Source organism: Temnothorax longispinosus, chromosome 12 (genome assembly GCF_030848805.1).
Source record: "Temnothorax longispinosus isolate EJ_2023e chromosome 12, Tlon_JGU_v1, whole genome shotgun sequence".
Lineage (NCBI taxonomy): Eukaryota > Metazoa > Arthropoda > Insecta > Hymenoptera > Formicidae > Temnothorax > Temnothorax longispinosus.
Genome location: NC_092369.1, coordinates 6,757,061 through 6,976,198, shown reverse-complemented (window position 1 = coordinate 6,976,198; position 219,138 = coordinate 6,757,061). Strand labels below are relative to the sequence as shown.

General features: G+C 38.5%; 9 protein-coding genes and 1 non-coding gene across 34 annotated transcripts; 6 read left to right on the top strand and 4 right to left on the bottom strand.

The window, feature by feature from the left end:
* The first annotated feature begins 4,684 nt into the window (after positions 1-4,684).
* Positions 4,685-6,772, top strand: LOC139822978 (protein FRA10AC1 homolog). Its single transcript, XM_071795216.1, has 4 exons — positions 4,685-4,911; positions 5,419-5,584; positions 5,691-5,850; positions 5,947-6,772. Exons 1-4 carry the CDS (start codon positions 4,805-4,807, stop codon positions 6,243-6,245), a joined length of 732 nt encoding a protein of 243 aa, XP_071651317.1. The 5' UTR covers positions 4,685-4,804; the 3' UTR covers positions 6,246-6,772.
* Positions 6,773-7,117: 345 nt separating this feature from the next.
* Positions 7,118-23,128, bottom strand: Nt5b (5' nucleotidase B). 16 transcript variants are annotated; one of them, XM_071795196.1, is made up of 11 exons: positions 22,838-22,979; positions 20,492-20,613; positions 17,767-17,959; positions 10,922-10,995; positions 10,621-10,834; positions 10,103-10,526; positions 9,587-9,743; positions 9,209-9,449; positions 8,889-9,126; positions 8,685-8,804; positions 7,118-8,595 (listed from the first exon to the last, which is right to left on the bottom strand). In XM_071795196.1, exons 2-11 carry the CDS (start codon positions 20,586-20,588, stop codon positions 8,428-8,430), a joined length of 1,926 nt encoding a protein of 641 aa, XP_071651297.1. In that variant the 5' UTR covers positions 20,589-20,613; positions 22,838-22,979; the 3' UTR covers positions 7,118-8,427. The 16 variants fall into 16 exon arrangements, with proteins under 16 accessions (XP_071651297.1, XP_071651299.1, XP_071651301.1 ...); XM_071795198.1 differs by lacking the exon at positions 22,838-22,979 and adding an exon at positions 22,817-22,833; XM_071795200.1 differs by lacking the exon at positions 22,838-22,979 and adding an exon at positions 21,613-21,791 and having other exon boundaries at positions 18,559-20,613.
* Secs (Sec synthetase) lies at positions 22,926-31,540 on the top strand. Of its 5 annotated transcripts, none has more exons than XM_071795212.1 (6): positions 22,926-23,067; positions 24,898-25,080; positions 25,426-25,699; positions 25,946-26,321; positions 26,514-27,010; positions 27,231-31,540. In XM_071795212.1, exons 2-6 carry the CDS (start codon positions 24,967-24,969, stop codon positions 27,494-27,496), a joined length of 1,527 nt encoding a protein of 508 aa, XP_071651313.1. In that variant the 5' UTR covers positions 22,926-23,067; positions 24,898-24,966; the 3' UTR covers positions 27,497-31,540. The 5 variants fall into 5 exon arrangements, with proteins under 5 accessions (XP_071651313.1, XP_071651314.1, XP_071651312.1 ...); XM_071795213.1 differs by lacking the exon at positions 22,926-23,067 and adding an exon at positions 23,243-23,537; XM_071795211.1 differs by lacking the exon at positions 22,926-23,067 and adding an exon at positions 23,243-23,763.
* Positions 31,541-32,320: 780 nt separating this feature from the next.
* Positions 32,321-37,371, top strand: Gcs1 (mannosyl-oligosaccharide glucosidase). 2 transcript variants are annotated; one of them, XM_071795188.1, is made up of 4 exons: positions 32,321-32,834; positions 33,438-33,639; positions 33,941-34,131; positions 34,205-37,371. In XM_071795188.1, the coding sequence occupies exons 2-4, from the start codon at positions 33,457-33,459 to the stop codon at positions 36,261-36,263; spliced, it is 2,433 nt and encodes an 810-aa protein (XP_071651289.1). In that variant the 5' UTR covers positions 32,321-32,834; positions 33,438-33,456; the 3' UTR covers positions 36,264-37,371. The 2 variants fall into 2 exon arrangements, with proteins under 2 accessions (XP_071651289.1, XP_071651290.1); XM_071795189.1 differs by lacking the exon at positions 32,321-32,834 and adding an exon at positions 32,856-32,970.
* A 639-nt stretch (positions 37,372-38,010) lies between these two features.
* On the top strand, positions 38,011-41,903 carry LOC139822975 (Actin-related protein 1). Its single transcript, XM_071795214.1, has 7 exons — positions 38,011-38,192; positions 38,543-38,607; positions 39,082-39,408; positions 39,555-39,864; positions 39,974-40,147; positions 40,281-40,343; positions 40,448-41,903. The coding sequence occupies exons 1-7, from the start codon at positions 38,145-38,147 to the stop codon at positions 40,589-40,591; spliced, it is 1,131 nt and encodes a 376-aa protein (XP_071651315.1). The 5' UTR covers positions 38,011-38,144; the 3' UTR covers positions 40,592-41,903.
* A 1,102-nt stretch (positions 41,904-43,005) lies between these two features.
* On the top strand, positions 43,006-49,430 carry LOC139822977 (HUWE1-associated protein modifying stress responses 1). The gene is made up of 5 exons (XM_071795215.1): positions 43,006-43,979; positions 44,290-44,361; positions 46,177-46,351; positions 46,486-46,625; positions 46,873-49,430. The coding sequence occupies exons 1-5, from the start codon at positions 43,787-43,789 to the stop codon at positions 47,016-47,018; spliced, it is 726 nt and encodes a 241-aa protein (XP_071651316.1). The 5' UTR covers positions 43,006-43,786; the 3' UTR covers positions 47,019-49,430.
* A 15,277-nt stretch (positions 49,431-64,707) lies between these two features.
* On the bottom strand, positions 64,708-72,493 carry Sans (SAM_USH1G_HARP domain-containing protein Sans). Of its 2 annotated transcripts, XM_071795219.1 has the most exons (7): positions 72,149-72,487; positions 69,563-69,706; positions 67,845-68,117; positions 67,284-67,551; positions 66,758-67,069; positions 65,954-66,155; positions 64,708-65,762 (listed from the first exon to the last, which is right to left on the bottom strand). In XM_071795219.1, the coding sequence occupies exons 1-7, from the start codon at positions 72,169-72,171 to the stop codon at positions 65,515-65,517; spliced, it is 1,470 nt and encodes a 489-aa protein (XP_071651320.1). In that variant the 5' UTR covers positions 72,172-72,487; the 3' UTR covers positions 64,708-65,514. The 2 variants fall into 2 exon arrangements, with proteins under 2 accessions (XP_071651320.1, XP_071651321.1); XM_071795220.1 differs by lacking the exon at positions 67,845-68,117 and having other exon boundaries at positions 72,149-72,493.
* Positions 72,494-74,837: 2,344 nt separating this feature from the next.
* Positions 74,838-92,113, bottom strand: LOC139822851 (uncharacterized). Of its 2 annotated transcripts, XM_071794989.1 has the most exons (9): positions 91,527-92,113; positions 86,117-86,165; positions 85,154-85,229; positions 84,281-84,383; positions 83,289-83,420; positions 81,634-82,073; positions 81,180-81,405; positions 80,605-80,866; positions 74,838-80,163 (listed from the first exon to the last, which is right to left on the bottom strand). In XM_071794989.1, the coding sequence occupies exons 3-9, from the start codon at positions 85,226-85,228 to the stop codon at positions 79,524-79,526; spliced, it is 1,878 nt and encodes a 625-aa protein (XP_071651090.1). In that variant the 5' UTR covers position 85,229; positions 86,117-86,165; positions 91,527-92,113; the 3' UTR covers positions 74,838-79,523. The 2 variants fall into 2 exon arrangements, with proteins under 2 accessions (XP_071651090.1, XP_071651091.1); XM_071794990.1 differs by lacking the exon at positions 84,281-84,383 and having other exon boundaries at positions 91,527-92,112.
* Trnat-ugu (transfer RNA threonine (anticodon UGU)) lies at positions 82,565-82,637 on the top strand. The gene has a single exon. It is a non-coding gene; the product is annotated as a tRNA-Thr (tRNA).
* A 2,511-nt stretch (positions 92,114-94,624) lies between the features above and the next one.
* LOC139822863 (dipeptidase 1) lies at positions 94,625-217,643 on the bottom strand. 3 transcript variants are annotated; one of them, XM_071795008.1, is made up of 13 exons: positions 217,396-217,643; positions 191,594-192,135; positions 186,226-186,534; positions 145,815-146,095; positions 145,138-145,294; positions 121,634-121,766; positions 117,520-117,670; positions 112,834-112,903; positions 108,346-108,522; positions 105,287-105,371; positions 104,663-104,738; positions 103,526-103,664; positions 94,625-102,956 (listed from the first exon to the last, which is right to left on the bottom strand). In XM_071795008.1, exons 2-13 carry the CDS (start codon positions 191,885-191,887, stop codon positions 102,867-102,869), a joined length of 1,962 nt encoding a protein of 653 aa, XP_071651109.1. In that variant the 5' UTR covers positions 191,888-192,135; positions 217,396-217,643; the 3' UTR covers positions 94,625-102,866. The 3 variants fall into 3 exon arrangements, 2 of the variants coding, with proteins under 2 accessions (XP_071651109.1, XP_071651110.1); XM_071795009.1 differs by having other exon boundaries at positions 217,467-217,643; XR_011734627.1 differs by lacking the exons at positions 94,625-102,956; positions 103,526-103,664 and having other exon boundaries at positions 104,683-104,738; positions 112,834-112,898.
* Between the last annotated feature and the right edge of the window lie 1,495 nt (positions 217,644-219,138).

Here is a 219,138-nt window from a genome sequence, read left to right as displayed (position 1 = left end):
GTATCTTTACCTAAAAAAAAAAAAAAAAAAAAAAAGTAGTAGTATTATACCTCGAAAAAACCTAAGTAACAAGTGGTGGACGTAATCTTTGTATCTCCAAAAATCTCGAAAAAACCTAAGCAGTATTATTTTTATTTCCAAAAAATTATTACTCAAGTGATACACATCACAAAATTACGTTACCTTATCAAAAAATGAGTCGCGCTTCAAGTGATCTATTATTACAATTACAAAAAAGAAATGATATCTCTTTTTAAATTACAGCGCCAATTACAGAGAACATATATTTTTCGAGATACAAAGATTACGTCTACCACTTGTTACTTAGGTTTTTTCGAGGTATAATATTACTACTGCTTTTCTTCGATTAGAATAAAAAATTGAATCATGAAGAATTACACAGAGGTAACAGTACAAAATACAAATATTTTATTAAAATATTTAAACCCAACAAGGGAATACAAGGTATTTAAATACAAAGTTTATATATGTATTTTAAAAGATTTAATCGCATCGCAAAGAATTACAGAGGTAACAGTACAAAAAATAAAAATATTTTATTAAAATACATAAATTTTTCTTGTCAAAAAACTTGGCGCTGCTAGACCTCAAAATTAGGTCAGCCTGGTGTGTATGTGCGAGCGAGTGGGTGTGGGCGATGTGTGTGTGTGTGTGTGTGTGTATGTGTGTGTGTGTGTGACGGTGAATAATGCGACTTATTACTAAGTATATAGTCCGAGAGCTGAGGGACCAAAACTGCAACAGTTTTAGAAAGGCTGATATTTTAACATTAGGTCATGTATCAGTTGTATATCAATAGCCTGCCGTCAGTCAGCCAGTTTCGGTAACAGCTGGCGCGGGGGCGGCTCCAAACTTGTAAAAAAAACATGTATGTCGCAACTGTTTTATAAAATCTGAAAATTAGTTTGTAGAAAGTAAGTCAACTAACAAACTGTGTGGGTGTGATCAGTCAGCAAAATATTGCAACGGTACGCGTCAGCAGCGCGCTAAAGTCATCAAAAAATTGTAGTTGGTGAAAGTGTTATATAAAATCTAAAATTCTGCATACAATTAGTTAATATTATTTAAAACAGAAAAAACATAGTCAGTCAGAATTTTTATGTAACAAACGCCGTCAGCAGCCAATAGAAGGGCACGCCGCGCGTTTGATTTATATAGCGCGCTCGACCGCAAAATGCTTTTATGTAATTCTGAAATATTTGTAATTCAATAGTTTATTTAAAATATTAAGCAGTGTGCAGAATATTATATTCTGAGACCGAAGTATAACACTATTGGTTCCATCAAGAGCAGGTATTCAGTCGACGGTGAACGCAGATATAAATTGACCCACAAGTAACCTTTGTACACGTGTACACGTTTCCCTCGCTTTATATAGATGTGTATAATACGAGAGCAGTGTAAGTTAGAACGTCGTTCGAGAGTGTTTGGAAGTGAAATGGAAGGAAGTGCGCGTCCTATTTGCGTGATTTGCTTAAAAAAAGGAGGCGACGTAAAATTATTTGAGGAGCAGACTCTTGCCACATGCAAAAGTATTATAAAAATTCGCCAAGATTATAACTTAAACTACAGCAATGTATAGGTTTTCCATCCAGCAAAAATGCTCAGGAAGGGTACCACGCTGCTTGTTATCACCGATTTACGACCTTGAGCAAAAAATATAGGGAGGAACTCAAGAAGCAACAATCTTTAATATCAAGGTAAGATAAAATTGTTTTATTTCAGTGACAATATACGTGCAAGAGCGTGGAGAGGGACCGCACGGAGAGAAAAAAAGAAGAATCTACTGTTTTGTGGTTGCCAAAATAGCGTTTTATCAAAAAAGGAGAGCCTACTGGAAAAAAGCAGCTACTGCTTGAGCTTACTGGAAAAAAAGCAGCTAAGCTCGCCTTTTTCGAGAGCGCGGACCAAAACATAATCTCAAAAAAAAAGAGTAGCTCCTTTTTTTCAATTTATTGTCAAATTATAACTTTGATTATTATTACTTTATTAACCTTCACTGTACTTTTGCAAACAACACTTTTTAATTAATAATATGAGTCGGCATTATAAAAAATATGTACATAAAATCAAATAAATAAATAATTATTTTAATTCAGGTTAATAATTCAGATAATAAATAATTGCAAGCAAATTTGTCAGCTTTTTTTTTATTAATAAACTAATCAAATATATTATATGTTTACTAATTTGCAGATGCTGAGTCCGAGGTAACGATATCGAAGAAAATTACGATGAGTCTGATAAAGTATATGATTGTAGCAGTGATTCTGATTAGAAAAATTATTTTAATTTTATTATTCAATATAACTATTTATTTTATTATTAAATATAATCAGCCCGCGCCATCGAGCGCGCTATATGTATAAATCAAGCGCGCGGCGCGTTCTTCTATTGGCTGCTGACGGTGTTTGTTACATAAAAATTCTGACTATGTTTTTCTTGTTTTAAATAATATTAACTAATTGTATGCAAAATTTTAGATTTTATACAACACTTTCACTAACTACAATTTTTTGATGACTTCAGCGCGCTGCTGACGCGTACCGTTGCAATATTTTGCTGACTGACCATACCCACACAGTTTGTTAGTTAACTTACTATCTACAAACTAATTTTCAGATTTTATAAAACAGTTGCGACATACATGTTTTTTTTACAAGTTTGGAGCCGCCCCCGCGCCAGCTGTTACCGAAACTGGCTGACTGACGGCAGGCTATTGATATACAACCGTTACATGACCTAATGTTAAAATATCAGCCTTTCTAAAACTGTTGCAGCTTTGGTCCCTCAGCTCTCCGACTAATAGGATAAGTTAGGATAAGTTTAGATTTTTAAAGCGATTAGAATTAAGTATAGAATAAGTATAGAATAAGTAATATCTACATTTGTAAAAGGTCTCTCTCTCTCTCTCTCTCTCTCTCTCTCTCTCTCTCTCTCTCTCTCTCTCTCTCTCTCTCTCTCTAGCAGCGCCAAGTTTTTTGACAAGAAAAATTTATGTATTTTAATAAAATATTTTTATTTTTTGTACTGTTACCTCTGTAATTCTTTGCGATGCGATTAAATCTTTTAAAATACATATATAAACTTTGTATTTAAATACCTTGTATTCCCTTGTTGGGTTTAAATATTTTAATAAAATATTTGTATTTTGTACTGTTACCTCTGTGTAATTCTTCATGATTCAATTTTTTATTCTAATCGAAGAAAAGCAGTAGTAATATTATACCTCGAAAAAACCTAAGTAACAAGTGGTAGACGTAATCTTTGTATCTCGAAAAATATATGTTCTCTGTAATTGGCGCTGTAATTTAAAAAGAGATATCATTTTTTTTTGTAATTGTAATAATAGATCACTTGAAGCGCGACTCATTTTTTGATAAGGTAACGTAATTTTGTGATGTGTATCACTTGAGTAATAATTTTTTGGAAATAAAAATAATACTGCTTAGGTTTTTTCGAGGTATAATACTTTACTTTTTTTTTTTTTTTTTTTTTTTTTTTTTTTTTTTTTTTAAGGTAAAGATACTACTGTTTAGGTTTTTTCGAGATTTTTCAAGATACAAAGATTTTGTCTACCACTTGTTACTTAGATTTTTTTAAGGTATAATACTACCACTGTTTTTTTTTCGAGGTAACAACATATACACTACTATGCGTGTACTTGGCGCCTTTCTTTACCTTTTTTTTAAAAAAGGTAATTTTGTACAGATATCACGCCTTTTTGTAGTATTACGCATTGTATAAACAATATGTACAGGGTGTTATTTCGAGGTATAATACTACCACTGTTTTTTTTTTTTCGAGGTAACAACATATACACTACTATGCGTGTACTTGGCGCATTTTTTTACCTTTTTTTTGAAAAAGGTAATTTTGTACGGATATCACGCCTTTTTGTAGTGTCATATAAGACGTCGGCATTAGAAGTAGATAGAAGAAGAAGTATCTTAATAAAAAATTTTCACATTTGGACTTTGCGTCGCAATATCTCCGCTCGTAGGGCACGTAGCAGAATATTATGAGAGAAACCCCCCCCTAATTGGACCCCAAGCTATCGATCAAGCCTACTTAGAACTTGATCCGTTCACTCGTTATCGAGATCTCAACATCTCGGGTACTCGCAACCCGTCGCGTCGCGTAAAAGAGTCACGGTCGGTCTCGCTCCGCGTGTACTTGGCGCGAGACACTACCGTGTCTCTTGATATATCATTCGTTTACGCGGAGTAAATTATCGTAAGTTACTACAAAATCCCGTTTATGCGAAAGAATTATCGTAATATACATATATATATGTATATGTATGTGTAATACATATATGTGTTATGTGTATATGTATAATGATCTCGTCTCGATGTAGGTAAAAATATCAACGTATTATCTATGTACATTATCATCCTATGTTATTTTATAATATCGGCGTTTCTTACTAAAGAAGAATAAGAGAAAGAAGTAAAGAAGTATGCCATTATTTCGTGAGAGGCCCTGATTCACTGATTGTTGATCAACAGGTGCAATCAGATGCAACTCCCGGGCCGGCCAGAATAATATCCCCTCCAGCTGGCTAGTTCGGACACGAACCATTAGCACGGACGCAAACCATGTGCGGTTACCGAGCGATACGACGTAGTTGAGTTGCACTTTCTCAGGTTTCTCTCTGGAGTCTCTGGTCCAGTCCAGGTTTTTTCAGGGTCACACTGGACACACCAGCGGACTGCGATCAGCTGAGCGATCAGAGGAGCCAGTTTACGTCGCGTGGAAGGCGAGGAGATTCGAGACGGCGATGTTTCCGGCGTACGCGCACTTGTCGGCTTACGACAGGCACAAGAAACTCGTGAACGACTACCTGACAGTCTACGGGAAATCTGTATCGTCGTTCACACGAGACACGTATGTTGAATCTTTCGGTTTTACATTAGCGGATATTCGGTGGAAGCTAATTTTGTTATCATTGGACAGCGACAAGTGATATCTTGTCACTTTGTTGGGATCCTCGTTTCGATCGACTCCGCTTTCTGCAATTTTACTTTGTTTTTCTTGTTTTCTTCAACGGCTGAATGCCCTGGGAGTATCCCCGAGAATATTTGAGTAGTTTATCCATTGTTATTTTGTAACTGTATATTATATATTATGTTGCATTATTTTACATTAAAGTGTAAAAATATTATCGGATTCGTGAATGCTTTCTTCCCGAATTGTAACCTTTTTTAAGATTCTTATATTTTATAGTTATACTATATAGAAAATATGATGTAAAACCGAAAAGCTAGAAGAGCTACTATACTTTTAAGAGGCGCATAATTTACGTCATTTCCTCGCGATGGATTTATCATTAATTAGTAGCATGAAAGTTATAATTTGATAAAATTTGTAATAAACAGCACTTGACGTTTCGAGGTCCCGAGACAAAACTGATTACGATGTCATCAGAGAGAACCACAAGTTTCTCTGGGAGCAAGAGGACATTCCAGACACATGGGGTGCAAAATTAGCTAAGAAATACTATGACAAATTGTTCAAGGAGTACTGCATATGTGATCTTACGTATTACAAACATAATAAGGTACGAAATGTCTTTATTACGTATTTATATCTCCGTATTGATTATATGGTGAATTGATTATAAAAATAATTATGAGTAAGTTACATTATTAGTTTGATATGCGTAGGTTGCTTTGAGATGGAGAACCGAGAAGGAAGTAATAGTTGGAAAAGGACAGTTTGAGTGTGGCAGTAAAACGTGCAAGGAGAAAGAGAATTTACGTTCTTGGGAGCTTAATTTTGGCTATGTGGAACATGGCGAAAAGAAGAATGCACTAGTAAAATTAAGTATGTTTTATAATCAGTTTAAAGACAGACAATTATATGTATGAGACTGCTCCGCATAAGACAAATTAATTATTTCTTTTTTCTTTTTATGTTAAGGACTTTGCCCAGAATGCTCGGTAAAACTCAATTATCGATCACAAAAGCGGGAGGTGAAAAGGGGAAAGTCTTTGAAGCGTTTAGACACAAATTCCGAAAGTAACAACGATGTGGCTACTGTATCCAGTACTCTAGAATCAGATAATAGAGCGGAGATAGATTCCAGATCGGCTGAAATACAAAGCAGTGAAAATACTGACACGAATGAGTCGAATATCTGGAAAGAAAAACCAACTGAAGACGCGGAAAAGACAAGAGAGAAAGAATTTGAGGAATATTTGGCAGATTTGCTTATGTAAACGCGATTAGTAATCATAATTTATTTTTCATTTGATGTTTTATTGTAAATAGATATTGAAGAAAATAGCTCATTTCTTATGTTCGATTTCTTGCAAGGATGTTAGAATGTATGACTGTTAGTACAGTCATATATATGTATAATAGTATTATTAAACAATAAAATTTTTATTGTATAATAAAATATTTCATATATAAAAGATATTTTTTAATGAGATACCTTTTATGCATTTAAAAGAAATTTGAAATAAATGAGAGAACGGTACTTATTATAATTTAAGAAAAATGGAATTATATTGTTATGTGAGTTCTTACTTTAAACTCTTATAGAATGTTAAGCAATGTTTAATTTGTGTAAACAAAATTTATAAGAAATCAAGAATGCCTTAATGTAAAATTGCATTACTTTTTTATTTTATTTGAAGCATGCACGTTGCGTCTCAATTTATTTATTTATTTTTTTCGTCTCTTTATAGTGTAGAATTGTAGACAAAAGAAGGGAAATAATAAATTAAATTTGAATTTAGAATTGTATTGTTTGGAAGTTGTATTTATACCACTTCTTATTTAATTATATTTTCCTGATAATTTAACGTTTTTTGAAAATTAAAAATTTTGCGGTTGATTTATTACCGACCGAGATAAGTTACATATGGTCCTCTTATAAATTACGGATAAAATTTTTAATTTTTATAAATCGACACAGTATCAAGAGAAGATTCGATAAGAGGTAACACTAATCGAAATTTTAAGAATCACGATCGTAAAATTTTTAAAAATTATGTTTGTGGATTCGAATCATTAGAATTTAAATTAGAATATTTATGAAGTAATATAACGGGATATGAGGTAGTATAAGTCATAATTCTGAGTCTTGTGATATCAAAAACTCTAATTTTATTTATTTCTCTTCTTTTGTCTACATTGTGAGCAATATTATAAACTAAAAAGGAGCAAGATAAATAACAAATCTAGACACGCATGCCCCAAATATGATAAAAATTATTAATTTCAGTATTAAGGCATTTATGGTGCCTAGTACAGATTATACAGATTACAATAATATGTTACTGTTAATATGGTAACAAAATATTTTCCTGCCAAGAAATATAAATAATTTATAGGGTTTGCATGAATGAAGATTTATATATTGATATTTTCAGAAAGCTTTTTAGGATATCTTTTTAAACCTTAAAGTATTAGAATTATGTAAAATGGAATAAATTTGTATTATTTTGTGTGGATGTGTGCATGTGTGTTAATTTCATATTAATAGATCAACATTCTTTTGCATTCGATTTTTTTCTATTACGTATTTTATGACAAGTTTTTAATATGTCCTACATTTGATCGTATACAAAATTGAATATTGTCTTATTTTCTTGCGTAAAAGCTTATCTAATATTTTTTAACATAAATCTAGTAATTTTTTGTCTTAAATCAAAATTATACATTTTATTTTTCATTATCTAATGAATTAAAATTAATATCTATTAGCTACTTATGTAATTATTAATTCAAAGAATGATTGTATAAGATTATACTTTATATTTGTTCTGTACACCTATCCTAAATTGCACAATTCACTATTGTTAGAGTTTGTAGCATCTCGTTCAACTTCTATCATTTCGATTATGACTTTAGTATAAGCTTACATTGCATATAAAAGGAGCGAGTAATCAATTTTACAATAAGTTCAATGTCGTTGATGTCTTCTACTATCAAAACTTCAATATAATACTCCTCAACTTTAATATATATATATGTATATATATATAATCATACGAAGTTAATATACAACATATACAATGCTAATAAAATCTGTTACGTGTTGTGTATAATTCAATGTTCAATCTGAATATTTTATAATATGAATATTTGTGTGTGCGCTAATTATTACATTATTAATAATGTCCCAACTACAAAAGTATTAAATATGTTCTCTGAAGAACTATAATCGATATAAGTATTGCCACGTTTCATCTTTTATATCGACATCGTTAAAAAAAATCTAAATTACTATGTATACTTTGGGACTAAATATTGTTAACGCAGCTGAAACGCGTCGTATGGTACAATGATTCCTCGAAAATTCTACATATATCATATATCAATCATTTCATTTCTCAGTCAATTTCAGTTACGTAAAATGAAAAGTAGCACCGAGTATCATAAAATATGACTTCAGTTGCAATTCGCGTTTCTTGTAGATAATCTCATTTGATTAGCTTGCTTCTGCGAATCGCTATCTTCATCGCTACAATCCTCGTCGTGTGTATGCGTAACATTACGTGGCGTTTCCGGTCTCGCATGTGGAATTTGATTATTAAAATGGTCCACATATAAATTCTTCTAAACAAAAAGAAGATATGGAATACATTACTGAGACTTCCATGTCAATCAATTAATATCATGACGATGATGTTTTTATAAATACTCACGGAAGAAGGCCGATTGTGTTCTTCTTCCTCGTCTACCAGTTTAAATGTTCTCGAACGGCTTATCATCGGCGTTTCCATAACAAACCTTTGTTCATGTGCTACCGTACTCTCATGAGGCATCTGAAAGCGTAATAAGGAGGATTTATGACTGTCTCTGTACAACTTGGATAAATCGTGTATCCCAAATACGCCGTAACAACTTACCAGCATAGCAGGTGCTCTGAACATGTATGAAAAGGGGTAGTAAATCAGATTCAAGAAAGTCGCTGCGTACAGATCGGCATACCTTACGACTTGACTGCTGAAAAATGTTTGTCTACTTCCGCTACGAAATAGGGAACCCATCATGCCGTAAGCTAAATCCATTTTGTGTGTGACATCCCTTATGGACGCGCGTAACTTGGAAATATCCGGCTTTTCTTTCGTACTACTGTCTAAATTTCTAAACAAAATAGTTGCAACGTTAATAAAAATACGTTGCGAGTATTTTATATAAAATATTTATTACCGATTATACTACTTACTTATACATTTCCCCGAGCATAACGTCTAGACTCTGTAATTCGGCAAACAATTGACACTTATCGGTCCAAACGTGTAACTCCTGAACCAGCTCGGGGACTATTAAAAATGTCCTCCAGCCCTTTATTTTCTTGCTTTTTAAAATATCACCAAATATGTGGTCACCAACATATAAGACATCTTTTCCTTTCGCGCCGATTAATTCTGTAAAGACGTCGCACGAGCCTCCCGAGTACACTTCCCCTTTTAATAAAAATCAAGGATTAAAAATGTCACTTGTAGTCAAGCAGAGTTTTCTAAATTACATTTGTTAAAGTTAATATTAAAGTTGAATTTTCTAAATTATATTTGCTAAAGTTAAGTTAATATTTCTTTGTTACCTGTATGAAGTGGTCCTTTGTGTGTACCAAGTTTTAAAGCACCCGTTCTCGTGTCCACTTGTCGTAAGATTGTTCCTTCTCCGAAGAACAACGGCTTTCTGGCGTCTACCACAATTGTGTCAAAATAGGTTTTCCAGTTTCTATGCGGTTCATCAGGCTGAAATGAAAGTAATGTATCAGAAATCTATTTATACTTAGTATATATCTTGTGTGAATATGCTTCATCATGAGTATATTTCTCGCATTTAACAAGCGAGAGAGATATTATCTTATGAATAAAAAATTTCTCATATACAGATATACAGAATCTATTCTAACAATAAGTTAGATAACTATAAAGGATCAAAATTTTATTAGTGTCATAATGTTTTATTAAAAATTTACATATTTAATTTCGAGGGATTCTTCAAATTATTAACTAAATTATTAACGTTGAATAAATAACAAATATAACTCGTTAATTTGTTTGGAGCAATTAATTTCAAGAATGGTGACAGTGAATGAGAAAAAACGTACCCGTGCACCGTGTGGAAAATCGAACAAATAAGTCATAATTTTGTCCGTGAAAACGTAATCACTGTTAGTTAATAAAAACACTCTCGCTCCACTCTCTCGGATTCTCGTAAGGAACATAGGCAACCTCTCGTCCTTCTTTACGTATTCATCTAAGTTCTCGATAGTCTTCGATTTCAGATCACCATGAAGGTGTATCCAATCTACCGCGTTTCGGACGTCCTGAAATATGCTTTTGAAGCTCATGGTGAGCTCACCTTCTTTCACTCCGGTCTTTTCTCTGGTATATTGCGGCGAGTTTGTGAAAAAATCTATCAGACACGCCAGCAGATAAGTCTCCGGTAGATTGAACAAGGTATTGAGCACGTAAACTCTAGATTCGTCTAATTGTAGAAATTTATTTGGATAAAGCTCGTAGACCTGAGAGCTGAAATGGAACAGACAAAGTAGAGATAAGAGAAAGAGAAATAAGAAAATATAAGCTGTGCAAGAAAGGCGCAAGCGTAATCTTTATCCCTTACTGTTTCAAGAACTCGAAGCCGTGGACACAGACCAAGATGTTCCCGTAAGCGTCCACTTTCAAGAGATTCCCGTGTAAGGTATCGAACCATAATCCACGAACGGGAAAACTGGGATCGTATTCGAAGGCCTTGATTTCCTGCGGATACCCCAGGGACACTAGACGATCCTTGAGCAGATTGAAGCCCAATTGCTCATACTGTGGCGACTTGTATTCTAAAATGTTATATAATATATTTATCTATATGTAATTTCGTTTATCTCAGCTTCTCTTCTAGAAAAAAAAAAAAGAGACATAATTACCTGCCAATGTGTAATCCATATCGAAGCCATAGAACTTGATGTTCTCCAAATGAAGACTCCGATTGACGAAGATCCTGCGAAGAGTGATTTATCGATTAAGAAACATAATTACATTGATTTACATTGGTTGTAATTTATAAATTTGTAAAGTACGCGATCAATTTGATTTAATGAAGAAAATTCAGCGAGACCTATTGGCGACGATTCGTCGCGGGTTACCGATGACAAACTCGTTCCCCTCAAGATCTTCCTGCTGATAGAGAAATGATAATCGTGGTATTCTCATAATATCGGAATCAACTTCTCGCTCGTATTGTATGCCGCTTTTCGAAATAGCAATCATTTTGTTACGATATTAAAGGCGGGAAAAGCTGATGGGTATGTTAGATTTGACGTGTTGGACAAATCGCGATACTAAAGCGTTGGTAATCGAGTAACAAAAGATTGTTCTCTCTCATTCATTTCATTTCTTTTCTTGTTGTTAAATTGCACTAATTACTGTGTGCCAAAGAAGATATATAAATCTACTCTCCAATATAATAACTTTCACAACGCAATGACTATAACGAGAAATGGTTCTTCAAATTCCACTATTAATTTTTTAATATTAATCTTAATTTTTAATTTTATATTTTTTTAATATCTCATCCTCGGTAATTTAGCTTAGCTTAAACTCCGTTTAACGCGTCGAATTCAATTTCGATAAGATCAAGCGTGTCTTTCTCAGACAGACGCTTCTGTGAAAGCTCGTACAGGAGCAGCGGTCGTTTTCGATGTCACTATGTGATTAAATTAATAATCTCGCGTGAAGCCACAAATATTACGTTACTTATCATTGCTCGAGGCATTCGAGTTGAAAATTATGCATTTTGAAGTCGAGACACACTTTCGGCCCAACTTTCGAATGTGTCAGAATCGTCGAGCCGACAGACACATTCCGCAGCAACTTTTTATAACGCTAATTGCGATCAAACATAGAGTGCGTATCCAACACGAACGTTTAATTTCTCTATTTCGTAATCTCGATCATAAAAAACTTGAAAATTCCCTGGATTTCTTTTATCGTTATCAGTATGATAAAAAAATGGTTTTAATCTTTGACAATAGAAAGTCATAAAGCTATAACATCGACGTAAGATGAGTATTCTATTCTAATCAGAAAGCAAAAAGATTGGCATGCATATGCATAACAGAAACGTTAGACAATTAGCAAACTACATAAGTAATTTTAAAAAGAATAGAGGAATACGAGAAAAAAATAATCCCGAAAATTTTGAAAATGTAAACAGCTCTTTTTAAAATCTTTGGAAACTGCTTCGCATTTTCCTATAAAGCAAAAAAATGGAAATATTCTTGTTTTATATCGCTTTTGCGGCGATGACTAGAACGTTCACATCTACATATCGCATTTCCGCTTAGCGTCGGGCTTACATCAGCCGTTTGATTCCCTTTTTCTTTTCGATTTTACATCAGTCGGATTTTCTTCGCGTGAATTGTTTTTTTTTACTCAAATTTTTACGAATTTTCATGACTAAAATGGAGGACGGTTAACTTACTCATTCTGGACGCACTGTCGCGAATTCACAAAATTCGCAGTTGGCGTGGCGTCGTCGTTCGCATCCTTCAGCCACATTTTTTCGCGGAATATCAACAAATCATCGGTACCCTGAGATCGATTTGTATTTACGTTATCCAGCAACAATGTATCAGATGCAATAAAGCCGCTAAAGAGATCGGGACAAAAACTCGGGACAATATAGTCTAGAGAACTCCGAATTTCCGGTAACAATATAACGATAAATGTGACGTAATATAATAGATGGTATTAATAAATATATCGAGCTAACTCAGATTATGTGTTGTAAGAACAAAAATGAAACTCAATCGGCCTACGCATCGACCTAGAAATTCTTGTTTCTTTTACGTTCCGCGTTTATTCCTTTAGAATACCTATAAACATTTCATTAGAAACTATCTTGTATGATTACTATCCAAATTTAGTACGTAAGATTTTCTTACTTATAATTATATTCGCGATTTGACACACAGAGTTGTAAATTAAAATAAAATTCCGCCCCGAATTCCGTGTAGAACGGTTTTACAATAAAGACATTGTCACAATAAAGAGAATTATCATTTGTCGCGCTACTGGTAACGCTGGGTCAACGAATACACTTTCGATAAATAATTCTAAGATGTAAAAATCTCGAGATAGTTTTTTTTTTTACCGAAATTGGATAAAGACGTCAAAGAAGAGGAAAAAAATATCGCGATAACCAGCCGATAAAACGTGACACGAGTACAACACAAAGAGGACGTGTGTTCGAAAGAAAGCTGTTCATACAAAGCGCTCCGCGAAATCTTCCAGCGTGTTCGTCAGATCGTCCTGAGTCAGAAAATGTCATCTACTCCCAATGACGCACCACACGCGGACGAAAGCTCTCGAGTCGGATTACCGCAACGTAAGTCGCAGTTCGAAGCGAGCGAACGAGCGTGAAAGGCGTTGCTTTGACGGTGAAAGACCAAGAAACGACGACGACGACGACGACGGCGACGATGCTGTTCGCTCAATGACCAAACGTCAACTGGTCCGTGGTGAGCCGCCGGAGTCGATTAATACACAACGATGGGAGCTAATTCATCGTCTTCCGGACATAAACCTCCCCCAATCCGACGGGGATTGCGTGCAGGACGGTTGTTCAAGTTCCAGCGACGGTTAGATCAGAGTGTTCGGTACATTTGTGTTCGCCTGGGATTCACTTGGTAATTACGTCGCCGCTACACGACGGCGAAATCGCATGGTGCACCGCCCAAAAAGCGTGCGAACGAAAACGTGCAATTCCCCTCGTTCTTCTCATTTCCATCGTTTTCTCCTCCGACGCCCCGAGTACGCGACGCGACGCGAGAAGGAAAGCTCGTTGTTCCTTTTCTTCTCCTTTTTTTTTTAATATCGATACCGGAGGTGTTCCCGCGTACTTTAACGCGAACGATAAACGGTTCACGCGAATTCAACGCGCCAGGTGAGTCATATCACCTTGTGCTTGGTATACACGCGTGAGAACTTGGCCGTATCCAGTCTAATTTTAGACGTCCCGAAAGCGTTTCGATCCTACGTTTGCACGTATGCCGAGTGAACTTTAAGTTCCGACAACCGACAAGGCTCACATTACCGTATTGCACGGTATGCGGTGTCCCACCCGTCCGACCGGTACGGATTCGAGTATGCGACTAGAGATCGCATATTTGTACGACTCGATCGAATTTGTTGATAGAATGCCAAGTATGCATATAGTATTATATATATTTTTTTTACAAAATAATGGTCTGCGAAAGAAACAAAATGAAATGTACATTAATAATAATAACAATAAATAATATATATAGTATGTACATTGCTTTCTCTTTCGAAGTTATTCTCTCATAAGATTATTAAAGTTTCTTCTTACAGAGCTGCATATTTCCGTTTGTGGCATATTGCGGCTGGTACCGGCGCGAAACGAGGCTCGATTACGTGCCTTAATATCTATTCTAAAGATATCGAGATGTTCTAACGATCAATTTCGCGTAATCTTGTTAATCGTTCCTAGATACAACCTTCTTGGACGTATCTCGCACCATGGATTTTTAGTTAAGTCGGTCAAAGCGCTGCACAAGAGGATGTATGTGCATACCGGCACGCAAGTCACGGCTGAGGCACGCACCGCTTGCACTTTCACCAGTAATTTATTCGCGGTATCTACCGCGCCACGCGTCTACGTTACGTCTGCGCATAAAATTATTTCAATAATTAATTTGCTTGATTAATGACAGGTATAATAAGACCGACGGGAGAAAGAGGGGAAAATTTGAAATTTAAATAAAAGAGAGATTTAGATTGAGCGTTATTCTCCCGATTCGGGAGATCTAATATAGATCTAATATAGATAGGAGAAACCACAGAAAATTTGAGAGATACCATACATATTGTTCTTAATTATCAATCCGCTGTATCCAACGTACATCGGGCATTACTCGATGCTGTATAGCTGAGGCGTTGATAAAGCGTTTTATGGCGCAACGCTAATAACGACATGAATGAATTACACGCGCGTTTACTATTGCGACGTGGAGCTTCTCATCACGTTGCCAGAAGTGTCTGCCAGTGACTCGAAATAAGTTGCGCACGTTGCGTAAGTTCTTGATAGTTACTTTTATACGTTCACAGTGGATAAAGACGGTGATTACGGACGAATGACCGCACGCACATCGGTGCCCTAAAAAAAATGTGCATTTTAGGGAGAACAATTAAAGTTTTCGAAGAGATAATTTTTTAAGATACATCTACATTTAAATCCTCATAATTTGTTTAAGTTCTTGTTATCACGACATTTGTATGACGATTATTAGTAGAGCTTAGAAAGATTTCTAAGAGAGCGTTTTCAATCACGTCGCTTTACGTGCAAAGCTCCAACGTTTTATTATTAATTTTATTACTAATTATATCAATATAACATCGAGAGGACTTTTAAATCTAAAATTTATTATTTGTTGTACAAAAATTAATTAATTGTTGTTACAAAGATTATCTACCAAACGTTGCTTAACATTCTTTCGATCAAGGATTGCAAATTTTACGCGTGCAAATTCTTTTTTTTTTTTGTTTTGTTATTATTATGATGGCGCAATTCTTGTGAAGCAATACTTTGCTTGATTACATTACAACGTCAGTTGTCGTTGTTGCTATCTGCTTAGTGAAGAAACTTGTTTGCGTCGCTGGAAATTTTTAGTCGCTTTATCGCAATTGACTCACAAAAGGATCTTGACAGTTCTTGGTCCAACAGATTACGACGAACATGCAATACGGGGATGAGAAGAGAAACGCTTTAGCGCCCGTGCGTATAGAGATAATACTTTCTTATGAAATCGTTATATCGAGAATTACTGATCTTCTCGCTACTATTTATACGTCATACATAAATACGAATAAACTGAATGAATACATACCAAAAATGGCTTATTTGAAATTGTATTATACATATATAAATTAATAATTATTAATTCTAGGTGTAGTAAAAAAAAAACAGATTTGCCAATTTTCTGAGTTATTAATTTTAGACAGTAAATTAATTTTATACTTTATACATGCATATAGCTTTTATAGCTTTAAATATGCATATATATTTGCAAAAAAAAGGAAGAAAGAGAAAAAAGAGAGAGAGAAGAAAATATAAAAAAAATATTTTATAAATGTATATATTTATATCTAAATATTTCGCTGAATAGCCGCGGGTATCGTGAGAATTATGAGAATTATAAGTCGGAAACAATTACACGCGAAATAACTGCCGTTGGCACAATGAAATTCTAAGAAAGATTGCTGAAGAATGTTGTAGTGTGACGAAACTTCTTTATTATCTAATAATACCATTGAGCGCGTTAATCTATCGCGATTAGTCTCTCTATATACGGTTTTGATTGGTCTCCTGCATTGTTCTCGTACATTATAGTAATGATGAAATAGCGAGCATGTTCGCACTCTTAGAAATACCTGTAGAAAGGAAGATAAGGCGTAAATATAATGGCTATTTCTGTCTTCAACGAGAAGACGATCAATTATAGAGCTTAAGGAGATGTCCTCGAGCTTCGAGATTTGGCGCTACTTCACCGTCTAACACAATAAGACGATAAATTTCATCGTTGATAAATCGCGACGACATTTTGTATATTTAGATGCACGAATTAATCCATGATTGACTTGAAAATCGTCGCGATTATTCAAGATACAAGAGATTATACATTCAAAGAGTGTAGCATTAAAATGCAAAAAAATTTAATATTCCTCGCTGTTTTCTTCACGAAGGACACGACATCCTGTATACAGTTTCTGTTACAAAGAAAACACGTGTAACAAACGCGAGACGAAAATAGCGCATATAATGTAACGCAAGTAGAAAGAGAGGAATCGTTTGATAAATTAGAATCCGTTAAAGCTTCGTCTAACAATAAGTTCAAGTCTTTCTTCTTTTAAATTACTATCTTCCGTGATCGCAAGATGGACATGACCCGAATCCGCGGATGTGCCGGTAATAAAATCCGCGAGTTTGATACAGCGGAGGTGCCGGATTCAAAGCGGCAATCGATCGCGAGCGATGCCTCCGAAGAGGAGGCGTATACCTCTCGGTCTTCGCATCAGCCCCGTTACACGAGCACTGCAGATCGTTGTGCAGCAAGCGTGCGCACATTATCGGGAGATGCGACGCCGCGTGCATATATCCTCGGTTTCCCGGACCACGTGAAAACCTATATTTTCCCGGACGCAAAATCGATGGTCGCGACACGACGCGCGAAAACTCCTCGCTCCGCGCGAGGAAATTCCAATCCCGGATGCCGCCGGATGCCACCGGGAGGATCACCGTATAGCCAAGATTCGTCTCGTCTCCGAAGAGAGACACTTAAATCTTTCTCTCTCCAAGAGATATCGTTGTCTTCGGTGCTCGCGCGAAGATAAACGAGTGACCGAAAGTATACCGTCATTCCTCGCCAGTACGCGATGCGCGTTAATTTCAATAGCATCGAAAAGCAATCGCGCGTGTCGCAACATCTCGCAGGATGTCTTCTCTGGCACTAGGAAGTATAGCGTGATCGAAACGCGAAGTAAAATAAGTTAAAATTAGGCTGAAAACTCGACATTACTGACCCGGGGCCAGATTCTATAATTGGAGTAAGGTTTGCCGGTGAACTGGCGGGGTGAAATTGTCTCGCGCGTCGGCCATCGAAGTCGCCTTATCACGTATTAATAACACGCATCAATCCTGACCTCACTCCGCTTTCACCCCGGCTTAATATGCAGAATCCTATAGATTTACCTGTGCCCCAGTTCGCGCTTATCACTGCGGGCGCCGTGCGTGCCCTCGATGTAATAGCTGTCCAGGTCTTGCTCGCTACGATCGTTCCTGGTCAGTCCTACGTTAAGGCCGAGCATGGTACGGCCGAGCATGGTACGGTGGATCGATTCCTCGGGGAATACGTTCGAGTCATCCGGGAATCGCAACCTCGGTCCTGCACCGTGAAATTCGAGTCGTCTCTTCGTTCCAATTAAAGGGTTCTGGGTTCCCACGGTAATAAAGTAAGCCCGCAATTCGTAAGACCCGTATCTCTACGTGGCGATTCTCGACAATAAGAGCGATATATAACCGCGACAAAATGTGAGACAGACCGCGTTGAATTTACGAGCGCGAGAGTCTGCAGAGCCCGACATAATTGGAGCAAGGCGAAAGATTCGCGCGAAATAAACCGTCCAACGTTTGCTCGGCATTTAAAACTGGATTTTACGGATTGCGAGCTCGTCTCATTGCGTCGAACCCTATACGATCCGTCTCCGAAAAAGTTATTTAGAAGAGAATAATGGCCTTGCACACGCTGATAATATAATTAGCGAGATGCCTCACACGCGGCGTATCAGCTTAAGTACCATTTATCGTGCGATATTTTCCAACGCGCGAACTAAAGTCCAATCGCAGAGATAGATTAGATATATTAATGCCTAAATAAATCGTGCGGCTCGATCTAAATTTCGGGAAAGCTACAGAGAAAGCGACGCGTGCAACTACATTAATTAAAACACACCAAAAAAAAAATAGAGAGAAGAAGATAATTACCAATAGCGTAGCTCGCCGGCGTAATGACCACGTCGACATTTCGTTGAGTCATCGCGCAAAATAACGTCGCAAAAAACTGATTGCCGATCACGTATAGTCCTTCGAACCCCTCGACTTCCGTCCCACACGAGCGTTAATGTCGTAATGACGGGACGGTACTTTCGACCGTGAATCCGTGAACAAACAACGCGGATTCGCGGCCCGGCGCGAACGGAGAGGCGATAAGAATGCGGCGGATCAGAACCCGAGGGTCAAATCGCGTGACGAAAGCGATGGAGAAGGCGGGATAATCGCGGCTCGCGTGATGCGCCGCGATTTTCATCGTTTTCTTATATTCTCGGACGTCAAGTCGCAACGAATCTTTCGGGTCAGAAGGCGAGAACGAGCGAAAGAGAATGCGAAGCGGGAGCTTCTGCCGCAGCAACGATAGTATACTTTATAGATATCGTTAGCCTTGAAAAACCACGAGAGAATAATATACATATATTTCAAAATCGACCGTGTATCGACAGTACGTGTTCGGATATATGTGTTTTTGGAACGTGGTATATCTCCATGTGTCCTCAGCAGAGATAACGGTGGTAATAACTAATAACGCATATCGTTGCTCTTAATTATATTGGACTTACACTTAAAAATTCCTTTACATGTCAAATTTTCATGGCTTCTGTAATTTTCTTTTTTAATTAAACGATTATATATTTGCACGAAGAATTTAACAGACTCGGTGTGAAAAAAAGGCAGATAATGCATCCTCTAAATTGCCTGTTTTTAATTCATGGTTTATAAGGCGAAGAAACTTTTTCCATCCTCTTCCTTCAAATAGGATATTACTTGAGAAATATTTTACATATATAATATATTACATATTCTCTTGAGATTATTTTTCTTACGGATATGTATTTGTGTACATCTCGCTGCGTGAGCATTAGCCATGGAGAAAGAGAATATCGAGCGGCTTCCCGAAATACTTCGCGACCGAAGTGTATCGTTTAAACGAGTTATTTTTGTACGGTACACATGGATTCGTTTTCGAAAATGCGTAGATTACATCGGTATTTTCGATGCTGTCGCAACTATTAGAACGGATATATTATTAGTCCGGAAATATTCCAGAAATCTATTTACATACTTGTAGCATAACCTACACCCCACTTAACGTTGCTTAAATCGTCACAAATTAAATTTAAAGCTGAACGCAAAATCGTCGCTCGATAATAAGAAGCTTGATAATAAGAATCTGTTTTACAATAGCTATTTAGAGTACTCTTTAGTCATTTGTATCAATAAAAATTAAAAACAGCATAAACATATAGGAAAAACTCAAGTATTTGCGACAATTATACGTGTAAAAACGAATATGATTCTTATCTACGCATATACTTCATCATTTATGTAGCAAAGTTAATTATCCATAGAAAATAAAATTATTAGATACTTGTGTTTTATTTTATTTTAGACAAATGCACTCTGTCTATATCTTTTTCTATCAAAATATATTCAGTATCGCTCCCAGACGAAACGGATCGTGTTTAAACATTCGGCGTGATTTATCGCTGTGTATTAAAAAAATATGGATCTATAATTTATAACTTATATTTAATTTTATTTATAATAATTAATATTTATTTATATGTAATGATATAAATCTAATCTTTTCAGTGTTTAATTTAATATTATATGTAACTGTTTACCTGATTTTATTTTATATTCAACTTTCTGAACGCTCATAAATGGCTGTTAAGCTAAAAGACAGCTTTCAATCGTGATGTACGGGTATCTAGGTCGCTGAATTTACACATTCGTTATCCAAATATTGAATATTCAAAAGGAAAACGCTGTCACAAGAGCTTCGAACTTGTGACGTAAAGACGACACAACGACAGGTGTACACAGGTGACAAGAGGCGGCCTGTGAATGCCGATTCACTAACCTTTGGCTGGCCTGCCGGTACCACTTCTTGTTACCGCTCGGATCGTTGTCGTTCTGTGGCGTGTTAGGCCCCGTGTTCTCCTGATCTCCGTGCGCATTGCAGTTTTCAACCTCCATGATTAGCTGCAAACGCAATTTATGCAACATTCAATGAGATCCTTTCTCCGAACACTCAACGCTACCATGCGTGCACGTGTGTGACGATTGTTAATATATATTAAGAGATAAATAGAGTCATCAAATTTAATATTTAATTCTTAATAGCAAGACAAAATTAGCACGAAGAAAATTCTCTCACAAGTAAAACAGAAAAAATACGAAAGAGCTCTAATGAGCTATAATAACTCAAAGATTCGAGTTTTATTGAGAGTGAACGGAAAAAATCTGTCACGTAATGACTATGGCTGCATTCCGATATTTATTGTCAGTATAACTGTCAGTCCTGAAAATCTATACGTCATTGTCATTATATACGTAAAAAGATGTAAGGTTCGCGCCAATATTCGCGCTTGTTTGTGTTTCGTAGCGCGGATCGAACGTTTTGTAAGAAAAGCAATTCGTGGTCACTCGCGAAATGCAATAAAGGCGAGGACACCACGAAACCGGCGACGGTTTCGACGGGGCTCGGTTTCCGGCACGGACAGGCGAGGGAAATTGCCTCGCGATTTACGATCCGTCGGGCCTCTCTGCCCGACGGTAAATCGATATCGCGTGTCGCGCCGAAATCCGAGCTCGATGAAACGATCGCCGGGTTTCGAGTTCTCCGAGCGGGGAGAAAGTGAGAAAATACACGGTTAACCGGGCGCAATCGCAACCCCGCACGCGGCCCGGATATCAGCGGCGCCGGCGGCATTATCGCTCTCCGCGTCGGAATTGCGGGATCGACGGTGACTCGCCGAATCGAGAATTCGAACCGGCGAGCGCGTCCGTCCGTTGCTCCGAAATCGTCCTCGCGGCGTAGGTATTGTTTACGCGCGTTAAACGCGCGGAGGGAAGGTAGTAAACAGCTTGTTCGCGCTTTCTCGCTCTTTCCCTCACGCGTGCACACACGCACGTCGGCCCACGCACCCTTCGCGCCGTCAACGTGAGGTTAGCGCGAAAACGAACGTCCGTTCTCGTTACCTCGTCGGCAAGATCCCTTATCGCTTTTTACGACGGATGCGAAAGTTGACGGTTCCCGCTCGTAAGAATCGCTCGTGACGCTGCGAACTGTCATTTGAGACTCGACAGACCGGCCGATATCCAACCGCACCGCACCGCACCCTCCTACGATGCAACTTCACGGCGCACTGAGGTCAATTCACTGAACTGCGGCGACCTCGGCCGGCAGGTGCGCCAACCGGTCGCGGCGAAAAGTCCCCAGCGCGGCGCGCCGAGCGACGTGAGGGGAAAAAATTCGGTGCCTTTTGGCGTCTTTGCGATTCGGGAACCAATCGCGATGAACAAACGTGAGCGATTACTCGTGGAAACGGATGCGCGGGGGATTAACGAGGCCCAACGGGGACGCGACACGTTCCTGATTGTGGCGGCATTGTCGAGCGCGAAAATGCAAATCGGAGTAGATGATAGAAGTCGCGGCATGCAAGAGATGCATCTTGGAAATCGAGAACGCGAGAAAGGGATTTTTTTTTTTTTAATGGCATCGAACGAGAAGTTTTGCGCGTTTCTCGCATGGCGATATGTTTCGATAGATGCAGCATGCCACTTCTTATAGATATATATTATCCTTAAAAATGCATGCGTGTGTAATGCAATCTCTGAGCTATAATACGCATTTCGTAATATTACTCTCATTGCTTTCAGATAATTCGCGCTTTTTTGCCCTCGTAGGATTCTTTTTTCTTATCCGATGCGTTTATAGTAGCTTCTCGAAGTCAGGGGGGAAAGGTCGATGCAAATCATTAATAATGAATGTAATAATTAATGTAAAGGGAGAGATATACGGGGAAAGGACAGGGATCGATTCCAGGAAGTCGCGTTACAGCGCTCGCTCTCGTATCTTCGCACACTCGCCCGCAATATCGGACATAAATAAGTACCAAACGCAAATTGCATCGCGCTGCAAAAAGATGAGATGTCATTCCCTCCTCCGCGTTCTCTTCGAGATCGAGAATACACGACTTACACGAGCAAAGTCGCGCTCTTTCCAAAAATCATTCCAACGAGATTAGTCTGACGCGTGCAATGCAAGGTGCAAGGGGCTGAAGAGAGCTGCGTCGAGTCTCCTTCCTCCTCTTCTCCTCGGATTTTCGGCGGCATGCACAGGACGACGGAGAAGGGCGCGCGACGCGGGTTTTCGGGGGGTGATTTAAACAGGGGGACGTACGTGAAACAATAAATGGTGCACCTGTCGGATCGTCGAGGCGCGAATAACAAGCGGCGCACTCCGACCCGTGGAAACGCCGTTGCCGTCGCCGTCGCCGACGGCGCGGCCGGGCTCGCTCTCGCTCGTCCGTGGCGCCGTGCGTGACCCGTGAGACCCGTCGTCGCTCCGTCGTCGGCCGTGCGCCGAGATCCACGGTGGTCGTGGTGCAGCGATAGGAGGAGTAACAATAGTAGGAGAAGAAGCGAAAGGAGGTAAAAGCCCGTGTCTCGCGGTCCTCGCGAGCCTCCACCACGCGTACGCGCCGCTCATCATCGTGCCCGCCGTCAACTCGTCGCCGTCGCCGTCGTCGTTGACGAACGTCGCCGCGGAGCAGCTGACAGCCCGTCGTTAACGTGAAACGATTACGTCGCTCGCGGCTGGTCATCGCGTATTGCGTAAAACTAATCCGATTTAGGCGGCGACCTCGCTTGATCCGTGCACCCCTCCGGCCTCCGGCCCCTCGGCGCATCTCTCCGTCTTCGCGGGCCTTCACCATCCACCGCCGCCGTCGGTCGTCGTGCGTCGTGATCCGTCGCCCGTCGCGTCGCAGCGAGATAGCTTCTGCCGACGGGGAAGAGGGAAGAGGGAAGCGAGAAGAGGGCGAGGAGCGGAAAGGGAAGGAGGAGGAGAAGGGACCGATTGACACGCAGTCTCCTCTCGCCGCTCGCCGCTCCCGCTCACGGTACGCTCCTCTCCTCTCGAGTCTCTCGCGAGAGCGACGCGTTGTCGCGCGGTGCGCGGATCGCGGTGACAAGTTATTATCGCGTCGCCTCGCGTCTCGCGGGCCCAACCCACTTTTTGACTCGCGGCGTCCGCTCGAGCGCCCGGTCGTCTTGTGCGCCATGTACCCGCGGTGATCCTCGACCAGCTTCCTCGGGCAGCGTTATTACCCCAGCCAGCGAGCCGAGGTAGCCCCGGAACCTCTGGGTGTCGCGTCGCGTCGAGTCGCGTCACCCCGCTTCGCCTCGCCCACTGCGCCTCGAACTCGGGGACACTCGGGTATGGAATTTTGCGGGACGACGGCGCGTCCACATAACCTTTAAAGCCACCGAGGAGACCGTCGGTCGTCGCGTTTCCCCTCGGCCGACGGCCGCCGTCGCCGCCGCGTTGATGTGTCGACCGTCGTTCTCGGCTCGCCTCCGTCGGCAACGCTCCGGGTCACGTCGCGGAAACGACGCTCCGACGCTGCAGAACACGATCCGTCGAGGACGAGAAGCCACCCCCCCTTTCACCCCTTTTGTTCCTTCGCCACCCCCCGCGTCCGCTCCGCGAATCTGCGACCCCGTTCTCGTTTCCGCTGCGCTCACCGCCGACCGACGGCACATGCACTACGTGTTTGTCATGCTGTACCTGACGATATTCAGTTTGATTCTGTTCTATTTATTTCTGATCATGCAGGACGTTATCACGAGGATACAATCTCGTTTGTACCATTGAGTTTTATTTATTTTTTCTTCCACTGTTAATAAATTCAGTTATTCTTCACCCCACACGGTGTTTTGTGTTTTCATTTCGTACACGCTCCACTTCGCACACACACGTACCCCGCTTCCATCTCCCCTCTTCATTCTTCCCTACACCCGCCAATTCTGCACAGATTCTCACGTTCTGTATCTCGTAAGTATGCGTTGAGAGAGAATCTTCCGTTGCGATCATCCTTGGTTTTCTTCTTTTCGTCGGGCAGAGCGTTTCTTTTCGGACGTTATGATTTTGTAATGCTTACTGGACCAGCTGAGAGTGCATTCGTTTCGTTCGACACAGTCCTTTTTAGATTGTTAGAAGATACCTGGAGATTCGTTTTCAGACGTTATGATTTTGTAATTCTTACTGGACCAGCTGAGAGTGCATTCGCTTCGTTCGACACAGTCCTTTAGATTGCTAGAAGATATCTGGCGATTCGGTCACTCAAACGAAACTATCCGTATTAGTGCGAGAATAAGGTCAATTTTTTTTTGTTTTTTATTTATACTTACACGAGAGTATTCTGTAGCTGAATGAGAAGAACGACATGACCGATAATCACTTTCTGCTGATTATCAAAGCAATGGTGTACTGAGAGGTCGACGCGCGTGGACTAAGTAATCCAGGAAGGCTCGTCGCAACTTGAGAAGATGAATAATCAGGCGTTTAGTTTGGCGGAGAGACTCATACCGTCGACCTACGTGCAGCAGGGCCTGAACGCCAAGAAGTCTCGCGAGAACCTTATACGGCATTTCATCGAACATGTAAGCCTCCTGTCCATTTCTATCAAAGTAGATTAATTTCCCAGTTTTTAATTTGTTTTTTATCCTTTTTAAATATTCTCTAATGTCCACTTCTACCAATACAGATTAACTTTAATCTTGGTCCAACTTGCTTTTTATCTTCTTCCAGTGCTAAGAAATAGAAAAAAGATAAAAAGTAAGTTAAACTGAGATTAAAGTTAAGTAGAAATGGACATAAATAAGTTAAACCGAGATTAAAATTAATCTACGTTGATAGAAGCGGACACTGATAGAGCAAAAAGCGATCTTTGTGCGTGAAGCAAACTCTGAATGTACCTTCTTGCAATATGTCTATCTGAAAAACAGCGAAAATGGCCAGAGGAGGGCTGGGACGACGCAACGATAGAGGCGTTTCTGTCGGATCTGTCGCAGATGGACAGCAACAACTTCCCCTCAAATTGCAGCGTCGGCGAACGCGAGGCGAGGATCGTGTCGAACATCGTCGCGAGACGACACTTTCGTATGGGGCACGGCATAGGTAGATCCGGCGATCTGGAAGAAGTACAACCGAAGGCAGCTGGTAGCAGCTTAATGTATAAATTAACTAACTCCTTAGTGCTTGAAGTTATACGATATATGGGTAAGGAGATACACAGGGATATGTATGTAGCATAATAGAGAGTATGAAACATTTCACGCAGATTTAATAATCGCGTAAGAAATTAATTTATTTGTGGTCTAAAATGGCAGAGAGAAGAGAGGGATTATGAGTCTTGATGTCAGATTAATCGGAAAAGTTCGTTAACTTTGCGATTTATTTCTTTGTTTTTTTTTTGTCTGACTCTTCGTTTCATTAGACGTCTAACAGAGATATTCTCGATCGCAGGAGTGAAGAGCATAGCGGGCTGCTTTCTATCACCAATGGCTACAGGAATGAGCCTAGTCCTATGTATGTTAACGCTTAAGCAAGACAGACCACGAGCGAAATACGTTTTATGGCCTAGAATTGACCAAAAGTCTAGCTTCAAGTCTATAATCACGGCCGGATTAGAGCCTATCGTTATCGAGATGCAAATAATAGGGGACGAATTAAAAACCGACATGCAGAGACTCGAGGCCCAAATGGCAGCCTTAGGCGAGAGTGTCGCCTGCGTACTCACGACAACCAGCTGTTTTGCGCCCAGAGCGTGCGACTCTGTGGACGCGATCGCGGCCCTCTGCAGTCAGTATAACATACCGCATCTGGTGAATAATGCATACGGGTAAGTGGAAAGATGCATAATTTTTCATGTACATCTATCTAGATCGATATCTTGGCACCAAACAACCGCATCCTCGGCTCTAGATCTAGAATTTTTATTCGGAAATCAAATGTTGATCTTAGTGCCAAGATATCGAAGTGTATTCCGATTTAAAACGATTTTACTAAATGTATTGCACTATATTGCTAAAAGCTTGCAGAGCACAAGATGTATGCATCTCATACAAGAAGCGTCGAGAAAGGGTCGAGTAGACGCTTTCGTTCAAAGCACGGACAAGAACTTCCTAGTTCCAGTGGGTGGTGCCATTATAGGCTCCTTCGACAAGAATCTCTTAGATCGCATATCGAAAATGTATCCAGGACGTGCGAGCGCGAGTTCCGTTATGGATGTGATGATAACGCTGCTGAGTCTTGGAATGGCAGGGTACAAACAATTGATTGCTCAACGTAAGGAAATGTATTCTTACCTGAAAGAAGAATTGGGAAAATTAGCGACAAGGCATGGGGAGAGGCTGTTAGACACTAAGGGCAACCCAATATCCATGGCTATGACTCTTCAGTGTCTGAGCCATCAGCACGACAACAAGCAAGTTACTATGCTAGGATCAATGCTATTTCTGCGTAACGTTAGTGGTACTAGAGTAATAACGACCACGGATTCTAAGCACATTGTTTCACATAAATTTGAAGGTATATATTTTTAAGTATAATTTAATAATGTTTTTTAGAATATATTAAATTTATTAAAATACATAATAATATAATAGTCATCTCCGTACAACCATATTTAAGAATATCGTATAAATTTATTGTAAATTTTTTAATTTTTTAATTTTTTAATTTTTTAATTTAGATTCTTATCTAAGATAATTTCTGTTTCGTAATATGTATTTATCTTAATCGCTAACAGGCTGGGGCGCACACAACAGCAATTATAGAGTTCCATATCTGACTGCTGCGGCTGCGTTAGGCATGAAGAGATCTGATGTGGATGCATTCATACAAAGATTGGACAAAGCTTTAACGAAAGTAAGGAGGCGTTCAGCGCCAGTAACGCCTACTGCTTCACTCGCCGGTTCCAGCATCAATGGAGATGCAGGTGGTACTGGTGGACCAGGGGAATCTAGCACAGCCTCAACCAGCCGTGCAAGTAGCAAAGACAGTCTAAGAAAATGAACCGTAATCAACGCAACTGGCCAGTCCAATCAGCACATTCATCTCAATTTGTAAGTAACTTATCGCTTACAAATTGACATCCATAGCATGTTTCTGAGAAATACAAATTTGGTACAATTGTTCCTTTATAAATATGTCAATCACGTGTTTGTGTTGACACAGGAGTTTTACGAAATCTGAAGAAATTTAATACAAAAAACCTGAAATTCTTTAGATTGAAAATTAGATAATAAATTTTTTATGGGAAAAGGGAGGGAAGGAGGATATATATGTGGAAACATTTCTTTTTCTAAATGAGATGTCGAAACAAAATCCATTATTATGTTAATATTTCATAATACTAAAGGAAACAGTGATAACATGTATTTTCACAGACACATGCTAGATATAAATGTACTGATTCGTCTGCCCATTTGCGTTGAGATATTGTCAATTTAAATCATATACCAAAAGAGGATGAGTCTTCAGACGTTAAAGAGTGATCAAAATTAATATTGGAAAATGACAGGAAACACAAGGCATTCGGATTCCTATGGCTCTATTTCAGAAAGAGATTTAAGTGATAAGCGCTGGCTGTCGATATAATTGTTGAGTATGTTCTTTGTTGAAATGTATATGCTATTATTTATAAAGATAACAGGCAACATTGAATTGAATTCTTACATTTAACTCTTTTTTCACCTTCTTGCTTTCTAATGCAGTTTGATATAAACACATAAGAGACCTGTATCAATCAAAAGAAATTGTACGTTTGCTTTATATAATATAAATTCCTATTTTAAAGGAATAACTACGAAACTTACAATTCTGTCGATACATGTAGCAATATTCGCTATTCCAATTGTTTATAATATTTATCATGTTATTCTCTTCAAAGCTGTCACGTTTCTGATATAATTTATTCACTTGTATGCACTTAATAGAATCGATTGTTACTGCGTCGTGTTCTTTTGTTATCTTTAAACGGAGACTACGACATAGACTACATAGAGAATGAGAATCTTTTTCTTTTATTTAAGCAGAGTATATTAGTGTTTATGGCACTAGTAAAATGATATATTATCTGTAAAAAAGGAAGCAGTAGTGAAATATTTATGGAAACACTATTAGGAAAGTATGTCAAAATTTAGGTACATAGTACACATAATGACACAACGTGGTATACGAACATGTTACGAACATTGAGTTTATAGAAAGATTGTAATACCTTCGCGTATGTAGGTATTGTACGTTTAGTTTCCCAAGAACGATAAGAATTAGAGCACAATATCGTATTATTAATTTGTTTTAAATGCTTTTTTAATGATAGTATTATATTTAATTGTACTGTTGCGTAATAAATAGAGCATTATGTATCTAGGAGTATGTTACGGAAATATTAAGATTGTTTGACATATTTAGTACTATTCGCAAGCAAGCAACATCAACATACATACTAGATACTAACAGACACACACACATACATATTTATACATACGAAAAAGTATGTTTATATGTATATAGATGCCTGCGTGCATAGGTATGTATACAGATATATTCATACTTGTGTAATTCGTTGCGTATAAAGAATAGTTTATTTGAAGTTTCATGCGATTTAGAAAATGGTATATTGAAGTTGTATTTATAAATATTTAATAGAGAGATAAAGGAGAAGTAAACCGATAGGGAGGAGATTATTAGTGTTGTTAAAATTTTATCGAGCATATATAATTTATAATACCTGTTGCACTTTCTTTAAATAGAAATATTAATTATTTATATTATATATTGTTGACGTTTGGATTTTGTAGTTGTACATTTTATGTCGAATGTTCAAAGCGAAAAATTATTAGTCGGTAAATCATCTGGTAAACTGACAACAGCGCAAAATGACTATAAATCACCGAAGTTTTCAAAGTGTATTATTATTATGAGCGAAAGAAGCAATGATACACGGAGATTAGCATTTAATTAAACGCTTAGTTGACGGCTTATTAAATCGACAGAGTGCTAATTAAGATTTTGTGAAGCTCCTAATAATAATTATCATTATTCAATACATTATATCCTACTAATAATTAGAGATTCATATTTTTCAATTAATTATATAGTCACTACGTCCCTCATATAAAGAACCGATCTTTTAGTACGTATATAAATATACTTTTCCTTTCCAAAATTTATGATATTATAATTTACAGGGTGTTCTAGATCCCTACACCTTTTTATCCATAGATCATTTGGTCTTTTCTAGAGAATCGGTTCCAAAATAATCAAAGAAAAATGTAAAATGTAGCTTGATAGATTTGGAACCGTACCCATATGGCAATACTTATACTTTTAGACAAGAATATATATACAAGTTATATATACTGCTATTGTATTGCGCACTTTTCGACCATTCGTTATAAGTTATATGTTTCTTTAATTATTTATTTATCTCGAGGAGGAATATTACATGCGGAAAAAAATCTCTAACATGTAGTACAAGAACTTGCAAAATTACCGCTATAAAAGGATCGTGTATGACGCTATAATAGGAAATACATTGACGTTATAATATTATTTAATAAAGAGGAATATATGTTGTGTGTATATATACACATATATACATAATATACATGTATGAGCGATCTTTATACCATGATATCTCGATGTATTCAGGCTATTATCGAAAAATCACGCCATCTCAACTATATCGATAATCCACAACCTATGAGTTTGCATCTTTATATTTAAGATTTACCTTTCACTTTACACCAGCAAGCAATAAGTATGACGTAACGCGTATGATTCTGCGGGATTATCTTTCATTCTATGCTCAAGCAAGGAAACATTGGATTTTCTCGAAGAGCAATAGACAAATCAGCCTATATACGTATTTATATACATGTATATATACATATATGCATATATGTGTGTAATAATAGGAAAACATTCTAGGACGTACGAGGCCACTGACGTACGATGATCCTATAACTCGTACTCGTGACATTCCTATGTAAATAAAGAAGTCTCTGTCTTATTTGACTCATCTCCATTTTCCAGCTGGGTTTCGTGCAATAAAGGGCCAGCTTACTTATTACACATCGTTAAACGCCTTTCACGCAACAACGACGATCTTGCGGACCTAATTTTTCCATTTTCCAATTTCTCTCTCTCCCTGAGTTTCGCGTCCGACACAGAATCGGTCCGGCTCCGACCTCCGACTGCAGTTTCATTGTCTTTTTATATATATAATACGAAAATATATAAAATGATATTCTAACACAAACAGACAGCGAATGCGTCACCTACGTTCGCATGAGAACAAATGTGTATTTATATAAGGGGAAAAATAAAAAAGAATATATATTATATATATACATATATAAATATATGCAACCGAGTCGCTGTATTAAAGTTTAGAGTGTCGGTGTGTAATTGTGAGCGAGCAGTTAAGGCTTATATATCGAATATAAATATACGATATGATAAGAACGCGAGGCAAAAAACGAGATAACTCGAGAAACGCAAAACGTGTTCTCCGAGGAGTATTTGGTTTTTTTTTTAACGACATCCAGGACGCGCCGGAGAAGTCCGCGACTCTGCTGGCATTGTACATAAACTTTTGCTTCAACGGCCCATCTTCAAGACACGTAGGAAGCAAAGAGGGGGCCTCGCGGGAGCGCGTGGAGCTGAGCATCACGAAGATGTTCCTTCGATGGGACGTTCGTCGCTCGTAAAAGCCAGCATTCCGAGCACCTAGATAGAAGCGAAAACAGGCGAAACGATCGAGAGGAAGAAGATTGTATACAGGATCGATCCGAGTGCGAACGAAATGGAGACGACCGCGGGATCGTCTCGATCTCTTCATATCGTTTCCTCCTGGAAGCTGTTTCTGCCTGACTTTCCTCCGGCGATTTAAAGAACGACACGCTGAATATTAATCAAATAATTAGCGAACAATGTAAATGGCGTAAATGTACGCGCTCTTCCCTAAATATGTGATTACCGTGTAATAGTCAACGCTTTATTTGTAATATACGCAACTATTGGATAAATAAATTAAAAACTGTTAAGCGACGCCACTTTGTTGACTTTAAAGGACGAGTGCATGAAAATATAAAGGAATTTTTTTTAAAAGAAGTAGATTGTTTTCTAGGCGTTTGAGCTATATAGAATCATTTTGTGACATACTATCTAAAATGTCTGGAAAATGAGGTGAATTTATTTTAAATCTTTATATGATTTGTCACCTATATATAGCACCCTCTACTCTTGCATTCTTGGCTTGAGATAGACAAAGAAAAAGAAGATAAATCGTTGCAAAATTGAAACTTTTGATAAACTTCGACTTTTGAGTATATATTTCTTGGGAAGTACTGACTTTTATAATCCTTTTTTCAATCTCTTCTTAAAAAAAAAAATATCTGAACATATTGACCCAGTGATAAGAAAAAGCATAAAGGTAGGGTTTGTTGCTCCATGATTTCTGCGACTGTACCTCCCCCTTAAATTGAAAAACTTGCCAACATCTCGGAGCGTTATCACGAGCTTCAATAATCTTATCATGAGTCTATAATCTTTCGAACATTTCAGGCGAGAAAGGGCGACAAGCTTTCGCGTTTTCCGTCGGATTGACGCCGTAGACGTAGATAAATTAATTATGTACAAATTTCAATATAAAGTTTTGAAAAATAATTCTGGCGATGCGTCGACGACGTCTCAGCTGATCTGCTGTTATCGCGAATTCTAATAATCTTATCCCGAGTCTAATTCTTTGGATATTTCGGCGAGAGAGGATGAAAAGCTTTCGCGCGTTCCGTCGGACTGACGCCGTAGACGTAGATAAATTATGGACGAATTTCACACAATACGGAGTTTTGGAAAATAATCTTTGATAATCTTGGCGATGCCTTTGCGTCTCATTTCGCCGACTCGACAATACGATATCAATAACGGGACTGTGAAATCTCAACGCGGATCATCCACGTTGCCGAATGACTGCGACGCGTGCACCGCTCAGACACTCGTCGTTTTCTTATCGTGAGGTTCTCACGAGGCTTTACGAACGGTGTGGCGACGGGAGATAACCTAAGCCGGCATATTGCCATATGTCGGAGGGAACACGGTGATCTCGACGAATTTTAGACGCCGCAAGAGAGGAAGAGAGAGGAAGAGAAATCCACGTGCTGTATTTCGCTGGGTTCGTTCCCGGCCGTCGGCAGCCTGAACCTCGATTCCACGATCGATGAACCTTTTCATGTCCATCTTTTGCTTCAAGAATTTTGTTGACATTCAGCTCGGTGACGCTTTTCGCTGATCTTCTCCTTACCGTGTCGTTAAGCAATTGTATATAACGATACGAAACATTAACGTGAGTAACATTTGCGAATAGTACAAGTTAATTGAACATTGCCGTCGCTTGCCGTAGCCGACGTAGAATGATAAGGGTTAGGAGACTTAAATAATGGTTCTACCGGCGGAACAGCGGCTCTCGAAGAAACAGTAAAGTAATTGACGAATAAATAAAGGAAGATTAAATTTCTTAAATCGTGGCTTTCGATAAAAGTGGCTTCGAAATCGTGGAATGTGAAAGCAGTGGATGCATTTGTTTGTTTCAATAAATAATTTTTTAGAACTTCCTACATGAATTTGATTTTTAGAAAATTTATTATTATTTTTTAATTGGGACACTTCAGAAATGTTGAGAAAGTCTACATCTTTTCTACAATTCTTTATACACTAAATTCTGAATTTCTGAAATATTCTAAGATTTTGCTCACACATTCTATAATTTCTAAAGAAAGCTTATAAAATCTGAAGAAGCTTTAACATGTATACATTTGGTGGATATATAACTCCTTAACTATCGTTAAGAGTTACAGAATTCTGCCTCTAGAATCTTTGTGCTAAATTATTCCATGTATATTATTGTATTTACTCGCCGAGTATTATCATCGTGACTTCTTTGTTTCAGGATACTTAAGAATTTTAGAATGGCGAAAGGCAAAACGCAAGAGAAGGCCACGAAGATAAGAGCCAAGACGTCTAAGACGAATAAAAGTTTAAAAATGCCGATAAATTTTATAATCGTCACTGCGAGTATGGCCGTTGCCATTTGGTTTGGATACAAGGGATACCTCGAAACGAGAGTTAATACTCCATGTGATGTGAACAAGGCATGTGATTCATTGAATAATTTTACGTACTCTCAAGATCTTGTTATAAATATAAATTATTACGAGTATGAGATAAAAGCTGTAAAATATCAAGCATAGCGTTACAGAATAGTGTCTCCAAAACTATAAGAGATACACATCTGATTGTTATAGTATTTTGTTCAATATAAGGAAGTTGAGGTTTAATTGGTGCAACTTTGGAGATATTAGATATGCAATATGTTTTTATATACTCTCTGTGTGTAAACTATCAAATACCTGCAGATTTGTAATCCGGACAATTCGAATGTTTTAAAATTAGCTAGTTACTGCATCTGGATTGGACGACCCGGATAGATATTGGGGTACCTACCGTTCCGGTGTGTATTTCGGCTTAAAAACAAGAGATCCGCATTCCTTGGTGACTGGTTTGATGTGGTATATTCCACGTTACCTACGCCACGATGGGAGTGGATTTAGACATTGGTGCGAGCAAGGCGATGAATTAGACAGGTACCGTAATCGGAATATTCTTCGGTCAGAAATAATTTTCTACTGATGCAACTAATTGAAATTTAAATGATAGATATGCCTGGTTGGAGCACGACGGACGAACATTTGGCGTTCAGGAAATAGTAGACGGTTCTGTAGTTATAAGTACAACATTCGTCAAAAGACCTGGTGGATATCACGGTGGTGACTGGACCGCGAGAATTGCGGTATCGCCGAAAAAAGAACGGGTTGGAGAAGAAATGTCGCTGTTATTTTATACCGCTATCGAGGAAGGCACGAAAGGTTGGATAAAGGCTAATTTAGGGGATTACAATCGTTTGACGGGAATAGAAGGAAATACGCAGGGATTGGGATCTTTCGTTATAAACGTAAATTTAATAAATGGCACTGTGGAAGCGCATTCCTTCCTAGCGACAGTCGCTCCTGGTCTACACGTACTGAAAGAAACGGTACTGCAAAATCTCCGCGTCGCAACTCAGAAGGGATCCATGGAGAAACACGTAGTTTTAGCTGGCGAACAATTGCCTTTGCTGCCTGAAGGCAAGAAGAAGGATCCAAATTTCATCGCTACTCAAGTGACGGGAAAAATCCCCTTTGAGATCGAAGTTAGTTATGAATCTGGCAGTTTTAGTAATAGGATAGAGAAATTAACGGGCAACGTTTATGACGAGGCTCTTAAGGAACACAGAGAACTGTTTTCGAAGAAATTTGAAACTATTTTCAAACTCAAGTCCAAGGGATATACGGACGATGAAGTAGCGTTTGCGAAGATGGCATTTTCGAATCTTATAGGCTCGGTAGGTTACTTTTATGGGACTTCGCAAGTGCAAAGTACATATACCAAGGGACCTGTGCCTTATTGGAAAGCACCTTTGTATACTGCCGTACCAAGCAGAAGCTTTTTCCCGCGAGGTTTCCTGTGGGACGAAGGTTTTCACGGTTTACTTATCTCGGCCTGGGACACAGAAATAGAATTAGATATCATAAGCCATTGGTTTGATCTGATGAACGTCGAGGGCTGGATACCAAGGGAGATGATCCTGGGCCAGGAAGCTCTGGCCAAGGTACCCGAAGAGTTCGTGACTCAGATCAATACGAATGCGAATCCGCCTACATTTTTCTTAACGCTCGACTTTATGCTCCAGCATAAAGAGCAGAACTTGCTGAAACATTTCCGTTTACTCAACAACCTGTATAAACGATTGCAGGTATGGTTCTCGTGGTTTAACGTCACGCAAGTCGGCGAGCTGCCCAGTACGTACAGATGGCGAGGCAGAGACGAGAAGACTACCAGAGAGTTGAATCCCAAAACGCTCACATCCGGCTTGGACGATTATCCCAGAGCTTCTCATCCAAGTGTGTCCGAACGTCACGTTGATTTGCGTTGCTGGATTGCCTTCGCCGCTCGCGTTATGGCTCAACTCGCCGAAACGTTGAGTTACCCTGCCACGAGGTACCAAGAAACATTCCAGTATCTGTCTGATAATAACTTGTTGAACAAACTACATTGGTCATCGAATGCGCAAGCATATTCTGATTACGGTTTGCACACCGACAAGGTGGTTCTACGGAAACTCGCGTCGCCGCCACCTCGTGCAAATAAACAACAACCTAATGTACAACCGCCGGAAATGACACGCATCGTACTGGAAAATCCGTCTTTGAAGTTCGTCGACACAACCTTTGGATACGTATCGTTGTTCCCTTTCATTCTACAGATTGTCGAGCCCGATTCGCCACAACTGGGGAAGATACTGCAGGATCTACGGGATCCTGATTTATTGTGGACAAAGTATGGACTACGATCGCTCGCGAAAACATCGCCTTTATACATGAAATACAATACGGAACACGACGCGCCTTACTGGCGCGGTCCAATCTGGATAAATCTGAATTACTTGACAGTGCGGGCCGCGTATCATTATTCTAACGTAACGGGACCGTATCGGGAAAGCGCGAGAAGGATATACCAAGAGTTGCGAAAGAATTTGATACAGAATCTTATTATGCAATATAGGAAGACCGGATATTTGTGGGAGCATTACGACAGCACGGAAGGAAAGGGCAAAGGGAGCCACCCTTTCACCGGCTGGACTTCCTTAGTCGTACTACTTATGGCAGAAATATATTAAATGTCGTGCTAATGTGTATATATCGAATATGATCATTTTGAACTATTTCACCGAAAGTGGAATCAAAAGACACTGAAGTGTTCATTCAGATTCGAGTTATCACGTGGATCTGTTGATAGCACTTTGCGTTTAGACTAGACAGAAGAACGACAATTGTATAATTGTATTATTTTGTTGTATCACTATTACGTTATGTGTGTATATTATGTTTTTATCTTTTATACAATGTTATATCATTGGGTAATCATTGTGTTGTCGGAAAGAAAAGCATTTGTAAACATGTCAAGCTATAGTTGTATGATATACTCGCACGTACAATTTACATTAATTGGGAGAGATAATAATATTCTTTGATATCTTGATGGCCTGATATTCTTGATAATAAATCTAAATCTAAATTCTAGATTGAAGATAGTTGCATTTCTTCTAACAAAAGCGTTACTTATAATGTTTCTACAAGTACTATAAGTATATAATACTCCATTAAATCACGATGCCGAAAAATATGTATGACAGTCATTGAAATCATTCATTATATAACATTTTAATTTTAATAAACCCTATGTGCGAGTTTACAAATTATAATATAGAGTTCATAATGTTAACAAAATAAGGATCAAGTGTGTGAAAACAAGTAATACTTTATCTAAAATATATCCTCAGTAAGAATAATATAGAATATTCTATTAAATCACGATACTGTGCTGAAAAATATGTATGACGGTCGTATAAAAATTATAGATGTATTTTAAGTAAAGCAATATTCTTGTTTTTACACAGTTCAGTGGTTTTTTATTTTGTTAATATTATGTACTCTATATTATATTATAATTTGTAAATTCACACAATGCGGTAATGATACTGTGCAATTGTCTTGAAGGAAGAAGCTAGATTTCAAATCTTGGCTGTGATTCACTTAAAACTTGTACATCCCTAATCTTAAGCTCTTTTGGGAAAAGCGCTGTGTTTTATCATTGTAGCACACTTCGAAATACACTTATTTATATGGTTGTACAAAAAGGAGCTTTTGCTAATCTAGCCGTTTTCTAAAAATGGTTTTTGAAACGGAAGTTCAGGCTGCGTATAGCGTAATAAAATGTTATTTACACATTGAGGTGAAAAATGAATATACCTTTTCTTTTGCGCTTATGTAGAATTTTAATTTTGTTTCTAGAACATATAATAGTTTCACATTTATCGCGGAGTAATTATACAATCTCGCGTTTTTTTTTAAAAGGTACGTAATAGTTCTAAACTATGTAACGCACATATTTTTGTATAAAGATCCAGCTTTTGTATAAATTGAGCTATTTTTCTTTTTAATGTTGTTTTTATATCTAAACGCTCAGAATGCATACAGATAATCAGGAAACCTTGCCGTCTATAACAGTATATAAATATTACAATAAATAATTCATTATGTATGTCAACTTTTTGCAGGCTGCAAATTAAATATTTTGACAAATTGAAATATAAAAATAAAGTTAATGCTCTACAATTATATATTATTCTTACAGCATTCCAAATAGTTTTTATTAATTTTGAACTGAAACTCATAAACAGTGAAGCAAATTGTGAAAGAAGGGAGTATTTAATAGGGTACATCCTCTTTTTCTTTTCACATTAGAGAGAAAAAGAGAAAAGATGAACTGTGCGAGAATTTCAGCTAAAAAGAATAGGCCTATTGCTTTGCAAAAGGGTTGGCACTCCTGCTCGCGACGCACCTCGAGAAACGATTCTCGAATCGCAGGGTCGCTCGATCGCTGATGACTCCTTTCAGACGCCTCGCTCGAAGGATAGGACGATAGGTGTGTGCCCGTGGGGTTACGGTCGTGGGTCCTCGATCGAAACAACGTCGCGTGGACATTCCGATTTCGTATTATGGAGCCGTACGACGTGATCGTCAATCAGCCGGTGGTTATCGACAACGTAAGTGCCCGCCCGCCGTTCAGTTTCTCTCGCGATGTGTCCCCGAGAAAGCGAGCGATGTGTCAAACTTCAATGTCGGTCGTCAACGTCGACGAGGAATTGTCGCTCAAAAGGACACGACGTTGAATGCTTCATGCTTTTTCTCGCGTCCGCATTACTATTTTATTTACCGTTATTGATTTGTATTCGTATCTTGATTTCCGACCGCAAACGGGAATTATTATTGACTTCATCGACAGTCCGGTCGAGATGGATGATGATGATAATGTCGATACGATGACGCTATGCGAATCTTTTCCCAATTTAGGATCGATAACGTTGTCATTACAATCTGATCTTGTTCTGTTCAGGGATCCGGCGTGATCAAGGCAGGGTTCGCGGGCGATCAGATACCAAAATGCAGATTTCCGAATTAGTAAGTAGCAGGGAGAGCGCTATTGACATTCGTGACAGTGTCTCCTGTTTTTGAAGCTTACTGTTAGATGGCTAGTTATTCTGATGACATATATCGAGAATGTCTAGATCAAGCTTTGATTTCATTATTTGCTGATTAATTCTCAACTGGAAGAATCGCTTGCCACAAAACTTGGAGGTGTATTTGTCGTTTTTGGTAAAAATTTTCTATTTTAAACAAAATTGATAACTCTATCTATGTTAACAAAGTTAGAGACATTATTTAATAAGTTAATTATATTATTTTTTAATGAGACTTTCTGACAGACTGAGAATGTTATTACAGCTTCTAAAAACTAATTAATTGAAATGTTAAAAATCAATATGACGTTAAAAAATATGATATATGACGAATTTTAAAATAAATTAGAATTTTTACATTAGCAACATTATTGATTGATAAAAAAAGGAATTAATGCATGTTTCCTGTCTTTAGCATTGGGAGGCCAAAACATGTACGCGTTATGGCTGGTGCTTTGGAAGGAGATCTGTTCGTGGGTCCAATAGCGGAGGAGCATCGTGGCCTTTTATCTCTTCGGTATCCAATGGAACACGGTGTGGTCACAGATTGGAACGACATGGAGCGCATCTGGTCTTACGTTTATAGTAAAGATCAGTTAGCTACGTTCAGTGAGGAGCATCCGGTGTTGCTTACAGAAGCACCTTTAAACCCCAGGAAGAATCGTGAGAAGGCAGCCGAAATATTTTTCGAAACGTTTAATGTTCCAGCTTTATTTGTTTCCATGCAAGCTGTACTTAGCTTGTAAGTAATATTTTGCAATAATCAGTGTTAAAACGATTTGTAACTTTTTACCTTCTGAAATTAGAAACTCGAAATTATATTGTTTATGGTGATTAGATGACCGTTTTGGATTGCATAACAATGATCTTTGTTATTTATTAATGCAGATATGCAACAGGCAGAACTACGGGAGTAGTTCTAGATGCTGGCGATGGTGTTACGCACGCTGTACCTATTTACGAAGGTTTTGCTATGCCTCACAGTATAATGCGAGTTGATATAGCAGGACGTGATGTTACAAGGCATCTTAGGCTACTTTTACGCAAGGAAGGTATTAATTTCAAGACCACAGCGGAATTTGAAATTGTCAGAATAATTAAAGAGCGAGCGTGCTACCTCGCTAGCAATCCTCAGAAAGAAGAAACAATAGAGACGGAGAAGTTTCAATATGTCTTACCTGACGGCAGTCACTTGGAGGTAATAAAGTAACTTGAACCCTAGTAATATGTACTAGAAAAATATTAATTGTATATAACTTCAAAATAGCAAGTTCGAACTTCTTATATGTATGTTTTATTCAATATAGATTGGTCCGGCACGATTCAGAGCTCCTGAAGTGCTGTTTAGACCAGATCTGATAGGTGAAGAATGCGAAGGCCTTCATGAAGTACTAACGTATTCCATTCAGAAGTCTGATTTGGATTTGAGAAAGGTTCTATTCCAAAATATCGTATTGTCGGGAGGATCGACATTATTCCGCGTAAGCAGACAAATCAATATATGTGTAAAATAAAGAAAGAATATAAAAAATTATATCTTTTTGTATTCTTATCTTTCTATATTGTACAAAAGAATTGTTATAATGTAACAAGATTCTCATATTTACTGTTTAGGGTTTCGGTGACAGATTATTATCGGAGATTCGTAGGATGTCGCCAAAAGACATTAAAATAAGGGTAAGGAAAAAGAGAATAAATGAAAATAAGATATAAATTAAATAGTGAATCAAAAAATTATAGTATATTCAGAAATAGCATTATATTTGTTTCTGGTTTAACAGATATCTGCGCCTCAGGAACGATTATATAGTACTTGGATTGGAGGTTCCATCTTGGCTTCTTTAGACACCTTCAAAAAGATGTGGGTGAGCAAAAGAGAATTTGAGGAAGATGGTATACGGGCTATTCACCGTAAAACATTTTGAATTTAATTTAGAGAAGCTTTCGAAAATGTTATATATCGAATAATTTTATTATAATACGAAATGATGGCACACACACTCGGCACGATACAAAATAATATGTCGCAGCAAGCATAATTTATAATTGTTTTGGATAGTAACTCATATAATTTCTATCATTATTTCAAGGAGTCATTACTTAGGTATTTCTAATTATATTTTTAAGGCCCGCGATATAGTGCAAAAACCGTTTCGATTTATTTTTGCTTTAATCGATTAATGTGACTTTATTTTGATAGATATATACATGGTTGTGTTAATATACAATTAATATACATGAATAATTCTGCAAAGACTGTATAACATGATAAAAGTGAAAGGAAAGCTAGCACATCTCGAGATCCCTTAAAAATGTAAATAACGACTTTTCGAATCAAATGAATTATGGTCAAACGTAAAATTCTAAATTGTTTTTAGAACTTATTTATTTATATTTATATATTTATGCTGTGCGCTCTGTCCTGTTATGTGTATTACGGCAGTATACATGATTTTTTATTTACTAAGAGAAAGTGCTCTATTTCGTCTTCAATATAGCGAAACGAGGTATTCTGTAATTTCTATGTGCAGTAACATTTATGCAAAATATTTGTAAATATGTATGCTTTCGTAAAAATAAATCTTTATAGTCTTTACACCTACAAACACAACACACATAAGTGCATGTGATTAAAATATGAATTTCTACAATTGTAACGTCGAGATTTGTAGCTTTACATTAAACAATTGATTCCAACATACTTTGTATCACGCATAAACTATTAATTTTTAAATGTATATTAAATGCTGAAGGAGAACGCAATCTTTGTTACTTTTTATTTATGTATTAGTATGTTTTAGCTGTGATAAGAATAGGGATTATCGGAAAGTTTATTGACGTTCTTATCGCTGCGTAAAAAGAAAGATCGAGTTTTGAAAATAACAAGCAATAACTTAATTGGAACGGATTCAGTCATCATATAATATCTGTTAGAATTGTATATTATATATATGCCTGCATTGTTCGGAGAGAAACGAATATCGAGAATATTCAGAAACTTGTTGACAATTATTTAATGTCGCACACGCAATGGAAAAAAAATACTCGAAATACGAGATGCTGCACAAGGCAAAAGTACTATATGTAGAAAAATTTAGAAAATGCGCCTGAATCAATATATTATTTAAAAGACAACCTGCAAAGGCATCTATATTAAAGCTAGTGTAACGAGTGTTTATACCATTTTTAATTATTTAACAAATGTGTATTTTTGTTTAAATAAACAACTGTACGAGACATGCTGGTTTTATATATCTGGAGTAATCGGAAAGTACATGCGAAATACGGCATTAATTAAACAATATAGAATTCTGTTAATTTTCTGCATTTATACTATATATTATATGAATATATTTATATATATTTTTTCTTTATTTAATAATATTTGCAAGAATGTATTCATTAGTCAACGTAATATTTAGTCATATACTTGCATGTTTACAGTATGTGATGCCACTGGAGCTTCCAGTGGAGGATACAGATATTGTCTTTGTGTTTAGCTTACACGTGGTACGATGGTGGTGCGGAAAAGAATGATATATATATTTATTTTATATATATTTATCCATTTTATATATAAAATTAAGCTTACAAGAAGGTCTTATTCAGTTTTTAGTTATGTTGTTGCAGTATTTATTAAACTTTCGACTTATTACTTACATCTCAAATTGGAAAAAAAAAGAAGAAAAGAAAGGAGATAAAAGTTTTGTGATTGAGAAAGGAGCGTGATGCTTCGAGAGAACACAAATCGAAGAATTTAGAAGAATCTCGTGGGTTAAAATCGGAATGGAACGAAAGATTGCAGATATTTTCAATCAAAGTGACTGGATTTAATTTTTATCATAAACTTAATTTTTTTTTATGAAGAATGTATTTTTTTATCTGAAATTGGACTCGTCACAAACGCATTATTTGTATCGTACTTATGGGATTTTCGTCTTTATTTCAATATCATCCACTGCAATAGTCTGAAATGAAAACAAAGATAATTTCGGCATACAAGGAAAATATTAACCGAAGTTTCTTATCTTTTTCTAGTTCTAAAAAAATAAAGTATTAATCGAACAGGACAAAGAATCTTTTAAAGTTTAGCGCCAAGCTGATCGCAGCTCTTGTGCGACAGCTTGGCCAATCACGTTCCGTTTCGCGTATCAAAGCCCCGATCAGGCTTGCCATTTCGCGCTCCCCTCATTTGATTCGCCGCTTCCCGACTAAATTCTAGTTATTTCTTCGCGATCCATTCTCGCGCGGTTACGCAAAACGTTGATACCACTTGGCAGAGGGAGCCGTCCTCTTTCTCATCATATGGCATACGGCAGATTAATTTCTCCTGCCCGGCCGTTCACTCGCTCGACCGTCGACGTCGACGGCTCGACTCCCTCCGCGCGGTGAGCTGTCTATCTGGACCGGACGGACCGACCTCTCGTGCTCTCGTCTCGGTCACTCTCTCCTGCTCTCTCCGTCCCTCGGTGTCGAATGATCGTGCGACGACTGCGACGTACTTGCTGCTCGCTCGCTCGCATCTGACGCGAGGCGTATATCGTAATGGCCGCGACTTGATTTGCAGGCGAAGGCCTACGTGTGGCGACGCGAACAGGCGAAGAACGAGCGTGCGAATAGAGGAGGTTTGTTGGGTGGATCGGATCGGGTGGAAAGCGAGGCCAGACGGGGGACCATCGAAATCGTCGTCGTCGCCGTCGTCGGAGCTTCAACACCCACTCGCTCGCTCTCGAGACTCTGGATCTCGAAAGTGAAGGATAGCCTCGCGCGAATTGTGCGCGTGATTCAGCCCTCGCACACACCCGTGCGTGCGTGCGTGCGTATCGCGAGAGTGAGTGGGCGAGGCGTGTTCACTCGCTCCGGTTTCCCGCACGCTCCGCCGAGGTCCGACAGATATATCGTCGTGACGAGCTCTCGCTCGCTTGTGCGTGCGTGCGCGCGCGCGCACGTGTGTGTGTGTCCTCCGTGGTGTGCGCCGCGCGCGTGGTGTGTGCGGGAGTGAGTGCGTGAGGTTGCACTCCGGATAGCAGCCAGCAGCAGCAGCATCGACAGCAGTGAGCAGCAGCGGCGGAGCGGCGGCGGCGGTGCGTCGATCGGTGGCACCGCGGATCGGCACCGCGATGAGCGACGACAGGAGCGAGGACGATCCGATCATGGACTTCTGGTACAGCAATTGGGAGCAGCAGTGCGTCGAGGCGCTCGAGTCCGAGCCCGATTACGAGAATCAGCTGCACAACGAGAAGGAGCTCTACTCGCAGCAGATGTGGACGAAATTCCAGACGACCGCGTCAGCCATCGCCCAGTTGTACAAAGGTGATCCCCCCACGTTTCCGAGACCGTGGGACACTTCTTCGCGCCTCTCTTTTTTTTTCTTTTCTTTTCTCATTTCCTCCCCCCGTTCGCTACGGCGAGCCGCCTCCAAGGTCGAGCTCCCCCGTAGCGCCGCGAATTCGGTCCGTCTCGCGTAACATCCATTTTGTCGCGCCGTTACGAGAACGATAATCTCGCGCAACGTCGTTCATGTGCGGGAGACTCGTTCTCGTGACTCCTTCCGCGCGAAATATCGATCGGATTCATTTATTAATTTAACCTCCTCCGTTCTTTTTTCTCCGTTATTTTGCAGACCGCACGCTGGGTGTATCGCTGTGGGTGCCCTTTCAGACGGCCGCTGGTACCGTCACGTCATTGTACAAAGGTGCGTGATTTCTCAAGTGTTTTATGGTGCCCCATTGTCAACAGTGACCGCTAACGTAAACGGCAGAACGGCACGGTCTTCCTTCTCTCTCGCTCCTCTTCCCCCTCCTGCCGTTCCTCCTCCTCGTCCCCGCCTCCGTCTCCTCGCCTCGTGCGCTCCGAGCTCCGAGGCGTCATCTTCTCCGTGGCTGAAATCTTTGTTCCTACCATCTATGCTCGTGCTCGTGTTTGTCCTCTATTGTGAACGCGCGTGCGATCATCATTACCGATGAAAATGGCCCCTCCTCCACGTGATGGCTGACCGCTCAGGGTCAGCTGTTTATTGGGCACTGAATGCAACGTTACAATTAACGTTGGCCGTATTGTCCTCTGTAAAGAGGCCATTAACCAAAAAGGAAGGATTTACAATTAACGTGGCACCGAGGAATTTGTAGATTGACCGTGCGGTCTCTCCGCACCGCGGGACGCATGACTTTCTTAACAGGCGCAAAATCATTGGAAACGAACCATGGGAGAAATGAACGTGTCGAGTTTCTTTAACGACTTAATTATGAGCTACCGAATTCACGGGTACAAAGAAAAATCTATGGGGAAGAATTACCATAACGGCTCTCAAACGGATAAAAAACAGAATTTGCTTGTGATTTTTTTCTTCATTATTTGATTTATAGGTTAGGTCAATTGATTAATTTGTTGGTCATGTTTTTTGATATTTTTTGACGTCACGTCTGATTCCGGATAACTGCTGATTATCTTGGCGTTTTATAACACGTATATAGGCGGCGTATATTTAATCCAGCAGAATTGCTCCAGTGTCACGTGTCGGTTGAGACAACACGGCTCTTTTTTTATTTAGGTTCTCTCAATCAATAGCACGATGTGCCTTAATATATCCTTGTAAAATTGAGAGAAAGTGTTGTCATGATTAATATCGGAGTACAATAATTTGCAAAATTATACTTTTTTTGGTACGAGAAAGAATCGGGTATTGAGACATATGTATGATAAAAATAGTGATACACTGAAAAACTCATTAATTAATAAACATCTGGCAAGAGCGATCTATTATTCATCGTGCTGGTAAAAGGAGAACGAGCTTTTGTACCATTTTCACGATATATTGAATGTGTGTCGTATAAAATATTAACAGAAGACAGAGCGAAAAGACAAATTAAGTCAATTTTAAGGCCGGAACATAGTTATTGATATTTAAATTTGATGACTAATGATTATTTTGATAATGTTCGTAATAATGTTAAATTATTCGTGCTGTCATTGACGTTAGAGATAACAGTGTCACAAAAATGTTAACTTGACGTTTGTGATAACACAAAGACGTGTTCTTTCTTTATTCCGAGCATAATAGCTTTATCATATTTCGCTTTTCGCAATCGTTATCTCTGTCTGTCATTATCACGGGTTTTCTCCTCTAAAAAATCTTCTACGTAGAAGAGTTCAATTTTTATCTATTACATATTTTTATATATTTTGTTTATATTGATCTTTTATATGATTGAATATATATGTATATAGAATAAAACATAAAGAGTAACACATAAAAGAGGTATATTCAATCCTTGTTTATATGATTCATTATATCACGTGCAACGACATTGTTATAAAAATAAAATGATAATGATATGCGTCTTACAAACAGAGATTATTGGTTGTAGATACAAAATTTAACACGATAAAATAATTTGGATATTATTTGTATTATGGATTTTATTATGTTAAATTTTGTAACAGGCGTGTCTCTGTTATATAAAATTTATATGCACTTGTCTGTAAAGTTAATCAAGAATTGTTTAAATAGATTCAGTGGACTGTATGAGGCGATGCAGCGATTTGGGGGTAGAAATGGGCAAGCAGAAACGTTGTAAAGAAATAATGAACTGGGCTAGGAAAAAAAGACGTACGATTCGCAGGGAAGATCTTCTTGCATATCTCGCTGGAAAGCCTCCACCTCCACCTCGTCCGCATCCACACAGGTTTATCTTCATTGTAGTTTATTGCGAATAAATTATTAATTTGTTTAAAAAAAAATGAACAAATAAATTAATAAATCAGTAAATAAAATAAGTCGATTGCTTATTGACGATACGATATGTTGATAATGTTGCAGAAGTTCACCTAAACCACGTATGATGGTGTGTGGCTCCCCGTCGTCTCAAAGTCAAACACCGAGTATGGTTATCGCTCCAGCACCGACAACAGGCACTGATCCAGATCCTGAGTTACACACATTTAGGGAAGCATTGTCGGGTATGTTATTCTATCCTTTAATTTAATTTTTTTTAAATTTTATGTATGTTCTTGTTACAGTTAGTAAGTGCTATATTATTTATTGCAGTAGCAACATCCCTACTTAGTATTAGCTAAAATATTTATATCGTTCCGATTTAAGGTTTAATCATATTTGATTGAACGTAGAATCACGTGACGAAGTATGAAGACTTTACGCGGAACGATATGCGGATGCCCATGATAAAAAAGTATTAAAATTTTCCAGGTTCTCCAGTGTCTCGACGTGGCGGAAGACAAGCCGAACTGTCGGCCTTTATTAGCAACGAATTTGCTCGGCATCACAAACGGCCTGCTTCGCATGACGTGGATATGGGATCACCCACGCACAAACGTATGCGTACTACACTGTAACGGCGCGCGACGCGTACGGTAGCTTTACTCCCTCGTTCCCTGTTAATTAATCGACCCGATTAATGACTAATAGCTCAGCTCCCCTACATAACTCCCGGTTATGTGTAATCATTTGAGGGAAATGGTAGTGGTTTACACTGCCAGGTAAACACGTTCGTATGTGTCTCCGATAGCTTTTACTCCCGATCTCGATTTCTATAACGTTCAAAATTAACTTAATCTCATAATAGCTGTGTAGAGTGCGTTCGTTTGACGCATAAATTTGAAAATACCTTTAGTGCACAATAATATATTTACGGGATATTCATTTTGCATGTATTGGCAAAATAATATTTCGTTCACGTTCTAAAGTTATTATTTCCCCTTGTACGTGATTTCATGAAAATTTGGATTTTGTGAAATCCTATACAATATATGTGTATATATGTATATGTAATAATTACGTACTTCTTGTTTATTGATATTGATACATACAAAATCACGGAAGTAAAAGCACACGAACGTGTCTTAACAACTACTGTTTCAAGTGCCCACACATGATAATCGGTCTGACACTACGTGCAAGAATTTGTATATGAGACTGTCATTTTGTCGATCTATAAATCAATTTACGAAGAATTTGTTTAGCCAGATGTGTGACATTATATTCTAAATGTTAAGTCTTTGAACGTCATTACGTATATCGATATATGTATCAAAATTTATAACGACTTTATAACGATAAGGATTCGAATATTTATTAATCAATATTAGACCTGTTCGTTTTCGCTCCACTTCTATTGTCTTTTCTTTACATTACGTGCGGAAAATTTTGAAGTTCTCGAGATAAAACATAAGAATATTTTTGTCTAAAAATGTGTTGTCTTAAAATTGATAGTTAATTTATGGTCAGAATGGGACAGGGAGAAGATAATAAGATATGAGTACACACAAAAGACGTTCGCATCAACACGTTTCTTCCTTTTCCACTGTCGGAAGTATCTCCCGTGTAAATGTCGTTCTTTTCGTAACTATGATATAGAAGAAAGTAATACATTACTTAGGTATTATCGTATGCGAAGATGCCATACTTAGGTACACTTTATCCATAAGCGAGCGCACCAAACTTGGCGATATAACGTCGGGGCAACTCTAAACACCGATCTGTTTTCGTTTCCGTTCTATGTGTTCGTGGTATGTCTTCTGACTGCATAATCGAAAACGTCCATCCTTGATCATCATGTCTTTGAGTGAAATATCATCGAGAGTTATTCTCGAGGGTCACATTTATAACTACGATGGACATAAGATGGAAAATACTACAGAGAGTACTTACTCTCTCATTCGTATCTTCTTATTCTCTTTACTTCCGAGAGTCGCTCTCAAATGGAGAGATCAATGGCAATTGTGCGCTCCCTTTTTTTCATTAGCGAGTAAGTAGCTCGAGTACGCGGTTTCGCCGGTATAATTGGCACTTTTTCTATCTTGCATAATAGAGCCACCCGTGCGCACGGGACGACACTTGGAGGTCGGTGAAAAAATTTTCCCACACGCGAGAGGAAGCTTTCCCTTTCTCATGGGAGAACTATCTCGTCGGAAATCTGTGGGCCATTATAAGATTACATATAGATATAATGCACATCGAGAAAATATGAAATTAAAATGGTTTTGTTGATTAAGATATAACTAAGTTTAGACGATATGTTGCGTAATTTTTAATTCGTATTATAAATTATAACATATATTTAATTCAAAATTAGAACTCAATAATTTGACAATTCTTACAAATAAAGTTGGTAAAAAGAGTTATTTTTTTACTAAAGATAAAAATATCTTTAAAAAGCGAAATTGAATTAAAATATCATTTTATGTTTGAGATATTTACGATATGTTTATATAAAAATATATAAATGTATAATAATGCGATGATAGGCGCCTGACAGACGCTTCTAAAAGAAAAAAATAAATAAATAAAAATACAATACATATTTGAGAATATATCGAAATCAATACAAGGACCGGTGTAATAGTGTATTCATAGGCTAAAAAGCGGAGGTGAAGAGAGTCTGGAGGAATCACTTGTATATTATATTGTTCACTGTTATATTGTATTTGATACGTTCGTGATACGCAGGAACGTATAAACGCGTCTGCAAGACGCGAGGCACCAAAAAATTTTTTACGAGCGTATCATCTTTCCTTTTCTCATTATCCCGATGCACATTGCTGCAAGTTGCATTGGTGCACTTTCGCGAGAACGAGTGTACCGTGACATGAGACTTGCACAAACATGACGCCTTAGTCGGGCACGACGCGTTCATGGCAAGGCGTGAAATGGTGCTGTTACTTTCTTGCGAACATAAGAAGCTTGTATATTTTTGCGCCTCTTGTTTGTAAGATAATCATTTACAAATAAATCACGAAAAAAAGAAATTTGCCGTATCTTCCTGCCCACGCTCACACTTTCTCTCTCCTATGCCTCTGCGAATAAAAACCATCATGTATATACATATACATTCTTTATTGTCACATAATTATTTTGTACATTTTGCGCTATTTTCTGAATACAATATGTACTATACACGATGTTACACAAAATTTTAACGCATAAATCCAGTAATCTATAATTATTCACAATATATAACTCATAATTATTACCAGGACTCAGTTATATCTCAGTTATCTAAAATGTAGATATACATTTTTTAAACATTTTTTTACATTATACATAGTGTTACTAAATTCTCACTCATTAAAAATCGTTAGAATAAAAAAAATTAGCAATAATAATCCTTTTTTTTATTAATATAGTAGCTTACAATTAGTAATTATGCTTTAGACATAAATGACGAAGTGGAAGGGCAAGTGATTATTGTGTAACAATAGTTCGTCAATAATAAATTAAAGTATCTAGATTTTGATATTCAATTTCTTTCGTGAACAGTTTAATATTTAATGTTAATTTAATAATTAATGTTGTTAAAAAGAAAAAATTATGGTAAAAAATGTATGTTTTTATTATATATCTGTGTGCAAAAATTTTGAAATTTCGTGTATAGTACAATATAATATATACGCCTAATTAGAGTAACAGGTCAGGCTGATGTTGAATAGAACAATATCAACGACGGTACAAGAAAAAAAAAAAGAAAAAAAGAAAATTAAAATTTGTACCATACAAATAATACATTCATCCCTTCTGCTCGAAAAATAACTCGCCGACTGATGCGCAACAGCGGAGTTGTTTTAGCGTCCATTCGTATCGTTAATGAAATTCTTTATCCGTGTTCCTTCCGAATTTCGAAGTCGCGCGACACAACGCGAGACGCGGAGTCATTGTCGGTAAAAGCGAGATTGATCGTCCGAAAGAACGTATAATCAATATTATACTATCGAATATATTAGGCCCCGGACACACACTTTTTCGTAACAGTAACAGTAGGATTTCGACCAATCGTGTTACTCGATTCGGGAACGTATGGCCGTACGTTTTCGAATCGAGCAACGCGATTGGTCGAAATCCTACTGTTACGTTCTACAGAAAGTGTGTGTGGCCAGCTTTATCGAATGCGACGTACCTCGGTATCTATATAAATTTCGCGAAGCACATGTATTAAATTCGATACATCAGTTTTTCGTAATCTAAACCGCCGCGCCGGGACCCGGCGGGCGCGATTCATTCGTGTATTATCTATTATTATTCCGCGATGCGGTCTGATTGTGAATATTGTGATGTGAGAGCGGCGCGGCGGCCGGCGGCCGGCGACGTTAAAGCGTGGTCGTGCGCGCCGCGGTAAACACGAGTAGTGGGGGTAGAGGAGCGGTTCGAGGCGTGCTGACGTCACGCATACCGTGCGCGCACCGTGCCTAGACACTTGTAGCCCCCACTTTGTCCCTACCAATCGCGTTGACGAGAAGCCGTTAGCCGCGGCGCGGCGCCCGCGTCCCGCGACTCCCGCGCCCCGCGCTCCATGCATCAGTGCAGAGCGCGGCTTCTTCGTCGTAATTAGTCGTAATTTTTCCGTTGCCGTGTAACTAAGTAGGTACGTGCCGCGTCGCGAGATTAATGCCGGGAGTGTCGTGCGAAGTGTTGGAAAATATCGCGGAGATCGCGCGATCATAAGCGACGATATCGGTCGATTTTCATGAATGTCGTGAGTGAGTGGACGCGACGCCACGGTTGCTTTTGGCGAGTGAAGTTGGCCGTGCGATTTACGAAATTCCGCCATGTTCGTCTACCTGCGGGACATCGCGGATCGCGGCACGGGTGCGGCGTCGAGCGGATCGTACAGCTTTTTCGCCGTAATTTTTCCGTCGCCGTGTAATCAAGTACTCGCCGCGAGATTAATGCCGGGAGTGTCGTGCAAAGTGTCGAAAATATCGCGCGATCATAAGCGACGCGATCTTATCGTCGATTTTCGTGAAAGTCGCGAGTCGCGAGTGAGTAGTGACGCGACGTCACGGTTGCTGTTGGCGAGTCCGCGAGTGAAGTTAACCGTGCGATTTACGAAATTCTCTCCGTCATATTGTCGTCTCCCTGCGGGACATCGCGGCACGGCGTCGAGCAGATCGTATAGTTTCGTTCGTAGCTTCTCCGCCGTAATTTTTCCGTTGCCGTGTAATTAAGTACGTCGCGAGATTAATGCCGGGAGTGTCGTGCAAAGTGTCGAAAATATCGCGCGATCATAAGCTACGCGATCTTATCATCGATTTTCGTGAACGTTCGTGAGTGAGTGCGGAGTGCGCCAACCGGCCAACGGAGTACGGATTAACGCTGCAACGGAGAAGGACCTGGCGAATCGTGGACAGGAGGAGGAGGCCTGGCAATGGCATCGGGCCCCGACGGAGCAACCTTGGGGTAAGTGTTATTTCTCATTTTTAAAATTAATTGTTCTTTTCTATTTATTCGCGTCGATTTATCTCGGATAAGCAAGAAATAATTTGAGAAACCGAACGTTTATCTAAAATTTTATAAAAGTTTATATTCTCATAAAGGTTTTTCTCAGGAAATAAGTAAATTATATATTAGTAAATCTAATTAAAAGACGACGTAGACGTGACGTTTAAAAATTATTTTTTGAAACATTGATTATTTTGAGCGTCTATTTAATATGAATCTTTCATTTTTGTGTTACAGAATCATCGGAGCTGACTAACTCCGTCCGTTGCGCATCGGTCGGTGAGTGACTTTTTTTATAATGATCACTTGATATCTGAGGTGAGATTGGGTGAGATCAAATAATGTTTGCGATTTATTTCGCGGTTCGGTTCGTGGTTCGCGGTTCGCGATTCGGATTGTACTAATTTTTTTCCAACATTGATTTATTTACCTATTATTTATTCATCGTTTGATTTTTTAATTTCGGTTACATATATATATTTATATATATATATATGTCTCTTTTTTTTTTTTTTATTTTTGAATTGATAGCAAAGCAAAGAATACAACGACCATACCTACCGGTCCGACAAAGATCAAGGTCTTGCCGGTCTTACCTCGGGGCTATCGTGAATTTATAGTCGGCGCCGTCTTTAGATTTGTAGAATTCGAACTGGATATCTATTTGTCCCAACATTAGTTATCCGGTCCATTGCTACGATTATTACAGCTTTTTTTATTATTATGTCGCTGCGGCGTCGAATAAAGTCGGGATTAATAATCGCGGACAGCTCTCTCGGTTTAATATACATAACGCCGGTTAATATTCGTCGCGTTTGTAGCTTTGTATAAATTTTACGTCCGACATTGGCCGAACGCGGCCGAAAATATCCGAGATTTTTAGCTATTGCGTCCATTGCGCGTCAAATGCGCTTCATTTCTCGTCATCAACCCCCTTACCCTCCGTTTGATTTTTTAATTTCGGTTGTTTCGTGTACATTATGCTATTTAAATTCAGATATTCGCGATCAAGATATAATCTCGACGATTTCGATTAAAATGCGGTTAATATATTCTTTGCATTCTTTGAGTCGGGGCCGGCCGCTTGGTTGTCTTTGCCTTAAAATATACAAACAAGCGCAGTTCTCGTGCCTCTTCTTGTTTAAGACATTTTCGTTATTTTTTTTGGAACTTGCAGCTGAAACTTATCAAAAATATATTTTAAAAGAAATATCTAATACAGATTTCTCTAAACATTTTTACGTAATATTTAATTAATATTTAAATACTGTCTAACATTCCTTTTGTAATACGTTAGCTCCAGTTTAAGTGCACAAGCAGATATAGTTTCCTAGAGATATCAAACTGTTAGAAAAAACGTGGTCTAAATTTTTTAGGTAAAGAATTAAAAATTGGTAATATGGAATACACATTGGAAAGACTACTGTGATTCCATTTTACGTAGTTGCCATTCACATATTTCATTCATAACTTCCGAAAAAAGTACTGTAAGTGAAATAAGAACTGCCGAAATTCAGTAGCTTTTAATCGGTAACATTCGCCTAAACTTCTCGTGCGCGAACTTTTTTGGACAACTATGTGTAGCTATTGTTAGTAAACGCTCGGAAATATACCTTTTTGTTTATATTTAGTGCTCTTGGTTTAAATTTTTCACCAATCCATGCAGCCAGTAAAATATCGGTTCGGTTCCGGTTTCGGTACATAAAAATATTTAATAAAGGTTTCGGTTTCTCTGTTTCGGTTTTCTAGCTAACAAAAGTATCGGTATTGCGCAAATTAGTTTTTTCGGATCCGGTTTATCAAAATTTTTTATTTTTTGTATTAAATTAAATTATTTACATATTATCAGTTTTTTATTTAATGATTTACTTTTAATACGTAATTAGGATAATAATTGTATCAATAATTATGTGCAAAGCATTAATGGACTTTAATTTAAAATTATAGATCTATTTTTCACATATATGTTTTGTATTTTGACAATTAGTAGTCCTGAGAAATGAGGAGGGGAGGGAAGTCGCTGACCACTTTCACTTACATAAATTACAAAAATATTTTCTATTAGGCTCTAGAATCTATCCATTTCCGAGCCTATTCTTTTCAAGGCAATAGATTATAATATATGCGCAACTTAGTTTTTTTCCGGTTCCGTTTTGTTAAAATTTTCTTGAAATTTTTATTAAATTAAATTATTTACATATGCATACTGCGTGTGCCACTGTAAAGTTGGCACCGCATTTTCAAAAATCGTCTGGATGTATCTTTTCCAGAAGAAACCTTTCCCCAGCTTTTTTTCTTTATTTGAATGAATGAATAATTCTTTAAATGAATTTTTGACTTAATGTGTTCCGTACAGAACATTGCCAGCTTTTTTTATCCGCGGTTCTATAGTACTATCTCCTGCACCCATCGCCAGTCCCATGAAATCGTCCGTTTTGTTTCAGTCCACGTCTTTACAGTCTTTACACTTATATAAAGATGGAAAGCGCGTCTAGTATCTTGTTTGTGCATTGCAGTATATCACGAATCGATCGCCGCGAAAGATATATTTACTCGGAATATATTTAATAAATATACTGCGATACTCGCCCGATATTAACTCGACACTCCCGGCACTCGCGGCACTCGCGGCACTCCCGACACTCCCGACGTTCACACTCGCGCGTCACTTCTCTACGAGAAAAAATTTCACGAATAAATCCATAAAGATCGGATTTCGTTTTTCGAAACGCGAACTTGCTACAGTTATGTCACGTTCGGTTTTTATTCGACACGTTTGCTTTTATTTCAATAACGTTACCACCAGCGAATTTTCTTCGTGATTCATGTCTTTTATGTTTACGTTGCTTGTTCGTTTTTCCGTCATGTTTGTCTCGAGCATTGCCGGGAAGGCGCGGTTTTGTTCGGCGGGAGTGCGCTTGTGCGCCTGAGTCTCCCTTCCATCAACGGAGGTCGTCACGTCGGAAAATTTCGAATTTTTAAAGGACCGTTTAGGGACATCAGCGGGTTTACATTCCGGTGCTTCGTGTCGACGTGGTGTCTTGGATGTTGCATTGTTCAGTGTGACTTTGACTTCGCAGAGTATCGTGAGTTCGTCTGGCGGCGGGTCGTTGACCTGGTCCGGAGAAGGGTCTCTCCTGGCGAAATTTCGACATCCCCAATTCTTATTTTTGAGGGTGTTTCTGTATTAGTGCTCTCCATTATATGTTTTTTCCTTTTTGACATTGGTGATACCGGATTGGAGTGTTGCATTTGGCATTTGTGACTCCCTGCACGAGGTGGGAGTGAGAGGTGGCGACGGGTAGTTTTTGGTTTCTTCTGTGCCCTTGGTGCGCGGTTCTGGGCGCCACCTTACTTTTTGGTTGGCGCCTTCTGAGAGGGGTGGAGGCTTTGATTTTGTATTTGATTCGCAGCTTGGGGTTTTCGATTGTCCGTTCATGCGACGGTTTTCGTATTTGGGATTTCGTGCGGCTTCTCGTAGCGTTCGACGCGCCGATACTGCGGGTGACCGACGGTCCAGCAGACATTTTTCACACTGATTACACACTTGTGTTAATTTCTCGACATTTTATGAAGTTGAAATTATCGCAGCTTATTGTACAATAGCCTTTGGGCTAAAGCACAAGGATTGTCATAACCGTTTACGACAATCTTTGTGCATGGGCTCTTTCATGACTTACTTTTACTCTGGCTGCGTTCTGATTTTCAGTACTTGCAGTGACTCTCTGCAATGCTCTTTATTATATGTGTCTTTTTTTTAGCATTAATGATACCAAATTGGAATATTGCATTTAACATTTGTGACTCCCTGCACGAAATAACTTACGCAAAGCTTATACGCAAAAACCCAATCATATCCGCGTATAACGCGGCGGGAGAAAAATAGCGTCACGTATAGCGAGCTCTCGGGTGTCGCATAAAATTCCGGATCGACGACAGGGATTTTCGTCCGATCGAATGACTGAGTCGCGGATTTATATGTTATAACTTAATGGTGACAACGAAGCAAGCATCGATCGCTCGCTCTTTATTGCTTTATTTTAATCAGGTGTTTCTGAGACGCGACGAGCGCGTGATTCATCTACACGCGTCGTTGTGCGATTATAAAATTGTTCTCAACACTTTCAAGCAGAAACCCGGACCGGATGAAAATATCGGTTCGATTTCGGTTTCGGTACATTAAAATACTTAATAAAGGTTTCGGTTTCTGTTTCGGTTTTCTAGCTAACACAAGTATCGATATTGCGCAAATTACAGTTTTTTCGGTTTCGGTTTATTAAAATTTTTTTATTTGAAATTTGTATTAAATTATTTACATATTATCAGCTTTTTATTTAATGATTTACTTTTAATACGTAATTATAATAATAATTGTATCAATAATTATGTGCAAAGCATTAATGGACTTTAATTTAAAATTATAGATCTATTTTTCACATATATTTTGTATTTTGACAATTAGTAGTCCTGAGTGATGAGGAGGGGAGGGAAGTGGCTGACCACTTTTATTTACATAAATTACAAAAATATTTTTTAGGCTTTAGTAGAATCTATCCATTTCCGAGCCTATATCCTTTTCAAGGCAATAGATTATATATTTTTTTTTTTACATCGTGAAAGCAACACTTTTCTTCCGTAATCGTTTAATTCGCATGTACAGTAGACATATAAGTAAGTGGTTTGCTCGCGAAAAATAAATTCTCCACGGTTGTAGTGTGTTCTCACTGGCGCGATACTCTCGGACCCTGCATCGCCGATCTCATCCGGGAAACTGTGTAAATCGAGAGCAGAGTCCTCGATAATTCTATAAACTGCCGATCGCACGGTATTGATAAATATTGTTAAAGCTATCGCATAGTAGTTAATACTAGTATAATGATAATATTAGCGATATATCTATGTTTATTGTTTACCGTTATTAGCATACGCTATATTTACAACTGAATAACAATTTTTACCCCTCTCATGAATGACGCTCGAACAATCTTGCAAAGAAACGAGTAAAAATGTACGTCGACTTCTGACATGATCTTCGAAGAACGGTTTGCAGACAAATATGTGAATTTTGTATGTATAAATCGAGTTTCAGTGGATTCGATAAGATAAATAACGATCCACTAATTCATCTGCAAGATCTTTGAAAATTCAGATAGAAGTAGTATGAGGCACAGTTAGAAATAATGTACATTTACAATCATCACCTTCATTAGGGAAGGAGGCTCTCACTCTCTGGCACAAATCGTTAAACGCAATTGTTAAGCGCCTTTTTTACAAAATACATCGTCATATGTATGTGTGTATACATATCTATATATGTATATTATATAATATATATATATATACACACATATACACATATGTATACATATATTGCAGTCATTATCACACCTGACAAAGTCTACGTTTAAGTAAGTTCTATATAGCGAACACATTACGCTCCTGTGAGCTGTGGAATATTAAATCCATTTTTTATCGTAGAATATTAACGCAGACCTTGTTCGGGATGTAAAAGCTTGGTATCTTCCTGATGATTCATCAATTCTCTTTTACTAGCCTACGCATCAACAAAAGATAAACTAAATTTATACTATCGCCTTTTTTTCCTCAGTATATTAAGATATTGAGTTCTTATAACAGATCAGACATGTTTGTGTGCCTTTTATCTTGCCCTTTATCTTACTTCTGGAAACTCTTATACTAAAAGTTTGGTTTGCCACGGTAAAAACTCATAATGAGATCTCTTGAAGAAATATTTTTGATGCCCTCGCCTAACACTTTTCGTAACTGAGAAATGAAATATTTTAGTACTTTTTCCTTTTGAGAGACTTTGATATCATAATCTTATAATTTTGACTCTATAAATATTTTTAACATAAGATAATTTGACCACAAAGTAGAAGTCGAACAATCTGGGCAATAACTATCTCAACCTATTTTACGATGATGCACACAATGAAGTGCAATAGACGTAGGATAGAAAAGAATGTATAAAATGTTTTAAACGAGAAAATTACATATATTATTGTACACGAAAGACTCAATAATAGATTAAAATTTATTATACATTTAGGGACATTTCAACAAGAATATGGTAAATCAATTTTGATAATTGATAAACAAGACTTGAAATAGAAAGCATTTTTAATTTATTATTATCGCATTATTATCATTTTCTACCGTTTCTTATTTTCTTCGTAACTGGCTATCATCCACATGATATGAAACAACCATTTTATTGATTGAAAAACGTCCAAAGGATTAACGTGAGTAAACAATCACGATATAATAAAAACAACATTTTAAATGAGCAATCTGGTGAATTTCAATTTAATATGAAAACAAATCTTTTGTGTGTACTCATATCTTATTATCTTCTCCCTGTCCCATTCTGACCATAAATTAACTATCAATTTTAAGACATAATATATGCGCAACTTAGTTTTTTTCCGGTTCCGTTTTGTTAAAATTTTCTTGAAATTTTTATTAAATTAAATTTTTTACATATGCATACTGCGTGTGCCACTGTAAAGTTGGCACCTCCATTTTCAAAAATCGTCTGAATGTATCTTTTCCAGAAGAAACCTTTCCCCAACTTTTTTTTCTTTATTTTAATGAATTTTTGACTCAATGTGTTCCGTACAGAACATTGCCAGCTTTTTTTATCCGCGGTTCTATAGTACGGGTAATGCTAATGATATACGAATAGATGCCATTCAATACTGAATAAAGGTTTCGGTTTTCTAGCTAACAAAAGTATCGGAATTGGGCAAATTACAGTCTTTTCGGTATTGATTAAAAAAAATTTTTTTATTTGAAATTTGTATTAAATTAAATTATTTACATTTAGATTTATATTTAGAATCGGTACTTTATTTGCCCCAAGGGGCCTTAAAGGGCGTTTTTAAGGAACGTACCCAAATTTTTACATATTCTCTATTCCCATAAAGAAACACCTGACCATTGTGCGACTTCACAAATTAACACCCACCCTCCCTTTCTCTTTATATATTTCTAGGACCTAGACCGAACGAAAATATCGGTTCGGTTCCGGTTTCGGTCCATTAAAATACTTATTTATAAAGGTTTTGTTTTCGATTTCGGTTTAGTAGCTAATAAAAGTATCGGTATTACGCAAATTAGTTTTTTTGGTTCTGATTTATTAAAATTTTCTTAATGAAATTTTTATTAAATTGAATTGTTTATATAATAAGTGATGATATTTCGACGTATAGATGTTACTTCATTGTTTTCTATGTTTTCATCTTCGGGTCTTAATTTTTTTAAGATGTAATGATTTTTAACGGTACCGGTTTTGATTCCTATTGGTTTTACAAAATTTCCATACGGTTTTTGTTTCAGACAATGCGTTTTCATTATTTTAATTATTTTTAATTATTTTCATAACTTGATTTACACGATGCAACACAAATAAAATATTTTATAAAATTATTTATTTAATAATTGTAGTTGTTCACCAATCAATTCCGATTATTATGATGTAATGGTATCAAATATTAAATATGCAAACAATTAATTATATAATGTAATAAAAAAATTTACTCACCAACCGTTGTTTCGTCGCAGTCGGTTGGTTCCGCCACTGCTTCAACACCACGTGGCTAACCTGGGGGCTAACCATATTCGTGATGTTGTCACTTACGACAGTCCATCGATCTCACATGGCACTTCTAAATTTCACAAACACGTTATACTTTCACAAGTGCAAAGTACGATTATTCCGATCGAATGATTCTGATCGTGACGAGCGCGAAATAAAATTTTACGAGACGGTTTTGTCGAAAAAATTCGACGTTGGTTCGACGGGACGCCGCATATTTTTTCGAGAGAAAACGACGTCGCGTTTTACGGCGCTGGTTTTGATTTCTTGCACAGTCTTCTCGTCTTCCCAGTATTTGGCGAACACGAAGCAGTTCAGATTTTCTGTGCTTTCATCTAAATCTGACTGATAGCTTGCGATCATTACATTTTATTTTTTCGAAATAATATAATTTGACCCAAGCTTATGACCAATGGCAAAAGTGGTTTTCAAAAACTCAAATGATAACTTATAATACAAATCTACAATAATATCATTTTTCTAAATTATTCTAATAATTCTGTGAGGTCTCGGAGATCCCATCCACATTTGTCATCGTAACTTCAGCAAGAATTCAATTTATTTATTTATTTATTTTTTTAATTGATTGAGAATCGATCAATGAATAGGCCCATAATGTATAAAAGTCAATATAATTAAATCGATGCGTTCCGTTTCACGCATGAGGCGCATAATGCATCATTTATCCCTGTTGTTCACCGAATGTTAAACAAGGATAAGTGATGCATTATGCGCATCATGGGTGAAACGGAACGCACTCCTAAGAGTTTCGAGATATGCAAGTAAAAAGAAAAGAATATAGGGGACAAAAGTCCAGAAACGCGAAAAAAGGAAGTTGGGCTGGGATCTTGGAGTCTTCACTGTGTATACCTAGGGTTAACAAGCAGCACTGCGCTGCTGCATTCTCGATGCTGCATACCAAGGAAGAAATTGATATAATTCATATTTTTATTTAAAAAACCGTATGCAGCACACGGAAAGAATGGTTTTGCTGAAAAATGTGTCTAAAAATTTAGCTGAATACAAATCTGAAAGTAATTTTGTTGGATCATCAAAATAATTATGTAGAACACCTAAACTGATTGCTAAAATGTCAAAATTTTTTACAGCATTAGCATTACCATATTTCAGCGACTTACTATAATTATTTTGATGGTGCAACAAAATTATTTTCAGATCTGTATATAGCTAAATTTTTAGATACCTACAGTCGTTTTGGTTCGACCCAACTGGCCAAATTAATACTTTTACATATAATAATAATTTGGCCAGTTGGGTCGAACCAAAACGACTGTTGTTTTGAATTATTTACTGGCGACGGAAGTTACTTGTTTTGTTTTTAGATACCTACTTCAGCAAAATCGTTCTTTCCGTGTACATATTTTTATTAGGATCTAAATATCGCTAATATATAGATATTACTAATGTAAAATGTGTATAAAATAAGTCAGTTGTTGCGATTTGTACACTATATTTTTTAAGATCATGGATACGATAAAGTCTCCATCGTTTCCAGAAACATATTAATATATGATTCAAATGAATGTTACGCGTCAAACTGGTTCGCAAATAAGTGTAATGAATTTTATATATGTACTAGTAAAACATTTAACGTTCATGTACCACTACTATGATGTATCCCCCTGAATCAGCTTTATCATTAAATTCCACTTTGGATGATATATCAGTTAATTAGAATCTCGACATCTATGTTTCAGTATCATTTTACAGATACGCTTATAATAGATTGCAAGTTCGAAATTTTTCACGATCTAATAAATAAAACTGTACGTATGAATTTAGAATCATCCACAGTAGTATTATATTTAAAGGGGTGAAACGTTTTGAAGACTCGACCGTTGAATTTGAGTCTAAGGATGAGAAATCAGTGAAATTTATGGAGAAGAACAGTATGTTATATCAAAAGAATTGTTGTACGTCACCAACAGTAACTATTTTAAGAATATATATTTTACACATGAGGGAAAAGAAAAAGTTATGACAAATGAATTAATGACGCGTAATGAGTTAATATTTATTTTAAAGTAGATTAGTGTATAAAATAGATTATGGCATTTAAAATTATCATGTGAACATTATTTGTTACGCTTTGTGAATCGCTTATTACCTTTTGTGAATTATGGCAGAAAGGATAAAAGGTTTATGGACATATTATAGTTATCTCACGAATCTCACGTGTTGGCGCTGAACGACCCTTCTTAAGAGTTCCAAGCTTATTGAAGCATGCGATTATCTTTTACTTTAGCCGGGGTGTCGAAGTTGGCTGGCCTTGCAACGTGGGAGAAGCGGACGCGATTCCCGCCACCGCTGCGAGTCGAGCCCCGGCGCCGGGTATGCTTGAAACGCAATGCCAGTGCACTACGTTTGACACACATGGATATCCATTCACGAAATAACTTATTACTATTTGTTTCTATTTTAATTTGACACGGTTACTGGGGGCAAATCTCGTGGAGACCGTGGACATATTCGGACGTGTTTTGCCCTGAATAATTTTTGAAGATTACTAATGCCATCAGCGCCGAGATTAGATTGAATCTTTCGAGTCTGTATTTATTATCTTCGACTTGTTCTTGGCCGTTATGTGATCCCGAGGAGGATTAGGTGCCATAAAATCAAAGAAGATGAAGAAGGCTACTGGGGGCCACGGCACGAGTCTCGTGCGTCAAGAGGCGTAATCGTTTCTATACCCGATAACTGGCTCCTACTCTCAAGGGACCAGCTATGCACTCACTGGGTGTCTCCGTACTAACCGAGTCACCACTCTCGCATCGCTTGCACGTGACCATCCGAGAACCCGGGCATGAAGATTCATTCTTGACTTTTTCATATTTACTACGTGTTGGAGAGCAAACGGATTGACAGCCGAGAGCTCCCCAGATAACCGTGCCCTTTCTTGGCCCCACAACTCACCATGGACAGCGGTACTTGGGCCCGTATCACTACAGGCCCTTAGTGGCGCATTCAGATCGCCATTGACGTCGCTTGGTTACTGCAGAGCGCGCCGACCAGCCGACATCAGATCTTGCGACCGAGCCGTACTGAATCAGAACAGCCCCATTGCAACGTTCCAGCGAGACCACTGGGAGGTGGGCGCATGACTTGACTGGGAGAGGCTATATATTCGTATCACCAGATCAATTGACTTTAACCCTAGGCCCAAAGGAACTCGTGCAGAGAATCAAAGACCTAAGACAGCCTAACTCGGTCGATACAATACGACAGTGCTCGCACCAGCGCAGTTTTCGAGCCACTCAGATCGCCGGATCCTAACACGGATCCGCTACTTTTTTCGCGCTCCTTTCTGCCACGATTCACAAAAGGTAGTAGCCTTGCCACTGTTAACAACGTGGACGGGAGCGAGGCCGCCGTGGCCAGCGTGATTACCGGTAGTAGGTCCGACGCACGTTGCACGTAACTTTTAACTTTTTAATTCGTCATGATTATTTGTACTTAATGCATTAAATTATGCGTTTTACTCATTGATATTGTTTAACAATAATCTTATCGTTGCTTATTAAAAATGCAACGATAATTTTATCATTGCATCTTTAATACGCGTATATATCGATGCTGTGAGATTTATATCAATATTACTCGTATAAAGCCGGGTACTCACTAGGAGCAACGTGCAACGCAACGGTTGCTACAATTTTTTTACAATGTGTTTGTTCCGGAATAAGACGTATTTACGCAGCAACCGTTGCGTTGCACGTTGTACGGTTCTAGTGAGTATCCGGCATAACAAACTCCCTCCGTGATTATATCTCCGATTTAAGATGAGCTTAGTATACTCTCAACGCAAATACGTGTGTTAGAAATTCGCGGTTGACTTATGGCCGCTGGACATTAGTATACTCTGCCTGTTGCGTTTCGCCGCAAAACCTAAGGCCGGGTACTCACTAGGACCGTGCAACGTGCAACGCAACGGTTGCTACAATTTTTTCACAATGTGTTCCGAAATAAGACGTACTCACTAATTGCAGCAATCGTTGCGTTGCACGTTACACGGTCTTAGTGAGTACCCGGCATAAGATGGCTAATAGAATGGCTGGCAAAAAATGATGCTGTTGATACATCATTTTTTTTCCATGTATATATTTCCCTTATTACCTGTAGCATAGCGTGACCTTGCGATCTCGTAATATCAGGAATTGAGCGCTAGTCAAGCGAAAAGCATTAGAACTTCTCAACATAAATCGTGTAGATACTCTTCGAAAAGAAGCTGAAACTCTCTAATCAGAACTATCGAATTTTAAAGTAGGAGTGCCAGCTTCACACACCCGTCAGATTATATCCTTTCGCGAATTTTTAGAGCTATGTCAACGACAGGAAAAATAAAATGAAATAATTGAAAGCGATCGGTTCCGATCGGTCAGATTCAGATGAAAGCACAGTAAATCTGAACTGCTTCGTGTTCGCCCCAAATACTAGTAAGACCCCTGTTGAGCTGGCCCTCCCCCCACCTTGCAGAAATTAAAAAAAAATAGCGCAAAATTACAAGATATTTGTGAGCTTTTATATCCTGCAGATTAAAATTTTTGAGCTTGTCACACTGAACAGGAATTTAATATTTTTTATGGGGGGCTGAGTCAACGTTTAAAAATAGATATTGAATTGATTTTTACGGCAGAATTAGGAGCTATTTATGAGTTTTCAAAATGATATAGTTTGGATTTTTGATCTCATCCTCTTAACCCCGAAACAACCTTTTAATTGATTCAACTCAAGAGAAAAATGTTGAGAAAAATTTAAATATATCGTATCGCGGATATAATTCGTATAGCGTATAAACTCTAAGAATAAACTCTTAAAATACGCGCATTTTGATTATTGAGCTACAACCCCTTCGCAAGAAAACCATCCCATCTTCCTGGCTTAAGAGAAAACTGTACTTAAAATGAATAAAATTATTTTACGACTAAATATTGTTTACTAAATTCTGAACACTAAAATAAAAAGAAAGAGTACTTCACTCTTGAGACTGTTAGGGATCGGGGGTAGTTTTCCATCAAACGGCTAGGGTACAAAATCTGAAACTTCATATTTTTGTGATACAAATTATCCTGAATCGAGTCTACAAGTAACAATTGATTCTGCTGATGAGAACGAGTACTTTACTCTTAAGACTAATAGGACTGAGTTCTATTAGGAGCTGTTTGAAGCAGAAGGGATGAATATATTAAGTTTATTTGTATGGTACAAATTAGTACAAATTCAGTCCTTCAAATTTCTGTATTTAATTTTCTTTTTTTTTTTCTTGTGGTCTTTCTAGCTTAATGCTAAGGTAGCACCGCCACGATTTTCTCCGAAATGGCACAGGATACAAAATTGTTATTAGTGGTACAAAATAGTACAAAATGGGTACTAAATATTCTGATAGGTCTGGTTTGATTCTGCCAATTTGTTCCTGCTAGCTTAGAAGAGGTCATTTTATGGCAGTGTATTATGGTGTATTGAATATTTGTTTCTTTAATTATGGCAAGAACTGTTTGTTCTATCTTACTTATCTATTATTTTGTGCCATCGGTAATTCTCTCCTTCCTCCTTATTTTTTTCTGATTTTCGATTTTTTTTAAACTTTTTTAATGATCATTTACATAATTACGATTACGTATAATTTAAGCCAATGAGATCGATTAAATATAGTATCTATATTTATTAACTGTAAATGATAGGAAAATATGTTGACGATAGACTATAAAATTACAAGGCACAAAGAAGTTCGATATTAAGACACTTCTGATATTGAATAATTTAATAATTTTAATAACTTTTCAACTTCTTTTTTTATTGTCTAATGATTAATTTGCGTGATTTTCACGAAAAACCTCAATTTTGTGTTTTACGTTTAAAACAACCGTTCCCTATTTCTATCTTTTGCACACAAGCCATTAATAGCTACTTTACCGCATTTGTAGATGGACGGATAATTTCGTTAACAGTAGTACATCCTCTATGGCTAATGCAATATATTTTCACAATCTACTGTCCTTGATAACACTCTCCGGCGTGTTCAGCGCTTTTTTTCGATTTGCGATTGCATTAGTGAGTTTCCGTCTGGGACCGAGCGGAAGTTTGAGGGCCGCTATGTCGGTTTCAGTGAGCAGCATCAGAGCTTCCAGATCGATTTGCTCCGATTCCAAGATGGGATGTATGGATGTGAGATTATTGGCGACCAAAAATCTCTGTAAAGGTGTCCATTCCTCGTCCGTTTCCTCACCTTCTGTTCACAGATAAATTCAACAATGTGATATTTTGCTTTTCTTGCAGGCAAAATGACAATGCGAAAAAATGAAGGAAGATGATTGATTTATCATGCATTGTTTCTTAATGGCGTGGAACGCATTGTCGTATTTTATTGCAAGGGCCATAAGTATTCCAATTGTACTTTGTAATAAGGTTTGTCGAACTTACCCGAAAGAAGATCCTCATCCCACAAGCTTTGCCTGCGTGCCAAACTGCCGGCACTTCCTATACTAATCTCTTCATTGTGTCCGTTTGGGCTAAACTTATTGCTGTTTATGGATCCGTTTGTAGAACCATTTGCTGAAATATTGCTGTTTTGCAATTGAACATCCGTCTGGGTGACTGGCAGATTATCTAGCGTAGATGTTATCTGCAAAAGGAAATTACGAATTAATTTACGCAAATACAGAAAAAAATTAATTAGCTCATCTACCGCCTTTTCCACCTATTCATACATTTCATTGCATAATTGCGTAATTAGTGCATCCGATGAATATCTATTACGTATTTCTACGCTGTAATCGTTTTAAAGATCGTTAGCGTTTCTGCAACGATTCCCATTATTCATTTCTTTGTTTCTCTTGAATCATGATTCAAATGGGACAAGCGATAGCTCATCTCGTAAAAGAAAATGCAATGTAATGTTAAAGCGTACCGATTTCTACGAGTCGAGTAGTTATTACGAAGATAGTCATGCGGAACGGTTACATTTATGAGATGTAGATTACAGTGTGTAAAAAGCATTAAAATGTTTGTAAAAATAAAAGACGTGGATTGTACAAATTTCTATAATTCCACAAGTTTTTAAAGAAAATAAAACACGTAGCTCAAAATACAGAGAATATTTCTAGAGTAACTTCTTTGTTGCTTATAATTTCTCTCAACTTAATATACGTTTTTATTGTGAGCAAAGTACTTATAACTACTAGCGAACTTGTAAGAACGATCTAAAATATGCATGTTAAGACTAACCGCCCTTCTGAAAGCTACTGAACCGAAACCAGGTCGGTTGAAGATGCTGGCTGGTTCCTGAAGAAAAGCGGTGTCCTTTGCAACATTCAAGTTCTCTTCCTCCCTATCCTCCTCCTCTTCGTCATATATCCTTTCACCTAAGAGATCGGGCGTACTCTGTGATTTACTGAGAGTGCCCCATACATCAGAGATCTTTCCTCTTCTGATGCCTATGTGTTGAGGCTGAGTGTCATATGTGCCTACGTACATAACTTCAGAATCCCGTCGAACGCCGGTGAGACTTCGAACTGACTTCTTTCCATTCACTTCGACCTGTAATATATGCAACATTATATAATTTACTAACCATTAAATTAAACCAAAAAATCATTTGATATAAGTCACAACTCGGTTCATTCTTCATTATTTCTGTTTTTTATACAACATCAAAAATTCTAGTTTTGAAAATTATTTTTAGATCATTTCTTTGAACGTTCAATTTCGTGAAAAATTGTATAATTTTCTTTTATTTATATATCTTTTTTACCTCGACGACTTTGAAGTCGTTGACGGCTTTTTTAGCTAAAGCTTTCCGACAAACTGTGCTGCCGTGTCTCTTCGTAGTAGTACCAACGATGTCGCTGAATGTCGGCGAAGGTTTCATTCGGCCTCTAAAGGTCAGTACCCCGGGCCGTTGAGAGTTCAACTCATTCATTGCGTCGAAGTCTGATTTAGCACGATCCTTTATGAGTTTCTTCTGTTCCTTTTCCGCCCTAATTTCGGCCATTTTTTGTTTCTTCATGTACTCCTTCAGTCTTAATAGAAACATACTTTTATATAATTATCTATAAAGATTTCAACATATATATTTAAAACGAAAAATAAACAGTTAAAAGAAATTATATAAAAATCTAATATAGATCAGCAATGTAATAATACTGCTAATCGCAGTGAGTAAAAAAAAAAGGTTGAAATTGCGAAATTATTTGTGTTCTATCTTAGAAACAGGTTTAATCGAATGATCCGCAAATGGTAGCGACATTAGTCTCTCTCACTCTCTCTTTTCAAGTGGGAGGTGCAAAAACAAATTCACATTCCACAACTGTACCTCTTCTCCGCATCTCTCTCCGCCTTTTCCCGGAGCAACCGGCTTTTCTTGCGATTATTCAATTCCTGATCGGCCTGAGCAATGTCCAGGAACTGCAGGATCTTCTCGCAGCCGTTCATCGCTGCGAGTTCACGGGCGGAATGCCGGTCGATGTCCAGCGACCAGATATTGCAACCGAATTTTACCAAGAATTTCACGCAGAATTCATGGCCCCTCGCCGCTGCCAGGTGCAAGCATGTATTACCGAAATAATCGGTCTTGTCCGGATCACCTCTACGATGAAACGATCATGTTACGCCGAGATAAATGTGAGGCAGATTTTTCAGATTTCAAGAAGAGAAAAAAAAATCTGAATTTGTAATAAGAATTATATATAAGAGAATATGAAAAATATAATATACATAAATCTACATAAAATGCTTTTAATGTAAAAAGAAATTACAAGTGTGGTAATACGAGTTCTTCAGATCTATATAACTTTCGATCGAAAGACTTCTTCGAAATTGAAAAAACAATTTTAATCTATTGTCAGAAATAGACCCTGTATATTTTACATTTCAATATCCACATTTGAATTTACCAAATATTATAAAATATAAATCTGTACTGCCTTTCTCTTGAAACTACTGTACTGATCGACCTGTGAATTTTCCGCTTTCATACGCCTATATGCCTATGTATGTTCGAAATATATCCCAAATATATCGCAATAAATTTGCGATAGCTTGAAGCCGCCCTTCAGATGGAAGTCTGCAATGAAATAATATTTTACGGAAAAATGCTAGAATCTCTGTGATCTCGTAAAAATTTATTGATCGTTTCCTATTTGAAGGCGAAAAGAAATAGTTAATGTTCGAGAGAAACGAGACGGATATTTCATTCGTTAGTTGTATCATAAATGGATGGATGTATTCGTAGATTTTCGGATACATGTGATCTGCTTCGGCCTGCCTTTCATCAAGTATGCGTCCTATTGTTTTTCATTCACTCGACCGCGGTTTCCGCAACTGTGCAGTCGATGGACACCTGTAATGCGTGCTTCCGGTTCCGTGCACATATTATTGCGATGTACAATAGCAAGACTAAGGGCTCGATGACGGTACCTTCAGGTACCGGGGCAATTTGAATCGACATCCTGTCGTTTTGCTGACTTACTAGAGATCAATGTAACATTTATATTTTCACCGTTTATTTTAAAAACTTTATTTCTCAAAAACCTCCGACGGAGCGTTCGCGATAAATGGCCGGAAGCGTTGAGGGACTTTACAGTATTTTGGAGTTGGCTGGAGCGGCTTGCAGTTGAGGTAAGTATTAATTATGAAGTACCAGTGGGGCTATCGTGCTCACGGGGCACGACGACCTCGTGCCTGATGGGCACCAATGTTTCGTGTGAGTGGATAAAACACGAAGTTATATATTTTTCATCGAACGTGCTTCGTTTCTGTAACTTGTTTCTGTAACTTAGTTCCACGTATCGACTATATACACACATAAATTTTCATTTAGTTGCAGTGTAATATTAATCGTATAAACTATAAAGTCTACAGCAAGTTGTAATGATCAAATGCATTGTACGTATAATAGTCGGGCAAGAATATTAGAAAAAAAAAACATCTTGTCGCGTGCATGAGCTATCGCATGCCCGCGGTGTAAAATACGACACGCTGGTTGCACTTGGTCACTGTGAAAAAGAAAAATAAAATTAGGCATGCACATACCCTCTGGCGACTAGCAGTCTCAGAGCATCTACGTGGCCTTCGAAGGCTGCCCATAATGTCGGGGTCATTCCTCCGTCATCTCGCGCGTTACAATCCTTTCTCGTGGCTTCCTTCAGAACATCCAATATGCCTTCTTGCGCGGCCCTTCGACAAAGAGAAATATATTATATTATTCTCTTAAATTATCATTATTGTTCTTAGACACGTGTTTTGTTCTGAGTGTTGAAAATCGAATATTAAGACAGAGTAGAACAAATATTGATATTTAATAAGTTATATTCAAAACAAATAAAATTATGATATCTGCAATGGGTATTGATAAAAAACATCTTACTCATCAGTTGCAAATATTATTAGTAATGTATACAAAGAAATATGTAAAAAATACATAGATATGTACGGTACTTACTCTCCAAATATCTTAATTAAATTAATTATTAAAATTAATACTAACATTAAATTAAATTAATTTTAATTGATTCAACAAATTCATTACATATGCACAGTATTTTATGTTTCACTCTGTCTTTCTTTCTCTTCCTGCTAAACAAAAAACTATTTTTACTTTTTCCGAATATTCGGAAGAAACAAGTACAGTATTGCGGAAACTCTACTCGTTATTTTATTGTGCATCGTGATGTCTTATCTTTTAACTAGGATGTTTTTTTTAATTATTGTCACAGTTTTCGAAGAAAAATCATGAACCTCAGCATAGCAGAAAGCTTCGCATGACGGCATGAAATATATCTATGCGTCTCAACATCTGATAATCTGTGGAGACTTGCTCGTGATATTTTAATTAACGAATTAAACTGTTAAAATGCGCTTGCAGCAGCGCGATGCGTTTTTCTTCCTTTTAATTAGGGAAATTGGCATGTTAAAAAAACCGCGCGTGATTTGCGAGGCGAGACAGCAGGTACTTTCGATTCGCCGATGCTGCATTCCACGAACTGATTTCAGCGCATATCATTTCTCGGTACTTTGTCAATGTCATCGAGTTATAACATTAATAATCCTTTTAATTAATCCTAAACGGTATAAGATTAACACACAAGCTATATTAAAAACAAATAAACATTTAATAAGTGTGTTATTATTTTTCTTTGCATTTCTTAACTTTAGATTACATTCGAAATTAAACGTAGTTTCTCAGACACTTGTAAATTTCTTGCCACTTAAACTCATTAATCCGTACCATTTTGAGATCTAATTATAAAATTAATATCTTACAAAGTTTTGGAGAATTAAATTCCAGAAGCATAATAACGAAATCCTTTTTTTCACTCGATTCAAAGCGAGCCGGACAAAATTCGAGAGCTTAGATATTTTTTTCCAAGTTAATTACTAAAAATTCAAACATTTTGAAGACAATCGGCTCTCTGTGGATTGAAGTTTCGTTAAGAAAATATCTTGAAATTCAATAGGGAGATATAAACGCATTGTCGTATAGAATTCGATTTGCTACACGCCGCGTATATCGTCCGTAGAACGAATACATCAATCGCGCGGCGTACAGCACACTCGCCATTGCTAACGAAAGTTGATTGGTTCGCTAGAAATTTTTACAGATGATCCGTGCGATAAATTCCGTGCGTGGTTGAATGAAATAAGAGCACAGGCCTCCTCTCATGCATGAATTCCGCACGCGCTCTGCCGATGTACATGATACCGCGATGAAACAGGCCGTAATTACGGTTATTTTGCGCTTGTGGACAATTATTCGAAATCTTCTAATCTCTTCATTTACTAAATCGCGCGTACGTTACTGGGGATCACTGTGGCTCTCTTTTACATGTGTCCAATAATACTAATAAAAAGAGTCAGTTCTTAAAACGTAATACATTAATTATCGCTTAATGTGTCTCTATTTATTCCAACAGCTCATTGCGCTTTGCAACTATAAAATATGAGAGATTCGATTCGGTTCAAGTCTTCTCACTTCGTTCCACTTGCTTGGTAAACGTCGGTCCGATTTCCTTAACGAGATAGAGCGATTATCATTAATCCTGTGCGAATCGTTTAATTTACGATTTAAATTGTCTGAAAAAAATCTCTCGGCATGCCACGTGAAGTTCGCCACGAAATTTTAATTCCTGAAAGAACATTACGACAGAACAATGGAACAGAAGAAACATTGAACTTTCGTACAATCGGTTAAGACTTGAATACCAGAGCCTATTTGCATTTTTTTGCAGCGTGAAGTGCGAGGAAAAGAATAGCAATAACGTATTCAAAGTCGTATATCCGATCTGTAAATCTTGCCAACATTATTATCAACATTCGCGTATTATTCGTGATGCGCTAAATACTGCTGCAGCTATTCTCCCCGTGTTATCGAATCGCCTCGCGCGATCGTTGCCACACGCCGTCGGGAGACTCGAGGGATATTTTTTTTTCTCAATCCCAAGGCGAGTACCTCTCCCCGCGACATTTCTCCGCTTTCCGGGATTATAAGTCCTACGGGCGAGCGCTGCACAAAACGAAAACAAGAGCAGAGGAAGAGTCGGAAGAGGGAGAGAGAGAGAGAAAACCGCGCATCCTCTCGGAAAGGGTAAAAAAAACAAAACAAAACAAAAGTACACTCACTTATGAAATCGCTCGGACGACATTTCGCGCGCGCCGCTCACTGCTTCGACTGCTTCGCGAATCCGACTATCCAGACAGCATCGTTCGCGGGTCCGGGTGACGCTCCTCGACGAGGAGCGTTCCGCTCGAGGATTCGGCGAGGAAAAGGCGAAGGTACGGCGAAGAATAGGTACGCCGAGGCGGCTGGACGCCCGTGTCGAGAGTACTGCGTCCGGCGGTGCACTGTTCGAGCGAGGCGAGCGGCGGCTCGGCGGGGCGAGTTACACCTGGGGGCCCCCGGCGCGCGGTCCCCCGCGCGTTCCCCATCCTCCTCCCAGCTGTCACGCTTCGCTCCGCTCCGCTCCGACTCGATAACCTCACCTCTCGCCACGCTCCGCGCGATTTGCCGCCACCTGTCTACGGGCGCCGCGCGCCGCGCCGCGTCTTGCGCCACCTGGAGCACGTCCTGCGAGATTCGTAGTCAACGTACCCAGGTAGCATTAATGTCTAAAAGACATCATAAAGATGTCTTTAAGATGCCAGAAATCTTAAAGATGCCTTTATGAGGTCTTTTAGACATTAATTGCTACCTGGGTACGGCTTGGATTCAAATCGCGAGGGCGCCCGCAATCCCGCATTCAATCGCCCGCGATTCGGCGAAGGTGGAGGCGGAGGCGGAGGAGCGGGAGCCGCGGCAGGAGGCTGAGTCCGCTCGAAAGGTGGAAATTGCGCGTATATGGTAATTGGTAATTTTCATGCGCTTTGTCTCGAGTCGAGAAACATTTTATGTTCCTTATTTTAGACAGGAATGAAAATTTTGTCGGTTCGATTCACTCGTTCGCTCGATTACGCGCTGTATCGAGGTGAAGTTGAACTAACGTCGCGGACGCGGAACGGATATCGAGCCCCCGAATTGTCGAGTCTGAAATGCCACGACGGGTTTAATTAGTAAGTTTAGTTCATTATCAAATTTGTGTTTGACAATTGACAATCGCTCGGAGCAGATTCGACGTTCGGCGATTTGTCGGGACTCCGCGAGACTCATTTGATCGGGATTTCGCGCGCGGCGCGAGCAGTCGGCAATGTGTATTTTCGGAGTAAATATATTCTCGCGAATATTCATCTCTCAACTCGCTCATTTATTATTACAAATGCGAGATCGCAGGTAATCGCAGGTAGAGAACGTGTGGGCGAATGCGCCGTGCACATATAGACCTTGCATCGTTTGATATACGCAAAGTATGCAAAAGTGCAGCTTTGGGGACAACAATTGTCGTCGCATTATCGATACGGCGCGGCGGTATAATAGTGCGAGTGGTGAGACTGTCGCGTGAAGTTGGCCATGATCGATTCCGCGAATCTCATTCGTCAATTCAGTTTCTTCTATTACGAACTTGCGAGACGCTTCAGACGCTATGCAGGTGGCCCGTGATTCTGTGCGATCGCGCGCGTCTTCTCCCGCTTCTCCGCGTACGTTTCGCCGCCATAGCGCGATAAAGTCGCGTCGCGGGACTCGCGGGTGCGATTAACGTCGGGAGTGCCGAGAACAGTGAACGCGCGATCAACACGGTGTTTCGGGAGAGTGCGATTAGCGGCGGGATGGGAACGGGAGTACTCCGTATCGACGCGCGACCGTGATTAATGGCGTTTCGCGAGAATCGCGAGTGAACGCGCCGGGGAGGCATCAGGGCATCAGGCGACGGCGGAGCAACACCGTGGGTAAGTGTCTGATTACTGCTTATTCGCCGTTTGTCGCAGTGGGGCATTTCGCCGCTTTAGAACCCCCAAGCGCTACTTTGTTCGATCCTCTGCTATTACATCGAATATCTCAAAGTGTTTGTCCGTGGGATCTAATGGAAATATAGTATATTTCAGTATATCACAGTATATTGTGATATAATATCAATATATAGTATAGATAATACGAATGTGCGAATACAGTTTCATTAAATAAACTCCGCGCGATCGTAGCGCGACTGGCTCACGGGATAAAGCGTACGAGTGCGCGACAGTTTCGTCAAGTGCGTTCCGTGCGACCGTAGCGTCTTCCTCCGACTGATTTTCGAATTGATTGATCACGTAGAAGTTGATTAAAATATATAGTATAGCAATTGAATAGTAATAATCATATCTTTATTAGAATTTTTTTATTAACGACCTATTTGAAGGTCGAATTGAAATTATTTTAAATAATTTTTATATTGACTTGGTGGTGGCAGATATTTTTTTAGCACGGATTCCAAGATTTATATAAATTTAGAGAAGTGAATCATTTATCGTGCGATCTGCAAGTTATCTTTCGTAGTTCGCACGGTAACGATGCGGTTTTAACTGTTTATAGGTAAATTCTTTACCGATGATTAATGTTCTGTGTTGTGAAAGTAACTCTCGGCAGAGAGCGTTACTTGTTCATTAGAAATGTTTATCATGCTTTGTGCCGAATAGGCTTGCTCCTACTGGCTGTACTTTATATTTTTCTAATAAAAAAAGTTTATTATGCTTTTTTGTCCAATAAAAAAAAACTTCACCGTGCTTTCTTTAAAGTCAAGTCGTTGTCGGAACAAGAGTTCTAATGGTATTAATTTTGAATCATTTATTGGACTTTCGACAAAATGCAACACGAATCTGTAACGCGTAACGAAACGTGACAAATTGTTATGAAAAAATTATATATAAAATTTTTTTCTTTGAAAAATACACATAGCTACGATTAATTTTGGATTGCCTTTTTTATTGATATGTTACAACAATTAGCATGCAAGGGTTACATTGACTTAAAAATTTTACACCGATGCTTATCCGCGTCTCAGCGCATTAATTGTACCAAAACTAGAACCGGTGAAAACTCTGAACTGTAGAAAGATATCTCGCTGTGTCGCGAACGATATCGTTGAAATTCTCGTAAGAATTAAAATATTTTTAGCGTTTGATTGTCGCGAGAAATTGTTCGAACAGTCTAGGTTTTTCATCAAGGCGCATATCGATTTAATACGAATTAAATAATTTAAAAGTTATTAACGTGAGAGCTGAAATGAACGGATTTTTCGCTCTTATACGAAAATCTTTATCAAAATATCGTAAATAATCATCTTTTCTCTTAAATTACGTATAGATTTATATATAATGCGGTTAATACATTACCGTACGTGTCTCAGGCTACGAGACTTATCAACGAAGTTATTCTTTACTTAAACTTTTATCCATTGCGGTGCGCGAATAAAAGATATGCATTATCTGCTTTAAGAATATCTCTCGCGCGTTTAATAATTTTGATGATTCTTATTTCAATCGCTTGCGCCTGTTCGATTTGAGATATTTTATCGGATCGAAGCAGCATCGCACATTTGCAAGAAACGTTATCCAGTAGTGTCTCTCATTAAGTTATACCTCGATCACAGTTCGATTATGTTTACTCCGTTAAATATGAGTTATGTACATGCTCATTACATACATTCGTATCCACTACAGAGTGATAACTATAGATATAACTTAATTTTACTATGTATTAAAATCGCGGTTTTGCAAACATGTAAGCCGTTTCAACGAGGAGTTAGAAAATTATGAAAGACAATCGACGCACCTCGGTTTCATACATCACCCGATACACTAAACTTACACATTTCCTGGTAGAAAAATACCAGACGACTTTAAGAGGCGCGCTATTATTATGATACCTATCGATATTAAATCGTTAATTTACATATCAACAATATATTGCATGTGATTGCATTTTTTTTATTATACTACCTTTTTTTCGGTACTGCTTTCTACGTTTGAAAACAAATGAATGAGATTCTGTACAAAGATCGATCGTATTTTAATCAGTAACACTCAACTATTAATCATATCTAAGCGATCTTTAATATGTATAGCGTTTCCTAGAATCTCCGACATCAATTTCACAATAATAGATATTTCTTGACCAATTTGAAGGTACACTTTTATGATTTGAGATATGGAGGCACCATTTTCAAATTATAAACCCTCGAAAGTGACGTCTTTTCATGAATGAAGTTTATCGTTTATTTAAACTCAAATGAATCTTATTTCTTCAAAATTTTGATTTAGAATTTAACCATCAAGACTCAGTTTTAAATATTAAAACATTACAACAAATAATTCCACTATTAATTTTTCAATTCTCTGACGTGAATTACTTACAATCGAAAGCGCTCGCGAGAGCAATTTTTCTAATTTTTATTTTTAGGACTTTTTTGCGTTCTCATCGATTCTTTATTTATTTACGCTGATCAGAACATCGTTTCAATGTTATCCTATAGTTTTTCTATTGTTTAATGATTTTATCTGAATAAACAATCTCGATCACTTTAGCATCGCGTACACTTTTATCGCGTTATTATTTGTAATTAGTTATTTATGTTATTAGTTATAAATTTTTTGTAAAGTCCCGAAAAATTTGGGATTAAATTGCGATTTCTCTGTTCGCGTAATTTGTGGATTTTTATTCTGCAAACTTTTGCTTCGGAAATTTATCACATCCGCAACAAATGATAAAATTTTTTCTATAAATAATTCCTTAGAAATATTAATTCTCAGAGAAATTTGACAAAATAAAAATTGGGCAGTATGTTTTGTTTTCTCGACAAAGGTAAATCGATCAGGACTAACATATCGATTATTCTGTCGATTTCGAAACGAATTAGATAACTATTACCATAAAATACAACATATGTTTCTCAAAATGCAGTACATTTTTCGCAAATCTATTTGCGATGCGAATTAGGGGATGAAAAAGTGAAAATTTTAACACGAATTTGTCGAAATCGCGGTTGCGTAATTATTTGATATGATACGAAGATATTTTATTGAATGAGATCAATGTGAGCTGAAAGGTGGAAGGTGGAAAAGTTTGTCGACAATCGACCACTAGACGTTTTCCAAAATAAAAACAATCTCGCTTTTCTCGATAGGGAGATTAATCGTTAATATACATGTATAATTAATGTTGTGCGAACTTGTTGCGGGATATAAAAATATATTACACGCGCGATTGTGGGCTGTTACTTGGTTAAGAACAACTCTGTTACTCTGACGCTATATTAGACTGCACACTATTTCGTTAGAAATGTGATGATTTTTCTTTTCATTGCGGGCAATCCGCGCGAGTGTATCGAGAGATTCGTGTGTTCGACGTGTTTCTATGATTTCGAATTCTTCTATGATTTGTCATCGCTTAAATGTTTAACGGAGAAGTACGGAGTAGGCCGCAGTTTCGCGTGCACGAACGGCAAATGCGTTAATAACAGATCGGAAAAGATCTGAGATCTATATAAATATTCAGTTCCCATATATATGTTTCGTGGTTGGTTTGAAGAAGAGTCTTAAAGATACTTTCGATGGCACTAACACCAGATGAGATCCATATTAATCCATTCGTTACCATTTTTAATCTTTAAGCGAATTCTTTAGCGAAAATTATGTCAGAGTGAGAACGAATTTAGAAAAATAATTTTGTCTAATATCTTTGTTTCAGACAAATATTGGATATATTTCAATTATATATGCATTATTCATTATTCATATATGCTTTGAAAACATTGATTCGTATCCTTTTTAAAGATTCGATCGATTTTGATGTAGTTTCCTATAGTAATAAGAAAGATTCCATGACTTTCACATGAGATCCATAAAAAATTTGAGGAAATTTTGATATTAATTCATCAGTTACAGTAAATTTAATTGTTAAATTGTCCAACATTATCTACATTTTCCAGAATTATCACATATGATTAATTCTTCGATTAAAAAATTCCTTTGTATTTTAATAAAGTAAAGTAAGGATTAATTAACTTTAAAAAACACGTAAGATATTTTTGAATGTCTTTAATTCGAATATTTTTAATAGCGGTCCTTGCGTATTTATTGCATAGTATCTTTTTTTTAAAAATATGTCTTTTTGTTGTATATATTGAACGAAAAATTTTAACGCAAGTAGGTACAGCTGGATTGCTGTGCTTGCGTTTGTACGCGCCACGCGGCATTAAACGTGATACATTCGCCTCTACATACCTTATATGCCTCTTCATCATTCGTTACGTTCATCATTCTTCTTTCGCTCTTCGTTGGTTATGTTCTCCCGATACTTCATCGATTTTTCGAAAATTTTTTAATTTTTGGAATTTTGGATAGTGCGACTTCTTCGTCGGTTATGTTCTCCTAATACTTTGTTAATTTTTCGAAAATTTTTGACCAACGAAGAGGTTTCTTTAATTTATTGGCTCGTATCCTTTTTTAAAATATCTCTTTTGTATCGGTTCTTAAATGTATTCACGTCGAAGAGATTATAGCGTTCTGCTTTCGTATACGAGAAAATTGTGCCATATAAATGCATGAATCCTGTGTAAAGAGTAACGTATGTATGTTATATAAATATAATTATATAATATACGGCTAACATATTCCTCATAGATTCTCCGTCGCCAATTTTCGCAAATATTTATGAACGGTACATATTATATATAGGGCTTACCGCTTACCGCATATTTGACTGCGTACTTTATAACTAGTTGCGTGAATACCTTGGTGCAATAAATACAAATTCCATATATTAATGATAAAATAAAGTATACTTGAAATTTCGTATAAAAGATAACGTTTTCTTATTTACGCATTTCTTATTTGTACATTTCGTCAAAGCAACAAATTTAAATTATCATTTAAATGAAAAATAATTTTTCTTTCGTCAAATAAATATGTACATTATTCTTTTATTGCAATATTAAGAGCTGAGAACAAGCGCGCCGTCTGAGACACTTCGTATTCTAATAACACCGTTTTCTATATACCGTACAAGATTCATTTTGAATCGCGCTACATATATCCCTCTGACTTTATCGTCAGAGATTTGACACAACAAACGCTCGAACGAGTTAATCTGAAACGTATTTACAGGTGAACGTTGTATTTCCCGTTACAAGTACAAAACTCTCTTTAGTATGGTTAATCACGTTTTGCATTTCAACGAATCTTATACCTTACGTTAGGTCTATTATCGTCTATTGCGCTACGTCAAAATTTGTTGGTAACAATTATTTGTCATCAATATGGCAAACGTTACAATTCCTCGTTACCTTTGCGCGAAAGGCAAAGCGAGTGTTTGCCGATAAAAAAATGATTGTCTCGTTACAAAACGCAATTCGTACGTGATCTTGTTTTTTTTTTCGTTGAGCATGTTTCACGACGTAACGTCGCACCAGAAGTGACAATCGCGATCGATCGACAGTCGCATCGTCGAATCCTTGCGTGATCTTCTCACATTTGCGAAGGGACATTGCCAGCAATGTTGAACACGATTCTCTTACTTCGCAAACGTCGTCGTTATTTTCCCCAGGATGGCCTGAGTACATTGTTAATCCTCAAAAATCTCTTTCGCTCTTCATACCTCGTCATCTTCTATGTACAAAGTTGTTTCATATTTCTCATTGTGCTCGATCTGCCCCGAATTGTGCGCCGCTTCCTCAGCTATCGTCCGCGAGTCCATGTCGTCGGCGATAATTATGGGATTTTGTCCTTGCACCGTCGTATCGGTCCTCTCGCTCGATCTGCACGACTCGCATTTCTCATCGTCATCGAGATCATCCCCCGAGCTTTCCACGTCAATCTCCGTGACGTTCTCCAATTCCGGTTCCTCGAGCAGCATATCGTCCTCCGTAGGCCCCTCGGATGACAAAGCGCTAGGATTCGCCTCCTCGATATCCAGTACGTGACTCTCGTCAGAATTGTCGCCGCGGCTCTCCTCGGCGTCGAGGGACACCGTCGTAAAGTATTTCGGCTCGCAATCAGATCCGCAGCCCTCCATAACGGCCTGAGTATTCAGGGAGTGCCGACTCGACTGAGGATCCTTCGGGTGCCTGTCGAAGGATCGCCGTCTGTTGTCGTCCGATCTAGAATGATGTAGCTTAGGATGACGCGGTTGCCTTCGCAGATTCTCCCCGCTGTTCGCTCGGGACTTTATCTCTGCGTCGTCAAACATGCACCGGGTACAATCGACGCTGAATCTGTCTATCGATAGCTTCCTGTAAATTCGGTTAGAAGAGAGATTTCCTCGATTGCTTTTAGCAAATGAAGTTTTAGAATGATTAGACATCTTATAATGTATAATGTTACATACAAACTAAACAAAGAACAGTTCAAAGCTTTATAAATTGTGATTTGTGCAATCTTAAAAAAATATTTATAGATAATTTATTTTTAATCTGAAATAAATTTTGATTTTATTACTACGACTATAGTTTAAGATCGCAATAAATTTAAACTTGTGATTGTAGACCATAAGTAGTCATCCAGCAAATGACACGTGCACGTTAGAAATACAAAAAAATAATACACTGAGAAAAAAAATTGTTAATTCCAAGAAATATTTAGTCCGATACGTTCAACTCTAAACATTTTAGTTAGTTAACTAAACATTAGTTGTTTCTGATGATTATAAAATTCGATCTGAAATTCTTTCCTACCTGTAGTCTCCCCTTCGGAAATCCGGACTTCTTCGGAACTCGAGGCTAGCTTTTCGATGTCCCATCGTTCTGTCGAAGCGACGATCGCCGCCGATTCTGTCGAAGGACATTTTACGGAAGTTTGGCGAGGAGACTTTGCGGAAGTCCCGTGGCGAGGCCTTACTGAATTCTTTCGATACCACCGTCAACTCTTCCAACAGTCTCAGATCTATTGAATTTCTTTTTCTTGGCACGAAGTCGTCTGGATATCTACAATAAGCACCTGATCGAGATGTTCATATGATTATTGATATCTAGACATGTAAACGCATTTTTTAACGCTTATCCGTGCAATCTTCTTAGTCCATGAATGTGATAACATCCGAATTCCGATTACTCGAAAAAAGTTTAATATGCATTATAGCATTTCGTGCAGACAAAATGAATTTAATTTCCGTAGTTACATAGTTTCTGAACTGAATAATCTAGCCATTTTTTTTAAATTGATATTTTTAGAGTATCTTACGTATCTGATGATTACAGTGATCTTAAAAATCTGAGTGATCACATATTTTAAATTATTTATTTATAGCCACCTGGCAATTTAGGCGAGTGCACGAGAGTCGGCGGTGGTCGCGTAGCTTCATCCACTTCCTCAACGTCTTCCACTTTTGTTTGACGAAGCAGCTGATGTCGTCTCGCTGTGTCGGATCGGTCCTTCACTTTGAGCGTAACGGGACCTTTGTTCGGTATATGTAAATCCATCGCCATTGAAGCTTGACTACCACTCATCTTTTGATGCTCCAGGCTTTCTCTGCTGATCTATTAATTATCGAGAAAAGAGGTTTTATTAGCCATTCTGAATTATAATCATTGAGAGTATTGAGACAGTAAAGACCAATTGGAACTTGTAAAAATTTATATCATGCAAAATATGGTACGTTTATCTCTTTTTGTTTGGTTAAAAAGTAATATAGTTGTTGTTAATTGATTAAGTTCGCGAAAGGTTTTGTTTCTTCTGCAAGACGTTGATGTTTCTTTCTCGATTACCTGATGCGGGCTGTAGCTCGGATTGTCGACCGAAAGAGCGTGTCTCTGCAGCAATTCTGGATTAAGTAGCGAGCAACCCGCGTATTTAGGCGATCTTCGGCGCGGCGACTTTTTGTCGACTAACGTTGGTGCGCTCGGGCTCTTCTTTATGGAGTGCGCCACGCCTTTTTCCCGCAGATCCTTTGAGAACTGCATAAACTCCGCCGTCAGCTGTTTCCTCGAGACTTCGTGCGTACTGGGACTCGGGCTGCGGTTCACCCTAAACAGGCCCAGCTGATGGTCCCATTTTGTTGTCTGGCTCGATGTCGATCTTCTGTTGCGCTGGCTTTTCGAACTCCTCAGCGTTGATGCCTGGTTGAAGCGATAGCGAGCTGGCACCACCTTGGCCGCGCTGTCACGCGCTTCGAAAGTCATCACGCAGGCAGCTACCACAATGAAGCCTGAAAATCGTTATTTATGTATAACAGAACGTTAACTTTTACATTTGCCTAACATTTACATTTGCCTATATTTACATATATTATTGGACTTCGGATTTCGCATCATTAATCATTGAACGCACATTAATTTATCAATGCAAGTTTAAGCAAAGTATGTTCTACATAATTGAACAATTTATTCGACCATTCAAAATAGAATGGAAATGGAACGTGATATATGAGATTTTATTTCGTTGCATGGTGATTATCTTTTAACTACAATACATAATCTTCATATAATTTGATTTTTTAATTTAATTATAGTGCAATTATTTTACCTTCTTTTATTTAAGATTATTAAAACTTGATGTTTCACGCGAATTAGGAAAACGCGAGTCAGAATATTCTAAAAATGTATTTTCTCTTAATATAAACGTAATTAAAGATGTGTAGATAAGATAAAATCTACGTGGCGCTTGTATCCGAGGCTGCTCGTCGATAGTCGAGCGTAAGCCTCCATAGCTCAGGGGTTAGAGCACTGGTCTTGTAAACCAGGGGTCGAGAGTTCAAATCTCTCTGGGGGCAATAATTTTTTTTTCTAGTTTCTATCAAGTGTTCTCATTCGTGCAGTGCCGCGCATTTTTCGCGTTTTGCCCGCAATTTTCCGCTTTACATCCATTACATTACTTCATATGCTTTTATTTTGTAGCTATTATTCCATCTTTGTATTTCCTCATGCAAAACTACTTATCTGTGCAATTTTGTAATTTTTTTTTAGAACTATAGATCTATCTTTGTTCATATATATCAGTATGATCAAAAACACAAAAGCTCATTTATGAAGTTAATATAATATCTTCGATATCGTATATGTTGAATATGTATTGATTTTATGCCAAAGAGAAAAATTATAGTACAAGCCTTGGTTTACAGTTAGAGACGATATTAATTCTCTTTCAAAAGATCAATTTACAAAACGTTGAGAGAAATTAAATTTTTACACGATCTTTTCCACAATCTTATCATATTATATAACGAATATATCAACATATACGTTATGCATGAAGTGCTGAGTTACATGCTATTATCTACATCCCGGGATGTTTATGTGCATTTTGCAACAGTGCACCTATCTATTACCGCGCAGTTTCAAGGAGATCAGTGTTGCGTAGCTAGTCGCTCGGTCGAACAAGTGTATCGCGCTTGTAAATTGTGCAAAATGTATGTTACTATTACCTCCCAGACCCATAACGACAGGGCCGGCGTAGCTCAGATTATTCAGGTGAAATCCGCGCGACTCGTTCTTCACCTTTACCGTGATATTACCTCTGATCTCTTGCGCCACCGACAGCTGGTCCGCGTAATATCCTATTGAAGGAAACAAGAGAAACGCTTTCATTCTTCATCACGCGTATATATATGCAATGATTGATGAGACATAACGGAATGAGAAAAATAGAATAGATATAGCAGAAAGATTGTTTTAATTGTTCTAATGTGATATTTCGCGCTTGACAAGTTATAAAATTGTGATTACGCAATTACAATTAATAAAAGATTAAAATTTATAAAATTAAATTTTGAAATGTTAAAATGAAATGTTTTACATCGAAGAGAATTGCCTTACATATTAAGGGAGATAATATTTTCCAAGCGAACTTTCTTTCTCGTTCCGTTATATCGCATTTTTGCCTACTTCTTTTCAATACAACATGAATATCTGATAGAGATATTTTTTTATATTTAAGAGAACAACATTCTGTGTTAAATCTGGATACTGTGATTCAATATTCTGTTAGATATCTAAAAGTGATTAATAGTGTTTATATGAAGTAGAATGTTGTTTAATATAAATTTGAAATTCAAATTTTTGGTTCATGCACGTAAGCATAAGCAGATTGCAAGCTTGCGCGTGAAAAAAGATCAACTTTTTTGCAATGGAAGCGTGAATTAATTATAAAATTTAATTATTTATATTTAGAACGTACAAGTTACTCCAATTATTTTCTTGTCGTCGCAAATTCATTAAATAGAGTAACTTTTTGCGAAGTTCCTTAAATGTGAGGCATTAAAGACAACAGAAATTGGATAAAGAGTTGATCATTGCAAAGGATTGATCTTTCCAAAGTGCTCTTTGCAAACGCCTCTAAACGGTTAGCGGTTTAGAGGCCAAGGCGGAATAGCACTCGTCGGCATGGACTCATGTTTAATTACGTAGTTCTACTCACCTATGGTCGCCATGCAAGCTCCTAAAAGCATTAGCAGCAGCCCAATTCCGAGAGCTTTGCAGGCGTGCCACAAACACCGCGTTGTCACCTTGCCTCTCACCACCTGTTCGATTTAATTGCCGTCGTTAACAGTTAATAAACCTGGACGATGGTCCAGTTGTTTACCCAGCAACAAACGTTCGTACGTCCGCGTTTACACGGCGCCGTTAAATCGATCAGTACGATTTACGATGTTACATTAACGGTGTAACGGCACAGTAACGTTTTTCGGTGCTGGTAACCACGAGCGACGTACTCTTAGCATTTAATTATCTAAATGATTGCATAGTGATAGTATAGTGCTAGGATAAGTAATTTTAATCGCAGATTAATTAAAGAAAAAGTAAAAATTTTTTCTACGAGCGTGTGTCATTGAGATTAGTTCTATGTATTTACACAGAATCGTGTGCATAGATATTATTAGCAGAGAGCGATAGCAATCCCTTTCAGCAGCACTAATAATTGTAGCTTCCTATAATTATGTTTGCTTTTGTTTGTACGAAATCTGCGTATATTTCCGCTGAGACGGATTCTGCATCGGAAGAGTAATTTCTGCAGGTGAAATTTGTAAACGTGCTAGAGATGATCAAAATAGGGATATATATCTACGTACATGCTCTCTACATATGCATATTATTCGACTTTCTCTCTCTCTCTCCCCCCTCCCTCCCCATTTCTCTTCCTGCGGCTGATATTCTTATCGATCGATCTACTCCCTAATAATTACACTAACGAGACTGATAAAGAAAAAAATCAGCTTCGTGATACGGTATATATATAATATATAATCACTATAATCAATACTTCGAATTTTTATAAGCGATAAGAATGTACCTGCACGTTCCAATTAGCCCCAGGCCCGCAGGCTCTTCTCTGCGTCCCCTGCCATTGAATGCTTCCTTGTGGCATCCTGTGTGCTCATAAAACCAATTGTTTTATTTTAATATTATTGCAATGTAGAAGGAAAAGAGAAAGTTACATAAAAGTATTACTATAATATTAAACAGATTATTGTAATTCTGAACAGATATGGCTTGTTGGTATCTCAGAAATTTTTTAATATAGCAAACGGTCAAACGTATACACGGTATTTTTCCGTCGCGTTCTGCTACATAAAAATTCAAGTAGTTTCCAATATTCTGTTCACATGCACAGTTTTCATAAAAAGTTCTTTTTGCTCGCGTACATACTCCTGACGTCTAGAAAATGAGAAAAATAATTATCTAGTTTTAGATAATTATTTTAATGATTCGTGTCAATTTGCTTTAATTAATCCTTCATCATAACATAATTATATCTAATGTGATAAAATATTTGAGTCGCTAACTTGAAGTTTATTACTGTAACCTAATTATTGTATGCAAAGTAATTACATCGTGTTTCTTAAAATAGATATAAATTGATAATAGGAACGATAATATAATCTTATGCTGCGATGAATATAAAATGTTATCGATATAAGATATTACTCTAGTCCATCTATTTTTATGCATCTCTTTGACATTGATAGCGTTAAGATATCGATATTCTGTAAGAAATTTTAGAGGCTTTTAATAAAGTAGTCGATCCTCTTGCTAAAAATTTTATACACTTATACGTATATGACGTCTGATAAACTTTTTCAACTTAGATCTCAATTTGTAGTAATAAGAGCAGTAGCAAGAAAAGAAGCGAGCATCTTTCATCAACTCGTATGCTACGTAAATTATTTCTAATTTAAATCTTCTTGACTTTTTAACGGAGCTAGGGGACTAAATCAACTTTTGTGCTGGACATTAAATTTATTAAATTGCTTACCCTCACGTTTTCCAGATCCTTAGGCCTCAGAAACATACGATCCCAGATTCTGTAAATATTTTCAACTAAGTATTATGGAAGAAAAAGGATAGAATTGTTAATAAAAAAAGATTATAAAGCTGAATTATACGAAGAACGACACCGTATCACTTTTACACACGTGCGGACTGTAGTGTCAAAGAAACGGGATTCTTTTGTCTTTATTTCTATTTACATTTTTTTTTCTTTCAATTGACACTTGAAACAACGTTCGATTTGCAATGAAAGAATGTAATAACGCGCAAGTTTGTTAATTAGCAATTCCGAACTCGCGGCATTATGTGCGATCTCTCATCACGTTTTGTCGCACAGCATCGTCCGTGACGTCGTTTTAATTTGACGTTCGCGTACAACGGACACACGCTGGGTGCGCGCTATTCAACACATCTACATTCACTCGTACACAACATCGCTAGCTACGCATACGCCACTCGAGGCCGCGCACAATGTGTACGTGAGAATTATCTGACTGCGTCGTCAGTGTGCGCTCGCTCTCGTGTATGGCGAACGCGGCAGAAGTGCATTGTTCGTACGCCTGTGCCTCCCGTATTTCGTCTTTCAACGTCGAAACTTCGCGCGTCCTATCGATTCAAATCCCTCTTTACAGTTGCGGCGGTGATCTTTCTCTGATGTCTCGAAAGTTGGCCATTTTCGCCTGACAGACTCTGTCAGCGGCTGTAAGCTCCTCCTTTGAACACAAGATCCCGCTAATGCCGAAGTAGTTTTTGTGCCTATATTCTTAAATCTGCCTTTCTTGTCGGCGAGAGATCATTTGAGACGTTGATAGAGGAGGACTTTATTAAATTGATTCTTCGGTAGTTTATTCCTCGCAAAAAAATGCTTTCAAAAATTGACGTTTACAGCACAAATATCTGCCTTTTTGCGCCGCGAAAAAAATTGTGCAAGCAAAATTTATATTTCGCGAAAAAAAAAGAGAAAAAAGCGTATAGCTCTATAGATAACAAAAAATAAAACGATTTCATGGAATATGGAATGCAATTTAATTAATTACAATTTAATCAAAAACAATCGAGGTGGTCACGTATATGTACGCGATTCAACCATGTTTTTCGACGGTAGAGATCCGCGTATCGTTATTCGCGTTAGATACAACACGAAATTTCGTGCAGAATGATGAATAGTCGCGATTTAACGATACAACTCACAATCGCTCTTGCTCCTTGTCTATCCAACAAGGGTACGTGCACAAGTCTACTTAAGTTGCATGTTACGAACTCTCCACTCTGCTATTTCAGAACGATTCGATCCGACGGACTCCCGAGAAACTGCTTTCCGCCGGATTGCTTCTCGCACTTCATTCCGCACAGCGTAGCGCCCAATTCAGGAGAACATTCCACGTTATAACGTTTCAAGACCTTTTAAATTCGATTATGTAACGTGTGCGAGATGTTTTACTATCGCTCGCCAGCGATCTTGCTAAATCAGTATCGCAAATCTTTCTGTTTAAAAATGTCATACACTATTTCTTTGTAAATGTAAGACATTTATAAAAAATTTTATCTTATATTTATATTCTGCTGTAGATACAAATTATATCTCTTAAAGAAGATTTGTTGGGAGATTTTTTTTATTCAAAATTTGAATTCTTTCATGGAATGGGAATTATATATAAATACAGTTTGAATTCTTTCATGGAATGGGAATTGTATATAAATACAGGATATCCCGGATTTATCACGCAACTTTCCAGTCCCCTAGGAAAAGTCCAAACTTAGAAAGACCAATTTCAGAGAGAGTTATAAGCGTCTGGGGATAAAACGACTTGGAAGAATTAAACTCCCAAAGTGTATACAGATAAATATAACTTGCTTGCAACTGATTTCTTATAGTTCAATCAAATTCAAGATACGTATATGCCGTAACTATCTAAGATAGCTATTATTAATTGCTCATTATCTGACAAGATCTTTCATGAAATTTTCACCAAGCACGAGTCGAATTCGTATTCCATCGGAGAATATGTGGTTATAATGGAGTATCTGTAACGCCGTGTATATTTTCCTAAGCGGTTGTTTCTAAACGCGCGTTTTCGACTCATAATTTTTACTTCTGTAACATTGACCAAGCCAATTCGCATGTTTATTCGTGTTTTATTCAAACCAGAATTTCGATTACGGTTACATGTGTTACTTCTCTACCCAGAGGGGTAAAGGTAGAAGCCGCAATAAATTTATATAGGATTACCTTTGTAAATCTCTTCCCAAATCTGCCCATCTCGACGGCGCGCAGCGTCCCTTTCCCTTATAAAAACTAAATTCGTTGTTTCTTCTATTTGATTCCTCCAACACGCGTAAATCATTTAGGAGCGATTGAGTCGGGAAGATATCGATTTTATCACGTTTCGCACGAGAGCGTGATTTATTCTCCTCGTGAAAGATGTGTCACCTGAATTACGAAGCGATCGAATTATCCGCGATTTCAGGTAACGCAGAGTATTTTCGACGCAACCTCGCCTCGCCTATATCCATCTGGATTATTAAAATCCGACACCTGTGCTCCCTCCTTACGAATGAGCGTGTGTCCCATGCTACCGAGATAAATAATGAATTCAAATGCTTTTGCAGCGGATTGGTTACCATAACGACCGACTCGGCTGGCGTACCATTTGCATAACCACGACCTTTCGTCGTACGCCGCGTACGTACGTGTTCTTCCTTGTCCAATCAAAGCCCGACTTCCGATCCATCGGATGGTTCGTTTGAATAATGCATCGCGGGAAAACGTCGTGCTCCCGGAGGGTTTCCCGATCGTTTTCCAAACCGTTGTCGTACGAGGTTTCTATCGAGCTCGCGGAGATCTCATGAATGATTTTTTCCCGACATTACCCTGGGTTCTGAAAGCTGACATTTGAAAACACTCGCGGTATATTTCTTTTCAGCTTATTATGGAAAAACTATCGATTACTCTTCCAATTGTATCAATTAATTCACAATATTTGCGTATTAATCCGATTGTATGTATGGACGGCACGACGAATATCCTTTATTACATTTTTATAGCATCATAATCTCGTATAAATACATCAGATACGCGGAGTATTATATTCTCTTAATCCTTAACATCGCGCAAATATCATACATGGAGAGGTCGCGATCTATATTTAACCCTTTGAGGTATGTCGAAGCAAACCACCCGGTATTCACGGCGAGTGTTCACGAAAAGAACGGGATAAAAAGCTTCCAATAATGCCTACGCCGCGCCGCGCCGCCGTCACGGATATCGATGTAATCAACGTCGGACGTTTCTCTCGCTCTAATAGAGTTTCGGATGAAATGTATGTTTAAAACGAAACCCTTGTAACTGACCTAAAAAAACGGACGCTTCTTAATCAATGTTAGCGAAATTTTTACCGTGATATATTAATAAATATTCGTAAAAAGAATATTACATCTATATTTAGTAAAAGAAAGTGCTGTTTACCAGTATATTCTATATAATTACCTGCCTAGAGATTCATATCATATATATCTAATTATGGTATTTAGTTTTTGCACGCGTCGCTTCGGGGAATATGAAGGTACATGCAAAAGTAGATTTAATGGCTCGCTATTGCCCCGCCGTTGAATTTGCATTTTTAATTACTCTTCGTAACGCAATCTTCTTGATGCAGAGTTCTTGCGCACGGTCGCGCACGACTTCATCATTTATCTCGCCATTTTCACGTACTGCACATATATCTTTATACACTACACTTTAGAATAGCACATGAAGATACATATTTATGTTGCCGCGTCTCGCTTTTGTAGACGAGTGCTTTTAAAACATTTCTCCCATCTATCTCAAACGCCTGAAATTTTTATTCGCGCCCCTCCCCCTTTCCACCAGAGAAAGCTATTTAAGGAATTATTTAAATTACTACGGCTCACCTATCTTTCCTCTACCGTTCTTTTTCCCCGTTGTCACAGCATCTCGTCCCTTTCGTATTTCGCGTTTCGCGCTCGGGGAATCAAGATGATTATGATCGTCCACCTTTGACTTTTCTTCTCGCCGGTGAGTCAGATACGCGAATCAAAGCTCCATTGAAATTAACGTGCCACCTACACGTCTCGCTCTAATGTTTCGCACTAAAGTTTCACGCGGCGCTATTAAGTCACTCCTCTGTGCGGGAAACCGGGACGTACAATACGAATCGCTAATCAACAACGTGACGCGATAAACTCGGAAATTTTAGGCACCTTACTGGGAGCACCGACGCGGCTTTATTTTTATTCCGACACGTGTTGCGCGGGCGAACTAAGAAAACACGATATCCAGGGCGATTCGTGCTCGTGCCGTATCTCTCGCTTCGTCATTTCACTTTCGTCACCTTGCGATATATAACCGTCAAATTTTCGAAAGACGCTTTTTCACGCAATGCACTTTTCAGACAATGCAGACTGTTTAAGGTCGGATGCGTGATGTCATCTTCATAAATCTCCTTCTATAATTTTCAAACGTACTGTTTGCAATACATGCAGATACTGGTACCGATACTGGTGTATTTAATTTATTGCATTCTATAGCAATGCGTAACGATTGTACTTACTTACAGTGATAATATTGTTGTGCGTGTTTGCTTGTTTGAAAATAGCGACGTAGTTGAAGAAATAAAATTGCTGACCGAGATTAATCTTTACGGCTCAGATGGTTATATATTCGATAGTCGTATCGGGGCCAGCGAACCGAAGAGAAAAATTGTGTTGAAATCGGGATTCGGTTATTAATAAGTCAGAGTATCGTGCAATCGGACTCTGAATGCGGAGCGACAAGAGGAAATCAATGATTTCATATATAAAGTGAAGATGTCCGTTATGTGCAGCTCGTTGAACAGTGAAATATCCTGTCTGGCTACAATGCTCTTCGGATTCCTTTATGTATTCCCGTAAAACGATTTTAATGTACTTCTACCAATGCAGTGTGTCATCATCTCTGGGAAAGAATTCTGTAATTTTATTATTGCGCTCATCTTATAGGTATGCGCGCCGTTCGATCTATGTCTTCGCAATCGTATATAATCTCATTGCACTCGTATTTCGTATCTCCACACACGCGAATCTATTTTTATAGATATTCTCTCGAGTTGTTCTCGGAAAGTTTATTTTCAATTTACACAGTCGATATTTTCCATTTGATAAATGCTTAGCGTACGCAGTAGGTCAAAACAGGATATCTCGATGAGACGAATCAGAAATTTTCAAGTTGCAACAACCTTCTTACAAAATTTAAGAGTCAGAGTCGAAGTTAGAAATAATCGGAGTATTAAAGGATTTCAAAGATTTATTTGCTCGATTCAGCTATCGTCGCTGTCGCGTATGCACGTTTAAAGATCGCTTTTCACCCGCCACTATCTAAAGATCTGAAAATCGCTTACCTTGTCAGAATCCAGCGCGTGGAAGGGAACACTCGATCATCGCACGTCCCGCACGTCGATCCCGCGCTCGTGTCAACCGCGTAACTACATCCCGAGTATACGTCGGTGCTCTCGCGGATAGAACAGGCGCGCGCGGGAAGGAAGCTGCGTCGGAAGAATTGTAGTCGGGGAAGCACTATACCAACAGCCTACCCACTAAATCATCGACCGATCGAAACTTTCGCCGCGTATCTCGTCGACGTTTCTCGCCCGACTTTCCTCCCGCATCCCGCCCGAACTAAATGGATGCTACCCCCGCGTGTTCATCCTGGCAGCGAAGTCCGGCTAGATGGATCCTGGCGGTAGTCGGGCAATCCGTAGGGTACAGGGCGAGCGATAGGCTCGTGAGAGCGATATTAAATCACCGTTGTCGTCGGCGGCGGGACCCGTGGGAAACGCTCGACGAGATGCCGCTCGAGGGAGTGTCCTCCTCCTTCTTCGGCATCACCTGTTGGTATCGCGCCGTGACCCCGGTCACGGTTTTATACGGGGTGGCACGCTGAAAACGGCCGCGGCCGGAGCGGAGCGGCGCGGCGCGGCACGGCGCCGCGGGTGCGCAGCGTCTCGCCAGCGCCGAGCCAGTGCGCACACGCCGCCACGGCAGATCGATGTGTGTTATATCGCGAGCTTCTCTCCTCTCTCCGAGGGAGGATAAGGGTTCTCTTTAGCGAGGAGTCTCTTTCTCCTTCTCTCTCGACGGTCGGTTATGCGCGCGATGCCCACGTCCGCCGCCGTTATGCGTTTACCCGCCGATTTCGCGGCGTATCAAATGCACCTGTCGCGGCCAGGTAGCGTGCAAATGACAGCTTCATAGTCGGTAGGTATTTAGGTATACGAACAACATCTAGATGCAAATGTTTATGTATGCAAAAAGTTGTGCACAAAAAACCATAGCACGAATGCTAATTATCTAAACATGCGAAGCAGACTGTTAACTCTTTTTTGGATATTTCTCGTATATTTATTGCCCACGTATATTATTTTAATGTCTGCTGATTTTCTTTTTCAAGTTCGCGATCTTATTTTAATCTTCTTATACGCGACGCAGGACGGTGTGCTATTTTTATTTGTTTATACATGGTAAGGAGGTGCATAATATTGGATGCACAATATCGGAATTTAATTGAGATATTATTTTTTCCGATATCAGTTATTTTTGCTCAAGGTTGTGCGATTCATAGCCAAGGAGATCATTTATCAGAGATCTTAACGATATTTCATAATCAATACTTTATAATTAGTTACTCCATTAGACATTAACATCTTCAACGCTCGCTTTAATCAATTTTTACTCACCCCATTACTCCATTTACTCACCCCATGATTTTCTTCTCTCAGATTCACTCATTGCACTTACAACATTCGCGAAAACATGACTAATTATATGAATCATTAGAATATGATAATTGCACGGCACTCCCGGCGATAATTGCACGCAACGCGCACTTTACAATTATAAATTGAAATTCTATCGAAACGTGATCGCGAGACTCCATGATTCGCTCGACACTCGTGAAACTTGTAAATTGACACAACGAACGAAATCTCAAACTCTGTACTCGTTACTCAAACGCATTGAAATGTTGCTTGACTCGCAATCAATGTAGTACATGCGACGTTCCGTTTATGACTGAAAAGTTGCAAAATAAAAATTATCATTTTAAACACGCAATACAGTGCGATTAATAAACTTGAATTAATGACTTAATTAAAATGCAATTATCTGAAAATCTACTATCAAAAGTTAATATTGCGTATATAATGTATTTATATAGGAATTTAGTATATCTCTCTATACTCCGCATTTATAACCGAAATAAACGAGCAATTTACGTTTAAATCAGCGAATATTTCAAACCTCAATGTATTCGAATCTAGTGTCATCGTTAAATAAGTCATTATCGTCCGCGTATAAATAACGCTTTATAATTCCCATCCCCTATTAATTCGATTCTGAGTGACATGAATAAATTGCGTGAGATATTTGCATCGATGAAAACTGTCGAGAGACTTACAATCGTTAATCGCGGGAGTTAATCACACGAGATGATGATCGGGCTAATAGTTCGTAGGAAATAATCGCGTTTCGATGGGTATAACACGGAGTGACACGTTGTTATCGGCTTGAGCTTTGCCGCGTGATTAATAACACGGTGTTCGACGGCCTTGTTGGACGCTTATTTTCCACAAACACCAAGGTAACACCAAGGCCAGATACTCGAAACGTTTAACGTATTATGAACCAGATACACGTCGAAGATTCCACTTTTTATATTGTAAATTAATTTCGATTGAAAATGAACTATTATCTGCATATTTTACGCTTTGTTTAATTCGTGAACTCGTTAGCATCGGGACGATTAATTCCATTCGATTGAAGGAGCAGTTTGAAATGGAAATATTGTTGCTCTAATTTTAACTGACGAGACTACTTGTTTCAATCTGGTTGATGTCTATATATAAATGTATATTATTATAGTAACAAATTTTAATTATTATACGATGCATTATTTCTTTTTTTTAATGACAACTTATATAATTTAATACATATCATCTAATTTTCATTTAAAAAGAATTGCTAAATGTATTATTTGAAGAATAAAATTTATCTTCGTTTTAATTGGAAAACGGTTTATGTAAATTATTTCATTATTATTATTATTATTTATAGATTTTATTTAACAGAAGAGTAAAATTGTATAATTTATTTTTTTATTAAATCAAGATTTATAATTTTACTAGATCGAGCCTAGGAAATCAAATTATAAATTGCTGTAAGATGATCCATTTTAATTTATTGAAATCATATATTTTCGCTCGAAGTAAAACTTTAGAGAAAGAATAACAATAAAATAATTTCCATAAATACTTTTCCAATTAAAACGGAGGTAAAATTTATCCTTCAAATAAATATTAAATTTAGTACCGTTAATACATCCGCAATATCGTAAGCAATCATTTATTTATTTGCTCGAATGTATTGAACATTTTAATTGCGAAATTTTATACTTAATTTATATTCGGGGATTTATAAAATAAATATCGTGTAAATAGCCCGGTTGATTTTGTAAATAATATTTATTAGATAATGTGTGCTTACGAGTATTAGGTAACATAATGTACTCTAGGGTCCTTCATAGAAGGCGTACAAATCATTGTTCCAGCAATGTCTTCTAGATTAACGTAGATAAAATCGTCGCCGTTGCGATCGTCTTCGTTCGCTTTTCGCGAAACACGCTTCGTTGCGCGAAGTAACAATTTCTTTTTTAATAATCGACACATAAAATCGAATCTCTCGTCTTCATCGAGGTCGCGGATTATCACTTCTCGCATTTATCGGCCAAAGTTTGCAAGATTACCTAATCATTTTAATAACTTGGCTTATACGCCATAAAATGGCGCGTAAATCCATGATATTTGCAAACTTTACTTTTGAGAGATGTCTCTTTAAATATATTTTTTTAACGCTTACTTTTCTTTTTCACTCGTAACAATCTCCTTTACTTCTTTACTTATACACGTGTATGCTAAAAATTCAACAATCATCTATTAATAATAAGAAATCGAGCGTATAAATGTTGCTGACTCATTGCTACAATAGCTTATGCCTTATGCGGTACAGTATCGTAAAATTTGAGTTTCATAGCAGAGCAAGCGCGTCTAATTAATGTAAAGCCGCTTAATCGCGAAGGGCGAGTTATGCTATACACTTCGACAAGCCAGTGAGCAAGTTCAAGGGAAAAATCGTTTTGCAAACTGTCGTCGCGAGATAAGAGTCTGACTATAATTATACGCGGACACGACCTCATTAGTGATACGATTCGATTTTATTGCCGCAGTTCACGCGCTTCTACGACGATCGACTCGACGTTTTCCCGGGTCAATTCTAACATCAAACCAACCAAAATTCCTAAAATTAGTTTATACACGATCTAAATTTACCTCTCTCACTCTCTAACTAAAACTTCTCTCAAGTGAATGTATCATTTGTAAATATTTTCCTAAGTTCGTCGAAGCCGACGAGCGTGCGCTCGAAAAACGCGGCTCGACTTTCTTTAAAAAATTCTCGATTAATTAATTCCTACTCTCTTTGCATTCTCTTGCACAGGTCTCTTCATACACGCATTCTTTTACACACATTCATACTTTTTCCTCTCTCTCTCTCTTGTTACATACAGAATATTCCAGAACTATCGCCAGTTTTTTTCTCTAAGAATTCTTTGATTAATTTGGATTTCGGCAATTAATGAAAATGTCGAGGCGTCAGTAGTTTTCGAATTATAAGCGGCTGAAAACTTTTCTTGTTAACGCTTAACGAAACTTTGCTTTTCAATCTGTTTTGTGAGTGTTATTTTAATAGTCCTTACTTAATCGCGAGCAAATATCTATAAATACTCTGAATTGTGTCCAATATTATAAACATAAAAGAATTAGAAGAAGCTGGGCTGAAAATTAATCAAACAATTCGTAAATGAAGGAAATGGCGGTAGCATTTTGGGATATCCCATGAATATAGTATATATTTATCTGTTCTCATATAAGGTAATAGCAAGTGAGTTAATCTCATGCACGTTTTACGTCCGCAAGTACATCGATGCCTAATTTTCATAGATATTAATGTAATTACGCACATATCGGTATATATTTATAGTTACGTTCATAGGATGCCATGTACATGTGTTTACGTTTCTCGTTTTTTCACTTTTTTATTCTCTCTCTTTCTCTTTCTCCCCATTTCTCTTTCTGATTGTGTAAATGTGTGTATATTATCATATATTTATATATATATATATATATATACTATGTTTCTTAGGTAGTAGGTATCAATAGTGTCTCTTGTCTTTTTTTATAGCATTAAGAATTAATTTATTAAAACTTTCTCTATCATCTTCTCATTTTCATAGCGTTTTTAATATCTGGCCATGCATTAATCATTGCAATATATTTTCATCGTACAGGTTTCGCAAATCTCTCTCGCTTTCTCTCTCACACGCACACTCTCTCTTTTTCTCTTTTTTCTCATCCCGCCACACATAGTTAAATTTTTCTAAAAACTTTTACACGCTGTACATAGTCATCGAACAGCTCGAGGCATCCTGCTGATTGTACTTGTATTTGTTGATAATGAAATTTCTCTTTAAACGCCTCCCATTCCGCTTTCTCATCCCCGAGTTCTCGCAGCGATAAACGGCGATGCCCTTCAGAACGGTGTTTCTAAAGTGCTCCAACTCGCGATCGTCACTTCTTTATATCTAGGATTCGTCTCGAGCGTTCGACAAAGCGATAAATCGAAAATGCGAGCGGGCGAAAGTTTCACGTCGCATCTCCGCCGAAGTTTGTCGCGGAAATTTACAGCTATCCCCTTTTGGACCAACTTGCACGACTGCTCGACGTCGACTCGACTCGTTTACGTCGATGACGATTGGCGTTATACTTCGCCTCGGGATTCTCGACGTCGAGAGTCAATAAATAGATATATATCTCTCGCGAATTGAAATTACTATTTTACTCGAATAAAGCGACTCAGGGATGAGCTTGGCTAGCGAAAGAAGTCCCTGGGGTGTCAACGAGTCTCTGCGAAAAATAAAATAAAAAAGACGCGCTTGACGAGCTAGCGTCGTGGCAACTGATTTTTCTTGCACCTGCATTATTGACGCGCCGAGAAGCGCAGTGCGGGTTCCCCGCGGGACGCGTTTAACTTTTCAAAACTGGCAACTTCGCCCGGGATAACGGGCGGCAATCGGCTACCCGGCCAGAGACTTGGTCGACGTTTGTCTTCGCTCGCATCGCTCGATGTATCGACGTTCGACCGCAAAACTTGTTTCGCGGTAAATGGTCGGGGAGTGCATTTATTCTCGCCAGACGAAGTGAAAAATCGTAGCTACGGTTAGAAACGTGCCGCGTTATGGTCTCTCGAGTACAGTCGCGAACTGTCTCCTCTCGCTTCTTCTCTGTCTCCTATACGGTGCATTTCGAAACTACCAGTACGTATTTCGATGACGGCCTTGTTACACTCACGCAGACTTGATATTTCTTTCGGGAGAATCTTACGGAAGACCATCATGTCGCAAATTTTCTTAAATTTCCGCGAAGATAATGCGACAATCCGAACTTTATCAAAGTAAAACCGGCCTGAATTTTTTCTAACAATATATGATTTTATTCTCCGCCTGTCATCTTGAAGCTTCGCTCTTCAGTAATTATATATTTTCGCTTGTAATTCAACCACATTTAACGACATTTAACATCTGTTATTGAAATATGTTCCGGTGGTTTTGGGACACCTTGTATACGTACACTTTGGTTGAATATATTCTATCTACACGTCTCTTGTTCTGCCAAACTCGCTCGTTGTTGTGCGCTTAGACATGTCATTTTTTTAAATTAATTGTATATAATGTAATAAGTATAATATATATATTATTATTAATCTGAGTTTCTAGGCAGTTGTGTGTTGTTTACGGTATATACGTTAAGGTTTATATAACTAAGATCCCTTCCTTTTTTCTCGCTGTCGTCTCTCTCTTGCCTTTTTCTCCGATTTGCCTTCAATTACGTTCTTAGAAAAAAACGATTTCTATTTCGCATGCGTGATTGACCGTCCTACTTGTTACTCTTGTTAGATATTACAAAATGAACACGTTGACCTATCGGGAGAATAATGGTCGAGCTGTTCGAGAAAAGAACGTTTACATTCATCTATGTATATATATATTTTTTAAATTAGACTTTTTTTACATCGCAAGTAATTAGCGTGATTGTGAATGTAAGCTGAAACGTTGCCTCGAGACAAACGGAACTCAAGAATTATAGATTGTCCAAACGATACGAGGCACGGGCGTATCGATAAATTTCATTTCGTCTACGTAAGTAATTGACGTTGTCCGGATACGATTTTCGCGTCCACCTTCTCGAAACGCTCGAAATTATTCCGGCCTTTTGACAATATAATCTTTTCTCTTTCTCTCTCGTCTCGCTCATATATGGTTGCTCACTCATACACACACAAAATAATTATCTATGGGTTTCCCCGTCGGTTCGCAATATTTGTCTCGGCGTCTGCTCGCGCGGAGGAAAGATTCATAAATTATTTATAAAGAATAACCGTGACACGGCCGCGCGCGCATTTGTTCATCTAAACGTAGTTAAGTTTACGAAGGTTTTACATTACGGAAACGCTACGGAAAGAACGGTATGTGTGTGTCTTCCTGATGTCCTAATCGGTGGTATTGAGCAAAGTGCCGTAATTACGTACTTGTTAGACTTACTCGGTACGAATTAGAAATTATACGTATTATACGAAATTATCCTCCTATTGGTCGTTTATGCTACTTAACAGTAGACTATCTGGCGGTTACTTGCTGCGTTATTGCTGCTAAAATTTATGTAAAAGGGAACTGCGCCTCATTCTCTATGTATGATTATCAATTAATCGTAAACTTCTTTTTTTTGTATTTTGACAATTTTCACTGTGTTTGCTAGATCTCTCGGGATAAATGCATGCTGATAGCTTTATTTCAAGGGAAAAAAAGGAATTCGCCTTTCTGAATTGAGATTCGAACGCGGCGGGGGACGTACAGCCAACGATATACTTTTAATTAACGACTAATTGTAAGTTCATTAAACTCATGTTTTTTTTTCTTGCGTTGCAAAAGCATGTTTCTTGTCAAGAGTCTAGTTCTTTGACAGTTTGTGCGGACGAAAATCCCGTAGCTCGTGGAACAGCGCCGCGAGTCGTCGAAGGCATCGATTGTTCTCACAAATGTGTATGTACGCGCGTGTGTGCTTTCGCGTTAAGAGTGTTTAGTACGTATTGAAAAATTTCTCGTAGATGTACAGTCCACGCTAGACTACGTTGTTGCTTCTTATCGTCTTCGCTCTACGGATCTATCCTTCCGATACTGCTACTCATTTAAATGCGATATTAACAAAGTCGTAAATCGGACAATCTCGGCGCGCATCTCTCTCGACGAAATGCGCACGCTTTTCTCATCTCGCGATGTCTCGCAGTTTGTTCGATTAAAGCGGTATGACGGTCGATTGAGCTATTAGATAATGTTACCTTACTATAAATTTTCTAAACTATAAAAGCGTTTACAAGACTATGTGTGATTTGTAACAAGGTACGAAATTAAAAATTTATATTACCAAAAAGTTTCGGTGAACCCGTACATCTTCTCGAGGCTCTGGATACATTTCTGAAATATCTCTTACAAAGTATCTACCTTTTCTGTCAAGGAGCATGTCCTGTCGTGTAGCTAAACCGACTATTATATCGTTTTAATGAATTGTTGAGCGTAACGAACCCACGTCTTCGACTCGCAATAATCGTACATGCGACTTTCTCCGACGATACATTTTCTCCCTTCTGCGACGCGCCCCGATTTTTTTTTTAAAGATGGAAGCACGAAATGTTTCACGAGGCCCGCGGAAAATATCACAGCCCTGAGAGAAGTCACGAAACTATCCGCGACGCATCCAGGAGTTTCTTGGTCGTATAACTATTTTGAAAGTGGCGTAAGTTCAAGTTTGATGTAATCCTCGGAATATAAATCCGTGCGATCTGCCTCTACAAGTGTTCTACCTCTGAAAACTGTTACACGCCATTTTCAAAACGAACGGCTTGTAATATTAGCGATAGCTTCCGAAGAGTATAGGTCGCGTTACGCGTTGCAAGTGAGTCTGTTAAATCAACATTTTGTTCTCAAAGCACTTGTGGCTATAGGACGATTCAGGACGACGGTTCGTGCGATCGTAGCAGCGATGGAACTCGAGCGAAATTGTGCGAAGTAACGTAATAGCCAATCTATTACGCTTCGAGAAGCTTGTCTATGCGGATATATAAAAATGTATCGGTATTGCAAATCATCGTAAAGAATTCTGTCGAATTATCAACATCGGATCGTCAACATTTTTACACTTTTGCTTATCGTTTACGAAACTGAGAATGTCATAGACGTGAGTCAAGGTGTTCGTAAAGTCCAGTATAATGGCTTGGCAGTGAATTAATATCGGCAACGAATCGTATTACATACGCATCTTAAGCATAATTCAAGCAGCGCGTCGAATAAATTTCGAGAATAGCCGATATTCTTTGGCGATGCGAGTCAGTTAGAAGCATTGTTATTATCGATAGCGTGTATCTGGACAGGTTTGTATCTTATAGAAAGTAGCGAGTGAATTTTGGAAAGATTAAAAATGGAATCGATGCGCGCGATTAACAGAAAATTTCGTTTCGTTGCGTTGCTATTAATTACAAGAAATTTGCCATAAAGCGAGCGGTTTTTCCTTTCTTCTTTTTATTGACGCGTGGGAGCTATAATACCTTGGCGCGCGAAGCTTTAATGAATCGTTAGAAATTTAATTATCTCTCTCGCACTTTTCAATCTTCTCTCTTTAGAGATTTCGTTATATTCGCACATCATAAGTGCACTTGTCTGATTCGATATTCATGTATAGGGCGTTTTAAAATCACACTGACAGACACCAATTGGTGGCGAATTCATTGACGAATTTGGAGTCGTTCCATCTTAAAAACTATCGAAATATTAATAATTTCTCAATTATAAGCGATTGGATATGAGTAATCTTTCATACATTATCTTTGAAAAGTACAACCAAGTAACGAAATCTTATTCTACATTTAATCTTAAGTGAACTTTAGGAAAAGCTTTTGTTTAAGCTTATTTACGTATTTAATGTTGCAAATTAAGAAAGGGTAGGAAATTTTTTTATCCAGCTATGTTTCTCTCTATTGTGGAAAGATTAATTGCAAAATGCTAAAAAAATTTATAAATATCAATCTGTTGGAGAATTTAAAAAAGCTTTTACGATTCAGTCAGAGTAATGCAAAAAGAAAAAAATATAAATTTTAGAGGAAAGATCTTTTCGAAGATGATTGTATTTAAAAGGGACATATAAGCTGAATAAAAATAAATTGAAACGAAAGTATACAGACAGTACAAATACCTATTAACTTTTACGATTCTCGTATATAACGTGGAATTGAATTCAAATATTTCTTAGAACGCGCAGGATATTTTTAATATAGTATAGTATCGTTAATTCATCTAAAAATTATAAAAGTATGGCTTATCTCTTTGGTTGGTGTATGACAGTGATGTCATTTACGATCGTTCTCTGGTCGAAGTATAAAGAACGATGTAAATGTGACGCCTGAGATGATATTCCGTTCGAACTATTTATATTTCGGCTTTTAGTTTAAACGCAAGAAATCTTACGAGATTAATTACGCAGAGCTGTCACAGGCAAATTCATATTCTTGTACATTTAACGCTAGATATGGCTGCCTGGTTCTGATATTTATTAATTTTGTATATGAAGATCGTGTTGCACGTGCTGGAAGCATGATATGAGAATCAGCCGACCATAAATGGTACTAAATGTACGCTGAGAATATGACCTTTCTTTCCTTTCAATAAAATTTCTGCGAGAATCCTTCCGATCACCTTTGCGATTAGCAAAATAAACTTAGATAAGTTGAGCGCGTAACAAGTATTTTTGCGCATTTATCTTAACGAGTTAAAAATTGCAGCTTATAAAGTGAAATTATGAAATGATTCATACTTTCAAACTTTTATGTTTTCTGTGTTTTTTTTAATTATTTCAAAATAGAATATGCAGCACGGTATATGTAAAGTATACGCTTCAACGTAGTGCAGGTGATGCAAATTGCGAAATAATGAATAAGTGTCCGGATTATTAAGTCAAGTTTGAAGTCTAGACGGAAATGTCTGACAAATGATCGCGAAATTATGCCGAATAATTTGCAAGCGTGGAAGAAGCACTGAGAGTTAAAAACAATCATTAATCTTTCTTTAATATTATGAGGTTACTAATTCGTGTTTAATATCACAAAATTAATAAAGGCGTCATTTATAAGAGGCGGATAATTATTTCTCAAATGCGATCGCAATTTACTGCCGCTAACGGCGCCGGCGTTCGAGATCTCCTTCCAAACGACAGGCGAACGGACTCACTCGTCCCAAAGGTGTCTCCGAAGGATCCTCGACGCCATTAATTTCGAAGGACCGGTCGCATTCCCGCGCTGAATCTTCGTCTCTCGTTAAGGCGCGACGGAGTCCCTGAAGTAAAAGTCGGCAGTTCTTTCGGTGTAGATTGGTCGGTCGTTTCCGTTGGAGTTTGCCTTCTTATGGATACGGATCCTTTGGCGATTCGGGGCACGCGTCCTTACAGGCTCCAATAATACCGCGGCACCCGCAGGATCTTCGGCGATCGCGCAAAGTCGAGAAATCCCGGCACGATTGTCCTTAAAGAGGATCAGGACGCGCCGTAGACGCAGGCCGAGTTGTCCGGTGGACTGATCTTTTCCACAGGTAACACCGCCGCTCTGTGCCACTCGTCACGAACCTATTACCAGAAAAGATAGTGATTACGAACTGCAGCAAGATAAAAGAAGTGGAGAACGAAATCGATCTACGTTTGATACCATTTTTGAAATTTCTTTTCCAGCAAAAAATCATTAAGATCAATCTTTTGAAAAGATAATACGTGGAGTTGTAGCATCTACTGTAAATTTTCATTTTCCATTAATTCTTTCATTTCTCATTCTAATTTTTTATTTGATTTGCTTGAAAAGCCAAGTTTGCTATTTTAATTTTTCTTTATGTCGTCTCTTTATTCCGAGCGTGAAAATAATTCCAATAATGAAGTTGCGAAAACAAGAGCCAAGGTTGTAACGCGTTCAATTAGCTTTGCGCGTGTGTAACAAAGAGTGTTAAAACTTTAACAACCGTCCAATAACGCTGATAAATTCAACGCGCGCGCACGCGATAAACCGTAGATATCCGGAATTACGCAGTCCACCGTCGCGTAGGATTACGTGTTTTTCGTTCGAGCTAGCAAAAGCGCTTTTCGTTTACAACCGTCGTAAAAGAAACGGCGCTTTGTTAGCCGATTAAAAACGAGCATCGCCGTACCTGTTCGACTTTTGCGAATACCCTCAGCAAGTTGAGGCCGGCTAGTTTCTTGATGTCTTCCTCCGTCCATGTAGGATCCTCCAGCAAGGTGGCCAATAGTTGCGGATACCTCGAGACATCTTCTAAACCCGTGGGAGTGCTGCAAAAAGGATAAATCTTGTGAGGATCAAACGATCTTCTTAACTTAGCTGGTTCGAGGTAACACTCAGAGAACGACGATAAGTTTTCTGTGCTCGACGCGTTACTTTCATGTTCTTAAAAGAACATCGTAACAATAAACTGAATAAGGATTGAATCATTTGTTTTGAAGACGATATGAATTATATTTTTAGCTAATCTGAGTTGATAGATCTAATAATAAAACTGGTCTTCAATACTTTCACTTCTGATATTGTATTCATAATTGGCATATGTCCCACGCATTATTGCAGATGCACAAGCCTTTGTGATTCCACATTAGTTCTGAACAGTCTGATAATTATTATGAATAAATTGAACTTGAAGATAGAAAATAACCGTGTACAATTAGCTAGTTTATTGCGAAACGCATATTAAATCGAGCACGATATAAGTTTAAAATTATATAACATTTCTGTTTGACTAACATGTTTTAGTGATTTTATGAGCAATGTTCCGTAACATGAATATAAATTAATTTTGTTTTTGTGCCCAATGAAAAGGATGAGTTATATTTTGAATGTTCAGCCGAAGTAAATTTTGAAATAATTATTGCGACAAAAAAAGAAGCATGGAAAGTTGTGTTAGCAACGATATATTTTATAATACTATATGCATTACAAGAACCATGATTAGGCGCTTTGTGAAAGTTTTATAGCTGTAGAACAAAAGCAGTTCCTTGGGCATTGTTTCTTGCGTCCCTCCATAAAATTAACCTCCCGGGACTCACGCGCTTCTCCAAACAAGCGAAGCAATTATCCCGAGTGTTATAAAAGTGGAACTCTCTGTAGGTTAAATACATATTTACGTCGGGCTCCAGATTTATTGTAGCTCGTACCTTTCGACGAGATTAATCATAAACGTTATTGAACGAAATTACTTATATGTGGCAATGTCGCGCGCGTGTTGTCTCTGAGTGTTTCTGCCTCGCGAAAATAGATATGGTGAAAGAATAATTACAAATTTATCCCGTCGAAACCCGCTCCGATCCCAACGTGATCAATTCCCGCTACCTTTCGAATATGATTGATGTGTGCTGAAACAATATAGGGCCTTGATCATTCTGTCCTGGTTGGCAGCGCGTCGCAAAATATCTTAATATATAAAATATTTTAATATAAATGCATGCACGTTTGCCTGTGGGAATAAAATGGGGAATAACGGCGGTTATGAGGTAACGCGTTTACGAGATCGTCATGCATGCATGGGTGAAATAAAATGTTTTGTTATTGTCGGGACAACGTATCTCCTCAAATATTTGCAAGCGTTAAAGTGGAAGCAAGAATATATATCCCACTTAAAAAATGACTGAGCAAGATGAATTGCAGGATTCTTGCAATATTCAGATACGTGTTTGTTCCTCGTTCGAGAAATGTCGGACACATTTATTTATTTCGTTTTAATTTTACATCTTTTTACGGAGCATGACTCCGAAAATTAAATTCACAACGGAAAACGTGTCGAAATGACGTACAATATAATACGTGTGTAGTAATTACGCGTCTGTCACATGCAATATCGATACGGTATAATTTATTCCCGGGGTGTAGCTTAGCACAGTTTTGCGAATAGCGTTGCACGTACCAATAACGTCTTTTATAGTAGCGGTGCTGTTGCATGTTATGAAGTAGGTATAAAAAGGGACCATCGCCACTCCGCCATTCTTAGCCTGTGAACAGATGCATTAATGTCATATACGCTGTGCGATCGTATTTCTTTCGATCTTTAAACGTATGACACGAAAATACATCGTGCAGTCATTTGCAGTAGAGCCATAATGTACATTATCCCACTACTGAAATTTATTCGCGAGAGAATGGCCGTTTAAAACCTTAATGGCCACTCTTTAGAAATATCCATGGTCTAAAATTCGATATAAAAATGAATGAAAAATTTTATTAATTTAATTTGTTCATGCAGATTGTTGCAGTTGTAAAATACACTTAAAGATTCACGCGGATAATGTTATTGCATCAAAGAAATCGACGTTTCAGAAAATAAATAGTTCATAAATTACAGTTATAAAAGATATCATCAAAAGAGAGACTAATCACACAATATAATCAGTTTAAAATAATTCGTTTAACAATAATTTCTTCATTAACTCAAGTTGTTGTTTTTTAATCAACTGAACGCGGAAGCTATCAGGGAAACTGTTTCAAGGAACACGCAGTTGTCTATTTGATACCTATCCTCGCTTAAACTGCATGGGCAATGTTAATTAGGGCAGCAGGACGACGCGGTTAATAACACGTTACCGGACAAGCCATCCGGCTTAGATCGCTGTTACTCATCCTCTCGTTCTGCGGGTATAATTAAGGGAATATTGATCGCCCACGGAGAGAAAGACAGAGAGAGAGAGAGAGAGAGAGAGAGAGAAGAGAATGAAGTTCGTGGATATGAAGATGTTAGGTTGACTTCAAGAAATCGAGGGAAATGTCGGTTAATTAATTAGTATCCGTCTTGCTCTTCGAGGATGGTTAACAATATTTCACGCGTACTATCTTGCAAACTGAACGTGTGTTTCAAAAGAATTGGTGAACGAAGCAATATGAATTTTCCAGAATAAAGTATTAATATAAAGCATTAGCTAGTATTAAGGTATTAGAACAGATTAGCGCCAAGTTAGTCAAAATAAAAAGTTTTCCGCTCAGAACCTTAAGAGAGTCCCAAAGTGGATCGTAATATTATAAAATATTAATACGTTATCAGTGTACCTTTTGCTACTTATATCTTTCATAATTTATCATCTATTTTATATTTTCTATCTTTTATATAATTTAAGTTTCTTTTTCTAGATAATAAAACTTTTGATTACATGGTTATTAATTCTTTATATAACTATAGATTAGAACTTTCAACTTATGCTACAGTTTAGAATTTTGTATGGGTTCAATGACTCATATAAATAATGCTACAGAGTGTAAAATGGTGCATAAAATTTGCATCGCATATCCCTCGCGATAAAGTTCGAAGTGCCGAATTAATCGGCAATAAGTTGAATTTACTTTCGTTAGCTTAGAGCTCTCTGAGCTCATCGTTAGCTCGTCAATCGTCAATCGTTAATCGACGAGCACGCGGCACGAGAATGGGATGAAATTTTAATGAAGCGTCGCGTTTAAATCCTTACTCGACCAACTGTTACGATTAATGAAACGTCAATTATCGTACCGCGTTTATGCCTCTCGCGAATTTAATGTGCGAGGAAAAATTTCGGTGCTGCGGTTCAGAGGGCGAGATTAGCGCCAATTGGATTAACGCCAATTCGCGGTGGTGGCGGTGTGAGCAGAATTATCGATAATAACGCGGATTAAGCCTCTCGAACTTCTAACACACTCGATGCTATTTTGGCGCGTTGTTTCCGTCGCTCGAAATCGTTTTGACATATCTCCATTCCCGAGCTTCGTTCCTTCGTCCACATTACGAATAGTTTGCAATTATCTCGTTACACAAACACAAACAATTTGCGCGCTCGATGTTACACTTTGTGTTTGATAATACAGATCCCGATGTTCTTGCACGTTTCCACCGATTCGCGCGCGTTTTACAACTTCGCGGATTGCAAACTACTCTCATATCGCGTTCGATTTGCACACGGCTGGCCTGACTTCGCTTGTACGCTACGAATTTAATTTCGACGTTACGCATCTCACTTCCAGATATCAGATCTGTCGATAAAACTTGCGTTTAATCACTCGGCACTGCGCGCACACTTTCGTTTTGCTTTCGCATCATTTTTATTTCCTTTTACATGCACTCGAACGATCGCGATATATAAATAAAGCGGTTGTCGGCAGCTATTTATTTCGCACGTATGTTTTATTCCTTCTCGTATTCGAATTCGATCGTATATATTTTTACTATCATCATATATTTTATTATATCTTTACATATGTTTTTCGTTATATTATTACTTCAGTATTATTTTCTTTCTAATTATAGCTTTGCGTCGAAATTGTAATTAATTAGAATATTGAAATAAATTTTTGACGAGACGTATTTTGCATCGCCACGTAAAATCGTTAATGTTCATGAGCACATTTACAGCGTAGAGCTGCGGATATTTTATTGCCCGCTGCTTCTCAAATATTACACATATCACAATTCCGCAGGGTAGTTGTCGCTCACCAATACTAAACCGCACCAAAACCGAGCTTCAGGGCGACCTGGTTGGTCAGCGGCATGTATGTACGCTAACCCGAAATCAAATAATCTCGGTATGGTCGAACAAAGGCCGCGGCAGCCAGCAACTTTCATGCGCGCCGGTTTACATTTTCGCGAGTGTTCGCTTTGATTTTCTCTATCCGTCTCTTGTAAGCGCGGCAGCAGAGAAATATCTCATTCGTTTTCTGTACGCGAGCGCTCGCACTCCGCACAGTGTTTTCTAACTGACCGACGACGCGCGCGGTACTGCGAGACCTGAATAAATAAATAAATAAATCCCCCTTGTATATATTGCAATCGACGTATCGCACTTTTTCTTCTCGCAACAGCGCGGTGTTTCCGTTTAACTCGCTACCTGTTTCCACAAAGAGCGGAAGGTTTCTAACTGATCCGTTTACTTTTTATCTTTTCCCCCCTTTTTGTAAGCGCAATCCGATTGGATTCGGGTATCCGTGTTTATGCTACGCGGGGAAACTCACCAGATTTCTGAGCACGTCGTCCGGCACGTTTCTGGTAGAATTGCACAGCGCTCTGGCAGCGCTGTGCGAGAAAATCACCGGCGCCCTCGTCGTCTGCAGGGCCGCCCTCATCGTTCTTGTCGAGACATGCGAGAGATCGACCAACATGCCCAGCCTGTTCAATTCCCTGACAACTGCCTGCAGAATAATCAAATACGTTAAAGTCACATTTATCTGCGTAAAGTCACGTGGCTATCTTATGAAATAAATAAATGAATTAAGAATTTCGAAAAGACTATGCTAGTAGAATTCACTACAGAAAATAAATTGCAAATTTAAGTAAAAAATACTATGAAAATAGGTAAATAAAGTAGGAAAAAAGGAGATGCTGTACAACGTTTTAGGACTTATTGTTAACTTATATTTTACACTCGTTACTATTTTTCAGCTATACCTGATGCATTAACTTTAAAAATATCCTTCAAATATATATTCAAGAATAATGCTTCAAAAAGAAAATATTTAGTAACGGAAGCAAAGTATAGGAATCAAAGTATTTCGTAATTCCGAGAGCGAAATGTCGGACGGAGTGATGGGTTTGGAAGGTGCGTCTGTTACGGCGTAAAAACACGTGGAAAGGGTCGATCGGAAAGGATGAGAAAAATATCATGGGAAACGGGGGAAACACCGGCGTTTCGACTAGCGAACATTAGCCGGGAACGCAAGCAACCGCCCATTCCATCATGTGATAGCGGAAAAAGCTTCGATGTATTGGCGGTTGGTCGAAGAGTGCTGGGCTCGAGCTTAATATATTTGCGGCCCGCTGCCGCCGTAAATGTTAAATCACTTTTCCTTATCTTGGAAATGGAGTGAGTTTAATTTTGAGGAACGTTGCGAGTTCCAACGGGATTATAAATTGGCGCGTCAATTTCGTTCAATTTTCCAGGTTTAGCTTGACCTATATCGCTTTTTTAATTAACGAATCAGTTAATTAACCTTTAAAATACGGGATTGCTAAAAATAATTAGCAAATTAAAATTGGAAGATCTGATTGCTTCTCTTTGTTATTCTATCCATTCTTGCTCTTTCAAACATTAATTTTCGAAAACACGACTCTTATGTTTCAACGTACTACGTATTTTCTACAAACGTCTCGAGCAAATTTCGATAAATATAGTCCTGTCGACGCGAATGGAAAAGGAAACGGAGCGAGGTGGGTGGAAGAACGAATCACAATGGTCTTGGTCTCGTTTTTCCAGCATTAAGGGTGAGGGCTCGCTTTTCTCGGCCCGCACACGATTTCATGCGAATGATGCGAGTCTCGTGCGTCGATGGTAGAAAACGACGTCCATTGTTTTTGCGGTGAGATGGTCTTTGATATGCGTCGTTTTTTAGCGAGGCAGACAATTATGCGAATAAAGAACGATTTCTTATTAGCATTATATGATTTCTTGTTAGCATTAATAACCAAGTGAAAAACAAGCTAAAAAACACTGCTTGTATGGAAAATAGTGCGAAAACATGCAAATGTCGCTCAAGTCGCGAACAAGTAGAACGGACAGGTAAACAGTTGGAAAATTTTATAAAGCTATGGTACTAATAAAAATCAGGGCGTATTATTTGAATGACTTAACGTATGTAACTATAGCGTATATAAATTTTAATTTCCGCTTCGCAATAATCGCTAAATCTTTCGATCCATTCAGATTTAATTACGATATTTTTCAAATTAATAGCATCGCGTAATCGATTCCGCTGCATTCGACATTATTTCCAATCTTTCGCGAAAATCGAGAAAAAGAAATCGGTTTTATATGTCGTCTGTATCCCCCGGCGGATGAAACGGCGAATTTTCGCGGTGTAATCCTGATGCCTGTTGCTGGGTATCGAACGCGCGACGGGACTAGGTGAAACTAATCGTCACATCTAAAAGCCGCAATAAAATCAAGCTCACGTTGCAACAAATACAACACCGCGAGCTATCGCCATAATTTCACGATATATCACCGTGTCACGTTAACACGGTGTTCCAAGATCGTGCGTGTGTGCGTGCGTGCGTGCGTTCATGCGTATATTCGCGCACCTGATGAATGGACACCGGAAAATATGGGTCGTTCAATAGAAATAACAGAGGCCAAAGGAACAAAGAGCGTAAAGGGTAAAAATGTTCGTCGAGTTGCGCATTCGTCCGCACACGCGGCGCAGTCAAACTCATCTCTTCGCCGGAATAGCGTATGGCTGTCCGTCGCCGGAAATGCATGCCGGTATTTACAACGGCATGACATTATGGAAGGCTGAACTGTACAAGGAGACACGAGCACGGAATTTTCAGATAATTCTGTTTGTCTTTCCGAACGAGCTATGGCGACGTTTCCATTTGAAACGACACGCGAAATTTGTTGAAACGTATTTTGCCAGATGTACAAGCGGGTGGTTCCGATAGGCTTAGATCTCGAGGTAATGAGTTACTCATTTATAATTCTGTTCAATTACCAACATTTCAAGTTGTCTGCCGTGCGCGACTGCGAAGGCTCGTTTCTTCCTTTCGTTTACATTTCGTTCACTTTCGTGTAACGCGAAAGCAGAGAGATCTCTAGCTCTCTCTCTTCTTCGAATAGAAAACCAAACTAAAGCACACGAAGTGGATTATTGTCTCTGATAAAAATATTTCGGTATCGCAGATAGAGAGAAAGGACGATATTACTTCCGGGACTTGTAGATTATCGGAATTTCGTGGCGAAATGTTCGCCCGATGCCAGGCTACCAGCAATAACACTTTTGTACCGCCGGTGTTTCAATATAGCCAGCGGTGTGTTGCGACAATCGAGACACGCCAGGCAACACGACTTTTCGTTTGCGTAGCAAATAGAACACGGTTGATATCGCGCGTACAGAAAATTCTTTTTTCCGAGTAATTTATTGTAACCGTGGCTCAACCATATTTACCGTTTTTCGATAGTCAGTTGCAATATATGTGTTGAAATGACGCAGCTGAATTGGCGCGATATCCGTTAATTAAGCTTTCTATCTTCGCTTTCCAGGAAAGAATAAATTATACGTAAATAATGCAATGAAATATAGGAAATGTAGAAGTACCGGGATCGTATATGATAAATAAAAATGATTAAAACTCCGGACCATGATATTTGGAAAGACGTTACCGCGTCAGCGAATTATTTCTAATTGCCGAAAATTTTTAAATGGAATATCTGTTTAACACTTCATGGGCGAATGTCAATGACAAACTGCGGAGCATTTAGCGTTGCGCATAAAATTTTTCTTCGGAAGACCTGTCATTTGTTAATGTGAGATTTAGCTGTTGCAAGGGATGCGATAATGGAGGGACGAGATAATGGAGGTGATTCGTTTGATTTACGTTCTCACGCGTCTCCCTCGTTCGTTTACCTCCTCCTTATTTCTTCTCCTCTCCATTATTCTCGCTATTTCCTCTCATTTTTTCTTCTTTTAATCGATCGAAAACCGCTGTTGCCGCAAGATTATAAATTTCGACAAAAACTCAATCGATGCGAAACGATCTGACGAGGATTCATTTCTTTCGGGGGTTTTTTTTTTTTGACAGATTTCGGGATTCACGCGGCGCGAGAATGGCAGAAATTCGCCTCGTCGAGATCACCGAACCTGTGCGTTAACGCTCGAAGTCCCTCGACGAATTCTACACGCGCGAAAGTGGGTCGGGATATAATTTTATGAACGCGGTGGAGCGACGGGAGTGATAAACGGAATGTAGGTCGGACGCGATCAGTCGCGCGTTCGTTGACGATCATTTCCCCGGTTACGTCGTGGAAAAATAATTCGAGCCATCGAGATCGTGAAGCCGCGATCTAAATCCCGCTACGAAAATTGGGAACGTCCCTGATGTAATGTGCCGTCGTGACGCCTCGTTTATATAGATATTCCGGAAGGGTAAGCCGTTGGGAAATTTTAACAATACAAGTGCGAAGTGTTAGTAGAAATTAGTGCATGGATATTATCTTATCGGTGTATTTATACACTTTGTTCGCTAATAGATGATTTAAACGCTAAATTTGCCAATTCGGATAACAGTATTATTTGTCATAATTTGCGCGTAATATCATAAAGAGAAACAACTTCAAATTACTTTGAACATTACTCATGCTTTAACGATATAGGATATTCTCTGGTCTCAGGTTGATATCACTATTTATTAGGGAACATTTTATTTTCGCAAAAAAGCTGAAAATGTTTAATGCAATATTCGCGTTATAACGTACGGAGCTCATAGCGAAATTATAATCTGAACTGTCGTGCGGTCGTTTCGCGGAATAATGCCGGGACGCGTCTTGGCCGGAAGTCTGCAGTATTATTTTTCTGCAGAATGTCGCGCAGCTCTGTCCGCGGCCATAAAACGGAAACTCTTTCGGAAGCGTGTATATGTACACGCGGGCATTTTTTTGCGAACGCGATATTTCCCTGTTCAGTGAAAAAGGTAAATCCGCAGTGGAGCGTACAATGTAAATGTTGACTCACTTTCCCAAATTCGCTGAGGCCCGGCGTGGAGTCCTGAGTATTGTTCGTCTCGCCAACAGAACAGACTGCCCTGCCAAGAAAATGTCTGTTAGAACGTCGGTTTGCGTCTCGCCGCAAAAATCCAGCGGTCGCGCTGCATGCTCGCGCTTGCTTTCTCTTCCCTCGGACGAGTTTCGGACGAGAGAATGGAGCGAACAAAATTTTCTGAACTATCAGGTTATAAAGCTTCTAAACTCATACATATTTATTATGCGTATACATATTTCATGATCCATTTAGTGTGAAATAAATCGAATTCCCGATCACATGTGACACGACAAATTGTCAATCATGGAAGCGTATTCATCATTAATAGAAAATAAATAAATTATTTTATACTCTATTTTGTCACATTTCAAAAATACCTATTTATTTATTTGATATTATATAGAATGTTAAGTGTTAACAATGAGTTTTCCTATAAAGTCTGCGTCTGTCCAAAACTCGATAAACATGATAATCTCCATCCAGCTTTAATATCTATGATTTTTGTAATAATACATTTTTAGATCTGATCAGTAATGGCTTAGGTATGCACTGAGAACAGAGAGATTCAAACTCCTTTCTGTTTGTGCTCGAATAGGCATATCCGAGAAGCGTTGGGTCAAGTGATTTAGGTCAAATGTGCACAAACTCCGCTTTCGGGGTTGCGTACTTCGTTATCATATACGTTGCCTTTAGAATCGTTAAAGCAATCTGAAGCTCATTTGAGTTTCGCGTAACTTTTCGGAAGTAGCGTGTTTTCATTTATCTATTTATTACGGTTAATTCTTACTATCTACTAGAGACAAATTTGTTGATAATAAAAAAAGTTTCGAAATATTTTGAGATATAATAAAAGCAATATCTTGAGATCACAAATATCTAATAACCGTATAGATGTGTCTTTTTAATAGCATGTCATTTAATGTCACTTAATATGTCATTTTTATTATTTTAATGGCAGATTTTTCCTAAATAACTTTGACATTTTCTCAATAATTATATAAGAGACTATATTATCGATTGCAACTTTTTCAATTTTCTCGATAAATATCTTACAATTAGCAATTATAACTTTACTGTAAATATCTGTTAAAATAAATACTACTTGCAATTAATTGAAAAATGTAACATCTCGTTATCTATATTTATACTTCTAACGCGTAATAATTTTCGTAAGTAAACATTTGCATAATTTTAATTTTTGTTAAAAAAATGTAAGCTTTTAAATTTGCCAGAGAAACCATTAAGATTCGTTTTGACTGTTAATGAAGTTTGTGTTATTTCTATCTACTGCTGAATAGTGGAATACGCCCAAAATATCGAGGAAATAAAGGTGGAAAGGTTAAAAAAACAAGTAGTATAAAGGCGCGAATGATATTGAGAATCCGATAATTCTTCACGGTCGATTCTCGCTTCCAGACGTGGAAACGCCAGAGATGATTCGGCGTCGTCATCTAGAACTGTAGAAAATTCAATCGGGTCGACAATCTCGCGTCCCTAGGGAGAAGAGGGAGGACACGCGACAGAAATGGAAAAAGACGAACAGAGATGCGAGAGAAAAAGAGAGAGAGAGAGAGAGAGAGAGAGAGAGAGAGAGAGAGAGAGAGAGGGGGGATAGGGTCAGAGGCTGACATTAAGCCCCGGGTACACGTCCGAAAGCAATTCGGATATTGTCCCAATAAAAGCACGCTTTTCCTCATGGATGCCGGAAATCTCAGGCCGCAGAGATGAAACCGCATTTTTAGGATGAGTTTTCTTCAGATGTTCTCCCTGTGGTAGGCTTCTCTCATAGACGTGCACTTTTCTGAATGTCCCAAATCGCTTGTTCTTTTGTGACTCGGCTAGGCAATTATTATTATGTCTCCTATTACAAAAAGTTGCACATTGTCCATTGTTTTTTTTATTACGACTTATTTATAGCGTTATTGCAAAGACGTGTGTAAATTTCTTTAGAAAAATTACTTGGATTTAATTTCAATAATTCTTAGAACAAAGCATTAAGTTTCAGAAAATCTAGTGTAATTTAACTTTAAAATTGATATAATACGAAAAGTACAAACTGTATAAACTTTAAATGTGTTATTATGATTTTTATCTTTTAAATTTTTTCTCAAGAAACCTCGCGATTTATTTTATTATGTTAGACATTTCTAATATCTGTATTTTTATTTGAGTAACACTTCCTTCGATGTCGAACAAGAATTACCTCCCGTGTCATGCGTATCAAGACGACATCGACATAATATATTTTGGAGAAAGGGGAATTTTGTAGATTAGATGAGAAAAATACTATCCGAAAGAAGATTTGCACGTCGAGGGGTCTGACGCGACTCCCGATTCTTATTTACTGCAGTAAGCGTCGCGGCGTCGAGGGAGACATAAAGCAGGCGAACATCGGAAAGAGTACGGCGAATCGGGTCGGTGCCCATTGTCGTATAATACTTCGGCCTTAAAACGGCGTTAGAGTTAGTAACATTGGCGGTCACCGTCGTAATTTACATCCCGAAAACTACCGGGGCATCCAGCATCGCTCTCCTCGAGACGTAAATCCTATTTTGCGTGGCAGGGAACACAGAATGAGATTATTACATTTCGAGCATGATTCCTCGCGCTCATAAAAGATACAGTGAGCAATGTGGGTATATACGGTTGACGAATGCGGTTGACAATCTCTGAAATTCGGTTGATAAAAGAGGTAAAGCGGATGTGAAAAATGTAACAAATAGAAAAATAAAATCGCGAGAAATATACTTTTGAATTTTTGGCATCATCCCGACTTCTTCGGCGCGGCCATTTAATGAACGTTCCCAAGCTTCGTGAAGAGAAAAAACAACTAGAATGTTTCAAACTTTAGTTTCCGGATTATGAATATTATTATGCTGAAAAGATAAAAAAAAAACTTGGCGAAGTTTGAGAGGGTAGAAAAAGTCGAGCGAGAATTTTTCGTTGGTCGCTAATAAAATTTCCTTTCGACGACGAAGATCTGTGTAAATGACCGCGGCTTCGTGATAATTAAACGACCGCGGAGCCGCGCGGGAGTCGAATGTCGCTGTTCTGCGCGCGTGTAGTTCTGTTTTATGGCCCGCGTAACTTGCAGCTCGCAAATAATGCAATGTTGGATTTTCCGCGAAAACGCAACTTGTCGCGGCTCATGTGACCCGGATCGAACGGACGCATAAAAGCAGGGACTTTATTTACAACTCCACACGGCACGCGGTATCGCAAGGGAGGCATAAACCTCGAGGTTAAAGATCGATGTTCGAGGAGGAAAAGCGTTTCTGTTCCTATTCTGCTCCATTTTTCGTCTCGCAATCTCGCTCGCAAGAAGCGAGCAGATAATAATAAACCAATATATGTAATAAAAATTTAACATAAAATAAAAATATAGTAATAAATTTTCCGCAACTTTATATTTTTAAGTTCAAGGTTACATCGCAAAGATTAGATTATTTTTTTTAATGCTTTATTTTGATATATAACCGCGAGAAAAGATATGAGATTGTTTATCTTTCAAAATTGTAACAAATAAACCATAAACTCGTAGTAGCAATATGTAACATAAATAAAGGCCGGAGCGTATCGTTATAAGATTTTATCAAGTATTAAGCTCGATTTACTAAATGTATAATGATGAACAAATGATGCAGTAGATCGGGACGGACAATGCCAGACAAAATCTGGCAAAATTGGAAAATAAAGTCAGAATAATTTAAAGAAATGTCTTTACAGTAACCGATTAGGAGACTAAATTGTGAAAGTTGACTTTTGAATTCTGGGGTCTTTCTGATAAAAGGTGTTACTCTCCTCTTTTTCTCTCTGCGAAACAAAGCTTTTCCTTTCCTCCGTAAAGTTTCTTTTTCAGACGCGCCGGAAAATAAGCGGCGGCTTTGGGGTGCTTTCGAAATTACCGAAAAGAACTTCCGGGCGTCCAGATTTCAGGTTATTTCGGCCCTCGGCTAAGCCGATCAGTCGTGGAATTGGTTTGCCTCTAAGAGCGGATTGTGATACGAAGCACAATGAGTTGCGAATAAAAAAAACCGGATGTTCGATGAATGAGCGGCATGTACATTGAGAAACTTCTTGAACGCGAGGTAAGAGGAGGCACGACAAGAATGATGTCGAGAAAACGAAACGCCCCGCAGAATCTTGATCTCGTGAATAGGAAGGTGAAATCTTTCATCTGTAATGAATCGTGCATTGACGCGAGGAACATAGTATCGAAAGTTAAAGTTAAAGCGTATTTTATACTAAATCAATATTTCAGCGAATGATCGATTTCAAAATATTGTTTTTTAGCTAAATCGATAAAGAGCTTATAATTCTGTTTGTAAATTAAATCGAGTTTGGCTCAGGATAATGTAACATGTATAAGATTGTTATTTTTATTTGAAATCAAGCAGTGTTATCCCTATTAAGTACCGTAATCTATTATGATACATAATTCATGCATAATTTGAAAAAGAATATATTAGCTTTTTTATTTTCATTTTTACTCGTGATTAAGTTCTATCACAACGCTCTTTATCATCTCGTTAATTTTTTTTGCTGCGTGATCGGTTCATTACGAGTCCGTTATTCCTCTCATTGAGCTTCAGATCGCGATAAATTAATTACTCCGAAGACAAGTTCTTATATGTACGCTCTCTCGTAATTTATACTCACCAGGAGGTGTCGCACGCATGTGTCAGAGTAAGATATCGCGCTCCCAGACCGTAAAATGTCCTGAGGACACCCAAGGAATTCCCCAGGGAATGACCACCTTCCACTCCGATTAGACTTGCGATCTTGCCTTCTCTATGCGCCTCGATGAGACCTGCGCAAACACCATCACATCATGATTTAATCGAGGATTTAATTAAAAAAATCTCTCGGTGCCATATTCTTTAGTTTACGTTCCACGATAATAGAAAGTTCGTCACATTTTAGCGATTTAATGTTGTAAACGTGAAACTAAAAACTGCGGTAGCGCTATCCACGATGAACTTGCCGAACTGAGAATATTTAAACCTCAGGAAACACCTAAGTACACGAGTTATTCGAGGCTCATCCTCCCGCGGAACTTCGAATCATCTTCGGTGAACTTTGCTCTCGGCCGAATTACAGCTTCTTCCGTGAATCAGCGAAGTTTCGCCCGTTTTTTCGTCGTGCCTGCTCCGCCGGCGCGAGTCTTATAATTTTTCCTTTTTTTTTCCCCGGGCGAGATTAAAGTGACACTTTATGAGATTAAGCGGAGCCGCGGGATCGTAGAATTATGGTGTTCATAGATTATTTATGACCTTCGCCGGGTGAAGAGATCGGACGGAATCTCGGAAAGTCGGTCGCGCTTTAGGCGGATCGGGAATGAATGAAAAGATCGGTAAAAATCGGCTTTCAGATCCGCTTTCGGAAGTGCTTTCAGGAGTGCTGTCGATCGCCTCATTGAAACTTTCAGGCTGCATCGAGACGGCGCCGGTGGGATATTAAAGGGCCGCTGATTTATCGTACTTTATATCGTGTATGTCGAGTCGCGCGAGTTATTTATTTAACTGCATATCTTGGATTTAAAGTCCGCTTTGCTGCGATATTAAAGGTATACGTATGTATTTCTGTAATCTCAGGATTAATGACGGATTCGTCGGACTCGTAAACTTTTATTATCCTGTTGCTTTCCATTCGTTCGTCAATAAAAATTCTCACACTGCGCTTTTTTTATCGCTATACCCACGCTATTTACGATATCTTGTTTATTTCTTTGCGCAGCTTTTGGTAAATTGGTAAATTATTATTGATGCTGGTCAATATAATTATCTATAATTTAATCGAATTTGTAGACCGTGATGGGGTTGCATAAATTTTTATATAGATTAAATCCGAGAATATTGGATTGTAATTAAAAAAACATTGAATAATTACAAACTGCAATAATAAATTAATATTAACCTAAAGTTTTTACGCGCTCGCTTGATTCATTCTTTTATCATGCCATACGATAAGCTAAAGCGTTTTATAGCATTTAATAGGATTTAATATCTTTTATCTTGATACAAGAAAGCCGCATACTCTCTCTTTAGAGTAACGCGCCACTGATCTCGAAAATTAAAAAGCTGTAATCTTCTCTTGTAATTGTTCTCTGCCTTGCTACTTTGAACGAAGCTCGCTTGGAAGCAGCTTGCCTTAAAAAAAAATAAATAAAATGAATCTAAATGAATATATCTCCTGCTTTAACAACTTTCCCGTTTTTGTTATTAATTACTATATTTTACAATAAGCTTATTATTACATAATGTAACATATAAGATCTAATCTGAGATCTAAGGAACATCTAATAGTAAAAATGGTTTAACAAATTATACATTGCACGAGATAATAATATTAAAATATCGATGTAACGAAAAAATAAATTCCTTAGGACTAAATTAACACAATTATTATAAATAATTTACATTATCAATGATTTAATTTTTTGATTCTGGTATCGATTGTATTAACATGTAACAATTTTTATATGTTTTTATATGAGTTAGAAGAAATTAGAGTGGTGTGAGAAGTATCTTGCTAGTTATTAATTAATAACGTTTTTTTTGCACTTGGTCAAATTCAACGCAATGAATTTTCAAAATTGTAGTTTTTTGTCTGTTTGGGACGCTGTTGTGAGATAGATTCGCATGCACGAGCCGTTGGCTTTTCCACCTTTTACCTTCTTCATACCGCGACCTCGTTTCCACTTCCCACTTGGCGAAGTTTCTCGAGCTTATGAAAATGGCTGACAGCTTTCCGGACCGGGTTACTCGCGGTAAGTTCCACTGCGAGGCTTTCGTTGCGAGGTTGTGCCAGTCCCACACACATTTCTTCACTCGCTCTTCATATTCCCCTTTTCATATTTCAACTGCGTAACTTGATTTGGTATACCTGTCCAATCAACTGTTCATTTGCATAAACATATTCGTCGCGAGAGGATCGAATTTTTCATTACTGGACGATTAACTGTATCTTATCAATCGCAAAAATTGTATCGCAATTTCCAGGATGAAATATTTTGACGACTAAAGTTTGAACTAAAATTCTATTAAAATAAAGTTGTAATAAAAGATTATCTAATTTATTTCAAGTAAATTGTCTTTGCGTCTTTCATTATACCTACAATGTACGCCGTTCGAATTATTTGTTACGTTTTTAATCGTTTTTCGATTATTTATATGCAGCCTTTGTGCAGAAGCTATCGTAAAATGTTACGTTCTTATCTCTTTCTCGCGCGACCTCGATTCGATTTCAACGAGCTTATGAAAATGGCAGTCGGGTTTCTGAAGTGAGTTACTTGTCGCAAAAACTTTCACAAGCTTTCGCGTATATCCTTTCCCGCTGTCCTCTCCTGCTTGGCATTTTCTTTTCTTTTAAGCTATGCGCGCAGTTCGTTCTTTATTTTAGCGCCGCTGTTGCCTCGGTTATATTTTCTCTTTTTCTCCATGAATATATCGTAAAAGTAGCTATTGCATATCGATGAAATTTATTCTCCATTAGTCGATTTTGCCAACATTTCGCAAATTCTCGTTAACAGACGATAAATTGACCCATCAATTTTTAACGGTAAATGAGTTTTCGTTAAAAATAGAGGTGGTTCAACCAGTCATCAACGTTAATGGACGTTCGCGAAACAAAAAGACTTTGCATTCAACATTTCGTAATCTTTTTATCTCTTACTGTATTGAGATAAACTTTGACATACCTAATGATAATTTGTAACAGGTTTCTAAAATGTAGTGGGGTGTTAGAGCTTTAAATTATTTTCTTAAATTTGTATAAAATATTTCAAATATGCGCGCAACAAAAATGTGATGATAATTAATTAGTACATTAAGCAGTTTACTCCTAACATGACAGTGATAATATAACTTAGTTTGCATTAATTCGTCAAGATTAATTCGAATCCCGAAGTGATAAAGGTCCGTCAATGATCCGGCAGGCATTATCTCAATCTTAATATTCTTATTACGTCGAATACTGTTATGTCTCTGGTGTCTCGTGAATCAGCAGGGACCGTCATCGATTATGGCGTGGGCGGTAGCCTAATACTTTTGTCCACTGCTGATAAATCTTCCCTAATACCAAGTTACGCCATTGAATCGAATCCAATAACGACTTTCCTCTTCAACTTCGGAGAAGTCGAGCAATTAATAGCCGGTCCTTTATCCTCTCGAATCGTCCCGATGAGAAACTTTCTCCAAGACCGTCGCTTTCATATCTATTGGTACTACCGGTTACCGCGTTACGTTTAATAACATAATACGACGGTCGCAAGAATTCTTTTAATTACAAAAGGTAAGGTTCAGTTCAAATAAACCAACGTTGCTCCTGAAGACACAACGTGGATTCTTTTGATAATACTTTAGAGACCCACATTCATTGTACGCGCTTTGGTATTGTTGACGTTTCTACTCAACTCAACGATCCTCGTTTTTCACTTACGTTTGCTTGACACACATCGAATTGTTCGTATAATATTACTAACATTTATTACTGTCATTTATTAATTGGCTAACTATACAATCGTAGTTATAAAATACTTTATAAAGGCAAAAAGGAGATAATTTTACGTCTTTAAAATTGATGATAAAAAATAAACGCGCAGATCGATATTAGATCGTTTAGAATAGAATTGCAATTTTTTATACGAATTTAGAAAAGAAATTATTGATATTTAATATGAAGAAAGATTATATGTGATGTGATTACTGTCACGTAATATGATGGGAAAATTATAAAATTGTTGATTATTGATCAGTGCTGATGTAATACTCACCTTTGACGGAGGTAACCAGGGTTAAGTGTTGAGCATTCATTTCGGCGAGTCGACGAATTACGTCGATCTGTTCCAGTGAGAGTTGAACTGCGTTTAACTGAGCGGCACCGCAAGGAACGTAGGCGGACCAAAACTGAAAAAAGAAGCAGATTATATTATTTGATTATTTAGAAATCTAGCATTTCTATGAAATTTAATTTAACAAATGTTTTAACACAAAGTCCTTGCGGTATGAATGTTTCAAATTAAAAAAAAACTTTTTTTCTTTTTATATTCTCTCCCATTTTTCTCATGCACGAAATTAATCGATTGAAAATATTTTTCGGAGAGAGAAAATGAAAAAAGGAGAGAGAGGACAATTGGTAGGCTTAATAATGATATAAAATCTTGATATAAAATGGTCAAATCAAATATCAACGGAAGAAGATATCTCAACAAACTTATTTAGAAAAAGGGCACTTCTTTTTTCCGAAAAAGAGGAAATCTGTTCATATAAAATCATGTAATAGTTTATTCTCTCTTTTAACTCTCGAATACATTTCTAGGAGCTACATTGCTACAATAAAGCATTGCGGTGGAAGATATCAAATGAAACATTATTAATAGTAAGTAGCTCTCGTGTATTTTTTCGCGTGTTCTGATATCGCGTGACTCCGTACTACAAGTGTCGTAATATAGTCACGCCCAATTGCTCACAATGCTTTACGATTGTCGGCGCGATAAACGTTTCATTAACTCTTTACGTTAAAGAATTTGGGTCTTACTTCCGCGCTTAACAGTTGCTTTATCGCGTAAGGAATGTTATTTGAGGCTTTTTGCCGAGAAGGAATTTTACGTGAAATTCCGATACTTTTATCTATATTTATCTAATTACTTTGCATAATTAAAAACATGATATTTTGATCGAGAAAGTAAATAATCTTGAGTCTACGGGACCAAATTAATTAAGAGAGAATTTAATATCTTTAATTGTATGCTAAGCAGTCTCTTTTGTATATTTTGCTTATAAAAGAAAGTATATATATACAAAAAGTTTAGCATTCTAGGTCGATATTGATCGAAGAAAAAGTAATTAGTGTACTGAAATTAAGATTTTCCTTCGATAAAATCATCGTAAATCGTGTTTTCAAAGTTACATCGATTTTAAACTTTGCTTGCACCAGGCGAAATGATCTAATTCCCGCGTGTTTACTTAATTTACGCGTAAACGCTCAGCCTCGAGTTAAGCGTTCACGCAGTTCGGCAAATGTTGAATTCCTGGAGTTCGATCGAGCATTCGATGTGTCGTCGTCGAACGTAATCGAACGTCAATATCGGGAAGGAGACACGCAGGGCAGCAAGTTGCTGGAATACGGCATTCAGCCCGAATTTCACTGCGCTCTCTCGTAGAGGCTTTGAGAGAGCTAGCGTTACCAATTACTCGGCGGTCTAATTAACACTGAGTTACCGCGCGCACTGGCGTAAATATTGAATTTCAGTTCCGGGTATAGTCTAACGCGATTGGCATCCTCGATTCTCGCGCTGCCATGGCGGTCCTATTCCGACATCAACGTTATTATACTAATCGCATGACATGGATGGGCAGGATGGCGTGCGTTCGGATAGCGAGGGATAGAAGAAAGCTGGAAAAGCGGAGAGAAGGTAGATAGGGAGAGATGAGAGACGAATCGTCACGGAAGTCTCATGCAACTCAAACGAATTCTCTTTCGACTGCAGGGGAAATCGGAGCTATCGTCTCGGCATGTAGCGTTTCACGAACGGTCTTTTGACGCTCGCATTTATCGCCGATAGTATATATAAACGCGTTCTATGTACACTTCCGCGTGACGTTACGAACAGAGAGACGCATTTATATTTTCTCGCTATTGACTGTGTATTTGAAGATACTACATGCGCGAAGGTTACATTATTCTTGTTGTTGTTAGTGAATTGCGCGAGATCGTGACAATCGTCACAAATATACTCGATGTTCGTATAGGATCCTAAACGCATATGATTTATCGCTCTTGGTAGGCAAGTGAATTCACGGGCTATGTGAATTCAAATAATTTATAGTATTTTGCGCGTAATTTACACGGAGTGCGGATGCGCGTGACACGCGTGTAGACATCTTTCCGGCACATCGCGCGGCAGATGCGCGCGATAGAGGGTTATTCGTCACGGCGAAATAGACGTGGGGACGCTAATAATCTGACGCCGCTAACTGATGGAGTTTAGCGTTGCAAACAGCGAGCAACAGCGAGCAGAGGGCGGATCTGACGTTCCCTATCTTCCGGACGACCCCCGCGCCGCTGTAGATCGCGCGCGCGGACGATCGCATGGCGAATCGCAGTTAATAATGATATCGCGGGGGGGGGGTATGCGGCAGATAAAGCCGTCCGACCGGAAAGCTACGTGCCTTCTTGCAGAAGGAAAGCAGATAACACTGACGAGACGGGGGGGGGAGGGAAGGTAGTTCAAAACACGCGACGGCTGCCAACGGAATATCCGCTCGATAGCGGTGCAACGTTTTGAGAAATCCAGGGCGGAAACGTATTTATCGAAGAAAACGTATCTTGAGAGCGTCAGCGTGAACTCGGGATGAAGGATAAACAACGACGCGCGTTAAATGGAAGGCGTTTTGCTGTCGCTTCGCGGAATAGCGTCAAATTTTACAGACGTAATTGTGCCAATAAACACCACGGATACTCGAATTTATAGTTGTAAGTTGTAACTGAGAAGAACGGTGCACGTGCATCTCTTCAGGCACTCATACTTTACTGTCAACATGTACATATAAAAGAGTCAGCTAAGTGCCATTGCTACTTACGAAAGTAGTAACAGATTTTCATCTTTAGCACTCTCAGAGACCTTTTTATTATTAATCAGTTCAACTAATTCTAGACTTGCCACTTTACATGCTGTTAGTTAAAATCTGCCAAAAACTCGGCAAATGCACGCTGCTTGCTTTATGCACCACGTACGAGAAAATCATAATACATATTCTCTTTGCGAAGGTGATGTCGCGCAGTGAGGGAGCTCTCGAAAACAAAGACGCTTTCAATGCGTTTCGCGTGCAAGTGCACTCACGATCCGTGAGAGTTCTCTCGTTTCGTATTCCTCCGAAATAGCCTTTTCCCGACGACGAAAATCATTTTCTTGCACCCGAAATAGCCCGCTCCAACGGGCGTGCTTCCGTTTCGCGCCGGAAGGTAGAGAGAGAGAAAGAGAGAGAGAGAGACAGGTGGTAAGGATATAGTTCGGAGTAAACAACGACGGTACAGGGTTGCTAGTCCAGCGCGGCCAACTTCGTGGATGGAGCTTTCGTCTCGCTGATTGTCTTTTATCGCCGTTCTCTCGTTGCAAACTTCGGCAATCTTTTCGCGGTCACGGTACTTTCTCCGCGTTTTCGACGGAAGTTAAGGGACGGAAGAGGGTGGTAAAGGATGGGCAGGGGGGAATACTAAGCGGGCAGGAACTCGGTTTCCGTCCCTGTGTGCGCCCCAACGAACTGAGAAGAAATGGAATTTCGTCGCGCTCCCGCTGCGGGGAATTTGTTCGTAAACAGGATTGCCATTGTTAAGGATATCTACCTATCTACGTACCGTGGAGTTCGCATCGCGCACGAACGCGAAGTTTGAGTGGCTCGACCCGAAGAAACCGGTTTACTGCCGCAACGAATGCGCCTCGATACAGTCGCCCTCGCGAATTACACGGCATTTCCTTGTTTCGTTATGTCGTTTTTACCGCTATACTTTCTGGACGATAACTCGAGGGGGTGGAAAAACGGGTAAAACTGGTGTACGGCTCCTTTTTTTAGTCGTAACGGTCCTTACTTGTATTTTTGTAGAGGTAAACGGAGTGAATTTTCTTTTGGCAAAGGTTTGCTCTAAAAACTAAAACACTTCATCTCGCTGTCATTTTCATATGGAAATACGGCGATACTAATAATGCTCTGTATATTGTGTATTCATATGGAATTTATTCGTAATGTATTATCATACGGTTGAACTCAAATTAAAATTCTATGGAAATAAAATTCCACCACCACAAATAATTGAACATATACAATATATATCGCAAAGGTAATAATAATGTCGTCATAATTAATGCTATTTATTATGTTATCTCGTTTTACTATTTTCATATTATTTTACGACTGTGTAACCATAAAATGTTAAACAATGTTTATCGGTAATTCTAGCGTCGTAATTCCAAGCGCAGGACTCATTTTTATCCATGAGTATCGAATTATCGATACTCTTTATATTGCCGCGAATAAAATTTATATTTATATAATTACTAATGTCGAGTACTATATTGTATCTGATTTTTCACATTTATGTACAATTTTTTGATAATATCGATAAAACCGTATTGACAGTAGATTAGGTATCCTTGAGTCAGAATATAATTGATTAATTTCCATTAATTAATTGATGTGAGAGAGCATTTATTGGCGGATTATGCTGAATTCAAAATACCTCATCAGTTCATGCATCGAAATTAATCGGCTAATCATTAATAACATGTTTCATAATTAACAATAAAGCCATGCTACGTGTATATTTGATCGACAATTGCAATAGGATCTATAAGACTAGTCCAGCTTATTAATTAGAAATCATGTATTAATGTTCAAAGTTCAATCTTAAATTTATATCGTATATAACATTATTGCAGGAGACATGTATCTGCTTTTATTATCTAGACATTCGCACTTTTTATTATAATAAATATATTATTCTTAAAAAGAAAGAGAGAGATAGATCTGCGCATTGTGTGTGATTAGTTTCTTTTTCTTAAAACAAATATTCCAGAGAAATTGCATTAAAATAAAATTGGAATACTTTCTCATATGATGTCTGTCATACTTTTTACATTTGTTGTTATAAACTAATTTTGATTCTACCGCGTCAGTTTCGTGTAGTTTAAAACAAAAATTGCTGATTTGTTAACTAGCATGCAGCAACCAATGTCCTTTGTAAGCGCGGATCCATCGTGTCTCATCAAAACGCAGTTAGTAAAATTTTCGTCGCTTGCGAAAACTTTTCCGTCAACTACCTCGCGATTCCTGGACGCTTTTCTGCATCGCTCCCGGTTTGCGGCGCTTTTTCGTGGCGCTTTCTTCTCAGCTTCCCGCAGAAAACGTGCGAGAACCATTTCGCCACCAAACTCGGTCCGCCATTCTGCCGGCGTGCTTTTATCTATGCATAAGTACTCCCCTAGAGCCTTGAACTTTGCCGTTGCAGATTTCCGCCGCGCGTTAATGCACCTTCGATTCGTTCCCGGCTTGTTTCGTTGTAAGCTCTCCGAAATGAGAGCGAACACCCGTGGCGTGATAAATTGGTTTTGCAAAGTAAAAAGGTTTGCGCTGTCTTCTCGAGAAAATTTGATGTACGGTTCTTCGACGCTTCGAGGATAACGCAATATTGTAGAGATTATCGCGATGAAGAATGCTACGTACCAAAATTCTCATCCAAAAATATCAACGACGATCAAAAATAAAATGCGAAAAATATTTAATTTGTTTTTTTTTTGTAATAGCAAATGTGGAAATCCATTTTAGCAGACTTAATCGCGTAAAAAAGTTTATAATGTATTTAAATTTCGAGGATATCGATTAAAAATTATTTTGCGTTTGTAGGAGAATTTTATCATTATTCTCGGGAATAAATCTTTTAAATTAGTACGTTAATTTTACATAGCTAAGGATATATTAAGATTTTTACTATCGATAGCTGCTTTCAAAAAAGTAAAACTTTGAAACCAATGCTTTGATATTTGCCATAGTTTCATCTTGCGAGTCAATTTAATTCCCTCAATTTAATTTTCTCAATTTAATATTACGTAGGTATTACTATGTATATGTATTATTAATTATTACTATTTTTCGCGTGATGAATATTTATCGCATTTATAATTACGTGGCGACGTTAATGAGATCACAAAACGCGACGCATTAGATGCGCGATAATCCATTTGTCGAGATACGAAAACACGCAAATTAATATTGATCTGAGATATGAGAGCACATATACGAAAGGAAACACGTACACGTACAGACGCACATACAGTATTCGGAATTTACATTTACCTTATAACGTTTTATTTGATGTATGTACTATTTCGTAGAGAAGAGGGGCTAGTCTTGTATAGCACCGAAATTGTTAGGTATGCGACGCACTGTTATTTACGCCGACCGCGGCTTCTCGGAAACATGACGTAGTGGGGGTGAGTAGGGGTAGGATGACTAGGCTTACCGAGCACGCATCCGATCCCCATTCTATCCCCCATTGTTCGCGCGCCGACGTCGCCAACTCGGCCGCTGAAACCCTATTGCGACATTACCGTTCGCGCGCCGAGACCGAGCAGGTATAACTTCCGCTCCGTGTATCGTCGTAATATTTCATTGAATGCGATCGCGGCATATGCCGAGAAACACAAAATGCTATCACTTTGAACAATTAACGAATGCTACTTCGCACGGTTTAATCGTCTCTTGTGCTTAACGATTTGTGAACGTATCGAGACGATGGCTATTCATCGAAACGGATATTTCGCACGATTTATAATTAATAACGAGGAACGAGTCTCAAATCATTTCGTTTCGTCGCGATACTTACGGGCGACGATTGTCTTTTTAATAATGGTCGGATTAGAATATATTCTTGCTTTCGCTCTTTCCGCCGACGCTAATATAATTTGCTCGATAATTCCGCGATTTACAAATGCGATTATTTCAAACAATTAATGATTGCCAAAATCCCGCATGGTTTAACCGTCTCTTGTGTTTATAGCGATTCGTGAACATATCGGGACGACGTTTATCCATCGAAGCGGATATTTCGCGCGATCGTAGTGGGCATTGACGACAGGGAACGAAACTCGCAAGTTATTTTATTTCGTCGCGATATTTACAGGCGACGATTGCCTTTTTTAACAACGGTCGGATTAGAATACATTTTTGCTCTCGCTTTTTCCGTCAACGTTAGTACAATTTGTTCGGCAATTTTGCGATTTACATACGTGATCACTTCGAATAATTAACGATTGTCAAAATCCCGCACGGTTTAACCGTCTCTTGTGTTTAGCGATTCATGAACGTATCGAAATGACGGCTATCCATCAAAGCGGATATTTTGCGCGATTCAGAATAGGCATTGATAACAGAGAACGGGGAGGCACACAAGTTATTTCGTTTCATCGCGATACTTACGGGTGACGGTTGTTTTTCTAACGGTCGGATTAGAATATATTTTCGCTCGCTCTTTCTGTCGACGTTAATACAATTTATTCGGTAATTCCGCGATTTACTCGTTCAAATTATATCGCGCATATAGGCCGGCATTCATGTTGAAGTTGGGGCGCTGGCGTTGTATATTTTCAAACATTTTAACATAAGTGGCATCTAATTAATCCACTTATAAATAATCTGAATACAAAAATTCTTTTACTCCTCTCAAGAGGATGAAAACAACAATTGAATCTCACGTTACTTTTCACTTTTCTTTAAGTATTGCAAAATCAAGTCACCAAATATGGATAGACTATGAAAGATTAACGTTAAACTGGCGCGTTACATAAATAAATGTAATTAATCGTCATTAGCTCATTCAGTTAAATTCGAAAATACTGTAGCAATGAAATATAGTGTGTATGTTTTATATTTGTACTTTCAATATATATAAGTGCTGAATAAAATTTCTAAGTATATTGTTATCTTGCGCCAATTTAAACCAATAGAAAAAAAAAACGAAAAACAAAGAACACCTAAATATTAACAATATTTCTCTATTATTGGTTTGAAATTGAAATAATTCTGTTATATTGAAAACAATTGGATTGGTTTTCGTAATAGAATAACGAGATATCGAATCCATTGATGATTTTAGTAATCGTTTCGCTTTTTAATCGAGTTGTCATCTTTAATCAAGATATACTTATTGAACGTGCACGTCTCGAGATATAAAACTTTATTTCGATTATCTCAATTGATACGCTTTTAAAATAAAATTTAACTAACGATTTAAATTGCGAGCTTAAAATAAGTATTCGCAAAAAAATCAATCTCGCAGATAGAATAACGAACTTTGTGAGTTGTTTGATCGCACTCACAGAGATCGTGCAACACTATCGAGATCGTAGGTTTTATTATTGAAAGTTATCTCAGAGGGTGAAACCCTCAAGCCGTTCAAGCGAACATCCATCGAAAATCATTCCCGAAGAATAAAACTGTCGAGTATGTTTTACTATCCAGTAGCTCTTGCAGAGCGGAGCTCTCGCACGAACAATCACTGAGAGTCGCACTTAAAGTCTACATCCACTGTACGCTTCCGCTACAAAGAATCGTTCTCGAACGGACACGCGTTGCTAGCGCTTACATTAGTAATATTGATTTACAGCGGAAGGCCGTGGAATACGAGTCTTTCCGTAGTTACAGTTTCTCTGCGTTTTCGTCGGGGTTTCGGAGCGGAGGTGAGATGGAGGGAAACGATTCCGTATTCAGTTTCCGAGTTCTCTCCCTTTCTCTTACTCCCTTTCCGCCATTTTCTGAGCAAGCTTTTATCCGTGGACGAGCACTCAGGGGCAACGAAGTTCGTCCGTATGGACGTGCTTATCGCCGTGCCTTGGGCTCGCCATTAAGGGCGAACTCCGGCTTAACCCTCGATGGATTTGTCGTAGGGCTTACGTACGACTATAGCGCGTTATTTATATTGTTGCCAGTCGTAAAATTGCTAAATAAATCGCGCGACCGTAGATATCGCGGTAAATCATATCTGACAGGCCCGACGCGACAAAGTTGTCCTGTAACGCGAATGGTTGTGCGTAAAATTTATATTGCGTAAACGTCAACGCGTATATCTGGAAGGGACTCGACGGCGCGGATCGATACGCTCTAGATGGCGCATTGTTGTTTGATAAATATTAATGGTTCAAAAGTGTGTGTGTCACTTTTTATAGGGAAAAAAACCGCGCTCCTGAAATTGATACGCAAATGGCGCGTGTTCTTTTTACACCACCGCGTTTTGTTCCATCTTGGAAAATAATGGCGCCCGGAACTCACAACATTTCCCTGCCTGCCGCCCTCGTCGTTGTTCTACATTTTCATCTCCCACTAGTTTCTTTTGTGCGAGCGCACTTTTCCTTTTTGTTATAAATTAATGGCGAAATTGCTTGTTTACTTTTTTAATTTACTTTCACAGGCACGTTACAAACCTTGTTTTTTTTTCTTGTTTTTTTTCTGTTTTTATACGTCTTTGATTACTTCCATGTAGTACCAAAGAATTATTAGATCTCCGAGATGCAAACGTGAAAAAATGAGGAAGAGAGAAAATCCTTTTTCTCTTCCATTATAATCGTAAATCCAATTATCGTTTTCACTCGTGTGATTATCTCGTTTTTTCTCATTTTCATTCTTATACTCGTATATCGGAGTCAAGAGTGAACTGATAAAAACTATTAAAAAATAAACGGCGAAGAAGAAGTTGTCACGCGTTTACGCGTTTAGACTTGTTAAATACTCTTATCGACAGCAAGTCAATCGAGCGTAATTATAATCTTGATTTTAGTGCGATAATATGCATATTTTAACGATAAAACATGAGCATCCGTCGCATCACATTAAGAACTCAATCTTTCTTTCGGATCAATAAAACTCGATATTACTCTCGGGTAATAGTTAGCGTTGGACGCGTCGCTAAATAAAGAGAAAGAGAATACAGGCCAATTTCTCTTGTTACGCGCACTCGGTCCATTTTAGTTAGCCCTTTTGTCGCGAGGTTTCACTTAGTCGTTTTCAATCAGATTTACAAACGAGGTCGGAGAGCGCAACGAACGGAGTTTTCTTTTACCGGATCTTAATATTTATCCGAGTCCGGAAGAGAGCGAAAGGACAAGAGCAGCCACGGAAAACTAAAAAATTGAATTTCACGGGCGCGCCCGCTTCTCGTCGGCGACAATGGTCGCGCCTTTCATCGGGATTGTTTCGATAATTGAATTAGAAGTCGCCGGTATCTCCGGCGGAGTTTACTAGAGAGAGAGATAGAAGCTTTCGCAACCGTTTCATAACGCGCCCGGAATTCCAAATCCGATTGCTTGCACTGTGTCTCGGGTTTACGTTCGGCGTTTCTTTAGTTTTCCTTTGTTATGTGGCCTTCGACCACGTCGCCGCATCGCGGTATTCACAGCAAAATGACTCGACAAATATTTAATTTTTAAAATATTTAATAAAAAAATTATCTGTATTAATTATGAGGCTTTATCTAATGGGGAAGATAATTAAAAAATATCCTTATTCTATAGAGTTTATATTCTTATTATATCATTACTATATATTCGCATATTTTATCGAGAAAATAATATAAAAATGAGTTAGCAGTCAATTAGAGGTACACTGTAGAAGGGTTAATTAGGCTGTACATTGAAATCATGTATGGGATGAAGATTGATTATATACGTCGATTATGCGTGTTAGTCCACTCTGCAGTATGTTAACATAGTAGACATGTTGCACACAATATAGTGATGCATGTAATTTGCAATAGCTTTGTCGGAGCGCTATCACTGGAGGATTAATGTCCCAAAATTTAAAATGCATTTTGATAGCTCTCTCTCCAATAACATACATATGCATCTCTCAATATTTATCACGTTTAGTTAATCCGTTTGCCTTTAACTATAATGCCTTTAACCAATTTAAATGTTTGCGTAATTTTGAAAATCGCGTACATGTTTCTATAACATTTATAATATCTTGCAACATACTTGGAGTTTGCTCTTGCTTATCTTTTTTATTATTGTTCAAGATTTTAACTTTCTAAATTTCTTAGCGCGCGTGGTTAAAGCTGGTTTAAAAAAAATCAATATTTTAATATAATTTTAACAAATTATTAATAATAGTACGAGTCTTACATCTTAAAACAATCATAATATATAATAAATTTAATTAACAAAACGGGCGAGATAATGTAATGTAAATGTATGAAATATTGCTGCAAAATAGAAAATTTTACATGAAATTTGTTTATCTTAGCGTTCAACACATTTATTTCTGTGAAAAATGTAAAGAGTTTTTACATCCGAAGTTTTCTGCTATTTCTTATTTCTGCGCTACCAAAACTAAGCGCAACACTTGAGATTCATCTTTCTTTTCCTCGCCCGCACGCATTTCTAGCATAAATTTCCCCATCTTTGCAAATTCTCTCTTCCTTGGATATATTCTTCTTTCAAGCTGTCTACATTTACGCTTTGTAATGAAATCTGATTCCGAGGAGAAAAATTCAAAGCATACCCTGACTGAGCTCAGTCCCATCGTCGTCGATAAAATCCACCGTCAATTTGTCAGAACAGCGCGAGTTGAACGTTGATAGGGAAATGAAACGTAAAACCGTACGACGGGGGATTGAAAAGGTGGTACAGAAGGGGTCAAATGATACGCCGCTGCAAACGAATCTGATTATGGCGCAACCGCGTTTCACTCGACGTTACTGCCGTGCGATGAATCGCACGATGAGCGCTATTACCTTTTGTCTCTTTCATCTCGTCGAGCACTCGAAGAAATCGACTTTCCCGCATTTCTTCTATTGTCTTTGTACGTACTTCTGTCAGACGTTATTCGGTATCGAGAGAGAAAAAGAAACTCGTTCTGTTATTATGTCGAATCAGAAACTTTGTGATTGATAAACGGTCAATGTTTTCTCTAAACCAGCGGATTAGTTGAATCCGCTCGTGAAAAATGCAAATCGCGACGAAATTATTTCTATTTTAATACACGCGATTGAATAATAACGCCATGGAACTTTTTGTTAAAATTTAATTTAATATTATTCTATATCCAAATTGTGGGGAAATTTTTCAAAAAATTCGAAGAGTTACGCGTAGATTTTACGATTGCGCTTTTATGTCTTTATGTCGCGGCATTGATTTTTGCGGAATGACTTCCTCTCTGCGCGACATCATATATATAATCACGTAAAACGCAGGACCTCTCGCTGAAGCGAACGAGCGATTATTATCATCGCAACGAGCTCTCGGCTTTATCTGTTGCTTGTGCTTTCCCGCTCGTAAATGAACGCGAATCATTCATATCGTATATCAAACGCTCCTCCTTTCTTCCAGCGTCGCTCGATAGCCAGATTGTGCTTGTGTTTATCGTAGCACTATAAAAATCACGATACCCAAGCACAAAGCACAACGACACAAGGTGGAGAGAGTATGCCGTAAAGTTATGAAATCGGTAGGTGTCAGGAGACCGCCTCCGTTAGTAATAACGCGACGATGAGTGTTTTTATTATATTTCATAAGGTTATGATATACGTGGTAAATATAAAAAAAATTTAGCGAGGGGATATTGCTGGATTTTTCGTGAAATGACGAAACTTGGAGAGACAGAATGAAAGTAGCGTGGTATGTGCCTCGTGTAATTCCCGTTTCGTAAGAAATTGAGCAATTGATGATACAATAATGACGATATTATTTTTATTTCTTTTCAAGGTTTAACAAACCTATTCATATTACTCGAATCGTATTTCGTGAGATACGATGATATCTATTTTTATCCATTTCTTTTCTATCTCCCGCGCCCTACGGTATCATATAACTTGATATCCTAATCTCGGAAACAGGCGCTTGACGGATACACGTAATTTCTTTCTCTCTCCCGTAGGGACATGGATGCTGTTAGGATACTAACGATACTTTTATTTCTACTACAAGCTACTAATGTTGTCGATGTCTCTGTCATGTAATCGATATATTGATTTAATAAGGGCATTGCACATTTACAATAAAATAGCTTTTTTTGTTAACTGAAATATTCTAAATTTATACGTTATCTTTCTACATCATTTCTATAACAGCTCTATTTTTGCATGTACAATACATTGTCTGTTGGATGCATTTGTGCTTGATGCACTGACGAGTCTATCGTACTTGACGCGCAATGCATTCGGACGAACAGACATTGTAGTACGTTTTCCAACGCTGCAAGAAAGCGCAATTTTTCGATACCAGAAAGAAAGTGCAATTTTGCGATGCTGAAGAGAAAGCTGAATTTTTCGATATTGAAAGGAAAGTCCATTCAGCGCCTCGAATGTGCCACTTCTGATATTAAATATACAATATTCGAAAATATGATATAATATATATGTATATTTTTTTATTTGTTTTATATAAAGTGATTTTTGCATGTATGTAGCATCGAATTAAAAATTAATTAAAATTATAAAGTTCGATGAACATCGTAAATTCTCTAATTTACATATCACGTATAAAATAAGAGTTGAAATATTTGTTGTGCGGATTATGTAGGCGTCTAATAGTTATTTCTAATTTTGTATTTGGTCATAATGGACAATCCGAGCGTGAACGTGCAATCGCGCGCGCGTATATTTCCGCATATGGTGATTTCGCTAATTTCGGATTTCCATCGCTGTAAGATCGCGCAAACACAGGGTCACTTATTGTTAGTTCGTTTTGTGCAAAACGATAATATACATACCGTCTTATAAATTACGCTACGGAGATGGAGATGAATTATGAATCGGATATCCGAGAGGAGAACCGGAATTTAGATTGCAAACTTGAATTGCGCAACTGTGGTATTCTTTGGCGAAGTAAATTATTTAAATTTCACAAACTGCATATGTAAAATAATTTATCGTTCGTCCGATATATTTTGCATACGAAATAATTTAGCTTTAGATTTGGCGAGCTTCACACAAATGATTTTAATTATGATTATTATTGAATTGTTGATATAATAATGTCGAATTATGTAGCAGCTTGAAATTGGTAACTGTTTTGAAAAATTGTTATATAAATATATGCATAAAAATATTTAGAAATTCATTGATCACGAGTATCAATTACACACTCGAATGAATATAATAACAATTACAGTTTTACGAAGAGAACAAAAGCTTTAATTGAGTTTTACTTTAATTGAGTTTTGATACGTGAAAAGCGGTTTTATGAAATTATTTAAAAAATAAAAAAATAGTTTGACCTCTGACGTTTATTTTACATTGTATAAAGCATGCATTTGTAAAGAATCTTTCTCTCCATGTACCGCGTGTATCATGCTGCTTCGACTATTTCTATAAGTTCGATCATTTATTAAGCATCAGTGTCTTACCGGGTTGAGAAGCCAGTTCTTATAACCGACAAGAAGGTAGCGAGCTGGTATAAATAAATTTGCAGAATGCAAGGCAGACGTTGAGCATGAAAGCCGCGGCGGAAAATTCGGGATAGCGGAAACTGCTATTATTATATGTCTTTTTACTAACCTAATTCTTTCGACAATGTTTATCCACTCTGAATTACCGTCTAGGAATTGAAACGTATAGACTCTATCTGCCTCGTATTGTCGAATTTCATGCGCATACCTGATTTTCTGTAGAGGACCTGCACGATATATTGTTTACTACTTGAATGATGCTCGTACGAATAACAGTCCACTATTATAAGAATGCAAGATTTTTCTTGCGAGAAAAGTTTTCGTTATTGAAACGTACGACGTTTTTGCGATCTACTTTGAGCTATTTTGAAAGAGTTGGTTTGCAAGAATTATAAATAAACCGGACGATACGGATCGTAATTCGAATCAAACGAGAGAAAAATGAATTTTGATATTTTCTGCTTTTGTCGAGAGGACATATTTTTCTATCTTTCGCGAGATTCGGTCGGGTACTTTTCGATCAGAAGAGAATTAGATAAGAAAAGAATTAGAAATCCTGTCTCCATATTTCTTGTGTCCCGTCTAGAGCCTCGTTATATCTCCCAGCAGAAAGAATCGAAAATCGAATTTCACCAGCACGCGGAATTTTATTTGCGATCTTAAAGCGGATGGCTTCGGTGCCAAGTTACAGATCGGGGTAAACAACGATTTGGCTCGCTCCGGTTGCATAGGCAGGAGAAATAATAGCGATGAAAAGACTTCTCTGCGCTCTTTCGTTCGCTTTCTCGTTTCAGCGTCGGATGAACGAGATGGAATTTTTTCGTCGCTGTTATTCCACGCTTATGTAACGAGATCGGGCCATTTCGCGTTCAAGAAGCGTCTCGCGTTCCTTCCGATCACGATGTACCCGAACGGGTCCGAAAACGATCGACGTAAGTCATCTTTCCGCGTGATGCCGGAAATGAACTTTTTGGCGGAAAGCCCGGGTAATCAATAATATTCTTTGCGAACGGCACGCGATAAAATACGTTCGTTATTAGCGCGGTGCACGATCAGAAAATAGGAAGAACATTGGGAAAATAACCGGTAGTTTCCATGAACGAGAGAAGCAGAAGTGCACTTCGTTAAATCGCTGATAATGGCACGTCTGAGTTCGAGATAGTCCAAGTAAAATAGCTTCTATATACGAGCATCTTTGTCTGCTCATTTATGAATGGAACATTCGTAGACGGTACTTTATTCCCATATTTGAAGGTATTTTAAAATTAATTTTATAATTAGTTTTTTTTCGTAAATCAGCGTTATTTGTTGGAATCATGTTGATTGTCATGTCGCGATCATAGAGTGCCTCATTAATCATCATAGCCAACAATTAATCGGAAACGTTGGCAAACTGTCGTGCTGTACACCCTCGTCAAGTTGATGTCAAACAAATTGAAATATAATACACATACGCAGTGTCAATATATCGCGCGTATGTAAAAAGATAGGTTTTTCTACGGGATGCATCAGGATGCAGCGGGATGTAAAACACAACGAAGCGGCGTTCTGTCCGTCATGAAATTAAATATCGACCTTTTCTTCCGAGGAATTTAATTTCCTCTCTATTTCACTGCAGTCTAATTACCCATCCTCTATGCTATGAATGCAAATTAAGCGAGGCGCAGAGCCTCCTCTATGATCAGGTATGCATCTTTTCGGGAATACCACCGGGGAATACGGGAGGTCTGTTTCCGCGGAATGGCCAGGTGCGGCGCTATTATCCAATATGACCTAATTATGATAGTGGTACACCGACGTAGCGCCATGCGTTCGCTACGGACCCGCGTAAACCAGTCCTGCATGCATCAGCACCGCACGCCGATATAATACCCCTCTCGTAATAACGACCAATTCGCGTTCCCCGTCCACCTTCCTCATACCGCGCGCCGCGTTCGCGTTCCTCATCGGCCGAGAACGTAGACGCGTACGCCGAATCCTATCGATCCGATCGAATTGATTGACGTATCGACACCTGTCGCCGCTCTACCACTGACTTTCGTAAAACTTCGCATCGCAATCGGTTACGATTCCCCCCTTCGCAAATATCGTGATAAACATGCCCGGTCGACGATTGACAACGAGCTGAGAGAAAAAGCTCGCAGCGTGAACTTTCGATCGCCATCAGCGACGGCTAGTATTTTTGATGCTAGATATTAAATCGAACTCTGCATAACGTACATTGCGATAACAAAATTTTGAAATGCCCTAAATAATTAATTTGGCTTTACAAGCTTTCGGAATTTCTTGAATTATTTATTTTACTACATTTTTCACACACATATTAGCATAGAAAAACTTACAATTTTATTGCAATTTTTTAATATATAATAAAAAAAATATATAAATTTATTTAAAAAATTAAAAGTAGATAAAAAAAAGTCGTCGATAAAGTAGATAAAATTAAAAGTAACATTTAATATTATATAAAAATTAAAAATTTGCTAAATAGATAATTAGCGACACTAGTGATTGTTATCCTTCGGCAATAATTTTATCTTATAATCGTTGTATTTGACAATGAATGAAATTCTTGAAGACTATTGTTTACCGAAGATAATCGATCTTTATAATGTTGTTATAATGTTAAAGTGTCTTCTCATAGAAATCAAAGGTGAATAAGGACATAGACTAAATTCTGACGATTTTCAAAAGTGATTGACATATCGACATCTGCTATTCAGTTGATATCATCATTGTATCGTGCAACTTTGATACTTCATCGATTTTTTTTTATTTTGTGCAAATAGATTTATTACAAACGTCGATGCACAAAACGATTTTTAAACTTATTTTTGTTATAATCGAATTACTGGGATTAATTAAAACTTAATAACACATCGCTATATTTAACATAAATTGTGTGAAAATTTCAGATTAATCTCACGGTAATGATCACGAAAATTTAATTTAACTGCAGTTTCGAAATATAATAGAATTCAAAGGAATAATAGAATATTTAGCATATATTCAATGTTTCAATAAATAGAATGCAATGTAGTAACAACGTATACGGGATGTAGCCGTAGGTAGGTAGGTAATACAAATTCAAGTGAAAGACAGGTAACAAGAGGGACAAGTGACAGGTCAGTTGCCATTCTCGTTCCTGTAATTTGAAATGTGATTGATGGATCGACATCTTTGATCAAACCGCTTACTCTAATTAATTTAGTTTTTGATTGCTAATTTCAAGTAACGATTTTGAGAGCATAATTCAATTTTCCCACAATTGCTCTTAAATAATTTATTCAACGAATAGTATTAATGCAGATTGATATAATTGATGAAATAAATTTATCTTTTTCGCGTGAGTCAAGACTTTAACAAATTTTAGTATTTAAGTGTTAAGCATTTTATTGGGAACGAATAAATGTTATATAAGATTATAAACTTGCCTTACAGCGAAGTTGTGGTGGTACAATGATACTTCGCAGTTTAAACGTAAAGCAGCTTCCCTCTCTCTCGAACGATCGCATCGAACTTTTCGCTGATGTTTAAAATTCCATCCGGGAAGAGCGAATACCGTCAATAATAAAATCGCAAAGTTTTTAATTAAGTCACCTACTAATTCTTCGTAAATTGACAACAATGTTTCGGTAATGAAGCGCGAATGATTCGCGATTAATCCGCCACAAGTTGCGCGAACGAGGGAATTAAAGTAAAAAGAGGGTGTTAGCAATAATCAACAGTTTATCGGCGCTGCAACAGTCGGTTCCCAGAGGAAAGAATGCTCGCGTTAAATTTTTATTGGCTGATCAAGGTGCAAACAAATTAAGTCGAAAGGAGACAATTGGGAACTGAAACAGGGTGAGAACTGGCCGGGCAGTTTCGGTGATCGCAATATACCAAAATAAAATCTTTGAATTATTGAAATGTTCTAAATTATAGGCACGATTTCGTACCTGTAATTTAACATCACATTATAACAGTGCTAAAAATTAAAAAAAAATCACTCCAAGTGCAGACATTTTCTTATTTGTCAAACTTGGACTTATAATAACAGTTCTTTGCCAGTTTTTTTTATGTCAGTATATATTTACAAGCGATTTATTTCTTACTCTTAAAAATAAAAATTTATTAAGAATATATTATTATGCGTTCATTTACACTATTTACAGAAAAGTAAAAAGGAAATTTTGAATAACTGATATATCTCGTGAAGAATGGAACAAACATTCTATCTTGATCGTATGTATAAATGTATTAACTTGTGTTTTAATTATTTTTTACTGAAATCCAGAGTTTTGATTATGAAACTTTCAAACTCGTTTAAATATATTCGTGCAAAACGTTCGTGATAATATAAAGAAAGTTAAATAGGAATGTTTGTACAAATTGATTCTCCGGTTTTCCCCTTGTAAATTTCAAGATGTTTTTCTAAACTTATGTTAGATCACATGTATCGTTGACATTCAAGTACTGATTGGTAATGAGAAATTTTAATACAACTTGAGCTCGACGCGTGGTGCACGCGAGTCGACGTAATTAGCGCCTTGATAATCGAAGCCTAAAGTTTCCCCTCGACCTTACCGGCCCATTGACACTGGCAGCACCGTTACCAAGTCCGCCAAACTAACCCCCACCCTTTCGACATTCAAATAGTGTCGGTGCAAACTTGTCCAAGTTCCGACTGCAGCACGAGCTAGGTAGAATACGTAATGAGTACGTGGGCTCTTGACTTCGGACTATTATACGAGCCGGCCCATTATGACTAATCGCTCCGGTATGTTTCGCTATCGGAGCCTCGGGCGAATATTCGCGTGGCGAACGAAACTTATACACATACAAGAATCACAACTCGTTATCGTGGATTTGTGTTCAAATAAACGTGATCGAGAGTTTAGTCGAAACTGAGAAAATGTTTTTCTCAATAAATATCTCGGTAGAACGTTAATAACGGAATCATATGACAAATAAGAGGGCAAATTATTATATACTTTTACGTTTATATTTTGCTACCGTCATTATAATTAACAATGTGCACTGATAGACAGAATCCTACAACCACTCTAACCGGGCTATTTAACGTTCAGTTAAAGTACGTGTACGGTCGGATCAGGCTCTTACTTTACTACTCCACGTCGCTCATGATGAAACGCCCTTCCCGAACGAGATCGAAAATTCCTAGATAATTTCTCGTCACGCGATTATTTCTCGTGGAGTGGCCACTCACTCGGGCACGATCTAATTTCTGGCTTAATCTCGAAGGCGTGCGGTCCGACGATGGGACACGATGTGAATGCGAACGGTCATACGCGCAGTCAGGATGCGAGGAGATGCGAGAGCGAAGATAGAAAGCGGAAGGGGGGTAGGGGAGGGGGAGTTTAGGTATTGGCGATTCTATAGCGATGTATTAGCGCCACGATTGCCGCCAGCAGCCTCGGCCTAAGTGAATGGCTCTGCCGAGGGCTTTGCTGATTATGGCGTCGCCATTGATCCAGATCGAAATTGGCTTGCCTCTGTCATGGAACGTGCCCAGAGGACCATTAATATCCTCCGCGGGCCAAGAGCGAACGGGCGCGACGCCGGTATCGATGACGGAGATGAGAGGAAGAGGCCAGCTAATCGCAAATATAGCCGTAGACCGAGGTGCGAAGCCGTTGCCGGGATATATCAGCTCATTGAGCGATTAAATAATCAGCATCCAATCGTTTGTCGTATTTATCGAGAGTTTCTCTTTAAAATTCCAATTATAATTGTGTGTGAAGAGTAAAAAAGTACTTGTATACCGAAAACGCTTTAGCAGAAAAATGCTCGAATAATATTTTGTTTGAAAAAAGTAAAGAGAGAATATTTTTCAGATGTGTTTTCTGCATGTAAAAAAAGAATATTCCCTCTCTACGATATTTTAGTAGATACATCAGCATTAATGTATAAATATCTGATTTTTCACGTATTTTTAAAATACACAGTATTTTCTTTTTAAAACCGCAAAAAATAAAAATATACTATTGATAATAAAAAATACGACGCTTCTGATACATCTATTAGAAAATATAAAATATATATTTATATGAAAAAAAATATATATTTATTGTAATATAGATATTTGTATTTGTAAAATATCTATTTCAGCAACTAAATTTCAATCTGTAAAAGAAAATACACGATTTTTTAAATAAATTGTTAAATGTAAAATACTTTATTATACTGATCTTCTGACAGATGATCGCAAATAATTAGATATAATAGATAATCTTTAACGTTAAACAGTCGATCAATAATAAAAAAGGCCAGCTGATTTATAAATCCTTTTCTATCGTTAGGAGAATGACAATCCACCACTTGTCTGTCTATCGGCGCGATTGATAAATTGTTAGGATTAAAAGGGTTCACGATCAGTAAATAAATGCAGTGTCCTCGGAGATTGAATTTGACGTAAACCGGCAAAACTGGAGCGAAATTCTCGCGCGCTCTCGATAGTCTCGATCGTGTTTGTTTACACTTCTACTTTATCCGCTTGTCGCTTGATTAATGAGGATTACAACGGACTATAAAAAATAAGGATATACTCCGTGTTTGATCGCGCGAATTATATCGGGAATATAAAATTTATGGACTAACACACTGTAATGTGTTGCTTCGAAGCGAGTAACAGGTTATAAATATCGAATCGGGTACAAACGCCATTTCATTTATCCATAAAATTTTCCGATATAGATAAATTATGCAGCATCGGAAATACGCCAATAATAGCAACGGATTAATTTAGATCATTTATGAGCCTTTATGACTCGCTTTTACGTCGCTTATTGCTCTTTTCAATCCGATGAATAACTTATTTGCGGAATAAATATCCTAGCACTCGCGTTTACAACCAAACAGAAGTATCTAATTTTTGCGTCGAAATGACTCAAAACAGAGAACGCAATTATTCCACCAATCAAATCGTCTGGTATCAACGATAATAAAAATATGCGTTCTTGTATTTTAATTAATTTGTTTTATTTTAATGCAATTTTTAAAATTGAGTAAATACTTGTAGATGCTTGTAACATTTCTCTCTTACAAATGTTTTGTATATTTTTAAGATGGAAAAAGCTGATAATTTACAACAACAATAATAATAATAGTGAATCTAATAAATTGCTACATTCGGCCTACTTTATTTAAAATACTAGTCTTTAATATACTGGTTTATTAAATATAACATTTGACAGCGTGCAGAATTTTGATTTTTTTGATCGTACAACAGAATTAAATAGAACACAATGTCTGAAGCGAAAAATTACGTGACAAGTGAAGATAACATATTGCTTTCGACAATTGATCTTTTCCCGCTCGAAGCTATAATATGACTCTATATTAGCGTTTATCGGCTAATTGAAGTTTTCAAAGGTAGTCATTTGCCAGATTGGATTAAAAATTGAGTAGTTGCTGAGGATCAAAGGAACCTATTTTCTGCCGTTCAAGTACCGCAACGGATTCTATACACTGGCTTATTGGCGTATATATCACCGCATACGATTTATCTTTCTTTTTTAATCGCGTATCACCAGATAAATCAGTGATCGACATTTCCACAGAGAAAATATAAATGAGAAATCTTTACCAACCGTTTTCTAAATTTTTAAGTATATTGGAGTATATTTTAAGTATGTTGGAAGAAAATTACATTTTTTCCCTTAACAATTTAAAAATTACTAAGATTTATCGGAGCGGAGGTGCACGGATTTCGGGCGAAATTTTTCGGGAAAGTGGCTCTAAAATGTGTTTCTCGATACCGAGAATCAATTTTCGTTGCCGGTATATATATCTTTTTCGGGACACCTCGTGGACGCGGCGATGAAGGCTCGAAGTAGATGATGCTTCCTTCCTCCGTCTGTATCTGTCGATTGCCAATATCTCGGCAAGACGGCAAGAGACGGCGGGATCGAACAGGCAGGATTCTCGATTCCGATAAGAGTTAGTGCTCACTTGTTGACCCGCTTCGACGATCGTAACTTATCGAGATACAAGACCGACGATTGAGAGAAACGACGTGCGGCCAGACGCCGAGAGTCTCGGATTTATTGAGAGGTCTTAATAACGTCGCGCGCACGACGATTTTTATGGCGACGCGTGCGGATAGATCGACGTCGGCGGCGGTTTAGCGTTTTTTCAGTTTGAGATTCGCGGTCGAGAAATCGCGGTCGATTAAGCGTCAACGGTTTACATCTCATTGAGACGATTGTTACATCGTTACAAGAACGATACTCGAATCCGTCGAGACGCTATCACGGTAAATCGAGAGAGCCCGCGATCGCGCATCGATCGTGCATGGGCAGTTCTCCATAGCAGTTCATGTAGTGCCATCAGTTAGTCGCTTATTAGCCGAGTTACGCCAAGTGGCATTGTGCGGCAAGTAAATTTTCTGTTTTATCGTTTGTGTGCAAATCATCGTTAGGCATTTCGATTCATCGTTCGGCGCGATCCGATTGGATTGTGCGGGCCCGCGTATAGTCGAGTAGAATTACAGACGCCGTGTGCCGGCCAATGCCGATCTGTTACAACGAATAGCTACAGATAGAACTGATAATGAATTGGAATTGTTTGCAAACTGCATGGGCGCTTTAGCAACAACGCGAGTACCGCCATTCGCTACAATTGCGCACATAGTTATTCCGTTCGAATAATATGTTTCGATAATTGGAGGCTTTTACGGCTTGGGTCCAATTGGAATTGCACGTTTCTATGCCACTGACGGGTCTCTCCGTTATCGATAAGGTCGACCTGTCATATTCGGGAACGCGCGCCGCGGCGAGCGTCTTTGTTTAAGTTGGATTGCTTCCTTTGATATCTAATTGTCCGCAATTGAATATCATTCTTAGTACGGTGACAGGTAAATTCGCTGCTTCAAGATAGTTTTGGCGTGCCGAAACCCTTGTATCAGCACCGAATCGTCGTTAATCTTCTTGCCAGCGTAATATAAGAAAATCAAGGCTTACATTTAAACCGAACGATTTTCTTTCTATTAGTATAAGATTAGTATCTTGAAAGAATTTGTTGTAGCAAAGAATATATTATCTATTCCGATATCATCTCGCGATAAATACACGATTTTAATACATTCTATTTTTATTCAATTGCTGATGATTAACGTATAATGTTTGATAATTTCGAGCGTTTCTCATTACCAATTATTTTTGATAAAATAATGTATTTTTGATTTATGAATGTGTAACGTAATACGAATTAACATAGAAATTGCGATACTAAAATTCCGGAATAAATGGTGAGCTTTTGTAAAAAAAAAAAATTGAACAGAAATAATGGTCGACGGAGAGAAAGGGCGGTGAACCTATAACGAATGCTATGTTGAATTTACCTGTGCACCGACGAGGCCAGCGCGTAATCTAGGGATGTCCGTGTGACTCCAGTCTGATCTGGCCCAAGGGTCGACCCTGCCGAGATCGCTGCTCAGGTTGACTTCGCCAAGTTGATTGTGTACGAACTTTCTGACGTTCCAGGGCAAATCGTTGTGCCTGCGAATTAGAAATATGAGTTTTAAAAGAATATTATGTGCAGCAAGTATGATATCTTGCGATACTCGGCAGTGTAGGTGAATAATTATTTTTGATTAACTTGAAAATTTGTGATATGTTGCAATGATATGCTTTTTATTCAAGTATCAGTTGCGGAACATTATATACTTGAATAATAATTCGAAATGTATAATGATCTGTATATTACAATGTTACTTGAGATTAATAAGCAAGATTGAATCGAAATGAGATTTATATTTGATTTCGAGTATCCGGGAGTTATATCCATATCATCATTACGCGATGTAAACATAGATGATATGTTGGAATAATTACTTGATACATTAATGAGATTGTATATTCCGGAAACAAGACCGTATATTGGGTAATTCAGAGCGATTTATATTTTTTGAATGTCTTTGTATATTGAAGTTTTTTTTTTATTCTGTTTTACGTTTTACCCGCAACACGTTTTGCGAGGTTTTACCTTCGGTATTTTTCAATTCGGTAATAAACTCACCCGTCGATCAGAGGCACTTCAGTGAGAATCCTCCTGATCACGTCCAGCCTCTGCTGGTGCGTGGCAGGCGCGGATTGTAATAGAAACGGCAGACAGAGGCCTCCGAGGAGCAGGACGGCCACTAGGAGCAGGACAGGCGCCAACAGCCGACACCTCCTGCGAGGACTCTCGTCTCTGCGATCCTTGCTGCTGCCGCTGCTAGGCGAGTCCTCGCACGGCGGCGGTAGTCGCACGGTGCCGTTGCAAGGCGCCACGTCTGGCAGTTCTGTTAGGCACGTGGTCTGAAAGAAGAAATCCGAAATTGCACGACATTCTGCTTGCTTTGCCGCCGGTGATCTCGCTGAATTATTAATCTCGTTGAAGGGAATTGTTATACAAGAAGTCGAAGAGCGATTTTAACAGGTGTCAAAAAAATATTACGATATATCGGTTTAGTTTATGGTAGCGATTTTCGAACATCTTTCGAAAAATTTTCTGAGATTATATGTAGATTTCGTAGATGATAGGTACATCTTTAATTGCGAAATTTCAAAACTCGCTTCGATAATTTAATGAAATATACGTTTTCAGGGATCTTTTTATTAATCATTCAATATTAAACTTGCTATTAAGCTGTTAGGTTATCTATAGTTAAGATGCATGTCCAACTCTTTCGTCAATCTGAATGATATGTGTAAGCGGTAACTAACAAGTTTGCGAAACAGATCTCATTCATGGAGCAGAGACAGAACATTTGTGTTGGTTTAGTATATCGTGCGCACGTTCGAGATATTTGCTTGGCGAATTAATTAATTTGGTTAATAGCTGCCACGGAGATTACATGCTGCTGTCCAGCGGACGCGCGTGCACTTGTGGAAATAAATAATTACTTATCTGTAATTTCGCGTGCGTTGGTAAGCGACACTGCGGAAGATTAATACTTCCCGGCTAACTGAAGTCAAACACAATATATGTTGTAATAAAATAAAGCGACCGAGTATTACGAGAGATTTTAATTAAACATATTTAGATGCATTAATATGATGAAACACTTTTTACTGTTACAAAATTGTAACTACTTGCACATTGTATAATTAATAATATATCTTGGCATTATCGCAACATATTGTGAAGACAGATATTAAATATAATTAAATATTAATTATTTTTTCTTTTCCTCGCGATTAATATAATTAAAAATAATAATTAAATCTATTCGATGAAAACTTCTTGCATTATTTGGCTACGCATTGATCTTACATTCTGTTTGCAACGGCATTCGCAAAATTGTCTTAAATCTTTAAAATATTGCTAATATGAGCTTTGTATAGCTAGCAGGGATATAAATCCTCTCGTCTCGCACACGTGCGAGACTTTTCGACGTGGGCGAAACGCGTATCCGAGCGAAGTTAGACAATCGCGCGTATTAACGACTATTTAAGTGTCTTTTAGAAAGTGCATTACGCTAGTGGCGCATGACGGACAGCACGGTGGCTGTAACCTGTCCGTGGAAAAATACAACCACCGCGGATGGAAGTGCAACCTCGAAGGAGGGTTGCTGGATGAAAGGAGGGCTCCTTCGCGGCGTCACTGCGACGCTCTGCAGGCAACGCGCGGTAAACTTTTGTTCGCCCTCCTTTCGACCACCATAAAACACGTTAACGCCTAGCTACGGATTTTCCGCGTGTATATATATATCTATCTATCTATCTATATATGTATAGCATATAGTGTAGAACACAGTCGCGAAAGGCATTGAGATACTTGGCGAGCCTCTGGGAATTTTCTCAGTTTCTACAGTTGTCGTAAACAACTCACCAAGTCATAACTCTCGTATATACCCCCCCCTCCTTCGCAACACTTCGTAATACTCGTCAGATTTCACGTGATAACAAATCAGATAAAACCGTGAATCTTTATTGATGCGTTGATACCACCCATGATAAGAAAATAATAAAAAAAACCTATATATTTCACAGCTTTCTCAGTCGTTTTTAGTAAAATGTAATTTGTGTGCGCTAACATTTTCATACATAATTTATTAAACGTACTAAATTGTGAGCTTTCGGCAAGACATTTGATACGATTGAAGATGGAAACAAACAATAATAATTGAGAACAATTTGGAAACTGGAGTTTAAGATAATCTCGTTATTAAAGATAAGAAATAATTAGAGAGGTATAGAAAAATTTTGAGAGACACGGCAAGTGTGCCGCTTTCCGATACTTCTTTCGGTGAAACTTTTATCTCATCATGCATGTCCCCCTTCTTATAATATGGTATCGCCAAGTTCCGCGTATTTATGGTACACAATAATGCGAGGGATACGAAGTTTCGCGAGATGCTACGCGGCGGAAGAAGCTCGAACGAGAGCGACGAACTGCCGGATGAAGCCGGCAGATTCAACGAGCTAAACCGCGAAAGTTATCGTCGGCATTACCGACGCAAAAGAAATGGCGATATGCGTTATCGTCGAAGCGCGAAATAGCGAACGCGATTCCCATTTTTAGCCGTTTCTCCGATTTCTTATTCACGACTCCGCTCGGTGAGAATCGATTATCGATACTGCGGGTAATTAATAGCTGCCTGAAGGCAATGAAAACGAAAGCTATTGACGTTTCTGTGCATATAACTGATGGAGAAAGAGAGAGAAAGAGAGAGAGAGAAAGAGAGGTGTTTCCCCAATAATACTTGTAATTCATTGTTTAAAAAAATCATTGTTTAAAAAAAGTCTGGTGGTTACGGTGTATTTCTTCTTTCTTTTAATAGAACAATAAACAATTTTTACTTTATTTATTAAATATAAATGCAAAGGATAAAATTGTATGAAGGTAATTTCTAAAATCAAAGACAGTTTTCTCCCGCAAATTTGTTTAATGACGCAATAAAGAGAACAACTTCGAATTCTCGATTTTTTTCGCGCGAGAAATCACCGACAAATTAATTCGTACTTTACCACGCTGGCTACGTAAAGACAATTATTGTCGCATGATAGTAATAATGGGCGACCGCCTTTTAGCGCTACTCCTCCGAAACTTAACGAAAAAGCGAATTCAACGTACTTTTATAACCGTGCTAAAAGTTTTTACCGCAAGAATAAACGTATTAATTAAGCGCGTTAATTAAGCGCGTTTAAAAATGAAACGACACATAAGGCAGTTATGTAGATACGGAAAATGCAACGTTTCAACTTATTCTCGTGTACTTTTCTTGGAATGAAATTTTTTTCATTAGCACGAGAGACCAACATGTCTTTAAAAATATCATATTTTCCTTGTATTTGAAAATATTTAAAGATTTTATTTAATTTTTCGAAGATATAGTGTATAATGTTATTATTTAATTTGCTGAAAGGAATTTTTAATTCCTTTCAGCAATTACATTTCTATTAAGCGAGAAAGGTCAAGCGAGAAGGTATTAATTTCTATGTCAAAGTGTAATGACATTTTGGTATTTTTTGAACTTTGACATTTTGGTAGTATTTTTTTTTAATATTGATATACGAGAAACTCGACAAAATAATAAAAGGGACTTAACATAAAAGATTTGGAAATTTCCATATTTGAAAAATAATAATTGTTTTTTTTTATTTGCAATTGTAAAATGTGATGTCACATATACCCACTTGATATACCATATCCTATACATCCGTGCCGTTTCTGTATAGCTCGTATAGTACTCTGAAACTATAATAGAAGTCCTTCCGTATCTGACGTGTTCTTACGCGATTAAGTCCGGGCCCGACTTCTCGAGGAGACGTGAAGTGTGAGATTCGTAGTTGGCTCTTTGGGTACACGCCGGGAAACCCGGAAGCGTACGCCATCGTTGATTCCTTCTTGTGTGTGTCTGGTTAATGGAACTAAGAAGCTCGTAAACGTATTAACTGCTGGAAAGGACATCGGCTTTGATCCTGTGACGAGTACCTGCCTTCGTCTCGTCTTCGCTCTTTGAGAAGCACGGTCGAAGCATAATGCTTATATGTTTTAAGCAAAAATAAAACTTTCTTTTTTATATAAAATTGTTAGAAAATTAAATAATAAATTCCGATTATTTTTTGTAAGTCGAAATGTAAAGTGATACTAATGATGGTATATTTCAATTCAAATTGTGATATGCATTTCTGAAACATATTGGCTATGCCTGCGCATATCAGTATCTGAGTTTCTTTTATCATCTGTTTCTGTTTTCGAATGGGAAAAGGAAATATTTGGAACGTATCTGGTGATGATAGCTTCTGGTTTGCAGCTTTTCTTTTCATTTATATAAGCTCATCATAACATGAAGAAAGATCCTGCAGAGATGACTGATGACCGCACAGTCATTTGGGTTTAGCGAACCCACGGTCCCGAGCTCATCACATTGCGGATACTCACATACATTTACACATATTTCACACACGCACTTACACAAGTGAATTTGTAAATGGTAATGCAGTGAATAGTTGAAAATGGAATAGAGGTAAAAGGTAATCTAATCTAAGGAATATATAAGAATAGATTAAAGTCTTTTTTTAGATGTATGTTAAATAACTTATAATTAAATTTAATATCATATAAAAATATCATATAATATCATATAAAAGAAAATAGAGAACAAAAGTCACGAGAGAATGCATCGTGATAGATATGTCCAAAATTTCCCTCGTCCCTGTCCTCCCTTTGAAACAAATATGGGAAAGAAAATTTGCGAGATATGCATCAAGAACTTGTCAGACAAGAGCCTTAAAGTCTTCTCTAAGAGATGCATTCTCGTTAAATGAGTCCCGTAACGAGGCTTCTCGCCAAACTCTCATAACAGGGTCCTCCCTTACCGAGCTTCTTGAAGTGCGCCAAATTTTACGTCTCGCTATAACGACGTCGGGAGATAAAAGCCGCGCGGAGTTTGGAGAACGCTTATCTCGTCGTTCATAATTTCGGAAATCGGACAAGTGGGACGTGGCTGCGAAAACGGGCGGTAAGTTTTAAGCCGTAAAGTCCTCGCGGAGTTTACTCGTCGTTAATAGCGCGCCATTGCGGTGTCGGGGATCAAGGGACGTCGCGGGAGAAAGGGTGAAACTCCAATAACGAATGTAATTCACAGTCGCGGTTGTGTGTCCGGTCTAAAGTCGCGCGCCAAACGCCACACTTCTCCGCGCCGAAGGCTGAAGGCACTTTCCACTCCTTTGCACGCGCGTGTATGCGTGCGCGGAAATAGTAGGCGGTGAGAACAGGCGGGCGAGAAAAGGACTTGAAAGTCGGCGGGACCAGAGCGACACCGCGTGCGAGAGCATTGTCAAGTTTTCGTATAAATTTCTCCTCGACGTGAATTCAAAGACCGCCGCGGGGAGGCTTTCGTATAAAGCCGAGCCGGAAGGGTAGTCGGGACGAAACGAGAGCGGAGGGCTGGCCTAAAGAGGCAGGTGGCATTCGAGACTATGGTATCCCCCTTGTGTCTCCCCCTTTCTTCTTGCCTTTATCTCGACTGTCTCCTCGTTCTCTTAATTCCGGTGCGATTAACGGTCCGCGCTGCCGAGAAATTAGTCCATCTTGTTTCTGTCCTTCGCTTTCTCTTCCTTCTCCTGCTTCTCCTCACTTTTTCGACGTGTTGGCGTTTCCGTTCCTTCCTACTTCCTTCTCCCAATTATCACATCCTTAACGCAAGGTCTTTCACCGAACGATCCATCTTCATCTCTTTTTAAGCTCGAGTTTGAAAGATAGGGAAATTAATATTATGAATAAAAAATATGATTAATATATCGTACACAGATGTTCATCTCACGGTTAAAGTGTCAGTAGTAGCATTCTATAAGCACATAATCGAGGAATCGGTATACGCGCCCTCTTTCATATCATGCATAACCAAGTTTGTGCTGTATTTATTTTGCAACAAGCGCAGCATCGGTTTTTTGTTAATTAGCTTAATCGAGTGGCGCTGTGCATAACGCTGAATCGGACGGATGAACCGTGAAAAGAGATGATTTTCTGGACGTTAAACAGCATTGTTTAAGAAAGAAAATTCCGATTCGTCGGGAAACGTGAGCAGAATATCATCATTAATGTCATTTCGCGCGAGCTGATTAAGAGGAAATAACGAGAAATATTATAATTACCGAGATAATTTGCGTTCTATTGGGGAATTATCAATACGCTTGTCACGACGGACAAATATCACGGGCTCCGCTCGTTTATTATCATTTCACGCTGCATCGCAACGCACGTATTCCCCCGTATTCTCTTTTAATCCCTATCGGTCGGAATGTTAATTTCGCCGTTCTGTCTTCAATTGTGTAAGCCGCTCGTTAAATGTAAATTTTCCGCGTGTGACAACGCGTTACGGAGGTAACGACAGTCGTACGCGTGGTTTAGACTCGCGCCGGATTAGACTTAATGAATTTACGCCATTTCGACGGTCCGAATGTCAACGACCAAGCGGAGACGCGCTAACATACGGGACATTTAGTCGAAATTAAGGACGACCTTTGTTCGCGCTCGCCGCACGCCAATTCGCACGTTCGCTCACATTTTGTTTTGAGTAATGAGCGCGCGCCCCGCAATTGGCGCAAATACTAATGCGGAAACAGGGGGAGGAATTGGGGGAAGAGCTTTTGTTCGGCTGGAAAATGGCGGTGCCTCGTCTGTCGAATAGCCGGACAATAATTTACGTTCTTGTCACGGGAGACAGAAGAGAACTAGACAGACAGTCTACATTTATTTTCATATATTCGTATTGCATGGTGTAATAACAATCTATTATACTATACGGATTATATGGGTTCCACCAAATCCACCACGTCATGTTTTAAGGCCTTTTTGATTAATTTGGAGTCGACTTTCCTTCGAAGATAATAGTATATTTTAATATATTTTTTTGCAAGCCTTTCGAACACCATTTTATCAGCAAACGCATGATAAAATCTTGTTTTAAATTGTATATGCATTTTGCAGCAATGACTCTTGTTTGTCTTTAGATCACTTTCGTTAATGACGAGAAGCCAGGGGCTTTTCTGATGCTTTTAGTTAATTAACAATTATACGACCGACGGTGCGAGAAGGAAGCGGACAAGGAACGGAAACCGGCAAGGCGGACGAATTGGTCGTCTTTGTAAAACGGAAGCTCGTCGAAGGTAGCCGTCTCTTATTGGAATTAAATAATTTAATGCGCCGCGAGCTCTTCCGGAAATTTCGAGCAAGTTCTGTTCAGCATCTAAATTGAAACTTCGGCCTTCGATATCTTTTCGCGAGCGGAACAAAACAACGTGCATTGTTGAATTAACTTTCAAACGTTGCGACACTTTCCCCAGGATTGTATCGCGCGAAGAAAGCTTTGTTTGTGCGGCGCTTCTTGTTTGCTTACCGTCTTCGTAATCCGATTAAAATTTTATGTAATTCCGACCGTCGGCGTCGTGTCGTGTCGTCCAGCCAGCCGAATGCTTTTAAATTTTATGATATTTATGAATATAAAAGATTTAATTTTTGTTTAGTTTGCAATATCTTTCGTCTATTTGTTTATTATTCTGTGATTTATTTGAAATATTTTAGATAATTCTTATAGCAGCAGAGAGATCTTTAAAAAGTACGGCAACAGACATCTTTTGATTAGGGAAAATTAGCGTAATGATTAATCGTTTAATTAATATTACGATCGTTTTGTTTGCAATATTTATTTACATTTTTAAAATTGTAACTAACACAAGAAGAAGCTAATATTGAAGCATCGCAATAATAATATATGTTTTGCAAATAACGTTGCATTGTTTTGTTGTCAAATAAAACTTGACAAATAATTAAACAATGTTGCGTGCGGTATATTTCAACAAATCTATTGAAATAGGATTTACAATAGTCAAAAGCGTTTCACGCAACAATTGTTATTTAAACATAACATTTAATGAATTTTACAAATATGTTTGTTGCAAAAAGTGGCGTTTAATCAACGTTTCGCTTACACAGGAAAGAATCGTTTCAGAAAATGTACAGTAAAATTTGTGAAGAGTACACGATTTTTGGTACACGGCGTATGTAACAACTTTGATATCACTCCAGTCTTTCCATTAAATTTACGCGCTTCACGCTCTTGTGTACCGGCAGCGAGATCTTTTCTTCTCTCGCCTTAGCCCATTTCCCGTCCCGGCGATAAATTTCACCGAAGTTCTCGCGCTTGTCATTTTCGCGATGACATACAATACACGATGCCTCATGCATCTTTGCAAAATCTTCTGAGAGCCGGTCTCGTCTTGAAAAATTGAAACGCGATTCATGGTTTATTCCTTCGCGTCTGTCCGAGATGTTGTTTTCCTTCCGCGTCTACCGTGTGCGTGCGAGACAATCGATTTTCACGATTTCCAGGAAAAAGTTCCCCCGCGGCGATTCTCCTCAGTGTCGCAACGGCGGGCGCGGCGAAACTAAATGGCATGTGGCATCATTGGTGAAGCGAGTGAATCCGCGATGCTCGGGGGCAACGCGATATATTTCCACCCCGTTAGTAATCTATAATGTGACTTTTATTCTTAAATTCAGAACATTGATACGTATTCGATGTCGAATATAACAAATTGAATTAAATTTAATAATCGAAATTACATTTAATATTTGTTTCTTTAACCAGGTTGAGAGAAAACTGTGACCTAACCAGATGAAGTATAAAAATGTGAAGAAATTAATATGCATGAGGAAAGTGCATGTTATTATTCCTTAAATATCTATGAATACGATAATATTTTCGCGCGTTCTTACGGCGTTCCCATCCGCTCTTTATTGTCTCTTTCGCTACATCTCTGTTGAGTCTGCTGCGCATGAATTTCCATATTTTTCCCGTCTCCCGATTGGACTATAAGTTCTACGAAATTATAGCTCGTTTTTTTCTTGTCTCGAAAGAGAGGAAACTTTGGTCTCTCTGCGAGCGAGAGTTAACTTCGCGCTGCCCCAAAGTACTCTCGACCGTCACCTTGTTTTTTCCTCTCTCTCGAATCGACAATGAGAGATGCATAAAACATTACCGAGCTCCAATTTCCTAATATCACCGCGTAGCGCGGCGGCTCTATCATCTTATAGGTTTTCTTCCTCAAAAATATTCGGGTGAGATATCTTAATTCATATGCGCTGTGTAATTTGTTATACTCAATTTTAGAACACGCTAACATAAAGTATTAGCTAATTAACATTAATGTCTTCCCATATGCGACAGTCGACAGGTTCTCGGTGTGAAGTAAAATAGTATAGAACGCAATAAATATATCCTAATGGTTGATAATCTCTCACCTCATTTATAATTGCTGAATTAAATCTTCATTATAAAGATGGCCTAAATCACGTATCTTTTGTTAAGATAATTGAATTTTTTTGTGTACATTAAAAATATTCTTTAAAGATTTAACGAAGTTCGTGTAGTTAGTTAAGTAATGCTAAACACTATTACTTTTCACGTTTATTTTTTCTATGATGGTATAATTTTATGAATACTGAGCGATATAAAGCGAAGTACACGGTTAAACTCGGTTGTTTCATAATTTACCACTATAATATTATTTTAATCACTAAGCATAGACGTATGCTAAAGCATGAAACAATAACCTCTGTTTTCATTTTGATGTTATACGATAAAAGCTGTGTACTCTCCGTTTTTGATATGTACTTTTTTACTTCACACATAATTTGCTAATAAAAATTTTATTAAATATCGTAATTAAAAATCGGTCCGTTGAATACGACGAGTTTGGCATCCAATGTTGAGTATTCGACCGTCACGTAAAACCGCGTAACGCGTAATCTGCGCAAGAACATTGATGCAATCGATGAGATCGCGTTCGTAGGCATCCCCGAACGTACCATATCGGCGAGACGTTACTTAAAAAAATAAAAAAATAAAAAAACACGAAAAATCCTTCGCGTCGAACATGTCGGTAGGCAACGGGGATGCGATAGATACCGAGGGATAAAACTTGGACGAGCGAGAAATTAATCGCGACTGATCCGTCTCTTCCGCTTCTTCAGCGTCGTGGGTGAATGATGCATAAAACATTATCGGCAGTTGCTTCGCCGACAGCGTGGCGCAATTTCTGACCCACCTCATCCTCTCGGATCGATTACCTGCTCGGCGTGACGCGCTCCGATTTATTTCTCGTAATTAATTTGTCGACGATGAAGGCGCGGCGGCGAGGCGGCGGTGCAATGGTACGCGAGATGAAATCGCGCGGGCATCACGAATGATCCCATCTATCGCGACAGGCGGGGGAATCGCCCGAACAAGTCGTCATCTCGTGATCGTGTGATGCAGGACGCCGAGAGATCGAAGGGCGAACGTCAGCCCTGCTGTAGCGCCGACATCGAAATGCGATTTTTCCACCCCGAGGGAAGAGGAACTCCGACGGCCAAGTCCATGCGAGTGATCGAAGTTCGAGAAGCTCGGCCGACTCCTTGCCCTCGGCCATCTTTCCTATCTCGGTCCTTTCCTACCTCGTCGCCCGAAGATGAAAAATGCATAAAACATTATCGGCATTCCGTTAGCTGCGGGGGTCAGCATCCTCCCATTGAAAGGCTATCTTATTCCTTCCGCTCTCGATTCTCGACTCGACTCGCGTGCCCGTATATTCCCTTTGCTACCGTGTTTATGAAAAACACCCGTGGAAAATGAATCGGATTATGACCTGTTTCTTAATCTCAATCGCAATCTGATCAGAAGTCGGCGCTTGCGATAACTGGTCAGATTGCGATAAGATCTTTCTTGTTCTTTTGCCTTATCGTATTCCTTGATATTGATCATTACGCTGATCTTTTTCCTGCAGTTAATGTTTCTTTAGAAACAGCTATCGTTTAATCTTTCTACTTTTGTAGAGAGAAAGTACCACTTTTATTATTTCTCAAACATTTCTTCTTAATTACATAGTGTTTTGCGAAACTGTCTTTTTCGATATTTTTATATAATTTTATTATATAAAAATTTGCGCGGATAACTTTCTGATGAAACGTAATATAAAATCATTAATTAGAAATAATTAGAATTTTTATATTTCGTACTTTACTTATAATATGGGTCGAATACAGATACGTCGTGTACTAAAAAAAAAATTAAACTCACAGTCTCTGATTAAGCTCCAGGCGATACGTAAAAATATTGAAAATTAAAAAAATATAACGCGAACATGGTATAATGGATTCACAGTAAAGCTATGCTATATGCGAAAAAAGAATTGAAATTTTACACGGCGGGATAATGTATATTGTCGGATCACGAACTTTTTCCTCTCTAAATAATTGGAAAATTCAGGTGCTGCATATTTAATTTATATTATTACATTTAACGCGTACTTAATTTGTTTTATTTTACATGCCATTATCATATTACATTGTCCTGTTATATATCATCTATTTAATTCTTCAATTATGAGGTCGCAAAAAGCAACGGGCACGTAGAGAGCGATCGGTGTGCAAATACCGAAGAAGTTAACGAGAATATATACATATCGAACGGCATAATATTTGAATTATCGAATTCAGATTTATTCGGATTGTTGTCCGATTAAAAATATTAATCACTTTCTAACGTGAATTATAATTAGTCTTTTTTTATTATGATATTTTAGTTAGTTTATTTATTAATTAATATAAATACATGCGCGATGCGCGAAATACATCAGTGGATATTCGTTATGAATCATTGTTGACACTGAAAAAAAATCTCGAAAAATATGAGAAATGCTCTGGGAAGCTCGAAATTGAAAAATGTTATGAATAACGTTTCTCAATTTTAATCATTACGACAGACTCAAACATTTTCATGAAAATGGTGATTTCGAAGGAAACAATAAAGCCTGGAAAACGCAAATACAAGTGGGCTTCTTGACGAGCGAGCAGGCAAAATTTCTTCGGAAAATCTACTGTTTCGATAAAAGTTGATGCGCGTTATTGCATCAACATGTATTCCTTAAATATTAGCTGTCTTGAAAAATCTATTGCTTAAATTGTGTTGCTCAAGAGATTTTCCAAAATTGTCGCTGACTATTACTTCTGAGTGATCTGTTATCTATTTTTTTTTTAAAGAAAAATATGAAAGGTTATATATATATTGAAAATAATTTTGCTAATAGTATTTTTTTCTCTCTTGCTTTCTCTCTCTAATGTCGAACGTTTAATAAGGATGTACATTACTTTCCGAAAGACGTCGATGTTTTAAGTGGTAATTCCCGAATTGCTAGCACGTAAATAATTTAAGTGAATAAATTTACCGTATCCGTTCTGAGGTTACTTGGGAGAGCCTAGGGACAAATAAGGCCGGCTTTTCCTTTGCGCGTTAAATCTTGTTTAAGCGATCCCTGCACGGTACCTTATACGCGTATAAATGCGAGTATACTATCACGAAACACGTGTTGCTTTAAACTAAATAAAACGGTATGTACCTACACATGTTAAATTTTCAATGATTAAATGATGAAATAATAAACCGAATTATTAACGAATATCAATCAACAATGTGAATGAAATAGAAACATAATGAAGTAGAAACTGAGAAAGAAATTATCACTAGCGTGACTTTAAAATTTTTCCATCATAATGCTGTAATAAAATCACGTAATAAAAATTGATAAAAACTGCAAAATTAAAAAGCAACTTACTAAAAATGCTCGAAATTACTATTACTTTTTTTTTAACGAAATACGAAATATTAAGAGATTTTTTCAATTTTCTAACTTTTGCGTGTTTTTCTAGAAGACTAACAATTCTGCTGAAAGCCATGCTCGATATTTAAAGCGCGCGGAAAACATGGTCGAGCGATTTCTCGAGAGGGAGAGAAAACCTCTGACGAAATTTCTCAGAATGCCATTCGCGGGGGAGTCGCCACGAGGCGCGAAAATATCATTGTGGAAAGAAAAAAATCATATCGACATCATCTTTGTAAACGACGATAACTTGAAAATCGATGCGCTCGTTAAAATGCTGCCGCTTTGCTGGTTTTAGTTTGCGGTTGTATTCGAGTCATTCGAGATAATAGTTTTTGTTCGCTTACATTTTCTCGTTCTACAATTACGGACCTGTTTCTGATTTTTTGGCTCATCCCACAGAACAATACAGTGGACTGCAAAGAGTGCACGCACATTCGAAGCATCGCGAAAGGAGACCTTAAAATTCATCACATTAACAACATGTATTAAGATTTATCATACTGAAAGATCTTTGAATTAAAAATAAGTGTTACAATATTTATAGACATATTCTTTCTTGAATACTTTAATATAGGCATTCCTATTTTATTTTTTATAATTATCCGTATTCCTGCAATTCGCGATTCTTATCTTATTGACAGATTCGGAGTATCTATTGCTTCAATGTATCTCGATTCGTTACTGTTGGAAAAAAGATTTGGTACAGCAAGAATAGTTGAGACGAAATGCCAGAATTGGCCATAGCTCGCAGCTGTCTGTATTACAAGTCCCTTCGTATATGCACATCCTTTTGTCGTCTTTCATTTCAAAGTGCATCCTTCTTCCAGTCGGGAACAAAGCGGAAGAATTGAGATAAAAAAAAGTATTGATACTTTTTTCGCTAGTCGTTTACTTCACTATGAATATTTAAAGAGGAGAGTTTAAGGTCTTTCGGCTCTTAACCCTTAATTGGCCATATAAAGTGCTTGCGGTTCTCCAGGCTTTTAGTATAATTTTACGTGGTATGCTGCACGTTCGAAATTGAAAAGACATTTTTATAAGTGTTCTTGGAAAGAGACCCCCAACAATATTTTTAGTAGCTCGAAATAGATTTTACTTTAGAAAAATTTCGATCATGATATTTTATTTAAAAATTATGAATTTGTTAAATTTCTTCTCAGCGAAGATGCACTTCGCATAATCTAAAAAAAAACCCGTTGTTAAAATATGAGCAGATAACTTTAAAATACGCTATACATCGTAATGCGCCCGGGTGAGCTTCTTGTTCGTATATTTAGGAGGGTTAATCCAGCCCACCATCTCTTGTTGGTTTGTCCGGGATTATCGAATCTCCATTGTCAAAAATTACGACGCTCCATTTTATATGGCGCACCATTTTATATTAAATTTCACGATTTAATACCCGCGCTATTTTACGAACTTTTGTCGAGAAACGGTTCAGGAACTTTGTTTTGAAGTACCTATGCATTTAAGTGATGCAGCTTTTGGACGATCTTATTCTTTAAAGTAATATAATTTGATGCATTATTTATAACTTGTGTTAGTTAAATTGTGAGATCTCTTTAAACATAGTAAACGCGTGATAATATATATTTTCAACGATAGTACGTGATAGGAATAGAAATAATCCATTAAAAATAATTATTTTATATATGCGTATATTTAGTATACGTGAAACTAAATATTAAGAAGTTTAAGAAACCATTAATTTCATTAGACGAGATATTTATAAACAAAGCTTATGCTGTTATATCAATTTGTCTCGCGTACGATGTCGGATTTCTCTTTAATTTCCTGCCGTTTTTCCTGCCGCGTGTTCTCGCATCCTGGCTTCAGTCGTTCGCGGCGAACCCTTTTAGACCTATCGAGTGTTCCACGGTCGAGCGATTTTCCGTTAAATCGCTCGGCAGCCCAGCTAAATGAAAACGTGTTTTCCGTGCCCTTCGACCATACCGATCGCCTCAGTGTTAATGGTCGCGGTTGGAAATGCAATCGATATCGTTTGGGTATCAATAGCTTTACTTGTTTGATAGTTTTTTTTCTGTTTCTGTAAAAAATATTGATACCCGAATCGCAAAATTGGTTATAGAGTTGATATTGAGTTTCCTGTATCCACCCGCGATGGCGGGCACTAACCCGACGAGGAGACAAACTCGGATTTTCCCGGCCTCTGCTGTGCACGAGACCGACGTGTAAAGGCTTACAAGCCTGGCGGCCCTCGACGATATTATATAACGATACTCCCCGCAATTTTACGAGGCGTGAAGCGTTCCCTTCCGCATGGCGACCGTCATGGACCCCACGATTCCGCGATTTACTCGGAACACATAGGTGAACGGGGTAGACCCTTGTGAGTAAGTGCACAAGGGTCGACGATCTCTCGTTCATCCCTTGATAAGTACGGGAGATGCACGTTTTGATCGGAATCGTTGAATCGCGTAGCTCGCTATTTATTGGAAAGGAAACTTAGGAGTAGATTCAAGTTCGCATTGTGTGAAATGAGACGTTAAAACGAAGTTTTATAAAATATGGATTTATATAAAATGCGATTGAGAAAATGGCGTGACTTATGTAAATAGATGATCTGATAACTTAATAAAAATAATATGCTTACGAGGTCGAAAATTTAATAATTTATGTTTGTAGGTATAAATTGAGCTGTACGGCTTCTTTAATTTATTATTGAATCTGATAAACCCGAATTGGGTTTTGCATTTAATTATATTATTATCTTTCGTGTGATTATAGGATGTATTTATTATTATATATCGATAATTATAGCCGTTACATAGAAAATGCAAAATTTTTGTGATATAGCTCACGTGATTTTCGATGACGTTATTAACTCGTAAAAAATTAAGTGACCTTGATTGGTTTCAATCGGTTTTTCCTCCCTTCGATACAATCGGATATCATTGGCCGATTTCCAGAAAATTACGGCGCGGGAGTGCGACGTATCCGAAAATATAATAGCACACGCGACAATCGCCTCGTTACTTCGACATTCGCATGAAAAGCGCCCATTCGATGCGAAACTCAAGATTTTTCAGGAACAAAAAAGACGAGAAGAGAAAAGTACGGAGGGGTGCTTTGTGCAGAAAGAGTCACGGGGGGCTCTCAAACTTGTCGCATTTCGAGAACGCCATTATGCTCGCCTATTGGCCGGATCGTACGCAATTTTTCACTGTACATCCTCCCCTCGGGATACCTTAAACTTTCCATCTCTCTCTACTACTCGCGTTGCCTCGACAGCTCTGCAAAGATGATTCATCGAGCTTTGAAAATGACGCACGCGCGCGAATCCTTTATTGTATTAGATCTGCGATATATTATGTATTAATAATACAATATTTAAATACCGTCATTAGTAACTTTTCTTTTGAAATACAATATTACGTGATCGTATTTTTGTTCATCGTATTTTTTTCAAAGAGATAATGAAATAATATTGAATTTATTTATCACACGTGTTAATAATATAATAGTATTTCATCGTTGCCATAATCGGATAATATTATGTTTTTTAACGATAATAAGAATATTTATGGTTAAGTCCGTCGTCATTTTATTCGTGGCTACATTGTGTTTTGAAGTTATATATTATTATACGACTGACTCCTATATATTTTTATAGATATTACGTAAAATTTAATTATTTTATTCGTTAGGAAAATAGCGTGCTACATCAATGTTATAATTAATCATGAAAATGCATTTTTGGCGTATGCATGTTGTTTCAGACGTGAGTAAATTAATTCTTCGTAATATGGCCATTAAAGTATAATTCCGCTTATAGTAACTTATTTTAAAAATTTAATATTTACATGGCGAAGTAAAATGCTCTATGTCGTGTTTTAAATTTTCTCCGCAGATTAACGAGTTTCATATTTAAATATCAACTAGAGTTCTGATAAATTCCGTGATCTTGTTGTATTATTATTTGATTTATTGTATATTTATTGTATATTATTTTTTCTATATATTACATTTGATTTTATAGTTCTTGCATTTTCGAATGTTGTAGACTATAGAGTGTTTAATTGTACGTAACATCTACTGTCAGTATCACTGATAGAAATAAAAAAAGAAATGGAAAGAATAACAATATAAACGAGACTTTATAGATACATGGATAAAAGTCATGGATATGAGTCAAAACTTGTGATGGATAGTATCGAACGATAGTTGTATCCCAAATTATTGACGTAGATGTGATATATGTAATTCTATTAGTAAAATCGTTCACACTGCTATTTACACAAGTATGCATGTCATACATTAATTATTGCTTTCTATAAAATTTATTTATTTAACGATTGTTAAGAAGATTCGTTGGATGCATTTAGTCGCAGCTCGTTTACTGCGATTAAAAGTCACGAGTAATTTGCATAGACCGCATCTTTATCTAATTAATTCGCGAAGTCTAAATGAAAACAAAATGTGCTTGTAATACCTTAAAAGTTAGTTTAAAACCTCAAGAGGATATTTAAATTCGAATAAACGGTCGAGAAAAATTAACGAGTAATATAAAAAAGTTCTAGAAATATTAAAAAGCCACTAAATATAAAATATACTTTGTTGAAGTTGGGATTACAATTTGGCTCGGAAAATTTCGCACCTTAATAAACAATTTTCTATTCGAAATAAAAATTTAAACGTTAAGAGGTTAATTCTCTCGCAAATTGTTATCGTGCTTCGCAATGGAGGATAATGGATAGCGAAGTGAACTTTCGTTTCTCTGTTCGAGTGTCCACAGAATTTGTCTCTCTCCCTCTTTCTCCTCCTTGTAATTTGCTTGTTCCCCTGCCACGAATTGTTCGATTCCGGCGACGTGCTTTCGACTTAAGTGAAATGAAATGATCTGCACGAACGGTGATCGTAGCGGTGGAGTTCTTTTCTATGAGAGAAACGTGTATGATGAAAGGAAATCGATGTTAAGATGAAAATGTTACGATACGGAGGATAATGTTTCTGCCGTACATCGGACTGGATTGCGAGTCGATCGAATTAGAAACAAGTTTGAGAAATCATAAATGCAAAGTAATTGCGCTTGATGTTAAAGAGACGATTACAAATTGAAGCGTTTGATTATGCCTAAAACTATCCGTTGCCGATATTGCCTTTATCGGTCTATCGTGTTACTTGCACTGGCTGCACTTTATCCGACGCATGCTAGTGAAACATTGTCCCCATTCCACCTCGTCGGGCTTTTTAAACGGGATTTTTAAATCGATCAGCCATAAGTGATATGTACCTTCCCGTCGGTTTTCAAATTTGCATATCGACCACACTCTAATGAGCGTAAACTTCATTTTCTCTCTGCGAATAAAAGAAGTTTCTCAACATGAATCGGGCGTGTTAAAGTTGCAAGAATAACGTTAATGGAGTAACGTGACATTTTCCCGACCTGTTTTCTGATGACTTAAAGAGATTTAACCGTTCAACTGTAGTTAAGTTCTCGCTTAAGATTCGCGCTTGCGGAAGTGCCAACTGCAGCGCAGCATGATTTCAAAAGTCTCTCTTTCTTCTAATTGTTCGCGATCGCGAATTTTAAATTCTGTACACGTTGTTGGCCACGTGATCGGAACCCTAAGAGACAAGAAGTTAATTTCTCAGAGAATCTAAGACACTCAATGCGCGATTATAGATGTAATTGTCTACAGTATTTGTACTGTTCAATTTAAATAAAGAACATATATTTTTTCATAAATTTATCTATTGGACAAATATTGGACCGCGTTTTGAATTTATGTGCTTCTTTCTCAAATTAAATTTCTGATCTTTGTTCTCTGCTATACTCCCTGCGAAAATATTTATTTTCGCGGATACTCCGTGTTGAAGTTTGAAAGAAATAACGATTCCCGCAAGTATCTGCTTATATTTTTCTTGGTTGAACATACATTTGCGGAATATTGGCGTTAAGGAATGGAAGCCTTTTCCAGGTTTCTTTCGCATTCCACATAGAGACATTAAAACTACATTAAAGGCCGAACTTTTCTTATCCTCTTTCGACGCTGTCGATGCTTTTTTTCCTCGAACAATTTTAAATTAATGTTCACTGTGGCGTGTAAATTCCATTGCCGGCTGCAATTTAACACCAAATTCCGGTAAATACAATCACGAACACCAGTCGGAAATGCAAAGAGAAAAATTGTCTGCGCATCCGCGTTGTTTCCGCTACAGTTGCCTCATCGTCGTTTATCCGTGAATATTACGAATTTTCGAACTCGTCTTTTTAGCGAATCATCATTTAGAAAAGGGGAGGGGAGGTGCGTTCGAAAACGAGTAAACTCGCAAAATTTCTCCAAAAATGAGTTAGGGCCTTGGCACATAGAAAAACTTAAGCAGTAAGAAATCAACGGTATGGATTCGCTACCGCTTAGGGCCGTGCTTTATAAGTTCTTGACTGATTGGCTGATTTGCCTACTGCTTGAGTTTTACTGCTTAAGTTTTTCTATGTGCCACGGCCTTTATATGCAACTGGATCGAAATAACGCTTCAGGCCGGTTGAAGTCAGTCATATGTCGGAGTCGAATGTCGAAACACAGCCGATGGTCCAATGAGAGTCGAATTTCTTTTTCGAAAACGAATTTTCCTGGTCATTGAACCATTGGCAGCGTTCCGATATCTGACTCCGACGTACGACTGATTGTCGAACCGGCCTTAATGTATCCAAGACGGATTAACTCATTTTTGCATTAACGTTGCACTTCGCGTATATGAATTTCGCATTACAATCGCAAGAGAAAGGCATATCGGCGCGCTGAAATTACCGCGAATCACATGTAAACGCTTTCCTGCTCGTCGCGCACTCATCGCCGTGCCGAAAAAGTTTTCATTTCCTTATTATTTCGTAGGGAGAAATCGAACGGGAGTTAAGGCTCCACTCTATTGCCGTTTTTTTATGTCGCCGAGGTTGTTTACGATTTTGGGCTCGGCTTTCCTGGAAATCGCGAGACGCCCGACGCGGCCGGCGTACTTCCCCCACTCCCCCACTCTTTCCAAATTTTTCTTATTGCCTAGTCGCGCGACGCGCTCGCGGACAGTATTATGCTCGGCTCGCTCCGCGTTTCACGCGTTTTCTAACCTGTCGGTCGTGAATCTTTTGGCCGCTATCGCGCTCCAAAAGCAGCCATTGTAATTAAAGAAGAAAAATTGTGAATCTTTGTCCGCGAACGAGTGTCGGAATTGAGCCACGGTCGATCGTCTTGTTGCGTATGTACTTATTAATCCATATCGCGTCTCTCGATGTTCGCAAGTGGCGTCGAATTAATTGATTTATCGCTGATTCAAGAAGTTAGTCTCACGTTTTAACGCAAGCGAATTGGCGAAACCGCGTCGGATCTCTTTGCTCGCCGAGAGTGAATCTCGCCGCGCTGGAGTAACGTATCTCCCGTCATTAAATTTCCGTTTCACACGCGGATGAGTTGTTTGTGGCGCGTTTTCGTGAGCCAATCAGTCGCGTCGCGTCGCGTGGCATCGGTGTGAAGTTGCACCGGAATTGAATTCTTCGGTTATTAACGAGACGCCTCGGGTGAGAAACGGATCGCGCTCCGGAGCCGAGCGGGCGTCGCGACGCATTTAATTAGTAATTAGAACCGTAATTAGTCGCGTGACTTGATACTCGTCATTCGTAAGGCGTACTTGTCCGTCGGGTGATCAGTCGAGAGGTGATCGTGCGTATTTCGCGAGATTCATTCGGTCAAGGTGGCCGTCACTCCGTCACGGCCGGCGCCGAGAACGTTCGTTAAGAAACGGTAGCCATATTTGCAGTATTTCGTTCCGCGGACGTGTATTCTTCGTATCGATCTTGCTTCGTATACTTATTCGTTCTTGTTACAATACGAAATCATTTTTGCGTGTATCATTTTCATTCCAAGTGCGGGAAGTGCGTGGAAAGGCTGGAGTACTGTCGCGAAATGTTGAAATATTGCGAAAAAAAAAAAAAACAAAGCAACGAAATATCATCGTTAAATATTGCGTTAAATATTGATCAGTGCGTGCGCGATCAAAGTAATCATATTTTTGCGAGTTCTGTGCTTTTGTGAGTGCGTACATGTGTCATAAAGGATCGTACTGATCGCAGTAGCAACGGACTGAAAAGAGAGGAGGAGGAGGAGGTGGCCCGGGGAGGCATCAGGCAACGGCGGAGCAACCGTAGGGTAAGCAACTCTTATATGACTTATTTAATTTATTATTTTACTCCTGACTTTTTTCAAATCTACAATTTAAATTATTAAAAAATTTTTGAAAATTCGTGACCTTGCCCATCGTGGTTTCTTGTCACAGCGTTTACGAGACAAATAATTTCAAGCTGCTAAAAAATTGATTAAGAAAGAAAAGAATAGTCCACCGTATGGTAACGTATCACATATACGAGCTGTGATACCGTTATCATAATCCTATTAAAAATTCTAAGTAGTCATTTTATTTTACTACGCCGGAACCGTAATAATAGATAAGTTTTGGCTACGTATATAATAATAGGTAAATTCGTGGCTGCGGAGGTAGTTTCTTTGTAAGACAGCTAGTCTAACATCGGATGGTCGAAGGAAAGCGGAGTCCTCCTCGGCTAGCTTAGAGTACAAAAGGAGTATTACTTCGAAGAGCCTACATCTCCTCCCTCCTCCTTCTTACTCTCAAAGTCTTTTCCGAACTCATCACTCAATTTCTTAATCGTCCATGAGTATTTATTGCTTTGCAAATGTTACTTTGCTCCCACTTTATAATTACTGTAATTACTGTATTTTCAACATTTTTAAGATTGATAATTATTTAGATTATTACTCGTCGTGAAACGTCTTGATTCGTCGTGGAACGCCTTGAACACCGTACAGGTTTTTACACCTCGTCTTTTCGTCTTTGCGCGTCGCTCCGAACACTTCACTGCCCGATACGTATCGCTCTCTGGCAGCCCCCAAATTATGTAGGATTTGAATAATATATTTGATATTATTATGTATTGTACAGCAGAGATTGATAATCGCATCGACAGTCGCACGTCGTATAACTCGCTCGCTGTTCGGACTCTGTCTTATGCTTTGCTCGCCGCCGCATGCTCCGCTCGCGGCCGTATAAACAAAAGATAACATCGCTCCTCGATATTCTTACTTCGGATACTACATTTCTGAATTTTTTTAAACAAAGAAAGTTCTTTTAAGAATTATGTAATTATTTTGCTATATATGTATAAACATCTGTTTAAAGAAACCAAAAATAAAGAAATTCGAGGTAATAATTATTTTTGAAATATTAATTATTCTGAAGCACAGTTGTAATTTAAATACGCTCTCTTTTGTGATATCGTTTCCAGTCTTTGTTGCGATATGGAAAAAAGTTACCCAGATACATGGAAAAACTCTTTAGCATCTCCTCATGTTGTTATACTCTTTTTCCATCTTCTTCTTACTTCAACGTAAGTAAGTTTTTCTTTTCTCTATATGTCTTAATGGACCGATTGATTCGGACAGCAAAATATATTATCTGCTTACTTGTCTTTATGAATGCGAAGAAACTTAATTTGTAAGTTAGACTAGCCACAATTGAAGGATACATTTTCGAATTAAGATTCCTTAATATTTCAATTTTGTTTAAAATAGAAGAAATTGTTAATTAAATATCTATTATAATTAAACGTGAAACTTTGTTACGTATTTTAAACGTTATCTAGCATTTAAATCTATCAATTGATAAGACGTCTCATTGTTTTAATCAAGATTGTGTATGTTTGCCTATTTTATATCTATTATTTGTCGTCAGATATATGTGGTGCAGTTTACAGTTGATCTGCTAACTCAGATTTTTGTCACTCGGATTCGAACATGTTCGAAGCCTTTGATCCCTATCTTATTGATCCTCATGCGCTATACCGAGTCGCGAATTTCCGACTGCCTCGAGACATCGACGTTGGAAATCCTCCAGATCGCTTGATTTCCTGGAGGAAAATGTATCTCTGGTAATTTATCCGGTTACCAAATCTCTATATGGGAATACGCAATACCAATGCTGAGAGCAGAGAGAGAAGGGATGTCGAAAGGGAAAATTTATTTAACTAGCTACTTCAATTATTCCTAATAGCGCGACTCCATTCCATTTGATATTTATCGTATAATAACCATTAATGAATGTAAAAATAAATTTTCTTTGCAATATCTTCTTTGAGTCAGATTTTAAGATTTTCCAAATAAAATAAAAATATTATTTCAAACTCACCGGTACGATGCGCAGCGGAGTTGTCATATATCTGTAAATAACTTGAGCATAATTCGCGACGACGTTGGAAGGTATATCAGTCTATAAACATGAGAAGGTTAATCAGGCAGCTAATTGCAACATCGCACGGTGTGTGTGTGTGTGTGTGTGGTTCCGTTTATACCTCGTCGCATAAACAGTTTTATTATTTATAATGGAATATATCGATTTTTCTTACGGTTCTTCCGTGTCATCCGGCACGCGGCAGTAATAAAGCCCTTCTGGGGCGTTTCATATGTAGGCCGCATTATGCAAACGGATTATGTGTTACGCAGCGGGACCGTTGTAATGTGCAATATGATGAATTATAAAATACATTACTGCCGGTTGCGGCGTTCGAGTTCCTTGAGCCCGCTCGATATACGTAAAATTTCCCCGAAAATTGCATACTCTCGTCGGATAAATCGGACGTTTCTCGGTGCCGCAGGAAAAGGGGCGGGACGATAAATCGTCCGTTTTATAGCGCGTGAATCATTTTATTGTCGAAAACTTCGTAAAATGCGTGTCTAAACCGCAGATAATATTACCATACCATACTACTGATTCGGCTCTCGGCCGAATTGGATAATTACTCGAATAGAATAATTGGACCCGATTCATTCCGAACGTAATCCCCCAGGGCATTGTTTGCAGAAATAAGAAGCTTACCGCTAACCATTCAATTTTGCTGCATTATTTCGCTCGAATGTCGTTGTAATTATATTTGTCGGTGTATTAGGAAAACTTGTTTGTTACCGCATTCTATTTTCGTGGATTTTCGTGGGATATTTTATTCGGTAATAATTTTAGTTATTATCCGCTGCAAATATAGACGCTCAGATAAATTTTCCGGCTTTCACGCGTGCATCGTACTGTATGAATAACGACAACGTAAAAATAGAAATTTGAATTGTCGATTATTACGATTGATATTGTTAATCGCTCGTTTTCGAGTGTTGCAATTGTACGAAGAATCTAATTACCAAATCTAACAACCAACAACATAAATAATTAAGGATGGAAATTAAGCGTTTGATTAAAAGAGAGTTATTATACATTGAATTTAGAATTTCATTTATTTCCAATATTGCATTGGCGATGAAATTAATAAAACGGCTTAACCTATCCGGCAGTGATTCATACAAAGTTTATAATTTGTCACGAATTGAATCCGATTGTTGGGCGCGAATCAGAATGAAATTGAAAACTCGTATTTTAAAAGAAGTGTGGTGATTGAGGGTAAGAGTAATTTATTGTTTCCTGCAAACAGGAGAGCTAGCAAGGCAAATTGAATTATCTATCAGTGGAACAGTGTAATTTGGTTTTAATTAAAAATTCGATAAAGCATGTTGCGTGTTCCAATCAGCCATCATTATATCCTATGAAGGGGATTAATTAAATTGCAAAAAAAGCTCGCATACAATTCGCAACGTAAATTAATAAAGAGGTAGACGCAGCGTCACATATTATCAAATTTACATCGACCATCTAAATTATTTTCATATAGAATAGCGAAGGTTCAGTTAATCGTGTCATTCCACTCAACTCGCCGAATGACAGCTCGTACTATTGTCGTAAATCCCGTCCATATGCCGCACCTCTTTTTGGCGGAACGTGAAGTCGATGCTGATACCTGTATGCAGTTCCGAGGTCGTTCATGTACACAGGGTGTTCCAAAATCCTCGATTTTTCTTTAGTAAATTGACGTAAGGAAATCTTGGGAGCGCGAAACAGTATCCATTGCAATTCTTCAATACTCTGTATAACTTGGTAATAAAAATCGGAAAATAAATTCTCGAAGATCGTAAAGTTTTGCATAGGACATATCTTTTCTGAGTCGTGCGAATATGCCGAAGACAAATCTTTCTTTTAATTCTTTTGAAAATAATACTACGGAAATTTTGTAAATTGTCTTTATTTAGTTGGCGCAAATTGACTTTGCAACATGTTATCATGTGCTCTGCTATATTTCTATGACAACACTATAACAATGTTTTAAAAGAGCATATCAACCGAAGCGGTCATTAAATATGCGTTAATGTATGTTGACAAAATTCAGTGCAAAATTCTCGTCAGCCGGTATACATTTGCGTCAACCCTTTCGTTCAAATCATAATTTGATATGGCGACCAATGTAAGCGCGGAAATTAATCTTTTCATTCGCGTAGTTTATGATCCAATGACATTTCAGAATTCAATATTAGTCCATATAAATGTTCTCTTAACAAAGCAAACAATCGGTAGACAGCAATATGACATTTTGAGTAAGGTTCCATTTCGAAAAAGAAACGTTTATAGATCCGGGACTGACAAGTCCGGGGAAACCTCGAGGACACGTCTCTCGTGTCGAAAGGATGAAAACGTCTCGTGTCAACTCGACACAGGGGAGATGCTCTTGAGGTTTCCACGAATGTTTCAGACACACCCTGTACACGGAGATGATTGAGTGACGTATTCGGGCTTGGTTGGCACAATCGCTCTCGCAGAGTCGTTCGCATACTCAGGTCGTTCTATTACCAAAGCGCAGATATAGTGACCCGGATCTCTCTTCTTCCGGCGTTTCGCTGCATAAGGAAGCAAACGAGAGTCGAATGGAAATTCGATAATAATTATTGCAGCCGGTACCAATGGGACTGCCACTCTCCTCCTCGTTGCCCTACTCGCAGACCGTTGAAAGCCGCCGGCGTGAAGGCCGCGCCTGTGGCGTTCATAAATTTCGTTATACGGCGTTGCGCCATTCTCAGATTGGCCTTAGGTATACCCTACGAGCCAGACGAATGCGCGCATTTATCAGCCGGTCCCTTCGCCTCGCGACCGATAATTCGATTAAAAAATCATTAAACGCCACCGCGAAGACAAATTCCTCAATCGTAACTCGGTCACTTATTTAACAGATTAACTCGAATAAGATACTCGTACAACGTGTAATCTGCCCTAAATCGAAATTGACGCGAAGCTTTGTACTTGACATTATTTTAATTCCACTTAAAAACACTTGCACATGAATGCATCGAAACAAGATTTCGCAGTGTACAATGCAATGCTGATGAAAAAGAGCTTAGTAAATCCAGATTAAGAATGACGTGCTACAGAAATTTTGTTTGCTACAGCATATTTTCGAATGGAACATCTCTGTGATTACAGCACGAATGCGTGTTGTGTTTAAATGTTAATGTTGCATTAATGCAATTGCGGACTGGCAAATCTCTGTAATATGCGGTTGAAAAACCATCACAGGGAAACAGATATTGTGTTTTCCCGTACTGTTATATTAAAAATTCATTCGCATTATCTTGTTCTCATTTACTTCTCAAACTTTCTCGGTCAAGTTTCGCGTTCAATCAATATATTCTTCTTTAGTAAAAATTACTAAATTTAATCGCTTTTATCCTTTCATTTACTTAGCTTTATTACATATTTATAAAAGACGTCTAAGTCGTTTAAAGAAACATACATAGATAAAAAAAATGTTTAAATATATTGAAAAAAGTATTTATAAGAGTTAATTTAATTTTATCGCAGTTGATCGATAATTATTTTAATATAATTTTAGATTATATGACATTCTACGTATTTAGGGGAAATTATTATAACGTAGAAAATTATGTTGGAAATTACAATGTCTGGCTTAGAACAGTTATGTAAAATAATTATTAATGTTGTATTCGCTGGCCCGTAAATTCGCATTTAGAAAATATGTTATCGCGAATGATGCAGTGGAAGATATTAATGGAATTATTGTGGCTATCACGAGTATTAAGTGTCTTGCGAGCGAATAATATATTTTGACGACTGATTAAATCCCGGTGCGATTTGCATATGAAAATGCATTGAACAACGACGGTAATAATGACGACGGCGGAATATGGCCATGCGCGCGATTCGATATTACGGAACGGCATTACATCGACTATAATTTCGCGGCGTGCACTGACTCCGAATTACCATCCTGACTAAACATCGCTTTCGAATGGTGCAGGCAAGTAAATTTTGTTTAATGTCGCACGAAAACGGATTCGCCTATCAAACATCTATCAAATTCGCCGAATGCATATTTTGCTTGTAACAAGAATCCGAATAGACTGTACGAACGTATAAACGAATAGCCATTAATTCTTGATTTTTTGATTTTTTTTCTGACCGAATGTTATTTACCAGATGTATATTTTCAAAAAAGCTATCATATCTATATCTACAAATAAGATTTTAAGATTGATTAAAAAACCACGAAAGGTGTATCATGAAATCGATAAATAATCTTTTAGCGAGTGCTAATAACATTGGATGACCAAGTTCAAAGCAACGGCAACTCGAAAAATATTCGTTTCCAGTTTTTTTTTACGAAATTTGAATATTATTAAAATTCATTAGAATTTGATAAATCTGATGTCTTGATGTAACAAAATTCATACTGATCATACTAACATCAGCATTATTTACTTGCATACACTATTCATGGAGAGATTTAAAATAATAAGAGGTTAATATTTTTGGATTCTTTTAAACAGTCTAAAAGTAAGAATGGGTCATTGCCAAAAAGAGGAATTCGGCGGTGTAGGTTTTTTAACTCCGCCAATCGATATGGGCGTTCAACCAGTTCAACGGAAACAAGGTCATGCGTTTTCGACTGACGATAATGTATTCCCCAGGAGAACTCGCCGGTTTCAAAGTGCCGCAAGAGTAGATTGATTCTCCTAATGGCGTTACGACGTGCGACTTCTCTCTCTCTCTCTCTCTCTCTCTCTCTCTCTCTCTCTCTCTCTCTCTCTCTCTCTCTCTCTCTGACATCACCACGAAACGTTATTATAACCCGCGGCGCTTGAAATACCGCGGCAGCGTGTGCAACGCAGATCAGCATCGCGACCGAATGCACCACTTTGAGTTTACCTGGATCGGTAAACGTACGGTTAATGAGGTGTGTTTGATCGTGATTTGGTACAGCCACTCTTGGCGTACGTATCCACGGGCGTGCATCAAATTTATGCCCGAGGCTCTGATAGCGATTGAGCGCGCGCGGCCACTTTGCTGATCGATTTAAGCTTACACGCAATAAAGTTTCACCCTCCGGACACCCCGACTCTTCCTTCGCGCGACTACCTCTCACGCGATATTCCTATATCCGGATTCTACCCGGATATAAGTATTAACTCTAAAATACTTGGGAGGCCGCGGGCATTTGGAATGAAAAGAGAATATTAATGCGTTTGATGTCTTTGGTTTATTAGAACAGGAATTATTATTCACGTATATAAAGAAAAGTCATATGTATTAGAAAGATATTCTTTAAAAATAGGGATTATACGAAAGACACAGGGAAATAAATATTTTATAACGTTTTTGTGAGGTCTGCATAATAACTTTTGATAAATTTAACCGTAAGATGGAGATATTTTTAGTGAGAACTGTGTGTATGTAAGAAATTAATATTAGTTTAAATTTTTGATATTAATTCACTTTGCGGCCATCAGTTGGGTACACCTAAAATTATTTAAATATTTTAATTGTGATTGCAGAGGATTAAAAATGCTTAGTAATCAAGTTTAAAATCAAATATTTATCAAGACAAAAATCACTTCAATTATACTGGAAAATAAGATTGAAATTTAGTTTGTCTAAATTTTTTATGTTATCGTTAATCTGTTTAGTTGTTCTTAATGGCTTATTAACAATTTATTACATGAGCTTTATTACGTAAATGAGAAAAATATGTATGTTTAATATAACGTTACATATATATTTATTTAATGCATTAGCGAAGCATTATAAAATATGAAAATGCCTTTTTACTCTTTTATGATATTTAAATTATTAAACACATTTTAATGCATGCTTATGATTTTATTTCTAAAAATCAAAAAATGAATTCCCATATTATGAATTTTAATAAAAAACAAGTTGATGCGTTAAAAATTCCATGACTCGTATTATTTTCGCACAGAGTCAACAAAATATCGATTTGCCGAGAATAAGACAGACACGTCGTCTTCCTCAAATATATCGCGTTTTCTTAGCTTAGACTCAGTTAAGGGGTGCCTATTAAAATGTTCCGCTTTAAGAAGAAATTTTTCCGTGAAAGTTTGTCACAGTATTTGCTTTTGGAAGACAGATTATCTTGCGACACCCTTTACGCGACAAATAGGGAGAGTTGACATACCGGTAGTGAGTTGCGCGCATTCCTGCGGGGAAGAGTCGCGCGAAAATCGCGAGGGAAAGCATCCCTATTGGGGTGGTTCGCCACTGCGCCTTCCCTGGACGGAATTTTAATTTTTCCTCGAGTCACCGCGCCGGCTGGCTTCGTCCTCCCGATGCGAGGAATACCGCGCGGGGACGAGCGGTTGGAAGTAGAGGCGAATATCACGTAAGGAATTACGACCGAGGGGGCGCGCGGAGGGTGGAATATGGCTGCGGGCGGGTAGCCAGGGGTGGCATACGCGCCATACGAGGGGGTGAGGAAGTAATTATTTAAATATACGTCGCCGGAGGCGAGCGCTTCGAGCGGGAATATTTCACGGCTCCGCGCCATATTACGCCAGTAACTTACGTCCGGCCGTCCGGGCCAGATGTTTCTCTGGGAGTCGTTCTGGAATGGCGAACGAGCGTGTACGAGCGGTGCCGAGCGACGCCGAGCTGCTTCGGCCCCGGCAGCCTTCGACGCGATTCCATCACATGGTGGTTGCCGTCGTCGCGAGCTGAGGGAAGGGTAGATAGTGCGCGCGCGGAGGGATGGAACGGACAGCCGCGCGCGCGGCGGCGCCGTCGGCGGGGCCCCGGGGGTTGCCTGTTGTGCCCGATATTGATGTCAAGGTCCTTCATCTCGGTCGTACTCTTCTCCTCCGGCCTGGGAAGCCTCCGCGCGCGAAATCAATAGGATAAAATCGTCGCCGACAGGCAACCTCGTACGCTCGCCTCTCACATCGCTTGTGCCATCGAGCCACTGGGAGTTTTAGGAATCGCGTACGTTGGGGATGTAGGGTAGCACGCCTATATCCCTTCGACTCAGTTAAATTCGGCTCGGCCTCTTGGTGAAAAATACGCTCGAAACTGTCCTTGATATCGTACGAATACTGAAGGGATACTAGCTATTAGATGCGCCCATTTGATCACCCAAGAGAGGCCTGTTGCTGCAATAATAGACACTCGCTAGATATACTCTCCTTTGATGTTATCTCGCATGCTCCTATAATATCGAATATATCGTCAAATTTCTTAAAATGACTCATATTTAAGTTAAATCAATATATTGTTGATTCCAAGAACGGTATAGGTCCACAGTCCTGATATTTTTAATGCTGTACATAGGTATTAGAGATACTGCTAGGCATTATTTATATATTGAGCCATAGTTATATATTTGTTGACCATAGATACGCGACTATAGATTCTAAATATTGTGCAGTTCCTATAATCATCGTGACCAATCATCGCGATTGACTATTGCTTCCGCGTTGATCTCGTTAGTCATCTAAGATGTCAGTAATCACACGGACGTGCCTCGTGATTGCTAGGATTTCCGGGATGCCTAACAGTCATTGGTCATATCCATATGGCCACCGGTGACATCTTAAACGACCAGAAGGACCATGGCTGCAAAGCTCGTATCAGACTCCGCTGTTGGAGATTGAGATTGCATTGCAATTATGCGTCGGAGATTGGGACATGATCAATAGGACTTAGGCTCTCTGGCTTCGCTCTCGTCGGCAGAACACCAATTTCCAATGCGCTATCACAGGGCAATCTTAATTTCCAACGCGGTGATCCGATACGGGATTAACGGCGCACGACAATCGCCGGATCCATCCAAATTTCCAGCGATTTGCCCGTGCTCACTTTAGCAACGCGGGTAACAGTCTCTTGGTAGTAAACAACGCGTGACATAATCTTAATGGACAAATGTGAATAACATCCCTACGGTGTTGTAAGCCCTGAATCCACATCCCTTGTGTAAACGCTGTTACGCGGGCGGACACTGTTACGGCATACATACAATGTGAAATTACGACGTCTTGGCGAGCAGGTTACTCCGTCGAGCTTTCGTAAGAAACGAGAAACGTAAGAAACGTCTCCCTCAAATGTATATCGCGTTTTCTTAGCTGAGACTCGGGGCGTTTGTTAAAAATAACCTTCATCCACTTATCGCCGTTCGACAGTCACCTAATTAACTCGACGCTTTTCCACGTTTTCCTTTCCGAGGGAAGATGGACGAAAGTACCCTCCGCGCCGCTTCTTATTATCCCATTCTTTACGTCGGTGATGCGCTCGCGCGCTTAATCACCGCGACTCTAATTCCGGTGTTATGTTATCACATGCAGCTTTTTTCCAGGCAGATCCTTGCCGCGGGAGGCAGTCGCTGCACGTGATAAATTATACCTCATGCTTTGTCCCTACGTTTCTCTCCGATTGTTTCCCTTTTTATGTACACCCCGCGCGTTCTCTTCCTCCGCTTTCATCTCATTCCTTTTTAGAGCGTTTTCGCCAGAACGAATCCTACCTGTCTGATCCTGCGTAGCCATGACAATTCTAACGCTTCAACGATGGTCTCAAAACCGTGTAATCGGTGCAAATCCTTTTCTCGCTTTAACGAGACTTCATTAATTTGCAAGGATTGAAATTGGCCCGTAGATTTTAAAAATTCAAGGCAAACAAGAATATGGAATGAGGAATATTTATTCGGCGTGATTCTCGCGACGTATATTATGTTGAAACAAATGATTACGATTTATTCCGCATTCAAAAATTACACAAAACACGTTATCTGTGGCAGCCACGTCACACAATCGCTAGAAAAAGTTTATTTTAACGGTATATCTCTGCTGTTATTTCGGTATATGTTATCGATGTACCGAAATTAAAATGTAATATCAAATGAACATGGATATATGAGTTAGTGGGATGTTTTCCTATGTGACGCATGATTGTACGTCTGCCAAAATATGCAAGGGTAAAGCCTCCTTCCGCGCAAATTTGCATAGGACTACAAGCGTAGCATATAAACGTCTTGACCAATAGGATACCCGGCATAAATTGCGGAGAACAATATGGTGTTACAACTTATGTTGCTGAGAGTATCATCGAACGTTTATGTACCATACATATGCTAAGTTTGTGTACGACGGGTATTAACAGTCGGCGAATTAAGTTTATCATTTTCAGTAACGGAGTGGAATATATGGGCTGTGTCTGACCATGACGGTCCGTAACTACTTCGCGCAACTCCGCGATTTTCATTCCGCAAAATATATTTACTTGGAAATCTTTCTGCATCAATTTAACAAGACCGTATATTTAATTTAGGTGGCAATAACAATTTTAAATGTAACTTTTGAGAGTTAATTAACGGTGATTCATTAACAAACAGGTTAAACATTCTTATCTTTCTTGTACGAGTCAGAAATTAGAGTGTTTATCGGATATGTGCACGCCTTAGTATTTAAAGCGGAATCCCTAATTCCGCTAATACTGTGCCCTTCGTAATTGAGGGGATTGATTTGGATGCGGGTTGAAGCCATTAAATAAATAACGCTTTTTTTTCCCCGTCCATCAACCAGGAAAAGCGATTTTGTCGGCAACAGGTGCAAGAGAGGGAAAAAACTACGGAGGCCGCGTCGGTCCTGCGAGGATTTTCGATTAATGGGATAACCTGCAGGGGAACGTGATTCGCACAGGAAAAAAGAAAAGTTTAAAATTTGAGGAGCTTCGAAACTTCACAAACTTTGCGATCGATGGTTCTTTACGGCGATGTGCTTTTACTGTTACGCCGAAATTGCGTATCTCTCTTGTAAACTTGGACGAGTTTTCAGAAATTCGGGCACGAAACGACGAGGGTGAAACAGGGAAAATTCGCATTGTGAATTTCAATGGCAGAGACGATATTTAGATAAGTAACACCGGCATTATCTTTCTTTCTGAGTACTAAAACTAGAATAACAAGAAAGGAGATAGAACAGTAATCTAGACATATTTTATTATTATAAAACAAAGATAGAGAGAGAATATATTTTATTATATTGACAGCTTGCATAACGTATTATCGCTTATTTTTCATTGAACGTGTCTTGCTTTAAAAATAACGCTGTAAAATATATGTGAAATTTTTCTTTTTCTTCCCATATTTGCTTTATCAACAATATATATCATTTGTCGACATGAAGCGTTTCAAGATATTTCGCAAGGCACTAACAGTTGTTCTAATATTCAAAGATCTCCGTTGATTTCTCGTTGCAGGATATCTAATTATTTTTATATTTGACATACATTTTTCAATAAAATATAGCCGCCGTGTAGCTTGATTTTCTGTGACAAGAATATTTCTATGAGCGACGAGAATTTCTTGTAGTCAAGTAACGTCGTAAATTGTACGATTCTCTCTTTTGTGTGCTTTATTTCTTCATTAATGCTTCCTTATTATACACCCACTTTGCTCTTTCCATCTATTGTTTCGTTCGGAAAAAACAGGCTCGCTTTCGTGACGTTTTAACCCTTCGCGGCTGTGCTGAGCGAAACGCCGCACGATATTTTAGACATATTGTTGGCCTTCGCACACGTGTAACTTTTGAGAGAAATGTCGAGTCGAATATTCAGATTTAATATCCGAGCGCTTCCTTCTACACATTGTTCATGGTAGAATTTAATTTCCTCTACACTTTTATTCGGCCGCGTCGCAACGGCGCTAAAAGCTTGCGCGTGCGGCTCGCTGGTGCGATAACAGAACGTTATTGCCGGGTCGCTCTGCCATAACGAATTTGCAAATTACTGTTATTGGAGTCCCTTAAATTCGCCACTTGCACATGCGAGAGAGAGCGGTTTTCGTCCCGGCGCGACCGTATTTTCCGGTTTGTACGCGCGCTCGTAATCCAATTAAAAGGTGATCGAAGCGCGGTAGGGAGACGCGCTTCATCGAGAGTCAGAAAGAGAGAAATGGTGGAGGATAGCCCAAGCCAGGTGCGCGGTTACCCAGTGGCAAAAATGGCGGCGCCGCGTCCAATTAGGCCGGCGGTAACAGCGTCGGTTTTGAAAAATTCGATTAGCCGCCACAATGCCGCTGTCGCCGAACTTTTACCATTTCCGCTTCGTTTTCAGCCCGACGATCACATCCCCCGTACTCGTCGATCTTTCACCGATCGAGAATTCCTTTTCCGCTGTCAAGCGGCGACTCTTCTCTTCTCTCCGGCCCGCCAGCGTCTTCAGTTTTTCACCTTCGAGCAAAATATTTAGCTCGCCGGTAGTGGCCGGAGGGTGAAAAACGACAAGGGTATAGCACGGGGGCGTCAGAAAAGAAAGAGCCGGTTGGAGAGCGTTTCCGGGGGTGCGAACAAAGGGCGCGCAACCCTCGGTCGTCTTGGAGGTATTCGCGTAGAAAGAAAGAGGGTCGTTGGTACGGTTAAAGCTCCGAGGAAAGCAAGTGAGAAGAGCGAGAAATAGATTTCGCCGCGGCGCGCCGGTGTTTTCTAATTTCCGCGCACGAGAGGGTAACGTATTCGTTTTGCCACCGCGGCCCGGCCGTTGTTTTCGGCCAAGGTATGTCGAAACGGTTTGATATCGAATGCTCGGTGACCTGAACGAGATCGGAATAATTTCTTTTACATTTGGGAGAGATCGTAAAAGTTTGAATTTCGAGTTATATAACATTCGATAGAGCTATTGGTGTCTGTAACGCTTAACGCGATGAAGTGAATATTAGAGTTGCCAAGAACATTAAGCTCTTGCGGGAATTATTAGCTTGGATAAATTAAACTTTAGAGGTGTAGCTTAATAGCAAAAATCCTTATCCAATACCTCGGGTTTTACTTTAGCGGAAAGTTACTTTGAACTTCTACTGCACAAATTTTCGATATTAAAAATTGCAAAGAGAGAGTTGCAAAGGATAGTCTTTCAAATTTAAATTCTCGTTTTAAAAGAGCAAAATGCCGAAAGACAAGGAAAAAAATGGCACAATTGTTTTATGTAAATATTCTTATAATTATATAGATAATTATATAAATGTAGTTATATTTCTAAGTTATATATATCCCCTATCTTTCTTCTGTTATTTTATTTGAAAAGGTAGATCTCTTTTCATATTTTACACTGCGCGCCTACGGGCTGCTACGATATTTTAAGACTCTAACTGCCGTCTACGTTGGCCCATACAACATTGCGTATTCCTGCTAATTGAATATCTCGCAGAATAATAACAGAAGGCTTTTCTGCTCGGCGGAGAGAAAGAGAATACGTGAGTATTTCTGCGTGCATTTATAGTTTGCACCATTTTTCTTTTCTAATTAAGGCGCGATCTAATATCGTAGGTCGCTCCTGGACGACGAAGAGGCGTGTAATGTCGAGTTCTTTTCTAAATTTAGAGCGCACGTTCATTGAGGTAACATTTTCTGATTACCACGTTCGAACGTCCTATAGCGGATATCGGATTTTTTCCGTACTTCCGCGTGTTTGATCGAAGTTGACCCGAGAGTTAACAACGCAGGAACAGCACAACTTTTTCTCCTGAGGAGATACGCGCGCACGCGAAGGGGTGAACGGTAGTGACATTATGCAACACTTTAATAAGCGTGTGTGAGATAATCCAAGATTATCAGCTTGTTTTTCCTGTGTGTAAAAAGATTCGATATATTAACTTATTTAAAAGCATTTTTTTTTAATTTAAGATAAATATGTTTTAAAAGAGAAAATGTGGCTAGAGATGAGAAATCTTGTGCCGTCATTTTTGACGAATCCAAGTAAATATCATAAATAGAAAGAACGATGGCAGTGCTGACGCACACATTATTTACGTTCGAATACCATGTCGACGGAAATTAGAATTCCTTATCGTAAAATTTTTGCGACAAAACTTAAACGAATAGATACGAATCAGTATGATTGTATTGTCCTACTTCTGGATAACATTTTCGTCATTATCGAGTTTACGCCGAAAATTATTTCGTTCTTATTACGAGAAACATTGCATTTTCCTACCCTCGTTATTGCGTTAAATTAATATAATTATATTTTATTGCTAATTTAATGGACTTGCTTTTCCATCGAGGACAGAACAGTCTGATTCTGTCGTATGCTAATGAAAGTTCCATACTTACGACAGCGTGTCCTTGGCTGAGCACTTCGAAGACTCACAATTTGCATTTATTATCCAGAGTTTCGGTATGTCCTACATCGGAATCTCTGACGTTCTTAACTTCCTGAGAAACTAATTACTTTGCTAATGGAAACATAGATAAGTTCAAAGCCAAAATCTATAAATTTATAAACATCTTGCTTCAGTTGTGAATTTCGAAAATAAATTTTTCAAATATAATACGTTGTACGGTCGACATTCGAAATCTTAGACGTTTATTACTCTATTTTCGTTACACTTTTTATTGCACCGAATGAAAAGAATAATTATCCGCTATGGAACGTAGTAATGTCTTACTGCATAATCACTCGGCGACTCCATCGGCAATTGATAATATAATTAATGATAACGACGCAGCGATTTAATAATTCATTCGTGATTAATGCTTCCAAAGCGATGATAGTTATCGAGCGGTTAGACGATATTTGTTCGGCGGTCGGTAATAATTGATGCATTCCCAAGTCGTCACAATGGGCCGCCACATAATTGCGTCGCATGTAATTATATCGGCATGTGCGGTTATGATACATATTGTAAAATCCGGGGCGCGCTTCGCGTCGAGAGACGGAGTTTGTCTCCCCGATTTCTCTAGTAATTCTTTTACGCGATTATAACGAATCTGTTTCGACGGAAGCCGGCTCTTCCTTGACATTGTTATCCTGACTTGTGGTCCCGAGAAACTTGAGGCTCCTTGGTCCGTCCGAAATCCTCCTGGAGCTCGAAGTTCCCGAATATAATCCATGGAATCCCTTTACCTAATTCCCAAACACACTTGGAACGTCGAGATCCACTACTCGGCTATATATTGGACGTGTTACCACATTCGCGACGAAATAGAACGTAGAGAAGCACATTCAGTTAAGCGGTCGTTATCGATACAGAGTACATACGAAACTTTTTCCAGTAACTCCACCTGCGTTTGTGAACTAGTTTTAATCGAACAATTTATGTGCACGCGAAACCATTATATCAATTTATTATTTTAATTGGGAATTTAGTCCTTTCTGTGCAACAGAATCATAATTATTTTTTTTACGATCCAGGTGATTTTTCGGCTAATTTGAATCTTAGTTTAATTTGCTTTTTTTATAATAAAAGTTACATGAAAAACTCGATTAAGCTACTTTGAAAGGAAATCGATGAAGTCCATTATTTTATATTTATAAATGTTTATTTTATCATTACAACATACAGTCGTACCAATAAATATAAATGATCAAATTAATGCAAAACTGATTTTCGAGAAAAATAAATCATTAATATATGTAACTTGATAATAAGTAACATTTTCAATTTGTGGAAAAGTATACGCGGTTTTTACTTTTATATAGTATTTTCCGGCTTTTCTATGCGGGGAAAATGAGTAGAGGATGGGTTTATGAAACTGTTATACTTCGCGTATCCTTGCTATATACTAACTATGTTTCTGCCGCGCACATCGCGACTACGTGGAAACCGGCGTAATGTGTGCAATCTATGCACTCGACGAAGTTTACTCGCCGCACTGCAGTGGTAACGACCCGTCGGCGTTGTTGCTGCGTGCCTTCTCGCATCGAGAATGGATTCTCCCCACCTGTCTGCTTGAAATGATTTTCGAAGAGTCCCGTGTAGCTTTGCCGTCACCACACATGCACGAGCACACGTTGCTCCCATCCACGCGCGTACGCGCGTACGCTCGCACACCGCCGCGCCGTATCCTGACAGGTATCGCGATGATAGATACGCCCGCGCACGGCTTTTTTATTCATCCTTGCCGCTTCCGGTCCCTTCGCGATTCCCTGGCAACCGGCCAGGATCGCAGCTCGTCCGAATCAGGACGCGCGGGCTCTAAAGTTCGACGCGCGGCCCCGTTAGGCAGTGCCCATTTCAAAATGAATTTTTCTCCTCTCTCTCTCTTTCTCTCTCTCTCTCGCTCGCTTTTTCTTTTCCCCTGTTCTTTTTACCGCGCGGAACGTTCCGGTCGAACGAGGCCGCGCCGTGGAAGTTCCGCGCGTATTTTCCGAGTCCGTGATTTTTTGGAACGCGATGTTTCCGTAACGATGATAAATAGATAAATAAATAGATTGTTAAACATAGGACAACATTCTTAAAATTTGTACGCAGAATAGCAATACGGAGTAGACAGACGCGTGTGCAATATATCTATAAAATTATTTTAGTCGAATACCTGGACGGTTGGAGCGTTACGCTTTCAAATAAAGAAATGTGCTTTATTAAGTGTTCTATCAATAAAATGGAATGGGAACTCGCAAATGAAAATTTTATTCTTTATCGCGACGAATATATCTTGCATGACAAAGAATGATGATTGATCGTGGTGGAAAGTAATCATGTAAATTCAAGCGCGGTAATCGATTTTCTTTCGTTTACCACGTGACACTTGCAATCGCGAAATTCTATTCAATTCGATGCTTTTAACGAAATATTAGATAGAGTCCGCCGCTGCGCCGAATCCGCGACCCTCGGATTTCGAAAGATTTGTCACCGACGTATGTTAGCGTCCTCGCGGGAGGCAACCCTCGGAGGAGGAGACACAGAAACTGTTCGCTCTCGCGGAAACATATGTAGCGCACGTTCGTCTGCGGAGAAAGAATTCTTTATGGACGCCTCGTAGAGGCTCGTATATTATCGCATAATCGTAAAGGCTTAAGCGCAGTGCGGTCGGCTTCTCTCCACCAAGAAACCCGGTTGAAACTACGAACGTTGCGTTTTCTTTCCGGCTGTTTCTCCACCGTCTTTTTCTCCCTCTCCGCCCCCCGCTGTTCTCAGTGTTCGCGCTATTTTCCGGCTCTCCGCGGGAGGATTTCACGGACAGTTCGGTCGCACGTAAAAGATGAAACGCCACCGGGAGAAGCAGACAGCGGGACGAGGTCTCAAGGCAGGAAGCTGCTTGTGAATTTTTCAGGCTACGATGAATTACCTCTGGATAGCAAAGTCCGGACGCAGAGCTGCGCGGAAGACGAGCGCTCCTAGGGACGGATGGGCAGATAGTTGGCGCGAATTGTAATAATTCGACGACGGTGGTAGTATTCGCATTACGTATTTATCGCAACGAAATGAGCTGGAGCGAGTGGTGAAAGCGATTGAATCCTGAGGCAATTGCTTCGAGCAAAATTCGAGCGGTGAATAAATTTGACGGGAGTCTAGTTGCCGTGAACGCATCAAAAAAATCGAATAAATTTTCGGATCTAGTTTTTCCGCAACAGATCAACCGTTTTCAATGCTTTTTATAATAATTGTTCTTAATATATAAGTTAATTATTCGCGCGATTTTAGATTTATTTTATCGTAATGATAAAATTAAGGGATCGGAAAATTATAACTATTATAAGTATCGTATCGTGTTGAAAGATAGAGAGATAAAAATATCTTCATCATATCTATCCGATGATTTATCATAAATTACGCTATGAAGAATATATAGACAAAAATAACACGATTTGGAAACTACAAGGGATTATAAACATCCACCGTTACCAAGAATTAATTTAAAGAGTGAATTTGCATCTCAAATCTCGCCATGCTTTGTTAGTTTTATGGATGCATCAGCAAATTACATAGCTGATCTATATGCATCACTATATATACGGTGACACGGAATGTATTAGAATGTTTCACAGTAGACAGAGGAAAATATGACAATTATATATTCACTTCTTTATACGCTTCTTTATCGTAAAAAGTAGCTGTACAAAATGTTATTTCACTTCAGACTTTGGAATTGTATCTCGAAGCATGTAAAGAAAGAAAAAGCTTTTTTAGCATGATATATCTGACAACTTTAAAGCTTTTGAAGATATGCAATTTCGGAATTTGAAATGAAACAGAGAAAATATTCAGTTTCACGAGTAACGCTGGCCGCGGTTATGATATTGTGTCATTCACGACAGGAAAATCCAGGATCTCATCATTATACTTTGCGTCTGGATGTACCATTTTCCTCTATATTTATGAAGGCTAGGTCGCTCTCTCTCTCTCTCTCTCTCTCTCTCTCACACTCACTCACTCTCATTACGAAACATTTGCGGGCGGAATCTCTTTCGCGATACGTCCTCCACAGAACGTAATATCGCATCACGATACAAACGTGCATACATGCCTCGCATAACACGCGCGATATTACGCTGGATTCATAAGAAAGCCCAGGGTTTTCATTGCGATTGTCATTGCATTCTGCCTCCCATGATGATAGCATCATAGTTTCCCGCAGTTGGAAACCAATCAACTGCGGATGATTAATTGTCGTCATACGATAGCTAACTGTGTTTCTGCAATTAGCTATTCACGCGATATCCATGATCTATGTGCGGGTAAAACGAGCATTCACATGATTTTTCGGCGAGCACATGTGTACTTTTGGGTATACCTATATACTTCCGGGCGAGTGCGCGCGGAGTGAGCTCATTTTTTTCGTGGAATTAGCGGTTAATCGTGTTTCGCCGAGCGTATATTCCTATCTCACCTGATAGTCCATGTAATTCCCGTAGCCCATGTGGTTGCATGTGCAGGCGCATGCCTGAATGTGCCTCCGCATGTCGAGCTCGACCTCCTCGCCGCATACGCCTCTGCTCGTCGCCATCATCGTATCTCCCATGCAATAGCCGCCGGTGCAATACATTCTCGGGTCACTCTGATCCAGGTAACCCCCACCGGTGTCGTCGTATCCGAGCCCGCTGGCGCACCTGGAATCTGAGGCGTATCCCACCCGGGACTGAGGACGTTCCTCGTAGCCCAGTCTGGACTGGGACCGGTGGAATGTCGAGGATACATCCTGAAAGAAAAAGGAGGATTATCCTGCAACAAATCACTTAGTGCCTTCGCTTCGATCGCGCCAGAATTAGCGGTTGGCAGATCGTAATTGGTGCAGCCGACAGTAGATATTGCAATTTTTTTGCATCAAATCTTTAATAACAAGTTTTCCTTGCGGAAGCGTGTCAGTTTTTTAATTATTCGTGATTGAACGTTAATACGTACGCGTTTGCAGATATTTCCTTACTCAAGATACATCATATGTCTAATTTTTTAAGAAGCATAACTAAACTCGTACGTCAAAGATGCACTTTTAAATTCGAATATTAAATTTAGTGATAAATTTCGATAAAATTATTTTTAATAAGAAAATAATTTTATTTTCCATACGTGTGATTTTTTGATACTATAATTTGCAAACTTTCCTTTCGTATCACGTTTGAAATCATACAAATATGATTTGGTTAACGATGAACAATGAGAATGTCAAATATAATTCTATGCTTGTTGGTTGCGATATTGTTATATGCATCAGTTAAAACAAATGGCATATACCTTTTATACATTTGATAGAAACTTTAATTGGCTTTCCTATACAGAATACCGGCTGAAAATGATCAGAAAATAATTCTGTTTTTGTTGAAACATTGCCGGGAAAAAGTTTCACAAATCGAGTTCAATTGTAATGAAGAACGAGTTATTTATATTACGATTTATTATCATCATTGGTTTTTTAAAATATAGATTATAAACTAATTTATTTAAGATTATATTATGTATTTCTCTGATACTAATACGTGATAGAGTATATAAAACAAAATAGATTATCTAATCGAGGTATTCTTACGTTTATAGTATTAACTATATTATGTATTTGAAGCAATTCGGTTGATTAAACCGTGTTCGTAAACGAGATATCGTTCGCCAACCAGACATGCCAAGAATCTCTCGGAATATGAAGAAATTTAATATTCAAGACGTATACCGCGAACATTTAGAATTTGAAAAGAATCATCTTAATGCAGCACAAAGGCGGAATGCGTTGGTGTGGGAATTGCAATTGCGTAAGAGAGTGTATAACGTGCCAGTCGCATCTGCGGATAAAATCTTTTTGCTGTAACACGTGGAATTACCCGCTTCGATTCACCTTCCCTACCGTTTCCTTATTTACGCAACAAGGGGAAAAAAACGATCTATAAGAAAATAAGTATTTTATGCGAAAATCCATTCTCTACAAAATATGTATACAAGAATAATACGATAATTCCCAATCGCTGTACAATACAACTGATCGTCGAAAATTTTTCGCAAACCTATTTACGATCCAAAATTAATTCATTTATGAATTAGATGTCTCAGATTGGCATTTTTACGTGTTTTTATGCAAATGCAATCCGTGGATTACGTGCTTTACAGGGTGTTTAAGGGAAAAGTGCAAAAAAAACGCGTACTTTATTCGTCGTGTTTATCTTTTGTTCATTCTACGGTACATTCGCAGTTACCACGATTGCGCGCGGCAGTACTCGATGGCTTATGAGCTACCATATTCCGCGGTATGTTGCCGCATCGTCCTTCGATATGGACGGCGGCACGACGACCGGCAGCGCGAATCGCGCGGCTTTCTATCGCCGCTATCTTTACACCCGACACCGATACGGCTTCCCGTAACAGTAAAGTATCGATATCGCTAAAATAACCGGAACGTATGTACGGTCTTTGAAGCCGAAACCATATATACACGGCGCGGCGCGGCACAGGATCCTGAAATTCCCCCAGTAACGTTCCGCCGTCATCATCATACGATTCCGAACGATAGAGACTGTTGGAGTATAGTTGGTATCTTGCTCTACGATTTCACGAGCGCGGGATAACGACACGTTGGCTCGACAGTTTGACGATTTTTGAACATTTGCCACTTCCTTCCGAAGCTTTGTAAGCTCTATCAAGCCTCGCGAGATGATACGTACCTATAAGCGCAATATAACGTGTAACGTTTCACAATTTCTTATTCAGACAGGAATTGAGTGAGAAAATGTATCATATGAGAAATAAGATAATTTTAAAATTGTTTTTGGAAAAATTATTTCTTTCCATTTTGAAAAATTAATAAGTATTTCTAATTGAGTCGTTTTTGTCTTTAAAATTACAGAATTTCTCCCGTTACCTAATTTGGTTTCAATAAATTTTTTTTAGAAGGAAAATAATGCGGTAGCATGATTAAATAGAGAAGGTGCACGTTTGGGAAGCCATCTGCGGCGATATCGCTTCGCAGAAAATATCGAAGGGTGAACAGATGATCGGCACGTGATCGCTTCGTATATACATGTTATGCATTTGCGAAATTGCAGTCCGCAGGCGACATGGCTCGTGGCTATAGCAATGTTGAAATTTAATAGGATATTGATACTTTTACTTTTTGTATCAAATACCACAAGTATCGGCATTTTCTACATATACTCGATATTTCTCGTTCATAAATATTGATATTGATGTTGTCCGTGATGCACAAGAGGCGAAGACCTGCTGGACAATTAAATTCAACCGATGAAAATCGACGCAATTTGGCGCATCTATTCATCTCATCTTTATTCAACACGCTTCGATCTTGCCCTTTAGCTATTCCAACATTCGATTATAATCGAAGATAAATCATCGATGGTAAAAATACTCGGCCCAGAAAGCAAAATATTGATACTGTCCATGTTCTACTTCGCGCGGCAATTAATTCACACCAATAATATCGATTTCATCCGCGATTTGATGTCGTTTTCGCGATTCTACGGAACGCGATCTCGCGACGGGAACTGCTTCCGTCGAATCGATAGTCTTGTATTAATGCTCGTACGGCGAAACTTGGAGAGCTGAAGCGTGCCAAGCCGAATCAATTTTCGGATACCGAAAATCCGTAATAGCTCTTCGAAGGTTCCCGCGGCGAAGTTAAAGCGGTCTCTCGTCGAATTTGTGCGAACGGAAAGACGAAACTCGTGACTGCACGCCGCGGCTATTAAGAAACCTCTCTCGCTGACGAGACTATCCGGAGATAAATACCGAGATAAAATACTCACCTCCTTTCCTGCGCGAGCACCGTATTAATAAAAACGCCGTTGAGTTAGCGGAAAAAAATAAGCTCGCCGCGATTAGCGACGCGACGCTTTTAGCGACGCTTTTGCATTAAACTTCGATTTCAGAGTAATTCAGAGGGCATTTTTTTCCTGCTTTATACGTGGTCCACCCGGAAAGTCTAATTGCGGTTATCTGTCTTCCGTGTTGCAACAAAATATATAGAGTATTCAAAAATTGTGGGTGGAAGATTTAGAGGCGTATTCTTTTGTGTGAGCTTACAAGAGAAAATCTCCAACTCGGAAATTAAAAAAAAATCATGAAACTTTGACAATACATAGAGGATATCCTGATATGTAATAATTATTTCTTTGCTGCCAAAATTTATCCTGAATTGATAAATTTTCTAATCGATAAATTGAAAAGAAATAAGTTCTTTCCATAAAACTTTGTTTTATTTTCTTATGTTAGTGAATAATAAAACAAAGAAGAAAAATAGGCTAACCTGAAAGGTTGATTTTACTCTTTCAGACTGAATTTGGGCAAAAGAAAAAAAATTATACAACATTTTTTATGTATAATAGGTACCAAAGTTTCATAATTTTTTGAATTTCTGATTTAAATATCTTTTATTGTTAATGTAACAACAGTTAAAGACATTAAGTATCTTATTTTACTATATTATTTTTTATAGTTGCCGATTTAAAAAAAAAGTAAATTTACGTTAATAATTTTTGGTCATATATTTTACATTTTCCTGGGAAAACTATAATGAAAATTTTTTTTGTCCCGCCGTGTATATTGCGATATGGATTGCTTGTCATAAATAATATTTCTTTCTAATATCAGAAAAGGCAGGACGCATTTTTATGCATGAAAAGTTCTCGCGATTCGTATTATCGATAGCGATCGTCTCAGTTCGCTGAATCATGACGATCTTAAAGTGCACTCTCTCCACGCTAACTAAGCTCCTATTTCTCTGGAAGTAGCAAATTCAATTTTCGCCATTCAATAATCATAAATACCAGACTCGAGCGGTTTCGTTATAAAATGGCGAACTCGTTCGATTCTATTGGATAATTATCGTGTAATATCTACACCTGGAGGTGATATCAAATTTAATTGACATCGATTTGTACAGCGGCACACTGTATCATTGAAGTCCGATGCGAATAACCGATATTAATTGCATTAAGATAAATTGCACACTATTAATTTTAGCTTATGACATAAAACCGAATTCTAATACTGGTTGAATAGTACGTATTATAAAAACGAAGTATTTTATTTATACATGAAGATACAACAAAACGAATGGGACATATTCGTTTGTACTGTGTGCGTAAATATGTTTCAGAGATAAATTATACAATATTAATTTTAGCTTATGACAACATAAAACCGAACTCTAATACCGGTTGAATATTATTGTTATATATATGGAAAAGTATTTTATTTATACATAAAGGTATACAAACAAAACGAATGAGACATATTTATTTGTACTGTGTGCGTAAATATGTTTCAAAGCTGATGCTTTCAAAAGTTAAATTTTATCTGGTTATTTCATTAAAACTTTCTATTTGTTCATACATAACTTGACAATTGCACTAGAACATAGTAATATAACTGTAATGTAATTGGGGGTGAAAAGGCTATATTTGAATTTTTGAAGCAATTGGGCACTACCTAGTGCCAATACTAGTAACATAAATCAAATTGTATTGGCAAAAAGTTTTCATTGCACTGCTCTCATATACAATCGGATACATTAACGTTGCCCAGCGCATTTGCATTCAACGACCGAATTTCTCTTTAATATGTAAGAAGGATGTCTCCTTTGTTACATAACATTTTGTATTCTTACATGATTTTAATTCTTTAAACGTTTCGTGTTTGCGAAAAATGAGAAAATAATATCGCGCATAAAATCGTGCGAATAATCGTGAAGACTTATGGATTGTGGATCGCGAATGCGAACCAGGTATCGTTAATGCGATGGAACATAATGAAATCCATACCTGAGGATAGGGCTCCTCCTGATACGGTGTCCTGCGATGGCACTCGTCGTAACACCTGGCGTCGTAGCCGCTGGGCGGCCGTGGGTACGGGTCTTGCGCCGCTACCGCGGCCGCGCAGCAGTCCGGGATTTGCGCCTGGTAGGTTTCGTAGGGACACTTGGGATCGGGCTGGACCGATCGCGGAGCCTGGTGAACGCGCTCCTGCGGCCCGCCTCCGTAACCGGCGCCGCCGCCGCCGCCGCCACCGCCGCCACCGCCGCCGCCACCGCCATCGCCACCGCCGGCGTGATGCATCGTCGTCGTCCACTCTCGCGGACCTCCTCTCGCCTGACCTCGCACCACACCACCACCACCTTCCCCCGATCACTGCATCCTAATGCCGCGTTGCGTGCGATACGCGATCGAATCCGCGGCCTCGGCGAGCCTCGTCTCTGTCGCGCGGCCCTCTTCGCACGGGTCCATCCTCACCACGCCACTATACCTTGCGCTCTCTCCTCCTCTTTGCGAGCATCGGATCCCTCTAGCCCATCTCCGAGTCGTACCTGCGCGCGATTATCGCGTGTGAGAAGCTCATCGTCTTCGCGTGCATTAATTCGTCAAGTGGGAATGCAGCATCGCGGCCGTCGCGCGTCGCCCGCGCTCGCGCCCGCTCGATGCGCCTGCATCCCACTCGAATTAATGCACCGCATTACAGCCCGGACTAGTGTAACTTTGAGCCATCCGTATCCACTCTTAACTGCCGAAAGTAAACCGCCGGCTTTACTCTTTACCTACTTTGCGCGCGTATCTACGAGTCAAGGGGGGCTTTTTTACGTTATTTACTCGAGCTCTTTTAATCTTAGTCCCTTCGGGCGCTTTTTCAGTGTCGTCCCGTAGCGTAAGCTTTTAGATACTCGTACTCGCAGAACGGCGATGCTCGATCAACGTGCCAGACTTGATCCACCCATTGATCTTCTCTGACCCCTTGTCTAGAGGAGTGTACGGTGTTGCTGTGTAAACTAATGAGTTTGCAAAGAGTAGGATGAAGAATCGATCCTCGCGGCGGATGCAATTTTGACACGTTAAGAATGCTAATGCGCAGCGTCGGGTATACGTAAGCTGCTTTTGAGACACGTGACCGACTGTTACATCAACAGACGTCGACCGTGAGGATATTCCGCGTATCTGATCCGCGATGAATTTCATGAAGTTTATCTGACCTAATTCTATCGAAAATTCATCCGTCTTTTACGGCGAAATAAGTTTCGTCTCTTTGAAAATCACACGTGCTTCCCTAATTTAAACTTACAACGGCCTTGGCTCGAGCCGATACATCCTCGTTATAGATCTCGGATATTTCGGTTATGCACGAGACTAAGTTAGATGAAGTGTCTGTGCATGGACCGTAATTAGAGCTTCTTAATTTATCGCGGCAAGGACCATACAAGCGCGCTCGGATGAAACTTTGATGTAGCGATAGAGCAGCATATAGGCGAGACCGTGTAAAGACCTAACGTGCCTATTTGGGACACGTTGGCGTGTCTTTGCCACGGCTTTCGAATATATTAATCGCGAAAGGCGCACCGGATCGATCGTCATATTTAGAACAAGTATCCCGCGCACCCGTTTCTCTCTGTTGAAATAGTTACATGTAGCTCGATTAGCATAACGGAACAAAGATGACTTAAACTTGCATGATATCTGAATAAATGAACACATATCGAGGAAACATGACATAGAATGCAGTCTACTTGCACTTCAAATGGTCCATATTTTCTTTGCTGACACGTGAAATTATAAATAATTAATATGCAATATGAACTATTAATATTTTAACAAGAAAACACCTTTTTTATTGCGCTTCTGTAATATAATGTATAAGAAATATCAGGTACCTACAAGTCATTCTCTGGTGCATGAGGGCGAATACAGCTGAAATCTCTAGGCATGTTGCTGGACTTGGAAACGGAAAAAAATACAACGCTTGTGTCAACCTCTGGTACAAGCGAAATATTTAGTTTCCGTTCTGCTTGTTCGCAAACAAAATATTTCATTTTTATTTTCATGAACTGAAGTGAAAAAAAGCTTTTAAAATAAATTTAAAATTTTAAATGAAATTTAATATAAAAAAATCTCGCTTTTTACAGCAAACGATTGTTCCTGCAATTAAATGTCGATGGAATTTTGTGCCGCGCACACGTTAAATACGTGTTGTTTTAAAATTAATTAAATAATATCATGTAGTATTTCATTTATCTGGTTATAACAGGAATGCCATTATTATTTATCTCTCATTATGAATTCTGATTAAAAATTCGTAACTGAAATAATTATTCTGTTTTTGTTCTTATCAAGATTTCAATTAATATCGTTATTATCTCAGCTTTAATATTTGGTCGGGCTACCTATATACATGATGCCGATAATATACTATTAAACTATTATATCGTTCACTATTATAGTTACAGATAGTAGATCAACTAGATAAAGACACTAACGCTATATTGAGCAATCATTGCCTTTTATAATCTCGATTATAGAGACGCTTTGTAGGAACTGTAATCCGCATACAATATCTATAAGATGACGTCAATACTGCATTTAACTTGCAAATCGCTTCATTATTTCACTCAGATACCCATCCAAAATCGATCAATAATTGATATTAATACGAGTGTAATTTTTCACCTCTCGACTGCGTTATTTCTGCGCGAATTACGATCGCAATTTCCATCCATTTAATAAATTAACACAAATATAATTTATGAAATTGTTCAATATTGTACGAAATGAAAGAGAGAAGAGGAAGAAAAGCGAAAATGAGCAGCTGCCTCGTACAATCGTAAGTGAAAAATACAATCGTGATCTATGATACTTCTAATCTAATATTTTGATCTGTAAGTATATCAGAAAATTGTTTACAACTAAGAAAGATATTTCTCTCTCACTGAGAGAAAGAACAATTCAACAAAACTTTTTGGATTCAACAAAAGGTTTTGTTATTATTGCAAAATTAATTAGCCCTCGCAGCAAAAAATGTTGGTTGTTCACATAGTAACAAGACCTTTCTCTCAGTGCTCTGTGAAAATCATGTTTTTATGGAATAAAAAAAGTTACTTAATTTGGGTTTTAAGTGTTCATTGTCAACTCGATTTTTCTGCGATGAACGCAAGTAATGATCGAGTAATTACAGATTTTGTTGACGGGATAAAATCTAATATCTCTCTGATGCGTGATATCGATCAGCTTCAAGCATATATCCAATATGTATACATCGCGAGATCTTTTTCGTAGCGATTCAAACAAATTGGTAAGGCGAACTTTCGCGACTGATACTCGAGGCAGCCTCATTATTACCCGCAACACCTCAGCTCTCACCTATCTATTCGCGACGAGTAGTACGTTTCGGATGTTGTTAGCGTGTGTCGGAAATCAAAAATCCCTCCCTTCGGAAGATATCAGCGGCGATTCTATACCTCCACTGTATCGCAGACGGCATAACTTGTTTCGACCAACAAACGCGAACGTGCTCGGAACTGCGAATCCGCTGATTCTCTTGAGTGAATTAGACGCTAGGAAGATATCGAAGGAAAATTTTTCGCAGTGCAAACGTGGATTTTTCAAAAAATTTAAAATATACAGTTCCGGTATATAAAGTTTCCTCGATCTCTATTCTTTTTTTTATTACGGTAGGAATGAAAGGAATATAATTGTAAAGGTGCAGATTTGAGCATTTTTTTTTTTAATTTTTAGGTCAACTATTTAGTTTTTAAAATTGTTTCTTTTTCATCTTTTTATTAATTACAGAAATAATTTTAAGGTCATTTTTTAAAAAGGGACAGATTGATCCGATATAACTGTTCTTGAAAATAAAGGACTTTTCGCGAACTAAGTCTTTTTAGCGCAGTTAAATGGAAAAATCTATCCCATTTACTTTCTATCTCCGAGTTTTAATTCGAGTTTTAAGCACTAAGATATTCCCATGCCCGAATATTTAAAAGTTTCAGCAAACCCGAATGGAATTTTTTCTGAGAAAAAGCATAAATTATCTATACGGGGGATTTTAGGACAGCCACAATATTACGTTAAGATTATGTTGTTAAATCGATGTGGAGATATGTGATCATTCCACATTATTTCTCGCATAATTCGCAAATAAAACGAACGTCCAGTGATGCATTGTAGGATCAGAACGAGCCTACAGCTCCGGCGCAAACACAAACGCGCGCGCAATCCAGCCATGAGCTCTCCCTCGGAAACTCGGTTCGATCACGAATTCAGCGTGCGCGCGCGTAGCGGCCGCGCTCGCTCTCCCGCCGGTGGATTCAGTTCCCTTTTGTTTTACTTCGCCTCTCATCTCTGACCGCTTCCCGTACCGCATTCTCAGAGCGACGGCGCGGCGGTGCTCTCGGTGTACGTGTTCTTATCCTGTATTTCCGCCTCCCGCGAGTTCCGTTCACGGCGAGCGATAGCGGAACACCGTCTATGAAAACCAAGGATCCTCCGGACTCTCTCCCTCTCTCCCTCTCTCTCTCTCTCTCTCTCTCTCTCTCTCTCTTTCTCTCTCTCTCTCTCTCTCTTGATGATCAGCGGAGCGGCAGCGGAACTCCGGGAGGATGATAGGGCGAAATAGAGCGAGATAGTACGGAAAGCTCGTTGAGACTGCGACTTCCGGCGCGCGGTACTGTTTTATTCATCGTCTGTAGTCACAGACCACCACCTGACCGATCCGTGCATCCACGGTCAATTCCGCAAACACTCGATTAATCGACCAGAATCCTATTTTCGTTTTGCTATTCTGAAACTTGTACGCGAAAAGCAATCGCCTCTCGTCAATCGGCGCCTGTCTACCTACCTTCTATTAGCGGATCTTATAATTTCTCGCTTTTTAGAAATATGTACGAATTTTTCTATTAATATTGAAGAGTGGAGAGATTTCCACGTCCCTCTTTCATTTTTATTGAATTACTGAATAATTTGCGGTCGACTTTCCTATAACAAAAATATTGAGGTTGAAGTGATTGATTATCAAGAAGTTACAACGAATTAAGCTTCCGGATTACAAGTATTAGGTAAATTATGTTTTACTTGTCCGGCAACTTTTAGAACTTGACAGAATTTCAAATTCAGTTATCAATATTTAACGTTGGAATTTCAAGCGTTGCGAAGAAGAATAACATTTGATAAAATTCTCGTTGGAAAAAAAAAATCAACTTGAAATTAGACGAAGAATTCGAAAGTTGTTGCGAAAGAGTGCTCCGGAACATTTTGTATATTTACAAGAATCTTAAGAATCACCGAGATTGTCGATAGAAGAGCTCGTTAGTAATAAGACGACTCTCCGAGCGCGCAAACTTGGGAAAGTTTCAATAGACCGTCGAAATCTTCTCGGGGCAGCTTGAAGCTTGATCGGAATGTATTTGCCGACGTTTTAATATTCCATGACGGAACGTGACTACGTAGTGACGTTTCGTACATCTACTTACGGATTTTTATGCGCTTTTCGTGCTGCGGTACGTCACAAGGGTCATACGTTGCGCTACAACTGAAGTTTAATAAAATATCTCAGACGACGTAGTACATTCAACTGCAACGCTCGAACGCTTCCCGCCGATATTGTAAAACTTTTAAGGTAGAGCTTCTTTACGTGGCTTGCATTATCGATCGATATACGTGCGCGCGGTTTTGCGGAATTGTAAAGCATTAATCGAGCCTACAATAACGACCTGACTTGAGAAATGTTGTTTCGGGAAGAATTAAAAAAAAAAAAAAAGATGGTTTTAAAGGGAATTATTTGGCAGAAACATATAAATTTTTCCTATAAACAAGTTAAGTAATATAATAGAATAATTACGAAATAATTACAAAATCTATAATGTTTATTATGTTTAATCACGTGGATGATTTCAGCCAGAAGCGACTGCATTGCTTAGTACAGATTTTCATGACTTTCACCGCTAAAAAGATTTTTGAAAATAAAATCTTTTGAACGATAGCTATATAAGATTTGTTTGATGTAATAGTAGCTTAAAACGACCGTATTCTTCACTTTTAATCGCTCATATATGTATTAATAAAAATCGTGCCAGAGAGACGTGCAATCGGTCTTTGCGAACAAGCGTAAACCTGTTGCACGGATTGATGGTTCTCTCACTTTCGGCGAATAGAAAAATATCTCGCTGCGAAACTATTACGCTCTCGCGTGAATTTCGTCGAGGTGGACGGTACGAGGGCGACGTCGCGCGTCGTCGCGGCACGGCCGAAGCAATTTCGTCGCCGTGGCGAAATTGCCGTTAGATCGGCCAGATAATTTTCTCTCTTCTCCGGTGGATCCGAGGGTGGCCCGCCGGAGCGAGAGGAGTCTTCATCATTTAAGGACGAACCGGGCGCCCAGCTCTTCGTCGGACGCGATCATCAATCTTCGCGAGGCAAGGGTAACACGTTCATCTCCCAATTACGAGGCCTCTTCCTTCCGGGAAGGAAGATTTGCATCTCAGAGGTAGATGCATCTTTTGGTTAGGTTGGAATCGACTCCCAGCGACTTTATAAAGACATTCAGTTTATATATCTTCCACGAGAGAACCATTTCCGTTCAAAGATGAATGACGCTCATGATAATTTAGTTCATTCGTTTACACGAATATTCGTATGTAAAAGGTGCCTATAATGAAATAAGTCAAATTGAATCTCAATGTTAAATGCAACAGAAGTAGAAAGTTATTAAGAAGAAATAGGGAAAAGTTATCGAGGATGTGAGTGTATATTGTAAGCGGTGGGCTATATAATTGTTAAATTGTTTCTCTATGATACGTCAATAATAACACTAAATCCCTCCGGTTACAACTAAAGCGCATGCGATGGCACAGTTATGCCCGGAAACCTTTTATTCTGAAGAAATGGAAATGGTCACGAAAGAAAGACAAAAGTCTTTTTTTTGCAAATTACAAGTAATGTTTTTTCAAATGGAATGGTCTCCAGAAAAACTGTATACTACCGGATACTCTTTTTAACTCGTTTAAACGCAAGGATCAGTTAGGACAACATAATGCAGTGAAAGAGAAAGACTTCAACTGCTATTATTGCAAGCTTTATGCTAGTTAATTATGATTTTATATAACGACGTAAGGTGTACAATGATATAAGACCGAGTGGGAGGGAGAATTCCTTTAGAATCTGCTCCTTTTTAGAGCTCGATCGATAAAATAAAATTTACAGCTCGTTGATTCAAAATCCATGTGAGTACATCGGCGCTTTGGCCCACGCCTTACCTGTACTCACATCACTCACTCACCGATCGATATAATTTTCTCGTCTCTCTTCGAAATTTGTCCGTGTTTTCCCTCTCGCTATACTCGCGTATATGGCAATCGCTGGTAAGGATTTCCTTACGATATATCCTTGCCAGGTCGCAATCTCGCAACCTGGACGTGTCCCGATCGTAAACGCATACGCGCAACACGCACGTGCACGCGAGAGATATACCCGTCGTGCCATTACGTCGATAATGACATGCGGCGACGTGTTACGCTCCGATAGGTCGGCGCTACTCGAAATCCTGTGTCGGGTGCCTGCAAATCTGCGATGCAGGACATGCGATATGTAATCACTGGGAAATTGCTGAAATTAATTTTCAATTGTCAAAGCTGCTGAAGTGGATTTTCCATAAAATTCAATGTTAAACGCTGTACGCAAACAAGCTGTTTGTTTTAAAAGCTACATAATTTGCATTTAAAAAATCGCATTTGCATTGCATTTAAAAATTAAAAGAGATTTAATATTTCGGCGTAAATTATCAGAACAGAATTATTAAACGGAATTATTATTACACAGAAGTTTATGCGCTACTTTCTATTTGTACAGTATATAGTAACAAAATAATTAAATAATAGATATGTATGCATGTTGGATGTAGGAATCATACACCGAGAATTACCGAGAATAAAAAAAAATCTGTAATTTTTAAATAATAATAAAAACGAAACTTGTAATTTAAATAAAAACTGAAATTAATAATGGAGTAATGGAGTAAAAAAAAAACTGAAATTAAAATAATCATTGTATATAACACATCAGAATTTCCCAGTGGTCTATTTCTCGTTTAAAACGCGAATGAATCTGCAATAGTATCTTATTTGAGCGGCGATCCCATATATTACATGTGATATAACGTTATATCATACCTCTCTTGCTCGAGATGTAAATATGTAATACAGCAAATGTTATCTGACAAGCCCCATGTAGAACTTTTTTCGCCGTCGACGGGAAAATATCGATATTGTAATTTACATATCTGAAATTACCTGCGGCGCGCTATATCACACTTATCGATGCAAATCGAAAACCCGCGCTCGTTGCGAAATCGTATGTAGCGCAATTGAAATTTGCGATGATTCACGATCGTCGGTTCGGACATACGTTGCTCCGGGCGCGCCGCGAGGTTGTTAATTTAAATGTTAAGCGCGGATAATTTTACTATTGCGACGATCGCATCGTATCGCTCTTGTCACAAATTGTAAGGTGATGAGCTCGTCTCCCGGCATTTTGTAGGTCGCGTATGTTATCCGCGTTTTCTTGGACGCATGCTAGATCCGTCAGCTCTCCTTTTTTCCGATAAGAAAAGACTCGCGCTCTTGACAGGACGATCAGTCAAGATCGAGCAGGGCAAGACGTTCATCCAGCGCCAATTACTAAGCTTCGCTGCGAGAAGAAGTAACAATTTGCCTCCATCTTCTTTGCTTCGGCGTTTCTCCAGTATATTTTCAAACCTAATTTCAATCAATGAATGTTTACGATTAAATCCGGAATGAATTTTAATCTATCATGTTTCCCTTTTCTCAATTTAACATTAAAGTAGCGAAAGTAACGCCAGTAAAATTTTCTCAGGTAAATTTCGTCATATAAAAATGTAGACCGAATAAGACTGTAATAATATCCTATGATCCTGCGATCGCAACGCATCAAAACTTGAATGCGAAATTTAAGTCGAGGCTTTTCGCGAGGCTCGATTGTAATACCGTCGCGATCTTATGAGTTCTCCGGAGAACTATGCCGATAAGTTTGATTAATTATGGATCGCTAGACGCGCGGCAGGATTATCCGTTTTCAGGGGAAATGCGAAAACGCGTCGGTTACTTCCAATAATTCCGCCGTCTTCGTAATGCGAATGGGATTGGGTTATACCTTTTGTTTTCCCGTTCGTTTTATCGACCAATCATCTATCGCCCGGTCTCCTAATTTTGTTCCTATATTTTTTTTCGCACGACCTATCGTATCGTAGGCGGATGTATGGCAGAAGCCTCATCGATCTTAGTTACGAAAGTTTTTAAACATAAGAAGATCTATCCGTTAATTACACGTTTCTCGAATGGCGTGAAAGAGGGTTTTATGGTGGGTAAAACGTTAATTTCTACCGAGTCGAAGTGCATGAACCCTGCACGTATATTGCACTAATGACCTCGTTGGAATCAGCAGATACGAGAGCGGTATTCTTATCACGATGATATATGACGTTATCTTAATCTACGGATTATCTTGAAAATCGCGTATCTTTTTGTCCATTCTTTTCGTTGAATTATTCGACCAGGTTACAATCCATTTATTTTTATATTCTTTGCAAAATTTTATTCACATGTTTCTTTTTTTAAATTTTGATACACTTCGATCATTATACTGCAGATTTATAGATTTTATTTTTTTTGTTTTTACAAACTCAATGATAACCCTTCGATTTGTTTTGAACATGATCACTGAGTGCACTCGCAATAACTCGTCACTTGATCTCGACGCGAGTACGCTGTAAGAGGCGATGTCCATTTTTTTTTTTTTTATATTTTTCCCTCCTTGCCTGAGCATTAAAAGCTCAGCTTTGATATCCTGTGAGAGCTCGGGGTCTATATCCGCGTTTTCACGACATCTTTATATCGCTGTGTCGACGGGACGAAGTCGCGAAGATACACTGGTGGCGGTGGTCTTTTCGCGAGATCGTTACGAGATCTTTACGAGTTCCTTACAAGTTCGTTGCAAAGAACGAGAGAAAGAGAAAAGAGAGAGAGAGAGAGAGAGAGAGAGAGAGAGAGAGAGAGCTGTCTGCACGGATGTAGATGCGAATCCTGTTTATCGAGTTCGCGTTCCTTACAGCGCTGTTCGCTTCCGCCGTTTTAGGAAGCGGCCTAGATACAAGCGTCAAATAACGGCACGGAATGGCATTCTTCGCCTACTAACTTCCGAGGGAACATCTGTATTTTATTTTATCGACGTTCTTTCTTTTTCTTTTTTTTTGTTGCAATATGCGGTTTCCGCAAGCACAACAATTGCGAAAAGTATCTAAATAGATTCGACGAACATCAGTTTTTAAAGAGAGTTCTTTTATTTAATCCGTTTCTAAACCCTTTAGCATTTATGATATCGTGTGTGCATTGTGAAAACAATGAGAATTAAATTGTTGTTCTCAGATGCTTTTTCAACTTTGTATATAAAAGATCTGAGACATTGCTGAAATCAAGAATACCATAACAGAGAGATTCTGAAGTTTGAAGCGAGGATTTCGGAATGCAAGGAAGTGATCAGGTGCATAAGAAATAGCTAAAGTTTATGCCCAACGGGAAAAGAATTAAAATATCCATACTCTACGATAAACTCCCACTTGCATTTGTATATATACATATAATCGAATGTCTGTTCTTGGAACGCGCGAATGTCACGTTTATCCAAATAAAATTAAATGTCTGCCCGGATAAGATAGACGCTATTGATCGGCAATGAGCTTTTTCCCTTCTACTAAAAGGTGGATTCCCGTAATATCCCTGCTTTCTCTGTGCAAGCGAAACGCAAAACTCTCGCAGTTCTCTTGCGCGCTCGCGATTTCAGAACGGCCACGTGACTCGCAGCCCGATCCGCTCGAGTAAGAAACTCGAGGATATTTCGCGGGAATTCCCGGGAATCCCGCCGATAACTCTCCCCGTATCTGCGCTGACTCGGCCATTTCTCCGCTTCCGCGAGTACGACATCCGCGAGAAGTCCGATAAAATGGAAAGCAAGAAAAAGAGAGAAAGAGAAATTGAGAGAGGAGAGGAGAGAGAGAGAGAGACAAAGAAAGTCGTCGTTTATTTAGCGCTGCGCGATGCACTTCTTTTGGCTCCTTGAAAACGGAAAATCTAAGACATGTTTGCGTAAAACAATATTTTCGATATAATATTCTCGAATCTTGTAGCAGAGCCAATATCCTTCTCCGGCCAGAAGGAAAGAGCTTTCGACTTGGCAATTCAACGATAAGAAATTAAATTCCAGTTCCTATCTATTTTGTGTATTTTAGACGACTTTATCCTTATTGGTACAAATTTAGTCCGCTCTTATATACTTGAAATCTTTTACACGCATTTCTGTCATTGCCGCGAGTATCTCGGAGAAGAAATCGACGACGACATTTACTCCATTTGAACCTCGCCGAAGTCGTTACACGGCAAATGGAACGGGACTGCCAAAGAGTCTTCATGAGGAAAAGGGACATGCATCGTCGTCTTCGAAGATCGAATTCGACCTCACGACGAAAGGCTCGCGTACATCGCGTGAATAATAAACTCCGGAGCACTTCTTTCCAATCGCTGTATTAAAACCGATCATCAGTCCCGTAGTCATGTTTTTAATCGCAGATTGCTAGATCGTAAAACGGGCGGGAGAAATATTGTCATCGATCCGATAAACCGTGCTTTGCGGTACATTTTAATTTTTGAAAAAGCAATCAAAATACGGGGGAAAAACGCGAGTATATTTAGCTCGATTTTAGCGTTGTTACGCATGAAATGTTGGTTTTCTATATACAGATAATCTTTTAGTTTTGATGATATTGAATACGTTCAGCTGAAACAATTCCAATGCAAATATTTGACATTTTTTCCCCATAATCTCGTCTCGATAATGCTGGGAAATTTTAGAATCAAAAATGGTTTTCTGTACAATAAGAATTAAATCACTATGCAATTGTAGTGAAAATTTAAAACCTTGTTCGGAGAAATAAAATCTAGTTTTATATATAAATATACTACTTTATCACGATATGTAATATAACGGATCACGAAGAGATATTTGTTTCGTGAATTGTCGTGCAAGACAATTCGACTTTGGAGATTCAATTCATTTTGTATGCACCAGTTTAGTAAGAATAAATCAAATAATCCGACGCTTGCGATACATTCGTAAGCAAATTCGAGATTGTTTGAAACCGTTGCCTTGGAAAGTTTCATGCGAATACATTTAACGATCGAGCCGTGAAGACCTATCGAGCGAAGCGATAAATCGCCGAGGAGACACGGAAGATCACGAGAGAACGCCGAAGTAAAGCAAGATGAATGCCAGGAAAGAGAGAGAACAAGAAAGAAAAAGATCAACGACGAAGAAGAGGTCACACACTTGAATTCGGCGAGCGGAAGAGCGATGGCACGAATCGATATTCGCCGAATGGCGACTTCATCACGGGGTATCATATAAAGAATTTGTGACAATAACACACTGGATAAGTTTATCTTGTATATTTATCTACAGATTTGTTTACAATTCTGATGAAAAACAGTATATAGTATTTTCAGATTTTAGTAGTCGATTATTATTTAATAATAATTAGAATACATGTACAAAGATTGATATTACTTATTTATCATACTCATAATTTTACAAGTTCGTTCTATAATGAGAAAACAACAAATGCATTAATCTTGGATCTTATTGGAAATAAATCCATCTTCCATTCTTCAGAATATAAATTTCGGAAACGTGAGAAAAACATGCATGCGTTTACTTGGTATACACACGCGCGATTGCTTCTTGTCGTAACAGTCTGACGGCGTTTAATCGTTAATTAGATGTCGTTAAGTTTTATTAGTAATTGGATAAGTTTACGATGAGACGAAGACTCCGGGGCACAATGCGTGCGATGCCTGCGAGGGCGGGCGTCGCCGTTGTGTGCGAGTGAACTTCGCGTTCGCGAGACGGTGAACTCGACAATGCGACGATTCACCGCTCCCAGGATGAACGTATTTACTTTCGAGCGTTTTCCTATTCCGCCTTTCAGTACACCTGGCAACAGTCTATTACGTGATATCGACAGACGTTGAAACTGTACGGCCGGTTCCGTGCGCGAAACAGACAGGCAGGCTCGCAGAAATCTCGCAAGAAATTTTTGAAACTATTTCTCGCTTGCGCAGCAAGTTTATGTTCTCGAAAACCGTTTCATATCTTTGCTCTTTCACGATAACATAGATTATCTTTTAATTTTATTACAGTTTTTTATTGCAATTATGATTTTCAGGAAATTCAAGGTTTTTAACATCAATTTATTGTAAAAATAATTAAATCTTATACTTAGATGTTGGAATTTTATGATATACTCGAACATCTAAATTTAAATTTTACGTAATAGATGTCTCTATTTTTTTAATTTTAGCGTTTCCTCTGGATTTTCTTGCTCTTCTAATTTCATGATACTATTACGCGTATATTCGGCCGAAGAAATTCACGCTTGTCGTGCAAATTCCACCCGGTTTTCCGCAGGTCGCACGAGGGAGAGAGCTCGCGACGTACGCGGATTTTCCCGCGATTTCCACGTGCTAACGAGCTGTGAGTTTCTTGCGTGAAATATATCGCCATAGTCGTGCTTAAGCGGGTTGCGGTAAGGTCTGTAGGCCATTTCCTCAAGAGCTCGGAGTTTCCACCCGATTCCTCCGTCTTGTCCACGGCACTGCAGCGTTTTTCTCCCTCACAGTTCCTCTTCTTTCCTCAACTGAGCTTTCAGAAGACGAAGCGTGAGAGAACCGCGTGCTCGCGACATGATAAGCTCCATTGGAAAATCGATATTAATCCCCGTATTTCTAGACCGTGCAATATGGCGTTTAAAACACAAATAAAACAAATCCATTTATAAAATTCACTTTAAATGTGGCTTGATATTTTACATATTAAAAAGTTTGATAGAAAAAAAAGAAATCTGTTTGGAAAAACAAATTAATTGGATTTTATGTTTCATATATATGCGCTTGTGAATTAAATTTGTTATCTGGTCTTTATCATCAAGGCTCTCTCTCATTCTCTCACTTCATGTGAGATGCGTTAATAGTGCTTTCCATGAAAAATCTGGAACTCTGCATCTGCAGCATCTGGCGATATATTTGAGTGGGTCGAGGTAATTTCAAAGCCTGTGGTTCGCAAACTGCCCCAACTTTAGCCTCAACTTCAGTAGAGACAGGTTCCCTTTGCACACGCTGTTCGATAATCGTGTAATTAGATAATACCGTCTATAATCGGTATCTATTTAGCGCTTGCCACTTTAAAGCACGTTTAATGTATAGCTGAAGTGGATTAAACCATTCGCGAGGAAAAATCTGCATCGCAAACTGTGTTCTATTGTATTTTAATCTCGTTTAGTGCCGGGATAATACGGTAAAACAAAAATTAAAAATATTCTTTGCTTTTTTTCTATTATTAAATTTTTATTTAATTGTAAATTGTGAGTCAATATAAATTTAATTATAATATAATTTGATTAATACATTAATAAATCTAATATAATTAAAAGTTATGAATTTAAAAGCATAATATTGATTTATGATACGGAAGTATGTAAAATTATGAATAAGAAGTATTCTATGCATTTACTGTGCTACTTTTAATTTTCATATGGTTGTGTTTTTGGCACTTTACTACTAGACGTTTTATTTTGGCCAACTTGTACAATTGATTTATTCAAAGTTAATAACAGTTGTAATTTTATTCAACGGAAGGCAACACGTGGTCTCTACTGAAGTAGAGTATCTTATTCGCTAAGTAACGACGATAAGTTTGGAAATAATTATAGGCTTGCACAGTAACTGGCAAGATCAAAGTGGTCTCGATTTAACATGGGATGTAATGTAGATAGAAATTATGGAACAGCGTTTTACATACGGATGTCGAGTTAAGTGAAGTTTCGTAATTGAATTTTATAAAGCGGGAAGTTGATAGTACATTGAGCGCGAAGGAAATTCGATTCATATTTTATGCGCCAAGTATAAGACATTAACTATAAACGTCATGATTCCGTTTTATGTGCGAAATACACATGCTGCGAAAAATTTGTTTTCCTCGCATGATTAATGAAAGTCTGGCAATGAAGCAAACACGTTCCGAAAGATCAAGATAGTTCGAACAAAGAGAATTCGTCATGAAACCAATAATATATAACTAACAGAATATTGCATAAAAATTCTTTAACGATTTTGCGAAATTGACGTTTCTTTATAAAAATTTAATGGAAGACTATTATTAACTGTAATTCTTCAATCTTTAGTATCCTTTGTTTAGTCTAATCTCTGATGTATAACGTGATATGTCCGGAACACTCCTACAACTCTTGGCTCGTGATGAAAAGCCGTGCCGAGCATTTTCATCATCCCAGAAAATCGATCTCGGTGAAACGATGCGAACGGTATTATCGGCCACAAGAAGGAATTAAGTACATTGTAGACGGCGTATCTTTCTCTTTTTTTTCCTATACGGCGTCTTAGATTGCACATTTTCTTGGAACCAAAAACAGTAACGACTAAACTAGAAGGAAAGTTTTCAACATCGTGGCATCGACAATTTCTAAAATAAACAGTTAAGAATTAAGGGGACGACATGTTATCTTCCTCAAGAGCGCAAAAAAACTATCCTTCAGTCAATTTTCAGTAAACTTTTTCTGAAAGTAATTTTAATTTATGGCTTAGTCACCAAGTCATATAAAGTAGAAAATTAAAAAGTTGTGAATAGAAGAGAAAGACAGAGAGGCGCCTCTTCGATTAAAATTTCTTGCTTGGCTTATACTGTTTGGTTCGAAAACTTATATCGAAAGATTCAGATGAGTTTCGTGAATCGAATTTGTAATCGGATCGCTGCGAGTTATATCTTTTTTTTTCCCGTTGCATTAAGAAATCTAAGAATGCTTGAATTTCCATGAGCATGAATATATGTTATACAGATTTTATATGAAATATCCACATCAGATATATGTTTAGAGAATCTCAAATTTTTTTGAAAGTTAATTTTAAGAAAGAGCTATTTGGAAATCACATAAGTTTGGAATAAGCATTATTAGATTTAATTCCGTGTTACTTGCGGTAGTTGGTATCCGATATCCGAGTATTATGGAATTAGTGTACAAAATTTTGGTTAAAGCGGTTTACCGATTCGTGGACGCCTCGCCGCTTTTAGGACCGATCCGATGGGCGTAACGATCGCATCGTCGCAATTCCAAAGCCGCGGGATTTCAGAACCGCGGGTCGCATATATCCGAGCGAAAATTTCTATCTCTTTCGGACCTGGCGATCCGGTGCTATCTTCAAAGGACGCGGATATCTCGAGTTAGATGAAAGTTCGCTCGCTTTTACGCGCACGCGGTAGGCGCGAGTTGAGGGGCGCGCTTGGCCGGGGCGGAAACTTGTTTATAGCATGTCGAGGGAATCGAACGATTCGCCAAAGGTAAATTGAAGATCTCGTTTAAGTGTTCCTGCGCCGCGCCATAACGCTTCGAGGAGGTTTTATCGCCGTCGAAGCCCAGCTAAAAGCAAGGCACGGCGCGCGTGTCTTTCATTTCGCGAGAGCCTCGACTCGAGCCATCCGGGACATTTTCGTCAACACAAGTCGCGAGTACTTCGGTTGATTTAAATATTGCTCTTTGAATCTACCGAGAGTAGGTCAGTTCGCCATGTTGTAATCTCACACTAAGCGTACGTATTTGAAACAATAACTTATGCACACACGTGAAGCTTTACACTGATCGTCTCCAAAGTGGTGGGATTATCCAGGGGACCGAGAAGGCGGTAGAGGGAAGTGCAAGTGTCATTGGATCAGATTCACAATTTTGTTAAGCAAACCGAAGTGCAATTTATTTTATATATCCATCTTTAATACTTGATTATCAAGCTGCTATACGTTTCGATTGGATTTTGAAATAAATGTGCAAATGTTTGTCAAAACGCTGTTTCCGATTCTCTCGTCGCGAAATTATGAATTATGAGCGAGGATTAGCTCAGAGTAATATATGTCTTTGCCGCGATTCGTGGAGTGACAAAGCGCAACGATGTTGTTTTGTCGGGTAAATGCACCGTCACAATCTCAATATCCCCTTTATGATAATCATTTGAAGATACTTGTGCGCGCGAGAAATGTTTCACAAACCCTGCTCGATTAGATTCGCGTGTTATTACAAGTTATTAGTGGTTACGTGGCTCGACTAGGAGATCGGTTTTTGAAGGATATTGACTTCTTTTTGTGCTTTTTGGTAAACATTGATTTTATATATATATATATATATATATATATATATATATATATATATATATAAAGGCATGGTAATATTTATTTTATATTTTATATTAAATTACATTTTAATTGGCGTTTATAGGCAAATGGACAAATAAACAAAAATGATGTTGAATAATACAATAATTTGAATAATATAATTTTATACAATAACAAATAATTTTGAACGGTATGAATAATTTTTAAATTGCTAGAATTTTAATAAACACATACACACACATTTCAAGAACAAAAGAGATCTAATTGATTTTTCTCGCGTGTAATTATTTACGAATAAAGGAAAGAACTTCAATAAATATTTCCCAATAAAAACGTGATAAAACGAACCAGCGAAAGTCCGCAGCACTCGCTGATAACGTATTTTCTGGCAAATACAGGGGCAAGGAGCGAATAATAGACATGTTTAGCCATTGTGTGCGGCAATTACAAGATAACGATTTATTCGGTAACAAGCTTGGACGGTTCTAGAAATGTGCTGCATTGTATTCGTAACGCAGTTTGATCGGAAGCGAGTTTAGTCGGGGGGCGATTCACTTTGACAGAGGCGCGATTCGAATCGATTGTTGAATTGTGCAATACAACCGTTATTCTCCACGACGTTTATTTTCAACTTTCATGTAGCCTTTCTCAATCGCGGGCTTTCCGTTCAAGCCAGCATCGAGCTTCAATTGGAGGTGCGCAACAATTTGATATGTTTCCACGATAATTAAAAAAAAAAAAAAAAAAAAATGGAGACCTTATTTCTGATCAATTGTTCTTTTTCTTGTTTCTATAATCTCACACAATATAGTCATTCTTTTATTTGTGAAAATGAGTAACGAGAGAGGAAGCGAACGGTAGCGGAGTAACAGGGAAGCGAAATGTAATTTATCCGCCTTCAATCAAAGAGCCGCGCATTTCAGGGTTAAAATCGAAAGTACGTTCGCTATAATGTACCGCATACAATTTACATAGAAAGCGACTGATCTACTATGCACGAAAGTGCAAAGCGGATCTTTCCTCTTACGAATATCTGTCGTCGCCTTCTCGATTACTCCCGCGGTGAATACATATTAAGTAGGTCGTCGCTCTCGCTTACGTCGTTTACACAGCGTAAATCGAATGACATACAAACAATGTGCATCATTTGCCAGGTTTTCACGACGGTTTCGTCGTGCGTTTGCGCGCGCGCTCTGCACGGCCTTAATTATCGAAAATCTATAAAAAGCACGATTGCATTTAGAGATTTCCTCGAGAGACACGAGGAATTGCGAGGAATCGCAAAGATTTCCTTGGTGATTCCCGAGGAGCGTTGGGCCCCGCAATGAATCGCACCGACTCCATCGCGCAACTTAATTAAATTAATAATTACATCGCCGATATCTACGCGGCCGGTGAAATTTACAGTCGAATAAAATGCCGCTGGTCGACTCCGTTTAATCTCGCATGCGACGCAGCGCATCGCGCCATTGATATTCAAACTCCGTTTCGAAAATCTCGAGATTTAATGTAACCCCGGTGACTTTAAGCGAGTCACGCGCTATCATTTCGAATTCTTCATATTCTAATCGAACATTTCGACTGTGCGCAGTAATTTTAGACAGACAGACAGATATTAAATCTTCATTTGTTCCACGTATCGATGTTATACGAAGGTAATTCTATTTCAATGATAAATCCTCTCGATGGTTCTAATGTAATAATATTAACAATGTTAAACACTATGTAAATGTAATTTTGCTCGATAAAAGAGAATCTCGTCAAATATTCATTTAATAAAATAATCATTCAAGATTTGATCAGCTTTCTTGATCAACATATTCGTGTCTCACATGTAGTGATGAGCGTGATTATCCGCGATTCTTAGTTTCGAATATAAATGTCGTGTTCGGTGTTATCGCGAGATGAGAATGAAATGGTCACGTTTAGCGCCAGTTGTAAAACGAGAATACGAGCCAAAGCGAAAGGGATACCTAGTGTTTAAAAGAGGTGAGGCGTGTTGAATGGGAATTCAAGCCCCGGCCTGCGAGGGAGCTAGTCGCAGCGAGAGTCCACTTTTTCAAACCTTATAAGAGAGCCAAGAAAGCTGTCCGAGATATTTTGAAATTTTATCGAGCATTTCACCGTATTCCAGAAGCGAATACTGAAAATGCTGCGATAACGTTTACAACATGCTTCGATTGCTGCGGAAACCCGCGTGTTTAGGGGTTTGCTTTTTTTTCTATTTTATACTTTTTTTTCGCTTTGCTTTTTTTTCACGTATTACAGAGATTTTTCTTCTCTCTTGCAAGAGAACGATGTGTCATTATTAACCAAATATTAATTGACAAATGACTAATATTTTCTCACTGTTACTCTAATTTATGTAATATTATTTTCGTCTCTGTTAAACAGAATAATTGTACAAATAATAACAGTATAAATAATTGATTATTTTGAACACAATTAATTAGATGCTATTTACCTCGTAACTGCTTGAATAATGAATAAAAATAAGCGATTGTTTTCTAAATACCGTTGGTTGAATATTATTTTTGTCACTGCTCATCGATTACCGAGTGACGCGCCGCGTGAAAAAGTGGGCTTGTTTGGTTCTTACACCCCGGCTTTCAATTTCCCATCATGAAAATGTAGGAAAAAGCGAAACGGCGAATCAACTGGTTGCGACGTGACGAAAGGAGATGGAATATATGTGTGACGCGGGAAAATGTGAAGCCGTGGCGGAGTACGCGTAGAAAGCACTGAAACCCCTAGCCGGGGTAGCATTTGCATTTCTTCCTACGACGTCCTTTGAATAACAAATAAGCTCCCCCGGCCGCGAACGAATGCGTGCGATATCTTGCGGAAGGATGAGGATGATAATAATAATAATAATAAAAGAGCTGGGAGACAGCTCGATGCTGCTTCTACTTCTATCCCCGCGACTCACCGAGCACAAGCTTTGTAAGTGTTGTTACAGTTAGAAACACGCACTTAGTTAGATTGTTTCAAATCTTATTTGATTATATAATATTTAGATTGAATGGAAACTTCGCAAGAGAGGTATTAACTCTAATATAAGTTATATGACTTTTGCTAGGAACAAAGACGTTCGCTCGTTTCGAGGAAGCCAATGAAGTTAATGAAATGAATTTTACATAAATGTATTATATATTTTAAAGAGTTTTAACTTTTTAATATCCAGATAATTTGCAGATGATGGTACACGACAGTACATTATATATACAAAAGTGTGAGAGAGATATATGCATTTTACATCAAAATAATGTCCTATCATTGCGCTGTTATCAAAAATATAAGATATCATATGTATTGATTTCTGACTTGTCGCGAAAAGATTCGAAAAAATGTGACAGTGGTAATGTGAATGGTGAAGAATTAATTCTTTGCAGACTAGTTTCATGCATCATTTTTTTTTTCGCTGTTTTGTCTTTTTCATCCACAAATCGTTGGGCGCGGTAATAAGAGGGTTGTGGATTTGAAAAATTTCTGGTACTGAGTTCCCCAACGAGAGTATAGTCACGAAGATTTATTATCACTGAAAGAAGGAAAGAAAGGAAGCAGGTGCAATTCTCACGATATTCTTCAAGAGAAATTAAATAAAGCACAATGCTTTTTATAATAAAAAAAAAAAAACGAAAAGGAAGATGCGCAATGTTTCATATACTTTCTCTGCTTTCACTTCTCCTTTTGTATATAGTTCATTCTATAAAGTTTTCCAATTCTACAAAAAATTTAATTCCTACTTTCAATGTTTCGTTAAATAGAAAAATCCATGGGATTGTAACGTGAGAGAAAAGTTAGGTAGGAGATAGTAAAAAATAAAAGTACAACATGAACGATATTAGAAATGTTTTACCATTCTTTTTTTTAGTAACTATATTTATTTATAACTATTTATAAGGAAGCAAAATTACTTTTTTAGTGTTTATTAAAATGTATTCTGTATTTAACACATATATTTAGCTTCTTTTGATTACTTGTTGACTTTCTTGTTAAAAAAAAATATCTATATCTTATACTCTGGTAAATAATTATTCATTAATATGAGGAGAAATAATAGTGTTGAATAATGTTTGAAATTTCTTTTTGTATATCAGCAATTATTCTTATTGCTTTTATAAAACGACATTCAAAGATGCTGAATGTATTTAATATCTAAAGGCATTCCCTGAACTAGAGTCATCTCTCAATTTTGAAAATTATGCTCGACCGCTTATCTATCCACGATAGAGAAAATCGGGTAGCTTCCTAACCGAGCTAACCGAGTTGCATAGCGATCTTTAACGAGGTGTCCACTCCGCAAAGTTCCACCGACGCGTTTGCGGTAAATTTGTCAATCTGACGATGTACCGGGAAAATTGCGCTTCGCGTTTATGCAATATTCATACACGGTGCACGAGCAGGACGCTGTTGATCTGATAGAGAGACGAATTAAAATGTCGCGCTATATGGACGAAACAGAGGTAGAAAGAGAAAAAAGAGTAAGAGTAATTTTTTTCCCTAAAGTTTTCAATATGACTTAAAATTCGCTTCTCTGTACACGCGGTGGATCCAGGATCCAGCCCGTGTCTTAGCGCGGTATTTGTCGAATGCGGCGGTGACCTATTCTTATCTCCCATTTTCCTCTCCGTTCCGGCGGAGTTTGGATGAAAGTTTACCACGATGCGCGCGGTGAATTCAGATCCCCCGGCATCTCGAAAGTAATCCACATGTTATTTCGATATTAATCTCGCGCGCGCGTGCGGGCGGGCGGGCGCGCTCAACGAGACATTATTTCCCTGCGAAATTAAATTCGCGAAATAGAGTCACGCCAATCGTATCACAATGATCGGATCGCTCCTCCTCTCGTTTTCCCGTCTCGCACGACGGAATCGCAACGCCGCGCCGCGCCGCGCCGTTCTCTCGCCGGGCAACGGCCGAAATGAACTCTCCTGCGAACGTCAACATTTACTTACAAACTCGGATATTGCTCGCGACGTGCAGCCAGATCTAATTTTTCGAGATGAATCTCATAAACTCGAAACACTCGGCAGCTCTTCCTTTACCCTCGCAATCTTATGTCTCCGATATTATTGATTTGCTGAACAAATAAAGGTAAATAAACTATTTGAGGGACAACATCCGTTCGCAATTGAGTTTCGAGTTACAAGGGAGACAATCATTTCGAATATGTTTGTAAAAGAATATCAACATTATTTTAATTTGTTATTGACAAATTTGCTACTTATTTTTGTAATTTTGTGACAGCATCATGTTAATTATTGTTTGTATATTTGAAAAAAACAAAACTGGCAGACAAATGTTGGACCTCAAATGAATAACTGAAAATAGGGAACATTATGGAAATTTTACGCCTTTCATGCGCGATAAAATAAACGTTCACCGGATATTCGCCTAATTGATTAATTGATTAATTCCGATCAAATGACGTTGCGTTATGTGTAATTAAAAATACGACATGCTCTCTGACATTCATTTATATTAATAATTACATTATAAACGCGATGCATCGGAATAACGTTCGTTTATACATTTTGCGATTCCGTTTTCATTCCAATGCGGTATTTTGCACATGAATATTTTGTTGATAGTTTATGACATAAATATTGTAGCAAAATTAATACTTGCTCGTTTTCTCGTCGGCAAATATGAACATTATAATACCGTTTCTTGAAATTCTGCGCGCAATGCAGGAAAAAAACATCAGCTCTGAATTAGTCAAAAAACATCGTGCCTTGCAAAGTATGAGATCCATTATGTAAAATAAGCGCACGCGAAGTAACAAAGATGTAACGTTAATGATCCGAAGTTACGGAAAATCTATAATAATAAATCTTTCTCTTTAAGAAAAAAGCTTCACAAAAGAAATTTCTACAATTCCAAGGCTATACGTACGAGCGATAAATTCGTTAATATTCAATATAACTGACATTCAAAGCTTCGCAGAACTTCTATTGAAAATAATTTTAAAAAAAATGCAGGGACAGTCTCCATTCCCGCGTGTAGAGTTCCCGGGTATAATTTTCTACAGTAAATCCCTACGTGGATTTACCGCTGTGATACGTTCGGCGATGTCAATCAATGAAATTTTTATCCACCCGAGATATATACTCTCGAGCGATAATTTTCAATATGTTTCCAATCGTCGATATCTGTGTTCAATTGCATTTGCACGATTCGACGTGACGCCGCGTCATGAACGTTTGCGTAATCGTAACTGGGGAAAAAGTATTGTCTACTCCAATCAATCTGGATTTACTTCGTCAAGGTAAATTTAGGTCGCGAAAAGGGTTCTTCTCAATTGAATCCCGACACGACTGCAGTTGCAGTCGTTGATTACAATCGCGAGTCGCGCCGTTAAGTTTTTTCCAACTCTGTTGCAATTTGCTTCACGACTTATATTCGATATGTATAAAAGAATTGAATATTTCTCCCTTGCTCCAGGTTATCAATCGCATACGAATAAATCTCTGTAGAAATACTGCTGTCAAAGAAAGATTAGAATAAAATTTATTCAAAATTATATATATCAAGGAACCGAAAAAAGAGCTATATAATTTTTAATGCATCTTGTGCATTAATTTTATCAGTGCAATAGCTTCCAACCATATCTACAACTACAAAGAATCGCGACTCGCGCAAAGAGCTAGATGCTCGTGAACAATTGTGTGACACGAGGGAAATATTAAAAAAAAACTGATCAAATATTCCTATACATAATATCTGAAATACAAATAATAAGCAAGGGAATAATTTTCCTCGTTTATTGTTGCGAGAAATTCAATTTCATTGAATTTATCGTATTAAGTTTATTGCTAGTTTTCAATGTTCTATTAATGCAGATATCTATTATGTCTCATAAGAATTCTGTAAAATATATTTTCTAATGATATAAATATTATATATTTTTAATTATATATACCACTATATAGATCTCGATGCATCGTTAATGTTAGTAATATTAATTCTAATATAAATTCTATTAAAAAATGCGAGTGATATGTCGCGGATACATAAATGGTTTCGTTAAAAATATTTGACGCTAATACGGAAAAATCGACACGGTGTGTCATATTTGTGCAGAGTGCTCCGTGATTCCGTTATATACCTACTCTTTCTCACCTCGCGCAGATTGACGACCTCGTCGGCGGCTCGCAAAGGATGGGTGAGAGATATATTTTACCTCAAGACAAATTAGAGAATAAAGAGCGAATTCCGCGCGTGGCGCGAGCGCCCGCTAGATATCGTCGAAGCTCGTTTTGAGCACGCTCGAGAATTTAATTGCTAGCGTTCTTAGGATTCCCGGTGGAAGTTTCTTTTCTATGCCACTACACACGTCTTCATCCTTCCGATCGTTAGGCTCCTACTAACAAGTTTGCGATTCTATTTTCGTTCTGAACTTCCTGTTATTATTTGCATAAATTTTGTTGTTCTTCGTATATAAGAGTCAACTTTCATATAAACCTCGAACCGTGGTAACCATGCATTAGCTACGCGCGCCACGATGTAAATTTGGTTTTACTATGAACCGGGGTATTACGCCGACGTCTCGGAGACACTTCGCGAGAATTATGGGACGTGATATCATTCGGACCGTATTCCGCGAGAACGATGATCTACGCGAAACGACCCTATGATTAATTATATATCAGCTACATTTCAACTATACCTACATTACGATGTAAATCTGGTTTCACTATTACGCGTACGTAGGTATTACGCGGAGCTTTAGACACTTCTCTGCATTGCAATGAACTTTATATGTAGTTTACATTTCAATTGCTTGCATTATCATATAAATTTGATTTTATTAAGTAGCATTTCGAAGAGAGACATCATGAAAATGACGTGATTGCATTTAAATGATTTGGTGTGCAATTGTTTACGCGTATCACGTATGTGTTATATATATTATAATGTAATATAAAAATTCTGTATTATGCTATTATTTTATTATGACGAATAATGTATCGTCCAAGAATTACGCGGATTGATATCACGCAATCTATATTCGAGAAATAGTAGAATCGTAGAGAAATATGTATAAACAGTAAATCTGCTATATAAGAATATTACGTAGATTATCACAAACATTCTACCTAATATAATATGGTATTCTTCACGTACTTTGATAAAAATCGATGATCTGTTCGAAACACTTCCCAAAATCTTAGAATTCTGCATAAAAACTTCACAATTTCTCCGTAATCGCGGTCGGTGGATACTGACAAATGGAAATAAAAAAGCAAAAGGTACAATATCTCATTGCGAGAAAATCTACCGGATCCATCTGAGGATCGAGCACCGCGTGTACGAGATTGGGATAGCATATGCGAGATTTCCGGAATATTTTCGAAAAGTTAACCCAAAGGAGATTTTCGGGAAGCCACAGAAAGTGAAACTTTCGGGAAAGATCAGACTCGAAAGAGAAGAAGAGAGAAAGAGAAAGAGAGAGAGACAGAGAGAAAGAGCTGTCGTCGTCTCGACCGGGTTTTCCGCGACTGCGGGAGCATTACATTTCTGTCGCGGCGGACGATTCGGATCGTGCGTTCGACGTTGTGCGCGTCCGCTAACTCGGCTAACTCACTGAAGATCCCCGCGGCACCGGGGGCCGGACTTTCACCAAGAAAACCGACGCGGCGTGTATCAGAGTGTGTATCACACAGTGCCGGAGGTCGCTCCGCGGCTCTCGGAGCGGTGCGGACAAAAAAGAGCAGCGAGAACGCGAGGGAAAAGGAAAACGGAGCCGTCGCGCACTCGGCGACCGCCGCGGCAAGACTGGGGTCTGCTGCCCGGCCGGGGTAGCTGCCATGGCAACCCGACCACCCCCGAAAGCTTCATCTCCTCACTCCGTGTCTCGCGCACCCTCGCTCGCGCTCTCCTCTACCGCGTCGCAGCAGCAGCAGCAGCAGCAGCGGCGGCAGCGGCAGCAGCCAGCAGCGGCGGCAGCAGCAGCAGCAGCACATAGAGACGTGGACACGGCACGGCGCGTGTGGCGCATCTTTCCATCTCTTCTCTCACCTCCGTTCTCCTCCGTTCTCCTCTGTCAGCGAAGGTCCTCAAACCGATACCCACTCGCGATCCTCGAACAAACAGAGTGCAGATGCCCAGAAAGGGGGTATCGGGTAGATCTCATTTTGAGATGCATTTAGAAGACGCTCGTGCATGGTACGTCTCGGAGTACCGACGCTTCGCTCCCGATATCGAACAGTTATTATAGTCGCCACGGGGCTTAAGATATTGCCAGCCAACTTTGTCTTCTCTCATTCCGCGCTGTCCTTCATCTCTCGCTGTCACGACGATCTCCTTTGAACGGATATCCACTCGATATCATCGATAAAACGGAGTGCAGATGCTCGTACGAAAGGGATATCGGTGTATCTTTGCTTTGGGTATGTAAGGGTCAAGGGATGCTTAAGGTACATCGATACTTCGCTTCCGGCGGTTACCGAAGGTAACCGTGTTCGAGCCGCTTCCGGAGTATACTCTTCTTCTCCAGATCAGCTTGTCGGCGAGGCAGCTGCGTTCGACTTTTAATATTAAACTTTCAAGTATTAGCTCACCTTTTCTCATAATTGTAATAAGTTGTTGCTGCATTATTATCTGAAAAGAATACCGCGGAGCCCACGAGCTATACCAGGTCTCGCGATTTTCTTCCCGCTTTCTACCACCTTATCTACCACCTTATGTCTTCCACGTTTCTAACAACAGCGCACGAGAACTTGAAAACAGATGCTCGAAAAAAAAATCGATATGTTACGCTATTTAACACGCTCGTGATTTATTGGTATCGAGTCAAAGTATGCTTCATTTCCGCATCTCTCTCACACACACACACAATTATGAAGTTTAGTTTTAGGGCTTTCGTGATACTGGGAGAGAAATCGCAGGGAAACCACGGACGAAGACCTCTGGTCTCTAACCGGTCTCTGTGTAACCCGCTACAAACTCGTCGTTCCGGCATCCTGTTTGTCTTCTCCAGAATAACGTTTCGCGACGTAGACCGCTCGCAAAACGCTTTACCCGAAGTTTTGTCTCGGGACATTCGAGACTTCCATTTGAGACAAGTGACAAATTTCAACAAAACGGTGGAAGGACGTATAAGTGTGTTTAAAAAATAACTTGAAATCGCTCTTCCCGACGGAGCGATTTGCACTGTTTGTACCACTTTGCTTGTAAGCTGTTCAAGTGTGAGCAAAGTTACTTACGGATCAAACAAACGCACTCTTTCTCTGTCTCTTTCTCATTAGTCTTGACAT

What these genes read in the sequence shown, in the direction of transcription:
- Gcs1 (XM_071795188.1), top strand. Translation starts at nt 33,457, where the DNA reads ATGGCGAAAGGCAAAACGCAAGAGAAGGCCACGAAGATAAGAGCCAAG. An exon ending in CTCCATGTGATGTGAACAAG is followed by an intron (nt 33,640 to 33,940) that starts GCATGTGATTCA and finishes TTTTAAAATTAG; the next exon opens with CTAGTTACTGCATCTGGATT. An exon ending in CAAGGCGATGAATTAGACAG is followed by an intron (nt 34,132 to 34,204) that starts GTACCGTAATCG and finishes TTTAAATGATAG; the next exon opens with ATATGCCTGGTTGGAGCACG.
- Nt5b (XM_071795190.1), bottom strand. Translation starts at nt 23,128, where the DNA reads ATGATGAGCGGCGCGTACGCGTGGTGGAGGCTCGCGAGGACCGCGAGA. An exon ending in TATGGATTACACATTGGCAG is followed by an intron (nt 10,835 to 10,921) that starts GTAATTATGTCT and finishes ATAACATTTTAG; the next exon opens with AATACAAGTCGCCACAGTAT. An exon ending in TCAGAGCACCTGCTATGCTG is followed by an intron (nt 8,805 to 8,888) that starts GTAAGTTGTTAC and finishes TTACGCTTTCAG; the next exon opens with ATGCCTCATGAGAGTACGGT.
- Sans (XM_071795219.1), bottom strand. Translation starts at nt 72,171, where the DNA reads ATGTCGTCCGAGCGATTTCATAA. An exon ending in TCGTCCGAGCGATTTCATAA is followed by an intron (nt 69,707 to 72,148) that starts GTGAGTGTACTT and finishes TCTTTGTCGAAG; the next exon opens with GGCCGCGCAAGAAGGCATAT. An exon ending in GGATGAGGATCTTCTTTCGG is followed by an intron (nt 65,763 to 65,953) that starts GTAAGTTCGACA and finishes ATCTGTGAACAG; the next exon opens with AAGGTGAGGAAACGGACGAG.
- Secs (XM_071795212.1), top strand. Translation starts at nt 24,967, where the DNA reads ATGAATAATCAGGCGTTTAGTTTGGCGGAGAGACTCATACCGTCGACC. An exon ending in TACGGCATTTCATCGAACAT is followed by an intron (nt 25,081 to 25,425) that starts GTAAGCCTCCTG and finishes TCTGAAAAACAG; the next exon opens with CGAAAATGGCCAGAGGAGGG. An exon ending in TGTTTCACATAAATTTGAAG is followed by an intron (nt 27,011 to 27,230) that starts GTATATATTTTT and finishes AATCGCTAACAG; the next exon opens with GCTGGGGCGCACACAACAGC.
- LOC139822975 (XM_071795214.1), top strand. Translation starts at nt 38,145, where the DNA reads ATGGAGCCGTACGACGTGATCGTCAATCAGCCGGTGGTTATCGACAAC. An exon ending in AAATGCAGATTTCCGAATTA is followed by an intron (nt 38,608 to 39,081) that starts GTAAGTAGCAGG and finishes TCCTGTCTTTAG; the next exon opens with CATTGGGAGGCCAAAACATG. An exon ending in ATGCAAGCTGTACTTAGCTT is followed by an intron (nt 39,409 to 39,554) that starts GTAAGTAATATT and finishes TTATTAATGCAG; the next exon opens with ATATGCAACAGGCAGAACTA.
- LOC139822978 (XM_071795216.1), top strand. Translation starts at nt 4,805, where the DNA reads ATGTTTCCGGCGTACGCGCACTTGTCGGCTTACGACAGGCACAAGAAA. An exon ending in TCGTCGTTCACACGAGACAC is followed by an intron (nt 4,912 to 5,418) that starts GTATGTTGAATC and finishes TGACGTTTCGAG; the next exon opens with GTCCCGAGACAAAACTGATT. An exon ending in GAATGCACTAGTAAAATTAA is followed by an intron (nt 5,851 to 5,946) that starts GTATGTTTTATA and finishes TTTTATGTTAAG; the next exon opens with GACTTTGCCCAGAATGCTCG.
- LOC139822851 (XM_071794989.1), bottom strand. Translation starts at nt 85,228, where the DNA reads ATGCCACAAGGAAGCATTCAATGGCAGGGGACGCAGAGAAGAGCCTGC. An exon ending in AGCTTGCATGGCGACCATAG is followed by an intron (nt 83,421 to 84,280) that starts GTGAGTAGAACT and finishes TTCCTTCAATAG; the next exon opens with GATATTACGCGGACCAGCTG. An exon ending in TGTCGTTATGGGTCTGGGAG is followed by an intron (nt 82,074 to 83,288) that starts GTAATAGTAACA and finishes AACGATTTTCAG; the next exon opens with GCTTCATTGTGGTAGCTGCC.
- LOC139822977 (XM_071795215.1), top strand. Translation starts at nt 43,787, where the DNA reads ATGAGCGACGACAGGAGCGAGGACGATCCGATCATGGACTTCTGGTAC. An exon ending in CGTCACGTCATTGTACAAAG is followed by an intron (nt 44,362 to 46,176) that starts GTGCGTGATTTC and finishes TTGTTTAAATAG; the next exon opens with ATTCAGTGGACTGTATGAGG. An exon ending in ATTTAGGGAAGCATTGTCGG is followed by an intron (nt 46,626 to 46,872) that starts GTATGTTATTCT and finishes AAAATTTTCCAG; the next exon opens with GTTCTCCAGTGTCTCGACGT.
- LOC139822863 (XM_071795008.1), bottom strand. Translation starts at nt 191,887, where the DNA reads ATGCATCACGCCGGCGGTGGCGATGGCGGTGGCGGCGGCGGTGGCGGC. An exon ending in CCTGGTTACCTCCGTCAAAG is followed by an intron (nt 117,671 to 121,633) that starts GTGAGTATTACA and finishes GTGTTTGCGCAG; the next exon opens with GTCTCATCGAGGCGCATAGA. An exon ending in CATGCGTGCGACACCTCCTG is followed by an intron (nt 112,904 to 117,519) that starts GTGAGTATAAAT and finishes TTTTCTTGGCAG; the next exon opens with GGCAGTCTGTTCTGTTGGCG.